This window comes from Gasterosteus aculeatus, chromosome 2 (genome assembly GCF_964276395.1).
Source record: "Gasterosteus aculeatus chromosome 2, fGasAcu3.hap1.1, whole genome shotgun sequence".
In the NCBI taxonomy this organism is placed as follows: Eukaryota; Metazoa; Chordata; class Actinopteri; order Perciformes; family Gasterosteidae; genus Gasterosteus; species Gasterosteus aculeatus.
Window position 1 is genome coordinate 24798959 of NC_135689.1, and position 288358 is coordinate 25087316.

Below are 288358 nucleotides of genomic sequence, written 5' to 3' on the forward strand. Positions count from 1 at the left end.
CTGACAATGGCGAGCGAAAGAGAGAGAATGTTGTTGCAGCTGGAGCTAATCGACGTTTAACAACAAACGATTTTATTGCCAATGTTAAATCGGAGAAGAAAAAGAAGACGATCAAACGTTCCTCAGCTTGGTTCATCGTTGAAAACAAACAGTGCAGTGGTCGCTTTTCCGGTTTCCATTTCCCGTCTCTGCTGCAGGACAAACTCTCCCAGCTGCACGTCCCCGACTCCACCTGCAAGTGGATCACAGACTTCCTGTCCGACAGGAAACAGCATGTGAAGCTGGGGAAACATGTCTCAGCCTCTCAGACCATCAGCACCGGTTCACCCCAAGGCTGCGTTCTTTCCCCTCTGCTCTTCTCCCTGTACACCAACAGCTGCACCTCCAGTCACCAGTCCGTCAAGCACCTGAAGTTGCGGATGCTCTGGTGGGGATGAGTCCGCCTACAGGTGGAGTCAGACCATCTGGTGTCGTGGTGCAGTCAGAACAACCAGGAGCTCAACGCTCTAAAGACAGTGGAGATGGTTGTGGATTTCCGGAGTAACAGAGCCCCACCCTCCCCCATCACCCTGTGTGACTCCCCGTCACTATTGTGGATTCTCTCTGTTTCCTGGGCTCCATCATCACCCAGGACCTCAAGTGGGAGCTGAACATCAGCTCCATCACCAAGAAGGCTCAGCAGAGGTTGTTCTTCTTGAGGCAGCTGAAGAAACTCAACCTGCCAAAGACGATGACGGTCCACTTCTACACGGCCATCATGGAGTCCGTCCTCTGCTCCTCCATCACCGTCTGGTACGCTGCAGCCACAGCCAAGGACAAGGGCAGGCTGCAGCGTGTCCTCCGCTCTGCAGAGAGGGTGATCGGCTGCAATCTCCCGTCCCTGCAGGACTTGTTCGCTTCCATTTCTCTGAAGCGAGCTAAAAAGATTATAGCCAACCCCTCTCACCCCGGACAAAACCTGTTTGTGCCCCTTCCATCTGGCAGGAGGCTGAGGTCCATCAGGACTAAGACCTCCCGCCACACCAACAGTTTCTTCCCATCGGCAGTCGGGCTCATCAACAGAGCCGGTCCCCCACTGACTGACTATAACATCCCACCGGTCACTCTGCTTCATACTGCACATGTCACTTTAACTGCAATTCATCACTTTGTCGTCACTTTGTTACTTGTTCGTTAGTGCACTTTATGCTTAATATATCTTTTTTTTAACTTTTTTAATATTTAAAATGTTTAACTTTATTCCCTTGTTTTATACTAACCCATAGCCTTATTCTACTAACCCATAGCCTTATTCTACTAACCCATTGCATTAGCATTTCATTTTACTTCATTTTATTACTTGTGCACTGCTGTCTTGTCTATTGTCACATTGTGTCACTACTGTCGCGCACCAACCGCCAAGACAAATTCCTTGTATGTTTGGCATATTTTGGTAATAAATGTTTCCTGATTTCCTGATTATTACTTTTCCCCCCCATATGTCAAACCCCGTACCCCACATTCACTCCCTTATCCTATTGGTTCCCAGCCTACCAACCTAAGGCTTCCTATTGGTTAAACCTACATGTCAATAAACTGTTATGGGTACCATTGAACAATACCACAGTAAATAGTCATGAAATAAAAAAGAACACAGAAACCAATCAAATCACAGCAAATAAGAAGACAAACCGTGAAACAAACACATGCAAGATGGCTGCTCTATCACTGTGTCATTCCCTTCAGCACAGCTGAAAGCTCCACAAGAAAATTAAACATAAAAAGGCCCATGCAATTGGCTTATTAAAAAGCCAAAAATTGTTCTCTGCCACACAGTGGGAGCAGTGTGCTGACAGTAAAGGCGTCCAGGACTTTGTCTGACGGCCGCAGGCCTTCCCAGGTGCGAAAAAAGAACCATTGTTGACCGTAAAGGACTGCCGTCATGTTGGATAGCCAATCAATTTAACATGAGTCCATACATCTGTTAAAGAAATGGAGTCAGTTGGCTGGTGTGCTTCCCAGGAAACTATGTGGGAGGCCATTACTCCACCTCCCAGCATACATGAAAAATAACTACTGATTCGACTGCATACACCAAAGATCATTGATCCATGCTGAGAAGATTGTAGATCTATGAGAACGTTAGGGCCATACTTTTCATCAAGAAAACAAACCTTCATCCAAGTGTTTTACCGTATAAAAGAAGATTGAACCTTCCAATGCAAGACACGAATCCATACAAGGTAGAGACAGAGGCTGCAGGAGGGTATGGCACTCTGCTGTGAGGTAATGAGAGCCCATTCTCTCCGATCCTGATCCTGTTAGTTGAGGGGAGATCATATTTCAACAGTCAAACTGGTCAGGGAAGAGGCTTGCCGGCTGTGCTGTGAGTCATCCCAATCTGGACTACAGCGAGACTCCGTCATGTCCAGGCAGAACAGAATGATCCAGACTGCACGATGACAAGATGTCTCACCAAGAAGAGAGGGAGACGCAGCCGGTGTGCCAGGGATGTCTGGCTGATTCACAAGGCGTCACCACACACACACACACACACACACACACACACACACACACACATCCTCAGCTCCCAGTAGCAATGTTCAGAACTTGATGATGGATATTAACTTCTTCTCGTTTTCATTTTGACCATTTCCATACCAAATAAATTCAACAAAATGACAACACCATTTAGCCAAAACTGGCAGAAAGAACCATGTCACTTTGATGTTGCAGATAAAGCTAATTTTTACTCACTGTGAGAATGACAATTACAAGTGTGTGGAATTGGCATGTTGTACAATGCAGACGAGCAGTGATATCGGTGAATGGAAGAACTGTCTACTGGCACTGACAAGAAAGCATTGAATAAAAAAAGATTTGGTATACATAGATATAGTTAGAAGTTTTCATAGGCATGTTTCTATGAACTGTCACGGTTTAAGTCAATGTCCATGTTCCTGGTTCCTGTCTGCATTTTTGCCCCTTAGCTTTTTTTCTTTTTCTTTTTTGACTATTAAAGACTGAGTACAAAGCTGCTAAGTACCGACTGAGAAAAGCCATCACAGCGGCAAAGAGGCAGTACAGAGAGAAGCTGGATGGCTTCTACGCCACTGCTGACTCCAGGCAGATGTGGCAAGGCCTACAGCACATCACCGACTACAGGACCACCACCAGCTCCATCAGTGCCACAGACAGCCTATTGGAGGACCTCAACGCCTTCTACACCGGCTTCGAGACCTCCAGCTCCAGCACAGAGAGGCACACAAACATACCGGGATCACCGAACCCCCCTCCCCAGTCTCATCAGGCCAGGTACGCAGAGCTCTCAGGAAGATCAACCCCCCGAAAGGCAGCAGGGCCAGACAACATCCCAGGGCGTGCCCTGAGAGCATGTGCAAATGAGCTGACTGATGTTCTCACCTCCATCTTCAACCTCTCCCTCAGCATGAGCACTGTCCCCACCTGCTTCAAGACCACAACCATCATTCCTCTCCCCAAAAAGAGCCCACCCACCTGCCTGAATGACTACAGGCCAGTAGCACTCACTCCAATCATAATGAAGTGCTTTGAGAGAGTGATACTGTCTCACATTCAGAGCAGCATACTGGACACCCTGGATCCCCAGCAGTACGCCTACAGGCGCAACAGGTCCACCTCAGACACCACAGCTGCTGGCCTCCACTACTCCCTCTCTCACCTAGAAAACAAGGACTCCTACATTAGGATGCTCTTTGTCGACTACAGCTCCGCTTTCAACCCGGTCGTCCCCCACAAACTCAACCATAAACTCTCCACACTCGGTCTGCACCACACCCTCTGTGACTGGCTGTCTGACTGGCAGGCCTCAGTCTGTCAGGATTGGAAACAAGACTTCAGCCAGCATCTTCACCAACATCGGCACCCAACAGGGTTGTGTCCTCAGCCCTGTCCTCTACACCCTGTTCACCCACGACTGTGTTGCCTCCCACGAGGATAACATCGTCCTGAAGTTTGCTGATGACACCGCAGTGATACGACGCATCACTTGGGGGAACGAAGAGGCATACAGGAGGGAGGTGGCCAGTTTGGTGTCATGGTGCGAGGACAACAACCTCACCCTCAACACTGACAAGACTAAGGAGCTGATAGTGGACATGAGGAAGGAGAGGCGACCTCATCAACCACTTTTCATCCAGGAGCATGAAGTTAAGAGGGTGAGCAGCTTCAAATACCTCGGGGTCCACTTCAGTGAGGACCTCACCTGGACACTCAACACAACGCAGCTGGTCAAGAAGGCTCAACAGCGGCTGTACTTCCTGAGGAGGCTGAGGAAGTTTGGGATGTCTCCTTAGATCCTCAGCAACTTCTACAGCTGCATCATGGAGAGCATATTGACCAGCTGCATCACCGTGTGGTACGGCAGCACATCCACCATGGACCGCAGAGAGTGGTGAGGACAGCAGAAAAGATCATCAAGACCCCACTGCCCTCTCTGCAGAGCATCTACCACCGCAGGGTTCACAGGAGAGCTGCCTCCATTCTCAAAGACCCCACCCACCCCCAACATGGACTGTTCAAGCTTCTACCCAAAGGCAGGAGGTACAGAAGTGTAAAATGCAGGACCACCAGACTGAAAAACTCTTTTTTCCCCACTGCCATTAGAGCCATCAACAGCTGAGAGGACTCTATAATCTAATCCACAACTGGTCTGCACTTTGTTGCCGTTTGTACTCGCTACATCCGGTCGTCCTGACGTATACGTTCCCCTTTATAGACCCTGCGTGTAGGGAGCTGATGTGCGGAGACCAGAAGGCAATGTCTGTGTTTTATTGTCTTCTGCAGGAGCAAATAAATGCTGAAAAGATCAGTACCTGAGTCGAGTACTTCCATGCCCTAAACACATCTGTTACACTAGCATACTACCAAACTGATTGTTTGACGAAATTTTTTGCTAGGTGCTGTTTACCAGAGTAGTCTGAACAGTTGCTTAATCTAGTAAAGGCCGGCGCATGCTTCTGTGTTTGCGTCTGCGTCGTTGCGTCGACGCACTCGTTTCAATTCATGGTTCTGCGTGTGTTGCAGAGCGATTCACCTCCAGAACAACAAGCGGAGTGACGTGTTTTGTTGAAGACGACCTAGAGAGTCACGTCTATTTATTTATTTATTTATGTATCATAGACTTTATTGCCCCCCGCCAATAACGGCTTGTAGAAGCGCTCATATTTACGCATTTCCTACGACAAAAGTTCTTAAATCTGCTCCGTTCTCTCGTAAACATTCTTCGTTTTAATAATGGCGGTATCGGGCTATGAAAGCGGAAATGTGAAACTCTGTAAAGGACGTAGTTAGCGGACCAATCACGGCCTGGTGCGCTGCGGGAGCCTTGCGTTGCTTTCGACGCAAGCCTAGAAAAATGTCTCGACACACGCAAGGACGCAAGGAGGTGTGAAAAGCGACTCTGCGTCGCTCTGAAAACGCAGAAGCATAAACTAGGCTTTACAAAGTTGCTAAATTAGATTTAATATAAAATATAAACGACCTGACGACCTGCTTAAATTTCAATCTCTCCTCTCCTCGTTTTCTGCTTCGATCTCTGCTGCCAAAAGCTCTTTCTACCAATTCAGAATTGAATCTTCATTTTCTAACCCCAAAAAACTCTTCTCGATCTTCTCCAATCTCCTCGGACCCCCTACCCCTCCTCCCCCCTCCACCCTTCTTCCGGGAGACTTTGTCAACTACTTCACCCAGAAAATAGCTGACATACGCTCCTCCTTCTCAAACCCACTTCCTACTTCTCGCGTCCCACCGACCTCACCTCTTTCGCCCTCACTTTCCTCTTTCACCGCCCTCTCTCCTAACCAAATTCTTACCCTAGTAACCTCTGCCCGTCCGACCACCTGCCGTCTTGACCCCATTCCATCACATCTTCTACAATCTATCGCACCTGACCTTCTTCCGTTCCTCACCTGTCTCATCAACAACGATGTGTTATCTGGCTGTTTTCCCAATTCTCTGAAGGAGGCAAGAGTCAACCCCCTCCTGAAGAAACCTACCCTCAACCCTTCTGAAGAAAACAACTACAGACCGGTCTCTCTTCTTCCCTTTTTGTCAAAACCCTTGAACGTGCTATCTTTAATCAACTCTCCTCTTATCTCCACTATAACAACCTCCTTGACCCCCACCAGTCAGGTTTCAAGGCAGGCCACTCCACAGAGACTGCTCTCCTTGCTGTCTCAGAGCAACTCCACACTGCTAGAGCCGTCTCTCTCTCCTCTGTCCTCATCCTTCTGGACCTCTCTGCTGCATTTGACACGGTCAACCACAGATCCTTATTTCCTCCCTTCAGGTCCTTGGTGTCACAGGCTCTGCTCTCTCCCTTCTCTCGTCCTACCTCGACGGCCGCACCTACCGGGTAACCTGGCGAGGATCTGTGTCGGAACTTTGTCCTCTTACTACTGGAGTTCCTCAGGGTTCCGTGCTGGGTCCCCTCCTGTTCTCGCTTCACACCAACTCTCTTGGCGCTGTCATTCGCTCGCATGGCTTCTCTTACCACAGCTATGCCGATGACACCCAACTAATTCTTTCCTTCCCTCACTCGGACACCCAGGTGGCGGCTCGGATCTCTGCCTGTCTAACTGACATCTCTCAGTGGATGTCCGCCCACCATCTGAAAATAAACCCCACAAGACTGAACTACTTCTCTTTCCCGGAAAAGATTAGCTTACCCAGGACCTGACAGTCAACTTTGGAAACTCCGTGCTAACGCCCACTTTGACCGCTAAGAACCTCGGCGTCACACTCGATAGCCAACTCTCCCTGACTCCCAACATCACCGCGACAATGCGATCCAGTAGATACACGCTCTACAACATCAGGAGAATACGTCCCCTTCTCACTCAGAAGGCAGCGCAGGTACTGATTCAGGCTCTTGTCATCTCCCGCCTGGACTACTGCAACTCCCTCCTCGCTGGTCTCCCTGCCACCGCCATTCAACCTCTGCAGCTCATTCAGAATGCAGCAGCTCGACTGGTCTTCAACCTTCCGAAATTCTCCCACACTACTCCACTCCTCCGCTCTCTTCACTGGCTACCGTTGGCTGCCCGCATCCAGTTCAAAACACTAGTGCTCACGTACCATGCTGTGAATGGATCGGGTCCAGCTTACATCCAGGACATGGTCAAACCCTACATCCCAACCCGCACTCTCCGCTCTGCATCTGCAAAACTGCTCGTTCCTCTCTCACTGAGAGCAAAACACTCGACTAGATCTCGACTCCTTGCTGTCCTTGCGCCGAAATGGTGGAACGAGCTCTCTGAAGACACCAGGACCGCAGAGAGCCTTCACATCTTCCGCCACAAACTAAAGACACACCTCTTCAGACTCTACCTCGACTAAAGACTAACAAATTGTAGCACTTAAATTGTACTTGTAACGTCACTCATCTATAGCAAATTGTAAATTGGCTTATTTGAGGAAATTGCACTTTCTTGTTTCTTGTTCTCCTGAGTTTGTACCCTATGGTTGAATGCACTTATTGTACGTCGCTTTGGATAAAAGCGTCCGCTAAATGACATGTAATGTAATGTAATGTAAATTGGCAACACTGTTGAGCGAGGCTATTTGGGGATGATTTGATGGTCTTCTTGTATGGATGAAACCGGGTGTTTACCTGACAGTTAGCAAGGTGGTTGGACATAAGTCAATTAAAAGGTTTTGCTTTTTTGTGGAAAGGGATTCCGGTTTGTTTTAGTGCTTTTTTAGGGGTACAACCCTCCAGTTGGAGATTGGTGAAGGCCAGACTTTTCAGACTCGCACCAGAGCGTGGTAACGGGAGCTTCTGGCTGCGCGTGGCCTCGCCCGGAATAGTTTGGGTGAGGCTGGCGTCTTCCTCGTGGTTGATAGAGTCAAGGAATTGCGGCGTCTTTTTTTGGATTTCAAAAGGATTTGTCCCCTCAACGTTCATGGGGATGGTGAACCAGAGGTGAACGATTTATCGGGGGAACTGTGGTAGTTCTGACTAGTGGGACGAGGGGCGGAGACTTTGGAATTAATTTTGTTGTACTCTGTCGTACTTTATGGAAGTGGAAAGCGGGATGGCATCAGTGATACAGTGTCTTGAGCCTCACAAAATTGGCTCTAAGTTATGGATTTTTCTGTCAGGTTAAGTATTTGTAAAATGAGAGTAGAGAGAGATTAGAGAGTAACAAATGTCCTAAAACAAAATTTGCACTCAGTTACCCACTCTCCTTATCTCCCTCCTATCACAGCTATGACTGAATTATGCCTTGTAACCCCTGCACACCCCTTCAGCCCCTCCCTCCGTGCCCAGCTCATAACCCCCCTTTTTGGCTTTGTGTGTGGCTGTCTAGGATAGATTACGCTGGCAGGTGCCCAGGTTGATGCCAGGCCCTTGTCAACAGAGCAGCCTTTGTGCTGAAACAATCCCCAAAGTCAAGCCAACATCTGCAGGATGAAGAGCTACTTGGCCGAGGGGAGGAAAGGCCACAGTAAAACAGACGGGCACAAGACAAAACGAAAGGAAAACATTGCTGACTTCGGCTGAACTAACTCAATAACTCCCTACAGAAATTAGTTAAAGAAGGAGGGTGTTGTGGATGGATCAGAATATCTTTCTACAAATGTTGTAGGATTGTTTTGGAGGATACCATCAGTTTTGTTTTTAAGATACACAAAGCAATCCCAACCTTTGGCACCTAAATGGTACATGGAAATAACTTATTTCCCAGAGAGAAGAGACTTAAGATATTGGAAGGATTTTGTGGTGGCGGGCATGGTTTGGCTCAGCTGCAGAGGGGACGGAGAAGAGAGTGGTTCGGGGAACGGTGCCAGGGGGAGGCATAATTGGCCTCAGGTGGGAGTAATCAGTGTGTGTGTGTGTGTGTGTGTGTGTGTGATCCTTAAGAAGGAGAGATCCGGCGACAGCGGGAGAGACTGAGGCAGGCGAGGAAGTTGGAGCCGGACTCTCGTGCGATTAAAAAGAACAATAAAAGACTGTTTGCAGAAACCCCTCGCTGGATCCTCGTTATTCCCCGTTCCCCCCAAGGACTGCACCTCACAGATTTATTTCACACAACCTAATAACCCAGTGCATTAAATTTGGAAATGTCTTTAAACACAAAAAGCCCTCTAAATATAGGCATTTTTTGTGTGAGATGTTGGCTGGTTAAGTGTTAACTAATTATGTACATTGGGCCTGTTTGATTCCCAGCTTGAATTATTACTGCAGTCCAGCACTGAATAAATAGTTGACTCATCGAGCTTCTGCCAATAATAATACAATTTCTGAAGTTAGTTAAAAGTGTTGATGATGGGGTTCATCTAATAGAATGGGGAAGGCAAAAGATAAGTCGGGACTCGTAGCTTTGAAGGACTGATGGCCATGTTTTTTAAAATGTTTTTTGAACTGACAGTTAACTAAATTTCTTGTTTCTGCTTGTTCCCTATATGTATAGTCTTTTTATCATGACACAGGGAAAAGAAAACCAGAGGATTATTTGCTGTTGGACGGTTCTGTCTGTTATTCCAGATCGCTCCGTTGAAATGCTCCTGCTCCCTCCCCCGGAAGGAAGCATATATCTACAGTATGTAATTACACTCTCTTATACCTTTGACTTAGTGTGTGCTGACTTCATTTTTTTGGGGATGTGAAACATTGGTCTCCGGGGTACCAAGGAATGCTGGGAGAAAAGATGGATATTATGTTTGAAGGAAACTGGTCCCACGCCATTTTTGTTGGGTTGCCAGTCAAAAGTATGTCTATATATGGGCCACACACGTTATCATTGAGCAAACTTCCTTAATGTTTAGTATCCGTGTATCTTAATAGTAATAATCGTAATGTATGTAACTATAATGTATCACTTTCAGTGCAGTGATGGGATGTTGTAAAAAAGACACATATGGTTCTATGCTGTTTGTTAAAAGTACGAGGTAGCAGTAACATCGTACAACTATGGTCTGGAACTACAGCTCTATGCATGGGTACCATCAGTGACGACTGGGAGCATCTCAAAGCTGATAGCCCATTTCGTCGCCAAAGATGGAATATTTCAACTATCGCGCTTAACGCGACATAGCCCAAAATCGCGTCAACTTCGTTGCAAACTCAATCCGAGAAACGTGCTACTCAATCGCAGATTTGTTTCCATCCAGCCTCATCGGGCCTGTGTATAGACCTACACACGTGAAGTTAATCCTGCAGCCACTAAAAAGCCCCCTTGAAATAACGCAACTCATTAAAGCCCTCCTCCATACTCTCATCTTTTAATTAAATTTCATGTTGGACCTTTAAAATGTTTCATGTACACTGTATGGCACATGTTTTGGGTCTAATCAATACACGCGTGATTATGGAAATCCAGCTCCCAGGGCTCTGCAGTCTTTTTATCTCTCTGTATACTTTAAAGCGCATGAATTCCGAGAGTGATCAAAGATCTTGAAGTTGACAAGAAGACAGGATTACGATGCTGATGTCTCAAGCAATGTTATCAGTAGACTGTTTCTTAATCCTGCTGGGGATAAAAAGAAGCAGCCATGCCTTTGTACACTACTGTTCCTGGTATCAGACGTGGATGTGCTTCTTGCTTTATTAAAAGGAGCCGAAACATCATCAAAAGACAGCAACAAATGATTTCTAAAAAGCTCAAAATTATCTCTGAGAAGCAGGCTCTTTGAATTTCTAAATATTCAGCGTAATGTGATGAAAACTCATCTTTGCCCTCTCAACAGATAACAGTTCCCATCCGTCTCAAGCAACAGGGTACAGTGCTTAACTTTGATCACACAGCATTTAACAGATGCTTAGTGCTCCCAGAGTGGAAGAGAATTAGGTGATTTCTCTACTTGGTGTTCTTTGACCAGACCATTAGGGGAACCTTCCTGGAAATGTCAGATTTACTTTTGAGGAAATGCATCGAAACAATGCATTGGTCTCCTTTTTAAACAATATTTTGGTCATTTTCCAAAGGAGATGAGCAGAGTGGATTTCATGTGAATGCATGCATACATGCACAAAGTCATACTTATTTATCTACATCACTCTGTCTCATTGGTGGAAACATATTAGAATACACTGTCTGGAGCCATGAACTTCAGTTCTTAAATGGTTGCCAATCAGTTAATGAGATGGAGCGATATTTCACTGAATAAGAAAAAAAATGTTCCCCGAAATCTGTAGGAAATACAAATGCCACATTTTATTGCTCATATTCTCCTCAGAATTTGCCTTTCATAATGACAATTTTTTTATTTAAAATGAAAATCATTAGACGGAAAAAAAAGGATGGTCAAAGTTGACGCGTTAATGCAATTCATGAGGGGAAGATTAATGCGCTAAAATATTTTAAGGCAGTTAAAACTGCTTTGCTTACTTCCAGTGTGCGTTGATCGTGAAGCCGTCGCGTGCTACAGGCAGTTAGATGGGAGAGAGCGAGACGGTAGTCAAAGATGGAGAGAGCTTTTTGCATTGGATGTAAAACAAACAGAAGAACTGTGCAGAGAAATTCCTCCACGAGTGAAACAGAACCAAGTAGAGAGATGATGTGATTCTATAAACAGGACACACAAATGTTACACAGCTCTTTCACATCTGCAGAATGCCATTTATTTACCATACTTAAAACACAGTGCAAAACATATGGTAAACCACATCTTAACGGTCTTATATCACAAATATATGACAATAATACATGAAATGTTTACTGAGCCACAGTACTCTCGGTGGGCGTGTGGCACCATTTTCATGAGCAATAAAACTAGTAAAGCCGGTCTAACGCAAAATAGAGTGCCGCAGGGTGGAATGTACATCCTATACAAACCGGATTTCAGTTCCATATACAAGTCATAGCATATCATCTATACTGTTCACCCCAAACTATTGTCTGTCAATGAAAACAAAACACAAAAAAACACATGTGTAAACACATTGGTGGGCGTCACACCTGGAACATGTTTGTAGCTGCTAGGCTACTTCCTTCTCAACATCCACCCTGCAGAGGACCACCACTGTGTCCCTAGAAGACAGTGGTTTGGATAATGTCCTGGCTAAATGTTGGGACATTGGTGATACTTGAAAACACAGCCGTCAAGAGATGTTCCACCCGCTGGAATTCTGCTTTGGAGATGGTCCAAGCCAAGGGTATTCAACTAAAATGTAAAGAGGTACAGTTAGAGAAACTTTCTAGAATGAATGGTCCAGAAGATCATAATGTGACTATTTAGTGTGATTAAAGGGCGAGAGTTGTATTAACATCTGCAGGTAATCAATACATGACAACCAAATGAATTCTGTACGATTCAAAAATGTACAATATTTAGTGTCAGATAACCGAATATACAGTATGTATGACTGCAAATTAAATTGTGCGTGCTCCAATTCGTAAAATTAAAATAAAAGGGAAGAAAAGTTAAAATTTCCCCTTTTCCATTTCACAAGTCAACTCAACAGTCAGTCTGTTATCCACTATGGATGAGTATCGATTGGGTTTTTTCTTGATGCTAGTGCTAAAACCATACTTATAAAACATACCTATAGAGTGCCTGAACCAATACTTTTTTTTGTTCTTTTTTACATCATTATGGACAATATATGTAAGTTAACAGTTTACTTACAGTCTGTCAGAGCCAGAAGGTGTGAATTTGGGGAATATTAATAATTTAATTGATGGAGGCAGGAACTAAAGATATGAAACATATGTTGGATTGACGCTCCCTGTATTGACGTCATGATTGCAACACAGAAGAGTTGCATTGGGCACAAGAGCACATTGTTTATCTACCGTGTGACAGAATTTAATAATTGTATATTAAGTTGACACTTTGTTTTCATTTTGTCTTTGTTTTAAGCATCAAACTTTCCTGTCATTTGCGTAAGAAAATGAAATCACGTGTCTGCAGCTCAATGACAAACAACACCGAAGGAACACGGCTACGCCCTCGCTTTCCAACTTGGAACTGCCGGCAGCAGACGGACATCGGAAAATGTCGGTCCCGAAATTCCCGAGTTTTTGTTTGTCGTAACTTATGACATGCACTTTTCCAAATGTAGCCAACGACGGTTAAATCCACACTTCCCGGCACAGTGGACGATTCCTGAGCCACTGTTTTTACAGCTAACAAACTTTTCAGTTGAGGTGCGTTCACACAACCACGGTGCGCATTATTTGCGCTGCGAGTATGAGAGGGCCCTGCTCATATTTTGAGCGTCTCTCTTAAAACCATAGGAATTATTTAAATGTATCTTAAATGAACCACATGCACATATAAGTATAACACATTTCCATAACCTTTCCAGGCCTGGAAATGAATTTTTCAGGTGATCCATGACCGTGGGAAGTATGAACAGAAACGAGTCCGTCCATTCTAGATTAAATGCTTACATTTTGCTTAATTGTCCACTGTTCTTTTTTTTGGAGAGCGACAATTTGTTCTATTTCTCACCAGTCCCTTGCTGTCTTACTCGTCATTTGCTCAAATTTCACCCTCTCTCTAATTTGTCTGGACTGTTGAGACGATTTTATCCTTTCTAAAATGCAAAGACTCGATTGGTATTGCGTGGGATGGCTTAACTTGAATGCCGTTGGTCTGTGCTTTAAGCCACTACCGTGAATATGACCAAAGTTGCGTCAGGTTTTAGATCACAACCATATGTTTTTAGCTTTAAGTCCGGGTTTGGATGGGACGGGTTCTGGGTCTGGATCTGGACCCTGGTCCGCCAGTTAGTGACCTTTCATCTAGGTCCTGTCTTAATATGTGTCGTTGTGGACTCGTTAAACGTCATCCGTCGCATGCGGAGTACGGTTCTAAGTCCGCATTTCGCCGAGAACGGTCACAATACCCAGATGTGCCCCCCCCCCCCCCCCCCCCCATTTTACCCAGAATGCATTGGAGCAGACGGGCAACAAGCAAGGCGATTCCCCGGACGCCGTCTTAGGTAGTGAGAAAGGTCCCTAATGTGCGTAGTTGTGTTTAAAAAAAGAATACAATTAAACAATGCCTAAGATACATGTGCATCAAAAAGTGATTACTCTTTATAAAATGTAGTCTTTAGCAGAAAAAACAACTTTAATTGTTATTGATTAAGAATAATGAATTTCTAAATGTGAAATTATATATTATTTAATCTATTGATAGTCCTAAAAATAGTTACTAAGTGTGGATGTATTGGAATCACTACGTTTGATTTGCATGTTCTATACGGACACGTAGTGGCTAGCGAGTTTATTGTGCCCATGAACTCAGAGTTAGCATCTTAGATGACAATCTTATCCTGTGTTTTCCACAAAATCATCTTCATCCGTAAGTTTGCAACTATTTAGTTATATTAATATGTTTATGTTGATATTTGTTCCAACATAAAGGGAATGCGATGTGTACTTCATCCGTTGTTATATTCAGGACAGCGGATGTCATGTGTACAGACTGTAAAGCCCTCAGATAAAAAAATGTGTCATTTGCGATTTTGGACTGTACAAAATAAAATGAATTAAATATGTATTGAACTACTAATATCTGGTTCATGCTAACAACAGATATAATTTGTACTACAATGCAATTACGGTTTGTATTGTGCTCCTTTCAGTTTTACAAATCCAAATTTTCCTACATTAAATCCTGCCGAACACAACAACCTGCCTGTTCCTTGGAGAATACGGTGCTGGAAAATGTATGTCTAGCTGGCTGTATAACTAGAAAAACGTTTTCTTCAAATGACTTTTGCGAGGACAGCACAGTGTACATTCAGCCGAGTGGCCTAAAGAGTTCATTTAATCAACCAATAAAAGTACATAATACCGCAGCAGTTTCTTTGCTGCTTTTGTTGAAGAAATAATCAATAACTATTCAAATCTCATCCAAAGCAAAGAATACAGTTGCTTTTAGAATCATGGATTACGTGGGGTACCAATAGTGCTGCGTAGAGGCACTTTCCGTAAGAGGTTGTACAGGAACGGTAAGCATGGGCGGGGGGGCCCCCCCAATGTAACATGTGTAACTCCCCAAAAAAAGATCCTGAAAGCCAGCCTTAGCCGCTTTGTGTGGCTCTCACATGATGGGGTTTTCTGTCACAAGGCTGTCTGATGCCATTAATTTGCTACTCCCACAATGTTCTTTGGGGCTTCCTCGATGAGCTTCTTGCTGCCACATCGCTCCCTTTCATTCCTCTCTCTTCAGAGATGCAGTGCTGCTGGGGGGCTTTTTTTTTTTAGAAAAACAGAGCAGTGTTGGGGGCGGAAAAACGGTTTCAACCTGCACAGTCTCTCCAAACATACAAGAGGGACGAGCCCTGAGTGTGAATAGTGAGAGAACAGCTCAAGCTGCTTTCTGAAGAAACCCCTTAGACCTGTCTTGTGGAGAAAAATACACAAAGAACTCTGGTAGAAAGTGGAGAAAGGAGGTATTAGGGGCGCCCCCCGTCACCCACCTGGAGTTCCTGTAGCCTCCAAGTGCATTCCATGGATCATGAAAACAAGGCGAGAGGGGTTGAAGAAAGAGAAGAGTTGTTATTAAGGAGGTGGCCCAGATGATACAGGCTACTCCCTGCTGGCCCTGCTCTTTTCACTGAATACACAAGACGACAGAGACGGCCTCTCCATCTGCAACAACCCCCGGAGAGCCATGAAGGAGGTCTCCTTTCTCCTTCACTGGTCTATTGGACATGTAGGCCTGGACGAGATAGGGGAAGTAAAACAAAACAAGGCTCTGACTGACGCAAGATAGAGAGAAAGAAACAGAGACAGTCAAAGAGCTGAGAGGCCACATATTAACAGAATATAGGAGGAGGGGTCTTTTCAGACCTATGACACGACGGCTATGCTGGGTGGGTTGGGGGGGGGGGGGGGGTGTCACTCATCACACTGGCTTTACCTTTGTCTGCACTTCATCACACAGTATTGTTTATATAGTTTATACATTCATAAACTCTGCAGGTATTACTTGGATGATTCCTGCAGAATTACTCTAGTGTGTAACGACTGAACAGCTGAGAAGCAACACAGATCGGTTCTGTAACAACCTCAATGAAAAAGACTGACAATGGGAATCAGTCATTAAGGACTTTCTGGAGGTTAATAAGTTCAGAATGTCACTGGGCTTTTTTGGGCCGTCCTGATAACCACTTTTTGGGCTACTGGGACTTTGGTTGCAGTCAAACTTTCAAAGCTCCAGCTGAGGTGGAACAGGAATTCAACGCTATGTTGCATGATCACAGGCCTTTTGTTTTAGTCTCAAAAATCCATTTTCAAAAGGCGTAGTGTGTTTTATGCATGATTGTAATCCAAGTAAATATTCAACTACCAAAAAACTAAGCGAAGAGTACAGGTAACGATGTCGTTAGCATGGATGCTCAAAACTTGTCATCAGTTCGAAATATGAAAATACTTTGGTCGAAGAATATTGCACTCAAAGTCATGTCGATGAAATGAATGCAGACTTGCATGGAACAGCATATCCTTAGCTTGCTCTGTAGCCTATTAGCCCTCTTCTGGTGCAGCTATAAAATGCATGTTCATGGGAGTAATGTAAAACATGCAGAGAACATCCTCACTTTCATAATATTTACGTGGCATAAAATACATGAACACTGAAATCGAGCAAGTTAAGGTGATATTCCTCAAAATAAAATCACTGTTCAAAGTTAATGCATTAATATGAGATTAATGTGATCAAATATTTGAACGCAGTTAAAGCGGCTTTGCTTACTTCCGGTGTGCGTTGACCCCTGAAGCCGCCGCGTGCTGCAATCAGTTGGATGGAGAGTGTCACACCGCTGTCATTACCACCTCTCACTCCACTTGTGACTAGCAGGTGTACAGAATGAACTGATCATTCTGTACACCTGCCAGTCACATTCACCTGTCTAAATACTGAGGGGTAAAGTCACTCACTCACTGGTTGTCAGATGGTTCTCTGCCTTTATGCCAGACCTGCCAGCACTTTCTGTGCTTGGACTACCCCGTCTCACCCCACCCCTACCCTTGTACCCAGTCTTCTGTCCCTGACCCCGTCTTTCAGTGACTCCTTAAACTGTTGGTTTGCATAGTTAGTTTTCATGACTCTTCTCTAGAACCACAATTATTTATAGCAGATGGCAGGAAAGAATTTTCTCCAACCACTTTGTCTGCTTAACTGCACACACACACAATACTCAGGGTGGGGTTGTATATGTTTGTGTTTGCATGTTCTCACACATACGCACACACACTTAATTTCAAGTGCACTCTTACATGGCCATGTAATGTTGTAGGATCCTGTCACCCATTTCACCAGCCTGTACAAGAAGTCCTCTCAAGTCTGTGCAGTAATTCTCTCCATATGTTTGGATGTGAGCTTCCATCAATAACGAGACTCTCTCACACACACCCACACATGACGTCGTGGTGGAGATATTCCAGTTGGGCCTATGGGGAACAGGAAATAGAGAGTGCTGAAACCTTTTACCCCAGTAAAACCTCCTCAGCATTTCAGCTACCTTCACTCCCCCTCCTCATCTCTGCACCTGCTGGTAGCCCTAGGGTTAACCCTACCCCTAACCCCCCCCACACACACACCTTCTGTCTTCCCTGCTGGGAAGCAGAGCTTTTCAAACGTCCTATTCAGTAAGGGAAGCATTGAGGAAAAAGAGCTTTCTGTCGCGATGCAAGCTTGTGAGTGTGCTCATTGGTGCCATTGTGGGCTTTTATGTTTTGACTCGGTCAGGCTTTGTGTGTGAAAGAGACAGCAGAGGCTTTGCTTACTGGTTTACCTCATGGCCCAGATATATCACCTCTCTGCAATAGCTGCCTTTGCTTCACTGAGACCACCCAGAAGAGCAAAAGCTTACCAAGTACTACCTTACTGTGGGACAGTTCTATTTCTTAAACAAGGTATTTGTTAATATGTATGCCATACAATACTTTGGAGGTAAGTAGAGCATTTCATCCAGAATGGACAGACTTGTTTCAGATCATACTTCCCACTGGGAGCTCTACTAAACACATTGCTTAGATTGATTATTTATTTATTTATAAATGGCTGAGACTATCGAGTCAAAATTCACAATTCACATTTCTTTTCACTTCTTTCATTTAGTTAATGAGAACATTATTTATATTCAGTCATACATATTTCAATCAGGAGAGACTCGTTGACGATACATTTATTAAACCTGTTGAACATGGAAATAGTGCACAATTGTTAGCGATTGGACTCCATCCTAAACCAGCATCATCAAGGTGGTGCACAGTTCCGCTCCGGCAGAATCCCCCCTGGAGTTCAGACACTGGTGGTGGTGGTGAATAAGAGGGGAGTTGAAAACCAAAGAGGATTGCGAAGATATGCGTGGCAGCTGGCTGGAGGTGCCGAGGTGGAAGAGAGTCGCATCCGCTTTTGAGCTGAATCACACCTGACGGCAACAATATGATTGGTTTAGAGACACGGTGCCGCATCTGGTTGTTTAAACGTGGCCAATATCAGCTGATAACGTAATACTGGGAGACCCAATGAGGTGTATATAGATTACCCGTGGCGTAAAGTCTTCCTTTCTGAGGTACCGCTTAATCTCTATATATATATGTTCAGGGCTTTGTTACGTGACAAATATTGTCAGTTTTTGTATTGTCCTGAATTCATTCAAGATTTGTTGTCTTGTAATGATTACATGCAGATGTTGATCATTCTAGTGCCTAATCACACTAAACAGTTACAATATGATCTTCCGGACCTTCGCTTCTAGAATTTTCTCTAACTGGACCTCTTTATATTTTAGTTGAATGCCCCTGCTTTACGTGAAAGTCTGCAAAGACCCTAATAAATCAATACTTTCAAAATTGGGTTTGCTGCTTGCTTGTATGCCTGAGAATAGCTCTATTAATTTCATTGTTTGACAATATAAGAGTTCACCTATTTAACCTTAGCATTAATTAACCTTTCGACGAGCGGTGGGCCTGAACCGAGCCAGAACCGGGTCAGAACCAATATTTAGGGTACTCATGAAAAAATATATTAATGCTTCACATGGTTTGAAGCATTTGAGTCCTGGCTACAATAAGGAGCAATCCACTTGACAAATCCGCAGCAGAGGAATCCGAAAATGTACCTGTCTGAAAGTGTGTCTCATCATGAACACAGATATGGATGTCTCCCCTTGTTCGATGCGTTAAGAGTCCTGGCTACAATAAGCCAAAATCCACTTACTTGAAACAACTTTAGCCAGTAGTGTAAGAGTAAAACAATATGCCATGCAAATTAGTCCAAAAATGTGGCACTCGGCCATACAAAGGTTGATCAATCTTTTGACACTAAATGCTAGGACTGCATACAAGATGGTACAATCAGCAGATATCATTTCTCCAAGACAAACCATGCTGGACTTGTAGTACAAAATAAATAATAAATATGCTTTAGTCGGTTTTCACAGAAATTATGGATTGAATCTGTTGTTTTTGCAAACAGCCTATTAATTGTTGGGAAAGTGGTTGGGAAAATTGATTATTTAAGTATTACTAACGTCGTATTTGGTTCAAATTAATCGTCAAACGCAGGGTTTCGAGCAAGGGGAAGGAAAGATATTAAAAAAACAGTTTTTGGGAGGCCTTGACAAAGAGAGTGTAGAGTAGTTTTTCCATACTCTTACTTATTAACTTGAAACTATCATGTGTACTGTCCACACACTGGGCTATCACGTAGATGAGGACGGGTCCTAACTGTTGGTTAGGTGTCTTGGTTCCTAATTGAAACTCAAGTCGCTAAATAGCAACGAAAGATTTTCACAATGCAGCTTCTTCTTGCAAATTGATATTGCCAAGCAACATTATTCAATCAAAACTGGGTCCATGGCCACACCGGGTGAAAGTCTGGATCTCTTTGAAGACCTCACACGGAATAGGCCTCTCCCTTTATTCTGCTCTCTATTCCTCATTGTCTTATTCAAGTGTCAGTTTTCTGCTGGCTTCTCCGTTGACCCTTTCTTTTGCTATTGTCTCTGCTCTGTGGGGCGGGATTCCTCCTACTTAATCGTTGATCCAATTAATTTGGGAGACCTTTCTCGCCTTCTTTACAAGAATGAATGCCACTGAATACAAATGTGCAACAAAAGAGGTAAGTTAACACAGAGCAGTGTCATTGATTGACACTGGTGCCAAAATGCCTGTGTATTGCTATTATACAGGATCAAATTATGGAACCATGGTGGAGAAAGGTGTCCTTGATGAAGGAGTATAAATGTCTGATTGTGTCAAAAGGTTTAGCTCCACACAAGTAACTCAATTAACACACAGCTTGTCATGGTTTGGCCTACTAGTAGGACTTTTAACTGGCAGCAGCTTTTTAAAACTATGTCATTTCATCTTCCTTTTTTCTGCAGCCCACACACCTGGTCCCTCTGCACCTTTCTATTGCAGTGGTTCCTAACCACCGGGCCGCGGACCGCTACCGGGCCACACCACAGAAAGAATATATATTTTTTTTTTTTCTGAAAAATGTTTTATTTTGAAAATTGACCGGATTTTCTACTAATTATGTGCGCTCGTCCCTCTGACATATTCCCCACGCGTCACCAGGCGTTTTTTTTCACGTTTACAATTGTCCTCTTACGGAGCACGCGACTACTACACCCCCTCCGTCAGTCGTTCCGCCCCCAACGACTACTTACCCCCCGTTATTCCGCCGGACCTTCTCGACCGGTCCGCGAAATATTGTCTGACATGAAAACGGTCATTGAGGTACGGTTGGGGACCACTGGTCTATTGGACACATAACGGAAAGTCTTGGTTTGGCTACAGTAGGTTTCAGCTGCCACTCACTGCCAGGGGTTGGCACTAAACTCTGGGAGAAGAGGTATTCCAACCCTTGTCAGAATGTAACTGCATGGCTTTGTACACCTTAGGTTGACTTAACCTTTTTACATAATTGTTCATTTTCGCAATGAATCCTTGAAATGACCGCACTCTGTCTGGTTGTTGTGAAAAGACCAAATCCATAATAAGACTATAATTAGCAGCCTGTAGAGTTGCACAGCTGTTTACACAGAATGGTGGAGTGGAGAATCACAGACAGAGCACTCTAATTCCTGACTGCATCATCTGATTAAACTGGCTAATTGAGCACCATGGTTGAATACCTCACTAGGGGTAGAAAAACATATGAGAGGAGTGGACCAAATCAATGGAGGTCCACATATTTCCGTTATTCCCGCGGATGAACAGATTGTGTCTGTTTTAATACATTGGGACATGAATTAATCATTGAGTATTCTGAATCAGGGAAGATGCCTTCAAATATGTCAAAGATGAATCAGGACTAAAATGACATGCTGCTCAAATACATGCAGGTGGTACTTATGGGAAAAAATAAATGTATATGATTAAGTAATGGTGGTCTTTCTTTGTGGATGTCAGCCCCCCCGTTTTGTTCTTTTGTCCTTTTCATGAAAGGAGGCTCAAAATTCAGAGGAACAATACAGCCTTCCAGCAGTCTTCATGTTAAGATGTTTCTGAATATCTCAAGTGTAATTACTAGTCATATCTCACTGCTGTACTCAAAGGATGAATTGCATTGACTCTGGTTACCTTTCCTACTCTGATTCAATGTTGGCTCAGATTTAAATTCCTCAAAATTCAACACATTCCACGCTTCAAACTAAGTGCTCCGTAGTGTCAGTTTCCTCTTTTTAAATGAACTTCCATGTTCAGTTTCCACTCGTGTGCATATTGTCTTTTCAAATTAAGTTTCCAAAGTAGGATTATTTTTAGGTTGGATTTTTTTAAGCTTGCATTGGAAAATGACTCCTTACCAAGCACCTATACCAAGAATAGGTTGAAAACCTCTGTTTTCCTAGTGATAATAAATCAAATAATGCACATCTGCATAAATAAAGACAACCATTAGCGTCCACTATAATTTGTTTTTAGATGATCAAGACATTTTGTAAAGAGCACTGTACTGTTTGTACAAAAACAAGCAGTAATCACATGGCTATAAATATGATCTACATTAAACTGGTAGGTAACATCATCATCTCTGAATGAAATGGTATGGCTGTTAACTGGTTTAAACCTCCACGCCGTTTCACAGACTGCCCAGGGAATCTAGCGCCAACTGTGACAGTCAACAACAGTATATGAATCCAGTGACACATAATTCACAAAAACCCTTTTGTTCTGACCTGCACGAGTCTGACATTAATTTGAATTTGGGAGTTGATGAGCATTTCAAGCTGAGTTTATACAGGCTTCACTTTGACAACCAGGGCATGCCTTCGACTGATTACTGGTCGTCTGTTGTGAGACAAGCGTAGCAGCAAAATATATATTTAATCATGAACATTTATTGCCAAAATGTTAGACATCCAAGGAATTTGATATGGCGGTTGGTGCATAACATCAGACAGTAAGACAATGAGACGATGGATATGTTCAATTTACAAATGAACTCTACAGTATGAAAAAGAAGGCTATGGGCTAGGGAAATTAAATAAAAAGTTTAAGTGGCAAAGAGTGTATGTGCATTTCAATCAGGAGAGACTCGTTCTGCATCAACATTACTTTTATTAGACATATATGTGTACATATATATATAACAAATGTGTGCATCTTTGACAATTTGGCTCTATTTGGCTCGCCGTTGATGGCCGCCTCGGTGCTTCGGTGCGCTTCGTTTTTTGTTGTTTTTGTTGTTAATTATGTTTCCTGCTGCGATTCCCGGAGCTCTTTTACCAGAGATGAGCTCTTGAACATCCGTGGAACAACTCCAGCGGAGTTACTTCCAACTTTCCTGCTTTCTTCCGTGGAATTACTGGACATTATAGTCAAAGGTGCGCTCACCTTTCGTCACGCGGTGAGACGCCGTAGGAGAGGAAAACGGGCCGGCTCGCTGGTGAGACTCCGCAGGCGTGGTTCTCGCACTCCGCTGCCAGGCATCTTTCTCTCCAACGTGCGCTCACTGTGCAACAAACTGGACGAAATTCAGCTGCTGATGAGGAGAGACAGAAACTTCTCTACATCCTCAGTCTTGTGCTTCACGGAGACGTGGCTCTGCGGATCGATACCGGACTCCAGCTGGCAGGCTTCCAGCTGCTCCGAGCGGACGGCGACACGGAGCTCTCCGGCAAGACGAAGGGTGGAGGAATCTGCTTCTACTTCAACAACAGCTGGTGCAACGACGTAACGGTGATCCTACAACACTGGTCTCCTGATCTGGAAACTTTTTTCATCCACTGCAAACCCTTTTATTCCCCCCGCGAGTTTGCTTCATTCATCCTGGTCGGTGTTTACATGCCGCCGGCGGGCAACGTGCACGAGGCACAGCGGACACTCGCCGACCAGATACGGCGTGTGGAGCGGACCAACCCGGACTCTTTAGTTATTGTCCTCGGGGACTTTAACAAAGGAAATCTCAGCCATGAACTCCCTAAATACAGACAGTTTATTAAATGCCCACCAGAGAGAACACGCTGGATCACTGTTACACCACAGTAAGCAGGGCTTATCACGCCGTCCCTCGTGCTGCACTGGGACACTCTGACCACGTCATCGTCCATCTGATTCCTGCATACAGGCAGAAACTAAAGCTCTGCAAACCTGTGGTGAGGGAATTCAAGAAGTGGACCAGTGAGGCGCTTTGACTGCACAGACTGGGATGTTTTCAGCTACTGACAGTCTGGATGAGTTCACAGAGGCTGTAACTTCCTACATCGGCTTCTGTGAGGACAGCTGTGTACCATCATGCACCAGGGTGAGTTACAACAACGACAAACCCTGGTTCACAGCGGAACTCAGAACACTACGCCTGCAGAAGGATCAGGCATTTAGGAGCGGGGACAAAGACTTGTACACAGAGGCAAAATACAAGTTTAGCAAGGCGGTGAGAGACGCTAAACGACTGTACTCTGAGAAACTCCAACAACAATTCTCAGCAAGTGACTCTGACTCAAACACCTCACCAACTACAAGCCAAAAACCCCCCACTCCATGAATGACCTCCGCCTGGCAGACGAGCTGAATGAGTTCTACTGCAGATTTGAAAGACAATGTCCTGTTCTCATCCCCCACAGCTCCACCAACCTGCCCCAGTCCCCCTCCCCTCCCTCCCCCAGCCCATCAGGTGCTCACGCCTCTTCATCATTATCACCTTCCCCTCCCCCACCAGCAACGACCCTCTCTATTCTGGAGAGAGACGTTAACCGTCTCTTTAGAAGACTAAATCCCCGTAAGGCAGCCGGTCCGGACTCCGTTTCCCCTCACTCCCTGAAGCATTGTGCTGACCAGCTGTCTCCGGTGTTCACTGACATCTTCAACACCTCCCTGGAGACATGCCACGTACCAGCCTGCTTCAAGGCCTCCACCATCATCCCTGTCCCCAAGAAGCCCAGGATCACAGGACTCAATGACTACAGGCCCGTCGTCCTGACCTCTGTAGTCATGAAGTCTTTTGAACGGCTAGTCCTGTCCCACCTGAAGTCCCTCACCGACCCCCTCCTGGACCCCCTGCAGTTCGCCTACAGAGCCAACAGGTCTGTGGACGATGCTGTCAACATGGCCCTCCACTACATCCTCCAGCATCTGGACTCCCCAGGAACCTACGCCAGGATCCTGTTTGTGGACTTCAGCTCTGCTTTTAACACTATCATCCCGTCTCTGCTGCAGGACAAACTCTCCCAGCTGCACGTGCCCGACTCCACCTGCAAGTGGATCACAGACTTCCTGTCTGACAGGAAGCAGCACGTGAAGCTGGGGAAACATGTCTCAGCCTCTCGGACCATCAGCACCGGTTCCCCCCAAGGCTGCGTTCTTTCCCCTCTGCTCTTCTCCCTGTACACCAACAGCTGCACCTCCAGCCACCAGTCCGTCAAGCTCCTGAAGTTTGCGGATGACACCACCCTCATTGGACCAATCTCTGGTGGGGACGAGTCCGCCTACAGGTGGGAGTCTGACCATCTGGTGTCGTGGTGCAGCCAGAACAACCTGGAGCTCAACGCTCTAAAGACAGTGGAGATGGTTGTGGATTTCCGGCGGAACAGAGCCCCAACCTCCCCCATCACCCTGTGTGACTCCCCCGTCACTATTGTGGATTCCTTCCGTTTCCTGGGCTCCATCATCACCCAGGACCTCAAGTGGGAGCTGAACATCAGCTCCATCACCAAGAAGGCTCAGCAGAGGATGTTCTTCCTGAGGCAGCTGAAGAAACTCAACCTGCCAAAGACGATGATGGTCCACTTCTACACGGCCATCATCGAGTCCATCCTCTGCTCCTCCATCACCGTCTGGTACGCTGCAGCCACAGCCAAGGACAAGGGCAGGCTGCAGCGTGTCATCCGCTCTGCAGAGAGGGTGATCGGCTGCAATCTGCAATAACACTCCACCGGTCACTCCCCTTCACACTGCACATGCCACTTTAACTGCAATTCATCACTTTGTCACTTGTCACTTTGTCTCTTGTCTGTTACTTGTTTGTTAGTGCACTTTATGCTTAATACTTTTCTTTTTAACTTTTTAATATTTAAAATTTGTTTAACTTTATTCCCTTGTTTTTTACTAACCCGTAGCCTTAGCCTTATTCTTACTAACCCATTGCATTAGCATTTCATTCCACTTTATTTTATTACCTGTGCACTGTTGTCTTGTCTGTCTACTGTCGCGCACTAACCGCCAAGACAAATTCCTTGTATGTTTGACATATTTTGGCCAATAAATGTTTCCTGATTCCTGATTCCTGATTCCAGAGAAATGGAAGCGAACAAGTCCTGCAGGGACGGCAGATTGCAGCCGATCACCCTCTCTGCAGAGCGGATGACACGCTGCAGCCTGCCCTTGTCCGTGGCTGTGGCTGCAGCGTACCAGACGGTGATGGAGGAGCAGAGGATGGACTCGATGATGGCCTTGTAAAAGTGGACCATCATGGTCTTTGGCAGGTTGAATTTCTTCAGCTGCCTCAGGAAGAACAACCTCTGCTGAGCCTTCTTGATGTGATGGAGCTGATGTTCAGCTCCCACTTGAGATCCTGGGTGATGGTGGAGCCCAGGAAACAGAGGGAATCCACAGGGTGGTGGGGGAAGGTGGGACTGCCTTCTTTCTCAAATCCACTTCTACTATTCTACTATCGTTAGAGCGTTGAGCTGGTGGACCAATAGGCTGAGACATCACCCTCACGTGTTGCTCCGTGTCAGACAGGAAGTCAATGATCCACTTGCAGGCGGTGTTGGATGATGATGTTGGATGATGTTGTTGAATGCAGAGCAGACTGCGAAAGGCCGTTTTTCTTTTACCGTGCACGACCAGCGGACACAGAGCACGCGACTACTACCCCCCCCCGTCGGTCGTTCCGCCCGCAACGACGACTACACCCCCCCCCCGTGGACCTTCTCGACCGGTCTGCGAAATATTGTCTGACATGAAACCGGTCCGTGAGGTAAAAAAGGTTGGGGACCACTGGGCTGATCCACAACGTGTATGTGTTTACACACCTCCTGGATCCTGATTGGTGTCGCTGCTGCAGCCGCAAGGCACTGATTGGATGCTCACACACCGTAATACAGCGCAGATGAAAATGATTCAGACTACGGCGTTTATATGTTCAACAATAGGAAACGTAGTTTTAGCTGTTTTAAAATTAGTTAAAAAAAATATATATATTTCGGATTATTCCAACGGAAGAATACAAGGCGCAGGGAACTTTGAGGTGCGTAAAGGCCACTTAGAGGTGCGTAAACGCTATTTATAGGTGCGTAAATGCTATTTCCACAATTCTAGAGGTGCGTAAACGGCGTTTACGTGCGTTTACCCTCCACTACAGCCCTTGTGTGCAGCTCCTTCCACTGATGTTCAATCCAGGGCCACAGGTGACAGTGGATGAAAGTCTTGTCCTTTCGAGGAAAATGCCCCTTCCGACAATACATACCCAGTCAGCCAGGGAAGTACGGCATAAAAAATCTGGGCAGCCTGCAAAACCACTATGCCTGGAATCTACAGATTTACACAGGCAAAAGCTGCGAGCTTCCTCAAGTTTGCTTTTACAGACACTGTCTCATATTGTCCAAAAAACGGAATGTGATATCATGTGTGTGATGTCTACTCTTCACAAAGATGCAGCTGTGTCATCAGGAAGTGACAAAAAGCACAAAATTATCCTCGACTATAACAACAACAAAAAAAAGTAGGAGTGACAACCTGAACAAGCTGACTGCCGCGTACTGCCAGCGAATGACCAGAAGATGGTCAATGGCTGTGTTTTACAACATCCTTGATGGGTCTGCATGTAATGCCTTGTGTTGGGGACCCACATCCACCAAGGGTGGAACTCAACCAAAAAAAAAGGAAGTGGAAAACCCCTTTTCTTGAAGTAAATACATATGGGTCGAAATTGACCCGTAACACCATAGATGTTACAATAGTTAATATTAAAATAAAAAATAAAACAAATTTATTTTAGAGATGAGACTCACCGGACCGTGGAACGGCGCACCCTGGCAAGGGCGCTGCTGTCGAGCGCATAGATTTCAGTAGAGTTCAGTGAATGACAGCCGCAGGGATGAAGCTGTTCCTGAACCTGCTGGTCCGGGAACGGATCACCCTGTAGCGCCTCCCAGAGGGGAGGAGGGCAAACAGTCTGTGGCTGGGGTGAGAGCTGTCCTTTTCGATGCTGCGTGCCCTCCGCAGACCTCTCTTGCTCTGGACAGGGGTAGACTATAAGATCAATGAGAGGGATACCTTGTTCACGAGCCCAGGCCTCATCCACAAAACTTCCTTCGGCACCAAAGTCAATCAAAGCCAGGCAGGAGATGGCGGAGCCCGGCCAGCGTAGATAGGGGCGGAAAGGTAGTCCAGGTGCGTGGCGGGGGGTCTAAGGAGGATGGCCTGGCTTACTACTCAGAATTACTTGAATCATTTCTGTCATAGGAATTGCATGTATTATACATTGTTCTTTCTGTACACATGGCATCCATTGTAGTCTGTTCCTCAGCAGTGGAATCCTCCTCTGACGTTCTCCCTGAGGTTTCTTCCCTTTTTTCCCTCTTGGAAGGGTTTTTTCATTGTTTGGGGAGTTGTTCCTGTGCCGATGGTGGGTTTCGGGACAGAGGATGTTGTATGTGTACAGACTGTAAAGCCCTCTGAGGCAAATTTGTAATTTGCGATTTTGGGCTATACAAAATAAAATGAATTGAATTGAATAACAGCATGAGGGCACAGAAAAGAGTGAAAAAACTTTGAATAAACAGGTCAAGTCAGTCATGCATAAAATAGCTTCATTATGTATTTACGGAAACATAAACTGTCGGTATAAGCCTCTGTAATTTAGACCTTTTAAATTTAAAGTTGAAATTATTAGGATTTAGAACTTCACCGTTTTACAAGCGACTCACCATCTCAGTAAAGGGTGGAAAATTGATTGGCTTTATTAAAGAAGAAATTGGGATTTAATATTAAGAAAAGAAGCTTTTACAATCCAATATTACTCATGTCTGCATGTCACCCACTCATAATAAAACCAGCCAAAATGACACATTAAGCTGGAGGGAAGGGAAAGAAATGAAAACCAACAAGAGAACACTCGCCCACCACCAATTTTTGGGTGTCATGCTTGCAGTTCTTTGAAGTTTGCCAAACATACATTCTGTCTTTTCACTCTCTCAAACAATGTCTGCAATATGATGAAAAGGGGTTTGAGGAGTCTACCGTACTGTGTGGGCTGCTGCCCACTTCTGTAGCTAAATGTTCAACAGTGAGATAAGATGTGAACTGGGATGTATTTGGAAATCCTGTTGACCGAAAGTGGCTTTAAATTTGAATATTAATAAATTTCAACAGCTCATTACTTAAATACATGTTTTTCTGAAACAACTATTGTCTTCCCAAGGACCAACTAAGGCTATATCCACACTATCACGTTTCTATTTTAAATGAAATCTCCGTCCACACAGGCGCTGAAGCAAAATTTTAGAAATGCTAATTGGCGAAATTAACACAACGATCATTTAATATTTGCTTTCAGGCATGTGCAAAGGGCATGCGGGTGACGGTGTAAAAAGGGAGTAGATTGGTTGTTTAGTTACAGAAAAGCATTTTACTCTTGGTCATGCTTCAAACCTTCCTCTCATACACTTTTTTTGTACATTTAGATCCCTGATTTTCCATTCAAACTGACATGAGAGACTATATGAAGGAGAAACTGCACAGCTCACCAAGGATGTGCCCTGGCACCTCTCTGTCTGACCAACAAGGACGCAGCAGTATTTAATCAAATTAGCCATCAATTTACTACAGCGTATGCAAGGTCTTTACTTCGGCAGCCATCTGAAGGGTCGTAAAACCCAGGCAGGGAAGATGGAGGTAACCGCACTGGGAGTGGAAAGTGTCTTAAGTGGTATTAAAAAATACCATGGCCCATTAATTCTCAAATTATGCAATGCCTGCCAGTACCCATTTTGTCCTTTATCATAAAGGGATTGACATAGAGGTTGCTACCACCTGTCTTTATGTGTCCAACCCTTTGGAGTTTGTCTCAATATTCTCCTTCAGGCTCCTTTTGTCTTTGTGTATCTTGTTGCTCCACCCAATTAGCATGCCGTGTTAGCAAGCATGCACCATGTAGGGCTGAATAGGCCCAAACCTGCCTCTCAGATTTCCGTAATTGCACTGCGGCCTCATTATCTCATTTAACTAACCAAAGGCCTGTGCAAAAGACTGTGTGGATTAGTGTGCGTGTGTGTGTGTATTCGCTTGTTTTTGCTTTTGCTGTGCATTAAATTAAATGAGGTGGTGAAGTCACTGCTGCTGCTCTGCAGGGAGGACTTACTACTTCCTGAAGGCTATGACCTTACATCCATTAAAAACTGTGAGTTGGTTTGCAGAACTGAGTGCAAACTGGCTGGCAGCAGTGTGCTTATGATTCATTTTGAATGCAGGGAGGTGGGCAAATGACACTGATTGTCTCTTAGCGGTTCATTAAGCCGCAATAAGGCCGGGCATTAGCCCCTGGCCATATGATATTCATGGCAGCTGATACCACTTAGCCCAGCATCTGCCTCTGCTGCGCATGTCAAAGTCAATCTATAAACCAGCCAAATCAATATGCCAAAGATAATCACATAGCACCAGAATTGTCTGACAGACGATACCTGACTGTGTGTGGTCCATACACACAAGGCCAATCCAAGGTTTACCATGGGTAAATGCTGAACTTACTATTCCAACATATATGATCAAAACACCAAGCCCATAGAAAATGTCAGAAGATCAGACCATCCATCCATCCATCGTCAAACTGCTTATCCTGCACACAGGGGGGGGCTGGAGTCTATTCCAGCCAACTTCAGGCAAGAGACGGGGTTCACCCTGGATTGGTTGCCAACCAATCGCAGGGTTAACACAGTGACATACAACCATTCTCACTCACACACCTACGGGCAATTTATAGTCCCCAAAAACCCCATCTAGATAAATCGCGCTATCCGGACAGTGTGCATTTGATTGTGGTTGGATGAGAAATATAAACGTTTAGCATCCAGACACCCGATTGGTTTTCTCCACGATGCGCCGGCAGATCAGATCAGGTCGGTGGAACGTTGGTATTTCGCGACATGGACCCTCCTCCTCTTCCTCCTCCTCTTCCTCACGCAGATTCCATGTAACGTTAGATGAGTATCTTCATGACCATGGGTTTGTCGTAAATGTTTTTTCTAACTTTATTGAGAGTCTGGCACAACACAGCGACTTGCAAGTAGTGCAGCGTATTAAATAAAGTGATGTGTGTCTCAATGCATTGTAATGCATTGTAAGACTGACATGTTGTGTGAGCGAGGTTACGCATTAAGAGTTTGTCATTAATGTAATTTCTTACATTACTTACTTTTATACTTTAAGTAGTTTTGAAACCAGTACTTTTATACTTTTACTTAAGTAAAAAGCTTGAGTTGGTATTTCTACAGGAGTCCTTTTAAACCCCAGTATCTGTACTTCTACTTGAGTAATGAATGTGAATACTTTTGACACCTCAAATAAGGTTTCTTTGAAGCACCATTTCTGGTTCTTTGAAGAAATGGACCCAAATGTCTTCTCTATGTTCACTCCTCCGTGGAGCAGAAAACCGATACGCTTTACGCCCCATCAACATGGAACAATCTCCAGGCTGAACTGAAATTGTCTGAACTTGTATCTTTTAATGTTTTCCAACGTCTCCAAATGGACAGACAACAAAAATCTATTGAACGGTGCCTCTGCTTTTGACCATTTTTTCTTTGTATTTTGTTTTTAACTTAATTTGTATTTGTGGTTTTACTCGTGTCATGTATATGTATTTTATGGCTGTTTTTTAACGACGTGTGCTGCTGCCTTCTTGGCCAGGTCGCCCTTGAAAATGAGATCTCGATCTCAATGGGACTTTTACCTGGTTAGATAAAGGTTAAATTCAACTCAATTGTCATTGCACAGAGTACAGGTACTGAGACAACGAAAGGCAGTTTAGCATCTAACCAAAGTGCAATAGAGCGAATAAAGTGAAGAGTAAATAAATATATAGTATGTACATATTCAGCAGGGTTGTAAATATGAATGGCAAGGTAGTAAAAGTTGTGCAAATATGGCATAATGGAAGTGCAGAATTCAGTTCCGTGACTGGAAGGTTATGTGTCAGTGGGAGTGGTGTAAGGGGGGGGCTATCAACATGGTGCACAGTTCAGCAGGGTGACAACGGCAGGGAAGAAGCTGTTCCTGAACCTGCTGGTCCGGGTATGGACAGTCCTGTAGCGCCTCCCAGAGGGGACGAGGGTAAAGAGTCTATGGCTGGGTGAGAGTTGTCCTTCACGATGCGCGCGCCCTCCGTGCTGGACAGTCTCGATGGTGGGGAGTGAGGAAGCCGTGATGCAATGGGCAGTTTTCACCACCCTCTGGAAATATTTCCCATTCGCAACAGAGCAACTGCCGTACCACACCGTGATACAGTTGTTGAGGATGGTCTCAATGGTGCAGCAGTAGAAGTAGAAGCTGAGCCTTCTTCAGTCTCCTCCGGAAGAAAACGCGCTGGTGAGCCCTCTTGACCAGGGTTGAGGTGTTGAGGGTCCAAAAGAGGTCCTCGGAGATGTGGACACCCAGGAACATGAAGCTGGCGACACGCTCAACTAGGGCTGGGCGGTATACCGGTTCCAATGGTATACCAGAATAAGATTTCCGTATACCGTTCATACCGGTGTTACGCCATAACAACTGGCGTTGCTCTGGCGGGCGGCAGAATTTATTTTTACACGTCATGCTGGCGAGCCATGGTTATAGCTTTATAACAACAATGAATAACCCTCAACGACACAACAGCTTGTGACACATAAACAATTTGTAACACTAATAATTGTACATTTATAAAAATTACCCCGTCGAACTGGGGCAGTACAGTGGTGTGGGGGTTAGCACTGTCGCCTCACAGCAAGAAGGTCCTCGGTTGGACTTTCTGTGTGGAGTCTGGATGTCTCGTGTCTGCGTGGGTTATCGTCGGGTTCTCTGGCTTCCTCCCACAGTCCAAAGACATGCTCTGGGGATCAGGTTGATTGGGGAGTCTAAATTGCCCATAGGAGTGTGAATGGTTGTGTGTCTCTGTGTTAGCCCTGCGATTGGCCGGCGACCAGTCCAGGATGTACTCCGTCTCCCAACCGAAGTTGGCTTGGATAGACTCCAGCCCCCCCCCGGACCCTGTGTGCAGGATAAGCCGTTTGACGATGGATGGACCCCGCCGAACTGCATGCTGGGTACAGTTATCACAACAAACCTCGAAAAAGAGCGATGGTCAACACAACTTGCACCCAAAAAGGTAGGTTTGTATTCAGTTTTTTTGGTGTCGTAAAATCCAACGTAGAGCAGAAAAATGTTTATTGTAAAGTATGTCATTGTTATTGCCACTGGCAACACTAGCAATTTCTTCCATGGAATATGGAGTGTATGCCATTACGGTCCTCGGATTCGAGACCAGTCATGGCAGAGCGAGTGAAGTGGTGAAGCCAAAGGGTCAGACATCGCTTCAAGAGGCATTTGCTCAAGGCAATGCTTATGACAAAAAATGCAAGCGGCGGATCGACATTATAGACGCAATAACGTTCCACCTCTGCAAGGACATGGTCACTACAGACAGTAACTAAAGACGGGTTTATTGTCTCCTCTTTTGTGGAACCAGCTTCCACTTTCAGCCCGGGGGGCAGATTCGGTCAGCTTTTTTAAACTTAAAACTTTTCTCTTCATTTTGCTTATAGTTAGGGCTGGCTCAGGTTAGCCCTGACCAGCCCTTAGTTATTTTTATGTATGGTCTTTAAATACACATTATGGTCTTTAAATACACATCAACATGGATACACATTAACATAAATCCATCATATTGAAGCGAACGGATAAATTGATGGAGAAGACGTTATCTGACCAGTGCGCAACACACACGTTCAGCTTCCCTCAGCAGCTCTTAAGCTGGGCACCGGTTCACTCACTGCCCCTTTCATGGGAATACGACAGCACAGGTACCAGCCAATCAGATCGCCTTTATGCTCACGTCTAAAGAGCATGAAGCTCAAAAATAAAAGATGGCGGACAAAACTCCGTAGAATAGGGGGTCCCTGCTCCACCTCGCCATCAGTTTGGGGGACCTTGGCTTGAAAAACATTGAAGACCTCTGGGTTAGGGGTTTAGTGCAACAGGGCAGAAGTCATTTAGGCTGGTTGCTTTGGAGTGTTTCGGCACCGGTACGATGGAGGTGGTTTTAAAGCAGGTGGGGACGGCTGCCAGTGACAGGTAATAGATGTCCGTCAGGACCGCAGTCAGCTGCACATCACAGTTCCTGAGCATGCGCCCGGGGATGCCATCAGAGCTAGTAGCCTTGCGTGCGTTGATCCGGTTCAGTGCAGCACAAACGTTGGTGGGGGAGAGTGTGACAGCCTGGTGGTCTGCCGTGAGCACAGCCTTGATGGCCGCCTCCTGATTGTCCCTGTCGAAGCGTGCGTAGAAGCTGTTCAGCTCGTCAGGGAAAGAGGTGTCACTGTTATGGGGGGTAGAGTTGGTTGGCTTGTAGTCTGTGATGCCCTGGATGCCTTGCCACATGCGCCGGGGGTCAGAGCCGCTCTTGAAGTGCTCCTCGATCCTAAGCTTGTGGCTCTGCCCTGGATGAACTGTAGGCCTGAGCTTCGCCGGATCTGAAAGCAATGTCACTGTGGTGGCGGGCGTGGTTTGGCTCAGCTGCAGAGGGGACGGAGAAGGGAGTGGTTCGGGGAACGGTGCCAGGGGGAGGCAGAATTGGCCTCAGGTGGGATTAATCAATGTGTTTGTCTTGTCCTTAAGAAGGAGAGATCCGGCATAGAGTTAATTGCCCATATTGCAAGGGAATCATTTTTTAATTAAGTGTTAATAAAGAATACTTTATAGCTTAATTAACATTAGATAGTTCTAGACATGCAGGATAACTCCCAACATCACTGCGACAACACGATCCTGTAGATACTCGCTCTACAACATCAGGAGAATACGTCTTCTCACTCAGAAGGCAGCGCAGGTACTGATTCAGGCTCTTGTCAGTTCCCTCCTGGACTACTGTAACTCTCTCCTGCAGGTCTCCTGCTACCACCATTCCACCTCTGCAGCTTATCCAGAATGCAGCAGCTCCACTGGTCTTTAACCTTCCTAAGTTCTCCTCCGCTCTCTTCACTGGTACCGGTGGCTCATTCAGTTCTAAACATGGTGCTCACGTACCGTGCTGTGATGGATGGGGTCCAGCTTACATCCAGGACCTGGTCCAACCCGACATCCCGACCCGCACTCTCTGCTCTGCATGTGATAAACTGCTTGTTCCTCCTCACTGAGAGCAAAACACTTGACTAGATCACCACTCTTTGCTGTCCTGCTCCTAAATGGTGGAAGGAGGTCTCTGAAGACACCAGGAGTGAGGTGAGTGAGTGAAATGAGATATTTATGTGTATATGTATGTGTGCATCAACTGGCAGCTAACTAGCTAACACACATCGTGGCACAGAGGTATTTTTTTCACCATCCCTCACTATTCAACAACTCAAACAACCATTTAATATCCCAAAGAACCATATGGAAAACATGTAGAACCATCCAATTGATACGGTCACGGTGTGGTTTTATTTCCCGTCTTATTTTGTAGTTTTCCGCTTCTTGTCTCCCTGGGTAACTTCACTTCCTGCCTTGTCCTGTCATCGTCTGTGATTGTCTGATTGTTTCCACCTGTGTCAGATCACCTGCACCTCCCTAGTGTATTTGAGCTGTGTGTCTCCTGTCACTTGCTGCGTCATTGTCAATCGTCCTGGATGTTCGTAGTTCCTGCCTGCCATTTTCCCCCTGGTTCCTGTGTGTGTTTTTGCCCGTTGGCCTTTTGCCGTTGTGAGTATTAAAGTATTCTTTTGTTACTCAACGTCTGCGTTTGAGTCCTGCCTCCCCACATCCCTGACAGACACACTAATCTGGATAGGATGGCAATGTCTGTTGTAGATAGATTCTACAACAGACATGTCTGTTGTAGAATCCATTACAACAGGCAATGTCTGTTGTAGATAGATTCTACAACAGACATTGCAAACGCCCTCATCCTTCTGAAGATTGTGCAGACACCAAAACACAAAGCAGTTTTGCAAGGCAGGGCACTGAGAGGTTTGTTTCCAACATTTCAGCAAACTGCTGTCTCTCAACTTCAAACCTAGGACCTCCTCAAACAAATTACTGATCCTACTGCTGTATGTGGGGCTGTCTAAATGTTGCCTTGCAAGTCTAAAGAGCCCCTGCAGTGCTTGTATTGTTCCCTGGGGTATTTCAACATATCTTGAGCGTGCCTGCAGGATCTCCTGAGGACACACACACACGGCTCAAGTGGTGTTCGAATGAGTGCGAGCTCCAATTTTGACAGACGCTAAACACTTTAGGAAAAGGCATACCTCAAATATTTATTGACTACTTTAAAACGTCGCTCTACTGTTTTGTGGGGGTCGGGGATATTGGAGTGCAATTAGCAATTAAGAATGGCCGCATGGTGTCCACTACTTTCAACTAATTTTAAATGAATTTGTAATCCCAACATTTGAAATTCAATATTTGCCTCAGAGGGCTTTACAATCTCTGAATCTGCGCCACTGGGTGTCTGCAGGGCCATGGCAAGAGGAAGGACCAGAACTGAGCATTTTATCTTCTATAAATGGAAAGCAGGAGACACTTTTTGATGCACCAAATTCTTCATTGAAGTTTGTCTCATCATTGACTTTGCCTGCCTGAGAACAGCCTTGTTGTTAATTCTTCTCTTGCCTGATGGATGGCTAATACTCCCTCCCTTTTCTCTGTCAACCAGCATAAAAGAGGATTCCCACTTGACAGAGTGGGGTGCTTTTTGAATCTGTCTGAATCTTCTTGTCATTGCCGAGCTCAGTGAGGGCTCCCTTTTCTTGCTCTACTTGGGGCAAGAAGAGGGACACTGTTTTGGAAGAGGCGACCTGAGTCAAATCAGAGGTTTGATGAACTTTAAATGGTATAAAAGGTATTTAATCCACGTCTTTCTCCACTCTGATGTCAAAGCAAAATGTCACTCGGTCGGACGTCTGGTGCTGTTACAGACCCTCTCGAGGCTCCCCTCGTCCTGCACAGGTGTTGTACCTGCAGATCTGTTGATGAGTTTTGCCGTTGTGGTTCTACGGTAACAACTTAGTAATAGCCATTTTTTTTTATTTAGCCCCATTACTTGGCGTCCTACCGCCTTCCGGAGCAGACGGATATTACCTATTTGGTCGGTGCTTTTCCTTTTTTATAGTCCCGATCATTTAGGTGTTTATTTCATTGATTTGATTTTATTCTTTTAGCGGGATCTGCTGTTTTTCCTTCACGTCTTGTGGACTGACTTTCACGTAAACACGGGTCTACCGTTGATCAGTGCTGCATAGCTGCCTCCAGTGCTGTGGATTGATTGTAAGCCATTTCTTTGTGCCTTCGAAAAAGGGGATGTCAGGACCCACTTTCACTTTAGGACTTGTGTGATCCGAGTCGCCTCTGTACTCCTCAGTTAACCTAGTTATTTTGATTTTGTTTATTTCTATTTTTCCTTTATGTTGTGTTTCCCTTCTGAGAGCCAGAGCTTGATTTTGGGTAATTTTGTTCCTTGTGTTTAAAGGTTCTGTCAAGATTCAGTAGGCTAGGCTACCATCTCAACATCTACTCTGCGCGGGACACGGACTGAAGAGGACCGCCACTGTTGCCCTAACACAGTGGTTGGCAATACTGATGAGAGTTACCATTTATGTTTTGTAAATTGTGAGGTATACCAATTCTTTCCTGTTGGGTCTGTCTTGTTTTTTTTTTTTTTTCTCCCTTCTGGTTGTCAGCTGGTCTTGATGAATTCCTGCTGCTGATCTCAGTGATTGCTTCTACTCACGTCCAGTATTTCAGCCCAGTCTGATCTTCCAGTTTTCGCCAGTTACTCTTGTGGTAATCTGTTTCCCAGCTGCTGTTCTTCTGAATAGTATTTTGGTTGCGTAACTATTAGTACTGGTATTTCTGTCCAGGATTTAACTCGCCCGCAGTCTGCTTCTTCCCCAGTTTTTCTGTGTCCTGCTCCTCCACCCTGACCAGCTCTTCTCCCTGCCTCGCCAGTTCCCGTCCGGAGCTCCAGCCTCCCCAATATCGACCTTCAACCTGTGTTAAAATAAACTTCTTTACTGAAGTTGTCTGCCTAGTGGATCCAGTTCTTTGAAAAAACCCAACATTTCCAGGCTTTAACCTCCGGATTTTGGCCACAGTGAAAGGCCCAGTGGTCTTGTTTGGCAGTTTTAATTATTATAATTTGATGTAATTTGACCCTCATTATCTTGTCTTTCTTTACCTCTCTGTTTAGATGCTGTCTGTACTTATTATGTGTATCAGCCTTGTTTGTGGGGGTGGGTGCCATCATGAGCGTTATGCGTGTGGGTACATCTGAAACACTAAAGAGGATGGGAAGGCCGTATCATTTAGTGTGTTGCTTCCAGCCAGGCAAACAAAGATTTCATTTTTATCTTTCTTGCACATTAACCCTCTTTCCTCTGTCAATAATCTGTACCACCACCTGATAAATGGGCCTACACATAGTCAGATTTATTTCTATGAAACATTATGGGCCTAACCGAAGTCCTTTACAAACATATAGGCTAAAGAAAAGCAGGTCAACACGGCACACAACAAAAACACGAGATCAAGGATAAACCAATGTGTTATGCCAGAACTAATAACCAGTAGGAACTGTTGAATGACTGAATTTCGCAGAAAGCTGAAAGCAGTCGGCCGACTGGATTTCCAGCCCAGGATGTTCCAGTGATTGCTCGGCTGGACATTCGGTGGATAAAGATGTTGGAGACTGCACATGAATATGGCGCGGTGGAGCCATCATCAGGACTGACACTGAGGAGGCAGCGTTTTCACTTTGCATGGGAGCAACGGAGTTCTTGCACAATTTCTGCCTTTTAAGCAGGTAGATTGCAGTTGCTGTAGACGGTGATATTTGATCGGCCCATTCCCTTTTTTTTTTTTTTTTTTTAGCCCAGCGGGCAGTCAACGCTTTTTTGAACGTGGAGAGAGAGAGAAGCCTCTTGTGCCTTTAATGGACCTCTATGAAATATTGAACAGGCTGTGAACCCGAGCGAAGTAATCATCTGGGGCACACTGACTGCAAGGAGGAAGGAGGGGGGCAGGGAGAGTTGAGGTTAAAATCTCATTAACTGGAATTGCATGTATTATATATTGTTGTACACATGACATCCATTGTAGTCTGTCCATCAGGGGTGGGATCCCTCCTCGGGACAGAGGATGTATGTGTACAGCCTGTAAAGCCCTCTGAGGCAAATTTGCGATTATGGGCTATACAAAATAAAATGTATTTACCTGACAGCCTGTATGTACAGCAGCATCTGTAAAGACATTAATGGAAGTGATCAAACATCCTGCTACCGTTCGGAATGCTGCTGCTCAGTTGATTATACTCTCTGCATACTAACAAATCTAACGGTTACTGGTACCGGTGCACGAAGGAACCCAAAAGCACGACTCCGACATGGTGGAGAGACAGGTGGATTTTACTAAAAGCTCAGGCAAGGTCAAAACCAGGAGATCCGTCAGTAGGCAAACAAATCCAGAGGGGCAGGCAGCGAATCCATAGGCGAGAATAGGCGGGGTCAGAAGTTTGTCACGTACATGAGTCCTGCTGGTGGGAGGAGTTGCAGTACCATGCAGTACCAATACCGAGGGTGACCAAACTACGGCCCGTGGGCCAACTACGGCCCGCCATCCATTTTTAATTGGTCCGTATCAAAGTTTAAAAATATATACACAATATAACAATTAGGGCACGAGAGCCTACCACAGATCATTTCAAGCATTCCTCTCTGATGTCGATGCTGCATACGACCTACTCTACATTCTGAAGTGCGCTGACTGCGCTCAACGTTTTTCTGCCCTTGAGTAGCCACCTCGTGGTCTGCTTAGTTTATAGCTGCACAGCACCTCACTTTAGTTTAGAGCATTTTACTGATTGATTGTTTTTGTTTATTCCTCGGTAAACAGGTGTTTGGCTTTTCCTTTTCGTTACCTATTCAGCTCGCTCAGTTCTGCTGGAGCATTTTCTGTTCATCTCTCTTCGGAGAAGTTTCCAGGGTCGTCCCTGCGATTTTTGTTGACAATAAAAACGTCTACTGAACTTTAACTCTGCGTCCGAGTCCTCACCAAGAGCTCCCCGTGACATATAGCCCAAAATCACAAATTACAAATTGGCCTCCGAGGGCTTTACAGTCTGTACACATACAAGATCCTCTGTCCCGAAACCTCCATCGGCACAGAAAAAACCCTTCCAAGAGGGAAAAAAGGGAAGAAACCTCAGTGAGAACGTCAGAGGAGGATCCGTCTCCTGATGGACAGACTACAATGACGTCATGTGTACAGAATGAACAATGTATAATACATGAGACTATATGACAGAAATGATTCAAGTAACTGAGTAGTAAACCAGACGCACAGCAGGACCACTGCAGGGATCACCACCATCAGATAGAACCACCATCACATAGAACCACCATCACATAGAACCACCATCACATAGATCCACCATCAGACAGAACCACCATCACATAGATCCACCATCAGATAGAACCACCATCACATAGAACCATCAGATAGAACCACCGTCACACAGAACCACCGTCACATAGAACCATCATCAGATAGAACCACCATCAGATAGAACCACCGTCACACAGAACCACCGTCACATAGAACCCCAGTCAGATAGAACCAATCCCGATCATTGCCGCCAATCTCTCATCAGGAGGGGACAGCTCCGGTGCCCCCCCCCCCCTCCGGGGCAGACACACTTTGGCGATGACGTGCTAAACGCTTCCTCTTCGATGTCAGACCAGTTTTTCTTTATTTGGGTTTGAGGTCGTGAGGCTGCAGCGTTGCTCTGCAACCTTTTGCCCCTCAGGTGCCTTGTTGGCATCAGTGATCCACACTGTGTCCTCCAAAGAGCATCTTACGTCTCCTTCCACCTCCCAGTGATCATCTCCACTTCACACTGAGTGAAGTTACGTCTCTTCGTTTTCCTCTCAGTGTTTGTCATGATTTCACAATCGATGAATATTCATTTGTGGGCGTTCCACAGACTATATAAGGGCAACTGTGGGCGCGACATGAAGCCGCAAAAGCTGCGCTGCGTTTAGAAGTGATTGTGATTTATTAAGGGAAAACTGCGTAGGACGTTTTATCTGAGTCTGAATATTTCTGTGCGAACGCACGTCCTACGTTTCATCTGTACGACACTTCTGGTGCAAATCCTACGCAAGGTTTTATAAATGAGGCCCCTGGTGTGGTAGATGGACGTGGATTTTATCTCAGAGTATTTTAAACGTTTTTTGATTACGAACTTCAAAAATCTGTCCGCCATTTGGCTTTTTAATTGGTAAGCGCCTCGTGATCTAAATGATTTTAATGAGTGGTTGTATTACCTATTTTACCTCTTGCCCGTGCTGACCCAACTTGCTGACCCCTTGCAAAGATTTTTAAATCGAGGTGCACCCCTTTTATTGGGTATATGGCTCTTTGAGATTTTAGACAGTGTTTTACGTTGAAAGTTTATAACGGATTTTGTGATCCAGAGTGTAATAAATGATCTTGCTTTTAAATTCATTGATTTTGTTTGAAACTGTGGTTCGCACAGTACCTCACTGTTTGTTTATTATTATTTACGTTTTTGTGGTTGTGATCGTATAAATATTGGCAACTCTTATTAAAGTAAAATTATTTTATTTTATTTACCAACAAGAAAACTTTTTAGCTGTGGTATTTTAAAATTAGTTAAGTCAACTGTGTATGAAAAATACATTTGACAAATCACATTCAGAATGAAATTCTTTTTAAGCTTGGTCCATTGGGCTTATATTATCATTGTATGGAATATCGGATCAATTGAAAGAATTCCATATTAAGATTCATATTTGTTTGCTTTGCTGCTCTCAGTTGACTTTACATCCGATTAACTTTTTGATGTATGAATACATAACACAAGCGGTAACAATTAACATAGGAAATAGTGGAGAAACTTTTTTTTTTATTCTTTTAATAAGCACACCAGCTGACGATTGTGTTTTTAAGTGGTGATTCAATGGCGCCGCCTGCATGTGAGTCAGTGAGACTGTGACTAAAGGGCCGCCCGAGGCAACATCTCCCCTCAGCGTCCAGGTAGCTGAAGGTGGCAGCTCCTCCGCCCCCGAGCACCAGGCCGTCTGATCAGCTTCCAGACTCCCACTTTCCCTCCAGGAGCAGCGAGTCAGCCTCTGCCATCGCGCTGGATTTAGCTGCAGAGGGGGAGACAGTCCTCCGGAGCTTTCAAAGGTTTCCTCCATCAAAGGCTGAATGACAACCTGAAAGCCACTGAGTGAAGGCAGAGGATGTGCATGTGTCGGGCAGAGAGTGGGAAATGAGTGTGGAGGAGAAGAGTGCACCAGAAGTGCAAAGAAAGTATAATATATGTTTAAAAAACAAACTAGTATTATACAAAATAAAAAAATTGAATACAGCATTTTTTATAATCAGGTCGACCAAATGGGGAGCGTCTGCTTAGGAGTCGTAAGAAATACATTTTCTTTTTATAGATCTGCTATGTTCATTTTAACAATATATTTGCAGGATTCAGTTGAAGGTTGAAGCAGTGAGGAGGTGAGAAGGGACCGTTAAACCAAATTCTACATGACTACCTTAAAAGAATGACTGCCGCAATTCTCCCCATTTGTGTAATCAATCAATGTACCTTGACCCTCCTAAACACTCCTCCCTCTAGGCGCGGTCTAACAAAACCTAACTTTCATGAAACATACTGAGCCCTGAAGCTGAACTTGTTTCCACTCTATCTACATACCTGGCACATTTACAGCCACTAAAACTAACCATTTCAGCCTGAGTACTTCATGCTATGGGAGATGTGTTCAGAACAGAATGGGGCCAAAAAAGGATTTAAATGAGGAATACAGCCGACGTGTCTCACCAGCCTAAAGAAGATGGCACTACAGACATGCTAAGTAGTTTCGTAAAAAGATGTTGTCACTGTCATTTAGTCACCAACAAACATGACGGGAGCGTAGGACTGAAGGCTGGCAGGCATTCAAACCAGGTTCTCCTCTCATGGATTTAGATGTATTACACTGGTTTGAGCGTGGGCTTGTAGGAATAGACCAATGTATTATGTACCTACTGAGGGGATTGTGTAAATGTCTGGATAGTGTCACAGGGTATGCATCATGTCTGAGGGCGTCTGGGTGGTACTTTCTCCAGCAGGCTGGAAGACCATGTTGGAGAGACACCAGGCAGCCGGATGCCAGCTGATCAAATCACCCACACATACAAACAGGCCTACTTCTCAGCACTTGATATAACCTGGGTCCTATTTTTGTAGTTTTGTTATCACTACTGTCAGTTGGGGCGATAGTTTTCTGACCGAGTGTCCCAGCTTTTCCACCTCTTCCTCACCTAATCAGTCCATTCAGGGCACCTGCCAGTCACTCCCACCTCCTCCACTCATTACTCTCACCTGCTCACGCTGCTTCTGCCACTTATTAAACCCCTGCATTACACACGTCCTCACTGCCAGGTCGTTCCAGCACAAACACTGATTCCTATTGTGTGTCTTTGAGGAAACTATGGCTGCTGTTTATTGTGCTGCTTCTGGGTCCGTACCTTACCCGTTACACCTACGTGATATCCGAGACCTAATAGTCGCCTGGGAGCCGCTGCGCTGTTAACGGCAGCTCGTCTGTAGTTAATATAGTAACTATAATATAATATAATATGAACCTGAAATGTCTCTTTCTAAGTCAGTAACGTTACACAATAAATACACAGAAACTGGACTCGCTTTGCTCCTTTTGCTGTGTTGTGTCATTATAAACTAACTTTACATTTAGTTGTGTTCTTCAAGTTCCTCTCTCAGTAATTTGTTACTGTCAAGCGCAGCAGGTTGCTAGGCAACAGGAGCAGCAGCGGTAACGCTGATGACGCAAGCAGGAAGTCCCCCAGTAGGCCAGACCGTCCCATTTCAGAGACCGTCTGGTTCAGCCTGTGCGGTTGTTGGAGGACCAGACCAGGTCTACGAAGGCTGCTGAAGGCTGCAGGCCACAAGGATGCAGCCTAGCGACTTCGAGACACAGCTTCTGTCTTGTGGCCACATCACCTACAAACCATTAACCCCTTACCTGTCTTCAAGTATTTCCTTCCAGTAGCGCTATGCGATAAGTAAGAGTTGGCCTTTGGAGATCAATAGTAGGTTTCGCCAATCCCCCAGTAGCTAGAAGAACAACCATGTGATGTAATTGAAACGAAGTTGAACATCAAACGGTGAAAAAACGTATAGAAAACTGGATATAATTGTGATTATTATATCCAGTTTTCTATATGTTTATACGGATATTTGTCTTTTGTTTGTATGTGACAGTGCAAGTAACACACTTGTACTGTACAGACGTCCGTTTGCTACAATCTGTTTGCATTGCTCTTTAATCCAGTTTGTTTTTAATCAATCCACCATCTTCTCTTACGCCAAACATAAACACTCTTTTTCCTAATATTTCATGGTATTTTGTGCAAATTGAAATCGTGCATTAAAACAATTGGATGGACACGCAGTAGCATCCTGGATCAGACAGAGCTACAAGGATTCCAAGTCATTTAAAGGATAGTTGGTAAAGTTTCCTCTAGTTTTCTTTTCCTCAATCTTTTAATGTTCACTTTAAATCACCGGACTTCGTCTTCGGCGATAGACAGGGTACATCCTGGATTGGTCGGCAGCCAATACGGGCAATTTAAAGTCCCCAGAGCATGTCTTTGGACTGTGGGAGGAAGCCGGAGAACCCGGAGAGAACCCACGCAGAGAACATGCAGACTCCACACAGAAAGGCCACTGGGCGGAATCGAACCCAGGACCTTCTTGCTGTGAGGCAACAGTGCTAACCACCACACCATCGTGCCGCCCTGTTTTACAAATGTACGGTTCGTATTTTGCACTCTGATATATTCAAATTCAGATGAAATGGGACTTCTTATTCAAAAACTCTTATCATGGAACCAAATAAATCACAAGCTTGTGTTTAGAAGTTGCCAGGTTGTTGTTTGCCTTTTCACTTGTTTCCATTTCCGCTTATCACTTTTCCAATGGGCTTCTCTTTTGTCTGTCTCCTGTTGTCTGCCTTTCCTCTGTCTACAGGTCTGCTCCTGCACTAAAAAGGAAGCCCTTGATGACCCCCAAAACGTCACCTCCCACCATCATTTTTAATTCGCCACCTGTCATATACAAAAAGATTTCAATGTCTAATCAAGACCATTCACTTTCTCCCCGATGCCTCATGCTGAAAACCACCATTTCAAAAAAACCTTTTCTGCACCAACTGGGAATTTTCATTCAACTCTGCACACTCATTAACAGCTCTTGAGTGCAAGCTGGAGACTCAACAGATTGTGTCACAGTGTTTGGAGCAGAGAAGACTCTTTCTTGCTTCCCCTCGCTGGTTTTCAGTCTGATTGGCCTCCAGGTTAGCAGATTCGCACACAACATTAGACATGTACTGTGTGTTCTATGTAAGTACTATTAGCATGCATGACAGTTCTCCACCTGACAGAATGGGTCATGTTGTGTCATGTCATGTTCTGTATGAAGGTATCATATCATGATACATTGTGTAGCTGTCAATGACAATTCCAGTCTGCCTAGCGTCACTCGGCCTGATCTAGAAAAATGTGCATTTCTGGCAAATATTTCTGACAATATGTCTGTAAAACGGGGATATTTGGAAAGATTAAACTTCAATTACGTGAAGTGTAATTACAAGTGGGAAAGTAGTAACAATAAGGGGTAAGGATCTCAGATTTGCACTTAAAGAATGCCATGTGTAGCATTTTAAGGAGATTCATTATTTATTTGTTGTTGCCCCGCAGCATTTGTCATAAGCAGTGAGGAGAACAGGTGCGTGAGTTGGGGCAATAATGAGCAATGGTCATGGGCCCAGAGGGCGGGGGGGCTGCAAAACAATGGGGGCGGACGAAATGAGAGGGGAGATCAATAACCGGGGCAGGGGTGGGAGCGAGGGGCTCTCCTGGCTGACAGTGATCATTAACCGTGAAGTGCCAACAGATGCCACAACTGCCGGAAGCCTGATCAGCGCAATATACACCTCTGTCAGGTTTGTACAGGTTCCAAGGAATCAGGCGCTGCAGAACTACCCACCTGACACCTTCTCTGCACACTTGTGCCCTCAACTAGCACAGCAAACACACACACATACACGCACTCAGAAAAGAAATACTGCTGTCAAGCACACGGTCAGCTGTCAATAGCGTATCGGCCATATGGGCACACAGTACCCCCCCTCTGTGTGGATTGGGCCTATCCTCGAGCACCATTCTGATCCAGTGCTGACAAAAAATCTGTTTGTGACGGAGGTGTATTTGTATGAATGATGTGGAATTCCTTAAAATATCAAATATCTGCTCAATTCAAACTCAGATAATAATCTTTTATGAGGGATTTTGTTTTTTCTGTTTGAGCCATAGCTTTGACTTTGACTCGGCCTCACTGAACTTATTTGGCTATTTCACTGCAGGAAGAGTCGCTAGTTCAACATGTTCCACCTCCAAGATGATCACGTAGTCGTGTTTAAAATTAGATTAAATGAATTTAATTATTGTATTTTGTATAGCCGGGAGGGCTTTACAGTCTGCATGTCAGCCCTGTGAGGCGGGGACTTAAAATCCCAAACAAATTTATATAAAATAGGAATTAAAACCAGCAATACCACCTAATTGAGGAGTCTAGGTCTCCATAAAAACAAGGTTCTTTTATACCAGTGGAAAAACCGCATGGATCACAAGACATAAAAGCAAGGTTAAAAAGATGATTTTATTATCAACTAAAAACCCATAATACTATAAAATAACTGCAACTATATTAAAAGTCCAGCTAGAAAAGTATTAAAACGAAATTTAAAAAGTTCAAGATCTCTCTCTCTCTCTCTCTCTCTCTCTCTCTTTCCGAGTAGAGGAGGTTTGCGCGAGCAGAGCGTGTTGTTGAGAGCGACATAGTTGTTGTTTTTTGAGCGTACCTTTTCACTGTTGGATGTGATATAGACATAGCATTGTAGTGTATAAGTGTGTTTAGTGTTTGTGTGGACTTGTTTGGGGGCTAGAATTCCTGAAGTGTGCGTTTTTTGCAGCCGATCTGCTCGCGCTGGTCAGCATGCTAAACGCCACCATGGACCCGACCCGTCTGACAAGGAAACACGGCGTCGGGATCGCACCGGGTTTTTCGTGCTCGGTAGAGGACTGCGGCTTGGCCGTGGGGAGAGTGGTCGGGCACGGCAGCGTGAAGTCCGCCGCCCGTTTGAATAACACGGTGGTGATTTTTCTGGAGGCGAAGTCAAGCCAATTGGTGGGGAGGGGACCGGGGAAGTCCAGCAGGGGAGTCAGGGGCGTGGGGTTGGAGTTAAGTAGGAAAGCCAGGGGTATGAAGGGAGACAAGAGAGAACAGTTGGAATACAGCAGCTAATCCAGGTGAGTGAGGGGGGGGGGGCAGGAAGAGACAGGAGTGGCCCAGCCGGTAAGTCAGGTGAGAGAGGGGGGCAGGAAGAGACAGGAGTGGCCCAGCAGGTAAGTCAGGTGAGTGAGGGGGGGCAGGAAGAGACAGGGGTTGCCCAGCAGGTAAGTCAGGTGAGTGAGGGGGAGTGAGTCAGTGTGTGGAAAAAAGTGTTTCTACAAAAAGCGAAAAACATGAAGGGAGTTAAGGTTGAGGATTACTTCTCCGATAAAGAGAAGCTCGCTAAATTTGCCCGGATGCATATGAGCAGTAAGGACAGAGGAGGCCTAACAAACCAGGAAGTATACCGGCTGAGGAAAATAGTACAGAAAATCAATAATTTATCTTGATCTGTTTTTGCATGGAGCTTCCAAAAGTTCCAGAGGACATAAATGCCGGTTTGGAGGGTCCTCTGTTGGCAACCGAACTCTTCGCAGCTCTACAGAGCATGGAGCGGGGTGAGGCCCCGGGAATCAACGGGATTCCAGTAGAGTTTTAACTGTTTTTCATGAGAGTTTTAAACCGCTCAGTTGCAGGAGGGCAGTGCTGACCTTGCTGCCGAAAAAAGGAGACCTGCAAGAATTAAAGAACTGGAGTCCGGTGTCCCTTCTCTGTGCGGACTACATGATCCTGCCCAAGGCATTGGCCAACCGGCTACGGGAGGTAATGGACCTGTTCATCCACCAAGACCAAACTTACTGTGTGGCTGGCAGGAACATACTGGAAAATGTGTCCTTAATTCGGGATATTTTGGACATCTGATTCATTGGGCATTAAGACTGGTCTCATTTCATTAGACCAGGAAAAGGCATTTGACAGGGTTAAGCACCCTTACCCCTGGAAGAGTTTTGGCCTCAGCCCAGGTCTTATAGCAATGATTAAGGTTTTGTGAATATATTGTTTGTGGTGGTTGTCATGGTAACTCGTAGTATCGTGGCTCCATTCATGCTGCCTTCATACTGTGGTGGTCCACACGCTCAACTCTGATTGAACCGACTCTAAACAGCTGTTCTGAAACCCAAACCTCAGAGTTTTCCACCTCAGGGTAAATCAACTCAGAGTTTAGGGTTTGACTCAGAGTTTGTTAAACCTCCTACTTGAAACGGACCCCAGTTCTTCAACAACATGCTAAGCAAATTTCACATTAGAGGCCCTGCTCCATCCTCCTCCTGTTTAACTCCCTACTCCACTATCCTCCAGGGGCCTCACCTGTCAGCATTAGATTCAATAGAAACCTATAGTCCCTGGACATTGTCCATGCATAGTGGGCCTGCTAAATGCAATCTGGCACTGTGGTATATGCCAGCCCCACCTCCTCTCTTCCTCCTGCTTACGCTTTCATGCCTCCCTGAGGACCATCAATAATACAACATGGAGCTCCTCAAGCAGCGTATGCACACAAACACAAAGTTCAGGAATACACATCGACAGGCCCAAGCACACGGTCTTGAAAGTACACAAACACATGGAAGGTTCAATTCCCCGCTGTGAGCGCCTTCTCCAGTGGAGGGCAGACACATCTGCAGATATCAATGAGCAAGGCACAGGGTTGAGGAGCATCCCCCTCAGGCTGTCGGAGGCTTTCACAAAGGGCTCTCCTCGTTGGTGTTGAAGGATGAAGAGAAGAGCAAGGAGCCTCCCTCGGACACATGGACAGGAGTGAGGCCGAAGAGGGTCCGGTGACATGTGCTCAGAGGCTTTGTTCTGGAGCAGAGATGACGTGAACTCTTCTGATGTTTCCTATGATAAGATTCGCAAGATTCTAAACTCACCGAAAAGAAATTCTGAAAAACATACATTTCTTGGATCTTCAAGTTGAAAATGTGCAAAAAACGATCCTGCGGTTTATAAAAGCTTGAGCAAAAGGTCCACTTAGTTGCTTTGAATTCATCACGTGGCCAGACGATGATGCAGTGCTGGATTATTGTTGTGCAGCTGAAGACTATATTATATTGGGTTTTATTGTCAAAGATTACAAATTTAAAATGGATTAAAGTGAATCCAAGTTCAAATTCCCAATTCTGTTCTCGTTGTTGGAACGGAACCCAGCACTGACCTTGTCCTGTAAATCAACACTTAATTGGTGGTTGAGCAGAAAACTCTGGATGAACATTAGCCCTTGTTGGGATGACAGAAGTTATAGTTTATATTCCATTATAAGCTACGGAAACAGCAGTCCAAGTCCTAGTACACTGAAAAAAATGTGGAGTACTAGTGGTTTTTGCACTTAGAAAGTGAAGTAAATTCTACAAGGACGATCATCAAGTGAATCATACTTGCAGGATATAAGTTACTTTTACTAGCAAACCTTAAGTAATTTACTGATTATTATTAATATGGACATTGAATTTTACTCTGTCCTTCTTTGTAAGTTTTACTCAGACTGCTTCAAACGAAAAAATCAAGGTTATCTTTTTTAACCTTTATTTATAGACTATATGTAAGTAACATTTAAACATTTTACATAATTTTCTGCAGTTTAGATTGTCTAAATTTGTTCTCAATGTTTTTGTGTATTGAAACAATTATTTAAAAAAATAGGCAATTGTTTAATTCAACACCTCTATTTAAAAAATATATATTTTTCAATAAAATATATACCAAGAGGTTTGCAAACATCAAGACAGCACTCACATCTGTGATCCCGGCCCCGGGTCTGTCCTGCGGCAGGATGGAGTCCAAGCCCCAAACAACTTGCAATATCATATAATACCTGTTATAATAAAGTATTGTTCAAATTTCAACAAGTCTCTCCGGATTGAAATAACCATTAAAACCAGAACATAGACAACTGGCCACATGAACAAATGTGCCGTTTTGTTTCTTTTAGTGCCCCCTTGGAAAAAACAACTCCCGGGTCAAACACGTGCACTCAAGCTATAAGCTTGTTTCGCAGGGACAGCTGAAGCTTTTGGAACACTTCAAAAGTGTACTTCATTTTTGGGGGGTAACTCAAGTTCATGGCATACATGATGCCCATCAGCAGGAGACAGGCCTTTGCAACACTTCCACAGTTGTCAAATACCTCAGTCCCTTCAACAACAATCGACACATCAGCGTCGACAAAAATGATCAGTGTAAAATGATCCTAGCTGAGACAGAGGCCGTTAACAGTTCAAATGTCCACGTTAACATGAACCCATGTACTCATCAGCGTCGAGATGACCCTACTCGTTGCAGCAACCTCCGGCGATCATCCTGGCGATGATCTGAAGCGAAGAAATCCAATGTAGCCGGCGCGGTCTCCCCTCAGTCACCGGTGAGCAGACTGACGAGGGCACGCGGTGGCAGGCAAACAATACCCTCGACCCACAGGAGAGCGCTGTTACACAAAATAACATAACTCCTAATACCAAAGCTAATCATGTACAGGACAGAAAAAGGATTTGGGAGAAATAAAACACAGTAACTTGAACCAAAGACAATTGAAAACAAAAAAAGATTTACATATTTACTAGTCGCTTTTTCGAAAATAAGTCGCTAGAGGGGTCTGAAAACTCGCTAAATGTGGCGAGAGAGTCGCTAAGTTGGCAACACTGTGCACGACCCACGTCCACAGGGACGTTGCGTAATGGCAACTGGGGTCATGTTACACTTTATATTAACATCATATTATATTTAAACTCAGAAACAACCCAGAATGACTTATCAAGGTGATTTAGCCACCGTCGTCATGTGTTTTCGCGGGGAAAGGAGCGCAGGCGTCCTGGAGCCACGTTACGAGGTGCATGTGCACATTCAAAACGCTTACTTGGTATTTCTAAGTTCATGCGCAATGACATGAAACCTTTGAATATTATGTGAAAATATATAGTAAAACTTACACATCCCATACTGTTTATTTATTACATGAATGCCATATATAAATTTACTTGAATAATTCCATTTCTCACTGGTACTTACAATTACTTACAAAATACAAATTGTGACAATTAACCTAACAAATATTACTATAACACAAAATCATTTTACTCAAACACGCAGCCTCCTTCTCTCCATGCTGAAGATTAGAGGGGAGTTTTGCATCATCTTTAGTTCTTTAGTGTTGTCTGACACGCAGAAAGAGAGGGAAAGGCACATCAGCATTGGCTGCTCATATATTAACCTAATTTCCAAATACGTAGTTCACCATTTCATAAATGACTTAATCCTGTCACGGCTTGGGTTTATTTCCTGTTTTATTTTGTAGTTTCCTGCCTCTTGTGTCCCTTGGTTAGCTTCACTTCCTGCCCTCTCCCGTCATCCCCTCTGATGACAGGAGGACCAGGAAACATTTATGGCCATAATATGTCACACATACAAGGAATCGGACTTGACAGCAGACAACGGTGCACGAGAAATAAAATAAAAAATAATGCAAGGGGATTGTCTGCGTGTCTCTGATTGTTGGTGTCCAGTCACCTGCACCTTCCCAGTGTATTTGAGCCATGTGTGTCGGTTGTCCTTTGTTGCGTCATTGTATGTTCTGCTTGAATGTCGTACGTGTTCTTGGCGGTCCTGGTCCTCGGCTTGTCTGCGGTTTTTCCACTCGGCATTTTTGAATTTTGTAAGTATTTTTCTGCGTGGAACGTTTGGGTCCTCCTTCCTGCCATGCCACCACGCCGCTGCGACCTTTGTGACAAATCCAGTCTGATTGACAAGATTAGCCCTGCATGAGAAGTAACACAGTCCAAAAGAAAACTGAATAAGACATTTTTAGGTGAGGTAAATGTTAGAATTAACATTAATGAACTGAGGAACCATCACCTCGACTCCCCGTGGGCTCACCACCTGTGGGGGACACCGATGGGGTCGGGTGTGCTGCTAAGGGTGGCAGTGACAGTGGGGGGTCTAGATGGAACAGACCTGGGCGGCAGATGCTGGCTCTGGGGACGTGGAACGTAACCTCTCTGGGGGGGAAGGAGCCGGAGCTTGTGCGGGAGGTGGAGCGTTATCAGTTGGATCTGGTGGGGCTTACCTCTACGCACAGCCTCGGCTCTGGAACCAAACTCCTGGATAGGGGGTGGACTCTATTCTACTCCGGAGTGGCCCATGGTGTGAGGCGCCAGGCGGGTGTGGGGATACTCATAAGTCCCCGGCTGAGTGCTGCTACATTGGAGTTTACCCCGGTGGACAAAAAGGTCGCCTCCCTACGCCTTCGGGTGGTGGAGGGGAAACTCTGACGGATTGACATAATTTGGACATAGTTTGATAAATGAACATCACGCTGGACTGAAGACTTGAAACGAGACTGAGACCATAAACTCCTGTTTACAATGTTTACTGAGGGAATAAATCAAGAAAGAAGTAGACTCATTTCCTCATAGACGTCTATGGGACAGGGGGAGTTGCCCCCTGGTGGAGGGAAGTTATCCATGGGTCAGTTTCACATCGGGTCCAAAAAGAAGCCCCCCGGCGGCCTCCTTTGGGGCCAGTTTTGTAACTTCTCTCTTGTGACTGATGTTCAGATGTGACGATTCTCTTCCATTTAAAAATCTGTTATTCTAAAGTCCTAGACTGAGTGATTACTAAAAACACCGAAGACTGTGCTGCAGTACTTAAATATGTTAAAACTCAGAGGGTGCACAATGAAGCTGGGAGGCTTATTTCCATTGTGGAAACAGAAGGAACCATCCCTGAATGATGAAATGAGAGCTTTGCTTCAGAAAAAGGGATCAAGCATGCACGTCACCTGTAGTGTAAGTGAGCACTGTGTGTGTGTGTGTGTGTGTGTGTGTGCGTGTGTGTGTGTGTGTGTGTATCTTGATGCGCTCCCATTTTAAAATCAGCGAGTGCAGCAGAAAGATGAATAAAAAGAATGAGCCAGCTAGAAAATGATGAGAGGAGACGGAGTAAAAAGAAAGAGAGTGTCAAAGTCAAACACATTCAGAGGGATCAATGCACAGACTTTGCGTCTGGCACATCCAGGAGCGCGCCAGACGCAAAGCTCCTCCAGCACACAGTTCAAAGTGGCAACACGTCCATCACAATTTGTGATTCTGAATGCATCGACAGGCCTTCGGGCTACAGCACAAGTAGAGAACGGGCTGAGAGGAGAGAGATTACTGCACACTGTTTTCCTTTTTTATTCCTTTACTAATAAAGTCTGTTTCATTTTTACCTGTTTTTATTCAAAGAGGACTTGAAATAAATAAACACTAAATGTTATAGTAGAAAGTCCCTTTTCCAAGTTCTCTTTATAGGATTACAAGGAAAAAACAAGTTGGCAAACTTCATTTTAGCTAAAAAAAACCCTCCTATTATGAAAAATATGTCCTGGACTACATATTACATTTTAACATAATATATTTAGGTCGTGCGGGATATAAATTGCTGATATAAAATATCATTCAGATGGCCAGTACAATAGTACAATAAACAGTAGCCGGTAGAGAATGTGTCACAGTGGGCTTACAAATTCCTTGTGTTCAGATTTAAAAGGTATCTGACCTTCTATTCTCTTACATTAACGCGATACATTCATTTGGTTTTTAATAGTGTTGGTATACATTGTCTTTTTTTGTCCTCCTCAGTGCTGCCCATTGTGTTGAATGGCTGCACTACATCATGAAGCCATTTGTTGGCCACCCTGGAAACCTTGAGGCTTCTCCTCCAGGATTTGACCGTACGGTCACCATGTCATTTACAAACCCTCGGCTCCACTTCTCTTTACGCTTGTGTTGGACAGACTGGACGCTACGGTGACTCACTATCGCCTCCAGAGGTACACGTGGTAATGCAAGAGGACGGCCCGCGGCTAGCTGGTTAGCATGCTCCTCCCACTAGATACTCCTGCATTCTCTTTGAAATGTTTGATCAGTTAGTTTGTATCAGCTCATTATTTAAAAGTTTAAAAGTAATATTCTGGCCTGCAGCTGATGCCAAAGATGAATCGGTGTTACCTTTATGGCAGGAAAGTGCATAAAACAGACTAATTAGTGTCATCCACAATATGAGAGCAACCATCCATTTTGGATTTGTGGAGGAGAGTTAGCTTGCTGCGGGGGGGGGCAGGAAATCTGCAGGATTTACAGCTTAATCTTCTTAGCCACTTCCCTGTCGGCCAGGCTTCTGACTGCGGAGGAAAGGGCTACGTGCTAGCTTAGCGCAGCTGTCAGGGGCCGCCTGCCACCAGATCGATACCCCCCCTCCCTCCCTTCAGTCACTCACATTCTCCTGCTGCCACCAAATCAATGACTCCCCAAGCTGATTAGCGGGTTCAAGTGCGGCTCGTGTCACACAGCCGCGGACCACTCGCACACAACAACATATTCTAAGGACACACTGCTTGTGCGGGAATGTTGTCAACAGTTCCCTGCCAGCGCTCACCTTTCTACTCGTTTACTGCTCCATCCTTGGTGCCAGCTACTGACTGAAGTTATCCAACCTTCGTTGCAAATATCCGACCCTTTGGACCAACTCTGACAGTTTACTGCCCCATTCGCAGACCGCTCAGTGACCAAAACAATTACCCACAAGCCATTGCAATGTGACAATAAATACGAGATCTCAGAGAGCGTAGAAGACGTCTAAATCAGAGGTAAACGTATGAAATAAATACTTTTTTTTTGACGTTGTCATGGTGACAGCAAAGTGCTTTCACCATTCATATCATTACCTCCATTTCCCCCACAAACTCTCACACTCAACCATTAACCAGGTGACGTAAGTAAAAGTCCCCGAGGGTTCAGGGGGAGCACTGGGATCGGGCCCTACAGTGTTTGCACTCCAGCAAATAATCTCCAGTCAAACCGCCAATAGAAATCAAACAGCGCCTCCAAGTGGACAGACGGATACATGCAAGCTGTGCAAGGAGGGGGCTCAGAGACCAGGGCTCAGAGACCAGGGCTCAGAGACCAGGGCTCAGAGACTCCAAGGCTCAGGGACCCCACAGAGCTCAGAGACCCCACAGAGCTCAGAGAATCCAGGGCCATTGTTTGAGTCAAACCGTCTTCATACGTGGATCGCGTCAGTGTCGGACAATCATACAGGTTCATCAGGAAGTTCCACTTCAGAAAAGTACTAATAATCTCAAATCAAAAATCTGCGAGCAGCGATGGACTGGCCTTCGCCTCCTCTTTCATGTGGGGGGGGGGCGGCCACTTGGTCGAAGAACATTAAATCATTTGAAAAAAAGAAAGTTTGTTCAGGATGGGATGCCAATCACTACAATCAATGACGCTAGATCTTATCACTTGACCAAAGTCCTTCCAGTGATGTTTTCCTTAAATTATTTAAGAGCATATCCATACAGTTAAGACACCACTGTCTTCAGGAGCTGAATACAAAGAACTGAAGGAAAATTCTTTTGGAAAATAGCATGTGAAGTACAAACCTTCCTGAAGAGAGCAGAGCTGTGGAACAGAGACTGACCTCTGCTCTCTCTCCACTGACGATGTGGACGGACGTCCAGTCATTTCGGTCACAGTGGGACATTTGACCAACTTGCTTCAATATTTCCAATCCTACTTTCCTGACATGGAGGATAAATCTGCACAGCTCATTTCAGCAAACTATTGTTTAAATATCATAGAAACATTGGGGAATGTTCAGAGAGTCGATGTGAACATGCTGAGACATGCTGGAGAGGGCCCCTACTGTTATGTGTCTACCTATTAGGCCACACCTCTTGCAAATCCATTGGTCCAGAACTTCTAAACACAAAGAGACATCAAACAACCTTTTAAAGGCATTGAGCGGCCAATGAGCAAAGATTTTGTGATAATCGACGCCAGCGTCTGGGAGGAGTTAACAAGTGTTTTTCCCAAAATTCGATACATTTGCATAAAATGATTGACTTTTTGTAGAGCAAAGGGGGCGCTATAGAGCCATGTCTTTATACACAAACGGCGAAAACCCCCAAGATGTGTAAATCTTTTGCAGTTCTTTTGCCAAGTTTCTGAATATGGGAAAGGCATCAAAAGTGATGGATAATAAACTTTGGAAATACGATACGATACGAAACAGAGATGAATGAACTGAGTAAAGACATTCTTACTCCTTAGAAGTAATGCTTTGTGGTTCCAAACGTAATCCAGTGTTGCTGTGGCGCCTCACCACTGTGAATATTTAGTTTTGAGGTATTTAACACACAGAACGGATCAGTTTGGACTCTGGCCCGGTCTCTCCCAGTCGACCCCCCTGTAGGAGCCATTGGGTTTGATTATTCTTTGGTATTATTTCTTCTTTCCTTCCACATTGTTTGTATGTGTGCGTGTGGTGTGACGTCATTTGTATCTACGACACCGTAAGGGGGTGTGGTGTGTATATTAGCGTGTGTCTGGTCACCTGTGGGGCTCGGCGGGTTGTTTGGAGCTGCAGGGTGAGCACGGGGAACAAACTTTCTATTGACCGTCGCCGTCACCGGAGTAATTATTGTCACTACGAAGTTTTATGCGCTGTTGATCCTCTCTTGACTGATGAAAGGCATCTATCAAGTAAGTGATTGGCGTGTATTCTTTCTGCTGGTGAAACGTAATAAACATGATGATAAAATACCTCAGTGCGACGCGTCGTGAGTATAATCTCCTCATGTCTTAGCCTGCTGCGGCTTTTGGATAGTTTTTGTTGTGTACAAACCGCTACACCCCCTCTCCAGATAACACTGAACAGTCTGAACAGTCTGTTTCCACTCAATATGTGCAGGTCACAAACTGCAAACACCCTTGAATCACACGTTGTATCTTGATTAACAAAATATTCAAGTAGGAAATATTTATTGGTATATCAATATCTTCACCCTTATCGGCCCGCAATGCATTATGGGAAATGCTGGGCCGCAACGGATACAACGGATGTGTCCTTCCATCAGATCATCGGCGGTTGGATCCTCAGCTCTGTTCTGGGTCGGCTGTGAATGAATTGGTATGACTTCGATCATCCCGATGGCTCCAGAGAACAGTGCATGAACGGCTGAATGATGACAGGGTTAAATCGCTCTCTTTACCAACCAGTATGTGAACACACACGGATTGCAAAGTGCAGCTTTAAACATGTGCTTTGCTTAAGTTTGCTTCTAATTCTAAAGTCTTGATAATGTTTTGCTCTCCTAAAGTGAAGTTATTTCCCACATTAACAGTAAAGTTGTACCGCAGCTGCCAAAAAAGACGATTCTGGACATTGTCGGATTTATTTAGAACTTCCAAGCAAATATAAACTGTATAAATCCATCATAGTTGGAAAGAAGTAAGTAAGGGATGCTGGTGGATATTTAATATCCACCACTGGCATCAAAAACAAATCAGTGATTAGCTAGTTTGTTTTAACACACTAAAATAGCTGCTAGTTATTGTTACCCATGTGGTCAACAAGCTTTTCCTTTAGAGGAGTACAAAACACGGACAGGACCACTCAACAAATGCTGTTACTATGGAAACAAAGAAAGTTATCGGGTTTGATGGAACACGCTACTCAGCTCAAACTATCCATCCAAAGCCAACATGTGGACGTTTCCTTCAGGCTTTGCTTTTGCCTGAGTCGTCTCCTTCTGCACTTCCCCCCTTGCTTCCAAAGCGCTGGTTTAGTTCTGATGTCAACACCGAGCAGCACGATTTCTGTGAAGGAAACGGTAAAGAGTAATAAATTAGCCATGCTTACAGCTCTATGGGGCTGCATGTGCACACAAGACAACTGGCCTCAATGACAAAAGTAACATTTAGCAGGTGTAATGTTTACTACACCCTCCCAACATTTGCTAAGCGCTAAACAAGTATTGCAGCGGAAGACTGCCGTTAGTTTTGCATGTATATGGTCATATGGTCAAGAAGGGCCGATCCTCTGGGGACCTACAGTACCATGATACATCAGAATACCTCCAAAGGGTGCTGACATATTTCAGTAAGAGTCAGAAACCTCAGGTTGGTGGTCACACCCTATGAAACTCTCCCCCACCTTGCCATCCTTTGCTTGGTTGCGAGCTCCGGATAGGAGCTCCAGCAAGGCCAGCAGGAGCCCGACGCCAAGACCCAGGCCCAGCAGCAGGAAGAGGCCCCGCAGGTCGTGAGGCCGTAGGGCCTCGGAGGTGTTGGCCCTGCTGCTGGCGGCGCAGCTGCTTGACCACCACTTCTGTCGCAGATGCGTCAGCTCGCCAGACTCACTGAGCTTCAGGATGGCGATGGTCAGGTTTTTGAGCAGCGGGGAGCCTGATGGAGGAAAGACAGGCTGATTAACGTCTCAATACCAAACTATGATTGAATGATGAATAAAGGAACATCTTGTCTTAATGAGCCTTAACACGCTGCTATGAGCAAACACTGTACTGTACACTTCTTCTCGTAGATGCCATTGGATCCATTTTTTACTCTAAAACATTCCAAAATAGCAGATTATACTGTTAACAGAACCACATTTAGATTTGAATCATGTGCCATATACATACTACCCACGCTACCATAATAAAGCCAGTTAAAAATGACCATGAAGATAATGTGCTGCTGCTGTGTGTCTGACTTTCTGTTGGCCCAAATTGTGCGGGAGTCTGCTAGTTTCAAAGTTTGTGAAAACATGAGAAAACATGAGACATGTTGTCTCACATGTGTTTAAAGACAAAATGTCCACCCTCCATCACTGCCTCCTCATGTCCCCTCCTCGCTCTGCCTCGCTAGTGAGCTGGTAGGGATTGAGGACCACTAGAAACCACTCAGATCTGAAGTACTTGAATAATTATCAGAGGGATATTAAAAGCTAGACAAGGGCGTGATTTTCTCTGGGGACATGCCCCCCCCCCGCCTCCGTGAGCCGGATCACTCACCCAGAGGTGCTGCGATGGTGTAGGCTCTCATGGTGATGGTCTCGTCTGAGCGGCTCAGTTGGCAGTGGCGAGCCACCGCCAAGTCCAAGGACACGGCTTCGCCAATGAAGGCAAAGTTGCCCTCCTGGGCGAGGCGGAGGCCCTCGTCCATGCTGGACACGAAGCTCTTCTTGCGCTCCATGTGCTCGTAGATGCGCCGGTACACGGGGTTTCTGGAATTCTGGGGGGCAAATTGCAACGAGTTACTACTCTGCTCCAACTGTTGATGAAACAAACATCAAGGACTTTTTTCATCTACGTAACGTATCAAAAATCTAGAACTTTCTCAAAGTAATGCATCAAAATTAGTTCATGCGTTTGTCACTTGCAGACTGGACTACTGTAATTCTTTGTTATCAGGCTGCTCTTGTAAATCTCTTAAGCCTCTCCAGTTGATTCAGAATGCTGCAGCACGTGTATTAACAAGAACTAAGAAAAGGGATCATATCACTCCTGTATTAACTTCTCTGCACTGGCTCCCTGTTAAATCAAGAATAGATTTTAAGGTACTTCTCCTCACCTACAAGGCACCTGCTGGTGAGGCACCGTCGTATCTTAAGGAGCTTGTAACACCTTATTGCCCTACAAGGCAGCTGCGCTCCATAGATGCTGGGTTACTTGTTGTTCCTATGGTTTTAAAAAGTAGGCTGGGGGCCAGAGCCTTCAGTTATCAAGCTCCTCTTTTGTGGAACCAGGTTCCACTTTCAGTCACCTCTTTTCAGATAAAGGTTAAGACTTTCCTCTTTGATATGGCTCATAGTTAGGGCTGGCTCAAGTTAGCGTGGACCAGCCCTTAGTTACAGGCCTAGACTGCCGGGCGACGTCTTAGGACCCGCTCTGCTTTCTCTCTCCTTCCATAAGAATGCACATCACTATTCAGCTTTGTCTAATTCTTTCTCGTCTCACATCTGATCCCTGGTCCAACCTTCTGCCATGGCCCTGCTGAAAACTGCTGCTATCATTATTATAGTTAGTCACATTACTATGACTGTCATCATGAACCAAGGTTGCTGACTTTGCTGCTTTCCCTCCCCACAGGTTTCTGTGGATGGTGGTTACACATGTTTGTGATTGTCCCTGCAGTGGTCCTCACTTACACCTGGCTTACTACGCTCAATATTTTAATAATTTGCATATTATGCATTGAATGTATTGTACATATTCTACGTTGTTCATTCCATACAGATGACATCTGTTGCATTCTGTCCGTCCCGGGAGACGCATCCATCCTCTGCTGTCCTCACTAATGTTTTTTATTCTTTTTTTCTTCCTATTGAAGAGCTTTATTGTTTTGGTGAGTTTTTCCTCTTCCAATGTGAGGGTTTCGGGACAGAGGATGTCAGACGTGCAGACTGTAAACCCTCTGAGACAAACTTAGTAGTTTTGGATTTGGGGATATAGAACATCAAATGAATTGAGTTGAGCTGAAGTTCCACGATATGTCAGATGTTCTAGAATCTGCTGTAATGATTATAAACTCATAGGAATATGCCTTAAAAAAAGCTGTGGTGGATCCACCCTCGACAGTGCCATAGTCCATCAGGTCCTGGTTTGCAAGTTCCTCAAAGGTCTTGATGGAGACGTGTTTGTTGTTGGAATGCAACATGGAGTTGAAGTTGCCAAAGTAGCAGGCCAAAAGCAGTATAGCAAACAGCCACCAGATGGCGCTGACTAGACGTCCAGAAAGGCCTTTTGGGTGTGGACCAGCACCTGTGAAAGAGAAAGACTTAAAGTGGACTTATTCCAATGACAGGATTTAACCTGCTCCTGTAGAAGCTTAAGTGTGGCACAACAAAAGGGCAGCAGCGTGAGGGAGCGCCGGAACTCTCGGTATCAGTGTATGCCTCTGCAGGCCGGGGCGTTACCTTGCAGGGCGAGAGCTCCTGTGATGTACCAGAAGCTGTGCAGCAATGTGAAGTTCTGCTCCTCCGTGTCCGGCCCGGCCCACTCTGCAGGACTGATCCTGCAAGAAAACAAACCTGGCCTCAGACGCAGCCATTTTACAGCAGCACATGCAACGAGACGGGTGGGTCTGATTTAGAGCTGCAGTGTCTGCGGGGTAACTGACGGGATGATTGACACTTCGTAACGGGGTAGAGTGCTCTGCACCAAGCACAAGTTCGCAGGTTCAATCCCTGGACCTTCCAGTCAACATGTTTATTGCAAAATACAAAAAATGCCTTCCATTATCATTTAATAAATTAGGAGCCTCTCTAACAAGTCAACGTGTTGTATGATATCAATCATTTTGTTGAACTAATATGGTATCATAGTCTATAACTGTAGAAATGTAAACTCCTTCCGTTACTGAGGCTTTGGTACTCAGCCTCGTCTCTATCGTGCACTGTAGCAAACCTGCCTGGAGAACGTTTACCTGCCCACCAGGAACATGCAGAGACCCGTCAGCAGGAAGGCAATGAGGAGACCGGCCCACATGTCGGTGGAGAAGGGGGACAGCAGACTGAAGCTGCTCTCTTCAGAGGACAGGTCTCTGCGCAGGATGAAGCCGAGTCCCGTGTACATGAAGGGGGTGCTCATGTCCACGGCCATCTCTCTAACCGCAGTGAGGGTCAGCGGAGCCACCGCCAGGTCCGCCTCCTGGTGCAGGGCCAGAAACCCACATCAGAATATAAAGACTCATTCACTTGGACAATAGGTCCAAATGTCACGACTAATGTTTGTCATGAGACTGTAGGACCCACCTTTAAACACTATAAATACCAAAATAATAGAACTTCAAACTTCACCTCATTGTTCAGATGTTAGATTATTCCTTTGTAACAGCTCACAGTAACAGCCCCGGTTTATACATTGCACATCATATATTAATGTGACTATCAATGTCAGGATGAATTATATTTCATTCTGTGGATGTAAACTTGATCGAACATTCTGCCATTTGGCAGAATCCCACATGGTCCCATACGCAGACCAACTGATAGAACGTCCTTATACTTTGATTTACATTTCAACGCGTCTGTCTCTAAATGTTTAAATGGGCCGGATTCAATTCAATTCATTTTATTTCGTACAGCCCCAAATCACAAATTAGCCTCAGAGGGCTTTACTGTCTTTACATCGTCTATCTCCAAACCCTCCCATGGGAAACTCCCCAAAAGGATCTCACATATCTATAGTACTTGTATCGGCGCCACTTTTACCCGTCTGATGACTTCGCCCATCATGCCGTTCCAGGTGCCGCTGGGGTCCTTGAGTCCGTAGCGGTTGTCCTTCACCAGGCTCACTTTGTACTTGAAGCCCAGCTCCCTGGAGAGCTCAGAGATCAGATCAATGCAGAAGCCCTCCAGCTCGGAGCCGCGGCTCATGGCGTACGGCTCCTCCTGGGGGGGCGCAGAGGGACGCTGTTACGGGGGGGGGGGGGTACCTTTTCTTTTCTTTAAAGAGGATCCAATAACTGAATCTGGGATAAAACATGCAGTTTTTATATTTAAGCCATTGTTGTTGGTGGAGTCATTCTGTCATTGGTGTCCAGTTCACATAATTATAAAATGAGGAATTACTAGTTTCAGCTGCAAAGCTTAAATATGAGCAATTCTAAATACTTAAAAATATTATCGGTTATTACAGTTATATTACTGTTATCGGAATGTCAATAACGTTGGGGACAATTTTCTTGTTAAAACATCCGTCCATTTTTTACATAACAACATTTCCTTTTGTGAATATCAAATCGGGAAAGAATTGTAAATAAAAAAAATCAAAATATGGTTGACGCTTTCTTACCGTACTCAATATTTATTATCAGTTTTCAGAATGTTTTCAGCATGAAAAGAAATCCTGTTTATCAAATGGGATTTTCTTGAAACGAATGTAAAATATATTTATATTCGTTTTCAATTCAAATCATCCGCTAGTTTCTTAAATTTTACAAATGTCATTTTCTAAGAATCAGATATTCAGCCACTTCTGTATGATGTCAGCAAATCACTTTTAATATTCCTAATAGAAGTACTCCTCAGTAGTTCTATTAGGAATATTAAAAGTGGGTGGAGCCTCTCGTTGTTCTGGTGTCGACAGAGAAAATACCTTTATGGTGGTGATGGATAACTCCTTGGCATCTAGAATGAATACAAAGGGGGGGGGGGGGGCAATACAATAAATCTCTTGATTCCTGAAGGCAGGTCAGATGGAGTGGAGCATGAATGGCAGCACACAGCCAGTTGCGTAACGTACACAACATTTCCCAACTGAAGCCCATTGTTGCCTCGAGTCCCCTTCATGTGACTGAGCTTCCCCCCCGTCCCCCCTCCCCTGTAATCCAACCCCTACCAATCCCCTCACATTACCCATGAGACCTTCACAGCGCGTCCAGCAGGCCCTAACATGCCCGGCCGGGCTTTTTCACAGAAAGGAGCGGGGTGGGGGGGTTGGCGGAGGAGCCAGGGGTGCAAGTTCCTCATAAATACATGCGATCACAAAAGCAGACCCGCTTGGGTCGTATAAAGACGGTGACACTCCATCAGCCTCCTCTTGAGAAGACAGCAGGAGCGACGATCTACGGAGATGCCTGTCAGTTCATGAGCCCCCCCCCCACTGACTGGGTTAATTGATTCATCACAGTGCTTTCTGGACCTCAGCGAGCCGGTAGCCCCTCCACTGGTGAGAACCGGGGACGCCGCAGTGACCCTCCATGCTTTGATAGTGGACCAGCCGGGCCCAGAGCCAAATGTGAGGACTCATTTGGGAGCAGGACCCGGTCTCTGAGGTCAGCCAGGACCCGCTGGGCTTCCACCCTACAAACGCTTTAGTGGGGCTGTGCAGAAGAGAGGCGTTCTTTGACTGAACACAAAAACCTTCCTGCAGCACAAAGAAGGTCCACAATGTGAGCTGCCTGACAGGGTTGAGTATTAATTGGATAAAACATACATGAACACGCTTTACATCCGGCAAAACAAGAGTGGGACCCAAAACAAGCCGGAGTGTAAATGAAAAATAGAATTGTTGGAAACAAAGCATTTTATATTTTTGAAAAACAGGTCAGATTCGCTTGTGTGAATAAAAAATAAAATGAAATAAAAAGGAACAACATCCCAGAAGCTTTCTTCCTTTCAGAAATATACTTTTTAAAGCAGTACAACAACTCTGTAAAGCGGCTACCTTAATATGATAATATACCTTATTTTATAATTACGTAATAGTTAATAAGCTGCTACAACATCTAAAAATAGTGGCTGTAGTTTATAAACTATTGTTTAGGTTGAGCAACTGGAACATTTGGTTCAAACATCATTTAAAACGTAAGTAAGTGCACATGATAATCTCGCCCTCTGCAAAGACGACTCGGCCATTTGTTTATTGGGATGTGCCGACTGTCCAAAGGGATTCTGAGATAATAAACTGTGATCTAACAAGCTCAACTCTGCCAACAGCCGTAAGCCCACGTTTAGACAGAAGAATGGTTGCAACTTGTGTGTGTGTGTGTGTGTGTGTGTGTGTGTGTGTGCGTCTTACCTGCAGAGACTCTCCATGCTGTCACAGCTGCCACACAGAAGAGCAAAGCCACGCAGTCCCTCATGTTTCCACCACTCTGCAAACCACACAGATCCTTCATACATGATTATCGTCTCACCTAGAGCACGTAGAGCGCACAACAATATGCTTGCACATTAAATACATTTATACATATATATAGAAAATGCCAGAATTAGATTGTCACGCTTTGCTATAAAGAAAAGGTTCCCTTACCTCAGTTACGTCAGCTGGGATGTGAATGTAAACCTTTGTGTGAGGGCAGACTGGGAAAATGTGCAAGAAATTCACAACAAGTGTTGCACGATGGCGCAGGGGAGGGTTGTGTGCAGAGGACTGTAATGAGGGTTTATATGGTGATGCACACAGGAGGAGGGGGGAGGGGGGGGGGGGGGGGGATAAGGAGGCAGGGAGAAGAAACTGGGTAATGTTGGTCACGGGTTTATGCACTGGAACCGGTTACTGGAACGCGCTGTTTGTTACACTCACCACCCTGTCAACGCTTTCTTCTTTTGTAGCTTTTACACATGAAACTATAGGTTGACATAACGAAGTACAGCGAAGTGAAAAAAGTACCTGCAAACTGAAAATATATAGTGTAAAATATGCTTTTGCACACATTCACCCAGTGGCTTGTGGTATAAATTAGTGTATAATGTCCTTGTGAAAAATCAAAATATATCCTAAGCGCGTTTGTGTATTAGTATTTTTTACAGACTAACATCAAACATGAGCCATAAGTACATACAGGAGTCATTGCACAATTCAGCTAAAACAGAAACAGTACAGAGAAGCTTTAATACACATCAGGGAGGTCCATAGGAAGTGGAAGCAGATGTTGAAGGAATGCCCACTTTGACCGTAGTGGAACTGTATCCAGTAAGATACTGAATAAACACCATCTGCTCCAAAACAAGCTATGACTTCACCGTGAAAGGAGGGGGTCCATTCACTCGGTGAGACAAAACACGTTCTCTCTGGCTTGAGGTTCTGCAGGGTTTGGAGGCTTTCAGTTGAGAGGCCGAACCGTGCCAAATTGTTCAGAGAAATCGGAACCCACGGTTTTCTTGGAATCCTAATGACAGACGAAGATAAACGGGAGCTGCAAGCAGATGTTGAAGGAATGCTCTTTGACTGTAGAGTAACTGTACTGGACTCTGTGTAAACACCATCCGGGGAAGCGTGGCGGTGGCAGGATGTTCTGGGGGTGCTTCTCAGCAGCCGGCCCTGGAGGCTTGTCGAGGTGGAAGGGAATATGAAAGCAGAACAATATCACCAAACCCTGGAAGATAATCTGACACAGTGTGCAAGTAATGTACAATTTGGGAGAACATTTATTTTTCCAGCAAGACAACAAGCCAAGCATCAAGCAACTGCTCCACAGAAACAGTTCAAAGGCAGGGGGAATGTTCTGGAGGGGCCAAGTCAAAGCCCCCATTTTGATCCAATGGAGAATTTGTGGCTGAAATACGAGCTAACACCACGGCTGATCCCAGAGCCAGCAAACACATCTTCAACGGTCGTTCATGGAAGAATGAAGAATGTATTGTGCAGATGTGGGAGCCTGGTTGAGACGTATCCACACAGACGCTTGTTGTGTTCAAAATGAAGAAACGTCGGACGGACAGAGGTCATCGCTGATCTAAAGGTTAAATCTAATGTATTTAATAAAAGAGATGGCGTTGTGGTAAAAAGAACATCTCAGCTGAGGAGCCGCTGGTCTCAGCGACCAACAGGCCCCAGGTCAGTCCTTTGACCCCCATAGTGCCCGTCTGTAGCCTCCACCAGCCAACTCCAGAACAATGGCTCCTACAGGTATTTATAACAATGCTTAAAGGTGTGAAAGTCAGTGTCCACACCTCTGGGAGTCTTCTGGTGAGTTCAATGTAACTCGGATTTCAAATGACCCTTAGTCAATATCAGTTGTTGTGCAAGTATTACATGCAAGCATTCCAGTTGATTACATTACATCAAATACAATCATAACTGTACCCTGATGTTATTTGATTACAGTTGCAGAATTACAGTGGTTTTGTTGTCATTACTTTATTGATTACACAGTTTCAGAATCATGTCTGTATTCTAGTGTACACTACACTCACCTAAACGATTATTAGGAACACCTGTTCAATTTCTCATTAATGCAAATATCTAATCAACCAATCACATGGCAGTTGCTTTTAGGGGTGTGGTCCTGGTCAAGACCATCTCCTGAACTCCAAACTGAATGTCAGAATGGGAAAGAAAGGTGATTTAAGCCATTTTGAGCGTGGCGTGGTTCTTGGTGCCAGACGGTCTGAGTGTTTCACAATCTGCTCACTTACTGGGATTTTCACACACAAGCATTTCTAGGGTTTACAAAGAATGGTGTGAAAAGGGAAAAACATCCAGTATGCGGCAGTCCTGTGGGCGGAAATGCCTTGTTGATGCTAGAGGTCAGAGGTCAGAGGAGAATGGGCCGACTGATTCAAGATAGAAGAGCAACTTTGACTGAAATAACCACTCGTTACCACCGAGGTGTGCAGCAAAGCATTTGTGAAGCCACAACACGCACAACCGTGAGGCGGATGGGCTACAAGACCCCACTGGGTACCACTCATCTCCACTACAAATACAAAAAAGAGGCTACAATTTACCAAGAGCTCACCAAAATTGGACAGTTGGAAAAATGTTGCCTGGTCTGATGAGCCTCGATTTCTGTTGAGAAATGTTATGTTTTCTTGGCACACTTTATGCCCCTTAGTGCCAATCGGGCATGGTTTAAATGCCACGGCCTACCTGAGCTTTGTTTCTGACCATGTCCATCCCTTTATGGCACCATGTACCATCCTCTGATGGCTACTTCCAGCAGGATGATGCACCGCGTCACAAAGCTCCAATCATTTCTAATTGGTTTCTTGAGCATGACAATGAGTCCACTGTACTAACATGGCCCCCACAGTCACCAGATCTCAACCCAGTAGAGCATCTTTGGGATGTGGTGGAACGGGAGCTTCGTGCCCTGGATGTGCATCCCACAAATCTCCATCAACTGCAAGATGCTGTCCTATCAATATGGGCCAACGTTTCTAAAGAATGCTTCCAGCACCTTGTTGACTCAATGCCACGTGGAATTAAGGCAGTTCTGAAGGCGAAAGGGGGTCAAACACAGTATTAGTACGGTGTTCCTAATAATCAGTTAGCTGAGTGGATTTATGAACCAGGTCGTCAGTTTATTTTTTAATATCCTACACTCTACATCTACTAAATACTGACCTGAAGAGGATGATATTTATGCAACCATTAACTGGATTTAGACCTGGAGAAAGTATATTCTTCAATATGCTTCTGTGCTAGATTGCTAGTTAGTACGGTCTCTTTATTCTTTATGGAATTCTATGCGGTAGGATTTTAGAGTTGAAAGTTCTGTATTTGGATTGGATTGGATTCCAATTGTATGGCGACTAAGCTCTATTTTACCTTCTAGCTTTTGAAGTAAATAGAATACAGTGGCAGCTGGTGGATTTTTTCTTTTTGGTAGGGCCAGCTGATCAGCTTCAGTAAACATCCCAGTATGATTCAATGCAAAAAAATGCATCAAACACACATTATTACTTTGCAGTTAAATATTTAACAGTTATTCCAACAGATAATAAGGACCTCTTATTTAATTCAGTATATTCATTAATATATATATATATATATATATAACTATAAATATATCGAACAATATTGAGTATATGATATAATTACCATATTGTGACTATTATAAATATACAATAGAAATATCATACATATGATATATTACAATACATACATCAGCAGGAAAAGTATACATTTTGCACAGATGTCTTAAATCACAAATGTTAGTGGGTATATCCCATCTTCCAAAAACACAAGTACACAAATATTGACCTTTTTTTCATCTTTTTTTGTGGCTCAAGGTGGGGCCACGCCCTGTGGGCCTCTGTGGGCCTTTATGGGCTCTGTGGGCCTCCGTGGGCCTCTATGGGCTCTGTGGGCCTCCTTGGGCCTCTATGGGCTCTGTGGGCCTCCGTGGGCCTTTATGGGCTCTGTGGGCCTCCGTGGGCCTCTATGGGCTCTGTGGGCCTCCGTGGGCCTCCGTGGGCCAGCCGCCACTGATAGAATTCATAATAAGTTTTGAGAAGTTCTTCGTTTAGAGTTTCTATTGCTGGCCGTTGTGAAGAGTGCATGAAGCTTCAGTGTCAGCTTTGACTCATTATGCTGCGTTGACACCAAAAGCGAAGTTATTTGTGCGAGTAGATTCCATGTAAAGTCGATGCACGGACGCGTCTGGTCGCGAATGAGGCACATTTTCAACGCGGGGCGCGAAAAAGCAAAGCTGTCTTGCGAAAGTCAATCAGCGTTGAAATGCTCCGCTTGTCATCACCGGCGTCCTGCTGCCACAGCTTTTGGTGCGACTCCGAGGATGAAGACAAAGGAGTCGTTGGGTGGAGTGGGAACGCGATGTACGCTTTGTGATACTACAGCCTCTGCAAGCCGCGACTTCCTTCCCTCATCATCCCACTCGCTCTGAACCGCTCAGGGAGCCTCCGGACCTGCCAGTTGCCTTCCCAAAGACAGACTTCATTTCCATCAGCAATCGCTGGACGTCCTTGTTCTCACTGAGACTTGGAACACACCGGCCAACACGTCAACCCCTGCTGCTCTTTCTTCTCTTTCATCCACACAACCAAAGGCAGAGGTAGGGGTGGGGGTACTGGTTTCCTCACATCCCCCAAATGGAGTCTTTCTCTCCACCCATTCCCATTCTTTACCCTAATGTCTTTTGAGGTCCACGCTGTGACAGTCACTCATGCGGTGCAATTAAACATTGTTGTTCTCTACCGTCCACCAGGTTCTCTGGGATATTTCCTGGAAGAAATAGACGTCCTGCTATCAAACTTCCCAGAAAACGGCCCTCCACTCATCCTCCTGGGTGACTTTAACTTCCATAGAGGAGCCATGTGACTTACTGCTCTTACTTTCTCCCTTTGCTCTCTCTGTCCTTCCCCAAAGCCGGCAACCTGGACTACAGTAGATCTTCATTGGAAACTGCTCTACTTCCAACCCCACTAACGCCACGTCGTGTCCCTGACCACTTTGTCTCTTACTCTCTCAATGTGACATCCGGATCACATCAACTGACTCCTTTAGCGCTAGTAAGGAAGCTTTGAAGCTTAGCATTAGAGAATTCAAACAGCTCGTATCATGGCGGCCACTTACTCTGCTTCCAGGTCATCTCACTCTGTCAGGAACCTTCCGAAGCACATATGACAATTAAATAAAGCCACAGATCAGGAGAACGGACAAACAAGCACAAAACGACCAAACACATTAGGCCATGGATTTCTCCAGCACCGAGGAGACGGTTATTGGAACATCAGGAGGGATGGCACCTCATTGGCACATCTGGACCACAGTAACCTGTGGTTCTGTTGAGTGGAAACTTGTATTCTCTTTACTGTCCAGCACGGGGCTCAATCTCTAGTGAAGTCTTTTTTTCTCCGTGTAGTGTGAATCAGACCATAAAGCATTTCATGGATGGTCATTTGTGTTCATTGGTTGGATGACAAAGGCAAAATGGACGACATTGGTGCCTCTTAACAGCAGTACATGGACCAATGGGAGTTGTCATGACGACTACGTCCACTTTTGTGTACACAGTCCAACCATAAAACTTCATCTACATCTACACACATCAAAGTCTCATCCACAAAACAGGCTCTGTGTCTTTGCCAGATAAAAGCATTTGGTTCCAAGTTTGCAACAACAACAAAAACCTCAAAAACAAGCCGTGATTTCATGTTGAAAGGAGGGGCTGCATTCACTCAATGAGACAAAAAACATTCCTTCGGCCCTGAAGTACTGCAGGCCTGGGAGGTTTTCAGTCGAGAGGCCGGGCCGAGCCAAACGGTCTGGCTTTAGGAGGAACCCCGCCGTGTTCTTGGAATCCTAATGAAGCAGTCTTTAGTGTTTGTGTGCTGGCTGGAGCGCAGTCTGCCGCGCTCGGATAAACGTGTCACAGAGCAGAGTAAGCTTTTATTTTTTTATTTGCAGACTAGAAAATAGACCAAAAAAAAAGGGAAATACGAAATACGGGAGGTTGTTAGAGGAAGCAGATACCAACACAGCTTCCTCAAAACGATGCATAAAATCCATTTCTATTATTACCATTGTTACATTCCACTGGATAGTTTGAACCCCACAGCAGAATCTACATGTATTACTGGGTTTCATTCCACATTCTAGGGTCTGAGAAAGTTAACGGATTTTGGGTAGCGAGCGAAATAGAAAAGATTTTTTTCTCCACACCTAGTCGAGCTTGTCGCCTCTTGTCCAGTCTAGAGTCTTTGTTCTGGAACATTCTCCCTTCCTGCAGGGGGGCTGTTTTGAGCGAGGTGGTGGCTGGTAAACACAGACCCCAAGCGGAGTCCAAATTAGAGCAGCAGGCACAGCTGGCCAGAACCGAGGCTTTCAAGTGTCAGCTCGCATGAAGCTCAGTTCGCCAGCAACAAAATGAGCGGGAAAGCCTTCAGTAATATACATTTGAGATTTATTCATGTCATAATTACACATTGTCCCTAAAACGTTGCACAAACAACTGGCACGGCAGTGCAAACGATACAGCAGGTCGACAGATAAACGTGCTTCGATACAGATCATTGTCATCTTGTATTAGTACCACGGACCGACAGCAGCACAGCCGCTCGGAAGCGCTACCGCCGATCCCAAGAAGAATTCTACAATATCAACAAATCTTCATATAAAAAAGGTCTTTGTAAAAGGAAATAAAAGGATAAACATCACAGTGCATTAAAAACATGCGACAACTAAAAAGGGCTAAACTTGGTATGGAGTGTGTACCACTGCTGTGAAGTACATGATCTCAGTGCTTTGACTTATCACTAACTGGGTAGCTCATCAAAATATTGGCAGTTTGGTCAAATTACTACTGTGTAACCACAACACAAAGAGTACTAACAATGTAGTAATAATAATAATATTCCTTTTTTTTCAGCAAGACATACGAGCAGCACTTCCATCAACAAAACTGTAAAATAAACTTCATGGTACTATGCCAGTATTTTCTAAATATTGTTAGCCCATCCATTCACTGGCAATAACACCTTAACTGTTACACTTCAAGTAGGCCCATTGTTACTGGACGCACATGTTAAAAAAAGTAGTAGTAGTACAGTAGTGAACAGTCAACATACACGGCTATATAAAATCTCTGGGATCTTTTACTAAATATGTTTTGGTGCAAAAGGATGGCAGAGCTGCAGGAGTTGCTTCTAGTAGACGATGCCGGTGCTTCAGTTCTATAGAAATGCTTGACTGTGGATAATTTATCAGTGAAGCTCAGTTTTTTGCATAAGGAGAAATAATCTGAGGAATTCTGCAAGATATGCAACTTAAAAAAAAGAAGATCTGTAGCCAAAAAAACTTGAGCGTAGTCCAAACAAGTTTCTAGCTGCGTCTCTCACACTTGCTTCCAAGTCAGACAGTCCTCAGAGTTTGAGCATGAAAAAGACTTCACTGTTTTCTGGGTCTGCAGGGGGCTGGGACTGTCTAGGGGAGGGGGTTCCAAGTGGGGTGAGCTGACTCAGCAGGTCCAGGCTGGAGCAAGGACTCCGGGCCACGCAGCAGGCGCCTTCAGGGTTCCCCCGCTCCTCAATGGGGCTGGCAATGCTACCTGTGACGCTAGAGCTCCCACTCCTGCCCTGGACCAGGCCCTGGAGCCTCTGCCTCTCCTGGGCCTTCTTTGCTCTACTTGCTATGTAGCGCACCCTGCTTTGGCTCCTCGAGGAGGTCCTCCGCACCAGGTTCTCATCCACAAATTCTTCCTGAGACTCCCCGGCCCGGTTTTCCAGGGCAAAGTCGCTTGGGGTTAGCGGTTCCACATCAGTCAGCTTCCGTAGCTGCTCTGTGAGGTCTCCTGGTGGCCGGGACTTGTGCAGGCCGCCCTTGCGGAGCTGGTCCCTGGCTGGCCTCACAATGAAGCTGCGGCTGATGCTGTGATACTTGCTGTCAAAGTTACAGGAAATGTCATCAGAGGTGAGGTCCCCGAGGCTTTTGGACATGGAGGCGGTAGCTGTAGGGGGGGCGGCCGCCGATGACCGCCTGCTGGCCGACGACTGCTTGAGCCCCTCCATGTAGAGGCGACTCCAGGTGTGCCTCCTTTGAGACAGTCGGCTGGGTGAGTCCATGAAAGCTTCCTGGGGAGGCTGCAGGGGGCGGGGCTTAAGCTCATCCTTGGGGCAGTTGCCTTGCTGAAGATTGGGGTTTGACTTGCTTTTGCTGACCTGCAGGGCATTGTAGGAGAGCAGCGCAGAGCGACGACACGTGACCCAGTGGGGATCGCACGAGCTGCCAGATGTGGGCAGGCTGGTGAAGCTCTTCCTGGCCAGGTTCGGTAGGGACAGGTCGATGACGGTGTCGTTGGAAGAGATGCTGGAGGAGGAAGACATGCTGTCCCGGTGGCTCCCTGGCTCCAGCTTGCTCCACAGGCGGTCGTTCATAGTGGCGTCGGTGCAGACCTCTGGCACGGCTGACTGGTCCTGCCCAGTGGAGGCTACAGCACCCCGAACGCGGACCTCACTTTTTACTCTCCTTATAGGTACATATGATGGCTGATCGTTGAATAAAGCTCTCCTAACCTGGGCCGTCGCTGCACCAGGGGACACGGGCGCAGGAGGAGGTTCCAGTCTGAGGTTCCAGTCTGCAGACTTTAATGCGGTGAGAGTATCTTGGTTTCTCTGGTTTGGCGTGTCCTCCATGAACGGCTCAGTTCTTTGGTTAGCCTGGAGATCTCGACCACACAGTGCTGGTGCAGTATTGTCAGCAGGGTTCATCGTAGGGAGAGAAGCGGTTCTGGAAAGGGCCGGCAGGTTCTTCGGGTCTCCACTCACCTTGATCGGACTGTGTGCCACCCCATTTGAAGGCGTGGCCAATGGGGAGTCGGGGTTTATTGCTGTGCATGGAGAGCGCAGTGGGGATGAGGAGTGAGATGAAAACAGGCTGCCTTCTGGAGTGGAGACAGAGCGGATGACACGAGGGTTTCTGGCGGCTTCAGGGTTCAGTGGAAGTGGAGCTGGCTTCCGCACCGTGGAAAACTCTGGAAAGAAAGACAATAAAAATGGCTTACTGACGATGTCCTCCATGGTCTCTAAAAGACTTCTGCTTGTACAATTATACAACTGCACTGTGTAAAAAAATCTGTTGATTTAGTTTCAGCACTTAAGGGAATATCTGGTAGAAGTGGTCATTTTATATTAGACATGATACAAATTTCATGTGCAAGACTGCTACTATAATGAATGCATATCAATGTGAAGGCTACTGCTGTAACACCAGTTGTTGACAGAGGCAGATTGTGAGTTTCACACATCACACTGTTGTTTTGTTAAATACAACCTGATAATAGAATAGCAAATATTTAGGAGATAAAAATGTCATTTTTGTTTGTAGACTTGCACACGTGGAGTTATTCGAATCGTGGCAAAATAACCTTAAAAATCAAATAACTTGAATTACTGGCCATTACTTCAAGAAAAAGAGCGCATCATCTTTTGACAGAAGTTTCAGCCTACAGAGGTCTTTATTTTATAGACCAAAATGAAACGGGTGACAGGCTAGTACATTTTGCCCAAATTAAATTTCTGCAACTCAAAATGCTTCTCAATATCTTGTGCGGCCCCCACGTGCTTGTATGCATGCCTGACAACATAGCGGCATGCTTCTAATGCTGCGTTCACACCAAAAGCAAAGCGAATTATGGGCGCGAGTCAATGCACGGACGCGACTGGTGGCAGAAGAAGCGACTTTTCAATGGGGGAGGACGCAAAAGGATCGAAGCGAATAAATCGCCCGATGCGGTCTTGCGAAAGCCAATCAGCGTTGAGATGCTCTGCTTGTCATCACCGCCGTCCTGCTGCCACAGCGTGAAAACCCTTTATAAGACAGCCAGACACACACACACACACACACAGCTGGGACTGAACGCCTGTAAGTTAGTAGGGTCTAGAGGGTTAGGGTCCAACCCTACCGGGAGACGCCGGCACTGAGCCGGCACAAAGGTCATCAGACCGGCTGCTGGTCCGCCTGAAGCCTCGCTGGAAGCCGCAGTCATCCAGACGCACTTCCTGGAGTCGGTGAAATTCAAGCTGTGTGCGCCGACGGATGATGCCATGAACCCAACACAACACCGGTTGCGGTTCTGACATTTGTGTAATTTCCACAAGTACAGAGCAGAAATAGGTTATTTTCGTGGTGGATGATAACGGTCTTTATGGAGACAAGTCACGCCCTCTTCTAGCGCAAATGAAGCGGAAAAAGGGGACGCGAATGAAGGGAAATGAATTACAAATAGTCGAGAGAATAAAGCGAAACATAGCGTGGCTTTTGGTGTGAACGCAGCCTAATGAGACAACGGATGGGGTCTTGTGGGATGTCCTCCAACATCTGTCTATGGGGCCCTAAAGTCTGAGGAGCAACCTGGCGGCGTCTGTTGGACAGAAACAGAATGTTCCAGGGGTGTTTTTGGGGTTTTAGTCAGTTGATCGGGACGGCCATTCAATGGTATCAATCCCTTCATCCTCCAGGTACTGTTTGCATGCCCTTTCCACATGAGGCGCATCGGGAGGAACCCAGGACCTACTGCACCAGCGTAGGGTCTGACCATGGGTTCAATGATTTCATCCTGATAGCTAATGGCGTAAACTGGCGTTCTCTAGAGGTCTGTGGATATGCCTCACTGACCACCACCAAACCGCTCATGCTGAACCATGTTGCAGGCAGCATAGCGTTCTCCTTGACTTCTCCGGACCCTTTCACGCCTGTCACAGACACTGCCCTAGGGCTCGAGCAGTGCTCAACCTGTTGACGGGCAGCAGATATCCGTCCTGCTGATGGGTAGAGGACCTTCTACAGCCCTGTCCAGCTCTCCTAGAGTAACTGCCTGTCTCCTGAAATCTTCTCCATGTTCTGGAGATTGTGCTTGGAGATACACCAAAACTCTTGTTTTGGTTCCACCCTGGAGGAGGATGACTCTAGTAAAACCAGTCAAAGAGATCAAGAGGGAGAAACTCTTCACATGTCTCATTGTTGGCCATCTAATGTACCTGTTATCTCCATCAACACCAAATTAACAACCCCCTCTGCTAGTTACCTGACCAGGTCATTATCAGAGGGCAGTTAAATTCATGCCACACCCTGATAATAGATTATTCCTTTCATTTTGAGCCGTGTTTTAATGAAACTTATAATTGCAGTACATCTCCAACCAATTTATCATTTCTTTACTTGACAAAAAGGCAACGCAAAACCTGCAAAGCATGTGTTTATTTATCTTTCAGCCTTCTGTCATATGACGTCCTGGTGTTCCCAGATCAGAGTGTCTTCAGAGTACAATGGCGTTTTGATTATAGTAAGACACATGTAATACACAACGCATTAAAAAGTCCCCTTCTAGACCTGCACTGCTATATAATGACAAGATCAGGAAAACAGGCACGTTAATCCAAATCACACATGTGGGAAAAAGAGAAGAAGGTGGACTCTAACCCCCACAGGTGTGACACATGTAAGAGAAGCAGGTGGATGAAGTGAAAAGGTTGCATGCATTCAGCAGGTTACCTGGCTCTGGTCATCCCCTCAATTCTGCACTAATAACAGAGAGAGCGTGCAAAAGGGACAGAGAGGAAAAAAGGAGTTTAGCAAACTGGAAAGAGGAGGGAGAGTGGAGGCAAGGAAACAGCTCAGGGGCAGAGAAAGCATCTTCACAAGAGGTGATCAAACATTTCTTTTATAATGTAACGAAACATGGGGTAGCGTTGCTCAGATTATTCATCACATATCTTACTAACGTGCACAGGATTTGCCAACAGTGCGTGAATATCAGATGTCAGCATTCATCAGATGAGGCCAGAAAACTCAAATCTGTCTCCCAAAACACACTTGATTTTCTCTAGTGGTAAAAACCCCATTGACCATCACATGATGAGTGGAGAGTGGTTGAAAGGGGATAGGCAGGAAATGGAGCAGGGGGGGTCTGGGTCTCTCCTGGACACAGAACAGATGTTGATGCTCTTGTCTTCAACATCTGGCCGTTTCTAGGCTTGAAGACAATGAAAACTACTACGCTCAGGACCTCGAGGTACTTCAGATGGTTGGAGGCCGCAGTTTGTGGATAGACATCGGAATCAAAGGTCATTTAGATTCTCCGTGTGAAGACACACATATTTGTTTGATGCTCATGAAAGTTTATTCTAACATTTTGGTTGCCTAGAACTTTCTTATTCGGGATTGGATTGTACTTAGCCGCCCCCTCTCCTGTCACATCAGTGTTTCACCTCCATCCGCAGTATAAAAGACTTTCTTGGGATGGTGCGGTGATACCGTCCCGATATAATTGTAAGGGAAACACTGACACGGACGCGTTCCAACTAGCATGATTAGCATACTTGGTTATCACAGCATTATCCATCAGTAACACTGCTACTCAAATTGCCTGGGTTAAAGAAGGAGCAGGGAACTACTTGTACTCATTAAGGTTCAAAACTTACCACTTCTCTCGTCTGTGAAGCATGGGGGCAATAACAATAGTATTTCAAGGCATTGGGTAAAACGATTGGAAACAATTAGAATCAATTAATTGAAATAGGAATCAGTGGTAACAATAAAGCAAGAAAAGGTTGGGATTACACATTTTTCCTGGAGATATCAGGGACACGTGGGACCACTAATAGGCACACAGCAGGATCATTCACAGCACCGTCATGGTCTTGACATGTTTGGAGGCTACTGGGAGCGCTACTCTACAGGACGTAACGGCCTCTATAGACACTCTGCAGCAGCTACAGGGTGTAATGCTAATGCTGCCTCACATAGATCTTACCAGCGAAGAACATTGGGGACTTGTGGCGCAACTCTTCCATTTTCTGAGCAAACAGGGCGTTCATCTCGCGCTGCAGGGTGCCAACAGCCCTCTTGCGGCTGTCGAGGACAGAACGTGGAGGCAGCATTGGAGGCGACTCCAAGCTGCTCAGACTGCCAAAGCTTTCACAGCTGCTGCTGTCACTGAGTGAGAGACCTTCCTTCCCATTGGCGTTTAGAAACGGGGCGACCGGTGGGCCACAAACAGGGCTGTAGTTGGGGCGTGCCTGTCGCCATCGGAGGCTGGTCCTGCAGTCTGGGGTGAGGCTCTGCGGTGGTAATACCGTATTGGGGGAGCACTTTCGGGGAACGCTGCAGGACCGGATGCTACTCTGGGACACAACGGGCCGAAGTCTTATGTGCTGGGCTCCCAGAGTTTGCCTGGCTTCGCTTCTAGGGAAGGGGATTGGTCGGCTGGGAGCCTTTGGCGAGTTCTGAAACGGGGCCTGTGGGCATGACTTGGGAAGGGCAGCTGATGGCTGGGATTCTGTCTGGGTTGCGGGCGGCGGGGCGTTGGCCACAGGCTCGGCCTGAACTGGTCTCTTGGGTGAGACGGGGGAGTTACTCGCGCTTTCCCCATCTACCATTTTGTCTTTGCATCCCTGACTCTCCTTAAGTGAACCCCTTCTTTCAGCCTCTGGACTCTTAGAGCCAATCACACACGTTATGCAATTGGAGGTCATCCCTACTCTGCCTGAGCTGTTAAGCGCGACGCGGGCGAACACCCCTGGCTTCATGTCCGGCAGGTCATGCACACGTTTCAGAGGCTCACTGATGGGTCGTCGCTCAGCAAGAAGAGGGCTCTTACCTTTACCCTCCTCAGGGTGAAAAGCCCCATTGGTGTCTGGACGGTCCCAGGGGCCTTTGGCTTGGTGGGATGCCAGGGATTCCCGGTTAAGGTTTTGTGGAGGGGTGGACTGGTGAGAGGCGGCAGCGGAGACCTTGTCCCTGTCCTCAGACTCTGGTTCTTCGCTGGCACCCTCTGAGCTGTAGTCCTTGGTGTTGTTGGAGAGCTCTGCGAAGCCCTTCTTGATTTTGGGCTGGCCTTTGGTGGGTGCGCTAGCTGTGCGGCGCAGGAGATGGGCGCCAAACGGGTGCTTACGGCTGTGCTGCACAGCAGCATGGCTGTCGAGGGAAGCCTGCTTTGGGTTTCTGTGGAACAGCCCTTTTATGCCGGTGGCTGCTCTGGCCTGACAAAAACAACAAAACATCACTGTCAAACACAAGATTAACAAACCAAAAAGGAATAAGTCACAGTGAGGTCATACAACACCATGTTGCCATAATGCAGGCGCCACGGTCAGCACTGCATTATTGCAGTACTACAGAGGCAGGTTTCGTGCCGTGAGCATGCAGAGAAACAAACTCCACCAATGGCCACTTACCCAAGAAATCCCCTCCAATAACATGTGAATGATCACGCAGTCAGTAACCCTGGAACTTTTAGCGTCTATACAATGGTGTGAAGGAATGTAGGCTCAGGCCTACATGAGTGAAACTAAATACAGCAACTATAAGGACCGTAGAACCACAATGGGTCCACTAGTATCGGCATTCTAACTCTTTTTGTGTGGGTGGGTGTTCTTCTATCAACTAAAATGTGAATAACAAAAATGCGACAATCTCTTTCTGAAAATAGTGGCTTTATCATGAAAATAGTTGTGAGGACAACCTAAATTAAGAATGAACACCCCCGCATGGATGTTTGCGGTGCCTCTAGGTGCTACGTAGTATTGGTCAAACGTCACAGACTGGGGCAGAAATGTTGACAATGATGAGGACGATCACACAATGACAAGACAGCTCTGCACCACGTTACTGAACAACCCTGAAGAAATGTAAAACCCAATGGAGCTTCAGAGGGACAGGGCCGCGTTTTATGTCCACTAAGCCTTTTCATCATGAAAAGCATCAAACAATGGGAAAGAAGTAGATCCAAATCGGCCATCTGTTGACCACTGTAGTGAAATGCTGAGTCAACATCAAGACAAAACAACAAGCTCATAAGGAAAATAAGAGTTTCTGGGACAAAGCGGGACACTTTGGCCAAAGTGGAAATGAAAATGACTAAACTACTACTGTGCTGCTGGCCGGGGCCTCTGGACTGCAGAATCTATCATGCGTTTAGCCGACAGAAGGTGGAGCTACAGTGGATGCTACTGCTGCCATGAGAATCCACGATCCAAGTTGGTCCTCTGACAATGAACCAATGCTAAGAGAAACAGAAATAGATAAAAACAGGGCTCAATAACACGGGTATAAATGGAATACTCTGCACTGCAGCACACTGAAAAACAACTCCCGAGTTCAGTAACGATCTCTGCAAAAACACCAGGGAGTCCCAAAGAGGCCCAGCAGCCTGGCCGATGTCCAGCCTCACACCCCTCCCTCCTCCAATCAGCGCTCCTCGTGGGCCCGATGACTTTGGATCTACTTGTGGGGGTCTGAAGATGCAGGCGGGTCAAGCCTTCATAACTCATGTGAGGCATGAGTTGGCCTTATTGTTGTTAATGCTTGCAGACAGCTAACGAGAGGGGGTTGTGTGTTTGTGGGGGGGTCGTGTGGCTCATGCAGGATGCCGACTGGGTCTCACTACACCTGGGTTATGTGGCCGCTTCAGGGCTCCTAAAAATGTCCTGCTTCTAAATGGAGCGTTTGGAAATAGAGGGGTCCACTGAAATCACAAACAGACACAGGAAGAGAGCGGAAATCAGAGAAGGGGGAGGATGAGGGAGAGAGGGGTTCAAAGAAAGGACAACGGGAACAACAGAGCGGACATTTACAATGTGGTGAGACTGTAACGCCAGGAACACATCGCCAGCGGCTCCGTTTCTATTGTTCTGCTCTAATGTAGTGGAGCAGCTCCTGTTGGTCAGACCAGTCGGCCTCCACGGAGACAGCTTTGTGGACCGGGACAGTCGGATACAAAATGTTGTTTCGAATATTGGTTACAATTTCTTTGGCCATCAGGGAAAGTTTCGCTGATGATATTTTAATATTCATATCTAACCATGCTGTTTAAGTTGAAGCAAAGTATCACTTCATTTACAGGTTGAAATTGGACGCCACGCCTTCAGGTGTGTCCTTTCCCTCAGGTGGTCCCTGCGCAGGGATTGTGTATATTTGAATATTCATAATGCAAGAGATAAGCCAGATGTTCAAATCCAAGGAATCAAATAGAACTTAACTTGTTATTCAATCTAGTTCGATGAAAAACAGAATTCCATCAAAGATTATTGCAACAACCCAATTACAAGTATCACAGTGAAGGCTGATTGGACGAAGGTCCAGGTCAGAATACTCTATGAATAACCCCACCAGGTGAGCACATCTAGGTTTCAGACGTCACTTCTTCTCATGGTCTTTAAATCAGCAAATAAATACTTAACTTCTTTTGGTGCTTCTTCCAGAAAAAGAGGGCGTCCACATTTAAGACCATCATCACCCCTCAACATAATACAGCCGTCTTACACGTCCTCTTTGGTCCTGTCCCAGAATGGACCTGACACTGGAGCCACTAGCGTCGCTCCTCGCTCATGCTAGTATGCTAACTGCTAACGTCCTGACAGTCACACATTAGGACCCCACCGTCTCCGGCTGACACACTAAAAGTGGGGACGTTATTTAAATGAGATGAACGATTTTGACTATGAAGTAAAGTATACGACAACTAAAACAACGTTCAACAATCTTACCAAAAATGTTTGCTTTTTTTGGCGGGAAAAAAAAGATGTAATAAAACAGAAACTTACTGTAGTATGATTACGATTGTTTGAGCGTCCTCTGTAGTACCTACCTTACCAGTGATGTCATTCACAGCCACGTGAACAAAGATGGAAGCCTCCTCCATACCTTCCAAGTACACATGGCGATAACCTGAACACACACACAGTGGGTCATGGGAACGGCAGCAGACAAACGGGTTCATGACACTGTCATGGTATGAATGCTGTCCCTCAGCCATTTGTTTCCATTCATCCCAATGTCTCCTTCCAAGTCTCCTTACTTTGGAGACGCTGTTTACTCTGAATAAACAATCCCAATCCTAATTTCATGCAGTTTTACAGACACATCCCTATATTTACTTCCGACATGTCGAAGAATGTTTGAAAGCAGTTGTTTCAGAACCAAAACGTCTGGATGGACATTGTCACTCATTGTCATTCTTTCCACAGCACGTTGTGAAACACCAACAGTCTAAAGACTCCACAAACATGTTCTTCACCGAGGCAAAGAAACTATCTCAGTTCTTCTGAAAAAACGTCAGGACATCTAAACCTGACACCAACAGACAGAAAGAAAAGTTTTATCCGCACGTCTGCATGATGTACGAATTAAAGATCTGACGATAGCTTTGAGTTCTTTAATATGAGCCAACATGAGGCCACAGCCTACACGACACAGCTGCTCACACAACTTCATTCGACCTGTCCCATAATCTTGCAGTGGATTATGACCCCAGTCGAGAGATATATTTAATATTAAATATTTAAATAATGAGCTTCAGAACCACTTTAGATGAAGCCAGGTGAGCTGTCTGTATGCTAAGCTAGGCTAACCACCTCCATACGCCAGCTCTATCTGTCAGTATGGTGCCATGGGGGGGTCGTACCTGGAATCATGCTGTTGAAGGCGATGGTGCGCTGGCCGATGAAGTCTTGGCCGATCGGGTCATGATCCCACACGAGGAAGCGCACCAGGGCGAGCTCCGGCATGTGGACGCTGAACACCAGAGTCTCCTCCCACATCGGGTTGAACCCTACGGGGGGGGACGACTGATCAGCACCCATCACTTATTCAGGGTGTGTGCTGAGCTCATCAACTATAGAGCGACTAATTCAGTCAAATTCACATCAGGAATCAGGAAACATTTATTGCCATAATATGTCACATACGAGGAATGCGACTTGGCGGTTGGTGCATAACAGCAGACAGTACCACAATGGACGACAAGACCACAGTGCACAAGGAATAACATAAAATATAAGGCTATGGGTTAGTTGAAAATAAAGGAATAAAAGTTAAAAAATAAAGTGCCCTAGCGAACAGGCAGTGACGTGAGCAGTGTGAAAGAGAACCGGTGGAACGTCAGAGTCAGTCACATTGATCTGAATATTCCATGAGTAGCTGTCCTTTGAACCCCGATTAAGCCCAAAGCCTGTTATGGGACCCCTGGATCAGCGGCCTGGTCCTCAGCAGACGTCTCCCTGTAGGACCACAAACTGTCCGGCATGGGCCCCTGATAACTCCACAGCCATGAACATGGAAGGAAATCTGAAGTTCATGAAGACCGATGAAGCTGAGTGACTCAACTCACCATTATCATCCACCACTCTGGTCTGCTCCTTGCAGCAGTCCACTGGGAGGCCGATGACCTCCACTTCCACAAAGGGATCAATGATCTGACACAAAGACGTCACACAGCGTCAAGTTATTGCTTCACAGCAGAAAATAGAATCCATCTTTACTGAACCGGGGGGGATTTCATCATCACTCACAAGGAGACGAAAGCAGAGATGCTGACACTGTGTGTGTACACTAAACAACACACCCAATATATATTGCAATAGGAATGTGTGTGTGTCCTACTTCTCCTCGATCTCCCAGCATGGAGTCTTTGGGTTTGGGCAGCTGCTGTCCACTGATGATCTTCAGCACCAGTTGCTTCTTCATCTGGCCCGGCAGAGGGTCCTCCAGGTTGGGGTTGAAGGCACCTGCAGCGAGGCGAAAGGATCATTTACTCCGACCAAAATGGGCCGATTCATCACAACCATCCTAAGCAGTCAGTGGCATCTGCTGGAGGCTCCTTCCTCTAGCAGACATCTAGACAGCCTTTTGCACACGATAATCTAGGATTCACTGAGTACCTGGTAGCAATATGGTGGAAAAATAAAAATGTATATATACACACATAACAACATAGATACCGACTGCAGAGTAGTTGTTTCTCTCAACTTGAATATACTAGCAGAAGGTCGGTGTTAAAGCCCATGGAAGAGCATGTCGCATGCTGACCGTCACACATGGAGGCCGGTTTAAGGACGTAGCCACAGTTGCCGTTGCTGTAGAACTTGGCCCGGTTGAGCTGGAGCACCCGGCCCTCTGACTGGTAGTTGAGTGCGACTGAAATCAAAGGCAGTTCCTCTCATTATCGTCAGCAGCCTTACGAGGACCTTGAGGCCACAGCGCGTGTGAGCGGCGGCGGGTCGGTGGACTCGTACCCAGCTGGCAGCCGGCGCTCCAGAAGGGCTGCGGGTTGAAGTTGGACGAGTCCACGCGGTAGGAGGACGGGTAGATGCGGGACAGCTGCCGCTGGTTGAACTGGATGAAGGTTGCCGCCTTCTGCTGCATCACCTGGTGGGCTTTGGTCTCGCTGAGCGACGACACCTGCCAGCTGCAGCTGGCTGCCGGGGGGGGGGACAGAAGCACAGAGCACTGCCTTCATGTGTGGCTTCATATACAGATGTTAGAAGCACTGAATGTGTCTTTCTATTGTTAAGTCCCAGTGAAAGAGGGTTTGGAGCGGTGTGACTGGACTGCTCAAAGGTGGGGGGCTGGTGGGATATGACCTGAAGGGGGAAAAGGTGCTTTGTCATTTCATCCCCTCCGTCAGCATACGGGGGGGCACAACCGCTCACCTTGGGCTTCGATATCATAGAGGCCCACAGAGCATGTGTACTTGACAAGATCAGACAGAGCTCTGGATAACTTCATGGTCTTCTTCTTCCTGAGGGGTCAACAAAGGGCAAAGTGAACATTCATCCTGCTCAGTGACATCGTTTGCATATGATCGAAGAAAAAAGGCTCAGGATTTACAGACATGTGTGTGTGTGTGTGCGTGTGTGTGCGTGCTGTCATACTTGCTGTGGTGCAACGGGGCCCGGGAGGTGCTACTTGTACTCTCCTGGTCCGTGTCTGTGTCTTCAAAGCTCAACGTCTTCTTCAGCTTGCTGGTCTTCTTCTGCGTTGGAAGGAGTTATTAAAGCCAGAGGTTAGGGAGTGATGGAGCGTTTCCATTAGCTGACCACGATTCAATTCATTCCAAATGCAGATGTGTTGACGCACATCCTGAAGTTACGAGGGCGTTGACAAAGAAACAGGGTAATGCCTGGACTCCGCCTCCGGACACAACATGCAATACATTGACAAGTGAAAGAAACCCGAATGGGCCGACTCCGACTCACATGTGATGACTAACTATGATTAACTATGAAGACATGAATGAGAAGACATATTAGGAACACCTGCTCCACTGCTTGTCAACACAGATTGGTAATCAGCCAATCACATGGCTGATCCACTGGGATTTAAACACACAACCATCTCCAGGGTGCAGCATTTACACCCTGTTCAATTGGTACTAAGGAGCCCAACATGCATCAGGTTGCTGCCATGTGACTGGCTGCAATTTGTGTTAACAAGCAATATAACACACATATACATATATACATATATATATATATACATATATATATGTATATATAAACAGGTGTACATAATACAGTATATATTATAAACATTCTATCCAATTCAGCCACACGTACATCAGAGTGTACTTTGCATGTAGAAAAGACCTCTAGACCAACTGGCTTTCTAAAAAATATACAACACTTTATTTTTTACTTTCCTCATTTTAGAACTCACTGTATGAAGGTCTAATGTCTGTCCCCATGACGACGGTCAGCAGGACACATCACAAGTGAAGGAAACGGCCTTGAGTCATGTGTAGCTTCCTATTGGATGCCCACTCCTGATCCAACACATAGGCGCCATGGTTCTAAAGAGGGTTACGCCCACAAAGGTCCCGAACACATCCAAATGAGAAAGAAAATCTCCTGCATCCGGTTTCCTTGGTAACCTGAGCACTACCTGCCCCGTGCTGTGGTCCGTTTGATCAGGTGTCACGCGGTTTCCTGTGATCAGTGTGAGGACACCTTGGACCTCATATTCAGGTGGGGAATGGGATTTGCACCGGCCCGGTCAGACAAAAGGGAGAAGGAGAAGATGGAGCAGGAGGAAAGCAGAGGCCAACCTTGCGTTTGGAGAAGCTCCCCATGAAGGAGCGCCCGGTGCGCTTGTTGCTGCTGGGATTGGCCTCGTCTGCCGTGTCCGTCCCATCATCACTTTTACTCTGCCGTCACAGGGAAGGGGCTCGGTTATCAAACACTTTAGACACGCGGGACCAGAAAGAAACAACAAAACGGTTTTGTCATTTTGAACTAAATTGTTTTGTCATCTGTGTTTATGCATCGAGAACATGTTGAGGAGGAGCTTTTCCAGCCTTCAGGGTCTCCATGAACGCTGAATGCAGTCACATACTGCGTCACAAACAAGTCTGGAATGCTTTTAGTCCAATAACAACAGCCTTCAGCCTCTAGTGGCAGAAAGGAGTAAAACAGCAACAAATACCTCATGAAAAACAAGATTTATACCTCCCACAAAAACTAGCAACTGTTTTGAAATAAATGGATCAAAAAGATAAAAAACACAATGAGCATATTTTGTCTCTGCCACATGATTGAAATGACTTGCAGTTAGTTGATATTCAGTGAGCGCAGGAGGGCTCATGTATCACGTACCTTCCTCTCATCCAGTCCCATTCTAATGAATGAGCCACTTCATCATCGCACACAACAGACAGCGAGGCAGAACAGAAATACAAATACAGGCGTGGATGCTCAAGGCAAACATTTAGAAGCAGGGCTTTGCCTCACAGCCCCATTAGAGATAACCACACTAAACTTCACAGAAATAACAATCAATACATTCCATAAAAGATTCTAAAACCAGTCTGTACTTTAAGTGAGCTTCCTGAAATGCATAAAAGTAGTTGTTGTAGTGGTTTCTTAGTCATGCACTAGTGCTCTCTTGAATCAGACCACCCGGCCACTGATGTATGGGGGCATCTCTCCTGAGGGAGGGGGGCTCACCTTGGGGCCCGGCTGGTCCGAGGCCTTCCCAGCAGGAGGCAGGGCGGCGATGGTGAAGCTGTCCGGGTCCTCGCGGTCCCGGATCTTGGACTCCTTCAGCAGGTTGTCCAGCTTTTTCTTGGCCATGTTCTCCACCTGCTTCCTGTTGGCTGACGTCTTGAGGGAGACGGGACAGGAGGACGCAGGGTTAGGATTCTAACACGGGATCACACGCAACAGCCCTGCACACCTTTGCATTTTAACGTTGATGACTTTGTAACTGCTCAACATGATCTCACTTCATTCCTCAATCTATTTATGAAACAGGTTGCAGGAAAAAATCTGGCGACTGAAAAAAAGGAGGTGATTCATCATTTATCAAAGCTATTTATTAATGTATGTACTAATCTGTGACAGGAGAACAGAAAAACATTTGGCCGATGAATATCAAGATCGGTTTTTCTCTTCAGGTTTTCAGGATGTTCTATTGCTGCATATATTATTTTGTAGTCAGGACAAATTCATCTCATTTTAGTTTTTTTGGCAATAAACTGGTGCCACTAATGCTTTCAGTCGGATATTTGTACCCACCAGAACTTTAAAAACGTTTGATACCTGGTGAACCAGTTTTCTTCTCCACTGGTTTCATTGATCACCAACAAAGATCATTGCCGTTAAACTTTCTCTTCACCTTGAATCATAAACACAGGTGGAAAAACGCGTCCATGTCTATTTACGGCGAGCAACAGAGCAAATGTGGAACGCGCTGAGTCACACTGGAAAAGACAGATTCAGTCAAAACGATTTGCATTGAGAGGTGCTGCATGATGCAGGACGTGGATCACCAAGTCACCTGCCGGTATTTCAGCTAATATGGTGGAGAAGTAGAAAAACAAGTCATGCAGCATCCCACCAGACCTCACGTTTCACAAGGGAGGTGAAGCAATGCATTCTGGGACATGAGGCAGAGCTTCCATAGCTGCACCTTTTCGTGATGGCAGAGAATGATGATGTGGGACACGCATTATAAAGATGAAGTATGTGCTTATGGACACATGGCGGTTGGACGCCTCGCTGACAGTCATATGCACATGCTGCGTTCAGCCACATGGTGGCAGTGTCTCCCTCACCCACAGGCAACATGCTCAAGTACTCAGGTACAGGTGTGTCAAATGGAACAGCAGAGATTTTCTTATCCAAGAACATGTGATAGGATTAAAATAATGCAGGGGGATTAAATGTGTGATATCAAACCGTTCAGATCAGATTCTAGTTTACGGTGGATTATGGTTCTCACTTCAGGAAAGAAAATCTGGACCTTTTCTGACAGCTGAAGCCTCAGTATTTAAAGATGTGTAGTTAGTCCACACGTGCTGCCATACAGATGTCTCATCAAAGCATTAGTTGCAATAATGTGAGCAAGTTAAAACGCTCTCTGACATCTCTGGAGCCAAACTCTAAGGGATAGTGTGCATGTTGTGTAGTGTGATTGTGTGAGTCACTCATTGTTTTACTAAAGACAAGAGCAAAGCAATCAGAGACACATAAAGATGTCTATATCAGTTTAAGTGAACACTATACAAACAACACTTACACATCCAGAGCTTCAGATCAAAAATACTATTAGCTCTCTGCGACCTGATGCTGCTTCTATGGAAGGTTAGTTTGTGGTACAGTGTTTCCCCATCAGGTGGAAGGACAGAGTATGGCAAATGACTGGATGAGGTTTGTGAGAGGTGGAGGATGAGCTTTGTATACAGTACCTTCCACTTTGACAGAAGTGAGCAACAGTTGGAGAAGAAAGGACAAACGGGAAGAGAGAAGAGCAGGAAATGAGAAGGAATAGCCACGCAGAAAGACAGAGGCTGAAGCAAACAGCAAGGATAGCATTGTAGGACACAGTCAGAGACAGCTCACTTACACCAGCAGGAAATACACACAGGCACATTGCATCTGCTGCCTGTAACAGTGGTCGGCAGGATACAGAGGAACAGACCAAAAGAGGTACATACATCTCCATTCATCAGCTTGCAGTCGTCCTCCATCTCATCAGCACTGTCCTCGTCTGAAACGTCTCCCTCCTCTGCGTTCTCATCAATGTTGTCGGGCAGCTTCTTCCCCTAGTGCAGAAAAACCCCAGGACAGCAAAGTGTCACATTGGAATAAACAAGATAAAACCAGAGGTTAGGTAGGCCAAACGCTGGGGTTCAGACACGGAACATGTGCTGCAAACACTCAGCTCAAGTCCAGGCAGGGAGCATCCTCTCCCTCTACTACTTTACATGTGATACTAAATGTACTCCAGAGACAGGGTACTGTTAACGGACACGCCAGAGACCTGCAGAGCATCGTATATGTGTAGGGCGTAGTATAGGGCGTAGTATAGGGTGTAGTATAGGGCGTAGAGTAGCTGCAGTACAGAGCATCGTATAAGTGTAGGGCGTAGTACAGGGCGTAGTATAGGGCGTAGAGTACACGCAGTGCAGCGCATCGTATAAGTGTAGGGCGTAGTACAGGGCGTAGTATAGGGCGTAGAGTAGCAGCAGTGCAGAGCATCGTATAAGTGTAGGGCGTAGTATAGGGTGTAGTATAGGGCGTAGTATAGGGTGTAGAGTAGCTGCAGTACAGAGCATCGTATAAGTGTAGGGCGTAGTATAGGGTGTAGAGTAGCTGCAGTACAGAGCATCGTATAAGTGTAGGGCGTAGTATAGGGTGTAGTATAGGGCGTAGTATAGGGTGTAGAGTAGCTGCAGTACAGAGCATCGTATAAGTGTAGGGCGTAGTATAGGGCGTAGAGTACACGCAGTGCAGCGCATCGTATAAGTGTAGGGCGTAGTATAGGGTGTAGTATAGGGCGTAGAGTGGCTGCAGTGCAGCGCATCGTATAAGTGTAGGGCGTAGTACAGGGCGTAGTATAGGGTGTAGAGTAGCTGCAGTACAGAGCATCGTATAAGTGTAGGGCGTAGTATAGGGTGTAGTATAGGGCGTAGAGTGGCTGCAGTGCAGCGCATCGTATAAGTGTAGGGCGTAGTATAGGGCGTAGATAGGCTGCAGTGCAGAGCATCGTATAAGTGTAGGGCGTAGTACAGGGCGTAGTATAGGGTGTAGTATAGGGCGTAGAGTAGCAGCAGTGCAGAGCATCGTATAAGTGTAGGGCGTAGTATAGGGCGTAGTATAGGGCGTAGTATAGGGTGTAGTATAGGGCGTAGAGTGGCTGCAGTGCAGAGCATCGTATAAGTGTAGGGCGTAGTACAGGGCGTAGTATAGGGTGTAGTATAGGGCGTAGAGTGGCTGCAGTGCAGAGCATCGTATAAGTGTAGGGCGTAGTACAGGGCGTAGTATAGGGTGTAGTATAGGGCGTAGAGTAGCAGCAGTGCAGAGCATCGTATAAGTGTAGGGCGTAGTATAGGGCGTAGTATAGGGCGTAGTATAGGGCGTAGTATAGGGCGTAGTGTAGGGCGTAGTATAGGGCGTAGAGTGGCTGCAGTGCAGCGCATCGTATAAGTGTAGGGCGTAGTACAGGGCGTAGTATAGGGCGTAGTACAGGGCGTAGAGTGGGAGGCATCTGGCATCTATAAAGCCTGATTCCCTCTAATACTGTTCCCCTGGCAGCTGAAGGCTGCTGCCATCACTCCATATGCCTCTGTTGGCTGAAGCCGTGTGGGAAACCACCTTTGCTCTAATGGTTTAAACAACGCTAACCTGGACAGATGGTTTGCATCAGCTATTAGCTTTCACACGTCAATTCGCAGGTAATTTGATGGTAATTGACTGTAAACCGACCGCAACTTAAAAAAAGCTTTAAAGGATTTAGTGCACTCGAGGTGCACTCACGACACCCAATTCAAGCTCACATTTAAAAGAGAACATCCTCTTTATAAGTTTCAGAGCTGAAGAGGAACTGCTCCCTATGCAAAGGTAAAGAGTAATTACAATTACACAATTCTTTGTTTGCATTTGATCATGCACTAGTGAAAACAGTTTTATACTCCACTTCTGCCAATAAATCCATCCCTTATTCTGCACACAGGGTCGCTGAGTCGATCCCAGGCGCGAGACGGGGTAAACCTTTGACCCCAGGAGCAGGTACTTTCCAGTGATGGTGACTGGTTGAGCAGTTGGGACATTACATTGCAACAATGAAGTGTACTGCAACGCACCAACCACTGGTACCACTGCGCCAGTAGTGATTGTCATTGTACCTTGACGAGGATCTTGCCCTTCAGTGCGGCCGGAGACGGCAGCCGCCCCGACTCGTCGGCTTTGATGTTGGACAGGTCCAGCTTGTCCCCCAGGATCTCTGTCAGGTACCGGGCCATCTTCTTCTGCTGGGGAACACTGCAGTGGTTCTCGATGGAGAGGATGACAGGGTATCTGACAGAGTCACAAAGGGTCAGGGAGAGAGCGAGGACATGGCTTTAGAACGTATAGTCACTCTCATTCTCTCTTTAGCATACATTGGAGATGCGTATTGAATATACGGCACGCTGTTGTCTAGAGTTTGTTTACGGACTGTCTTGTTGGTACGCAGTCCTATACAGTGAAAAGGCCTATTCCACTACAGTTCTAATCCAGATTATGGCAGCAACCACTCAACATTAGTCCATCCTTACTTTAAGACACTTTAAGTCACTGTCAAATCTTTCAATTCAGAGAATCATGATCATTTAGATCCTCCACGCGAGCCCAGTTTGACTGATCAAACTGACGAGTCGCCGCGCGAGTCTCGGTGCTGGCGTGCGCTACTCTCGTGGAGTTTATATTAAAATGTTTATGCAGAGACTTTCAACGTCACACATGAACAAATCAAGCAGGAGGGGAGCTTTGCAACCTTATTGTCAGTGTGTCTCAGTTTGAGACTAAATCAGCTTCTGTCAGTGCGGTTTGCAACGCTGTGTCGCTGCCCAGCAGATGATCAGTATCAATTATCATTACACACCGAAGTCTAAGAGACATGGATTTTGCTAAAATGAAAACACGCCACTCTTATTCCAGTAGATCCAATTGTTTGATGGCTCACTAAAAACCTTGTGAAGAGGCACCTCAAAGGTCCTCTGCCAGAGAACACTTCAGTGCTGGTATCGCCAACCCAAACGCATGAAAACATCATGTAGTCACGGGGACCCATGTCAACACACTGTCCTCTGTGGACGTACAGTATGTTCTAAATATAAGACTACAGAAGCCTCTGGCTCGGCTTCACGACGTTCATGGACCGTGGCCGTCCCAGTCAGACGTCCCAGGTCGGGTTGTTAAGTGGATCCCTTTTAAACAATTATCCGTGGAGTATGTTTTGATGGAATACACAAGACGAGTGTTGCTCCTTCATTCTACTTAAAGAGACGGAATCTAAAAATAGGTTTTTCTGCATCCTGTCTCTCTGCACGTGGGTGAGATTATCACCTTCTACTGTAGTTGTTAGAGGGGGGGGAGGGGGGGGCGTGCTCTTTCACTCCTCACAGGTGTCAATAGGAATTTACAGGGATGTGTCTCCGTCTGCATGTGGAGTGTGGACTGAAGATTTGCAGGGATGCGTTGGCTCAGAAGCGTTCGGGTAAATCGAAATGAAAGCCCGGATCAAATGTGGCTGTGAGCCACGTCTTTAAATACAGCGATGGGGGACAGAGATGCGAAGCCATTCACTTCCACTTTAGAGTTCTGATAACTATACCGTTACCCTCGCTGCTTCTGAGGCGACAAGCCTAACAGTCGACCGGCTCGAGTTTAAAAACGCATTTAATAACAGAAGCAATGCAGTAAAAGTGAAATAGTACGAGTAGTATAACGTTTCACAAGGACTTGTACAGTCGTATGTGATTGGCTGCACGTTTAAGCACAGCTCCTCCCTCGTGAATTCCTTTCTTCTCCAAGGCATCACATGACTCCCTCCCGGCTCCATCTGAATCCCTCTCTGACCGACACCTGTTCGCTTACTGCTGACGTACATTCAATGATCACACCGTCCAAGTCACATAATCACATAACACTGCATGCATGGTATCCTCAGCCAACAGCTAATGCACTTCAATAATGACACCTTAAACCGCATAGTTTATCACATTTTAACCATTATGTTTGACTGGGTTTATATAATCCCAAATCTATCCATCAGGGAAGGATAAAGAGTCTTTCCCACAGGCCTTAATGTGTACAGTAGTTAAATGACTGTATATTGTTTGATTCATATTGGATTGTCTAAGGGTCAAAATGGACTGTATACAAGGGGAAAGACGACAAGTGCAGTTCACCTAAAAGAGCGATGGCCGACCCCCCCTATTCATCTCATTAATATTTTTTATTGCTTCTTTTCTGTCATTTACGATCTGATGTCACACTTTTTGTTCAGCGAAAGTCAAAATAACAAAATAAACAAACGTATGGACAATCAAGGTGTAAGAAAGATTAACTGCACAGTGTGATGTGACGAAGTTCTCTCTCACTAATACCAATACCACGAATACGCTTCAACATTAAACCCATCCAACCCAGTCCTCCCACTGCGAGCCTCATTTCCCCCGTGATGCAACACGGCGGTCTACACCCACAGCGTGCACGTCCATACCACGTGCCCCTTAAGCCCCGCACACACACACTGTGTGAATAGCAATACGTGTAAAGTGGAGGAAATATCAACGCTGTGTGTGTGTGTGTGTAGACATACTCGTTCTTGACGAAGGCGTACTTGTTGATGGTCTCGATGACGTCATTGAAGAGGATCTTGGAGGTGAGGGTGTATCCGTGGTGGACAATGGGCTCACCGTCCTGACCGTCCCAACAGTCCACTGTGGACAAGGAAGAGATGAACGTTGGTACTGACCGGTATAGTGTATGCGTGTGGAAGTGTTCTAGCAATGTGCCAGGAGGGGGCGTAACCTCCCCATTCCACTCAGTTACAGTTACACACAAAGAGACACTAAATATTCACACTATTCATTTTGTATTATTCTGTCTACATGGTATTATCAATGAAAGAGCGTAGTGGATGCTGCAGGGGGAAAAGTTCACAGTGAAGTGAATGCACTGAATCAGGTTCCAGCTCGCAGCTTAAACCCAACTCAGGCTCTGTGATGAAGCACAGCAGAGATCACTTCATTGTCTTACGTGTGCAGCGTCCTGCCTGCCTCTGGTCAACAGGACCGTTTCTTACTAAGATCAACAGGATTTAGAAGTGGCCCTGCTTTAAACTGCTCTTGGGTACCACTATGTCTACACGGGGATGTCCCACATGTCCCTGCTGACCTTCCACGCAGCGGCAGCCGGCCTGCAGCACCCAGGCGTACATGTCCACCCTGGACTGGGACATGAGCTGGTCCCCCATCAGGTAGGTGTTGTGTGAGGAGGCGATGAAGTAGTGGCACAGCGGCTGGTTCATGTCCTGGCTCACGTTGTAGTGGTCCGGGTTGAAGATGTCCCCCGCCGGGCTGCGCATGTAGTTGGTAATCCCTGGGAGGCAGTTTGACAGACAGCATTTAACTACACTTCAGTCCACGTGGAGGCCAGTGGTCAGCCATGTGTGTGGGGGGGGGGTTCAGAAAACCTTTTTCACACAGGTACAGTCATACTTACATTTATTCATTACAATGTTTAAACTTTCCACGTGAAAATAACAAGAAATATTATTCTCTAGCAATGTACTGAAGTTTTGTCCCTTACAGTTAAAAAGTGGGCCTGCAGCTCCCAAATAAAAAACATTTGTAGAAAATAATATTAATATGTAATGTACTGGCAGACATGTTGGTCATCTAAAGACATGAGGAGGTAAGTGGTTGAGGAGGACATTTTTAGATGGATGCACATGCATTAATATGTTGATAGAAATAGAAAACCTCCATCCACGATGACCAACGAACTTACCATCGATTCCCAGAACTCCTTCCTTCTGGTTCTCGGAGCAGGGCTCAAACTTATTGATGATCTCCAGGCAATGCTCCTTGGTCACCTTGCTCATCTGGGAATTACACAAACGCATTTCACACCTCACTAAGGAACATTCAGTTAGGAGACGTGCCTACAAGTCCACGTAGCAGCATCCAACGGCTTGTAAAAAGGGGTCCATGGGCAGGCGGAAAGGTTAGGCCGGACAGGTGCTGGGGATTATGGGGTGCCGGGGGGGTTTGGTGCAGCTGCAGAGGGGGTCAGGCAGCGGGGGAAGTGGTGTCGGCTGTGGGATGTTTGTCTTCCCACAGAAATACAGCACACTTCTTATTGAGGCACAAACAGATAGCAGCACAGTCTGTGGTTAATTATACCAGCAGAGACGCCTCGAGTGCATCGCGCCATCATTTCCAGCTAAACTGCTCCCATCTATAACGGACGGATTGCCAGATCCATCACACTGCCAGATGTAAACGCTGAGGATAATTGGAGAGAAATACAGCCCAGCTGATCGGTTTGGCTGTTCAAACAGATCCTTGTGCTTCTACACGCCTGCCAGAGGGGAAATTAGCTGAAGGAAGAAACACACACACGCAAACAAAGACAAGCTGTTTCTTTTCCTGCCGATGGCATTACTAGTGATGCAATGTACTTCATCCAAAATCCCTAATTCCGTTTGTTAGGTTTTAGAAAGAACCTTGAGCACCAATAGGCCACTGATTGTGTAACACTGACATGACAGCAACAGAAATATCCACACGTAGCTTTGTAGCTCAGATTGGATTTAGAGGAGAAAATGTGCAACTTTTTGAAGAGTAAGTTCAAAGAAAAGACTCAGACCTGTGGCACCGCTGCTGTGGAGGCAGCCGCCTCCCAGTGGGATTCAGGTTTGGTGATTGAAAACCCAGCGTTCATTCACTCTCTCTCCCCCCCAGCAGACGTCTGTGGTGTGGTAGGGCAGCCGCCGTGGTTACTCCGGTTTCCTTTTAGTTCGATGCCCTTGACAACACCCGTCTCTTACCCTCTACCCTCATGCACATCCTACACTACTGATAGTACCGACGTTCACGTCCCATCTGGAATGTTTGTGGATTTTTTGTTGTCTTATGTTAAATAAAGAACATGTTAAACCTCTTTAAACAGTGCAACTCCAATCCTGTCATGGCCCAAAGAGCCGGTCGTGACAAATGGGGGCTCGTCCAGCTGTGGTCAGTGATTTGTTTGATAATCAGGTGTGTAGATTTTGTGTGTCTTTGTTTACGTGTTGATCAGCTGTTCAGGGGTTGGTGCGTTTGGTTTGGTGGTGATCGCCGGTTGGTCTCCGTGTTGCGGGAAGTTTGGGAGTCGTACTGGATTCTGAAGGTCGTGACACACTATACAGTTTTATTCAAACTTGGGCGTGGAGTCAGGAAGCAGTGAGCCTGCCGGGGTCTGCAGCCCCTTCCTCAACTCCTAATCCAGGCCAAAGGTTTGGATCATTTCAAAAACAAATGTGATTACGTTCAGTGCTAAATAGAGTGTATCGAAAGTGTTGATTATTGAGTGAATAAGAGGACGCGCCTCTCAGTTGATGCCCCGCCCCCTGCACCAGATCAGGACCAAAAGATTGAATGTGAAAAAAAATAATCCAAAAGTGAAAAAACTAAATATCTGAAACTTGAACATAAAATCTCCAACTGAAAAATCCCCCAAAAGAGAAAATTGATGGTCTCCTGCCTTCAACCGGTGCCGACCTGTCCTCAGATGTGGGAACCTTGGATGCAGCAGTGGGCCCTGATGCCTGTTTAGATGCCTTTTCTTCCATCAACCTTGATCAACTGACATCTACAATTTCAAAGTCTAAAACTTCTACTTGTCTCTGATTCCAACTTTTTACTGGATATAATGAATCTGTCTTTGTTGACAGGACATGTACCACAGTCCTTCAAGGTAGCTGTGATTAAAGCTCTTCTTAAGAAACCGACTCTTGCTCCAGAGGTGTTGGCTAACTACAGACCTCTCTAATCTTCCCTTCCTCTCTAAGATCCTTGAGAAATCCGTCGCAAATCAATTATGTGACTTTCTACAAAACAATGCTTTGTTCGAGGATTTCCAGTCAGGATTCCGAGTGCATCACAGTACAGAAACAGCAGAAAATTACGGATGATCTTCTACTTGCATCGGACCAAGGACTCATCTCTATCTGTCGATTAAACCAGAAGAGACTGACTTCCTGATGCTAAACTCAGAAAAAACGGAAGTTATCCTGATAGGCCCAGAGCGCCTTCGAAGCCAGCTGTCGCGTGATACAGTTTTTATGGATGGAATTGCTCTGGTACCCAGCAGCACCGTCAGGAATCTGGGAGTTCTCTTCGACCAGGATATGACCTTCAACTCGCATATAAAGAAGACTTCAAGGACTGCCTATTTCCATCTACGTAACATATCAAAAATCAGGAACTTCCTGTCTCAAAGTGATGCAGAAACATTAGTTCATGCGTTTGTCACTTCCAGACTGGACTACTGTAATTCTTTGTTATCAGGCTGCTCTTGTAAATCTCTTAAGCCTCTCCAGCTGATTCAGAATGCTGCAGCACGTGTATTAACAAGAACTAAGAATAGGGATCATATCACTCCTGTATTAACTTCTCTGCACTGGCTCCCTGTTAAATCAAGAATAGATTTTAAGGTACTTCTCCTCACCTACAAGGCACTTGCTGGTGAGGCACCGTCGTATCTTAAAGAGCTTGTAACACCTTATTGCCCTACAAGGCAGCTGCGCTCCATAGATGCTGGTTACTTGTTGTTCCTATGGTTTTAAAAAGTAGGCTGGGGGCCAGAGCCTTCAGTTATCAAGCTCCTCTTTTGTGGAACCAGGTTCCACTTTCAGTCCGGGGGGCAGATTCGGTCAGCTCTTTTAAAGTAAAACTTAAAACGTTCCTCTTTGATTCTGCCTATAGTTAGGGCTGGCTCAGGTTAGTCCGGACCAGCCCTTAGTTAAGCTGCTATAGGCTTAGAATGCCGGGGGACTTCTTAGGACACACCGAGCTCCTCTCTCACGCTCTCTTTCTACCATAATTCAAGTTTTATTAATGCACATGACTAATTCAGCTTCTTTCAGGGAGTTTTTTTTGTGCTTTCTCCCCTAGCAGGTCTCCGTAGATCGTGGTTCCTTCTGGACCCTGGTCCTGACACCTGCCGTGGCCATGCTGACACCTGCTGCTGCCATCATCATCATCATCATTATTATTATTTTAGATATTAATCATATTACTTTACTCATAAACCAACATTACCCTCTCCTAAAGTCTCTGTGCTCTCCCTCCCCACAGGCTTCTGTGTATGGTGGTTCTATGTGATGGTGGTTCTATCTGATGGTGGTTCTATCTGATGGTGGTTCTATGTGACGGTGGTTCTGTCTGATAGTGGTTCTACCTGATGGTGGTTCTATGTCATGGAGGTTCTATCTGATGGTGGTTCTATCTGACGGTGGTTCTGTCTGATGGTGGTTCTGTCTGAAGTTGGTTCTATCTGACGGTGGTTCTATCTGACGGTGGTTCTATCTGACGGTGGTTCTGTCTGACGGTGGTTCTATCTGACGGTGGTTCTATGTCATGGAGGTTCTATCTGATGGTGGTTCTATCTGACGGTGGTTCTGTCTGACGGTGGTTCTGTCTGACGGTGGTTCTGTCTGACGGTGGTTCTGTCTGATGGTGGTTCTGTCTGATGGTGGTTCTATCTGACGGTGGTTCTATGTCATGGAGGTTCTATCTGACGGTGGTTCTGTCTGACGGTGGTTCTGTCTGATGGTGGTTCTGTCTGACGGTGGTTCTATCTGACGGTGGTTCTATCTGACGGTGGTTCTATCTAGTGGTGGTTCTATCTGACCTGAAAGGGGATGTGTACAGACTATGAAGCCCTTTGTGGCTAATCTGTCATTTGCGATTTTGGACTATACAAAATAAAATTAATTAAAAAATATACAGCGAATATCAAAATATATATTAGTGAAGAATGAAAAAAGAAGTTTTTACTCTAAACAATCATAGAACTGAGTCAAAACTAAATTCAACCCCAAAAATACTTTCCGTCCACTTTTCATTTTGAATACTGTTGATTTGTTTTTCGGCTTGGATTTGGCTCCAAACATCAGCAGCTGCTGTTGTGACACACACCCAAATCTCAAGCGTCCCGTTGCATTGTGAGAAATGGAGAAAGGCATCTAGGCCATTCAGAGTACAGCAAGGATAGAACGGTGGGGGAACCTTTCCATGCCAACCTGAGTAGGAACCCGTGTGTACCTTTTGCTCAGTCTTCAGGAAGCAGGCCAGGTCGTCCGTGTCGAGGTGGTCTTTGTGGTTGCTGTAGGCGAGCATGAGGAGGTACAGATCCCTGCGCGTTGACATCATCTTGTAGAAGGCGCAGAACTCCTCAAAGCCCAACGTCCCCTGGTTGTCATCGGTGTCGGCCTCCTACACACCAGGCACAACAAAGACTTTCACTGGTCATGGTTCTACTCAACATTCCCAAACACACAACACATTCTATAACCGATTGGCAAGTCTTTTTGTTCCTTTCACTCCTTAAAGAACACCATGAACGTGGTAAAGTTGGAAAATACTGTGTTCTTTTGTTACTTTCCAATAAATCCTCTCATTTTTTTCTCATTTCCCCATCAAAAGTATACAGTATTTTCCCTCCATTTTCCTCTACTTATCCGGGGTGGGGTCACGGTGGCTGAGCCAGACTTGGGGGGCGTTCCCAGGCCCTCAGACGATATCCAAACTCCTTACTCTACCTCCATGTCTGAGCTACGCAGGAAACTCATTTTGCTGGAGGTTCAGAGCTCAGCTCGCTCTTCACTGCCCGTCAGTCTCCCGATCCATCCCACCCCAGAGAAACTCAAACTCTGGTTTCCTACAGTGAATGCTGGAGTCACTCCACCACCGGCTGCGCCTAGATATCCTGCAGTGACCTGGTGGAGGCCAACGCACAGCAGGAATATGTCGGAATACAAACACAGCTTCGGTCGTTCCTTCTTGGCAAGGACCGACAAAATATGAAGAACTAGTTAATTAAACACAATTTTTGTAACAATCATTATGTTGATTACATTACAGGTCATTTAGCTGACGCTGAGGGCGCTCGTAGTGTTTCTACGAGCAGAGTGCGAGCGCCGCTGGTCAGTGCCCCCCAGTACGTATCGGGGAGAGACGTCGGATGGATATGATGCCACAGCCTTATTCATCATTTCAGTCAGATGGCAAACTGCAAAAATGATTGACATGGTGCAGGAACTCCTACAATTAAGAGCTTGGTATGAAAACAAAGGGTAAGAGAAGGGGGGGGGGGGGGGAGAGCTGGTAATCCATTTCCTGGACCTGATCTAACTAAACAAATGCCAGGATGATTCCGCTCAATGTCTTAAAACCGGTGAACTTTTTTTTGTTACTTTTTTAAAGTTTGGGCGAGAATTCTTGATGTTTGCTTGATGTCGGGGATGGATGAATTAAACTGAATGTAGGTCGATGGCATGTGGACATTAGTAGATCGGATCAGCACATTTCCAGGAAGGAATCCAGCGGTTCACACTGGTTCACATTGGCCCGGGGTTCTTCTTGGAATGAGAACTTCAGTGTCAGAGTGCATCAGCCACTCGAGCCGTTGTGGCAGAAAGGGGGAAAGTGTCGTTAGTCACAGAAGGCAGCAGCATTGGAGTCACTCTTTGGAAACTGGCCCAGACACAGATCCTGTCATTGGAATACGTCTGTATGGAATCACTCCATCAGTCACAGCTGAGGAGTAGTCTTTCCACTATGTTGTTGTCAGGTCAAATCACTGACTGAGAAGGAGGCCTTCTGGTGCAGAGGTAGGACCATCCACAATCCAGGAAAGAAGGTTAGACCTTCTCAGGCAGAAAAGCGTAGCAGATAATACTAGATAACCACATCACTCCCAAGACAATAGCTTTCATTATAGTTTGTTTGGATCCTACAAGGATAAGGACAACAGGCGTTGCCTGCATTCCTGTAGTTTATAGGAAAAGAAAAGAAAGGCTGCTGTGTGACTACAGTATACAAGTATTCAAATGTTGCCTTCCCACTTTTCATTTCTTGTGTTCCATTGTCTTTCGGTCCGTCTACGGTTTGTTCAGATCCTCATCTTTCCGCCATGTTCCTATAATTATGTTTCTGAACCTAAAACAAAGGCAGCGCAATGAGCCATGAGGAACTCTTGAATGTTCGAATGTGCGTGGCAACGACGTGTTACGAGCATAGATCATTCGCAGTAATCACGTCCTTCATTCGCAAATACACACTGTTACCATCACATACAATCAGCTGGTAGGTCATCAGGTCCAGCTTTGCAAATGTACAATACATGTACTGACCTTAACCCCCCCCCACTGTAAGTAGGTTCAGGGTAAGGACCTGGGCGACAGATTGTTGTGAATGCTCACAGGATCATAAGGGCCTGATCGGACCCTGGTGCGTTTACCCAGAATTACTCAGCACCACCCAGGGGGACAACCAACATGCTGCTGGACTCGACGGCTAGCTGCTCAGTCAGAGGAGGGTTAAAGCGACACGTGGAACGAGGCCGAGGAGAGACGTTTGTCAGTCTGGCTTTACTGCGAACACCAGACCGCCAGGAAGTCACACTTACCGTTTGCTGCATTACCAGAGACTTTCTACAGCATTTCTTTATCATGTTAGACATCGAAAAATGGAAAGAGAACTTCATATACATTCACTTGTGTTGCTCTAGACATCTAAAGCGACTCAACTTACTTTTGGTACCTCTACTTTTTTTTTTACAATTTTGGTTGTTCCACTGCAGAATTGAGTCATCAATTGTATTCAGAAATGGGCGTGGTCATGGTGAGGCTCAATTTCAGGCCTTTTGGTTTCATGGGACCAGAAGGGACATGAATAAGATTTGTGTGTGGACCAAAAACGGACATTTAATTGACGAACCCAAACTCTAAATGGACCAGCATCATGCAGAGACTTGAAACTGGCGATTGAGACCATAAACTCGGGTTTCAAGAGAGGTGGAGACGTTTACTCAGACTTCAGCAGTGTCTCAACTTCACCTGAAAATCGAACCGAGGTGGTACCTAAACAAAGTACCATCAAAACTTTTGCAGATGAAAAACCAACAACAACAGTTTCAAGCAAGTCGAGTTGCCACTATCATTCTGTGTGATAGTTCAACAGGATTATGATGTATGACTATTTAAACTCACTAAAAGAGCCATGTCTCTGTTCGGATAACTGGGTTGTGGGTAGCAGAAAGTGTTGGTTTAACCTCGAGAGCTGCAGACTTAACGTCTCCAGTTTGACCTATTTCATTGCTGACAAATGTCGCCAGCTGCCATTCCACCTAGCATGACCTTTAAAGCAATGTTTCCCTGGAGTCTTCCTCCAGACGTTAGTCAATAAGACCATAAGATCGATACTTCCTAAGCTGCTGATTGCAGCAACAAGGTCCGTCTGTGTCACAAGACATTATAACCTGCTCCACATTGTAAGGTAGCAACAAAATGTCCCAAGACACTTCCAATTTCATCAGCTGAAGGTAAACATTAGCTGTACAGGCGCATTGGAACCAGTTACAGCGGATCAGTAGATTTATCTTCAGTGTAACTTCTCTCCCTGGACTACAGGATGAAGTGACGAAACTAACAGGACCACTCTGGAAGTGGCCCTGCCCCTTCTCGCATACCTTGAACATCTGTTTGACCTTCTGTCGGGGCAGGTTGACGTTGAGCTTGTGCAGGAGTTGCAGCACCTCGCCGATGCTCAAGCTGCCGTCGCCGTTCTTATCGGCCTCGGTGAAGGTCTGCTTCAGCCATGTGAGGACACGCAGGGTTAAGGAAAGGCATGGTGAACATTGAGGACAGATAAACCCTTTCAAATGAAAGCCCTGTGTAATGTGCATCACACAGGTTTCTTTGCAGGACGGTGGAACCTTAAATCATTGTCAAAGCAGCTGTAGGACTGAAGGATATTGGTCTCTGGTGCGCTGCCTCTTGGCCAGGCTGTCCTCGTCACTGATGCCCGCCATCAGATACTTGAGGCCCGTGATCCAGGTCCGCGCCTCCTCTCCGGTGCCGGACACCAGGTCCAGGGACTCCATGTGCTCTCCGTAGTACAGGCTGAAGCAACAGTTGGGGTCGAAGCAGCCATCTGCGTAGCGCTGGAAGATCTCGGACTGCTTCCCCTCGCGCACCTCCCGCACGGCGTCCACCAAGACTGTCAGAGGAACAAGTCAACAGTAGAATGGTATTCTGTCACCCCCACACTACAGATCCCAGGCTTCCAGTCAGTCGTTACTCCTCACATACAACCATACAAAGGGTTTGGAAGAGATGATGCACTGTTCCCTCCAGTAATGGAGCCATTAGAACGTACAGCTTGGCTGCCACTACTTGTGTGCTTTGTGAGGCCTTGTGGTTGGGATTAACGTGGTGTTGTGGCTTTCTCTTGATCAAATGTCTCCAAAGAGGAAGTGTCCCTCCAGGCCTTGTGGACTGTCAGAAGCTGATGAATAAAACATGTTTAAACACTCACACACACACAATGTGGCAAGACGTCATTGCTTCTATTGGTAACCCTCCCCTCTGGGTGCGATTAATGAATTGTTGTGGGGATAGTTTAATGCTGGTAATAATGATATGCTGGATTCAAAATACTCCACAAGCATCAGAGCTCTGCTTATTAACGCAACATTTATGAGATGGTAATGACATTTTACGTGACGACACGGCCCCCGGCCAGTCATTAGTTTCCCCCCATGACGGCAGAGCGCACAGGAGTCGCTTCTGCTTCTTGTTCTGCCCCCCGTGCCTTTTTCGGAAATTCCATGAAAAGTCCAGAGGATGCAACCACAACTGGCATCCATGTTGTGCTCTCTGGGTCATTATTCACACTTATTTATTCGGGCTGTAAAGTAAAGGACCTGTGCTTCACTTGTATGTGTAAATATACAATGTCCAAAATGTCCTCGACACGACAGCTGCTGAGCTGTGCCTGCAGCTAAGATGGAGCACACAGATAGCAACTGTCATGAAATATGCAGGAATGTGTAGCAGGTATATGGTGGATAAAGATAACCCCCACCTACTACTACTACTGAATACTGGATGAGCTGGAATAGAAGACACTGAGCTTACTGCAGCGCTTTCTGCCGCTTGCTGGCTCTTTTTTTATAGTTCCAGCAATGCAATGAGCGAACGGCTCGCTCCAGTCTTTCCTGGGTCTGAAAGTTATCCATCCATTCATTTAATAACATATCCCCTGTTTAACTTCAATTCAAAACCCAAACACCGGTGGATCCTGACCTACTGGCTGAAGTTTTAATAAAAGACTAATTCTTTTTGTAATTTATCAGTAACTAAATCAACATTACGATGAACTAACTCCATTCTAACTCATCTGACAGAAGTGTGTGTAGTTGGCTGGTTATTCTGCTCAGACTGTGTTGGGTGTGTTTTGGGGGCAGAAAGGACAAACCAACCAGCATGAGTGAGAGCAGAGGTGGTGGTGCACCTCTCCTGCTGGGATGTTAAGATGCTGTGAGGCCTGTGGGGAAGCCGCTTAAACACAAAAACAAGGGCCTTTCTCAGAACTAACCAAGCGTAAAAGGTTTAAGATTCAGACCGTTTTCAGAAAGCAACCCCCAAGCCCCCCTTGTCATTTTCATTTAGCCGGCAAGTGTGTGTAGGACACTGTTTGTGCAGATTGAAGCTGATGAATAATTAAGTTGACTTAAGAAGCTTATTAAAAGCAGGGCTACAGAGGAGGGAGAGCAACAGGAAACTGAGCCTTTAAGTCCCAAAGAGACCCCCCAGCTGCTCCCTTTATCCTAAAGCAGCGCTTGCTTGTGTTCACTGCACACGGCTGAAGACCACTCATCTATGGCGGCAAATTCCAGAGCGCAAATCAGGTTTGTGCGGGCGCGTAAATCAAACCTTCACGAGCAAAAGGCTGTCTCGCGCGAGATATTTGCTCCTCGTTGAACGGGATTTTTGGAAAATCTAAATTATGATACATGTGCAGGCTCCTTCATAGTTCGGTGAAGTGGACATTCACAGATTCAGACTTCACTTTACCAGGATGGAGCGGTCTGCGAGCTGGACGCCGGTAATGATTGTAGCTGGTCGTCATCTACGCTCCACTACGGTCACACAGAGGAGTCCTTTGTGTTTCCACAACGTTTCATCTCAGAATATCTGTCCCCTTTCTGTAGTGTGGAAATGGGCTTCTATAGCTGTGTGAATGCGTCACTCCAGCCAATCCGAAGACGGGTTTGTAACCAATCAGATGTAGAGACCATGGTGGCTGGCTCCGCCCCCTTGAGCGTGAGCAGAGACTAGGAAGTTCACGTTCGGCGAGCGAGCAAACATCTCACGAGAGAGACTCTTGCTCGTGGATGTTTGATTTACGCGTGTGCATAAACACACCAACACTCAACAACCATACTCATCGTAGTTCTCCAATGCGTAGGCAGTTGTACAACTATTTAGCTGTGACTAGCAGTAGAATCATTAAGGCAGTCGATTCACTAGATCAGCTGTTTGCCACGTGAGACCAGAAGACGCTACCAGCCACGTCGACAGAGAGGAGGGAAACGAGCAGGCAATTAGTAAGTCAACATTTCATTTGTATAAAAAGGCAGATTCTGTTGATCTGTGAAGACATTGATCAGCACTGGATCTGCTGAGAGGACAGAAGGAGACACTCACTCTTGGCCTTCTCGTTCTTGCGTGACGGCCTCCAGCGGATGCACGACTTGTGTTGGTCCAGGAAGAAGAAGCGCACCAGTCCCTTGGAGCCGCCGCGGAGCTTCACCATCTGGGTCCCCATCTGCATGGAGCTCATACATTTCTCCACTGGGGGCAGACGGAAGGAGAGAAAGACACAGCGTTGGAAAGTGGTCAGAAGGGGAACACCAGTGTGAGTGAGCAGTGATACTGAAAACAGTATGAAAGTGCACACACGACATGTTCAAATGAAGGGATTGAGCGTCTGAGTGTATATGCAGAGTTCTACAAACTCTCATGCTTATTTACTCATACGCTCACATGAACACACGGCAATCGCCTGTCACCGCTGACCGGGCCCTTGCTGGTCCCGTAGGAGCAAGGGAGAGAAGATCAACGACAGCCAGAGGCCACTTCTTCTCCCAAAGCCTTTAATCAGGATCCCATCTTCACACAGCGGGCGCCGACACGACAGGTAGAGTGGAAACCAATAAAACCAGCCCATCGTTTGACATCCAAGCAGCTCTACCGGGGCCTCCACTTCATGGAATATACCAACCAGCACCAATGAGTATGATTTCTATAAAGAGACTTGTCCAACCTCCTAAATGATGGCACTTTGGGGGCAGAATTTGACAGATCCTGCACAGGAAGCTAATGGTGAGGACAGACACATGCCCCTCGGCAGTGGTCATACCCCATGTGGGCCAAATATCAATGATCAAATGTTTGTGTGTGTGGGGGGGGCATCCTATCTTCACGCAACAGGAAATGAGGCCAACTGAGCACACAGAGGACGGTCAGCACGCGGCGCGAGGGTTTACAGTAAAGTCTGAATTAAAGGTGCTATTTGCAAACGCAGCAATAACTCTCTCCGAGTGAGTGTATTTTGAGTAACTCAAAAGCCTTTTATACATTTGGTGGATTTACTGCTGGGACCAAAGGTGGAGCGGCGTCAAAGAGCGGTTTGGCCGAACAAGTTCATTGCTTCTAAGCTTTGACATTGTGCAGCCCATTGGCCACAGCCGAGCACCTGAACTTCTGTTAAGGATGCAGAGTTTTACGACACACAATCTAAGTCTTGTAAATTGTTGCTTACTACTGTGAGTAATGTCAAATTACAAATTTGCCTCAGAGGTCTTTACAGTCTGTACACATACAACATCCTCTGTCCCGAAACCCACCATCGGCACAGGAAACACTCCCCAAACAGGGAAAAAAGGGAAGAAACCTTAGTGAGAACGTCAGAGGAGGATCCCACTAAATTCATGAAAAATGAATGGTCTAAAAGAGCAGAGTAAATAAAAACGTGCCTTAGCCTCGACACACATTCAGGGCGCTCACACGTCACGCATTTAGTTTATGCTTCTGCGTTTTCAGAGCGACGCAAGGAAATGCACACGCAAGAGCCCCTTGCGTGTCCCTTGCGTGTCCCTTCACACCTCCTTGCGTGCGTCGACCCGTTTTCTTCTTTTCTTCTAGCGGCTAAACTAGCAAATCCAAAATGTCCCTAACGCAGTCAAACATCAAGCGAGTGCAACACAAGGCAAGCAGACGTCCTCTTTTACCCGGACATTTCCTTGTTCCCAGACGTAAACTAGGCTACTGGTCGGCTGTACGTGGGTGAGCTCGCCCTCTGCACTGGGCACCGCCTCCCTGGCTTCTACTTGTCTTGTGGCTGAAGCCCTTTAAACAAATCTTGAGGAAACAAACGTGCAGGATCTCCCCTCTCTCACTTGGAAAGAACAATCGTCTGTTCTGCACTACATGTCCCATTAAGGGGCCAACAACAGCGCCCCCTGGTGTTTGTCGTCCAAACTGGGGACGGCCCGATATCATTGGGTCAATACAGACACAATGGTTCCAACTAGCATGACTTCTTCAGTGCTACTAACACTAAAAACACCCATAAGCTCTAAAGTGCTTATTATTAGGCCAAAATCTATTCAAATTCAAATAAACAAAATGCTATGGAGGAAGGTGAGCAGGGAAAGAGCAGAAAATGTCATTGTAATGAGAACAAAGACAGCGGCACCGAGACGTACAACACCTCAGAGAGACGGAGGACGGGAAAGTGGAGCAGGAGGCGCAGAGGCAGAACTCTCCAGCGCTTGTTGCCGTGGTTACAACATCAGACGTAAAGCCTGGACGAGAGCAATAACCGGCGCTCAGGCTCCATGGACGGCGGCACACAGGAAGCCTCATCATGGGGGGGATCAGACTCGGCCATTGTGAGCCCAATTCATTCAGTTTGATGCACAATATTTCCCTCACAGAATGTTCCAAAAGTACAGCACCACTGAAGCACAAGGAGTCCCAGGAGACTGTGTGTCTGAAGTTAGCTCGGCTATGTAAGACAAACAAAAGTATAGAATAGGGCTGCAACAACGAAATCGATTATTAAAGGCGTTGGCAACGAATTTCATTATCGATTCGTTGTGTCGCGCGATTCATTTTTCAATCTGATATTTTGTGATTTGTCCCATATCGGTTATTGTTGACAAATATATTTGTGTGTGTTGTACTTTTTAATGCTGTCATATACGGTAGTCCAGTGCGCGTGCGCATATACTGTGGGTTGTACGGTAGTTGGTTACGCCTGTAAAGGGAGACACATGGTGATCCATTAAATCAACTAAGAAGCCTCTAATGCATTTATTTACAAATGTCATTTTAAATTCATCTCATAGCACTTGGTTGTTTTTTAGCTGTATGCATTTACTTAACTTGCACTACAATGATGGTAATAATTGAATGAATATGCTTCAAGTGAACATGGTGTGTTTGTGAGTGTAGTATAGAGAACTAGAGAACTAGTTCTGATGAATTTGAGGTTCTGTTTTAGAATAAAGGGTTGGAAATTAAAGCTTTTTAATGCCGTTTAAAAAAAAATCAGATTCCTCGATTAATCGAATAATCGACCGATTAATCGATTATCAAAATAATCGTTAGTTGCAGCCCTAGTATAGAACTATCTTCTTTCCAGAACACTTTGCTCTTTCAACACATTCGATACAACGTAATGCACGCTGAATCACTTTGCATGTGATCCAATTGGTAATGACTGATTACAGGGATTAAAAGAATAACCCGCTCTGTCGCTTGTCAGGACCTGACAGATCATGGTTCATGGTTGGGTACTAGGGCTGCACCTAATAGACCAATCTATTGACTATTTTTTCAATTTGTCGACTAATCTAACAATTATGGACCACAGTGCAGGAGCGGGGAGAGGAGCGAACAGAGGTAACTATTCCTTTTGGCTACAACGTGTGGCCGTTTATTTCCATCCATTAACATCTCTCACATATTCACTTCCTGCTCCCTTTCTCTTTCTCTTGAAGAGCCCCGTGAGTTCGGGCCTTTAGTCCCCTAACTAGCAAATTAAAATGATGACTCAACATGTTGGATTTTGAACTTCAAATGTATTTGAGTAACAAGTTAATACAAATGAAAGCATAATAAATGCATGTGTTTAAAAGTAAAGAGAAGGTTTTGAACTCAAGAATAGCAAGAAGTCACTATGCAAGTGACGAGCATGTTGAGGAGTCTCTGTCCAGACTTCATCAGAGGCCTCTGAAGGACCAACCTCTGCTTGGTACTAAAAGAGAAACAGAAAAGGCAGCTTTCGTTATCAGGTTGTAGGCTTTAGTACGGGTTTCTCGTAAATGTGTTGATGTGATATGATTTAGTTTGAAGAGTGCTAAGTGGAAGCTAACGTTAACTATTCAGAACGAACAAAAAGACAAGCTGCTGTGATAATTCATGGATTGTTTCAGTTCTGTTAAATGCAGAGAAGTCAGAGTTAGCGAGCATCCTCCACAATGAGACGTTCTGTTCTCCACCACGTGAGTGTAAACCATACGATAAGCTAACAAGGCTAGCGATACTTTAGTTGACTAAACTCACCCATGAGGAGACGTGGTGCTCCAGCACGCTCGTGCTGTTGTGAAGTGACAACCTTGTTCTGCAGATGCTGATGATGACTTATTCAGGGCTCCCACGTTCATCTTGGTGAAGGTAGACAAAGGAAGCCAAAGCGTCCCCAGCGCGTCCTGTAGTGCATTGCGATACCGACTAACAAACGACCGGTAGCTCTGAATCCTTTTAGAATAGACGACGCGCGGCCGTCGGTTACGTCGACTAATCGTTGCAGCTCTAGTGGGAAGCACTTAAAATGCACAGTACAAACATGACTGCTCTCAGGTATTAAAGACAAACCTGCAGAAATGGACAGGTTGATGGGGTTAGGGCGTCCTTGTCTTCTGTGCTGTGTAACACTGACTTTTGATTGGACCTCTGTGGCAAGATGTCGTTTTACAGGAACAGTGGTTCGATGAACATTAGCGTGGCACAGGTGAGATGAGCGGGCGTCACCTGGGACGACCTGCTGCCATGCTACCGTCAGGGTCCCAGGTTAAGCCAGAGGGATTGTCTGGAGGCCATATGTTGCCCCCCCTCCCCACACACAGGTCACTCCACAGTGCAGATGGCCATTTGGCGGGTGTTAAAGCGCTGCCCTAATGAAGACTGACGCTAAGGTTAAACCAGCAGGGACACTCTGATAGTTGAGGGAGTGAATGGTTCCCCCCCGTCCTCATTGGGTGCTGATGGGACGCCTAAGAGCAAGGCAGTGCCCTGTGGTGGCTGGATTGGACACGTTAATAAAATGGTTCGAAGAGCTTTGGTGCTTCTTTAGATTGAAGTTGTCATTAATTCACATGTCATGTTTTTCTAAACCACATTAGATGATGAAAAGGTTAATTCGCTCAGCCGACCATATTTGTGGGTCGAACCGAGACGGGAAGCTTTATATGTCCTTTCTCGAGACACGTACAGCGCAGACCACTGCCTCTGTCAATGAAAGCCAGAGACATGGTGACAGTGATAATCAGAGGCAAGCACATTTAACCCTGTAGGATATCTTACAGCATCAGTGTACTACAGCATGCGAGACCTCTGTGGGGCTCAGTGCTATTACAGGGGGGCCGCGTGGGGATATTCGGACTTATTTAATATCTATATTGAGAACTTTCCATATTACAAAAAGGGAAAAGTACACAGACCTCTGTCTGTTTGCCTCTCAAAGCTGAATCCAGATCCAAACTTGTATGAGATGGCTCATACAAATCTGCACTCATTTTGTTATTATTTTCTTAAAATTATTTAAAATAAAGATTCAAGATTTACAATTTGCTTGGAGCGATAAGCTTTCTTCCTCCAATGTGACAAACAGTGAAAAGCACTGGTTTAATATAAAGAGCAGAGGCTTCAGTGACACCTGGACACAATGAAACGGGATCATCATCTAACACCTCTGACTCACAGCCAGTGGACCTGTACCCGACCTTCTGAGAAAGCTTACCCGCGTAGCCGAGGCGCCACTTGCCCACCTCCCTCGGTTTGACGCCGTCCCCATCAGGGGAGAAAGCCCCCCTGGGCGGGGGTCCGGGCTTGTCTCCGGTGGAACACATGGGGAGGAAGCCGTTCTTCCTGGGTGTGTCCATTTAGAATGACAAAGACTATCAATTTCTGCTCAAAAATTGAATTTCATTTGAGAAAAATGCAAGGTGCCTGGGTTCAATCTGGATGAAAAAAACCCACAACTCCCCCTGAAGTTAAGGGAAAAAGCCACGGGCAGGATTCCTCCCGGGGCCTGAACGGGAACAACAGTTGGTCAATAATCTTGTGATTCGGTTGCCCCTGCAAACCTGCTTTTCCCCCCAACAGGTCAGAAACGAGGAGAGCTTTTGTCTTCTTGCTGTGCCATCACTACTGTAGTTCTTTGTCAGCGGTGCTGGAAGCGGATTGGCTCCTCATGAAAGTCCAGGTGGACAAGCAGAACAGACATGGACGCCCAACACACGGTAACTAACACGGAAATCCTAAATCCCTACCCAGCAGTAATCCGGGCCCAGGAGATTTACTCCGTGTGATGAGTGAAACGCAATGACCCAGAAAAAGAAAAAAAGGACTCCTGGGGGGGCGAGATAGAGCCCTAATAGAGACACGTCTTCTCTGCGCTCCAGGGGCAATTAAAGAGTCCATCCGATGTCACGAGGGGGAGTGTGTGTCACCACACAAGCACGGTGCTCCATAAACCTTCAATAGATTCATCAAATCTGCACCCATCACAAGCCCTCGAACATCAGGCCTCGGGACCCTGCTGGACAAAACAAGACGCTTTCTCTAACTAACGCCAGGCATTTTATTTTGTATGGCCCAAAATCACAAACTACAAATTTGGACTTTACAGTCCGTACACACACACACACACACACACACACACACACACACACACACACACACCTCTTCGATAGAGGGAAAAAAGACGCAGTCTGATGAGCCAACGTAAAAATGTCCATTGCAAAGAGCCAGAGGGACGGCAGAATTCCTGATTGCTGATGTTCCAAAAGGAACTTCTAGGCGTGGTGGAATATTCTATGGGGGGTGTTTGAGAAGTGGACATAGTGGCACAGTGACAGTGACCCCGTTGCTTCGTGGACTGGGTTCTCGTATGGGGGCCATCTTGGTTTTCGGTTGTAGCCGTTTTGTTCATTTGGAACGAGAAGCGTCACAATCAACTTTTCATGACGCTGTGACAGGTCGATGACAGCGTAGCCCCCCCCCCCCCCCCCCCCCGAAATCACACTGCTTTATTGACCCAAACGCTAAGTAAACGTACATCATGCGGTATTGGAGAAGACACTGGGGGAATAAATCACGAGAGAAGTCTTTGAATAAATGATTTAGTACACTTTGTTTTTTAAATGTAGCTTTTCTATTTGTATATTATAGCAAATCCTAGTTGGCTGACACATTTAGACAAATACAATAGTATTTGTAAAAGAATCAAAATGCTGAGGAAAAAGACAATGTAAGACGTGTCCAAATGTTTGATCAGAACACCACAGCAAAGTTTAAAAACAAAAATACTTTAGTCTCCTTTTTGTGACTTTTATAAAAACAGTAGTATTGTCATTGCTCTGCATGTTTGACAAAAAACAGAACATGTACTTGAGCACAACGGTTCAAAGCCTCATTCCCACAGTCACTTTGATTCAAATGTGGTAATATGACGTCCATACGGCAGCTTATCTTTAGTTTCATACAATGAATCAACACAGATGATGTTGGTCCTTTAATTCTTCACCCTGGACACTGAGCCAGCTGTGATCTGCCTTTACCCCAATAAGCCACTGTGACTGTGGTATGTGTGGTATGCGTGTGGTATGTGTGCGGTATGTGTGGTATGTGTGCGGTATGTGTGGTATGTGTGCGGTATGTGTGGTATGTGTGCGGTATGTGTGGTATGTGTGGTATGTATGTGGTATGTGTGGTATGCGTGGTATGTATGTGGTATGTGTGGTATGCATGTGGTATGTGTGCGGTATGTGTTATGTGCCATATGTATGTGTGGTATGTATGTGGTATGTGTGCGGTATGTGCCGTATGTGTGTGGTATGCATGTGGTATGTGCCGTGTGTGTGGTATGTGTGTGGTTTGTGTGGCGTGTCTGTGTGGTGTGTGTGTGTGTGTGGTGTGTGTGGCATGTATGTGTGTGGTTTGTGTGGCGTGTGTGTGGCATGTGTCTGGTGTGTATGTGTTGTGTGTGTTGCATGTATGGTGTGTGTTGCATGTATGTGTGTGGTGTGTATGTGTGTGGTTTGTGTGGCGTGTGTGTGGCACGTATGTGTGTGGCATGTATGTGTGTGGTGTGTGTGGCATGTATGTGTGTGGTTTGTGTGGCGTGTGTGTGGCATCTGTGTGGCATGTGTGGCATGTGTCTGGTGTGTGTGTGTGTGTGGCGTGTGTGGCATGTATGTGTGGTGTGTGTTGCATGTATGGCATGTATGTATGGTGTGTGTTGCATGTATGTGTGTGGTGTGTATGTGTGTGGTGTGTGTGGCATGTATGTGTGTGGCGTGTATGGCGTGTGTGGCATGTATGTGTGTGGTGTGTATGTGTGTGGTGTGTGTGGCATGTATGTGTGTGGTGTGTATGTGTGTGGTGTGTGTGGCATGTATGTGTGTGTGGTATGTGTGTGGTTTGTGTGGCGTGTCTGTGTGGTGTGTGTGTGTGTGTGGTGTGTGTGGCATGTATGTGTGTGGTTTGTGTGGCGTGTGTGTGGCATGTGTCTGGTGTGTATGTGTTGTGTGTGTTGCATGTATGGTGTGTGTTGCATGTATGTGTGTGGTGTGTATGTGTGTGGTTTGTGTGGCGTGTGTGTGGCACGTATGTGTGTGGCATGTATGTGTGTGGTGTGTGTGGCATGTATGTGTGTGGTTTGTGTGGCGTGTGTGTGGCATCTGTGTGGCATGTGTGGCATGTGTCTGGTGTGTGTGTGTGTGTGGCGTGTGTGGCATGTATGTGTGGTGTGTGTTGCATGTATGGCATGTATGTATGGTGTGTGTTGCATGTATGTGTGTGGTGTGTATGTGTGTGGTGTGTGTGGCATGTATGTGTGTGGCGTGTATGGCGTGTGTGGCATGTATGTGTGTGGTGTGTATGTGTGTGGTGTGTGTGGCATGTATGTGTGTGGTGTGTATGTGTGTGGTGTGTGTGGCATGTATGTGTGTGGTTTGTGTGGCATGTGTGTGTGTGGTTTGTGTGGCGTGTGGTGAGTGTTGCATGTATGTGTGTGGTTTGTGTGGCGTGTGTGTGTGTGGCATCTGTGTGGCATGTGTGTGTGGTTTGTGTGGCGTGTGTCTGATGTGTGTGTGGCACGTATGTGTGGCATGTATGTGTGTGGTTTGTGTGGCGTGTGTGTTTGTGTGTGGCATCTGTGTGGCATGTGTGTGGTTTGTGTAACGTCTGTGTGGTATGCGGTATGTGTGGTGTCTGTGTGTGCTGTGTGTGTGGTATGTATGTGTGTGTGTGTGTGTGTGTGCTGTGTGTGTGGTATGTATGTGTGTGTGTGTGTGTGTGTGGTGTGTGTGGTGTGTATTGTATGTGTGGAATGTGTAGTGTGTGTGGTTTGTGTGGTATGTGTATGTGTGGTATGTATGCATGGTGTGTGTGTGGTGTATGTGTGTGTGTTGTTTGTGTGGTATGTATGTGGGCGTGTGTGAGTACGGTATGTGTGTGTGGTGTGTGTGTGTGTGTGTGTGTGTGGTGTGTGTGTGTGTGTGTGTGTGTGTGTGTGAGGTGTGAGGTGTGTAGGTGTGTGTGTGTGGTGTGTGTGTGTGTGTGTGTGTGAGGTGTGTGTGTGGTGTGTGTGGTGTGTGTGTGTGTGTGGTGTATGTGTGTGTGTTGTTTGTGTGGTATGTATGTGGGCGTGTGTGAGTACGGTATGTGTGTGTGGTGTGTGTGTGTGTGTGTGTGGTGTGTGTGTGTGTGTGTGTGTGTGTGTGAGGTGTGAGGTGTGTAGGTGTGTGTGTGTGGTGTGTGTGTGTGTGTGTGTGTGAGGTGTGTGTGTGGTGTGTGTGGTGTGTGTGTGTGTGTGGTGTATGTGTGTGTGTTGTTTGTGTGGTATGTATGTGGGCGTGTGTGAGTGCGGTATGTGTGTGTGGTGTGAGTGTGGCATGTGTGTGTGTGTGGTGTGTGTGTGTGTGTGTGTGTGTGTGTGTGTGGTGTGTGTGTGTGTGTGTGTGAGGTGTGTGTGTGTGTGTGTGAGGTGTGTGTGTGTGAGGTGTGTGTGAGGTGTGTGTGTGAGGTGTGAGGTGTGTGTGTGTGTGTGTGTGTGTGTGGTGTGTGTGTGTGTGAGGTGTGTAGGTGTGTGTGTGTGTGTGTGAGGTGTGTTTGAGGTGTGTGTGAGGTGTGTGTGGTGTGTGTGTGTGTGTGTGTGTGTGTGTGTGTGAGGTGTGTGTGTGTGTGTGGTGTGTGTGTGTGTGTGAGGTGTGTGTGTGTGTGTTGTGTGTGAGGTGTGTGTGTGTGTGTGTGTGTGTGTGAGGTGTGTTTGAGGTGTGTGTGAGGTGTGTGTGTGAGGTGTGTGTGTGTGTGTGGTGTGTGTGTGAGGTGTGTGTGAGTGTTTATATGGGGAGTTGTTTTAACCGAGTTCGCGACCCACACAGACCCTTACAGTGCAGGACGCCCTCGCGGAGTTCGGGGTGTCCGCGGAGGAGGACGGGAAGGACAGAACAGCTGACTCACCATGTCCCCGGGATGTGTCTTTCCCCCCTCGTTGGCGGGGCAGGCGCGTTAGCCCGCACGTCTCACACGGGAAGTTGTCCTTCCGGAGCCGGTTGAGCGCCGCGGACCAGGTGGCGTGAACGGGCGCTTTGGCCGACGCGTCGGTGACGTCCCAGAGCAGAGCCGTCAGCGGCATCCCGGCTTCACTACCGCCACGACACCGCGCTCACACGAGGGACGTCTTCCGGCACCTCGTCACCAGGTAGCTCACGCACGTGCACACAGCTGTGCCACGTTCGGGGACACGTTGGAATGTGGGAAATGCAACGACTGTGCCGTGTCATCTCTTTGAATCCCTTGAATACTGAACGCAGTGTATCTTTCACCCGCGTGTATTGATCGCTGTAATACATCAAACGCATTCAGCATTCCTTGGAGGGGAAATATCGTTTTATCAAAGAGCAATTGTGAAATACTTAATATTTCTCTCAGACTCAGTTGTAATATGTCCAAACAGTGCTCATGTCTCAGGACTGGTGCCAAGATTTCAGATACCACCACTTCCAAAAACGTTTATTTATGTGAATTTATGATATTGTATTTATACGGCTTATAACCTTATTTAAACCGCTAATATAAGGACTAAGGACTTTGGCAGTGTGATCCTGAGACCTTGAAAAAATATTAACTATGTGAGCGGTGGTCTTAACTGGACCATAAATGATCTAATCTGCCCAGTCATAGCGCCACCTGTTGGCAACAGGAAGTTAAATGTTAAACGCTCCCTGGATGCCTCTCAAATATTGTCAGAAAAGACCTAAGACCATGACAATGTAAAAGATAAGGTTTTCGTTCCCGTCGCCCGCGTTTGAAGCCGTCCGGCCAATACCCCAACGTGCGCGGGCTAGCAAGGTCCATCGCTGCTCGCTGCTCTAATTTCAAATTATTTCCCCTTGGCTTAACAAATTGGGAAATGACCTCACAAAACATGTGTTGATTTCTTTTTTGCACTGGTTTTGGATGTGGACGGTTTAAGGTTTAAAGTGAAAAGCTGCTACGTGCCTCAGCTATACGAGCTGTGTCTCATCTGGTGGGCTGCAGCCTTCAGGGTAGACCTCGGGCCGGGTCCTCCACCGAGCCGTCTCTGACATGGAGACAGTGTGGCCTATGGGGGACACCAGCTTTTCCTCCGCCACTGTGGTTGCCTAGCAACCTGCTTCACTGTGCAGCGCAATCCTTATAACCATTCTTAAAATCTTCTTCTTATTTCATTACATTTAGGAAGATATGCTTCACCTCTGGAGCGTGAGGTATTTATGGCTTTAAGAGAAAAAAATATTTTCCCGGTTCATTTGAAATAAAATTCAAATAAAGCCCTTAACTTTTAGCTAAAAGTAGTATTGCAATGTTAAGGCAGAGGAAATCAATAAATACAGTAAAAGAACAAAAGAAACAACTATCACCAAACACAATCAACCTGTCTGCTCAGAACTGTCATTTAAGTGTGACCTTAAGATATTACAGAATATGTCCAACGTACCGTAGCTGAATGTTACCACGCATTGTTCTTCCTCTAAGAGCAGTTTGTCTTCACGTTGTATGTATTTAAAACACAACATAGGTTACCAACGTTACATAACTTAAGCTATTTTTTTAATTAAAATGTGTTATTATGTTTTAGAATATAACATTTATTTTATTAGATATTCTATAGAATTCCAGTACTGTAGTACTCCAGTAAGTGAACTCTTACTTCCCCAGCTGCCGGCTCACCTCCATCCTGAATAAAATAAAATCTTCATCTGCCAGAAATGCATAATGGGACATGAAGGGACATGAAGGGACATGCTGGGACATGAAGGGACATGCTGGGCCGCACAGATTTGTCCTCCAAATCGTCGACTGCAGGGCTGCATTCACGGTAGTTGTCCGTTTTTATAATCTTCCAATATGCAAAATGGCAACATTGCAGTATCACACACCTCCCCAGTGACCCGGAGAGCGCTTTGGACCCCGGGACAATAAATCCAGTCATAATCCCACACAGAAGAGAAGACCGTATAATGACTATTAGGTGTAAGTGGGCGATTGGGAAGTGGGCCGAAGCCCAGGTGGCACATTTTCTGTCTCCTCACATTGTGTCGGTTTGTGATAAGAATAACTGCTTGGACAGTCAGGCACTCCGCTATGGAGAAGTGGCCCTTTGACCATTAAAGTGGGCGCTCTTGTTTGACCTCCTGGTCTCATTACTGTTGACAAAGGGTCCCTGAGGGATTCTGGGAGCCCAGTTTGTCATCATGCAGGTGTGCTGGCCTTGTTCTGAAGTACCTAAGACCCCTTTAGCCATACAAGTTGTTATGTTAGTTGGCCATAAAGTGATGTATATGTATTTTGTATATCAGTATATTTATCTATCATGTTAAGTATTAATTGTAGGTGGGTTTGTCCACAAGACAATTCAAATTGAATCCCCATATGAAGAGGAAGTAAGGTTGAACAAATATTACCCTTGTTTGATTAAATCAATGAACTATTTCTGACAGGGTCCGCATGCTAATCAATCGATCAATACATCAGTTTTGGGCGTTTTAGCATAATTCTTTTGGTGGAGCACATTTTCTTACTGCCTAAACTGCCCAAATATACACGTTCCATCTCTTTTTAATGAGTGAGCCCATCCTCCATGGCTAAAGCAATAGAGCCGAATGCCCCTCAAAGAAAGGATGCTCAACATCTAACAAGCTGCGTTTAAATGCCAAGCAGACGTTTCGCTTTTGAGAGTAATGAGCAATAAAAGAATTTCCTACGAAGAGGACAAGATGCTTTGGTCCCTGCAGTTGACGGGATTGTAACATTCAGAAGTCCCCCTCAGGCCCTCATGCTTCTCTTTATTCCTCGGCCATGACCTACTTTCTATCATTCGGTCTCATTTGGACGTCCCGCAGACTAAGTAATGAGTGCAGACCCTCCTGGTAGACCGGAATGTCCCACATCACAACCAGCCGCTTGGAGAGATATGAAAATTCATAAGAGCCAGTGATACAGTGAGGACCGACAGCCACATCCTGGGTGGTTGCTCCAAGGGATCAGTGCGAGCGTGGAACCACGCAGCCGACTCATACTCAGATCCCAATTGAAGGTGAAAGCCAGCCCAGAAAATAAAAACTCAGCCTCAAAAGTTCCCAGAGCAAAAGAGACAGACGGAGGGAGAAGAAGTTTGTTTTGAGAGAGAGAGATAAAGGAAGAAGGAGTACGAGTTCTGAATTCCCTCTCGGCAGCTATAAATGCAGGAGCGGAGTATTACATGAACCTCTGCATGGCCACAGAACATTAGTCCAGACCTGCTCAGTCTGTGGAGCATTACAAGGGCGTATTATGCGTGTAGAGCTTTCATGGACAGCCTCTCTGTAAAATCCAACATTTAATGAACCTTTCGATGAGGTTTGCAGGTCAGTGGAAATGCTTTAAAAAGTCAAACATTTCCATCTGAACACACTTGAGCTCCTTTGGTGATTCTCTGAGGCACAGTGGTGAGCTAATGTGCTGAGCACAGCTAAAGGCTGATGGGAAAGTCATTCGTTTGTAAAGTGTTTGGTCATAAAACAAGGTGTCGGTATGTAATGATATTACACAAAACAATAGTCAGGAAGTATCCAAGCTAGCTGGTTTTATCCTCTGCGGGGAAATGTGTGGCAATCCATCCAATAGTAGAAGAAGTAGCTATTGCCATGCCAACTGGCTGAGAACCTGAATACGCGTGTAGAGAAACACATCCAATGCATGTGTTCCACAGAATGTCTCAGTTGCTTAGCGAACGGTGTCAATCATATGCCGTGACCTGGAGACCCCAGTGATTCTGAAGCTCCATGTCAGACAGCACTCCACTGCACCAGGGAATAGGTTTAGGAAGAGCTGTTTACCCCTGCAGCTGTTGTGCAGGGGCTGTGGTGGACTTACACATCACAGGCACATTGCATGGCGAACATTGACTGTATCGAGCAAGTGGAGAATTGGTCATTTTCTCATACATGGAGAATGCACGTTTGAGACCCTTCATTTGCTGCAGAAATGAATCCTAACACCAGGAAAAGAAACTTCTGCTTCCCTCATCTTTAATTCAATAGGTTCTGGTTGGATGTCTAAAATAAGAACGAGTTTTTTAAAACTCGTTCTACAGTATAAAATAGGTCAGTGCATATCCCTCTCCTGAACCGAGAAGCTTCAAAAGAGGTTTGAATGTTAAATGTCCTCAATGGAACATTGTTCCTCCTTTAGCTCAGTGGTGGAGTGGTGGAGTCATGTAGCCGTGGTGGTCCTTTATAGCCTAATGTTAGCATTAGGCCGATGGGGGATTGAATCAATACAGAACGGGGTTTGTCCCGTATTTTCCGAGCTGTCGTCAATGCAGCATCCTATTCGGCCCCGTATTGGGTAATACCTTCATCGTTGGTTTGATTGGCCGTAAACCTGAAATAAACCATCAGTCAGAGGAGGGCGGGACTCTTGGCGGAGTGTCAATTTGAAAAAATGGCGGAGGTAGCTCCCCCTTCTCCCGTAACGTCGCCACCCCCTGTCAGCCGTAGCATCCGCCACCTCCCCTTAAATCCGGACGTCTGGCTACGTGCGACAAGTAGCGCTACGCGAGAAAAGGTGCCAGTACGCTTAAGAGTAAAATGTAGAAGCGGCCCACTTCGAGCACTGTTTTATGCAATAATCTAAATGGCCTTGACATGCAAACTCTCTGCAGCGCTCTTCCTCTAAACTTAGAACGCGTTTTGGACGTGTCATGAACGGTGGGTCAATAAAGGCTTGTAGGGAGTAGAGGGGCCGAAGGGTCGAGGGAGGTTGGACCATGTGGCTGTAGATCATGTCCACAGTCAACAGCCACGCTGTTCAAACCAGTTCCCACGTTGCAGTACGGCCTTTCACAGTCATACATTCCATCCAGCCTCAAGTCAGCGCAGTATGTGTTCGTTCGCCAGGACGGCCATCGTTGACCCCTTTAAACTCCCTATTTTGGGCCATTTCGGGTTCTGGAGACCGGAGACAAAACCTGCATGGTCGACATGGGCGGCAGGCTGGAATATGTGTCGGTTGACTGCCTTACACCGGCGCATCTGGACCTGGACCAGTCGGTAAGGTTGGCTGAACCCTCGCGGCGAGGACGGCCTCGTGCCCTCCCACCACACCGGCCTCCCACCCCATCATGGTCCCACCTCCCACCCCAGAGACACAGAGTCGGGCGGACGGGGGACTTGGGCCCCGAGACATTTGGAGTAAATCTCTAGAGCGGGTGAATTGTGGGGGGAGGCATGTAGGGGACTAAAAGGGACTTCTTTGTGTGTTTCCACGCTCCGACAGGTTTCTATTAAATAGGCATATTCCTTTGCATCATTTATATATATATCCTCAACAAACATGCACATTCACACTTCGCAGTATCCCAATCATCGCACTCGTGTGTGTTTCAGTTTTTTCAGCACAAAAGAACCTTTAAATGTCTACTTTAACATATTTCACTGTGTGTGTGTGAGAGCATTAATGTGCCCACATTCCCTCAGTGTGGAGAACTTCTTCCTACACAGAAATAAGAGGCGACACTTGTTCTGCTGCCCACATTTTACCAAGAAAAAAAGAGCGCGAATGTCTTTCCTGCCTCCTCCTTCGATTCTTATTCTCTTTGCCAGTCCAATGAAGAAACAATGTATTTAGTGTTCATTAGTAGATGGAGAAAGAGTAAGGAAAGAAGTGGCCAAAACAAACACCATAAGGCAAAGAGACTCTTCTTTTTGATTTACTGTTCTTCACACCATTTTTGAAGGATTAAAATAGAAACAAAACAGAAGCTTGCTCTAAAAATAGAAAGACTTATTCCTTATTTCTCGAAACAGAACATCTCGTATATGGCCACAATTGACTTAGTTATTAAATATATACCCATATTTGGATAAAAATATATAGATAATGCACATCCCATTATTAGGTAATATATATATATATATATCTTTATAGTTGGAACTTTTATGTATTTACCATACTGTATACAAAAAAAGAATTCATATATTAGAAATGTGGCTAATGCTAAAAAAAATGATATATAATAAGTAAAACACATATTTCTGCTAAAAATAAGGACATAAAAGGTTTAGTTAAATATATGTATTAAAGAGACATGTGATCCAAATTGTCTGTATGTGTTAAACCAGGGGTAGGCAGTACCAGGAGATCGCCTTGTTCCATTTCGTTTACCGCTACTTGTTTGCCCGACTTCTAAACATATAAAGTTAAGTATTTAACACACATTTTTTAATAAATACAGAAATCCTGACCAAAGATGAATGTATATAAAGTAGTATTTAATACACATTTGTTAATGTTTGTATCAGATATTACGTCACAAAATATAAACGCGTTACAATGTACAAGACAATATTTTGGCGACCCAGTGAGTAACGCTGAGCATCCTACTCCACTTGGATTGCACAGAGAAGGTGAGTGAATGTGTGAAAGTTGCACCTTTCCTCTCTTGACTAAACCAATGCTCCTTTTAAACAAATTACTTTTTAAACAAAGTCATGTACTCGTCAATGTTAAAACTTTCTAGGTTCTAGCTACTTCCATCTGTTTACTATCATTGTGCGTTGAATATGGTTTGGAATTGTTGGTCTGACAAAAAAATATACTAAGGATACATTAAAACATATTATCCAGGTAGGACAAGAAACACCAGGACCATGAAGTCCCTTTGTGGATCCATCAGCTGAGAAAGATAAAAGAGCATTGTGTCCATCGAAGGCGATGAACCTGGAAGCAGCAGCGTTATCGAAGAAGAGGGGATTTAAAAGATAAACTGTATCGGGTTCCTCAGGGAAAGGATTGTGTGAAGCCAGAGATCACTTTCTAAGAAAAAGGGGCCTGTAGACGGAGCTGCTGAAAGAGGCAGGACTGAACCCGAGAGAGCGGAGTGACAAATCTCAAATTCAGTTCTGTTTCCATCAAGTTTCCATTTCAACTGCCCCTTACTTTTATTTTTGGAGCTTTCTCTCTCATTTCACGGCTCCAAGAGTTGTCATCACTGTATTCAATTGAACTCTTCTAGAGAGATGAAGCGATTAAACACAAGTCAACAGCACTCAACCTAGAAGCTAATCACATCTGCCGGCCGAACACAGAATAAATCATTGACTTGTTCTCAGAAAGATAGGATGAGTATTCTCTCTTGGGTGTATTCGGCTCGATTCAGCTCTTCTTTTGAAACAAAGTCAATGGACTCAAAAAGAATGGACTAAATAACATTTCCATTCATATTTTGAGCTTCTTAAATGATGTCTCGGCTGCCAATTTCACACGGCCAACTGACTGGATTGAACCCAGGGTGGTGGCCTCATGCTCTACTGCAATGCAACTCCATGAGAACAAGAGCTACATTACGTTATGACAATATGGGGTTGACAGTATGTATACAGAGAGTGTTTATCATTTTCAGCACTATAAATGTCTATTGGAGAGAAACTAAAGGCCAGTTTATATCGTTTGTAACTGAGTCCTTAGTTACGTTAGTCACCTACGTTAGTCATGACATCATCTGCCCTCCGTCTGGCTGTGGATGTTCCACTCATTTATAGGACAAACTCTGTAATAGCTACGTCAGAATATTTGGACTAGCATTGCAAGCCAGACATAATCATGAGTAGCCCGGCAGGCCTTGCTCTCTCACTGCTGTGAGATGAGCTAAACCATTGGAACTAATACCGGGTCCATTAGCACCTGACTCACTAAGAGCTGTGGATTGGTGTCACATAATCACAGCTATAGGGGGGGCCAAATGGCATCCGTATTTCCCACGATTAAAGGTAAATCGTATCAATGAATTTAGTCTTGTTTCTTCCTGTGGAGAGAGCAAAGTAATCTCCTGAGTCATGAGGAGCAACTTTTTATGCCACATTTATCACACAGCAACAAAGCTACAGTTCTATAAAGACCATGTCAGGACTGAAGTACCACTCAAAGACCTAATTTAAGGACCGAAACACCTCTTACTGCAATCAAGCTCGCCCCAAAAAATCATGGATGATCAAAAGTGGTCAGACAGGATTGGACAAGTCGCCCAACAAAAAGGTCCCTAAATTGACAGTGTGGTGCTCAGCAAAAGCTATAAAGGCAAAATAACAAATTTATTTCAGAAACTACAGAAAGGACAACTTGAAACAATCGATTGAGACCATGACCTCATTTTAACGTTGTTTTCTTTAATAAATCTGCCCAGTTACACATTACAACATACAACATTTGCTGTATTCCAATTGTCAGAAACCATCGTCTGTTATTAAGACTGCAGACTGTTTGACCGGTTGCCCTCCGCCGGTCTCCACAGGAACCACAGGTCAAGCCGTTACTAAAAGAAGCGCTGCAGACAAGTCCTCCACTCGCAAGCGAGTGAAAGTATGAGGCTGTAGGTGAGGAGCTGGCGCTGTGTCCACGGGCTCGCAGGGCTGCTGACAGGCCTCGGCGATTCCAATTCACTGATGCGTCACTCAATTCGTTGCAATTGTTTACCCGCTAGCGTTGCTGCTACCTCTAAGCATTGGAAGCAGTTCCAAGAACATTGGCTTTAATAAAAGCCCTGCTATGAGGAAGTGGGGGCTGGGAATTGTTTTGCTGCTTGTTTTTTCCCCGCAGACATCAAACCGAGCACAGACACTATTTGACACTTCAGGGATGCTGCACAACAACACACACTGAAACATCACCTTTTTCCTCACTCACACACACAATCCCACTCAAGTGAGTGCACACTCTTTGCTCTTTCTCTGTTGAGACACCCTCAAAACAAAAGACAGTGTCCCACAGACCATGAAGACGCTCTCACTGGAAGCCTTCTCATTGGAGAGATAAGACAGTGTCTAACCCACACGGCGTCAGCCCGACACTCATTAAATCTATTAGCGTAGCATCCAATAGCCAGTGTCTATGACTTCTCTGCACAAATATCAAGACCTCCTCTGACGTTCTCACTGAGGTTTCTTCCCTTTTCCCCAGGGAAGGGTCGTTCCTGTGCCGAGTGTTTCGGGACAGAGGATGTCGTATGTGTACAGACTGTAAAGACCTCTGAGGCTAATTTGTTATTTATTTATTTAATTCAATTAATTGTATTCTGTATAATTAACTGTTTTCCAGAATTGCCCTAAAACTGTTGCTAGATGATTCCTGTGAGTGTGTTCTGACCTGCAACCTCCATGAATAAAGATTTGGCACAGAACTACTTCCTGTTGTTTAGAGAGACACCATGGAATTGGTTGTTTCAAAAAAGGGCATTGAAATATTTTGTGTAAAGGGACAGTTCACCCCAAAATGAAAACTACGTGTAGTGGTACTCATCAGATGAGATGGGTTTGGGGTGAGTTGCTTAGTGTATTGGGACTTGACTTTTACAAATATGTTTGAAAAACGCATCAACATGTTATGATTACTAACATATATCCATGCATACATGTCTAATAGATATAGATGTCATCTATACAAGTGTAAAATCACAGTAAGTGTCTGCTGAAGAACAGATGCCCGGTGTGATAGTGTGTTCACACCAAGCGCGATGCAAAAGTTTCGTGGCACAAGATTACACACAAAGTCTACACACAGAGTGCGCTGTATACATTCATGCTCTGACGCCTTTAACAGCTTCCCCTTTCTGGGTCCACATTCCAATACAATACAACGGGCTCCGGTTGTCCCAGTCCCAGTCCCAGTCGTCCCTACCGACCATAGTACCGTGGCTTTGTCGTCACCCGTTCATCAGGTGCACCTACGACCTCCTTGTGGAGGGACCTTCTTCTCACCGAGCTGCTGATGAATACAGCCTGCCAAGGCCTCATGGCTGTTACAACCTGAAATCAACCACTCCAGCTTCACCTTATCTTGCTTCACCCCAAAATGTATTGAATAGGTAATAATAATAATAAATCACGTACAGATGATAATGTCAGACATAGAGGTTTGATCATGTGCCACTGCTTGTCTTTTAGTGCGAGTGCACTGATGATGAATTATTAGGACAGAGCAAGTAGGAGGTGACATGAAGCTGTCGGCGATGTCCCCGGAAGCTTTGGTGACGAACACCACACATTGTTCAGTGAATGGTTCCAAACTGTGACTGAGAGGAAGAAAATAAAGGCCAGAGTAACTGAAATGACTGGGCTGTCTTTACAAAGACTCTTTACACGGCGTGTCATTTAGGAATGTCTAGCATCTCAGCATTACCCAGGCGGTGGGGGGGGGGCGTGACCAGATGCAGCACTGGGTCTCTCAACCAATCATAACCTCGCTGTCAAACTTCTTAAGGACTGGCTCCGTGGCTCCTGTCAGCTGTCATTGCACCCTCCTCCACACCAGGCACCTCCAGCCACCTTCAGTCATACTCCAGGCTCCATCAGCAACTTGCTGCGAGCTGATGGTGCCTGGCTTTACCACCACCTCCACGGGGGGCAGGGCGGGTCAGCCAATCGCCAAAGATACACACTATCGTTGATGCAGAACGAGTCTCGTCTGATTAAAGTAGTGCCAGTTGGCTCTTAGTCTTAGTGGACACACAAGAAAAGTATTGATCCTTTTGAGGAGTTTGGTGCAAGTTAACCGCCAACACGCTAGACCATTGGGAAGTAGACAATAGCTATGTATGCAGGTTGAAAACTGCTTCATGCAGTTATACTTTGTACTATATTGCAAATACTTCTCTTGTATTTGCTTCCAAAAGACACAGGCAACAATTGCTTAAAACGTGAAAAAAGGTGACGTGTCAGTGTCATTTGTCCCGTGTGATCTGGGCGGGGTGTTGAGTGAGGGTGTGATGGAGGAAACTGCCCTGAAGAAAAAGCTGTTCCTCAGTCTGTTAGTCCGGGTTTTAATAGTCCTGTAAATGTACATTTTCCTGGTTGAAAAGAGACTAATGGTTGTTGCAAGGTATGTTTCAAAAAACGTACGTCTTCACAGAAAAAACAGAAGCGCAAAATCCCAAAACCAGGAAAACGTCTGGAAACAATTGATAAATGACATTGACAATGACACATTAGCACTCAGTGTAGAACAAAGAGATTCTGGCAAAGCGAACGGGGGAAGTTTAAAGACTAATAATAAATCAGGGGCAGGTGAGTGATGAAAGAGGGGGGAAACAAAACCAGCCATCGCACATGAGGAGAGGACATTTAAAAATACTCTACAAAGAAGACAACGCCAACTGAAGGTTGATATAAAAGATAGTAGTTTGGGATCAGCTGATTATGTTAACTTAACTGTTACACAATAAGCAACGACCTGTATGTACATTAAGTTAACATGTAATCTAACGTACACAGCGTGAGCTACATATGCAATACGGTAAAAGTTCATTTATGTCTGTAACTTTTTTACACACTTACACTCTTACATTATATTTAGAACCCATGGATTTTTACATTTTTGCCCGGGGAGCAATTAGGGGTCAGGTGTCTTGCTCAGGGACACTCCAACATGGGACATGGGGCAGCCGGGCCTCGAACCACCAACCTTACGGTCCCCTGCGCAGCCTCTCAACTCTTGTGCCACGACAACCCGGAGGTTCGCTGTTGCCGTTTAAAACAGATTTTTCAGAGAGACTTCACTGTTTTAATTGCTGACATAAATTTAGTGCTGCAATATTATAAGTTGTACAAAGTTGAGACCGACAGCTGAAAGAGATGGTACTGCGCAACAGCTTAAAAATAATTGAAAACACCCCACCAAATTTGGTAAAGAAACTGGAAACTTGGCATCAAAATGTTTTCCTTGTTTCACTGTCACGTGTTTCCTAACAATGCAGCCTATAGAAATGTGGACTTAACAGGCAACGTGTTAAACATACCCACTAGAACTAATGAAGTGAGGCCCAAACCACAGAACCAATTTTCAATAAACCAGAATTACCCACTGACCCTTTCCTTTATCACCCCTAAGGGTATTATGGTAAAGGTTCAAATAATAGAGGTACACAGTAGTTTGGCTGGGCTGTGGTCCTGAAAAACCGGCACGTCAGTAGGGATGTAGTGCGTACGTAGATTGTGTTCACATCACTGTCTTTTCAGTGAGAGAAAGAAAGCATCACGCGGGAGCTGCCTGCTTTCTGATCCAACAACTAATGTGACATTTTCACAATGGCAAAATGCACAAAACAAACAAACATTACACTTCAATCAATGAGGGACTTTGAATGTCATTGTCAGTCAGTTGAAGCTGCTTATGGACGATTCTTTGCGCCTACAATTCAGTGTGTATTTAAAAAAAGATATATCGCATAGGCCCATGACAGGGAACATATCCAATTATAACAAGCCCAGTAAAATTCATTCCAATAGAAAAATGTAATACTAAGATATTCACCAGTTAATATGTTGCGTTAGAAATTGATGGTATCGATCATATCCAGTTGATTGCGATCACCAAGGCAGCGCCAGTCGCCTGCCATTGAAAATAAAATCATGCCGGGTCACCCCTTATGGCGGGCGACCGTGGAAGCCAGCGGATTTGTTTTAACATTTCCTTTGAACAACACCTTGTTCAATGAGAAGGTGCCCAAAGGAATGTGGGATTCGAATTTGCTGTGGAAAATTGTACCGAGGGTACATCCTAATAAAAGTCGTGGGCAATGTTTCTGTAAACCAATCGCATCGGTGCTGTCAAACTGTTCTCCTCTGTGTTGTTCTTAGTTGTCATTTCAACGCACACCAGATGCCACCAAACCGGTATTATACAATTAAAGCAACCGCATTCTCCACCACCACCAGGGTCTAGACTTCAAGGGGGAAATATAGATCTTATCATCTGATCTGGGAATCCCTGCCCCTAGATTGTCCTCCAGCAGGATGGAGTCCAACCTCCAAAGACGTAGCTCTCTACATAGTTACACATGAATTATTTTTAAATCCAAAGAAGTCTCTCCTAATTGTAATATCTTCTTTATGGCCCGTTTGACTATTTGCAGATTGCATCATTATTGTCATGGGATTGAAAGGATTGTTGAGGGCATGTGTGTGGGGAGGGGTTTGGGGGCTATTGTCACACACGGCCTCATAGCTGATAAATATTCATGAAGGGGAGCTGGTCAAGGGCCTGCGGAGGAGTTCCTTATTAAGTCAGGCAGGAAGGCTTCAGTCCACTGCAACTCTAACTGCTCTAAGTGTAACCACACTGTTCCATTCCCTCCGATAACAACGCATTGATAGAATTCTGCATTGGCCACTTACTGTGCATTAAAATATGTTGCTGGTCTCTCCCGCTGCTCCCGCGAGCTCAGGGGAACAACACTAATGACTTGCTCTATGGTTACTGGGGCTTGTGGGATTGCTGGCGAGAACGGAAGGGAGGGGGTGGAGGAGTTGGTAATCCCAGATGGGGAGTTGTCAAAGATAGATGCCTTCATTTTGACAGCTTCATCTTCTGTTCTGCTCCTCTCTTGGATGCCGTCTTAGTTGCTGAGGCTGACAAAGATGAAAAATGAACTTTGGCAGGAGCTTGTTAGCTCCCTGCCTTCCATGGGATCCCCTTTAAAATGGCTGGTTTATTTATGAGTGATCGATAATTAACAGCTCGAGCCCCATCCGGTATAAGATTGAGTCAACACATGAGCAACCTACCTGCAGATCTTAAGCATGAGCCTCTTCTGAAAAGCCACTCAGCAGGGATATATGCATACGAGCATGAGTAGCTACCGATAAAGCCGAGAAGGCGGCAATGCAGGTCTGATAACAAAAGAAGCTAATAACAGAGTCAGGAGACGAGGAAGACGAGTTGGGAGCCTGAAGTAAGCAGAAAACTACTCCGCGTTACGCCTCCTCTCTCACCCCGAGCTGGCCTACTTCTCCACAGCTGCTCGCGAGTTAAGTGGGAATTCTGCACCGCTTGTCAGTCTTACCTTTCTCCGGGCTCAGGCAGCGAACATTGCTAGAATCGTCCATTGGTGTATTCCCAAAGGAGACAGGGCTCCATGTGCTTCTACAACGGGGACGGAGGGGCTGGCTTCACCCGAACCACCATCTGGGGTTCTGCTGCTGTCACTGGCACGCCTCGCCCTTTGGTTGGCATCATCCAAGGTGTGACAGAAAGGGCTTTTGGTTGGAAACTTACCTATCCTGTTCCTGCTCCACCTCTTATAGTCTCCTCTGTTTGTCTTCATGAGAGCTCATCCTCTCTGTCTCTATGTGCCAGTATGACGGGAAGCAGCAAGACAGCGTGGTCTTGCACACTTGTTTTTCTTCTTTTGCCTCTACTGTACAGACTGGTGGGAATGGGGGATGTTGCCACAGAGAGCTTTGGGAGCACGCTCAGTGCAGTCAACCACTCACGGCTCTTGCATGAGGAGGGGGGGGGGGCATTCAGTTCAAAGACGATCACCTGGGAGAACGAGCGCTCCATTAAGGAGGGAGGGAGGGAGTGGTGAGAGGAGAAGAGGGAGGAGAAAAGGAGGGAGGGAAAACAAAGACTGAGGAGGATGAGCGGAAGAAGAGGGAAAGGACCAAAATGCATCTGCCGAGATAAAACGGGAGGAGGGCGAAGAGGAAGGGAGTGATGCGAGAGGCGCGGAGGAGGCAAGGTGGCTGTGATTTGCCAGTAGCAAAGAGCAGCGGCGTGTGGTGCGCATGTTTTATTCAGCACGGGGAGAAGCCGCCTGGCGGGGATGGGTTTGTCTCAGCAGTCGGCCGACAAAAGAGAGAGATGGAACGGGATGCAAGGCAGGAAGAAGATTAACTTCTTTCCTATACTTCCTAACCTGTAAAGGCAGATGTCACCTAAAAACTGTCTTTCCCACAGGATCTCTAACTAATTTCATGTGAAAAATAAGGGAAAAAACATTTTGGGGAATGCACTCACTCTCATTCATGTCTTTGTGTTATGTCCACAGAGGTTAGCTCAGCCCAGCAGTGATGGCTGGAAACGGGGAATCAGCCAGCCAGACTTTTGTCTTGAAAGTTGAGCCCATACACAAACAAAAACGTCAATGTCTTCAAACTTGTTCTTCCGACGTGGTGTCTGTTTTAGTAAAATCCCGGGTTAAACAGTCCCTTGGCTAAGCCCCGAGCCCAAAGTGTAACTAACTGCACTCCCAGGGGTGTAAGCATGGTTTAGACATTGGGGGGGTCCAGCGGACAGGGGGGCGCTGCCCCGCTGAGCGGAGCGACAGAGTCCTAGTGCCCTTGTCTTAACAGACGGTTTAAAAGCGGCAAGAAACATATATTTTACATAATTTCTGCTGTATATTGGTGGGGTGACAACCCCCCCAAAGAATGCGTGGTTACGCCCGTGCTGCCACCTGTAGAGTAAATTATAACTGGAGGAGCGTCTTTAAAGACTGCAGGACTGGCTGGTGGACAGCATGCTGTCGGTTATTAGGGATCACATTCTGAAGTAAAGAACACGGGTTGTATCACCATACAAATGACATATACAGTAAATATCATACTGAAAGGTATTTAATGTTATATGTAATATACTGAATTGCCTGTGAGGGTGACACAAATAAGATTGTCAAAGGGTTATTTACCACTTTTATTCATGTTGGAACGAATGAATCAGGAAATTGATTTGAAGGCCCTGCCTACACAACGTTCTACCAGCCGCCACTAGTCATGCTATTCATGCTACATCGCCTTCAATACTGATCACAATTTACAGTATTTTCAGCAACCTTCTGCCATAAACAAATATTAAACGTTGTGAATATATATATATATATAATACATTAATACATATTTCATGAGACAGGAACAACCAATCCCCACTCTTTTACACCTGGATTTGGCCTTCACAACAATCATCATCCAGAACCCAGGAGCTGCGTCTCAACCTGCACTCCAACCAATAGTCAAGCAATTTATTCATTAGTGTCTCCTTCGTACATTAGCACGCAGCCCCTCGGGGCTTACCACGGTAGCTGTACACTGCCACAGGACCAGTTCCCACACAGCCTTGGGCAGTCCCTGACATAGCTAGAAGTGCATGGGAGCAGTCCATATGGACGGGAGCAATAAGCGTGCTTGCATGTGCTTGGGTTGGTTGGGGGGGTTTGGCCCTCAAAGGGCTCTATACGGGGCTGCACCTGCACCTTTCCTTTTTCCTAAGTGGGCTCGTATAAAAGATGACCGTAGCCGAGGAACAGGAGTGAGTGCAAGACATTGATCAATTATTGCCAAAGATGTGTCCATCCAAAAATAAAATATTATATATTTTATTAAGACCCAAAGCAACAAATATCAGATTGCTTTGAACTTTTTTCCGGTAAGATGCTGATGTGTAGCGAGTAATAATAAAGATATTTGCTAAGTAGCACTAAACACGAGCACTGAGGTTGATGGCAATGCCATTATTGCCCATTACAGGACCTGATTGTGGCACTATATGAACTCTATTCATTTTTTCTTTTTCTTTCGATTGTGTTTACAGCGTTAGGCCACCGTTGCTAATTGAAGAGTGGAAATGTGGTCGTGTGCAAGAAAGGTTGGAGGTGATCGCTTGTTGCCATTTTTCAGGTAACATGTGGCCCCCCCGTCCATCTCCTGAGCTCCAGTAAGAGCACTGGATCGATTCATTCTCTGAGGAGCACCAGCGGAGTGACCAACAATGAGCTTAGAGCCTCTGAACAAAAAGCCACCGCTGCTGACTGTAAAGCCTGATAAGAAATTCTAAAGAATCTAAGAAACCAGCAAAGAGCCCTCTTTCCTCTCCTTCTGAGCCCACTTTGTTCTGCTGAGGAGAATATTGACCGATTGGGAAGGCCAACATGGGAACAGCACGTATGCAGACAGACTAAAAATGACATTCACTCATTCAGTGTGAAATATCTGTGAATTTACCATTTACATGAATTACATCTCATTCTGGGCCGACACCATTTGCACCAAAACATTCTTACATGCTGACCTATCAAAAACTGTCCGAGTCTTGTGTGGGAAGGCTGTGACATGTTCAGCAGATTGTTTCTCACGTGTAATGAGTGGGGATGTGTGGAAGTTAATAAGCCCAGCTGGATGAGTGGGGGGCAGCTGTGTTCTCTGTGGATATCCTATCAAACGTGTCCATTTTGCGTAAATGCAGGTGGCCTGAAGCAAATGGAAAAGCCGTTTTTTTCTATGGTTGTATTGAGGATCACATAGATCCAACAGAAACGCTGTCATTGTGGAAAGGATGTTAACGCGATTGAATCTGTGTGGTAGATATAAGCTCTGATAAAGCAAAGCCGGTGCAGCTTCCCTCTGGAAAGAATTCTGCCTTCCGTTTGGAGAAAGTAATCCTACATACCTACAGTAAGTATTCTGATACTTTAGCTTCAGATGTACTATGTAAAAATAAACAAGTGCTCTCTAATTTGTAATACTGCAATAAACACACAGGCGAATTATCGGTGAGTTCAATTTTTCATAATCCTATTCTTTCAGATGATATAGTAAATTGCACATTGTCATGTATCATCATAAAAGCATCATGACATGAATCTTACAGTCAAATTAGCAACCAACGCCTTTAGACGTTTGTCCTCAAACGCAGGTTCCTGGGACAACAATGTCCGTCAACAGGAGTGTTTAACATCAAACAAATTGTGGCACTTAAGATGATGTAATGGTTCTTATCTACAGCAAGTTGTAGATCGGCTAACGTGATGAAATTGCACTTTCTTGTTCTTCTGAGTTTGTATCCTCATCGTTGAAATGCACTTATTGTACGTCGCTTTGGATAAAAGCGTCAGCTAAATGACACGTGATGTCATGTTCAGGCATTAAGTTTGGCATAAAGAAATGGAACATTAAATTCCTAACTCTATTCTAATATGAAACTAAGAACTGTTGTTGGCTTATGAAGAGATTGATATCTACGCAGGAAGCAGCTCTCGTTCCACGGAGTCGGCCACCTCGCACCGCCATTTTTCTACAGCAGCCCTGAGCGGATCCCGGCTCTGGTGGGAGCCATTCACATTTCTTGGTAACTAATGTTTGCAATGCGTTCCGAAACCCAGTAGCATATGTGTACAATGCAGCGGCATAAACAGCAGGAAGCTTTAAACTTGGAGTGTAAATGCAAAGACTGAGCTGAGAAGTCATCAAAATGTTTCCATGGATCAAAGTGAACCGCTACATTTTCATAGATCTTTACTAAAGCACCATTGAGGAAGTAACATGTATGTCGCCCTCCCGTCCATAAGCACATCCCTCCATGGGTGCATGCAGCCATGTGCTCATGTGAGTGCCCTGAAAAATCCGTCACCAGTCTTGATTAATGCACTGGAAGGTTTGTTTGAGCAGCTACTGAGGCCTGATACCTGGTTCATAAGCAATACTATCCAACATGTTCCATGCGTTCAGCGCCATACATTTGACAGGTTCCATTTTATCTATCTTATCATTTTGGACAGCTAGCTGATCATATTGTGCCTTTGTGTAAAGCACGTACATCAGCTTGGCTGGTTATGTGCCTCTTTGGGCTTCTACTGGCTTTAGGTTAGTGTTTGTGTGAGTGACAGATACAGTGACGGGCAGATGTCATGTGATGACTTGTTTCATCATTATCATCTTTCTTTTGTCTTACTCACTTCAGTCTCTGAAAACTGATGCGCCACATTTCATCACGGCCCTACAGGTGCTTTTCTAATGCACTGCACTGAACAACACAATGTGCAGGGATCACACTGTTGTATATTATCCAGCAGCACATAAACCAGTAGACTAAGTGGAAGTGACAACCATAGCCAGAAACCACAATAGGGTAATGCTGCACTCTGATTGGTGCCAATCGGCCGAATCAGATTTAAAATCCTAGTTGTCTTTGACCTGTTTTCCAAAACATTTCCGAAATCCTTTATTATTTGTATTATTTCAGGGGCGGAGCCACCTATGTGAAGAATCCCAGGTAGCCATTGCGTTCCTGGCCGTTGAGAATTATTTTTCTTCCACAAAATCTGTATATACAACTTTTTGACTTTGTGTTAAAGGTCTTTTCCATTTCAAACCAACAACCAGGCGGATAACTTCTCTCTGACAATCAATCCTATGGTTAAAAAACAAGTCAGATTGAATGGCAGTCTATGACAAAATGACTCCACTTAGCTTTTAGCTTTTTTTTATTGCCACAGTAAACGTTGAAAACCTGAGTTCATGCCTGTGTATGTCATTACTCATTGTGTCTGCATTAGTGCAGCACCATTCCCTGCAGCATCGGTTAGTCCAATTTAGAGACCTGCAGTCACTGAAGCAGTTAGATGCTGGGAGACACTCAGGACAGGTTGTGAGTCCATCATCGCTACTGGCAAATAGAAACCAACACATTCACACCTTGTTTTCCCAGAGGATCATGTCCGTGGACATGGAGTTAAACCTGAGTAATTGTAGGAGCCCACAGATGAAATGGGACCCTCGGTCATGCCAGCAATTACACAAAATTAGGTCAGGAGCCCTTGAAAGTTCCAATAGACACAGCATTTCAAATATCTACTTCAGCAGCTATTGTTTTTCTATCTGAAGAAGAAAAACAAGACAATCTGAATGGCCCATGGTGTCGTAGTGATAGTAGAACACATCCAGACACTCTGACAAATGGCTTCACCTGATATCAGCCAAGCTTGGGAGTCTGCTGAGACACATCCAGACCACATAACACATGTTAATAAAGCGGTCGTGTGTTATGATTGGTCGTTTAGAGAGCTACTGTTATCTGGTGTCACTCCCTACTCAGCAGGAGTAGTGGTGGGTCGTCGTGGCGTAGAGGTAGAGACGGTGCGCTGGGAACCGCAAGGTTGGTGGTTTGAGCCCTGGCTGCTACATGTCCCATGTCGAAGTGTCCCTGAGCAAGACACCTGACCCCTAGTTGCTCCCTGGGCAAAAATGTAAAAAGCCATGGGTTAAAAATACAATGTAAGTCGCTTTGGATAAAAGCATCAGCTAAATGTAATGGAGCCAAACAGCAGGCCTCTCCAACCCACTTTCTCTGGAGGCGACCTGCTAAACAGCCGTTCCTTAATCCGATAGCTCTCCATGCGGAGAGACTCATGTGTCTGCACACATCAGGCACTAACATTCTGTCGTAGCCGTAGTGTTTTCCTTTAAATGGAAGGTTGTCAAAAAACTGATCACAGAAAAACTGCTGACACCGCTTTAGATTAGATTAGATTCAACTTTATTGTCATTGCACAGGGTACAAGTACTGGGGCAACGCAGTTTAACATCCAACCAGAAGTGCAAAATAGCAAAAAGTGCAGAGTATGTGCATATGTAAAGTGTAATAAGTGAATAAATAGATATGTACAGTAAGAAATAGTTATGCAATATGAACAGTAAGAAATAACAGTGCAAATGTTCAGTGACTGGAGGAGGGTGTGGCAGTCGAGCCAGGGTGGAGGGGGAAGTACAGTCACTGAGGGAGATGTGTGTGTGGGGTGGGGGGCAGAGTTCAGTAGAGTGACAGCCGCAGGGATGAAGCTGTTCCTGAACCTGCTGGTCCGGGAACGGAGCACCCTGTAGCGCCTCCCAGAGGGGAGGAGGGCAAACAGTCTGTGGCTGGGGTGAGAGCTGTGCCCTCCGCAGACATCTCTTGCTCTGGACAGCCTCAATGGTGGGGAGTGAGGAGCCGGTGATGCGTTGGGCAGTTTTCACCACCCTCTGCAGTGATTTACGGTCCGGGACAGAGCAGCTGCCGCACCATACTGAGATGCAGTTTGTAAGGATGCTCTCTATGGTACAGCGGTAGAAATTCTTTAGAATCTGAGGAGATAGATGGGCCTTCTTCAGTCTCCTCAGGAAGAAGAGACGCTGGTGTGCTTTCTTTACCAGGGATGAGGTGTTGAGGGTCCAAGAGAGGTCCTCAGAGATGTGGACACCCAGGAACTTGAAGCTGGCGACACGCTCAACCTCCATCCTGTTGATATGGATGGGGATGTGTGTGCCAGTTTTCTTCCTGAAGTCCACAATTAGCTCTTTGGTCTTCTTGGTGTTCTTGGTGTTCTTAGAGCCAGGTTGTTGTCGGCGCACCACACCGCCAGGTGCTGGACCTCCTCTCTGTAGGCCGACTCATCGTTGTCACTGATGAGGCCAATCACCGTTGTGTCGTCTGCAAACTTGACAATGGTATTAGAACCATGTACAGGTGTGCAGTCGTAGGTGAAGAGGGAGTAGAGGAGAGGACTTAGCACACAGCCCTGTGGCACACCGGTGTTCAGCATGGGGGTTGAGGATGTGTGGTTCTCTACCCTAACAGACTGGGGTCTGTTGGATAGGAAGTCCAGTATCCAGTTACAGAGGGAAGTGTTGATACCCAGGTGACTGAGTTTCGTGATTAGTTTGGAGGGGATGACAGTGTTGAAAGCTGAACTGAAGTCTATGAACAGCATCCTCACATAGCTGTGGTTATTGCCCAGGTGAGAAAGGGCGGAGTGTAATGCCGTGGAGATGGCATCCTCCGTACTCCTGTTCTTGCGGTAGGCGAATTGGAAGGAGTCCAGTGTGGGTGGTAAGCAGGTTTTGAGGTGAGCAAGGACCAGCCTCTCGAAACACTTCATGATGGTTGGAGTGAGTGCAACTGGGCGGAAGTCATTTAGGCTCACTGCGGTGGAGTGCTTTGGCACTGGCACGATAGAGGTGGTTTTAAAGCAAGGGTCACCAAACTTTTTTGAACCTGAGGGCTACTTCATGGGTACTGAGTCATACGAAGGGCGTCCATTTTGATACACTCTCATGAAATAACAAAGTTGCTCTGTTTGCCTTTAGTTATATATTATTAATGATTAATGATACTCATCTATGTGAAGACACTAATCATTTTACAAAATAATCTTTTACATTTCGTGAATACTCTATTTAACACCATTTTCCGAATTGAAATCCACAACATTTCATGTGAAAAACATTTTTATTTCACTTGCCAGTAACAAACCCTTTTAACAAAGCATTACCTATGAATTGCACCTTGTTTGAAAAAGTTGAAACAATGTAAGAAGAAAAATCAACTTGCATATTTTCAAATACATCTAATAACATTTTGAACTAATGACAAAGTCTGCTGAATTTTTACAAAATGATATCTGTTATATTTCACTAACCCTATTAAATTGAACACAATGTATCCTATTTTTGATTCAGCTTTGCAACTGACATCACCTGGTATCTGTTTCTTTGTTAGTGGGAAGACTGGCATTGCATGCTGTTCACCAGTGTATTGTAGTCTGGTGTGTAACTTGACACTGCGACTGAGTGAGTCTTGCAGGTGTGCATCAGTGAGGCAGGTTCCGTGTTTGTTCTTGATGACGTTCATGTCAGAAAATGCTGATTCACAGAGCAGCATCCAAGTTGAACGTTGCACTTAGTTGCTCAGCAATGTCAGTTATGTCCTTGTTCATGAAAGGATTGGAGATGAATGAGACACATGGCTCAAGCTGATCAAGGTCACAAAACCTATCCTCAAACTCTTGTCCTAGTCTGTTTATGACTTGACAGTACTTTTCTGCAACTTTGTCCATTTCCTCAGATGCAGAAGCATTGTCTTTCAGCACAGATCGCACAGAGGGAAAGTGCAGCATTGTTTTTCTCTGTAAATGCGAAGAGAAAATGTTCATCAATGACAATGCTAACATACCAATGCAAACAGGTGTAAAATTACCTTTTTTCACCTTAGTCAATATTGAAAACTTTGAGTAGCCTTTATGATGGGAGTGAAACGGGATCTGCTCGGGTCTAAAAGTTGGAAGGCCAGCGCCATGAGGTGGCCGCGGGCTAAGTAGTCAGGTTTGATGTCTTCTCAGCGCTCCGCGGGCCATTACAGACTCTGGTGGGAGCGATCTGAGGACCTCGCCCACTATCCAAACGGAGGTGGTGACAGGCTGCCTGCCACCCACTGATAAGGAGTCTGCAACTCTGACAAAGGGTCTGTATCCTACTGAGAATGGTCCACAACCCAGTGAGAACGGGTCCGTGACCTACTGAGAATGGTCCACAACCCAGTGAGAACGGGTCCGTGACCTACTGAGAATGGTCCACAACCACAACCCAGTGAGAACGGGTCCGTGACCTACTGAGAATGGTCCACAACCCAGTGAGAACAGGTCCGTGACCGACTGAGAATGGTCCACAACCCAGTGAGAACAGGTCCGTGACCTACTGAGAATGGTCCACAACCCAGTGAGAACGGGTCCGTGACCTACTGAGAATGGTCCGCAACCCAGTGAGAACGGGTCCGTGACCTACTGAGAATGGTCCACAAGCCAGTAAGAACGGGTCCGTGACCTACTGGGAATGGTCCGCAACCCAGTGAGAACGGGTCCGTGACCTACTGAGAATGGTCCACAACCCAGTGAGAACGGGTCCGTGACCTACTGGGAATGGTTCGCAACCCAGTGAGAATGGGTCCGTGACCTACTGAGAATGGTCCACAACCACAACCCAGTGAGAACGGGTCCGTGACCTACTGAGAATGGTCCACAACCACAACCCAGTGAGAACGGGTCCGTGACCTACTGAGAATGGTCCACAACCCAGTGAGAACAGGTCCGTGACCTACTGAGAATGGTCCACAACCCAGTGAGAACAGGTCTGTGACCTACTGAGAATAGTCCACAACCCAGTGAGAACGGGTCCGTGACCTACTGAGAATGGTCCGCAACCCAGTGAGAACGGGTCCGTGACCTACTGAGAATGGTCCGCAACCCAGTGAGAACGGGTCCGTGACCTACTGAGAATGGTCCACAAGCCAGTAAGAACGGGTCCGTGACCTACTGAGAATGGTCCGCAACCCAGTGAGAACGGGTCCGTGACCTACTGAGAATGGTCCACAACCACAACCCAGTGAGAACGGGTCCGTGACCTACTGAGAATGGTCCACAACCCAGTCAGAACAGGTCCGTGACCTACTGAGAATGGTCCACAACCCAGTGAGAACGGGTCCGTGACCTACTGAGAATGGTCCGCAACCCAGTGAGAACGGGTCCGTGACCTACTGAGAATGGTCCACAAGCCAGTAAGAACGGGTCCGTGACCTACTGGGAATGGTCCGCAACCCAGTGAGAACGGGTCCGTGACCTACTGAGAATGGTCCACAACCCAGTGAGAACGGGTCCGTGACCTACTGGGAATGGTTCGCAACCCAGTGAGAATGGGTCCGTGACCTACTGAGAATGGTCCACAACCACAACCCAGTGAGAACGGGTCCGTGACCTACTGAGAATGGTCCACAACCACAACCCAGTGAGAACGGGTCCGTGACCTACTGAGAATGGTCCACAACCCAGTGAGAACAGGTCCGTGACCTACTGAGAATGGTCCACAACCCAGTGAGAACAGGTCTGTGACCTACTGAGAATAGTCCACAACCCAGTGAGAACGGGTCCGTGACCTACTGAGAATGGTCCGCAACCCAGTGAGAACGGGTCCGTGACCTACTGAGAATGGTCCGCAACCCAGTGAGAACGGGTCCGTGACCTACTGAGAATGGTCCACAAGCCAGTAAGAACGGGTCCGTGACCTACTGAGAATGGTCCGCAACCCAGTGAGAACGGGTCCGTGACCTACTGAGAATGGTCCACAACCACAACCCAGTGAGAACGGGTCCGTGACCTACTGAGAATGGTCCACAACCCAGTGAGAACAGGTCCGTGACCTACTGAGAATGGTCCACAACCCAGTGAGAACAGGTCCGTGACCTACTGAGAATGGTCCACAAGCCAGTAAGAACGGGTCCGTGACCTACTGAGAATGGTCCGCAACCCAGTGAGAACGGGTCCGTGACCTACTGAGAATGGTCCGCAACCCAGTGAGAACGGGTCCGTGACCTACTGAGAATGGTCCACAAGCCAGTAAGAACGGGTCCGTGACCTACTGAGAATGGTCCACAACCCAGTGAGAACGGGTCCGTGACCTACTGAGAATGGTCAGCAACCCAGTGAGAACGGGTCCGTGACCTACTGAGAATGGTCCACAACCACAACCCAGTGAGAACGGGTCCGTGACCTACTGAGAATGGTCCACAACCCAGTGAGAACGGGTCCGTGACCTACTGGGAATGGTCCATAACCCAGTGAGAACGGGTCCGTGACCTACTGAGAATGGTCCACAACCACAACCCAGTGAGAACGGGTCCGTGACCTACTGGGAATGGTTCGCAACCCAGTGAGAATGGGTCCGTGACCTACTGAGAATGGTCCACAACCACAACCCAGTGAGAACGGGTCCGTGACCTACTGAGAATGGTCCACAACCACAACCCAGTGAGAACGGGTCCGTGACCTACTGAGAATGGTCCACAACCCAGTGAGAACAGGTCTGTGACCTACTGAGAATGGTCCACAACCCAGTGAGAACAGGTCTGTGACCTACTGAGAATGGTCCACAACCCAGTGAGAACGGGTCCGTGACCTACTGAGAATGGTCCACAACCCAGTGAGAACGGGTCCGTGACCTACTGAGAATGGTCCGCAACCCAGTGAGAACGGGTCCGTGACCTACTGGGAATGGTCCGCAACCCAGTGAGAACAGGTCCGTGACCTACTCAGAATGGTCCACAACCCAGTGAGAACAGGTCTGTGACCTACTGAGAATGGTCCACAACCCAGTGAGAACGGGTCCGTGACCTACTGAGAATGGTCCACAACCACAACCCAGTGAGAACGGGTCCGTGACCTACTGAGAATGGTCCACAACCCAGTGAGAACAGGTCTGTGACCTACTGAGAATGGTCCACAACCCAGTGAGAACGGGTCCGTGACCTACTGAGAATGGTCCACAACCACAACCCAGTGAGAACGGGTCCGTGACCTACTGAGAATGGTCCACAACCCAGTGAGAACAGGTCCGTGACCTACTGAGAATGGTCCACAACCCAGTGAGAACAGGTCTGTGACCTACTGAGAATGGTCCACAACCCAGTGAGAACGGGTCCGTGACCTACTGAGAATGGTCCACAAGCCAGTAAGAACGGGTCCGTGACCTACTGAGAATGGTCCACAACCCAGTGAGAACGGGTCCGTGACCAGTGAGAACTTTCTTTTATTAAGATGATTATTTTTAATCCGTTATTCAGTAAATATGTTGTTTGGGGCAAAAATCTTCCATAAAGTACAAGTGTAAACTCAGTATAGGCCTCACTGCCGACATGTAGAACATAGTAATACATGAGGGAAATGTTTTAAAAATGTATGCCTCGTTACACAAGTACATGTACTCACAAACCGAGCGTGGCAGTGAGCCTTGACCATGCATGTGATTTAATCTAATGGTTATTCTGGAGGAAATAATGAATGCATTCTCTTGAGCGATAGACTGCATTTGACACTGCAGCAGAAAGGGCTCATGTCCCACACACTGCTGTCTCCTGTTTTTCTGCAGACTGCATATTCAACAACTCTTTATTCTCCAAATAGCTAATATCGGTTTCCCCAAGTCACCAAGGATATATAACAGATGTGAAAACTCTGAAGCACAGCTCTGCGTCGATATGCTAATGTATGTTTTTGTTTGGATGAGAAACGAGACTAATGTATTTATCCTGCTGCCAGCCGCGTCCCACAGAGGCAAAAACCAGAAACAAACAACAACTAGTTATGTGTTTTTATTCTTATGGCATGGTAAGATGGCCCTAAATACTACAATTCCCATGTGTCTTTGCTGCTGTTGCTACAGAGGTACTAATAAGAGCTATTTTTCAAGTGGAGCATATTCCTTGGTTCCAAAAACTACAACTATAATTATTCATACTCAAAACCTGTGAAATACTGTTGTTTTACAGAGTCTCTGCGTAGTTGTAAAATATAACGTATGTTTTAAATGCTTGTAAATGAGAAAAACAAGGGTAGAAATGTTTACAGGTTGATTCCAGGACCTTTTAAATGCCTCACATCAATGTACTTTTTTCACTGCAAAAATGGTCTTACTGAGACAGGACAATTGTTCTGTGATTAACAGCAATTAATCACATTATGTGCAAAATTAAAAGATTCCACACTTTCTTTAGTGTAATAAGTAAAGTAATAAGAGCATCCATTATATTAATGTGTTTTCTTTTGTTTCTGAACAGGTCCCAGATGAAACATTAGTCTTTGATCAGGGAACAGCATGATGTATAATGCAGCATATGTTCCGTAGTAAGCTCCCTGTTAGAGAGCACAAAAAAAGGACACCGCTGGAATTTACTGTGCAGGGGACGTCTTTTAGGTTGAGCAGTTACACAATGACCAAATAAACTTTTTACATACACTTCTTTTATCCATTTCACCGAATTTTCTTTGTCTTTTTCTTCTTCTTCTTCAGCTGTCTCCGGTGTTCACTGACATCTTCAACACCTCCCTGGAGACATGCCACGTACCAGCCTGCTTCAAGGCCTCCACCATCATCCCTGTTCCCAAGAAGCCCAGGATCACAGGACTCAATGACTACAGGCCCGTCGCCCTGACTTCTGTAGTCATCAAGTCTTTTGAACGGCTAGTCCTGACCCACCTGAAGTCCCTCACCGACCCCCTCCTGGACCCCCTGCAGTTTGCCTACAGAGCCAACAGGTCTGTGGACGACGCTGTCAACATGGCCCTCCACTACATCCTCCAGCATCTGGACTCCCCAGGAACCTACGCCAGGATCCTGTTTGTGGACTTCAGCTCTGCTTTCAACACCATCATCCCGTCTCTGCTGCAGGACAAACTCTACCAGCTGCACGTGCCCGACTCCACCTGCAAGTGGATCACAGACTTCCTGTCTGACAGGAAGCAGCACGTGAAGCTGGGGAAACATGTCTCAGCCTCTCGGACCATCAGCACCGGTTCCCCCCGAGGCTGCGTTCTTTCCCCTCTGCTCTTCTCCCTGTACACCAACAGCTGCACCTCCAGCCACCAGTCCGTCAAGCTCCTGAAGTTTGCGGATGACACCACCCTCATTGGACTGATCTCTGGTGGGGACGAGTCCGCCTACAGGTGGGAGTCTGACCATCTGGTGTCGTGGTGTAGCCAGAACAACCTGGAGCTCAACGCTCTAAAGACAGTGGAGATGGTTGTGGATTTCAGGAGGAACAGAGCCCCACCCTCCCCCATCACCCTGTGTGACTCCCCCGTCACTATTGTGGATTCCTTCTGTTTCCTGGGCTCCATCATCACCCAGGACCTCAAGTGGGAGCTGAACATCAGCTCCATCACCAAGAAGGCTCAGCAGAGGTTGTTCTTCCTGAGGCAGCTGAAGAAACTCAACCTGCCAAAGACGATGATGGTCCACTTCTACACGGCCATCATGGAGTCCGTCCTCTGCTCCTCCATCACCGTCTGGTACGCTCCAGCCACAGCCAAGGACAAGGGCAGGCTGCAGCGTGTCCTCCGCTCTGCAGAGAGGCAGATCGGCTGCAATCTCCCGTCCCGACAGGTCTCTGAAGCAGCTAAAAAGATGGTAGCCGACCCCTCTCACCCCAGACATAAACTGTTTGTGCCCCTTCCATCTGGCAGGAGGCTGAGGTCCATCAGGACTAAGACCTCCCGCCACACCAACAGTTTCTTCCCGTCGGCAGTCGGGCTCATCAACAGAGCCGGTCCCCCACTGACTGACTATAACACTCCACCGGTCACTCCCCTTCACACTGCACATGTCACTTTAACTGTCATTTTTCACTCGTCACTTTGTCACTTGTTCGCTAGTGCACTTTATTTTTTTAGATTTTTTCACTTAATAAATAATTTTTACTTAACTCTATTCTCTTATTTTTATACTAACCCATGGCCTTATTCTACTAAGCCATTGCATTAGCATTTCATTTTATTTTACTACTTGTGCACTGCTGTCCTGTCTCATGTTTGACATATTTTGGCAATAAATGTATCCTGATTCCTGATTCTTGCATTGTTTGTCGACAGTTGTCCCGCATGCAACATCAAAGTTGGTCTCCACTGGTTGTTTGGGCTGCATCAATGCTGTCTAGCAGTGAGCATCCTTCCACCAGCAGACAGGGAGCGTGTTTCCGCATTGCTTGGGAGGATAAAATGGCAAACCGAGTTGTCAAGCCTATTATTTGTTTATTAACGCTGAAGAAATGAGATCCAAACGCAAATACTACTTTTTTCTTCCACAACGTAAATGATCAAACACCACGGAAAAGCAGACCTTTGGAGCACTCCCTGATTTATGATCACAGAGCTGTTAGAAAAGATGGGACTGGGCCAACCAGCTTTGTTCCCCCAGTGGACAGTGAAGTCATGAACCTCACGCGGCCCTCAGACCCACTCCGCTCTCCGCTGCGTCCTCATTAGCCCAAAGCTGCGTCAGAGCTTCATGTCACACAGGAATTAGCTCCTGGCTGCACACTAGTACAGCAATATAGAAAAATCTACTCAAACTCCAAATGTGCCAGTAAGAGAAGCTATGAAGCAATTCTATTATTTTCACACGGCTCTGAAGCTACTCGAAAAATAAATACTTTCCTGAAACAATCAAATTCTTCTTCTCAAGCTTTTAGTTCTGTACGTTCTGTGCATGCACGCTCAGACACTGTGTTTTTCCACTGACATGACAAGCACTTGACATGGATTCTTCTTCATTTGCGTGTGTGTGGGTGTGTGTGAAGTGACTTTTACATCAGTCCTCCAAATTAGCGAGACAATGCGTAGCGTTTAGAAGTGTGGAGGAGCGTGTAAATGAGTGTGTGTGTGTAGTTTGTGTGCCTTGCACCTTCGTTTTCACCCTAATTCTGTCAAGTAGGGTGAGAGATGTGTCAGTCAAAGTGTGTGTGTGTGTGTGTGTGTGTGTGTGTGTGTGTGTGTGTGTGTGTGTGTGTGTGTGTGTGTGTGTGTGTGTGTGTGAGTGAAGGAGATGGTTGTGATGCTCGGTTGACCAAGTGCTCCCTCTATTGCACTGAAATAAATTCTGCACTCATGGATGTTCTCCTCACACAAATCCAATCAAGCCACACAGTGTGACTGGATGTGTCATCTGTGTGTGTGTGTGTGTGGGGGGGTGTTAACACACGTACTATAACAGGTACGAGTAAGAACATTATGTGTTTTTCTTGTGCAGTTCCTACATACAGTGTAATAACAGTTGCAGATGTGACATTACAACCAGCTGTTTAAGTCTTCTCACTGGTCAAATGGAGGAATGTATACCAGTCTGTCTGCTCTGCAGCTCATTGGATGAAAGCAGAGATCCTCTCATGTGTGAAAAGAATTCTTCCATGTCAGAGCTGCACTGACACTCTTCTCAGTCTGATCGACTTTCTCTCTCCATCTCATGTGTGTGTGTCATGATGAGAGCCGGGTCTTTCAAAAGCTAGCTATCTTTTTTTGTGGTAATTTAAATATGAAAATGAACATTTGTCAATCTTCGTTGTGCTGTCTTGAGGTCTGCTTAGATCATTTTGATGTATAATATTGCGAAATTCCTTGTAAAGCCACAATTTGTAAAATCCAGGCCCCCGAAGACAAACTGACCAATCGCAGCTTACCAAACATGCAGGCTAGAAACACTCTTATGACGCTTGTATTCCTTTTGTGCCAGATCCCGTCGCTCCAGCTAGCTCCAGCTAGCAGCTAAAGCTAACTGGAGCACTTTTTAAAGAAAATCTCATCCTTTGGCAAGACACTATGGCTTTGAGATTGACTTCAGCGTCAGTAGGTTTGGCCTCTACAACTGGATCAAGGGTGGGATTGCCAGCTGGTTCAGAGGACTACAGGGAGGCCCTCATCAAACTGAAGCTGAAACCTCCAATAAGGTGGAGTATCTGGCAAATGCATTGTCCAAAGAGAGGCAGTGGAGATACAGCAGACAGCGACAACTCCAGATGCAGATGAATTCTCCTACCAATACAATGTCCAAGATCCAGAAGCTTGTTCAGACTATGCAAGCTATTTCTTCTATTATTTCTTATTTCTTAAATTGTAAGAATACAATACTAACCCTAACCCCCTCAAAAAATCCAACATGGCAGAGAGACGTTCACTCAAGGGGCGTGGTTAACCACCGCCAGTTAGTATGTATTGTTACGAATTTCTATGTCAAATATTTCGTATACATTTTTACGAAGAGGTTTTGGAGATCACGTTGCACATGGAGCTATGACCCACACAAGGAGCTATGACCCACACATGGAGCTATGACCCACACATGGAGCTATGACCCACACATGGAGCTATGACCCACACATGGAGCTATGACCCACACATGGAGCTATGACCCACACAAGGACCTATGACCCACACATGGAGCTATGACCCACACATGGAGCTATGACCCACACATGGAGCTATGACCCACACATGGAGCTATGACCCACACATGGAGCTATGACCCACACATGGAGCTATGACCCACACATGGAGCTATGACCCACACATGGAGCTATGACCCACACATGGAGCTATGACCCACACAAGGACCTATGACCCACACATGGAGCTATGACCCACACAAGGAGCTATGACCCACACATGGAGCTATGACCCACACATGGAGCTATGACCCACACATGGAGCTATGACCCACACATGGAGCTATGACCCACATCTGAGGGGTCTGCATACGTTTCCTCTGAGCTTCAGTTCCACCAACCTTTAGCGACGTGTCCACTACACACATTCAGATGAAAAATGAAACATTTCTAAAATAAAATGTCTGCCCCAGTGGTTGTATCGTGTTGAAGTAACAGTTTAGTTGGTCACTGGTATTGGTAGAGTCCCACTTATTGATTGTCCTTTTGATTGGTTCTCCAGTATCTTTGAAGAGACAGGACTTCACAGCTCCTTTTTGATTCTGTTGAGTCCCTTTGTGTCGGACTAAAGACCAAGACACTTGGCCTGAGGACTCACTATTGCAATATACTCTGGCAGCACTGCTTGTCAGCATTTGTAGCTGTCCACATGTAATATTCTGTAATAGAGAGGTAATATTGGAAGCATGTTGTGGTATATGACTAAAATATACCTTTTAAATGCCGATACCTTTGTTCCTTCAAAGTGAATTCATTCTAATAGCTTCAATAGGCATAGTGAATAATACTGCATGTTCTTGTGATCATTCAAAGGAACTGACAATAAGGTCCAGCCTAAGGTATTCTTCACATTTTTTGGAGCTAATGTGTAATCATATTTAGCTAGCACTGCCTAGGCTGCTCCACTGGACTTGTGTCCTTTTGATAGTAGTAGCTCAGCATGCAGCCACGCAATCAGCGATGTCTGAGGGTTGTTACTACACACACACACACACACACACACACACACAAACACACACACTCAATATGTTCCTCTAAAGCTCCTCTTCTGCAGTCATGGCAAAAACTCAGTTTAATTCAATGAGCCAGGAACAGAGGACGAAGCATAATGGTGAATTAACACTGACTGTAGAAAGAATATGCACAAACGTGCACTACATCTACTTGTGTGAGTAACAGAACCAAATTGTGAAATGACCGTGGCTTTGTGAGGCCTCTTAAGACGGAAATCACAAAGACTAAGTGGCTCTGTTTTAGTTTACACTAGTTGGGCACTCATCTCTCATTTATGTTTGATTGCTATTATGACCCCTCTTACCCGGACAAAACCTGTTTGTGCCCCTTCCATCTGGCAGGAGGCTGAGGTCCATCAGGACTAAGACGTCCCGCCACAGTTTCTTCCCGTCGCAGTCGGGCTCATCAACAGAGCCGGTCCCCCACTGCCTGACTATAACATCCCACCGGTCACTCCCCTTCACACTGCACATGCAAATATATACTTATCACTTTCACGTACACTCACAACACAGTGTGTAGTATGGTTATGGTTTGTGCACTATTTTTCATTTAAATTCCTTCTAATCCTTTATTTTTAAATCGTCTATTCTACATCCCACTACCCCAAAGCCTTATATTTTATTCTGTAGAGTTAAATTGTAAATTTGTAAATTGAACATCCCATTTTCTTCTGCCTTGTTGTCCATTGTCTTACTGTCTGATGTTATGCACCTACCGCCATGTTAAATTCCTCGTATGTCTAATATATGTTGGCAATAAATGTTCCTGATTCCTAATGTTGTATTAATAAACAGAAGAACAGAGAGTCATCATATGTATGACACAAAGAATCAAAGAAACAGATTGTAAGGGTCCTGAAGTCTTTTTCTTTCTCTAATCAAAAAGTAACTTTACATGTTGCTTATGAATTAAATATGTTTTTATCAGCATGTTTATCCAATCTATTATGAAAGCATATTAACCTTTTTTCTTTGGTTTGGTTTCTGTCACGGATTCCAGTTACTGTTGTCTCCTCCCTCTATTCTGTGTGCAGTAAGGTAGATCTGGTCTTATTCTAACGAGATCTGGTCTTATTAAAGGCAGGTCTGGTCTTATTCTAACGAGATCTGGTCTTATTGAAGGCTGATCTCGTCTTAATCTACAGAGATCTGGTTATTGAAGGCAGATCTGGTCTTGATCTACAGAGATCTGGTTATTGAAGGCAGATCTGGTCTTGATCTACAGAGATCTGGTTATTGAAGGCAGATCTGGTCTCTTTCTAGAGCGATCTGTTCTTATTGAAGGCAGATCTGGTCTTAATCTACAGAGATCTGGTCATTGAAGGCAGATCCGGTCTTAATCTACAGAGATCTGGTTATTGAAGGCAGATCCGGTCTTAATCTACAGAGATCTGGTCATTGAAGGCAGATCTGTTCTTAATCTACAGAGATCTGGTCATTGAAGGCAGATCCGGTCTTAATCTACAGAGATCTGGTCATTGAAGGCAGATCCGGTCTTAATCTAAAGAGATCTGGTCATTGAAGGCAGATCCGGTCATATTCATATGTAGTTTTTCAAGTCAAACGTACAAGGGAATGTGTTTTTTGTAGACATATTAATACATTATTCTTGTTGTTTAGGTTCAAATGTTAATTTGGTGGTTTTCTTGAATTGGGGTCTTTTGCAAAATAATAGTTTTATTTTATTTCACGTTGTCAAGTTCTTTTTTTTCTTCTGAAGTAACATTTTTGGAATTGAGTCTTAACAAATTTGCCTCACAAAGCAGCCAGGGATGATATTAAGATATTAAGATAATATCCCAAAAATAAGAAACAAAATAAGAGAGTTAAGTGAATGTTAGTATGGACACATGAAAGCCTCACACGGAAAGAGTAAGAGAGCTTTAGGAAATGATGATGGTGATGACTTCCTGCACCGGGCCCAATAAGACGCCGGGTGAACACTGATTCTCGGCTGATGGATAAATAGTAAGTTCCCGGGACAGAAAAACAACAGACAGGAACAAAAGCTACCCCACTTTTACAGACCAACCGTTCAGTTTTCAGGTCCTAACTGAATGCAGGATGTTCAATGTTGATCTCTCTACACATAATATATTCACCAATTTAGTATTTAGTCCACTTGTCCTGCCTTAATGTTCTACTTAGCACTGTATGTAAATCTATCCTGTCCCTGCACTGTTAAATATTTCAATATCTTGATTTCTTTCCCACTACATTTTATCATTTTATAAGCCTACATTTTTTTATTGTGATAGTTACATACGAAACGACTCCTGGATGAGTTACATTTATTATTCATACATGCCTCTAAATCAAACTAAAGGCTCCACAACACAGATGCCTGAAAAGTCCACATGCGAATGTGCCTTTTTTCTCTGGTTAAAGAGATTCAGAAAAACTTGAGGAACATCCACAGGCAAAATGCAAAATACTAGGCCATTTTGAAACTATTCAGAAATAATGAGGAATATTTCCAATATTGTTTGAAATCTTTAATCATCGCCACCTTTTCTTTTTTTTCTGCAAAAGAACTAAATATTCCTGTTTGCTATGGAACCAACACATTATTATTAAATGATTAGTGTAGGGGTCTGTTAAATGATATCCTAATGACTTTATAATAACCACAATACGGAAAGAGATCACAGTGCTGACGTTGGTTTGGAATACATCCATGATCTGTGTTGAAGAGATAACTGAAATTAGCATGCTATCCAGCTAGCGTCAGTAAGGACGAAGAAGTAGAGCTGACTGCAGAGCTCATCCTTCCTTCACCCACCTGCGCTTTGAACGAAAAGAAAAACACATTTGTATTTTTACTAGAATAGTCAATAGATTAAAAAAAAAACAATCAATCGCAAATTTTGAAATTCATTAATCTCACACTTGCCGGTTAATGAATGTTGTTGTTGTTAAAATGTATTTTGATGTTAGAATTCCACCGGGTGGAACATGTTGAACTAGCAACTCCCAGCTAGCTTAGCCTTGCAGCTAGCTTATGCTAGTGGTTCTTAAAGCGGTCCGTTTGCCACTCACCCCTCCTCTGTTTGACACGTGGAGGAATTCCTCTGCGCAGTTCGCCTGTTTGTTGTACTACCAATGCAAAAAGCTCTCTCCATTTTGAGCTGGCTTTCTCCGATGTAACTGACTGCAGCTAGCGGCTGTTTCGTTTATGCGGTCAACTTTACTTCTGTGCACTACAAACGTACATTAACTACGTTAAAATATTTTATCGCATTAATCTTGGACACATTAATTGCATAGATTAACGCGTTTCTGTTGACAGGCTTGATTTTGACCTCTTCCTTTTGCTAATAATAGCATCACATCATTTTGGACCTTATATAACATCCCGCCCAAAATGTTAAATTATCAGCCAATATTTTAAACCCTGCAAAATATAATGCAAATTGTTAAGGTTTTATCAAGGTTTACAAATAGGAGGTGGATATATTTTTGATGCTAACCATATTTTAACCGCATACCATACATTTCCAGGTGTTTTGAATTGAATCTCGTGTATTCTTGCCCTGCTAGTAGTTGGCTATTTTTTTTCATACTGATGACTGTAGAGGAGTAGTGTTGATTCCTATTTCTTTGGAATGAATCAACCATTGGTCATAATCACCATCGGATCAAGGCCACTTGAGCTATTTTTGACATTCAGAACAGCACATGAGGGTTTCTAAAAGGTTGACTTATAAGCTTACAATTGCATCTCACATGCATGAATTTCATCTGGTTAATTAAGTAGTTAGACTGTGTCAGGATCTTTTCACATGGCTGCAGACAGAGGTGTCAAAAGTATTCACATTCATTACTCAAGTAAAAGTATAGATAGTAGGGTTTAAAAAGACTTGTAGACCGGCGGAAGTACAAATATGTTTTTTTCCACAAATTTAAATGTCTTCAGAATCAGAATTGTATTGATTGTCTTTAAATACACATGAACATGAATCCAACATATTGTAGCGAACAGATAAATTGATGGAGAAGACGTTATCTTTCAGTCTGCAACACACACATTCAGCGTCCCCCAGCAGCTCTCTCAAGCTGGGCACCGGTTCACTCACTGCACCCAAATACGACATGACAGGCACCAGCCAATCAGATCCCGTTTATGCTCACGTCTAAGGAGCGCAAAGCTCAAAAGTAAAAGATGGCGGACCAAACTCCGAAACATAGAACAAGAACATAGAATAGAACAAGAACATAGAATAGGGGGTTCCTGCTCCATCTCGCCATCAGTTTTTGGGGACCTTGGCCTGAAAAACGTTGACAAAGGAAGCGACCACCGAGCACCAGAGGAACCAACCACCGACTGGTGGAGCAGAAAGTACAGATATTTGTGGGAAAATGTAAGAAGAAGTAAAAAGTTGTCTGAAAAATAAATACTTGAGTTAAAATAGATATCCAAAACTTAAATAAGGTAACAAAGTATTTCTACTTCTGCGGGCTTCCACAAGCTGATCTCTGGTGATCGGTTCTGTATTGACACTTCAAACCTCCTGCGGTAAAAGGACGCGTGTCTACCGATACTGCTTGTTTGTCCTGGGCGGTGAGGTGATTCAACAAATCTGTGCAGGCTCAAAGGGACTTCTCCTCACTCTCTCGAGATGAATAACCTGACCTCCTCACAGTGACCAGTGACCAAACCAATTTGAAATGAACACGTACATCCCATTTGTCAACCTCTGCTGTGCTGCTGCCATAAAACAACAACTAAGTAGGCCCCCATGTCCTTACTACTAGACACCAGCAAGGGATCTAAATGCTCAATGCTGATAATGCCTCTCAGACAGCACTAACATTAACATTGCTCACCTTAATCCCCCGGTTGCAGCAGCCACACACGGGCCCCATTATTTGGCACTATGGCTCCGTGCACAGATCGAGAGTAACATCAAAAGCTCTGTGCCAAGTCGCATGAAAACTAAGGCCGAGACTTCAAGGGATATCTCACCTTTGTCTAGCCATCACCCTCTGGTCACCAATCCGTTTGTGAAATGGGAAACCGCTTGTTCTGTATATATGGGTTGCTGCTTTCTTATTATTTGTTATTTGCAACAAGAAATAAGATGAACTACGATTGAATGCTGAACAAGAGATTTCTGTCCAAACTGTTAGAATCAACTCTCATTTGTTTCCCCAGACTCAAAACTATCAATTGAGACAATTGTAACCAGAGGGGAAGAAAGAATGCAAGTTGAAGGCAGTCCATCGTTGGCCGCAATGTTCAGGCTGCAATGGGGAAATTAGAAATAGAAACAATGATAACTTCAGTTAATTCAATTCAATTTTTTGCATAGCCCCAAATAACCATTTTTCCTAAGAGGGCTTTATTATGTGTACAGATACAACATCCTCGTCCCAGAACGGTGACACCCGTTAAACCCTCCGCCCCTAAAAAAATATCCTGGTGTCTTGAAATTACAATAACATTGTACTAATTGGCCGTGGTTTTGGTTAAACTACTTACTCTAGCTATAACACAAGCACTTAAAGTCAGTCTTCTACATCTACATTGACAACAATGATCTTCATGGCCCAAAAGCATGTTAACTGCTTCTCACTGAGCAAGGTTTTGGTCTGTGGCTCATCTTAGCTACCCTTCAACGCTTCACTAGCAATCAAACAAATCAAAATGCAAAAGACAATCTATCTATTCGGGGTCTTATCCTAATAACAGAGTGTTACATAATAATCAGGTCCATTAATATCTATTAATTTTGTCTTTATTCAGTCATAAACATGGTATAATCTTAAAGAACACAGAAGGCCTTACTTTAGTTACATAGTTTTATGTTATATCTATACAGACACCATTTCTTCTTTTCTCCACGCTTATTTACTCAAGCTTTTCTGTCCTTGTCCCTGGCTGTTACTGTTGCTGTGTGAGTACAGTAGGAAAGCAGGTTGTCAGTCCTTTCAGATAAACACTTTGTGATGAACCTTGGAAGCACCCTCATACCCTGTGGCCATGACAAATGGTGGTGCGTGTTTCCATTGGGGTCTTGTCTGGGAAATGGATATCTTCATGCTGGGTGAGATTCTATTCTGACTGTGTGATGTGTGTTGGACTCTTCTGGTGCAGCTTCAAACAGTATATCTGCTTATGTGACCACAGAGACAATGTATTGATTAAATGGATTGTTTCCAGACTACTGCTCACTTGTCCCTATGTCTTATTGTCTTAGTGCCCAGAAGTATTTAAGCTCAAGGTTTACAACGCTAATGTGGTTGTCATTTTTCAATACAGGATTGCACGATGAAACACAGCTTGTAGCTGCTTCATGTCCCACACATACAAATACAGTACATGTACATATATACACACACTTGGAATTAATTTGAATTAAAAGAAAATGTGTATAGTAAGTATAGTATGGTATGTTTATTTGGCCGACTGTGGGTGAGCGGGGGGCAGGTCGTCCTCCAATCAGAGGGTTGTGGGTTCGATCCCAGGCTCTGCTAACCCGCATGTCGATGTGTCCTTGGGCAACACGCTTAACCCAACATGCTCCTGTAGCTGCGACTACAGTGTGTGGATGTTAGTGACTGATGGGCAGGTGTCACTGTGTGTGGTTCTCCTGTCATCAGTGTATGAATGGGTGTGAATGGGTGAATGATGTCATGTAGTGTTAAAGAGCTTTGAGTGGACAGAAGACTAGAAAAGTGCTAAACAAGTACAGTCCATTTACCGTTTACCATTTCATTTAAATTTAGTTTCCATTTCCTAGTGTTTTTCCCAACACCTGATGTTTCTTCTAAACCTAATATAGGTAGGTAAGTTTGTAGTTTTATGTTTTTTATTCATTTATTCAATATCTTTATATGGTATTCATAATGTTAACCACGTGTTTTAAATCTGTTAAAACTCAAACCCTAAACCATGAAAAAAACACCGTTACCCTTGAAAAACGGAAGCTGGAGGACACGACGCTCCGCTGTGACAGCGTAAATTGAAAATGCCAGACGAGTCTTTGAGGAGAAGATTGAAGAGACGATAAAATGTGGTCAGTTTATGTGGCCTCTCACAACCTGCCTCCCACATGGGAGATTTCTCTTATTCCCTCACTCATATTCTGGGGAAGGATTTTTCTTGTCTCTGTGATGGACACATCATTAAACCGCTATCCAAACCCTGCCGCTCCCGTGATTTTGAACACTACTGGCAGTTCCTGCTAATCACTTAGAACCTGCCTGTGTTGATATGAGAGCCTGGATTGGACTGCCAGTGAGACACTTTGCATTGTTAACAACAGCACGGTACTCGTGTCTCCTGCTGAAAAAGGAATGGATTACCGTTTACAAAATGACAAAAAGGCCTCTTCCTGTTTCGATTGCTTCGTTTGCTGCTGCGGTTTCTCTGCTCGCTGCGACGTTGACTAATACGTCGCTCTACCGTCGCAAAATATAGATGGAGGCCTTGCATTCCTGTGAAACAGAAGGAATGACCTAAAATGTGGTGTCTCTCAACAAACCCTGCTCTCGGGATGGTGAGCAGGCAGCCCATCGATGACCCGATTCTCTCCTAACTCATGCGTTCGTCTCTCTTGACATATTTAACCTCATACAATTGCCCATTAGTCGCTGCGCACGGCAGCACCGTCCACCAGTGGACAGCGAGCGCACAACATTACATTACAAAGCGATTTTGAACCCATCCCACACAGTTCCACTGCACCCCCCAAGGGGACGTGCCCCCCAGTTTAAGAACCAGTACGAAGTAGATTATGGTGATGTCAACTGCCTTTTCGAGATCTTGCCGTCGCCATCTTGGATTACAGCCATCGTCATGTTAATGCTATTCTGAACAGCAGCAACCTTTCGTCACTTGTGTGTATGTTGTGTGTATGAAGCTCAACCCTAAAGTTCTGAATGTAAAAAGATATTTGAATTTAAACTGTGGTTCAAAAAGCATGTTCCCTGTGATGGACAGTTTCCGTCCAAACTGAAAGCCGTCCAAGCTTCCGGATTTACTCTTCCAAACATTTCATAACATGTGGTGTCATAATATCAGTGTGTCTCATTTAATACAGACCTGACCCCCCCGCTGTGAGGGTGGGACAACACAGGGACAATATTCATCAACAACAACAAAAGGAAAAGCAATAAGAGAAGTAGAGAACTAGACAAGCTGTCGATGTCGGCTTTGAAGGCTCCCTGATGCACGTGCATTATGCATGAGATGAGTGTGTGACTCCTTGATGAAACCCTGGAGGTTCACTGCAGGGCTCCTGTAACAACACGGAGATGATGACATCGTGCTCCTAAACATGATGTCCACTGACCTGTTTAACCCTAAACGAAGCTCACGGGACGGAACGTTGTCAGTACAATCAGGAACAGATCCTCACGCATAAGGCTATGAAATGGGATCCATTGTAGGTCAAACTATTTCTATCGCCGTTACAAATGTAGGTGCAAAGGGAAACACTTTTTTTATCTTAGACTTCTTAGGGCGGACAAATGGAGCCATGGAGCTCTATGGGACGTTCATCCTTCAGCCAGAGCTGCTTATAAAAAACTAAATCTGTAAATCAAAGTAAAAAATGCTACTGTGTATTTAAACGGTCAAATGAATAGTAGAATTAGCAGTGAATTGTACGACAGCGGTGGTTTGTTTTTAAGATGAAATATTAAAAGGTTTGAGTGTTTGAGGCTTATGTTCCCCAGTACCCAGGAGATGATGAGCAGTAATAAGCATCAACTGGAAACGTCACGCCCGCATCACTCTGTCTCATGGCCATAATCCTTTTGTATCAAAAATACACTTTGCATTTCAACGATTACATCTGGTTTGCTCAGATTATTTAGTCAACAAATCAAAGTGAAATGATTATTATTATGTTATTAGAACCTGTCTGTATGGTCATCAGGAGCTGATTACTGTGTGTGTATACTAACGTGCACTAACGTGCACTAATCGGGCTGTTAGTTTACAAGGAACAAGACAGTTGCAAACAAACAAAGATTTTTTACAAAGTTTTTTTTATTTTATTGCTAAAAGTAACACCAAAAGTTTTATCTTATTTCATTTCACGTTCTACAAATTCAGAGTAGTGCTTAAAGCGAGAGTAGAGGCCAAACCACTCAACACCTCCACTAATGGCTCCTTCCTCTATCGCACAATTATACATATATTATACATCTTATAGCCCTTAGATGTTTTATGGTGAGCATTCTGGCCAAACTCACTGATCACCACATTTATTTTATGTCATTCTCAAACTTGCACACAACAATAAAAAGAGCAGAAGAGTCTAAACTCTAAAAGTAAAGAAACTGTAAATTGTGTAATAATGGACATAACTAGAATTATTATAATAAAGAACATTCTTCCAGGTGGTGGGCGTATTTGCTACAGAGCTACATGCTAATGATGGGCAGCTCCAGTAAATACCTGCTGAACAATTATATTTCTCGATAATCCGAGTGCTGTATTAGGGCTTAATGTCAGGGCTCAAAACAGACCCATACTTATATTTCATCGCCAGCTTAATGGACTGTAATCCGTCCCTCGGGTTTGTTCGGAGTGAAGCCTGGAGCCTCGGAGCCTGAAGAGGACAGATCACCGAGAGGACACAGAGAAGAAGCGTCCCGTCAATGTCACAACCTCATTGGTTGTTAGACTGGGTTTGGGACTTCATTTAAAAACCGATAATGCATCGTCGGCCCTGCTATGTGCATTTTGTATCCGTTCCATCTTAAAGCAGTGTTCTACATTCTGCCCATGTAGAAAAACTTGTCCATAATTTATGTTTGCAATGAAGAGCATCGTTGTACACAATTGGTGCCGGCTTGCCAATCTGAGCAAACCATGATGTGAAAGAACATGGAAAGTAACATCCCAGGAGGCTCTTAATTTGGAGCTTGGCAGCACGTTGCCAGCTGAGACGGAACATTAAACTAGAACAGCCAGAACAGCAGAAACAAACGCAGAGCATCTGCCGACTCACACTAGGGCTCCAGCCTTTGAGTTTGGCCTCAGGTCTCCGTCTTGGACTTCACTGGTTCCGTATGGAGTCAGTCTCAGCCAGGGACTGTGTCTCCGACTTGTTTGTGCAGACTGTTTGTCTCTGACTCTGTCTCTCCTTTGTAGCTGGGGATTGAGAACTATTTCTTGTGGAGGGATATGACTGCCAAGTAAGAGTGTATGGTACACACTTGTCTTACGTAGCGTTTTGAGAAGAACCGGTAAGATTTCAGGAAATCAGGGCTGAAACTACACTTTATCTCTCACACACACACACTGAAGATCCATCAAATTTCCCTTCCTCTAACTTTGTCTGTCTGTCTTCCTGTTTGTCTCTCTGTCTGCCCGTCTCTCTGACTGTCTGTCTCTCTGTCTGCGTGTCTCCCTGTCTGTCCTCCTGTCTGTCTACCTAATGAAAAGCTCGAGCAGATCGAGCCGTATTATTCATGGTGTCCCTCACCAGCATGAGCGCTCACTCGCACACACAAACATGTCTGACAGTTCCTCGTTATATTTTGATGAGCTCGCCCATTTGGCACATATCCCACTGCAGAACATGTTTGACCTCTTCTTCTTCTTCTTCTGTCCACCTCCTAGCGATTGCTAGCTTTCGACTTTTCTCTCCCTTTGATTCTCTCCCGTCACCTTGAATTCTTTCTCCCCCCAAACCTTGTTGCGGCCAACAAAGGAGACCAACGGTAAAAACGATGCATCTGAGTTCTGTATAACAGTGAACGCTGCATAGTCGATCTCTGACTGACTCACAATGCTGCATGCTGTATATTGCTCCACCGACAGACAATTATTTCAATACTTCAGGGATGAAAATGTCTGCAATGTCTGTGTTTGAAGGCTATGCAGGCTGCTGTTATTTTCAGTACAAGCAGCATTACTGTAAAATGTGTTTTACAGGAAAACACGTGACCAAGTTCATTTAAAGCACGATTAGGCAGCTTGGTTCAGTGGTGAAAAAGCCTCGGCTCTTCGACAGAGCTTTCAAAGAAGCGAAGCTGCAAAGAGCACTAACCTCCAACAGATAAGACTGGATTCATGCGACACAAGTTATTGTGATTGGACCGGTGCAGACCATTTTAAGAAGCTATTGCTGCAGCACCCTGTTGATGCAGCAGTTACATGTCACTTCAAATCAAACAGTGGGTGGTGGTTCTATCTGATGGTGGTTCTATCTGATGGTGGTTCTATGTGATGGTGGACTGTAAATCCCTCTGAGGCTAATTTTTAATTTGTGGGCTATACAAAATAAAATGAATTGAATTGAAATTAAATATGGTGGGATATTTTAGGAAAAAAAAGGGGCGCAAGCATGCAGGACTTTAATTATAAAAGCCACAACTGTTTGCCTTGCAGAGCAGAGGGACAAATTATTTATTCTCCTTCAGGGAATTTACATCCCCTGCACAGTAAATTCCAGGTGTGTACTTTATTTTTTGTGAGACCACTTTACCTTTACCTCCCTCTAACAGGGACCCTTACTACTGAACATATGCTGCATTAAGCATTACGCTGTTCCCTGATAAAAGACTAATGTTTTGGGACCTGAAAACACATTTATATCCTGTATGTTAACTTGTTGTTGCTGCGAGAAGGCCTCTTATGTTCTTCTGATTACTTTGAAGTAAAAGCGTGCAATACACTAGTTTTTAACTCATTATTATCATTATTATTTAATACTGCGATTAATCACTGTTAATTCTAAAAACCATAAGATTATTCAAGTTAATTTTTTTTAATTCTTGCTCAGCACTAATATATATATATATATATATATATATATATATAGTATTCATATGTTATGTTGTGTTCTTCTATGTTGTCAAAGAAGTCAAAGATCATGTAATTTTAGCTTAAACTCAACTCCTTCTATTTGTAAATTTAGTCTATAGCCACACAGGTCTTTGTATTGCAGCAAAGTGTGAATGAAGAATTTCAGAATTAAAGGATTTAGATTGTCATCGGGACAAAATATTAACCCAACACTATTGCTGCATTGTAATGAATACCAATAAGTTACATACAACGTCTTACACAGCATTCACAACTATAAAAATGTAAGGATAATTCTTCTCATATCAATTGAATAGCCCATTTAGTGGCTTGGTTACACGCAGAAAACAATAATAATAATGTCAAGAGCTCTTTTCTGGAGCCCAAGACAACCCTAACATATAAGGCCATAAGAGGATATATCATGCACTTCTCCTACCTGTCAGCTTTAGAAGGCACGGGTCCTGGGGTCTAAGACTAAGCACACAAAAGGCCAATAAATGAAATAAACCCCCTTTATTGAAGGTGAAAAAACACTACTAACCAAGCACAGACCGAAGCCCAGTTTTCACAGGATACTGATTATCATTATTGTACTGACCCATACCACTGATTATGATGATTATGATTAGTCAGGAACAGCAAGCGGCCCATATAAGGTGTTTTGCTTTGCATGATGGGAAAAACCACATGAAGCTCAAATATTTCCATAGACCTACTAAAGTAATATCATAAAGTCATCATAATGCTGACTGGAGAAATAGGGCTTGGTGAATGTTTCATGGGTTGATCCAAGAAGTAGCCTAGTGTAGTGTGTGTTGCCTGGCAACAAAGAAACTGCCCCACTTCTGCAGTCAATGAAGATGGGCGATCCTTCTCTTGCCCATTTGATTGACCTTTGGTTAAATCCTGCTTCCTGTTGCTACTAAGATGTCATATAGTGTCTACAACATATGTTTGACGGTTATATCTGAGATGTCAAAGTAATTCAGCAGGGAAAACACCTTTTAGACCCTAAAATCTCCCATATGGATGCAAAACCGGGCCAGAACCGGATCACACCAGTACCAGAAGATCACTGCGTAAATGGGAATCACCTGGAAAGAGAAGAGAGAGCACTATGATATTATTACTATAACACTTTGCTCTGTTGTTTATTATACCAATGAATAGACATGCGTACACCTTCAGTACCTTCTGTAACTGGCATGGCATACGGGTATTAACACTAGTTAATCATGTGCGTTTCTCACAGTAAATGTGGATTTTTTTATATCAAGCACCACCAACATTTTGATCCTGGATCAAGCCTCCTGATGAAAAAAGTTAGTTTCTCTATGACCGTGATGTAGTTTGATGGCGTGCAGATGCTGAGGGAAGCAGGTAGATAAGGAACTTATGTCTATATATATATATATATGTGTGGAAGTTAGTTAATGCAGAACCTTTTGGTTGTTTGGCACTGAATCCGCACTGAGCGTGTTGGACTCCCAATTAAAGCTTCTTCCTCGTCTCCTGGGGAGAGCCAAACTCCAACTGCATGTTGCTCGTCTCTGCTTGAATTCAATGTGGACCTGAGTGAGGCTCGGGTAGTGGACCAGGTGTGATGCCAGTGCAGCAAGCTGTCTGCTTCCTAATAGAAGCTCCAGGGGGCCACCGCCCTGCTACGGCCCTGCATTTAAAGCCCCGGTGGGGCATTTGGACCAGGCCCTGTCTCTAAATTCTGCCTCGGCAATTTCCAGTGAAGTCTGGATCATCGCACATGCCGTAGGTCACGTATCCCAGTTGCCAATTAGGGAGCGGAGAAGGGAGAGAAAAATTATTAAGAGGCTTTACAGAGCAATTTTTGTTTTTCATCAAGACTCATAAGCTCATTATCGTATGTTTTTAACTAAATCGTCCAACTGCTCTGGCAGTTTTTTTTACTCCAGTGATTTTCAGCGAACTTTATTTGACAGGCATTTTGCTTGGAATCAAAAAGTTATCTTTAATTTCAGTCGTTCTTGTTTTCTTGGGTTGATTTCACATTCTGAAACACGTCACAGGGACAATATTTAAATGATATATCATCCAATTAACCTGTTTTAAAATACACTGACTAAATCATGAAGTCATGCAGGACGTCTTGTCTTTAAGCTGAGTTTGTTTGTTTGCTGTGCCAATAGTTTAGATTTGAGCTTGCTCAGAAGTGTTGTGCTTTGTCCCGGGATGTAATAATGGTTCCGTTGATAAAAAATGTTTTGAGCAAAGAAAGATTGCTAAATCTAAAGGCAGTGGCAATATGGCGGCTCCCAGCTGCTAGACTATGGAAACAAACTTTTCTCATTGGACTTAAAACCTTTTCTTTTCCCCTTTACCCAATATCTAGTTGACTTAAAACCGGACCACAATATTTATCAAACTGGACCATCCGGAAGAATATATCGATGAGTGCTTTTGACGAATCTGCATCATGGAGGTTGGAAGCAGGCGACATTCAAAAGACACCAATTTCTCACAGCAAAAGAGCCCGTCTGGATTCCACTCCAGCACAGGTACTAATCCACTGGTCTCCTTCACCCATTCTGCCTCCTGGTACACTGACCAACTTCACTACCGCAAGGGACAGGGCCGTCAACTGGAACGTCTTGCAACCAAAACCGGACTCACTGTTCACCTTCATGTCTTCAAACTCCACAATAAAATAACTGCAATACAGAACCACCATGCTGCTCTGAGGTAATGTCCATTGAAAACCAACATCATTAACATAATTTTGTCAACACAATAACCAACCAGAGGGCTTTTGCACAAAACCAGGATAAGGGATTAAGCCGGATATTGAAGTTATCCTGGATGAATTTAGCTTGGACTTGGTTGCATGAAAGCAGGTTGAATTAAACCCAGACAGGTAACCATGGTGATTTATTCATTGCAGCTAGCCTGCTCCAGACCAGGCTAACAGCCAGGCTAAGATTAATCCTCAAGTCTCATCTGTTAATCAGCTGCCGAAGTAAACGTGTTTAAAAGGTATTCCCTTGTCTTTTGAATGTGTTCTGATTTATTCCCATTAAAATGTATTACTTGTGACTATTCATGTCACCAGTTTGATTCTAAACCCTACTATTGCAGTTGTTTAGCTCTGTGGTCCCCAACCTTTTTTACCAATTTCATGTCAGACAATATTACAAGTGTACGTAAACTTTTGACCACAACTGTATCCTGGATTTCTTTATTCTACTTTTGTGCAATAGCCCCCCTGGTCTTGCTGTGTTATTTACACAAGTACACACACAAACACAAATATATTTACCAACATCAACATTTACTTAGGGCGGCAAGGTGGTGTGGTGGTTAGTCCTGGGTTCCACTCCGCCCAGTGGCCTTTCTGTGTGCAGTCTGCATGTTCTCTGCGTGGGTTCTCTCTGGGTTCTCCGGCTTCCTCCCACAGTCCAAAGACGTGCTCTGGGGATCAGGTTGATTGGGGACTCTAAATTGCCCGTAGATGTGTGAATGTGAGTGTGAATGGTTGTGTGTCTCTGTGTAGCCCTGCGATTGGCTGGCGACCAATCCAGGGTGTACCCTGTCTATCGCCCGAAGTTGGCTGGGATGGACTCCAGCGACCCGGCGTGCAGGATAAGCGGTTTGACAATGGATGGATGGATGGATTCATCATAATTAGTGACCATGCCACCGTGACTTCTATGTGGAACAGAATTAACACACCTAAACTTGTCACTAGATGGCGCTTCAATAAGCCTCTTGTCAAATATCCTCAGTTTGACAGTCTCATTAAAAAAGATTGGGGAGTAAAGAAAAACAAGAAGAAGCTGAACTAGAAAGAACAAATCAATCAACCTAAAATCATTAATGCAAGTGACCCAACATTGGAAATAAAAGTATCAATGCCAAACAAATGCAATTAGAAATAAAACTCAATTCCTATTACACAGACTTAGACAAAAACATTTCACCATTGCAATAAATGTGGCAAATATTTGGCCCATCAAATTAAACAAAATAAAGAAAAAACAACTCTCTGTACCCCACAAAGTTCCTATGCCATCTAAAAAGGAAAAAAAAAATGTCTCTCAACAGTATTGATCTACCACAGATTATCCAGGAAAAAACTAACATACATGACTCACCTGACACAGGAAGAACTTTTTACCACCCTCAATCGTATGCCCAATAACAAAGCTCTGGGACCTGATGGCTTCCCTGCTGAGTTCTCTGAACACCTTTGGTACATTTAGCTCCTATTTTTAACAAGATTATAACTGAAATAAAACAAAATTAATCATTTCCAACCAACATGAATACAGCCTGTATATCACTCCTACTCAAACCAAACAAACCATCCAACTCTCCATCTAGTTACCATCCTATTAGATATTAAAATCATCACTAAGTCACCAGCTCCTGGATTGGAAAAAATCACCTTCTATAATTCATCCATATCAAACTGGCTTGTTTAATAAATCATATATTACTCCTCATTATGACAAGCCAGAACCAATCATAGCCTTCCACGAGATTCCATTGGAACATTCCAGGTGGGATGATGATATCGTCTCAATACTGCAGAGGTAGCGGCAAATTACAAATAAAAAGGCATTAGAAGAAAAAGAAAGAAAGCGAAATTTGAGAAAAAGACGAGTGAGACGGAGAAAGCGACAGAAAGGGACGAGTGAGGAACAAAAAGAAAAGTGGACAGCAAAAGTAGAGCTTTTAATCCTCAATGGATGGACTCGTTTCTGTTGATACTCCCCACTGACGCACTAAACCAGACTCTCATATGCTGAGAAACCGTCGAAACGCCATTATGCTTAGAGCTCAATTCTCCCACTGACCAAAAAAAGGGGGGGAGGGGGTGGATATACATATTCTATTAAAGTTCAATTGTTAAAATTTGTTTCAATTTATTATTTAGAATTAACCGTGACTGCCAAGTAACTTTCCAAATCTGATGATTGGATGCTTCACAGCAATGTAAGAGCGTTGGAAAACACAATGCTCTGTAAAGAAACTGAAGCTGAAGCCTTGATCAACATAGACAACAGTTTGATGATGAACAGTCACTCGAGACAACTGTGTGCTTTCCCAAAGTGCAACAGCCAGGAATTTCGCTGCTACAATTTAATCAACCCTTTCTTTGGAGCAGTCCATAGAGACTGTGAATGGGCACCAATGCTACACGTCTGAATTCCCAAACCTCATCTTCGCTCTCAGGAGCCAGGACTCTTTCTCTGCCGAGGTATACGATGGAGTGAGCAGGTCAAAGGGCCTTTAGCCTCTTGTTTCTCCTTCCTTTTTCCAGTATCCACTTATTCTTTATTACCTCCTACGTGTAAATTAATTAACTATTTGGCGTGTGGCTCAATTCCAGTCTCAATACATCCTCAAGCGTGGCAGTAATAGTCCATGTTTGTCCTATTGACTTTATGAAAAACACTTTTCGTCCTGCTTGTTTTCGCATTATTTTGTACTTCATTGATTGGCCGCATTTTCCCTTCATTTCATTGTTTCAGCTATTAAAATATGAGGACTGGGGGGTTTGCGCTTCAATTATGTCAATAATGTTTGTTTGTTTGTTTGTCTAGAAACTCTCTATTGATTGTACTAAACAAGGCGTGTGAAGGGCAAGAAATGCCATATTGCAGTTTTCATAAACATATGAATAACAATTTGTTGTGAGGTGGATAAAATCAGGTCAGCCAGTGTTCCCTTTTTATACTTGACGCCTCCACAGTTAAGAGATATGTATATATATATATATATATATATATATATATATATATATATATATATATATATATATATATATATATATATATATATATATATATATATATATATATATATATACATATATCAGGGCTGTCAAATTAAAAAAATGAACTAATTAATAGCACATTTTGAAATTCATTCATATCAATCAATGACGATTAATGAATGTTGTTGTTACAATGTTGTTTTTAATGAATGTTTGTTTTTATATTAAGGACTACATTTTACAAGCAATGAGTAATCACTTAGAAAGCGTGTATTTTAGACACTGTCGTGGGTCGAATTCCACCTGGTGGAACATGTTGAACTAGCGACTCTCCTGTTTGAAGTGCCAACAATCTCCCCCCATTTAGCAGGACGTTTTCAAACCACCGTCTTTTAAGGACACAGTGGTGGTCCTCTGCAGACTGTAACGTTAGATGTTCAGATGGAAGTCGCCTAGCAGCTAGCTTAGCATAGCAGTGCTTTAAGTGGTCCATTTGACACTTCTGATTGACACGTGGAGTAATTTCTCTGCTCAGTTCTCTGCTGTATATCGTTGGGACGGGAATTAAATAAACAAGGGCTCTCAAGTTTTCAGAAAAAATGTTGTCGGGTGTGGTCGACGCTATGGCCGACGGGGGGGGTAACCAACACGGCTTGGACCGGAGTCCAACTTCTTGGACGTGAGGAATTGGATGTGTGGCAGGAGTGCGTGACTAGAGAGCGAAATGTGACGTTCAATGCGTGACACTTGAGAGCCCTGCATTAATCTTGGCCACATTAATCGCTTAGATTAATGCGTTAATCTTGACAACCCTAATATATATATATATATATATATATATATATATATATATATATATATATATATATATATATATATAGCGACAGAATTGTTCTTTAGATCTCAAGTACACACATACAATACAAACAAGCCTATTTAATATGACAGGACAAAAGAATGTGTTAAATCAACATTAGTTCTGACAAGGAGATGCGCGACATTTCACATGAAACTGTTTAAAAGGACACAACACCAAAAAAGGGGCTTTAGAGGCTCTCCTGTTGTCTTTTGTCCAAACATTTGATCCCTTTCACAGTGTTCTTGTGTGGCGGTTTCTATCAACAGTTCTCTGTGTAAAACATGTTGATTATAAAATGATTGCTGTGCGTCCTAAAGTGTCAACGGCTACAGATTGTGTTTCCTTTTTCCATAGAGCTGCTGAAATGAATTAATGTATTATTTAACCCTTCAATGACGGTTGATAAGGAGGTGTGTCTGGTAATCTCTCTTACCAGTAAAAGTTGTCAATTTGGTGCTTTGGCCACTCACCTCGAGCTGACCAAAGCACCAAAAAAAAACAATTATAAATAATCTTTTGAAACACAATAGGAACTTTCAGTCGGTTCAGGCCCTAAAAATCAACGGCTTTTCAAAAAGAACTTCCCTGATTAGAACTGAGCATATGCAACCCTCAACAAAGATGACAAAGGAACAAGACCTTGTTAGCTACCTTCTATCATCACGTTTGAAATCAGCAAAACCACAAAAGAAAATCCATTTGTCACCTTCAGATTATAGCGGACCAAACGGATGTGTGAGATTTCAGGTTTGTTTGTATACTAGCCGTGTGTAACACACTGCAGCAGCCCTCCAGGAGCTCAACACCCCATCGGCTAAAACAAATCAAACCCATTAAGTCCTGAATGTGAGACATGTCCTCTGCCTCCGAGCCAGCAAACACACCTGAGTGTGTGGATGTCCTGCATGTTGGGTTTTCCAATGAGGACAAAAGGAGGGCTGGCAGCCTGCTTGTTGAAAACTCCACTGCACATGTATGTACCTATGAACTGTGTATATGTAAGTCTTATGGAGGAACTTTCTTCAGTTAAGTACAGCAGTGTGAACTCCATGATAATGTGTTGTAATCTGAAAAATCAAATGAATGTGTGACAGGGAGCATTTAAAACTCCCCCAGAAAAAATCAAATGCTCCAACATAAGATTGTTGAAACTCTATTGGACAACTTTGGAGGGTTTGGAACATTTGTGTGATAAACATCACAACAACACCTCTGGCAGAAGAGTATCCCCAATTCACTAGCAAGGACCAAGGGGTGACTTAAAGCGTTTGTCATGAGTGAACGTGCGATTGATTTCGTCTGGACGGTCGGATGGGTTGTGGGGAACTACGTCGGAGGATCCGCCGTGCGCCCGGTGGCACGGCGGATCCCCAAAAGACTCCCAATATGTGAGGTGTGATTGAGCGGCTTGAAGATCTTTGAGATCTGAACAGATACAGCGATGATAGACTTGTGAGCACCAGGCCCATGATTTGGATGGAGTTTTCTGAATCCGAATCTGGTGGCTGCTTCGCCGGATTGTGAGATGAAGAGGTGAGTTGGTGATAGGCTATGGGATTGTCGAAGCTGCAACTACGTTGAAAGGGTTTCGAAAGGACCCACGGCTGACTGTATCTTGAAGTAAAAACAGGTGTCAGTTGGCCTGATCGGTTGGTTTTTGTTTCCTTTAAGAAGAATGTCATGGTGTCTTCCGAAAGACGAGATACGTTGTGTATGCAGGGATGGCGGCGTGCATTGAAGGTGAGGGTTGAGGCGGTAAATTCTGAGCATCTGAGGAATCTGAAAAAGGCCAGGGAGAACATGGCTCCCAAGATTAAGGCAAGGTGCGGGTTATTGTATCTGGAACGAATAGCGATCATACGGGTGAACAGGAGGTCAAAAGGAGAAGGGGAGGCGACGAGGGCTGTATGAGGGCTCTTTCTTTGATAGTCCTTTGAGGAGTGAGGGTAATTGGGGATGATTCCAGGCTTCTCATGTTTTCCCGGTTAAGAGTTTGCAGAAGACGGTTATGCCACTACGGTAGGTTTTGGTAGTCTCCGTTTTGATGGCCATCTCGGAATGGGCAGAGGTGACGAAGCCTGTTGTGTTCACCAAGTCGGATGACAGGAAGGTTACTTGGTATCAGTTGTGGAGGCTCTTCCATGCTGTCCAGTAGGAGGCGAGGGTGGATGCTGACTGGAGTTTTGCAAGCCGGCGATCAGCGGTAGAAGGGTAGGGTTTACAGGTTGAACGTCGGCACCGAATTTCGAGGAACTGGCATCGTACTGGTGTCTACATGAGCGGCCAAGCTTCTGAACTTCATCTCCCATTGTAGAAGCCCCCAAAATCAACAGAAGGAGCGGAGTCCGTATACAAATGTAGATTGCGTGTCTTTGTTGAAGAATGTGATCCCGTTCCGAATAATGATACTTTTCCTTCTTGAGAATTTCATAGTTGTGATGCTTGCCGATGGGGTTTATGCAGTAATGGCGGAACGGTGGTTGTGTGGATGGGCCTATGACGAAACCTTCTTCCACTTCTTTGGCGAGGAGCTAGTCGACTGATTCTGGTTCTTTCAAGGCTAACTGAAGATTTTTTCATTTGAAAAGGGGTGAACGGATGACTGGCAAGTCCCGAGTGGAAACCTTTAAGTCCATCGATGAGTATCTGCACAATATGTACAACAGCATCCCAGTGCCATGAGTCCTGCCTACGGCTTGCATTACGTCGCTGCCTCGTTGCGTTGCATTCTTGACAGCATTGGGTTGCCTTTTTGTTTGACGTTGTTACATTGTGTGAATACCTAACATGGACGTTAGCTGTGAGGATGCATCCCAGTGCCGGTTGCGGCAACCTGTAGCCATGGATGGTGCGACTGGGAGGCGTAAATCTCTGGCATCCCGGGGCCAGAGGTTACGCTGAGCAGTTAGGGAGGCTGGGAGAGGGTCGTAGGCTGGGCCGGCATCTTGGTGCCATGAGCCTTGCCTACAGCTTGCGTTACTTTCCTGGCTTGTTGCTTTCCATTCTTGCCGGAGTTGCATTCTTGACTGTGTTAGGTTGCCTTTGTGTGACGTTGTTACATTATGTAAATACTGGAAATTAACATGGCTGTGATCTGGCATCCCGGTGCCGGTTGCTCCAACTTGTAACCATGAATGGTGCGACTGGGAGGCGTAAAGCTCTGGAATCCCACAACACAAGTTTGTAACCAATTAAATGTAGACATACCAAGGTGACTGGGTCCTCCCCCTTCCTGTCAAAAAGAAAACCTGCAAGCAAGCGAGCAGAAAACAGCCTCGCGAGCGAGGAGATTCAAGCTTCGCGAGGAGCACATAGCTTGAGGCAGAGTTTTGCTCGCCAATGTTTGATTTGCATGGATCTGATTTGCTCTGATTTTGACATTGATTTGAAGTGTGCTTCGGTTTGTTCGTGTGTGTGTGTGTGCTCTTCTCTCTCACTTTCTGTTTCAAAACAACCACCAAATATGTGCACAATCGCAAATTGCAGTGAGATTGGGCTATTTGCAGAATTTAAAATGTAATCGTGTGTGTCTATAATAAAATATATTATTCATATAGATTATAGACTGTATCCTTTATGTATGAACATGGTAATCTGGTCATAATGTTATAATATTTACCATGGTCACGTTTGCGAAGGAGTGCTGAACACAAAGTGCCCCTTGGCCGTGAGAAAATTCAGTTGGAATCGGAATAATATTTCCTGACAGTCCATCCAATGTACGCTCACACACATTAAAAGGTGGACCTCATGTATTGTACACAGAGTCAAAATACAGGTTCAGCAGGGCGGTGAGAGACGCTGAATGTCTGTACTCTGAGAAACTCCAACAACAGTTCTCAGCAAGTGACTCTGCTTGGGTTTGGAGAGGCCTCAAACACCTCACTAACGACAAGCCCAAACCCCCCCACTCCATGAATGACCTCCGCCTGGCAGACGAGCTGAACGAGTTCTACTGCAAAATTGAAAGACAATGTCCTGACTCCATCCACCACAGCTCCACCAACCCGGGGTGAATGCTAGTTACTGGTGGGCATGTGTCACTGTGTACGGTAGCTTGTGTCATCAGTGTGTGAATGGGTGAATGACGACATGAAGTGGTAATGCACAATGCAGCAAAAAGGGAGTGATGTCACACGCACCCGAGGTGTTAGGTGTGTGTGGGGAGGTTTAAAACGGTGAAGTAACTAAACCCCCTCCTCCAGCACTCTGAGGGCGAACAACAACCCAAACATAAAGAAGAAGATGCGCTTCACATTGACCTCTCCCACCGTGCACAGGGGGGTTTCATCCTGTTCAGCAAATGGAGAGCACTCAGGTGTTGAGTGTGTGTGCAACGTCTGCTCCCCTTTTTTTTCATATTATTTCATTCGTACGGGAATCAAGGGAAGCCACCGATAAGATAACATGCATTGGTATCTTATACGTATGTGCATCATTTCAGGCTGTGGATGCTTTTCTTTCCAGTTGTAAAACAATATTGTAAGGACTTATGTTCATGTCTGGTGCAGAAACCCCGCCTTCATAGCAAGCAGCAAGAAGCATGCTGTAATAAACAGAAACAGAATGAAGCACTGCAGGATGAGACCCAACGATTGATTCTAATCAATGAAGATTTCATACAGATGATACAAATGTCCCTGCTTCTGTTTTTAGATGAAGGCGAAATCATCTTTTTTCACATTTTCTGGCCTGAAAGTGTTTTTCTCAGATCTATTTCTAGAACTTACACGTTGAGGGGCTGAATCTCCAAACTGATGACAATAAAATAACTTAAAACTAAATGAATGAATTGAACATTTAACCAATCACAATACGTCGTCCTAATCAACTCAGCTGAAAAACGGATATTCTTAAAACCATATGCATTGAATAAAAAGGTGGAGAACACTGCCTGCACACATAATCCAACTTTTAATGACAGCTAATCACAGCAAAACGGCAAAACCATTACCACGATAAGAGCCCTGTTTCAGCCAGTGGAAATTCAATGAAAATGATATTTGACGGCGGAAAAACAAACGGAAGCCACAAACAAAAGGTACTAGTAGTAAAAGACAGTTCCTTACTGAATCTCAGAGGCTCCAGCTCCATGCTGCTCGCTGCTGAGTCGCCAAAGCAACTGAGAGTAAAGAGACAGAGAGCGAGGAGTAACACACTGCAGAGCTCTCTCTCGCTCTCTCTCTCTCTGTGGATGCCCCTGATGAGATGGAGCTAACCTAATTTTCTTCTTGCCCTGCCATGCTCTCTCTCTCTCTCTCTCTCTCTCTCTCTGTCTCTCTCTTTCCAGCAGCCTTGGTTGCCATGCACAACAGCCGTGTGTATAATATGTAATGTTAGTAGCGGTCAATAGATCAATTCACAGGATTATTCTCACCTATTACCTGAGCCCCCGAAATCAGACCTCTTTGAAGTTTTGCATCGCAAACGGTGTCCAGTCAAAAAACTAAGGAAGCTTTTCTGTCGGTTTCTGGCTGGTCACACTGAGGTTATTCTGAAAGTGTATTCAGTGAGATAAACGTCCAACCTGCCTTTCAACTCAAACAGACCATAAAGCCACACTAACGCTTAAAGCCACCACCGGGAAATAGTGTAGCGTTGGAATGTTTCTGCAAACCACGGATACGTTGAATGGCAGAGAAAGTGACGTAGTTCAAAGAGCATCTTCTGAAGCAACGTTTCGTGGGATAAAGTGGATGTGGTTTATTTATGAGGTTGGCAAGTATTGAAGATAGGTGGGAGAGGTGGTGGGTGCTGTTGGATAGTCTATGCACAGGCACAATGACGCTGGAGTGACGCTACCTGCGATACCGCAACGATTTCTGCCACAAACTTAACGTGAATTCAGGCTTTTTTCACTTCTGTGAAAAAATGTTGTTTGCTGCGGCGCAGATAGCCGGTCAGCGTAGTGAGGACCCCCTGTGGTCACTGACGTCCTGCAGACAGTTGCTGAATCAGAAAAAATAGAGGAATAGTAACGTTAATGACTAATAGTAACGTTAGTAACGTTATATTGCAACCAATCCAGGAAAAACCTTTAACAGCACACAACCACATGACTGCATTGAATATAGTGCAGAATAATTGCATTGTTTAACGACACATTTCTACGGAATATTAAGTAACATTAGAAGACGTTTGCTCAGTAATAACGTGTGTGGCTCTTAAAAGAGACGTTTGGGTGTACTTGAGCACACTGTGTCTGGCCACGGGACAGTTTCCTCCACAGAGAAGTATGATGTCACCGCATCATGTGCCGCTGGAAGCGGCAGTCATCTAGACCACAGGTGTCAACCTCAAGGCCCGCGGGGGGATCTAGTGTGGCCCGCCGGACGACTTTGCTATTGTGAGAATTACAGAAAGAGTGGGGGGGGTTGATCGCCATGAGTCGGTTCGATAGGTTGAGTGGAAAGTAAAAAGTGTGGGGGCCCCTGCCTCAGACCTTTTCGACCACGGCGTTACTCCAGGAGCAGCAGCGCCTGCGCCAAACCCTCCCCGTCGACCGTACCATCCGCGCAGTAACCCCCCACCCCCCAGTGATTTTATTGGTCTGGCCCACTTTGATCACAAGTATCTGGCCCAAACCTAAAATGAGTTTGACACCCCTGATCGAGACGCACCTCCTATAGAAGTCAATTCACCCGGCTGTCTGCGCCTACAGATACAAAAACACGAAGGTGCTTTGTGGTCCGATGTTGGTGGGACACAACATAACCAACCACATAACTTAATAGAGCAAAAGATTTTTAAACTGCGGCTCCAAACTGAGCGAACTTGTTGTACTTTGATTAGTAAACAACTTGCAAGACCCAAAAGGCTGGTTTAAGTCATTTGGGACAGCACAGATCTGAGTAAACCAATGCAAAGCAGTGTTTTTGGCCCGGGTTGCATGTAATCTGAAAACAGGTTGTGGCTGTGTTCCAACTTTGAGGTGAAAAATAGAGCAGAAGGCAGGATTATGAAGACGATGGAAAAGGAGGGAAAGATGTGATTTTGTTGAGTGATGATGATGCCCCTTTCACATCCCGTGAGGCGCTGAACAATTATCAGGCAATTAGGCAAACAAGCACATGGTTTCAAACTCATTTCCAGTCACAGCACCATCGTTTGCACTTTCCCAGAGGGCCACAGTGCTCAGGGCAGACTTCGGCTCCTGTGTCTCCTACGTGGGTTTGCTAGTCGGACGCAGATGAAAATAGTGAAAGGAGGAAGAGAGCAAACTGGGACAGATGGCAAAGAGAAAGAAAGGGAAAGAAGGTTGATAGCACAAAGCCCTGAAGCCGTCCGGTTCATTACAGCGAACACTATTGAATTGTTGGAAACAGAAGGCAACCTCTTGTTCTAGTGGAGCTAACGCAGAAATGTCTCAGAACTCGATGTTGCCACGGCATGCAGCTTTATATATAGTAGCCTTTCATACGTGTAATTAATATACATGTACACTTAGTCTATTTTGTACACGGTATACCTGTGGTGTAACAGACCACTGTTGATTTATAATATTTGTCAATCTGTAGATTCATTATGTGGTTTAACGTTCCTCACCACAGTACGAAGTAAAGTTTACAGATGTTGGGGGTGGAGTGGAGGTGTTGAAGGGAACGAATATGGGGTGAAAAGGAGCTTCCTCTTTGCTTTTACCAAATCTACATTTATATATATAAATAAAAAGTTTGGGGTCCCCTGCTGGAGCTGTTGCCCCCACGCCCCAACCCTGATGCTTAGTTGAAGATGGATGGATGGATATTTGAAGCAGGCTTACATAAAAGGCTTGTACTTCTAATTCCCTCAGTTTGTGTTGTAGAAGGGGTATTTTCTATTATAATTTGCCGTAACTGTTCATTAGAGCTTTTTTGCTCAAAAATGACGTGATAAAAAAACACATATATTCGAATTGGTTGGGCAATAATGGTTGCGCATTAGACACGTCAATAACAGGACAGTTTAAAGTTTATTGTCACAATTTTGGGGGTAAATTGTAAAAATATATGTTCTCCCTTTTGGACCAATGTAGCTATTACACATTTTGCTGTGACTGGGTTGCCTTCTGTTTCTCCTATTTTTCTCCCCCAGATGAGATCGGAATGACTATTTCCAGCTCTATCTCGTGTCTTTTTTTCTGGCTGTTTGGATAGTATAGTTGTTTTCTATACCTTTAAAGTTCCATATGAAAATAATCACTGTGCCTAACATTTGTTCCAGGATGTTAGCTTGTAACGGCTTTAACTCAAATTACCTTGCAGAGTAAAAGTGACCCAACTTTGCCTTCAAACAAATCCAGTAATTTCATATAGATTACGTACACATCGTGTTGTGGACTAAACTTAAGCCTCTGCCTGACAGTCATATTGCAATTTAAATCACCACGTCACTTCATTATTATATAATGATAAGTATAGGTGGACGTTTGTGCAACATTGAAAGGAATTCCCTTCTGGTGTTCCTGAGCTATTGTGTCTACCAAATGGATGGGCAGAAGGACCAGTCCCAATAATAATGGCTGTCCTTGATGCGAGGCACAATAATGCTAGTATGCAAGTCTCTAATCTCAAAAAAACAGAAAGATGCTACTAAAATCTGACAACAAAGTGAGGAGATGAAAATATTGTAAATATATATAGTACTGGTGATCACGTGTGCATCTCAATCTACTGAAGTACTACATTGTTCAAACAACCCTTCTTCAAAACGAACATAAAAGCAGGTGCAATTTGTTCTTCACTTCCTTGTCATTTATTGTAATGAAAAACATAAAAGAAAGATCTGTTCCAATTGTTTGGATGCGTGATGATGACAATCACCACCAGGCACAGTCACAGGGCTGAGGCCGAGGTGAAACCTTTCTCCACCAACTGTGCACCATCACACCAACTTATAGGCGCTCCCGCCTCACCTGTAGGGGGCACACTTTGCTTTCAACACAGATAAAAAGAACAAAATGTAGTTGTTTAAATACATGGACATAAAGTTAAATGCGTCTCCTACACCAACGTTGGCTCTCTCTTTGGTCCCCATAGAGAAATATAGTGGTCTTTGTAGTCTTTGACTACGATATGCTCTACTACGTTCACCAGATATTCAGAATCAATCACTACTCCGCTGATTTACCTATGGAAACTCTAAAGTATATGGATTGCCATTTTGAACCCAACAAAAGATATCTCTCCTGTTTGCTACATGCTACAAGTTTCTCTGAAAACATCATTTTAAATCAGGACTGTCTTAGATTACAGCTCGATGTCAATTTGTTACATTGCAACATCAAGGGTCTTGAAATGCACCTCTAAGTGGCCTTGCATAACATTTAGTTGAAATAGCTGACGGTCAATAACAAAACCGCATAGGCTTTTTACATTGGGGATATTGCAACAAAATATATATATTAAATGACATTTAGCTGACGCTTTTGTCGAAAGTGACTTAAATACATTTTTTTGTGCAGAGAGCAATTAAGGGTTAGGTGTAGGGGATTCATATATATACAGTATATATACATATAGGGGATTCACAGTGGCTCCTTCTGCTTGGCAGGAAGTGATCATACTAAACAGAGGCTGAGGCTTTTCCCCACTCGGAACTGCACAGTAGAAACTGAGAAATTCCCCGATGGTGCATGATTAGAAACAGGGCGTAACAGCCAGAGGAAGCTGCCAGTCCTCTCAGCCGTTCATGTCTCTTGTGTTGACATGTTGCAGTGATCTAATGGGAGCTGTAGTTCAGTGAGACTACTAACTGAGAGGGTTAGGAACGTATCCACGGCTCGCTCTGCCGTTCAGTATCTGAGGACTCATGAAGGCGATGCTGCTTATCCCCAGCCGCCCTACAAAGAGCGCTGCAGATGCAGGCCCCCAGCCCCCCCCTCTGGGAGCAGATACCAACCCTACGTTCAACCGCCATGGGAAGTGTGTGTTTGGGATTGTGCACATTGACTTGGAGCTTTGAGGGGAGTGCCTGAGTTTAGATACCAAAGCTGGCCAAAGGATTGATTGGCTGAACTCAGATTTAGAGGTTTTCATGAGCAAAGAGCAATGCAAACATTATCGACCACGTTTCATTTCTCTGGTGTGAAATGAGAAACGCTGCAGATCATTTAAACCTTCACTAGTTGTCATTAATGATGTGGGTAATGCACAGGAAGACAAAATATAGCTTCATCAAAGATGGTTTGAGATGAAAGCTGCTAATAACCTGACATGTGTGAAAGGAATCAGGCAAGCGGAGCGAGTAGCACAGACATGATGGAGGGTTGTTATCGCACATGTGGGAGGGCGTGACACTTTCAAAATCAATGTCCAAACAGGTTGGCTTTATTTCCTACACAAATAATTAGTCAAGTTTGGGAAAAGATGATAGTTTGGCTCCTGTATTGGTTGCATAAAGTAACATTAAGTATTGTTATATTAACAAGTCCTGTGTGGTGGTTTGATAAAGCTGCTCCGTCATTAGAAGGTATATTCTGTCTCATGTATTTATGTACGGCAGGCTGCTGGTTGCTAGGGGACAAGTGATGCGCCCACAAAACCTTCTTTCATAGGATTTATTACCTTGGCCTTTTGCAATGAGGCCATGCTTTGTGAGTCTGCTGTGTGTGTGTGTGTGTGTGTGTGTGTGTGTGTGTGTGTGTGTGTGTGTGTGTGTGTGTGTGTGTGTGTGTGTGTGTGTGTGTGGGTGTGTGTGTGTGTTTTCAGGCAATCCACTTGACTCCATATTCCATTTGTCAGCACCGGTACCATTGACGCTGGGTGACCTATTGTTCTAATCACATGACTCGAAACAAAACCCCTCTTTCAGTCTACTGGACCGAAAACATTGAAAACACACATTTGGGTGTTTATTTTACTACTTTCTTTTTCCTAAACCACCAACAGCCAGTGTCTAACAAATGTACTGTTTAATGTCAGTAATCAACTGTTGATGTTAATATATATTAGTGTCTTATCAACTTGTCGGTGTTACTCCTCCGTATATTTAAAATACCCTTTGAATCCAGCATTATTGTTGTAATACACATATTACAACAATAAATTAGTCAACCAGGGAAGTTTCATGTTTAGTTTAGTTTAGCATGTTTAGCTTACACATTACTACTACTACACAGCAAATCTCACAGAGTGAAATTCACTCTGTGAGATTCAATTTTACCTCTAAGCTGTAGTTTATATTGTCCCGATCTTCAGTGTTAAATCAACAAGTTAACTCTGAATACGTGTTAAATACATTATAAGTGTTAAATTCACACAAAAATGCAGGAGAAAAAACTATTATTGACCACAGTGAAAATGTGTTTTTGTATTAGTGAAGTGCTACGAATGAGGTGGTCAAGCAGCACCACAAATGACATTTATATACATTACATATATAACTGTAGTTTCTTCTTGCAGTAGCGGAGCGTAAACGCTGAGTTGCTATTTGTTCGGTCACAGATCTCACACCGCTCCGCTCAGTTTGGGAAAGCCAAGTGTCTTTATTTATGGAACGTTCCCCAAATACAGTTTCCTTTCTTTGCGAGTATCACCGTACCACACAAAGAGGATGTCACAATATTATCATGACACGGTCAAAAGACTGCGGCTCCACTCCGCCCTGTCAATCACCAACCGCCGACTGGTGACGTCAGTCCGCAATCCATTTTATACACAGACACGTGACAGTGATCCCCCCCCACACACACACACACACACACACATCTGATTAACTGAACACGCAACTGCAACGCAATACACATATTGGCTCCTACAATAACCACAATGACACAAAATCTGATATATGCCACCATTTTTCATACGCCACAAAAAGAGAAGAGAAAGTGAGACACTGTACATGATGCTACATTTAGCAGCTGTTGCTAAATTGACACAATGGGTCCACGGCGATGACGATCCCCATTGAATGTAATTATCAAAGGCTTCGCTCCGACCCCAGTCCCGTCTTTGAGTCATTACTCTACACACTACAGCCTTTAATACTCACAGCCACACGCCACACACAGTGGCGTGCTCCTCTGGCATGTGGGTTGGATCAGCATCTCCCTCTGCCTCATCCAACATGCTCTTCAATATTGTATCATACCATCTTCACCAGCCCTTCCCATCGCCCTAATCCCCCCAACCCGCTCCATATCATGCACGTCAAGCTGTTTCTTTATCATTATAGTGTGTCATATGATTCATTAGCCTCGTGTGTGGCAGCCATGAGCGACCCAGAGGTACTATTGCTGGTCATTTCTTTGGATAGATGGGGTGGGGCTGTAGAAGATAGACACACACACACACACAAGGACATGAAGGGTTTCAAGCTGACCGGCTCCATTTCGAATGTGCAGCAGAGCAAACACAAACATCGGCACTGTGAAAGGGGATTTCCATCTCATTTTAAAACAATATACCACCAAAACACCAGGATACATTTACTGTCTTGGAGGCCATACAAGGCAAACGGTTGTTCTATTTGTTACTCATTTAATACATTCAGTCTATACTCCAAACTCCTTCAAATGAAGCAGTGTTCGAAAAGCATGAGCTTCTGGGCCTCCATCCATCCCCTACTCTCCCAACGCGTTATGGACCCTTTTGTCCTTTCTATGCTCCAATAATAAATACAAAAGAAGAAGAACTCCTTGGCGTATGTCAGTTTTCTTGACAATGCTAATAACTTTATTCACATTTCATCTCCAAGAAGAGAGTTGACTTGGACAGACAATGGCTCATCTTCCTCCCCCCCCCCCTGTGGATGGGGGGCACTGCTCTACATCTACAGCTTGTGCATGAAGCAGGAGACACTGTATTTCCCATAATGCACTCAAAGAGAGGTGCTGTACAACCTGGACGTGGTGCAAGTCAAATACAGATGTACAAGTACACGCTTCTATTAGCACCTACATGTCATTTAGTTTCCAGTTCACCTCATAGTCTCAACATTTAAACCAAATCAACCTCTGCCACAAGTGGAAGAATCCCCTCTGCACATCACATCACATCACATCACATTACAGGTCATTCAGCAGACGCTTTTATCCAAAGCGACTTACATTACACTTTAAACCCACGGCTTTTCACAGTTTTGCCCGGGGAGCAATTAGGGGTCAGGTGTCTTGCTCAGGGACACAAGTGTTGCGTTTAGGTCCCTGGTCCTCATCAAGTTGTTACACCTTTGCCAATTTGTTAAATTGCTTTGCAAATAAATGCTTTGCTATTTGTTAAAATCCAAATCCTTTCATGTAATGATGTTTCACATGTCATTTATATTCACTCACGCAAACACTTCATCCATTTGTTCTTGGCCTCCGTCACATTTTACAACCCACTGTGGCCGCGAGTCAAAAAGTTTGTCGACCTGCTATAGACCTGTCCTATAGGAGGGACATCTATAGACCTGTCCTATAGGAGGGACATCTATAGACCTGTCCTATGAGGGACATCTATAGACTTGTCCTAGGAGAGACATCTGATGGACAACCAAGTACTGCGAGCTAGACTATTATGCAGTTGTAGACACAACACAGGGGGTCTAAGACGAATTACCTTTTAGTCTAGTTTTCGTCAACTAAAACTAAGAAGGATTAAAATGACTAAATGTGACTAAAACTAATATGCATTTTCCGTCTAAAGACTAAGACTAAATCAAAAATAGCTGCCAAAATGAACACTGACAAGGACAACGTAATGGAAGAAACCACCTTTCAACTACCAGAGGTCTGATGGAAATACGTTTAAGGCTTTGTCTGCCTTTTGCAGAGCATCTCGTCGAGGTTCTGAATGAAGCAGAGAGTCGGGAGGAATGGGGGGGGTAAAGAATGTGTAAAGAAACAACTCAACATACTTCTCCTGTACTGAATTATTGAAAAGAAGCTGAATCCTAATGATCCCCCTCCCCGACTTTATTCAACATCTACATGCTCCCACTAATCATGCAAAAAAATAAAAGTGACCACCATTGCTACGCTGATGACACCCAAATCTATGTAGCGCTATCACCAAACGACTATCGCCCCATAGATCTTCTGTGCCAGTGCATTGAGCAAATCAAAGACTGGATGTGTCAAAATTCCCTACAACTAAATGAAGACAAAACTGAGATCATTGTATTTGGTGCTAAAAGAGAAAGGTTTAAAGTAACCCAACACCTTCACTCTCTGTCCCTGAAAACATCAAATAAAGCCAGAAATCTGGGGGTTATTATGGATTCAGATTTACACTTGGAGAGTCACATCAAATCAGTAACACAATCGGCCTACTACCACCTCAAAAATGTAGCACGACTTAGAGGGCTCATGTCAGCTCAAGACTTAGAAACACTTGTACGTGTCTTTATAACTAGTAGGCTAGACTATTGTAATGGTCTTCTTGCAGGTCTTCCAAAAAAAACTGTCAGGCAGGTCCAGCTTGTTCAGAACGCTGCTGCTAGAGTTCTAACAAAGACCAAAAAATGTGAGCACATTACACCAATTCTTAAATCCTTACATTGGCTCCCAGTATGTCAGAGAATTAATTTCAAAATCCTACTGCTCACATATAAATCACTACATGGTTTAGGGCCAAAGTATATCACTGATATGCTTCCACTACATAAACCTTCAAGATCACTAAGATCTTCTGACACCATCTGTTAGTGATTCCCAGAGTAAATACAAATCATGGGAAAGCATCATTTAGTTACTACGCAACAAACAGCTGGAATAAACTTCCTGAAGATTTAAGACTTGCCCCAACTCTGACACGTTTAAAACAAGACTGACAACTTTTATGTTCAGCTTCGCCTTCTGCTAAATTTTACCTACATTGCACTTTTAACCTCTGCTTTTAATTAAACAATTTAAATAAGATTTTAATTTATAATTTTATTTGCTGTTTTTAATTGTCTTTTAATTCCTGCATTTTATTTCACTTTATTGTATGAAATGTTATAATGTGAAGCACTTTGAGTCTGCCTTGTGTATGAAAAGTGCTATACAAATAAACTTGCCATGCCATGTTAGAAGGTCATTTCGGAGGGAATGAGGAGGACACATTCTAAATGTCTAAATGTGTGTTGTTATCTCGACAGCCGACTCTCCCTGACTCCCACCATCACTGAAAACACGATCCTGTAGATACACGCTCTACAACATCAGGAGAACACGTCCTCTTCTCACTCAGAAGGTACTGATTCAGGCTCTTGTCTTCTCCCGCCTGGACTACTGCAACTCTCTCCTGCAGGTCTCCTGCTACCTCCATTCCACCTCTGCAGCTCATCCAGAATGCAGCAGCTCCACTGGTCTTTAACCTTCCAAAGTTCTCCCTCACTCCTCCACTCCTCCGCTCTCTTCACTGGTACCGGTGGCTCATCCAGTTCTAAACATGGTGCTCACGTACCGTGCTGTGAATGGATGGCGTCCAGCTTACATCCAGGACCTGGTCCAACCCGACATCCCGACCCGCACTCTCCGCTCTGCATGTGATAAACTGCTTGTTCCTCCTCACTGAGAGCAAAACACTCGACTAGATCTCCACTCTCTGCTGTCCTGCTCCTAAATGGTGGAAGGAGGTCTCTGAAGACATCAGGACCACAGAGAGCCTTCACATCTTCAGACTAAAGACACACCTCTTCAGACTCTACCTCCACTAACACACTAACTAACTGGAGCACTTACATTGGACTTATAATGGTTCTTATCTACAGCGAGTTGTACATCGGCTTATTATTATTGTGTCCTTATGGTTGAAATGTTCTTATTGTAAGTCGCTTTGGATAAAAGCGTCAGCTAAGTGACATGTGATGTGATGTAAAGGTTGATGAAGTGTGATGAAGAACACAGCGTTGTGTGAGCTACTGGAGGAGTGAACCTGCCTGCTGAGCTTTACTCCCTGAATACGTACAATGAATAATAATAATGAAATAACCAGCGAGCTGTTAAACACCACTAGCTGCTCCGCACTTTTACATTTAAACTCACAATATGGGGCCCGACGTGGATGTTTAAGTTTAGAGATCTTGATGATGAGTCCTGCTCTTCTTCACGCAGCGTCTGTCATTTCAACATGCAGCTAGCTGACATTGTATTACTGCGTTTCATTTAGGTAGTTTAACTAATGTATTAGAACACCAGGACTGTGGATTCATTGGGTTTAACAACACAAGAAAGCAATGAGCTAAACACTCGGATTCCTGCTCCTTTTGAGCATTGGTGCAGCCCATCCAGCGCCTCCCTGTGGTCCAATCGCTTCCTCAGACGGGCTCATTAGAGGAGAGATGCAGGAAGTAGCGGAGCACTGGCCGACGGAATAGAGAAACCTGGACAATGAACAACTCACGCGTAAGGCGTCTCAACACAGAACATCCTCATCTGCACGGCCCCCTGACTCAGCGTGTTCTGCCCCCTCGTCTCTGCAGTGTTTCTCACGTGCTGTGATCTCATATTCTCTCTCATCTTTATGTGATCACCTCCAGCGACAGAGGAGTCATAGGCCTCCCTGAGAGGGACAGTGAGACAATCCACCCAGAGCCTCATGACGTCCCACAGCACCAAAGTGTTGGATGGCAACACAGCAAATAAAGAGAAGGGTTAAACATTTTCATGTATATTTGTACATATTTCTCCCCTCAGACTGTAGGAGATATCTCTCACCTGATCCATCACCATCGGAGCCACCCAGACGTCCCTGGTGAGAAGGGGGTGGCCTCTACATTAACACCTGGGATCAACAAGCCACAAAGACGGCAGTCCGGCTCCAGCAGAGCTTTAACAGGACGCTGCAGCTCAGTAGGACGCTTGTGTCTGTCCTCTGACATCATCAAATGACCCATGAGCTCCTCCAAAGCCAAATAGCTGTGAATATCTACACACTACAGTGATTCCAGTTGGGAGAAGAAACGGAGATCCTGGACATGGAGAAGATCCATCAGGACCAAACCATACGAATCACAATCTCTTTTAGATGTCATGTAGTTTTCTTCTCAGGTGAAATGTACCAAAAAGCAAAGTGTTAAATCGGTCTCATTTGTGTCTGTCTTTTCTTTTTCATTTCAATAAAGTGTCCTTAATTGAACCATTCATCTCAGAAAGTTGTCCTCTCTTCAACATGTGATCTGAAATCACCGATTTACAATGATTGAAATGAGAATATGGTGCGTGACGTGTGTGTGTGTGTGTGTGTGTGTGTGTGTGTGTGTGTGTGTCCCTGATGTCGTCCCGTGACCTCGACATTGTAACATCGGTCATCATTTGGTCCAGGAACGGCTCGTATGAAGGCCTTACGTTTCCATTAGAAATCTCCACCTTTCACACTATTAAAGTGACACAAATATGTTGGATGTGCGATTTGTTTAAGTTGTTGAATCTAATTTCAAATGTTCTCAAAGAGAAATCTTTGTGAAATTGGGTTAAAATGTCACAAAGCTTATGTGAGAATGTTTACAGCATGTTATGTGCATGAATAATATGTAAGTTGTGACAGCAGTAAATCGGAGGTCACACAGTGAAGCACATGACCACCAGTCTAACAAACCAGCTGTTACTTGTTGACATTCTCCCCTCTGCTGTTTCTTCAAAAGCGCTTCAGTTCGACCGACTTCTCTCGACGGCGGCTCCAAAGGGCCAAACAGCATTTGGTTGTGCGTCCCCGTGTTGTGTCATGACAACGAGCCTTGAATCCTCAATCTTTGGATCCTTGGGAAAGAATTGTGTAGAAGACCCAGTTTGGCTCTTTGCAGACCAAAGTCAGCTCGGCTTCCACGCGCTTTAGTCCGATCACGTCAAGGCTCGTTCCAACATTACAGCGGGTTTCAGAGAAGATGCTATGATACGAGACACCTCACCACAACGCCATTAAGAAGACACTTACCCATGTTGATGGCGTTGGTGGACAGGAAGTGACCACAGAGGAGGCTGGAGGTGCTCACAAAAGAGTCGCCGTCCGTCGCTACGGTGGTCCTGGACCTCAGGGACAGGTTGGGGGAGTTGGTCACCACGGCCCTTCTAGCTGCCACGGCCTCCATGGCCGATGCCGTTAACTGACCTCGCTCAGGTTTCTCAAGCAGGAAGTGGACTGGTACTGAGCGGCTGCTATCTAGAGCTGTCAAACAGCCAGAACAATCCTAACCCAGAAAAACTAAAACTACAATCCAATCGGATATTCCAAGGTGGTGGAGGTCACAGAAGGACGTCTTTGACCAGAGTTCCTACGATTGTTCCAGAAGAGATGCTCGGCAAGATCCGCCGGTGACACATTTTATCGGTGGATCAGGACGATTGGAATCACTTCTGGTGCTCGTGGTCCAAAGCCGCCGCAGTGACCTACAGCAGAGGACACACAGAGACGTTGTCTTCATTGCACACGGTTGATGAGGATACACACAAATATATTCTGCTGACAATACTACATTTAGTTTGCGTGCACAAGAATTCTCCAGATTTCCTTATTTTGCTATGTGGAAGAAAAGATTGTGATTAGTATTAAACTCATAATTCTTTTGTTTCACTGTTTTGTTGTTTGATTTGAATACATGACTGAATGATATCCAACACTTATTTGCCACACAATTATTCTTTTAGACGATAGCGGAACAGTCTGAAGATCGGGAAGCAGCTTGGAGCAACTTGACATTGACCTCTACCAGTTTGACCCTACGTGGATCCTTCACAAACAAGCTCTTCTATCAAGGTATATATAAGACTTGGAGTACGTACTAGACTTGGAGTACTCGAGGTTAGATATATACTTATAGTTGTGTACAATGGTGTAGCTAAAAATACAATTTTATCAAGAAATCATTTCTTTGATGGACAATTTTTAACATATCATTTTATACATTTGTGGCATTGAATTATCAATCAGTCCCATCATCAACTCAACGGTAACAGTTTCACCTGAAGACAACCACACACACACACACACACACACACACACACTGAAAGCTTTACACTACCAACACCTTGATGTGGAATACAAGTGGAGGTCCCAAAAGTTCTCCATTAGCCAACAATCAGCTACACTACACTGTGAGGATGAAGCTTGTGTTATACGTAAACGTGTCCTTCTCAGAACAGCAAGGGACCCCCCCGCTGGGCTCTGTCAGACCCCCCGGACCCCAGGTTTGATGCTGCTGCTGTGGATGTCACACTCATTCAATGATACACTCACTCAGATGAGAAGATGTGGAGAGAATCACAACACAGGTGACGTAATAACTGGAGGAGATTCCCAAATGAAGGCAAAGCTTTTAAAAGGCATTCTGTACATTTGCTTTGTTCTGCGTAGGATGCAGCTTGGCTGCCGCCGGCATGTCCCTCCACACCTCAGACTCACCTCACCTCACCTCCTTTGTTTCCTTACCTTAACGCCTTCCGCCGTCACTCACGTCAGAATCACATAAAGATTCACCTAAAAAGTGTCGCTGGCTCCAAAGGCTCCTTTAAATCAGCTTTAAGGTTGTGGATGTGATGCGCCGCCCTGCCGAACACTGAACAATGCGTGTGTGAGGAGGGGGGAGTCAGCTAGGCGAGGTGGGCCGGCTGGGGGACGTGTTGAGAACCGTCTGAGAATCGTTGGCGGTCAGATGAGCTGCAGGTCTGGGCACGTGCCTGCTGGCGTCAAACCCACACACACACACACCTGGACACGGGGGAAGGGGTGTGTGTGTGTGTGTGTGTGAGACTAGAGCTGGTATGTGCTTCCAGTAGCGTGTTGGGACGGACCAGGAAGGGCCTCTCGTCACATGGAACGTTTAACAGTTCCTTCGTACTCGATGTTGTAAGTGTGACTCATCTGTGACGCAGAACGGCCGCCCATAAAAAGCCTCCGTCTTCCTTTTCTAATTCAATGTAATGCATCGTTTTGTCTCATTTGTTAAACAACTTTGTGGTTCAACTGTGGTTGTGGATGTGTTTTGTGTTCAGAGTAACTTGAGATTATTGCATTTTATTAGTAAGGTTTTGGTATCTTAAGTATCCATTTTACACTTGTAACTTGAGATTAATGAATGGAATTGTTATCAAGGTTAATTGCTCTAAAATAATGTTTTACCTGTGCACCACCAGTAATGTCATGTTCAGTACCGAGAAACCAGGATGAAGTCGTATTTTGATAATCAAGTGAAACCACAATAAAAAAAAACTAAAAAGTCTAATTGCATTAAATCAAAACTTTAGATAACATTAAACCAAATGCATTGCATCTGGAATGCAAAACACCAACATGAATAGAAATGGACTTTGTAATATCATTTTACAAAACAGTTGAATGAGTGGAACTTAAAATCCAATATTTTGATGATGTAATCTCAATATCTCAGGCGGGTGTAATGAAGAAGGACCAGTGTGCACGAGGGAACTGTGTGTTGATGGTTAAGAGGCAGTTGTGTAATTAGAAATGCATTATTTCCCAGTGTAGTACTTATATGCCCATGAGATGGTACACATGAGATGGAGATCTGCCCCCTTTTCTCTGCAACAGCAAAAGCCTCAAGCCGAGTCCAAAGGACATTTACACACTGCTGTGAGAGCAAACATGAACACTCTTCACCAAACGAAGCATGTTCCCCTTAATAAAAAGGATATGTGATATCACATTCTATCAGGGAGAAACTTGTATATTCTCCATAGGCCCTTTGGCCTTGTTAGCTAAATAAAGAATGCAGCAGTCCATTCGGAATAACTTACACATCAAAAAGTCATGTGGCTGAGCGCTTTGGTACCACAATAGATTTTGCACATATATGAGATGTAAAACTGTGAATCTAAGCTGTAGTGGGCTGCAAAACTGGCAGGGCGTTTCACAACGAGAGAAAATGCTGCTAATAAGCTAAACGCGGCCCTGCTGGCCGGCTGCTGCATCCCAGCGGGGGAATTATTCAAAAGATGCAGAGAAACAAAGAGGCGACGAGAGAGAGACAGTGAGAGCAGCGTGATGCAGCTGCAGAGACACAACCTCACGCTTCAATCGCCTTCAATTCAGCTTCTTCACGCGTCAAAACCACAAGCCAAGTTATCTGGAGGACTTTTCCATAGAGAGCAGGTCCATAGTGTACTCTGTTGTACTCTATAGACGTCCCACTGTGCCACGGGAAAGCACCTGGCTCAGTGGCAAGAAAATAAAATCCACCTCACAGTTTGAGCCTCATTCACGTTTCATGCATGGAAAGCACGTTTGTGTTATCCTCTGCTGATGAAAAGTCTGGTTTACATTCGGTTTTAAGAGGTTGCTAATGTGTGTGTGTGTGTGTGTGGGGGGGGGGGGGGGGGTAGTTTGTATGCTGTGCAGGTTGTAAAGCCCATTGAGTAAAAGCAGCATTTGGGATAGTGAGTTTTGGCCTCCATATACTACTTCTACTTTTCTTACATTGATTATCATCATTATTATTTGTTTTCTGTTTGTATTCCCTCTTCTGCCTTTGTATTATTTCATCTCTGTTTCAATTAGCTTATTTCATTTTTTGGAATTACTACTAATACTAACCAATTACTACTAATTACTAACCAATCGTACAGACAAACATGAAAACAAATGATGAGTGAGTCGGATGTTTAATACAATTACTCAATAAAAAAGTTATTGCCACAATGAAAATCTCCACTATAAGGGCACCAGATACACCAAACGCTCCACAATCACTGTATCTGTATTCTGGAGGCTTTTGCAGAGGGTTTGTATTTGATCAGATGATGTCTCATTTGCATATTTAATCTAACATTAACGCTGACATCATTAAGTCTCCGCCTGGCCTCAGCACCAGTTCTACTTTCTACAGTCAAACACATGTGGACCATTCGGTAAAATGGAGCAGAACCTGATACGTTAAGTTCAGTGAGTTGGAGACAAGCTGCAGACCAGCTGGACTAAATGTGTGTGCCGTAACAAGACACCCCCGTGACCCCCACCCACACAGGCACAATGGCGTCCGCTGCTTTGGACTGTCCACACATTGTGTCCTCCGTGCTCAGGGACAGCGAGGAATCGTGTGGTTTGTCCATCTTGTGGGGACATAAACCTGATCACACACTCACGAAATACCAGCTCGTTTCTCTTCTTCCCCAAAACACTCCAAAATAACGAAATGTGACTAAACACTATGATTTACTGGTCATTGTGCTGATCGGGTGACAGAGCACTGATGCACAATAAAGACCATTGATATTCATTCACTGACATGAACTTCAACTTTATGGTATTAACATGCAAATTAGACTTTTGTTAAGCAGCTTTTATGGACAGATGCTATTCCTTTGTACTCTCTTCATCTACCAAGCGGGCAAAAGGTGCAAAGTTGATTCCAATTGGAATCTGCTGAAGATGTGGTCAAAGGAGCTCTCAAATGTCAAGGCCCTTACATACAACAACACAAACAAACAACACAAAACACTGGCTTGGGAATATTATAAATCCACGCACTTTATTGTGAAAGGATTAAGGGTGATGATCTGCACTGGATGAAAGGTTGAAAGGAGAAATAAAGTTCAGAACTTGGTGCCTCCAAATTGATTAGAAAAGAAACACAAGCTCAACATTTCTGCACGATGAGACTGGTTGACCGGATGTCCACGGAAGACCACAGTGGGAAATGATGGCATGATCCTTTCCATGATTGGGATTAATGAATGCTGACTTGGTGTTCCCCGGATCATTGAAATGTCCTTTTGTCTTGTTTATCAAATGTTGCCTCCATTGGTCCCCCCTAATATGTTCTATAGCAGAGATCAACCTTTTTTACCCCACGGACCATTTTCATGTTAGACGATATTTCGCGGACCGTTCTTGGAGGTGGCCGACGGGGGGGTAAGTATGTTAAGAAGGACAAGCACACAGATATTTTATGCGAGACGTATAAGTAAATATAACAAGCAGATTACCATGAAATTCACTGATGTCATTTAGCTTTTCACTTGGGACAAAACACTACTGTTCTAGCTGCACGGTCCTCAAAAAACGTGCCCCACGCAAAATATTAAAAAGTACTGGGTGAATGCACGTGGTGCACAGAAGTCACCTAAAGTTTTTGGCGACCATCGACCATCGCCTGATTTCCATTTATCTAAAAGATGGAATGAATGAATTGCTTTGAAATGTAGCTTAATAATGGTGCCCAGACGCTGAAGCCTTTCAGTTCTGTACACAACATGGGCTTCCTTTTAAAGATCAGGGCCAAATAAAGGAATGGCACTTAAAATATTGATGTTCTAAATAGGATGATATCATTATTCACCATTTCTTTGTGTAGAATAAATCATACGAAAAAAGCAGATACTTTGCTGGGAGACGGGATTGTATCTGATCTTTATGCCCTGTGACTGAAAACCAAGAATCGCTGAAAAACTAGCCTGCACAACTGGACAGAGACCCAGCTTTTCCCATTAAACCACACACCACATGATCACACCTGCCAGGCTGGCTAACACAGTGGCCAGCAGCTTGTCACATGTTTTATTTTACACACACATTTCTTGTATTCCTCGTTCTGATGAAACCAGATGAAGAAAAATGTGCCAAACGTGCTGTTTGGTGTCCAAGCCAGAGAACGGATGACACGCTTTTATTCTTTAACTGCAGTTTGGTCGACAACGAATAACATCGGAGGCTTCCATTTGTCTCAAACACACCAACGTCCCTGCATGACCTGCCAGAACTGATGGAAGAGAAAGAATGACATCATCAACATCATTGAAGATAGAGAACATGCGCTGCTTGTCAATGCAAGTTACATCGAATGACATCTGATGATGACCATTTTTAAAAAGTTGTGACAAGACAAAGAGTACGTCAATAAATATCTCTTCTTCGGACATGGATTTTGTCCAAATCTTTGAAACCTACGTGGAAGTGTCTTAAAACTTGCAGATCCCTCAACTAACCATCAGGGGGCAACTCCTCCAGTTCCCAAAAGTCTGATTGCTTGGAAGTCCATGAAGGAAAGGGTTTTCACTTGAACCAGGGCATGGTTGAGTCCATTGTCCTTCCATGCAGATGTCCATTTAGTCAATTATGGGTGGGCTTACTATGATTGACACGTAGGGGCATACATGCCGTCTTTGCGCCACTCCTGCACATTCCAAATATAAAACTCCAAGATCGCAACGTTGGTAAGCCAAGATGGGGAGATCGGAAGCGCTGAAATCGTGGCTTCAAGAGATCAGTCTGTAATCTGCTGGGGACATCGCAATGTAGTCCACTTCTTCTACACAGTCTACGGGCTAAAGGCATTTACAGTCACACTGAAAATCAGGCAAAAAGCAAGAAACCGGGACCAACATGCAGGCCAGTGAAGCAACGTTCATTACTAACATATGTAACCATTGACAACGATAGCACAGCTGCTTTCTCAGAATGCCTAAAAACAAAAACTCTTCATTTTTTGTTTTCTGCACATTCACCTCAGAAGATATTACAGCTTGGTAAAACCTCTAAGCTCTAAAGGACAAAAAACAGCAACTTTAAAATCCCTCTCCAGATGTCAGAGGCCTTACCCCAAGTTATCCCTCGGCTCATTTCAAAGTCAGATGTGGTTTCCTGTCCGTGTGGTCACCCAAACGGTCCAGAACCGCTGGCAGTGTGGGCACCGCATCGGAAAAGGTCAACGTGACTCGCAACGAAGTGCAAGATGAAAAGGTCAAGAAGACTGAAGGAGTTTCTTTTGGAATTCCATCATATTCAAAGAAAGAATGTAAATGGGATTTTGTTGTGTTTCATCGTGCTGTCACTTTTATTTAGAGGTGCTGCAGCAGTAATTCAACAATTCAGCCCTAATAATTGCACCGCTCAGTGCTTTGTTACGTACTGGCTGCTGGGTGGTGTCACTTGTTCCTTTCTCAAGAGGCCATCAGTGCTGATGATGGAGGATGTCTCAGTTAGAGGGCAGTACACATAGCAACCATTCCTCATCAAATGAGCTTCTGTAGGTCTCACACACGCTAATAACAGTTGATATTAAATCAGCCGTACACAGGGATGTTTTACTTCTCTGTGTTGTCGTGTTCCTGTGGTGTTGTGCGTAAAACTAAAGCATTGTGTGTCCCTACCGACTGGTATTGGTAATAAACTAACCAGACTACATCTGGTGCTCTGTGTGACCCTCTCAGTTTTCACAATGTGTCCTAAAAACAAACTTCTGTGTCCACAGGCAACCAAATCACTAAGAAACATCCTGGTTTACGTTAACTTGACTGACCGACAGATCACATAAATTCACACATTCAAACAGACAAGTGACTGGCAACACTTGGGTGATGCTTGATCTTAGTGAGCTGTCCACTGTTCGTTTGACCCTTCCACCCGCTACCTTGGGCTTTGTTTCCCCTTCCTCACATGCTGCTTGTTAAGCCCCCGGAGGCACATGCTGTGCACTGTCTACCCGCGTTGCCAGCTGAAGCACACGCGTGCAGTATGCGATCCCTGCTTTTAATGAATATCTTGTTGTAAACGCATCTGTTGACAACTCTCTTCCACATCTCTTCTTTTCAGAGTGGGTGCGCTGCCACGGCCCTTTTCTGCTGTTTCATTTGTTTTCTCAGGCTGCTCATCAGGGCCCATGAGGAGTAAATTGCCTTTAGACATGAGAAGACATCTGTCACACACCATTTCCTGTTTTATTTTGAAATGGTAACTCTCCTCTTGTTTCAGGTCACTCACCCTCCTCATGTGTCCCCAGTCTGATTGTCTTCCCCATTGTGTCCACCTGTTCCCCATTGCCCTCCATGTACTAATAGTCTGCGTCTTTGTCTAAGAGGCCTAAGAAACCAAGTTGTTTTCCTCCAAGGGAGTAATTTTCGTTTTGTACGATTTTGCAGCATAATTTAGTTAAATGGTTTAAGTTTTCATTGCCTTTTGTTTCCTCAGTAAGGAGTGATTTTTGTGTTCATAGTCCTTCATAGTGCCTCCAGTTTTAAGGAGGGTTTTTGTTAAGAGACGAGTGCTCACCTGCTATTTTGTTGAAGGTGAAAGTCTTTTGTTTTCCTCCTACAGTGGAGTGAATTTTGTTTGATCGTTTTTGTAGCCTCACTTGCTCCTAAACTATTTATTGGAAAAAGTGTGTTCTAGATCATTTTGAAAGTCGTATTTATTTATCTGCCTTGGAGAGATTCAGTCTTTCTAATAAAGACTACAAATCCCGTGACAACCCTGTGTCTGTGTCGCGACAACATCTAAACTGCAACACATGTCGAGTCTATAATGCATGAATTTGGTATATTGGTATACCTTAATTTCAATGCAAACAACATATTTCCCCACATTTAACAGCAGTATCATATTAAAATCAATCTCTCTCCCCCTATTTTGAAACATGTTTGTTATCATTTTATGTAATGTTGTTTTACCAGAAGGACTTATAACATGTGAAAATGTTCCAATGTTCCCGGAAATTGTCAGACCGCTTGTGGGAAACTTTGTGACTAACTGATGTTGGTTGAGACACATTAGGACTATATTCAATCAAATATTATTGTATGTTATTCAATTAACATTATTAACATTATGTCAAGTTGTAAAAAATAAACCGCATCCATAAAACTGTAGAATTCCCTTTCTGCGCCTGTATTTGCATCGCACTGCAACAACTCATGAAGAAGAGAGGATGAAGGCCAGATGTTGGTGGCCTCTCCAAAACAAACCCAGGTAGATTGATGGATGTAGTTGTGTGAGGAGGAAACCAAAGCGCTGGTGGTGAAGTGAGGGCCATTGCCTGTTCTCCGCCTTCACAATGGGGCGTTGAAATGGATGTTGGCATCTTGGTTGGCACTAGGTTTGGAATATACTGAGGAACTTGAGCAGTATAGTACATGGAGAAGCACCATGGAATAATTACCTCGAGTCCACCAGAACAGTCCATGTGTAACTGTCTCGCCGAACGGACTCATTTTCTGATTTTCTGCACCCTAATTAGTCGGATGTCATTATTCATCAGTGTCCTCCAAGACCATACAAAACTATTCATGTCAGGGGTTTCACGTGCGCCAACGTTGGGATTAAACTTTGCTCCAATAAGGTGGATTTGGGGGGCAGCTTCAGGTGCCAGTAAGAATGAAATACAAGCTGAATCTGGTTATGTAAAAGCTTGTGCAGGCAACAAACACCAAACCTTTACTTGTATGGTCTGTTTGACTAAATGCAGCATGTAGAGAGTTTTAGTACACCTCTGCATTAGCTCCACTCAGAAGAACCAAAGAGCTTCCTTCCTCCAACCTGCATGTTTTTAACAGCCAGCACTGCTAGTTTCAGACTATATGCAAGTAGAATTCACTCCAAAGCCCACTGCCACCCCCAAAGTTATCAAGACACATACAAAACTAACAAATTGTTGAAGACTCTCAATGAGTTAATGAGCCGAATATTGAACTTTCTTTATAAAGTCATAAGTATATACAACCCCAAATACAAAATAGGGGGGGATTGAAATCAATATATAGCCCTCCTCGCTTTGATGTAACTGAGCCATTGATATTGTCAGAGATCAGTTTCCCACTAAGTCAAAACGTGAGCACAAAAAAGGCTCCACTGGTCTCCAGAGCCTCAGGGAGCAGTTCAAGGATTCACTCAAGGCCTTCAAAGCACCTGACAAGACCTCCTTGCATCCAAACCATGCAAACACATGCATGTGTTTGCAAGAGGAACCGTGTGTGTGTGTGTGTGTGTGTGTGTGCGGGTGTGTGTGTGTGTGTGTGCGTGCGTGCGTGTGTGTGTGTGTGTGTGTGTGTGTGCGTGTGTGTGTGTGTGTGTGTGCCGGTGTGAATCACAGACTTGTGTTTGACACTGCAGCTGAAACAGATGTTGCCTGAGGTTATTTTGGAAATAACTTGCTTTGTGTCTCCTCAGCAGGTGTCGCCTAAATTCATCTGCAGCGTGTGTGCGTGTGTGCGTGTGTGTGTGTGTGTGTGTCTCTTCTTTAAGGATGTGTCTTTACAAACTTCCTGACACCCACGCACACACTAAAACAGCTCCTGTCCTTATTGTGAACTAAGTTTAGCTTCACTACGGTTCGATTAACATTTCATAAGCAGCAATAAATGAAACTATTTGTCGTAGAGCAGCGACTCGACCCCTCGGAGCAGAAGCTAATTCAGGTCATTGCCCGTCTTCAAACATACATGGGCTCAACAAATATATTATATTATATTATATTTGGATTTAAATGCACCATCGTGGACCAATAACATTATAATACTAATAATAATTTCATTCTCCTTCTTTTGGTGCCAAAACTATTTTAAATCTTAAATAATACATTTAGTATGACTGATAATACAGTGATCACTGTCACTATCAATGTAAAGATGATTCCAAACTTTTGAATTGTTGTAATAATAATAATAATTTGTAATGCATTTTATATTTAAGCAAATCCCAAAGTGCTACATGATAAAACAGGTAAGTGCTAACAATAGTTGTACCTTAAATGTAACATTCACGCACACATGAATCCCCTTTATTTAGTTCTATGTGTATGTTTGTAACTCGCATATTTTATATATTGTATATTTTGTGTTTTAGGTTTGGAAACAAATAAAGACTTGAGTTGAGTGATTTTGCATTAGAGGCGATATGAATCCAACAGGGTCAATAATCTTATTGCCAGTGAAAGGGTTGAAATATTTTCCAAAGGGAAATAATTCAGATCTTAGACAATCAGCTCCAAAATATAATTTAAGTTGAAAGTACAGTAAACTAAAAGCCCCCCGATGAGAAGCAGCTGTGCTTTGGAAGCCGAAGCGCTGAACTGTTATCAGCTCGTGAGTAATCTGCACCTGATCCATCCAACACACAGTGGAGCACACAGGCTTCCCTACCTGGCCTGGTGCAACGCGAGGGGACGTTCTGAAGCACAAACAGGTACCTACCCGGTCCTCCCGACTGGGCTGATGCCCTGAAGCCGCTCACACAACACATACAGTCGGCCTACCTGTGGAAAGCGCACACTCCTGCTGCGTGCTCTTTGGCGGTTTAGTGCACCCGGCCTGTCCACCTCCCTCTGCAACCATTTACAAGTAGCTCCCGACTGAAGAGGACAAGGGAAAAGCTCCTCCTCCTCCTCACGGGCTGCTCAAAGTTCAGTTTCCTGGTGGGACGCGCTGTGGGCTCGTACCGGGATGGTCTCCCCAGCGGTCACAGAATACCTGGCTGCCTCTGGCGGCGCGCACCGCACAGACAAAGGAAACTGGTTGTGCAACTTTCCGGGCAGATCACAGCAGAGCTGTGAATGAATGAGTGTAACTAACCTACTGACACAGGGACAAGGGCGCCTTGCAGCAACGTGCACAGTGGCTCATACAAACCGCGTGTTGCAACTTACCACCATCATACAACATCGTTGTGTTGATATAATCCATCAAATGCGCAACCTTCGTGTTGTGAAATTGGATTTAAACAGAGCATTGTTGACTGAGTAACGAGTAGGTTCAAACCATTGTGTGAGTGTTAGGGAACCCTTTAAGGGCACCTTTAAAACCAGTGCGTCCACGCGTAAAGACGCAGAAACACGCGGCATCCTTTAGGAGACATTGCAGCTTTTAGCTCGGTGGTGATCGCCGAAAAACCCAGAAACGGCACAAGTGATCGTTCGGGGCAATGCGAGCTTCTGCAACGGGATATTTAAGGTGGACGTCATGAGCGATGCATGCAGGGACTATTTGTCCCTACACTACTGTGTAGATGTGAGATAACGTTACACAACGTTTGGTGGCTAATACCATTTTGTGCTGAAAGCAGCTATTTACTTACTAATTATAATTTCGCTGGTAACCGTATTATAAAAGCAATAAAGGTACTCGAGGCTGTACTTTATCTTCAATAATGTAACAACACCCCGAACTGCTCCATTATTGGACGATAATGTACAGCCTGAAGTACCTTATTGCTTTAGAAGAACATTGATGACACCAAAGTTATTTGTTCCATATGGACAAGTTAAAAGGGAGTTTATCTTCGCCTGTAATGTAATGTAATGTAACGTGATCTAATATAATATAATGTAATGTAATATAATGTAATATAATGTGATGTAATGTAATGTAATATAATATAATATAATGTAATGTAATATAATGTGATGTAATGTAACCTGATGTAACGTAACGTGATGTAATATAATATAATATAATATAATGGCATGTCGTGTGATGTAATGTAATGTAACGTGATGTAATATAACGTGATGTAATGTAATATAATATAATATGATATAATGTAACGTGATATAAGGTAATGTAATGTAACGTGATGTGATGTAATATAATATAACGTGATGTAATGTAATATAATATAATATGATGTAATGTAACGTGATATAAGGTGATGTAATGTAACGTGATATAAGGTAATGTAATGTAATGTAACGTGATGTGATGTAATATAATATAATGTGATGTAATGTAATATAATATGATGTAATGTAACGTGATATAAGGTAATGTAATGTAACGTGATGTGATGTAATATAATATAATGTGATGTAATGTAATATAATATGATGTAATGTAACGTGATATAAGGTGATGTAATGTAATATAATGTTATGTGATGTAATATAATGTGATGTAATGTAATGTAATATAATATGATGTAATGTAACGTGATATAAGGTAATGTAATGTAATGTAATGTAACGTGATGTGATGTGATGTAATATAATATAATGTGATGTAATGTAACGTGATGTCATGTCATGTGATGTAATGCGCCTCCCGCCAGCAGGGGGCCCTGTGACCCACTTTGCGGGGCTTTAACTTCTTGTTTCCTGGATGAACAGAACGCGTTGACGACCCTCGCCAGGGAGCGATAGTCCGGACGTGAGAGCTCTGCTCGCGGCTCGCTCTCTGCCGTGTGATGGTTTCTAACAACCACCGTAGCGTTAGTTAGTTAGTTAGTTAGTTAGTTGACGATGTCGCTAGCTGCTGCTAACCAGTCCCAGTTGATTCGGTCCAGTCAGAAGGACGAATTCTACCGAACCTTCCTGAGAAACAGCACCAACGAGGCCGTTCAGACCGTCGCTGGTGGGTTTAACGCGCCGCGCTGCTCACGCGAGCAGAACTTTAAACTGTAGAAATAATGGCGCATGTTGTAAGAAGTGACCGAGTTACACGAAGCTGCTCGTGACGCGCTAACGGCCTCTGCGCATGCGCCCGCCTCCGAGCGCGTTACGTAGCGAGGGTTTTTACTAAAGTCTGGTTTGTGCACCAGGCTGCGACTGGTCCGCTAACTACGTCCTTTACGAGTCTCACATTTCCGCTTCCAGAGCCCGACAGCGCCATTATTAAAACCAAGAATGTTTACGAGAGAACGGAGCAGATTGAAGAACTTTTGTCAGAGGAAATGTGTAAATATGAGCGCTTATATAAGCCGTCATTGGCGGGTTTAGAGGCGGGTTGGATTCACGGAGGGAGATCGCCGCAAACGCCGGTTTGCCGGTCGAGAGGAACAAAGTTGTGGAGGAAAATACGGGACAAATGTGTCCTTGATGAAAAGCAGCAGTGTGGATGCACGAGGCAATAAAGTCTATGGTACATAAATAAACAAACAAATAAATAGACGTGACTCTCTAGGGCGTCTTCAACTAAACACGTCACTCCGCCTGTTGTTCTGGAGGTGAATTACTCTGCAACACACGCAGAACCATGAAGTGAAGCGAGTGCGTCGACGCATGCGCCGACGCGGGTGAAGCCCGTATGACGTCACCGTGGTCAGCAGCAGCTGTGTGTTTCTGCAGGATCCAGGAGATGGCTGGACTGGAGGAGAGAGGTGGAGCTGCTGTCAGACCTGGCGTACTACGGCCTCACCACCTTCTCAGGTAGCTGCTCACCCACCGACATCCACCTGACGCGTAAGCATCCGCCTCACGGAGACTCCATTGCCCCTCGCAGGTTACCAGACCCTGGGCGAGGAGTACGTCAACATCGTCCAGGTGGACCCCACTGAGCGCCGCGTCCCGTCCCGGGCCAGGCGGGGCCTCTTTGTTCTCCTCCACGCCTACTTCCCTTACCTGGTGGACAAGGTCCTGGTGTGTCTGGAGAACCAGCTGGAATCCGGGCAGGAGAGGCGGCGGCGGCGCGCGGCGCCCGAGCGCTGGTGGAGCCTGGAGTCGTGGCTCCGGAGGGGGACGCAGAGGGCGGTGGGGCAGCTGTCGGAGCCCCAGAGGGGAGCGTGCGCGGCGGCCGTGTCCGTCCTCCACCAGGGCCTGACCCTCCTACGCCGACTCCACGCCGCCGTCTTCTACATCAGCGGCTCCTTCTACCACCTGTCCAAGAGGGCGGCCGGCATCCGCTACGTACGTGTCCTGTAACGGCCACCTGCGCGTTGGTGCTTTAGGTGTCACACCTGCGACCATGGCTTTTATTGCAAGAACTCTCCGATTTGTGTGCAGTGCTGAAACGCTGATCTGTGTGAGTAAACGGTGTGTCCTGCGTGTGCAGCTGCGTGTGGCGGCGCTCAGCAGGGACGACGGGACCATCAGGAGCAGCTACAGGCTGCTGGGGACGCTGTCCCTCCTCCAGCTGCTCGCCACCGTGTGTCTGCAGTTCAACAGCTTCCGACAGAAGCAGCGAGCCAGACAGGAGTGGAAGCTCTACAGGAGCCTCAGGTGCACCGGCGTCTTCATCAGCAGACCACATCTCACATCCCAGCTCGGCTAAACACCCTTTTTCTGCCTTTCATTACATTATAGAAAAATCCAACAGATTTGACGCTTGCTACCATACATGATAGAAATAGCACAGCTGTTTTACATTACATTGTATTTAGCGGACGCTTTTATCCAAAGCGACGTGCAATAAGTGCATTCAACCACAGGGTTTTACTGAGCCCAATGACCGTATTGGTTCAGGCTGATTATTGAATTGATTCCTCATTTATTTGCTGTGTGGAATGAAAGGTTTTCCGTGACTATTGTCTCGGACGGCGAGTAGAAGTGAGCCTAACAAGCTGTGACGCAGAGTGGAGGTGGTTCTGGATCCCCATCCTCGCGTGGTGGTCCAATCTGAAAGCTAACTAACGCACTGCCTGCAGTCCTCAGCGCGCACACACCTCGGGCCCCGCGGCTGCCAGCTGCATCCTCTGCCTGGAGGACAGGAGACACTCCACCTGCACCCCCTGTGGACACCTCTTCTGCTGGGAGTGCATCACGGAGTGGTGCAACACCAAGGTGAGGCGCTGAAGGGTCCGGTGCCGGGTGAGGGAGGGATCTCGATGCGATGAAGAATGTCCAGGGAGGGCTTTGTTCCTCATAGTCGTCCGTGGACAGTTATTAGATTTGAGCACATATTATTATACGTTCATTAAGTTTCATGTGAAATGATGAAGAAAAGAAGGATGCGTCTCCAGACCCCCCCTGACTGAGTGCGTGTGTCCTCCCCCAGGCAGAGTGCCCCCTGTGTCGGGAGAAGCTCCAGCCTCACAGGCTGGTGTACCTGAGGAACCTGGGCTAGGACCACGTGGCCTCGGTTCCTAGTGCTCCCCATGAGGAATAAAACCTTGGATTGTATCAGTCGATATTGTAAATACCTTTTAATTAAATTAAAGATTATACGGATTCCAGTAAAACCTGGGTAGTGTCCAAATATCTGTCTGTTTGGTTTATTTTAATATGAAAATGATTATTTATCATCTAAGGTATATTACATGTGAGCATTGCTGTGGTAGACGGTCCGTAGAACTACTGCTTTTCATATCGGACATAGAAAACATGAGCAAATCGTTCGTTCAGCATATTGGTTTTAAGCACTTTGATTACTAGTTTTAGAGGACAAAAAGAGAGTAATTCTATCAGGTACAATAAGTAAGTATAATAAGGGTTTTTTTCATACTAAAAATTGGTTATTTGGAGAAGCGGGTTTCCTTCATGCGTCCTGGAACGTGTGGAAATTTGAATGTTTTACTTGATGTATTTTTGTGTCTCCATCGGTCACCACAGCAACGTCCACAGACAAGGAGCTGCTGTTGGACATTGGGACATGCGTCCCTAGGACACGCGTCTTTCAGCCAACTAACCCTTAAGCGGCGCAAATCATCCCTGGCTGTAAAAACGAAGTGACGCAAAGCGCGGTGGCGTCCGGTCGGCCCGCGTGGACGCGTTCCAGGTGCATCCTGCTACGTGGAGACTTTACAAAGTGAATATCAGACTGAATAAAACATCCACTTCATCAACACGTGAACTATGTTTTAAGGGGTTTCTCAATGGGTGCTCGTTCTGTCCCACGGACCCCCTTTTAAGAAGTACAGAGCATCATGTCTGCAGGGTATGCTTTGGGCGGGGCTCCCGTGTGATTGACAGGTCTACCACAGCACGGTGGGCGTTTGTCACTAGTTGTTGAACCCCTACGGTCTGAAGCAGGTTGTGGATATTTGATGGAGATGACTGGCAGATGTTCCTCTTCTGCTTGTTGGGACGTGAAGTGGAATCATTCCATATCAGCTGTGTAGCAGTAAACATGAACAACAAATGACAAAAGACAAATGCAACACGCAGGCCCCACTAAGCCAAGCAGAGGGGCTGTAAAGATTAGACTTGGCCCAAGGCAGCAAGGGAGCCGACTCAGTGAGGGTTTGGTGGAGTCTTACGCAGCCCAGACCCCCAAACAGTCCCAGGAGGCCTTTTGTCTGCCTGTTGACAAGCAGCCGGTTCACTTTCCCGGCTGTCACCTCAACATCAGCTCTCAGGGATTGGTGAAGTGTCCTCAGCGACGATCTCTGTCCTTCTTTGTCTCTCTAGAGGACGGAGTGGATTCTGGATGCACGTCATGGAAGCAGTGCCCTTCAGCCAGTTGAACAGTTCTAGTTCCTCTGTTCCTCCTCACTGAGAGCAAAACACTCGACTAGATCTCCACTCTTTGCTGTCCTGCTCCTAAATGGTGGAAGGAGGTCTCTGAAGACATCAGGACCACAGAGAGCCTTCACATCTTCAGACTAAAGACACACCTCTTCAGACTCTACCTCCACTAACACACTAACTACCTGCAGCACTTACATTGGACTTATAATGGTTCTTATCTACAGCAAGATGTAAATTGGCTTATTTGATGAAATCACACTTTCTTGTTTCTTGTTCCTCTGAGTTTGTGTCCTTATGGTTGAAATGTTCTTATTGTAAGTCGCTTTGGATAAAAGCGTCAGATAAATGACATGTGACATAATGTGTGTATTCATACAAAAATGTATCTTTGGCTTGTTCCTGTTAGTTTAAATGGACTCTAGTTGATTGGAGGATTTCCTTCTCTTCGTTGCGTTCACGGAGCGCCCTCTGTTGAGCTTCATGATGAACTGCAAGAGATGATTCTAACATCACTGTGTTGTTTCCTTTGATTAAATGGACTGTACTTGTTTAGCGCTTTTCTAGTCTTCTGACCACTCAAAGCGCTTTAACACTACGTGACATCATTCACACCCTGATGACAGGACCACACAGTGACACCTGTCCATCAGTCACTAACATCCACACACTGGTCGCAGCTACAGGAGCATGTTGGGTTTCATTTCACCTGTTTGATTAGTTTTACTTTGTTACATTTTGTGAATAAAACGGATGGATTGGATTTTATTACATTCCAGTAAGTTAAAATAGTCCTTTTGAAGAATTAAATAGAGAAAATGTACAATGTTCCACGTTGTTTGATATCAAGTATTAAACTCCTAATGAATGATGTCAGAACAGTAAAGTATCACTTTTAGACTTGGAGTGTGTTCTGCCTGTAGATCCAAACCTCAGCTGATCACCTGTCAGTCATACAGCTTCATTAACACTGTCTATCATCACATTTACTGCCTGCCAGTTCACTGGCTGCTCTCAGTGTTCACACGTAATCATTTTGCATAATTTAATAATAATAATAAACAAAGTCCACTGGAATTATTTGAAGCATCCATCTAAACAATACTAAAATATTACAATATGATAGAGAACCATTTGAATTGAAACTGATACTGAAACCAGGAAACAGCCGGGACGTGTGCACAAACCAACACGTCACCAACAGGAACCTTGTTACCTTTAAGGAAGTGGAAACAACCCATGAAAGGGTTCATGTGGCGCCTCTCAGAGAGGATGACAACGCGGTGTCCACCTGTCAGTCATACGCGCAGACAAAAGTGCCATAGGAGAACCATTTATGGTTCCACAAAGAACCTTTTAGACCATGGTTCTTTAAAGAACCATTTAAGGAAATGGTTCTTCAGAGGACCCCAAATGGACCCAACCATTTCTTGTTATTTGAAGAACCCGAAGAAGAAAAGTTTTTTCATGGACCCAAATGGTTCTAACGAGAATTCTTTCCAAATGGTTCTTTAGCTAAAAATGGTTCTTTCAAGGAATAAATGGTTCTTTGAGTAACCGATTTTGTGAAATGTGAAAAAGGTGTAGGCCTACACTTACACAGGATATCAATGGAATCAGGGAACCCGTTCTTTTTTATTTGAGGGTCTTTTAAATCATCTACATGATCAATCAATGCTAAAGCAAAAACCTGCAGATGTACTACACTTAACGGTGTCATGAGTTCACGTTTGTCCTCTCACCCAGGGGCTTTCTGCCGCTGCTGGCCAGGACCTCCGTGGGTTGGGCTTGGTGGTTCCTGAAAGGAGACATTTGAAACTTAAAGCTGTAAGTCTGTGATGTTTACAGATCAAAGCTTTTTGATACTCTTAGTTGCACATTAGATGCTTCTTTGTTAAATTACAGATGTCATATTTTTTATTGTACTCATAAATATAATATAATAATATACAAAGAAAACTTAAGTTGCTCCCCACAAGCACAAATGACCAACCTTGTTGATTGCAAAGAGCTGTGATGCATGGTTGGAGGCTGCATTCACCAACTGGCCTGCAAATGACAAATCATTTAAAGAGAAAAGGACACAACTCTAGTTGGGATTGAAAGGCTCCCCCAGAAAGGCCAGTGTTCTGTTCCAGTCAGAGACTACGGTGGCCCTGAAGTGCAAAACACAACGACATTAACTTCTTACGGAAAGGGGAGGGCCTTATAGCAGGTAGCAGAGGACGGACCCTTCTGATTGGACGGACGGACTGTCTCCGTCCGTCCTCTGCTCTCTGCTATAAGGCCCCACCCTTGACTATAGTGCTTAACCTGTTGCTGTGGAGCAAGACATTGGAAAAGAACAGCGTACGATCCATCATCCATCACTCATAACACAGTATCTACTGGCCTACAGCAGAGTTCACAGTAAAGGCAACAGGTCTATTTTATGAAGTCTATGCATTATTATTTATTATATTAATCATTTCTGGCCATTTGGATTTAAAAAGAAAAATCCATTTTGGTTGAGTAAAAGAAAAGCTGTATTAATAAACATCATTTAACTTGCTATCATCAAAAACACACTTACAGTCCGCTCGGTGCAGAGATACATTCGACAGAAGGAGCTCATGTGTTCATTTGAACTTTAAATTAACAGTTTCTGTGTGATAAAAGTTTTACTATTATCAGAAAATGTCTATCTTAAAAAATCCATTTCTATTGTTGCCTGCCGGAACATACGTCTCTGCTGAATAAGTTATTCAGCTGTTCATTTATGCTCAAAAAGCATAAATGGAAATGCTTGTTTGTGTCACTACATTAAATAATGTGTAAATACACAACAATCAGGAACTTGGCATTACTTTAAGGTGCACATAGTTTATATAGTCATAAATGTTCTTACTGCTCACTGAGCTCTGATCAGCACAGACGGCTCTTTAAGTTACTAACACCGCGTTCTGACCTTAACTTGCAAGCCAGTTAGTTTATTTACTGACTTTCCACAGCAGCCAACTCAACCCCGATCAGCTCTGTTAGATAACTGAAGGGGATTTTTTAACGTTTTTAACTGTGACAGTATATGGGACAATCCAGCTGTCAGTCATAAGAGCAGCCTTATGGTCTATGTGACAGTATATGGGACAATGCACCTGTCAGTCATAAGAGCAGCCTTATGGTCTATGTGACAGTATATGGGACAATGCACCTGTCAGTCATAAGAGCAGCCTTATGGTCTATGTGACAGTATATGGGACAATGCACCTGTCAGTCATAAGAGCAGCCTTATGGTCTATGTGACAGTATATGGGACAATCCAGCTGTCGGTCATAAGAGCAGCCTTATGGTCTATGTGACAGTATATGGGACAATCCAGCTGTCAGTCATAAGAGCAGCCTTATGGTCTATGTGACAGTATATGGGACAATGCACCTGTCAGTCATAAGAGCAGCCTTATGGTCTATGTGACAGTATATGGGACAATGCACCTGTCAGTCATAAGAGCAGCCTTATGGTCTATGTGACAGTATATGGGACAATCCAGCTGTCGGTCATAAGAGCAGCCTTATGGTCTATGTGACAGTATATGGGACAATCCATCTCGTGTACCACGTCCCTTACGAATAAGTCCATAACAGTAATAAAGGTCACGTGCTGTGTTTGGGATTCCTGACGCAACATTTCATATTTCTGTCCTTCATACACACCATTTATGAGCAGCCTCATTCACTCCTATGAAGAGCTTTGTTTGTCTATAATCAATCACAGAAATCACGTGGTGATGTTTCTATTATTATCATGCACTTTTTTAAATGACTCTTTCATCTCCCGTTTTCCGACGCGCGAGAGAGACACTAAGAAGCCGTGTGGTGTTGTCAATGCACATGTTTGCCCCCCCTCTTCCTGCCCTCCGTCCACAAACAACTGTGTTTCTGCCTCGGTTGCACTTTCCAGCCTCGTGACTGCGCGCTCCGCGCCGAGCGCGCGCCCGGCGCTTCCTCCTCCTCCTGCGTGGCCGCGCTATCAGCGCCTCTGTCCGGTCACATGACTGACGGCTCGCCGGGAGCGAGGAGAGCGGGCGGAGAGCTTCTGCAGGACGGTCTGTTCTTCACTGCGTGCCCGTACCTGGACCCGGAGGTAGGACCGGTTCCCCGGGGCTTGACTAATGACGGCAGAGAGGCCGTTCTCTCCCCTTAGAGATGATGAGATAATAGTGTCATCACACACGTTGTTGCTTGTCGGTGCTTTACTAGAAAGTGTTGGTGCGTTAATTAATGTTACAAATATGTTTCCACTGTGAAATGTTGACACTTGAAGGCCTCAGAGTTGTGGTACCTTGTTGTGTCTTTGTGGTACCACTGTCCTTTGGTTCCTCACCCAGAAACCAGAACCATCACCGGACTGCCTTAAAACATGAACTCTCTGTAGTGACCAGCAGGGGGCGACTCCTCTGCTCCCATAGACGTCTATGAGGAAATGACTCTACTTCTCTGTAGTGACCAGCAGGGGGCGACTCCTCTGCTCCCATAGGAGTCTATGAGGAAATTACTCTACTTCTCTGTAGTGACCAGCAGGGGGCGACTCCTCTGCTCCCATAGACGTCTATGAGAAAATGACTCTACTTCTCTGTAGTGACCAGCAGGGGGCGACTCCTCTGCTCCCATAGACGTCTATGAGGAAATGACTCTACTTCTCTGCAGTGACCAGCAGGGGGCGACTCCTCTGCTCCCATAGACGTCTATGAGGAAATGACTCTACTTCTCTGTAGTGACCAGCAGGGGGCGACTCCTCTGCTCCCATAGACGTCTATGAGGAAATGACTCTACTTCTCTGTAGTGACCAGCAGGGGGCGACTCCTCTGCTCCCATAGACGTCTATGAGGAAATGACTCTACTTCTCTGTAGTGACCAGCAGGGGGCGACTCCTCTGCTCCCATAGACGTCTATGAGGAAATGACTCTACTTCTCTGTAGTGACCAGCAGGGGGCGACTCCTCTGCTCCCATAGACGTCTATGAGGAAATGACTCTGTTCCCTCAGTGAACATTGGAATAATGACTTTATGGTCTCAGTGTTCTCCAATACAGCATGATGTTCATTTAGAGCCAAACAGACCATAAATAGGCCGCGCACCCCCTGTTGAAGACCTCTATTTTAAAACAAATACGTTAAAACATCTGAAGCTTATCCACAGACCTTTATTTCAGACACTTGACCAGAAAACGTTTTTTACAAAGTTGCCTTCAACCTTGTTGTAAGAATGCTGCATTATGGGACGTCTGAAATAATGCGTAGATCCACCACACCAAGCAAAGACTTGTCCCACTATCCCGCTAATCCTGAGAAGTCAACTCTTTTTTAAGGTTTAACTAACAGACGGGTCTCATTGCAAGCAACACTTTCCAACCTGAGTTAGTAAAAGTAAAGGAACTCATTCTATAAAGCAGACACCAATTCTATAACATTTTACGCTTCCGCCTGCAGCTTCATCGTTCAATCTTTTCCCTCATGATATTAAAGATGAATTATGATTTATACAGTTTATACTTTAAACTTGGCAGACCAGCATCACTCCATTACCTCCCCTAACCCTTAGAACCTCAACCTTAAACCTTCAATCCTCATCCCCGAGGGACCTGAATGACGTCTGTGAGGGCTTGAGGTGCAAATATGAATAAAACAACAATTATGATTTACAATTTGTATTTCTTTGATACTTTTTACTCCCTGAGACGTTCAGTCTTCCACCCTCGTTCCTCATGAGGAAATGACACATTTTAATATTTGATGAATAATCGAGTAAATATTGTCCAATTTCAAGTGTTTTTTTTAATCTTTAATGTTTCCGTGTACATTTTATTAGGTTTACCTTTTTTACGTCTAGTTTTCTCTGGTTATCCCGTTTTAAAAAATATATTTATTTCTTTTTTCGTTATCCCGTTTTTAACGTCACATTGCAATGACTTGTGGGTTATTGGCCAAGTCAGCATTGAATGGTGACTCTTGGAAAGGGTCAAAAGGCTCCAAATGTCTGCCTGAGACCCCCAACACTCAACAGTTTGACTAAATTGATTAGATGCAACCAATCCATGACAGAGTTAGAGGAAGCCTCAAAGTCCAATATGGATTATCAATGATTTAGTGTGTGACCTTTTTATCTCCGTGTAGTGATCCGATCTGAACTCTGACCCCACCAGGAGGAGGACGAGTGTTGTAATTGAGTCTAAACGAAACAAGGTCATGCTAAGTCATGCATTGTGATTTACATGTATGAAGGGAACCATGTCTGTGGCCAAGCTGGAGGAGTGGCGGCAGCGGATTGTTAAGGAGCTGGACGACACAGTAGCCTTCTGGCTCAAGTACTCTCACGACACAACACACGGGTACTGAACCCAGAAGTTACAACTCATAAGTCGTACAGATGTGTGTTTCCCTGCGATGAACTCACCCTGTGCTCGTGTTCCAGAGGCTTCTTCACTTGTCTCGGGAGGGATGGGACGGTGTACGACGAGCTGAAGTATGTCTGGCTGCAGGGCAGACAGGTGATGGAGGACCTCCACTGTGGGAAGTGTGCTCATCACATGTTGCTGACGTAGACTCTGGCTTGTCTCCTTCACAGGTGTGGATGTATTGCCGCCTGTATCGAACCATGGAGCGCTTCCGCAGGCCTGAAATCCTGGAAGCAGCTAAAGCCGGTGTGTGTGTGTGTGTGTTTGTGTGTGTGTGTGTTTTCTGTTTACTCTTAACTGGTATTAATTGTTATTCGGGCCTGAGCAGACTGAAAGTTAGGCTAAGCCTTATTGTGTTTCAATGATTTATTCTTCTTCTTCCTTCACCACTTCAATCACACTTTTGAGGCCTCTATCATATTCAAAAACTCTTGAATTTTGCCATGTGCATCAGAAGTGCAAAAAAGTATTTTATTTTTGGGGTTGCGTAATGTTTAGCCTCATCACTGCAATTGAACCAATGAACCAAAAGTCTGGACGTTGTCAGCACATTTGTTTGGCGTGACGTCGGAGTTTTCCACTTCCATGGGTTTGCAACAGATGGTGTTCTTCTGTAGACCGACGTGATCCATGACAGTGTTTGCTGTGCACCAATCATCATTATGGGACACGTTGTTGCGGTTGGTAGGAAACCGCTGAGCTGCAGAAAACCTCATCTTGATGCAAACTAAGAGAAACACGCATTGTAAGACTGACTGTAGGGGAGAGACTGTTTTTCTGTACATAAAGGCTTAGACAGTACAGATAGGCCTCAGTAAAAACCCTACACACTATCAGAAACCGAACTAACGGATGAATGTGTGGGGAAGCCCTGATACGTATTGGATATTGTTGTCTTTGCTTCTTAGGAGGAGCTTTCCTGAGACGGTTCGCTCGTGTCTCCAGTGGCCAGTGGAAATGTGCCTTCTGCTTAACAAGAGATGGTAAAGCAGTGAAGATTCAGAGGACTGTATTCAGTGAGTGTTTCTACCTCCTGGCCATGGATGAACTGAGCCGGGTCACCGCTGATGAAGGCATGCAGGTACGAAGCGACTATCACAACTAGAGTCTACCTGGTACATACTGTCAGAAACTCCTGGTTTACGACAATGTGCCACATGTATCGTGAGTCCACATAGGTGCCACATGTATCGTGAGTCCACATAGGAGCCACATGTATCGTGAGTCCACATAGGTGCCACATGTATCGTGAGTCCACATAGGAGACACATGTATCGTGAGTCCACATAGGTGCCACATGTATCGTGAGTCCACATAGGAGCCACATGTATCGTGAGTCCACATAGGAGCCACATGTATCGTGAGTCCACATAGGTGCCACATGTATCGTGAGTCCACATAGGAGCCACATGTATCGTGAGTCCACATAGGTGCCACATGTATCGTGAGTCCACATAGGAGCCACATGTATCGTGAGTCCACATAGGTGCCACATGTATCGTGAGTCCACATAGGTGCCACATGTATCGTGAGTCCACATAGGAGCCACATGTATCGTGAGTCCACATAGGTGCCACATGTATCGTGAGTCCACATAGGAGCCACATGGATCGTGAGTCCACATAGGTGCCACATGTATCGTGAGTCCACATAGGTGCCACATGTATCGTGAGTCCACATAGGTGCCACATGTATTGTGTTCGCACTACGCCCACTTTTCTGGTCATGGTTCCCCAAAACAATGGTCCCTAATCTATTTGAACTACATTGTGTAAGACCACAGAAGACTCCCCATAGGGATGTTACTGCTAATATCACAGCCAGAACATTTGAAATCCAGTACTCGTTGCTAGATATCATGGGAATTAAAACATACTGTTACGTATGCGAATGCTTTTTACTTTGTACAGTGCAATGTACAGTTTGGATTTTCACAATATAACACAATTGAGCCGTCAACATAATCATTTTTGCTGTAATAATAAAAAATGCATTTCAGTGACTCAACACACAAGGTGGATGTGCCGGAGCACGCTTGATCCTTCCACACCCACCTTACATTCCCACATCATGACACCACCCCTCTGATACGCTGGCTCTTCTCCGTCACTAGCTCGAGGCGGAGCAGATGATGGAGCAGTTGATCCACTGGGTTCGGGTGGACTCGTCAGGCCTGGGCCGCCCACAGCTTCCCGGAGACTTTCCCACCAACAGCATGGCGGTGCCCATGATGCTGCTGTGTCTGGTGCATCAGCTGAGCGAAGGCCGAGGTCAGGAGGTGGCTCACAAGTACAGCGAGCTGACCGGCTGGTGTGTACAGCAGATTCTACAACATGTCCAGGTGTGAGGCTTTGTGATTAATGTGACTCTGTTAGCTGCTGAGATTATTCAGGCCTCAACGCTGACTTTGACAAGTAGGTATCAGCTTTTGGCCACCAAATCCGCACATGTGGTTATTATGGGGAACGTTTGAAACAATGTGCATGTTGGATACTCCCCTTAATATGCTCTTTTAAATAACACTTTTTCTTCTCCTGTATCTTGGTCCAGAGAGACGGCACCGCTGTTCTAGAGAACGTGTCCCTGCAGGGCGGCGAGCTGCCAGGCTGCCTGGGCCGGCTGCAGAACCCAGGTAAACGCTGCAGCACATGTAGTGTATGGACGGGCTCAGCTCTGACCCTGTCCTTAGTTGCTGACTTTGACGTTGTCCTCCGCATGTCGTCGCGTGGCTCAGGTCATGCCCTGGAAGCAGGCTGGTTCCTGCTTCAGCTCAGCGCACAGCAGCAGGACAGCGAGCTCCAGAGGACCGCCATCAACAAGTTTGTGGAGCTGCCGTTTCAGTCCGGCTGGGACAACGGACACGGCGGCCTCTTCTACTTCCTGGATGTGGATGGTCACTGCCCCACACAGGTGAAGCAGTCATCCGGTCCCATGACGGTGTTTCACAGCGGTAGATGATGTCCTGAGCTTTACAAAAGGGCAGTGACTGAGCTTGTGTGTCTGGCCAGTTGGAGTGGAATATGAAGCTGTGGTGGCCCCACTGTGAGGCTCTCATCGCCTTCCTGATGGCCTACAGTCAAACCAAGAAGCCAGAGCTGCTGCAGAGATTCTCCCAAGTTTACGAATACACCTTCAATCATGTGAGTCGTTTGTGCCGTCAAGTTTCAGCACTTATGTTAGAATGGGCTCATTACTGAGAATAGTTTTTATATTACCTTACTTTACTTATTGACTGGTATTTTCTGTGGCTGAGCTGCCAAATCAGACCACAAATTGTCTGGATGTTGTATTTTTTGCGCTTGAAAGCAATTTGTAGCTCACACGAAGTTGACAAAGAAGCCACTGCTCCTCTGAGCGTCTTACCCTCAATTTCCACCAACTCCGGCACGGCGGCGGAGTCAAAAGGTACACCGTGCTCACGGCGGATCATATTTCCCTACACTGTCATAATGGGCGGAAACAGGCCTGTTGAAGTTTTTTAAAGTTTATAGAAACTTCATATCGCGCGATCACACCAGAATTAGTGGGATCACACGGGGCCTCGTGACGTCAGCTGTCAATCATGGCCGCAGCCGTTCAGCAGCAACAAATCCGGACCAGGTGGGTATTGACGGACGACGGAACACGGAGCTGAGCCGTTGGTGGAAGTCGGGGGTTAGGCCTCTCATGCTGCTCTCATTGACTCTCTCAGCTCCGTCGACCCGGTTTGCTGCAGGCTGTCGCCCTGTTGAGAACCAACGAGAGCCTCGCCCTCTTAATTCAGCCCCCTTTCATGACTTTAGTGTGAATACTGTTTTGGTAAATGAACTGTACTGTACTGTATTTCTCTTCTAGTTTTCTGAGCACTCAAAGCTCTTCAACACTTGTCACATGAACACGTCATCATTCACCCGTTCAGATGCTGGTGACAGGAGCTACCACACAGACCGCTGGCCATCAGTAACTAGCATTCACACACATGAGCAATGTGAAGAACACATCGCTAGTGGAGGCAAGCGATGAAGGACGGCCCCGCTCTGCACGCAGTAATCCCTCACACCACCTGTTCCTGGGGAAAGTGATACCATTACAGCACCGCATTTCCACATTGGCCCAGAAGAGAAAAGCCGGCTAGGAAGCAGTGCGTAAGGAAGGAAAGAGGACCAGGCTTATTGTGTTGCATTCAAAACATTGCTCAATTTACATAATTATGTTGTAACCAACTAACGACAGATGAAAAATACACAGCAAATTCAATTCTTTTTCCATATATTTCCCGTTTACAGTACAGTACCTCAGAGCAGAGCTGCTGTTATTACTCATCCTGGTGCTGATTCCACAGCAGCACCTACTGGCTGATAGTGTGTTACTGGGGAGTAAAGTCTGCCAATGATTAACCAAGCGGTTCAATCCACTTCAATTATTACCAACAAGTAGGGCAGTGGTCAGGAATCAGGAATCAGGAAACATTTATTACCAAATATGCCAAACATACAAGGAATTTGTCTTGGCGGTTGGTGCGCGACAGTAGACAGACAAGACAGCAGTGCACAAGTAATACAATAAAGTAAAATGAAATGCTGATGCAATGGGTTAGTATGAATAAATTAGGGTGTGTTTCTAATAAAGAGACCCACTACTCTGATTCTGACAATAACTACACACTAACCTGTCCCGTCCTGTACAGACGGCTACCAGCGCCGACTGTCTCAACAAATTACTGCAACCGATGCTGTAGCTGGAGAAACGGCACAAAGAGCTGAGTGGCTTTCGTGCTATGCTAGGCTAACCACATCCTTACTACTGTTCTGTACTTAACACACACACACAAAAGATTCAAGATACAAAAGAAGATTAGCTTGAAAAACAGCAAACGAACTGTTGTATTTTGTAGTACAATTACCACAGAAATGATCAATGTGACACATGAAGCAGTTAAGCATGTCTGAAGGTATGTTGGGTTCCATCCATCCATCGTCAAACCGCTTATCCTGCACGCAGCGTCACGGGGGGGCTGAGTCCATCCCAGCCAACTTAGACAGGCGATAGACAGGTTCACCCTGGACTGGTCACCAGCCAATCACAGGGCTGCACAGAGACACACAATCACACACCTACAGGCCATTCAGAGTCCCCAATCAACCTGATCCCCAGAGCAGGTCTCTGGACTGTGGGTTCCTCCCGGAGAACCCGGAGAGAACCACGCAGACACGGGGAGAACATGCAGACTGCACACAGAAAGTGGAACCCAGGACCTTCTTGCTGTGAGGCCACAGTGCTGACCACCACGCCACCGCGCTGCCTGGGTTGTATCCACAGGGTTTAATATATATTTTAGCGTTAAGTCCTGTACGGGTGTCTGATTCTGTGCAGTTCCCTGATGCTGACAGCGGGGAGTGGTTTGGCTATTTGACTCAAGAAGGGAAACCGGCCCTGGATCTGAAGGGAGGCCCCTTTAAAGGTAAGAACACATTGACATTTATCAGACTTCACATGGCCAGACCACCGCCTATAGTTTTACTGGTCTGGCCCACTTGAGATCAAAGTGTGGCCCCTTCCCTAAAATGAGTTTGAGACCCCTGCACTAAAGGCTTCATACTGTGCAGCTGGCAACACATCCTGCTGGGGGAACCGTCCCCTCTCATGACCTCTGTGATGCTGCGAACGGGGAGCCGTCGGGTCCCTGAAGGACTACCCGGGTCCGCTTCCTGCTCCGTCTGCTCAGTGAGATAACAGTGTTTCTCTCCTCTCCAGGGTTCTTCCATGTGCCTCGCTGCCTGTACATGTGCGAGCTTATGCTGGATGATCTTCTGGCAAACCGGGACTGAGCGTTCTGACGTCTACGCTGCGATGATGAGGGATTCTGCTTACTAATCAATAACCAGTTTTATAAAGGAAATTGCAATCCGTTTTGAATAATTTAAGAAATGTTTCGTGGTGGGACCACACGTGCCCGACATCTTGCTTTCAAGTGCCTGACAAGATCTTTTACCATTCAGTTTCTAGTTTTAATGTTCTTGTTGTCTTAGAACTCAGTCACAACATTCAGGGGACATCAATTCAGGATTTGTCCTACGTCTCCTGCGGAGCTGACAAGGGACCCAAGAAGAACTTACAAAGCCGTCACACGAAGAAGTGTCCGTCTCTCCCTCATCAGACATGCAACACTTTAAAGACAACACCTGTATTGTATTTTATTTACCTTGGCATTGATCTTTACACCCTTTTCATTCGTGTTCACACAGCTAATGTAGCATACCAATGGCATCATAATGTGACCTAATAAATGGGATCATAGCAAAGCTTTCAGGGGGCAGTTATTTGTTCACATGGGGGCAGGCAGGAAGATTTTTTCCTTTAAAAATGCTATAACTTAAAAAAAAGAATCCTTTTCTATTTACTCTCGTTATCTTTGACTTAAATGTGACAAATATGCAAAAAATGAGACACCAGCAAGTGAATGGACTGTACTTTTCTATTCTTTAACACTATATGACATCATTCACACCCTGATGACAGGAGAACCACACACAGTGACACCTGTCCATCAGTCACTAACATCCACACACTGTAGTCGCAGCTACAGGAGCATGTTGGGCAGCCTAGTTTATGCTTCTGCGTTTTCAGAGACACGCAAGGACACAGACTTGCGTGTCCCTTGCGTGTCTTTTCACGCCTCCTTGTGTGCGTCGACCCATTTTTCTAGAATAGCGTCTAAAGCGACGCAGCCTCCTGCAGCACCAGGCTGTGATTGGTCTGCTGACTACGTCCTTTAGAGTCTCACGTCTCCGTTTTCACAGCACAATACGGCCGTTATTAAAAGGAAGAACGTTGACGAGAGAACGGATCAGATTGAAGAGCTTTTAAATATGAGCGCTTGTACAAGCCGTCATTGGCGGACTATGAGGACGCCGGATGGCCTCTGATTCATGGAGGGAGATCTCCACCAACGAGGGGGACAAAGTCGTGGAGGAAAATACGGGACAAATGTGTCCTTGATGAAGAGCAGCAGTGTGGATGCACGGGGCAATAAAGTCTATGATCAATAAATAAAGCAACCAACGACTTCCACACACAAAGACGTGACTCTCCAGGTCGTCTTCAACAGAACACGTGACTCCACCTGTTGTTCTGGAGGTGAATCGCTCTGCAACACACGCGAGACTTTACAACCAGGAAGTGAAACCAGTGCGTCGACACGACGGTGCGTACAGACGCAGACGCATATGTGCCAGCCAGTGTCTGGACCAAGGACACGTCAGCTGTGTCTGGAAGTCGCTAGGCTGCATCCTTGTGGCCTGCAGCCTTCAGCAGCCTTCGTAGACCTGGTCTGGTCCTCCAACAAGCGCACAGGCTGAACCAGACGGTCTCTGAAATGGGACGGTCTGGCCTACTGGGGGACTTCCTGCTTGCGTCATCAGCGTTACCGCTGCTGCTCCTGTTGCCTAGCAACCTGCTGCGCTTGACAGTAACAAATTACAAAGGACAGAAAAATGAGATAATCTTATTTCATTTCATTTAGGAAGAAAGGTTTCTCCTCCGGAGCGTCATATATTTCAGGCTGAGAGAGGAACTTGAAGAACACAACTAAATGTAAAGTTAGTTTATAATCACACAACAAAAGGAGCAAAGCGAGTCCAGTTTCTGTGTATTTATTCTGTAACGTTACTGACTTAGAAAGTGAGAGATATTAGAGGGAATTCTATTACTTATTACAACCATGACTCTTCCTCGTTGTCCGATCACCCGCCTCCGTCCTGAATAAATTAAATCCTCGTCGGATATGTTGGGCCGCAAAGGACAGATCAGATGTGTCCTCCAAAAGTTGGAGCGGACAGATTGGGACAGCTTTACCACCATCACTAAGAGCACTATATATATATATATGTATATATATATATATATATATATATATATATATATATATATATATATATATATATATATATATATTAAACCATATAAACTATACATATTATATAGCATATATAATCATAGCTAAACGAAAAAAATGCATTAAATAGGACGTGTAACAAAACCGGAAGCTCGATGTAACGGAAGCGGAAGTAACGGAAAGCGAAAAGGAAAACGTCTAATAATAAATGCGAGTTAAACGGTGTTTAGTCCGACCGACTATCCCACCATAGCAGACGGTCTCTCGGCACAACTAAGGCGGGTCGAACACCGTGTTTCTGCCGTTAGTCGTCGCCAACTCTGCGGGCGTTGGAGAACCCAACGGGAGCCCGTCCACCGGGTCCACCGGGTCCACCGGGTCCTCCGGGCAGCCATGTATGGCGGAACGAAGGGGAAGGACCCGCTCCACAGGTACGCTGCACGAGCTCTCTGGTTCCTGTCCTTCCGTGTGCGCGGGACGTCTCCCTCCCGCACCTTTCTGTCCCGCTGCGACACGCGGGCTCACGCTGAATCCACCGGCCGCGTTTGGAGCCGCTGAAGGCTCATAATGCGCGACTACTCCATTAGTCGGTGACCGGAGACCTGCAAAGGTGTTGCACGTTGCATCATAATACAATAGTGTGAAGCGGTGCAGGTAGTTAGTGTGTTAGTGGAGGTAGAGTCTGAAGAGGTGTGTCTGTAGTCTGAAGATGTGAAGGCTCTCTGTGGTCCTGGTGTCTTCAGAGACCTCCTTCCACCATTTAGGAGCAGGACAGCAAAGAGTGGAGATCTAGTCGAGTGTTTTGCTCTCAGTGAGGAGGAACAAGCAGTTTGGCAAGTTTAACATGTTCCACCTCCAAGTTTGTGTTTAAAATACAATTTCTTGTATCTTTCATTTAATGTACTTTCTTAAATTAACATCCTACGAGGCCCCGACCGCGTCCTGAGGAGCCGACGGAAGGGGACGGCCACCTATAATCCTTATGTTTACATTTCTGCAGACTTTACTTGGGCGGATTGCCAACAAATCCTAGCTGTGTGACATTTAAATCTTGAGTTTCTAGAGGAAAACCTAAAGGCATTAGAACAAGTAAACAAAGAGGGTGGCCTGTCAACCTGTCATGGTAGATTTACATCCCAACATTAACATAAGGCATTTAAAATGGTACATAAATAGACACAAAAGCATTGACTGAATTCGGCAGTAGAGTACCGTCATGTCCAGACTGTAGAGCGCACCTGAATATGAGCTGCACCACCTACATTTACAAAGAAAAAAAATGTTTACATATTAAAGATCTAGACTTATATTGTTTGTAAAAGCTGTCTTTTGAAAACCGATCAAATCTGTTGCTGAGGACAAAACCGAATCGTTCTGTTCTTAACACGTTCCTGTGTTTTGTCTCTCAGTGGGACCGGTGTCTTCTACCAGGCAATACCTGCCGTCGGGGCCGATGGCAGAAACATCATGAAACTGATTCCTGTACAAATGGTCAATGGACACGTTTTCAAATCTCAAATAAGCCCCCTCAAAACCGATGCTACACAACCAAAAGCGTTATCGTGGAATATCGCCTCAGCACCAGTTGTCTTAGTGAAAAAGACTTCTTCAGTTTCTTCTGCAACAGAGCGGATCGTCAGCGAACAGGTTTCACTCGTGGGTTCGTCCCCTTATGAAGTCGGTTTGGATCCTGGTAATTCACCCAACAAGCATCCACGACAGCAACTACAACAGAGTGTCAAAACGTTGGCAGTTGTTCCTTCAAAGGCTTCACCTGCACACAGTGGAAACTCCGTAGGACCTCCAAGTCAGCTCCCAGTCCCAGTGCATTCTCCAGCAGCCCCCCGAAGCCGGGGCACTGAGGTTCTCCCTACAGTCCCAGCATCAACACTGCCTGCAGGTATCTGGAAACAGACATTCACTTCGTCAGCCAGCTGCTGTCCAGGTTCACACTTACCCTCGTCACCAACCACAAGTACGGATGGAGGCGTTACTCCACAAAGGGATTCTGCACTCAATGCGCTCAAGTTGCTTTGCAAAATAACAAATACGACATCATGCGCACCACCATCAAAAGGATCAAAATCACATTTCAATTTAATTCCAAAGGTTCCACAAAGCCCCAACAGCCCTAAAAAGTGGTCCATTGAAGATAACAGCCCAACAGCTCCAACCCTTAATCCTTTTTATTCGTCTGTTACTTCAAAGATTTTGCGAGTTCTCGCAGAGAGAGGAAATGCTGGGAAGCCCTGTGAAATTCTTCCAAAACCAGGTCCAACTCTTGGTTCTACAAATCCCTCCTTTGCCTCAGAGATTCTTCGAGAAAGAGAAAAGGCCAGAAAGGACTCTGAAGTCATCACTAAATCTATTACTGAGTCAGGTCCGGGGAACAGTGGAGAAGAAAAGGCCAACGTCATAGACCCGTGCAACAGGAAGCAACCACCACAACAGAGTGTACATTTAATGGCCGTAACACCCTTAGCTAACGGGGGAAATACTGGACCTCTGAATGATCTTCATGTCGCTCTGACAGCTCCAACACCCCCCAGAGGACAGTGGCCTCACACTATCCCTAAGGCACAATTGTGGGCACTCCCAGCATCTGAACGGCGTGCAGCTATAAAGAAACCGACTTTTACTCCGTCAGCCACCTCCTGTCCAAGCTCAGCATGTGCGGTCTCCATGCCACTTATCGCAAGTGTCAATCAAGGTGCTCCAAGGGATTCTGCACTTGATACGTCTAAGTGGCTGTGCAAGACCGCAAATAAAACATCAACCGGTTCAGAACCAAATTTAAAATTAGTTCCAACGGTTCCACAAAGCCCCAACAGCCCTATACAGTGGTCAGTTGAAGAAGGCAACTCGACAGCTCCAACTCTTGATCCTTTTGATTCTTCTGTGGCGTCAGAGATTCCTCCAGTGGCTGCCGAGAGAGAGAACGCTGGGAAGCTCTGTGAGGTCGTTGGGAACTGGGTCTGCGGGTCGAGTCAGGGCAAAAACGGACAAAGACAGGAGAACCCTTTGGTATTGTGTGATGGAAAGCTTTTTTTTTGGGCCAAAAATCACATGCTACCACATAAAAATGGAAAAATGGATCCAACCATAGTAGCAGGAAAAAGTTACGAATCAGACAAAGCCATTGTAGCTCCAACCCAACAGTCAGTTCCACCTGTGGAGAAGCCGGGCCATGGAGTCCTCCACCCAGATCCGTGGCGCCAAGTGATTGACCTTTGTGACGACGACGACGCTGCTCCGAACGACTCGTTTCAACAAGCAGCTTCAGTTTGTGTGCCAGCAGTCACTGTTGTGGATGAAGACAATGTTATATTTGTATCCTACACTCCACCCAACTCTGACTCTCAAGATTTGAGACGAAAATTACAAATGGCTCAAATAGAGGAACCGGACCAGACGGCCACAAGCAATGTAACCGAACAAGAGCGCATGCACGGTACGCCCGGCGCTCTCAGAGAGGAGGAACTTGGCCACAGCACGTCGGTCAACGACAGCCAGCAGCCCACCTCAGCCCAACAGATGGAGCATGTTAACCCCAGCAACGAGGGAACCCGCTCCAGGACGGACCGAGACCCCCACATCATTGAGGTGATGCCCATTCTGTTGCATTATCATATAGGACAAAAATGTTTTTGATGGAAAAAAATATATATTTTGTAGCAATTCTGTGGCAACAAGCGTTTTAAACCTGGTTAATAATACGAGTTCAGAACCAGCGTCCTAGGATCCCGATTGTTATGGTTACTTCAGCCAAATGATAGAAACACATACCCTGTGTATGTTGAACTGACTTGACCCAGAGGTCACGCTGTATGTTTATAGGCTTGTATCAGTCTCATGACCTCACATTGGGTTAAGAGGCAGCTGGTGGTTTTTTTGTTTTTCCCTCATACATTTACCCACATGGACGCTTTACCAAATTCACCAACTGGTGCTGCGCAACGATTTTAATCGCAATTAATTAATTCAAAAGTAGTCTAAATCACGCACTTTTATTTCCGCAAACACTTTAAATAAGGTACTGTTTAACCGCAGTATTCCCCATAACACCTAAAATATTTCTATTTCTATGAATGGAATCCATTAACGATGCCCTGGCAGCAGGGGTGTTCTAGAAGAAACTTGTTTTGTTATAACAGGCACCTTCCAAGTGACAGCTAGTTAACAATGATCAGTGTCTTCCCTGCCATTATAGTGCAGGGCGCCCCCGTCAAACGCTTGACTTTTATTATTCATGAAGCCCCAGATCACAGGAGAAGTCGTTTACGGTTCCCTTTACTACAGAACATGTTTATACCTTGTTACATGACGCCATATTTCTGTGTCTATGGCCCGGTGCTCTGTTCCACCCGGATGAGCACACTCCTAGCGGACATTCTGTAGTGCCTTTAACATTCCAAACAGGTACTAAGCCAGCGAGGGACACGCGTGTTCTAGGCTATGAAACAGTTCATCGTCCAATGTGCCTTATCTACATCGCTCAAAGAAGGTAAAGGAACACTCAAGATCTCAATGTGAATTTAATGTCTGAGGAGAGAAAGGATGCCACATCTTTTGATGGAAATAAAAGTTTCAGCCTACACGGGGCTTAATTTAACACCTCAAATCAATGGGAAGAATGATGTTGCAGGGAAGTCCATTCAGCCCGTCATCCTCCAGGTACTGCCTGCATACTCTTACCCCATAAGGCTTGGCATTGTGGTGCATCAGGAGTGTTAAAGGCCTTCAGTCAACTTCTGTTGAGCTACAGATGCAGGGTTCCTGCGGGTCCTTAAAAAGTCTTCAATTAAAATTCGGGTAATTAAGGTCTTAAATTGTCTTAAATTTCACGTAAAGTTGCTGTAGGTATTAATTTTTTTGCCGGTGCGCTTAATGCCGATGAGAAAGCACAGTGGCGCATCGTAAAACATCTAATATATTCATCTAGTATTGTGCTAAATGCGTCTCCGCAATAGAATATCTGTTTACGGTACGTCGGCTACAGACGCTGACGTCAGGCTGCGTGTCGCAAATTTAACGACAAGTGGATGGAAGAGGACGCGTTTAGGAGGCGGTCGGCGCCGGTTGAAAACAACAATGAGGCGATGTGTAAACTCTGCAAAAAGACCTTTTCAGACCGTGGGGCTCAAAGCCGTCGAGTCGCACATGAAAGGAGGAAAGCACCAGCGATACGTTGCAGCAGCTAGCCATAGCCGTAGCCATAGCGGGGCCAGGTTAATCCCTGCAACAACGTTACAAGTTCACACGCCACCTCTCAGTCGGCTGTAACAGGTTTCATTTCAACACCAGACACCCAAAAGGCAGAGGTACTGTGACGAGGCACAATTCATTTAAATCTAATGGTGACATACGTGGCGTCTTTGCTGCCATGTTCCCCGATTCACAGCTTGCAAAGTCATTCACCTGTGGTGAAAAGAAAACGGCATATGTCGCCAAATATGGCATCGCCTCATTCATCAAAAAGCAGCTATCGCGCAGCGTTAGTGAGAAAACCATATGTTGTCATGTTTGACACAAGTATGAATAAAAGGACAAAGAGCAAACAAATGGACCTTCATTTGCGATTCTGGACGACTGATGATGAGACTGGCACACCCCACGTCATCTCCCGCTACTAGGGGTCGGAGTTCATGGGTCGCTCCAGAGCTGAGGACATGTTGGGTCATTTCAATGTAAGTAACGTTACTATTGTGTTTGGTGTAAAATTGAGTAACCTTAGTGCGGTTTAAAGCTCGTATGCTACCGGTGCAAAATTCACCATTGCATTTATAGGCCACACGCATATAATTATATAATGATTAACGTTAATTATCGCGTGTGTTTGTGTATGTTTGCATTTTATTGTTTAGGTGTAAATATGTGAATACATATTCGTGTGTGTGTGTCAGGGGTTTTGATGGATGTTTTTGATCTCTCTGCTATATCAGCACAACCATTATTATTATTATATAATGTGGATTACTTGGCACATTAAATTGATCTTTTTTTTTTTTTTCCCAATGTGAAAGGTAGAAAGGAGCTGAATCTGAACAATATGCTATATCTCTGTCAATGGACCCGCTGTTAACTGTAAGTTTGTTGAACTCTTGCAAGAGGAACACAGAGAGCTGTGTGGTGGAGCCCAACTACAAATAATTGGGAGTTGTGGCCTTCACACGATGCACAACTCGTTCAAGAACGGTTTTGCGGTGTGGCAAGTTGAGAAAGTCCTGAAAGCCCTGCACTACCTGTTTCATTGTGCTCCTGCAAGGAGAGAAGACTTTGTTAGGGACCAAGTGTGATACATTTCCTTTGCCATGTTGTGGACATCAATGGCTGGAAAACCTTCCAGCAGTGCAGAGAGCCATTGAAATGTGACCATATATTGTCACCTATGTGGATCAGGTCAAAGCCAAGAAGCTCCCCAATCCAAGGTCATCGTCATGTGACACCATCACAGAAGCCCGGATGATCCCTTTAATCTTGGCAAAGTTGCACTTAATGAGTGTCTCAAGAAGTTTTCAGCCATTTCCCACCAAGTACCAGACAGATGTCCCGATGATTCCCTTCCTCGGCAGGGATTGAGGATCTAATCAGGGTAGGCCTAATGACTACTAAGTATATTAATGGTTTAATCATTTAAGCACCGTCATTTACAGAGGATATGAACAATAAAACACAGTTTTCAGCATGATTATGTTTGTAGAAAGTATTGTAAATACTGTAATACTTTTTCCAATTTTGATTAATCATAATTATTATGCTTGTGCTATTCTATTTTCAGACGCTTCATAAAGCGAGACGTCCAGGTTGATGTTGCCCCAGTAAAGCTGGTCAAGCTTGATGTGACAGACCAAAAGCTTTGGGTCAGTCCAAAGCAAGTGGGCATTGGCATGGGAGCCACAGCTGCCCTCAAGGTAATATTTATCCTAGATTACTTTATCAATGTGCTATAGGAGCTGCAAAGTCACTTGACTAATGAAGTATTTATGTTGAAAAAGATCAGATTAATTGTTTTGACATCAAGCAGTTGACATATTAACTGGATCTGTCAAATGTTGTGTAGTGTAAGTTACACATAGGGAGAATTTATTTGATGTTTCATGTGATGGGACTTTTGTGCTTTTGTCAGGCAGTCAGAGTGGTGGAAGTGAGCGTGATGTGTTACTGTTCATGCGAGACAGCCAGAGTGCTCGTTCAAAAATGTGTCCGAACATTCTATTGAAGTGCCCCCTGAAGTACCCCTCTGTCCGAAATATGATGTGCCTGGACCCCCAAAAGATGCAAAGAACCAGACATGTGCCTGCAAAAAATGAAGGCCCTCGTTGTAAAATTTGTGCAGGATAAGAAGCTGTCAGGAGTCACAGCGGGTAACATCTGTAGACGTATCAGAAATGTGAACAATAAGCCTAGTGTTTATCAAAGCGAGTCTTATTTTACATATAAAGTTATACTAGCCTATTATTTTGCAATTTTTTTTAGTATTTTCTTTTATTGAAAATACAGCCTAGTATGAGTTATAATAAATGTATGTAGGCCTAATATATGTTCTTAGACATAATAATTGAAATATAGTTGGAAATATGAGAAACATTTTCCAGAGTATAGTAAAAATAAATCTCTTGTGATTTCCACAAAATATAATTTTAACTAGAAAATGATGTGCTTGTCTTTATCTAAATGCAGGTGATACGATTGCCCAACAATTTCAGAAGTTGCTCTTCAGTGAGGCCAGAGGAGAGGAATTCATGGCCTTCAGTGCATTGGATGGAAAATCGCGAGTTGACAGCTTCCTGCATACGGCCATGAATGGATATGCAGAACTCGCTGCTGCTTCTGTCCCATGGACAAGCTACTGTGGAGCGTGGGTTCTCCATTAACAAGGAGGTGGAGATGTGCAATATGAACGAAGACACTATAGTCTCACAGAGACTAATCTGCGACTATGTGAGGATGTGTGGTGGAGTTGTCAAAGTGCCATTGACTAAAGAGCTGCTAAATGAGGTTGCATCTGCACGCAACCGGTACAGGATCTTCTTGGAAGATGAGAGGAAGAAAAAGGAAAAGACAAAACAGACGAACAAAGAGAAAAGGGGTTGAAGACGAGCTTGAAGAGCTACGCAAGAAAAGAAGAACAATCAACTGTGTGTGAAACTCTAGAAAAGGACGCAGAGAAGGCTGAGAATACAGCAGGGACCAAGATGGCAGAACTTAGACCTTTCTATTCATTGGTTTCTCTCATGAAGAGTCATGTGATAACATTTGTGTTTTCAAACGGTTACTATTTTCATTATTCGATATGGTTCCTTCATGCAATGCGTTGTGTTGTTTGGTGTGTTATGTTGGCTCTGTTCTGCATCACAAAGGAATCACTTTGATTGTTACATCTATATTGGCCAAACAGTGTTGGAAGGGTTATTGTCAGTTATTATACTGTCTCCTAATTTGAGAAAAAGTTTTGATTTCCATTGTAGGAGGCAATAAATTGCGTATTCCAAAGAAATTGTGACATTTTTGGGTCTTACATTATATTGGTTGAGGTCTTAAAAAGCATTAAATTTTACTTTTGAAATGGTGCAAGAACCCTGCGATGTGTATGTACCTCCAGAATAACCCGGATGACGCGCATTGATGAGTCTTCTCTGCACGTTGTTATTTTGCAATGTTGTGTGGGAAACATTAGATCGAGTGCACGGGTACGTAGTAGAAGTAGTAGTACTTTTTCCTAGTAGAGTCACTACTAGAAGTAGTATTTTAGTACTACTACTAGGAGTCATTTTAATAGTAGTAGAAATACTACTAGAAGTAGTGATAGTAATAGTATCATTTGTAGTAGTACTGCTAGTTGTAGTAGTGATAGTATCATTTGTAGTAGTAGTACTAGTTGTGGTAGTAAAATGAGCATGAGTCAGTGCCACAAAGGCAATCAATGATAGCCTAGCTAGCTATCATTTTCACTGGCTGTTTGAGCCACTTGTCAGCCGTTTGGTACTGTTATTGATTGTGCAGTGCTAGCTAGCGCCATGTTAGCGCTATGCTAGCTAGCGCCGTGTGTCTGTCAGACTAGTAGGGGAGGGAGAGTGAGTGCTGGTACGAGGCTGTGTGGTCGTCATGGAGACATGTAAAGGGATTTTACCAAGAAACCACACCTCAAACAAGTTGTCATAACTGCAAAACTATAGTACCTATCCAAAAAATAAGTTTCTTTGAGAGACCCAAGACTCTACCGAACGTAACCATTTGGTCTTTATGTCTGTCCGGTAATAAATACGGCTCCTGTGGCATTTTACAAAACGTGTACCTTCTGGATCTTTTGAGAAATATGTCCACAGATTTGTATTGGAGCCTATGGGGCTTTTGGCAGAGGTTGTGTGACTGTTGGTCTCCTGAGGCCAAAGAACTCTGGGATTCCATAGCCACATTAATCCAATCAGCACAACCGTGCCATCATCCAACCTAAAAATGAAGCCTCAAAAGTGTATTCCTGGCTGTCAGGACAGAAGTGCCATGTTTTTTGAACCAGAGAGATCAAGAGGGAGAAACTTGAATTTGCCTCCACATGCAAAACCAGTCCTGTTTTGGGGGTTGTCTCATTGTTGCCCCGCTAGTGCACCTGTTATCAGACGTGCAATTCCTTTAATTTTTTTCCAAGCAGTTTGTTTTCGATCCATTGATCCCATTCATTACAGTTTCCTTGTCGCCTTCATTACTATTATTTCATATCGGTCTGTGCCAGTTCAGGTCAAGACAAAAACGATTGTCTTCCTGTCCACACACACACACACACACACACCTGTTTCCCATCACCATGCACTCACCAATATCCCCTCGCGCATCAATGCTTCCCCTTGTGATCAATGTCATTACTACCTATGTTGATTTGGTGTTTCCCTCAAACAGACAAACTGCATTCTGGTCCAACAGCCTCTTATTATTGGAATTTTGTTACAATTTAAATTTGATTAACAACAAACTAACTTTTGGTTTATTTTAATGTACAGGTGTATTTTTATTTAACTACAAGATGGTGCTATATGTAAAGCACACAGCTGGCAAGAAGATGCAATTGATATACAATGATCGCATTATTACCAATGATGTGATTTTCGGAAAACTGCTTGAAATATATGAAATTGGTTTCCAACTTTCTTGCTTGGTCCCTTTTGAAGACAAGTGGAAACTTTGGACTTTGGAATCCTCAATAGTGCTAGATTTCAATGCACAAATTTACTTTTCTTTACTGTGAACAATTACCTGCAAAACCTAAGCCAATGCAGCCACTTCTGTACTCTGTTTAATGCTTTAAGCAAATGTAGGATTCATTTTGATTAACAAAAAATAAAGCATTTTAACGCTATTGTCAACGTTGGTATTCATCTCAGAGCCCCGCTGTGGCAGTACTGCAACTGTATAGTCTTGTATGTGGTGCTTGTATTGAAACGCGATTTAATTTCTCCTCGCAGAGCTCTATGACCTGTGGAACATCTGGACTGGTACCAGAATCCTGTCGAAGGACCGATGATCTGCTGAGACGGATTTCTGGGATAACCGCCGATGTGAGAATTTGTCTCCAGAGGATAGACGAAGCCTCAGCCGCGTCTCTTCCTGCGGAACCTCCAACGAGTGAGTGCATCCGGTTAGTGCAGGATCATAAAGACACAACAAGCAGGCTTAAAGAAAGAGAACTGTTATTGCAGCACCTTTACAGCCAACGAGGAACTGAAAGCGGCAATGGTCTCCTCAACGTACTACCCAAACCGGACTTATCCAAAGGTTCATCCACTGCGAGTCCTCACACGGATGCTGGTCCCCCAGAATGTTCACATGTTAAAGTGAACACCAACCCTTCGCCTGAGGGAACGTGTGCTGGCGTAGAATTGAAACCAATGATTGGCTACGTGGAGCCCATAGATGAGGATTTCCTCAGCGCCGATGAGAATGACTTCTCCTACCCACTGGACACAGCTGGCCACCCTCAGACCTGTGCGGATCTGAACGCTGACACAAGGAGACTGGGAAGGAAAAGGAAGCGGCCAACGTGTCCATGTTGCATCGCCGGCACTCAAGATTCCACAGCGAGGTCCAGTGCAAAGTCGGAGGAGCCCGAGAAGTGGGCGGGGATGACGGAGAAGACTGGTAAGAAAGTGGGAAGAGCCAAGGCCTTGGCCAAAGACTTGAAAACATCCAGAGGCGTCACCTGTCTCACAGTCAAGAACAAGCACAGCTGCAGGCCGCCGGAGGAGGCAGCTGGGGAGAGGTTAACCTCGACGCCCACGGACTCCGATGAAGTCCAACTGCACGAGCAGATCACAAGACTCAGGGAGCTTCTGCAAGAGAAAGAGGCGGCTTTAGAGCTCATGAGAACCAACATTTCAAACCCTAACAAAGTGCTGCGGAAGTATCCGTCCTCCAATCCACCCTCACTTTGAAGGTCATGATAGCCCCCCCCCCTCCCTCAAAGGGCCAAAGGCTCGTCCCTCATCCGTCTGCTTCAGTGACCATTGAGACATTGTGGAAATGCTGCCAACTAAACACTGTGGATTAATAGTTAGTTTTAGAGCTTTTCTATTTGATCTTTATTGAAAACATTTTCTCTGAAACAAAATAACTTGTCAAATATGTTTATGAATACTAATACAATATTTATATTTCATTAAATAAATCAAGTTGTCAAAGTGGTTTACGTAAAGGCTTTGTGGTCTGTAAACAGCAAAGTTGACTCCAAAGAGTCTTTGGATGGAGCTGTATCATGACTCGGTGTGACTTGGCCAGCGATGTTGTTCAGCAGGTCAGTCTTGTGGTCCAACCTTTACCTCTAAAGCATCTGAACCATTAGTCTCCATAGTGCTGTTGTGGAAGCATCTTAAAGGTCTGCCTTCACCATTCCTTTAAAACCGTGAATACTTTGTCTTGCTCAGTACCAGGGTACTTATTTAATTCAGGGAATAGTTCTTTAAAATAAAGAGAAAGTAACATTTTGCGTTGTGGTAAATTGAAATATGAGATGACTCCTGATATTAAGAGCAGTTTTTCCAAACTGGAGGTATGACGATATGAATCTTAGGCTGCTATGTACAGACAAGAATGCATCTTGAGAAACGCAAAACCTAGAATGCCAAGTACTGACATGTCCATTCCCCCAGAGACGGGAGGACGAAAGACAGTCGTTCTGCAGCTGACTTAATGATGTCAGCTGATCTTGCTAATTCATTTATTACAGTTCTTGACTGTTACCTATTTATACCAGTTAAGGAGCCGGCCTTTGCCGTCGCCCTGGGCTGGGTCCTTCAGCGACCGCATCGGCTGACCCAAGTCGTCTCTGAAATAGGACGGTCTGGCCTTTGGGGGGGGGGACTTCCTGCTTGCATCATCAGCTTTTCCTCCACCTGCTACACTTGACAGTGAAAGGCTTAAAACACAAAAAAGTAGGCCAGAGATGGTAATCTAATTTAGGAATATGTTCTTCACCTCTGGAGCATGATAGGTTTTGGGCTGAGAGAAGAACATTTTCCAGTAATTTAAATAAAATTCAAATTCAGCCATGTGCTTTTAGCTAATAGTAATATTTTAATCTTAAGGCAGAAGAGATTGATCAATACAGTCAAACATCAAAGCATCCGTGTTTCCAATAAGCCTAAAAGGAATAGTTTTTGGATCCAACGCAAAGACCGCAAATGTGGGTAACTCTTAAAGGGTTTGATTATTTACGAGACCTTTTTCTACTTCCAAACAATGCTAAATGTTCATTTCTATCGCTTGTTATGAGATGGATTAACAGAAAAGTGTGGATTTAAGTTGGTCCCAAACATGTTGTACGCTTTTACACAGCGTCTCCAAAACATTAATGTCCTCCTTATGCTATTCATTATCCCCTAATATTGTCCCTCCCGTCTCTTCCTTCTAAACCTAAATGAATCCCAAGGATTTTTAAATAGTCCTTCCTTCTCTTTCAATCCCACATCTTCTCTCCCTTTCTTATCCACTCCTATATACATGATTTCAGATCTTTCTATGTTGACCTTTGCTCCTGATGCTCTGCTGTATACCCCACGGCCCTTATGACCTCTAGGACTCTCATTGTCTTTGCTGTTGTGTCATCAACATACTCGCTCCCCTGGCAAGTCTCCCCCCCCCGGATCTCTCTCTTCTGCATGAGTAGTGCAGCTAGCGGTTCCTCTGACAGTGCATATAGCATAGCATAGCATAGCCAACAGCTTCTAATTTGTCCCTCTTCCCTGCCTTAGTTAGTCTGTCTAACAGGGGCACTAGTGAGTAAAAGTAAACTAAACCATCAGTCCCTGGGCTCTTGTTTCTCACTAACCCTTGTATGGCGTTCTCTATTTCCCCTGTTTCTATACCTCCTCGCACATCTGCTTAGCTTCCTCGCTCAGCTTAGCCTCCATCTTCTCCAACACTTATCAACCTCTTCCTTGCTAAATAGTTCTTTATAAAATCCTGTAATCTTTTCTCCCTCCTTCCCCTCCACCTGTTCAAAATAGTTGTTGTTTTTTTCCTTTTCCAACTCTAGAAAGAATCCTGTACACTTCTCTCCCTCGATCATCTAACTAGCTCTACTTCTAACCATTGTATCTGCTGTAGCTCTATTCCATGTCTGCCCTCAGTTTCTCCTGCTAGCTCCTCCCTTGGTCCCCTTTCCCTCTCCCCCCCCCTGCTGTATCTAATACTTATGGTTCTTTATCTCCCCCCCATGTGCCCCTCATACATACTTCCATTCCTTCTTCTCAATATACATTCTCTTATGCAGGGGTCTCAAACTCCGGCCTGCGGGCCACATCTGGCCCGCCACCGACGGGGGGGGGACCCCGCTGTTCTTCGGCGGTCGGACCATCGGCCCCCCTCTCAGCGACTGCAATGGTCCGGCCCGCGTTCGGTTGAAGTGGGCTGCATCTCGCCGCACCTGAAACGAGTTGGAGACCCCTGCTCTTATGCTTTCCTTGTACTTTTCTTACACCATACACCCCCTCCTCTGCTTTCACACCTTCCCCCGGGTGAATCTCACTACCCCGTGGTCACTGAGAGCAGCTGTTCTGTACTCAGAACCCAATTCTACTCACTAGGCTCTTTGAACTCCGTACCAAGTCCATCCTGCTTTAAGTACTTCTTTCACCACTTGATGCCTTGAAAAACCCTCTTGGATTGTTTTCCCTCCACACGTCAATTAGGCCATTTGTTTTCATTACTTCCTTCAGCCTCCTTCGTGAGGCGTCTGCCTTAAATTGTACCCTGGCAGATGCATCGAGCCTCCCACACATTAGTCCCCCACAATGATGCATTCTGTGCAACATGTTGCCGCCATTCTTTCAAAGAAGTCCTCCCTTTCCTTCACCTCATTTGGTGCATATATGATCACCAGTTTGTATTCCCTGCCCAGGTGGTCAAAGGATATTCCTATTGTTCTCCCATCCTCACTTTTCCTCACATTCCCAATTTGTCCTCTTTTAACTGAAATCGCTACTCCTCTTGATGTGGTCCCTCCATTGTTAACGTACGCGTCTCCGATCATCTCCCTCTGCAGTTCCTCCACGCATGCATTATGCCAGTGTGTCTCTTGCAGACATGTAATGTCGGCCTCACAGACCAACACGGCTTTCTGCCTCTTATCCGCACTCCTAAGGCCATTCGCATTCAATGTGACAGTAGAGACAATAGAGCTCATTTCTTTGCGTTTGCCCTCTCCAGTGCTGTCTTCCTTCTTTTCAACCATCTTTACTTGTATTTCTTCGTCTGGTGAGGAAGAAATGTGCAGTCCTTAACGCAAGCTCGGACCCATGCGTACGCACAAAAACGGGTGAAATGAGAACCGTCGGCAAACGCAAGAAACACGCACACGTGTGTAAAACTAGACTGTTGTAAAAGAAATACTGCCTCATAAATAACACGAACACCCGTTTGATCTGCAGCGTAAAACAAACAGAAATACTAAGTAACACATTTCAAAAAGAAAAGTGAAATATGTTCTGCAATAATATCGGCATGTTATTAAATTCATCCTCTAAACACAGCTGTTGCTCGTCAGACGGACGGTAATAAAACGCCGTGATGACGTCACAATGCGTGATGGCGCTGATGGCTGATCTTCGCTCTTAGGAGACGTGGCACATGGAAGGATTGGCGCCGTAGTGCAGCGCACCATCGGCCTGTTTAAGGGCAGATGGCGCCGCCTCGACTGCGCCGGAGGAGGTTAACGGGTGTCGGTGGAATCACCGGACTCAGCAGCACGTCTAGCTGCACACGAAAAGCGTACGATTTATTATAACGTACAAAGTAACAAAAAGTGGAAACTGAGGTTCTTCCTCTTTTGAGGGCGCGGTTCAGCAGCATATATAATATATATATATATATATATATATATATATTTTTTTTTTTTTTTTTTCTGTAGCGAGGTGACTCTCAACCCAAAATACGATGCCCCAAACAGAGACAGATTAACAAATCATCTGATTCCTTCTTGGTATGGGGTTGAAAAGAGCAACCAGGTCACAGACCTGAAACATGTCCCACATGCAGCCATCACAGCAGATGGACGGATAAGTTTTAGTCAAGACCACTATCTCAGCGTAAGGTCAGAATAAAGAAAGTGTACAAAGCTCAGACAGGAATAGCTGTGGCCGAGGAGATCGATGGGATCACCCTCTCCTAAAGTCTCTGTGCTCTCCCTCCCCACAGGCTTCTGTGGATGGTGCTTCTGTCTGATGGTGGTTCTATCTGACGGTGGTTCTATGTGACGGTGGTTCTATGTGACGGTGGTTCTATCTGACGGTGGTTCTATCTGATGGTTCTATCTGATGGTGGTTCTGTCTGATGGTGGTTCTATGTGATGGTGGTTCTATCTGATGGTGGTTCTATGTGATGGTGGTTCTATGTGATGGTGGTTCTATGTGATGGTGGTGGTCCCTGCAGTGGTCCTGCTGTGCGTCTGGTTTACTACTCACAGTTACTTGAATCATTCCTGTCATATAGTCTCATGTATTATACGTTGTTCATTCTGTACGCATGGCATCATTGTAGTCGTCCATCAGGAGACGGATCCTCCTCTGACGTTCTCACTGAGGTTTCTTCCCTTTTTTCCCTCTTGGAAGGGTTTTTTCATTGTTTGGGGAGTTTTTCCTGTGTCGATGGAGGGTTTCGGGGCAGAGGATGTTGTATGTGTACAGACTGTAAAGCCCTCTGGGGCAAATTTGTAATTTGCGATTTTGGGCTCTACAAAATAAAATGAATTGAATTGAAGGATCTTTCCAAACGTTACCAGCTACAGTCACTGTCTGACATATGATGAAAAACTATATGACAATCGTATACATGGTTATTTATTGTCATTCACATTGTCCTCTAAATTTGTGTTGTTTGTCCTCCATTTCAAATGTAAGGGTGATGATATCCAGGCATTCCTGGAGGAAGCCACTGTGTTAGATCCCAGATTTAAATCTAAAATGGACAGGGATGAAATCTGGGACAGGATCAGGGCATCAGCAGTGGCAGCAAACACAGAGGCAGTTGAGATTGAGCAGGTACTTGAATTTGACAATGTGTTTACCGTATCTGAGAGCTTTTCTTCTTGCTCTCTGGTTTTTACACCGTACATTTCTTCTCAAGCTGTCAGAGCAAAGAGACACAGGGGCAGTGTCAGGATCTCTGATCCCCCCGAGTTGGTTGATGAGAAGAATCGCAGCACGTTGATCAATTAAAGTCAAAAAGTTAACATTTATTTAGAAGAGAAAAAGATGACATGAGCAATTCTCCGCAGATATCTGGCTCTAACTATTGCCTGCAAGCAGGAGGTCCAACACACCAGCACGTCTCTCAGCGCTCGGCGTAATGACGTCTCCGAGCAGTGAAAACGCGTTTTTATACACATGTGAAGGACATTCTCCGTGCCAGTTACGAGATCCTCCTCAGTGGCCGGTGCAAATCATAATTAATTGACATAAAGTAAAAACGTGGATCCGGAACGAAAGCTCCGAATAAGATATGAACTTCGGCCATGAACAGGAGTCCTTTGTTTTGAAGCGTCTATGAGCTCGAGTCGACCGTCCTCCCTTCTCAGGACACAGCTGCAAAGCAACATGTTGTATCATGCTGCTCTTTGCACATCAGGGTCAAATACAGGACACTTGAGACACGACTTTAGCACAAGACAATGTTATAACATATTTTACCAGTACATGCATCTCACAGCAGGCAGAAGAAGAAGCGGATTACGTAAGTCTATTGCATCTTATTGTGATGAATGATGATAGATGGCAGGGATTATTACACTATTTCATTAAAAAGTAAAGCTTGTGGTTATGTCATTATTTCAGACAGCCCTAGAGGAACTTTTTGAAGAAGAGGAGAGCAAGCTGCTTTCCACGCAGCAGCAGCCCCCGTCTCCACAGCCCAGACAGTGGAGCAAGAAATCCAGCTTTACAGGAGCCTTCCAACCAAAGACGGGCCAGTTTCTGGTGGTGGAAGAAGAGTGACACCTTGCCAGTATCTGTGTGTCCAAGCATCCTCCACCCCTTCTGAAAGGGTGTTCTCCACTGCTGGAGAAAGATCTCGTATCCTTCCTGAGAGGGCAAACATGATCATTTTTCTGCACAAGAATTGTTGATTTGCCTGAGTTGATCGTTTTGGTCTTTACTGAAGACTGTCTGGACCATTGACCAATGAATGTGAAAATTAACGATTTCCACAATAGGCACACTTCTAGCACTTTACTTTGAGAAGTAACTCACGTACTTTAAGTTAGTTTTGAGGGTGCTACACATACTTTGTGTATACTCCGTGGTGTTAATTAAAGCGAGTTATAACAAACAAACAAATTTGTACTTATTCCTTCACCAAATGAGAATCGATAAGGAATCGGACCGTTAAGCAATATCGATAAGGGAATCGTAAAAATCAATTCCCATCCCTCGATATGAGTGAGCGTTGTGGGTTCGTGGATGACGTCATCATGACGCGTTAATATCCGCCGTACTTTGTCTGTCAGCTGCGTGCGAATTTAGGGGGAAAAAAACTATCGTGACTTCGTCAACCACCAACATGTTCGTCTCGTTAACGAAAGTTAGAATAGATTTAGTCATAGTTTTTATTTTTTAAGATCGTTTGTCTCGTCTTAGTCATGGAAAAAAAGGTCGATAACGAACATTAGTTTTTGTTGACAAAATGAACACTGGTACAAACAGAAACCTATTGTCTTTGTTTGCCTTTCTGATGGCTGGAGTTGAATTGGATGATAGATCTTTGTTCCTGCGGGGGAACTAATATGAACGAGGAACGGAGGGCGAGGTGACGCAGGACAACGTTACAAGCTTTTGCTCCGTCGGTGGACACACGGACCAATGCAGTCAGTAGAATCAAAACCGTTTATTGCCACAATGTGATCACAGCAAACAACCACATATAGATTTTTATTTTTATTTTTTCTAAGTGCACAGACAAGCAGGCCGTGAGGCTGTGGCGAGGATGAGCCGCTCACTCATCCAACCACAGCAGTGACGGGCCCTCTCCCCTCGAAGACTTCCGTCTGACCACATGGTCAAATTTCAGTTCCTCATTAACCTCGATGCCTTTGAGGGCCTCGAAGAGGATCACGTCAGTCTATGTTGAGGACGTAGTGAAGCGGCTTCACGTTGGCCATTTTGGTGGTTTATTAACCGCCCCATTGTCTCCACGCCTGGATGGCACTTGCACATCGATGCAGAGATGCTTATCCCCATTTAAAAAAACAAACTTGTAAGAAGCTGGTCCCTGCGATTGGCTGGCGACCAATCCAGGATGTACCCTGTCTATCGCCCGTAGCTGGCTGGGATGGACTCCAGCCCCCCGCGACCCTGTGTGCAGGATAAGCGGTTTGACAATGGATGGATGGATGGAAGAAGCTGGTGGGTTATGGCCTCCGTCTTCAAATTCCTCTCAGCTGCTGTGATAACTCCCCGTGGTAATCGCAGACAACGTCTCCTTTAAAGAAGGACATGGTTGCAACCACTCCTGTAAATGAGAAAACACAATGTTCAGTTATTTCCAAATATAAACTGCATCAAACGATTCGATATAGTTTCCACAGCAGATGGCCAGAGGCACCTTTTATCCAAAATAACTTGCATTATACTCAAGGTTGTTTATATATAATATGTTTGTTTTTTTAGATTAGATTAGATTCAACTTTATTGTCATTGCACAGGGTACAAGTACTGAGGCAACGAAATGCAGTTTAACATCCAACCAGAAGTGCAAAATAGCAAAAAGTGCAGAGTATGTGCATATGTAAAGTGTAATAAGTGAATAAATAGATATGTACAGTAAGAAATACTTATGCAATATGAACAGTAAGGAATAGTTATGCAATATGAACAGTAAGAGGTATTGTAGGTGTAAGTACGATTAATACAGTAATAAAAAAAACATTCTGGTGCAAGTGTTCAGTGGCTGGAGGAAGGTGTGTGGCAGTCGAGCCAGGGTGGAGGGGAAGTACAGTCACTGAGGGAGATGTGTGGGGGTGGGGGGCAGAGTTCAGTAGTCAAATTCGCATGGTTCAATATCCAAAAGTTGCTGACGGCTATATGAGATTCGCAAGACTGTTCTGAGTGAACAGACTCGAAACAAATAGGCAGAAAAATACTATTTTGCAAATTCTGGAGAGACGCTGAGCCTCGCGTTGTTCACGCGTCGCCATCATGGTCAAATTACATATATAGTATAATATATTATATAATATATATAATATATATATATATTATATGTATAATATATATATACAATATATAATATATATATATAATATAAGTCAATATGTGTGGTGGCGTCTCTGCGCACATTAAATTATCTTAAGCACCAAAAAAATCAGAAGAGCCATTTGGGAGCCGAAAGAGTCGGCTCTTTTTAGTGAACCGAGCCAAAAGAGCTGGAATTCCCATCGCTACTACAAACCCTGATCTGTGAAGTGGAGGCTGTGATAAATTCCCGCCCCCTTTCCCACCTGCACACGGACAGCAGTGAACCTTCGCCCCTCACACCTGCTCAGTTCCTGACTGGACAAAGGATTACTACCCTTCCTTCTTATCCGTTACATGATTCCAGTTCAGGGAAAAGGACTGGCACCCAGCTTAACAAGACATTACAGTATCGGCAGAGGCTGAGTACTCATTTCTGGAACCGATGGATACTTGATGGAACTAACCCAATTAGTCGATCCATACCATTCAAAGTTGGAGATGTTGTGTTTATCCCTGATTATAAACAACCCAAACATACGTGGAAGATGGGACGGATTGATGAGATGTTCATGGGAAGAGACAGTAAAATCCGATGTGCTGTAGGATTGCCGTCTGGATTTGTGTTTAGGAGACCTGTACAGTTACTCTACCCGCTGGAAGTGGATGAGCATTGACTGAGGAAAAGTTTGTTGTGGCTGTATTGCATTGCATTGTATTGTATTCCCTAATTACTGTCATTGCAGATTGTTTGGCTCTACCAATGAAGACGCTTCCACGGTAGTGGGGAGTTGACCAGGTGTGACTTATGTCTCCATGTATGAACATCAGGGATGGGAAGATTCACCGGTTTGCATCGATGCATCGGCGTAAAAGCTCACGATGCGTCGGCCCGGATCAAAAACGTGTGCACCGGATACCTTGTGGGATGAATGGTGCATCATTTCTAACATTTTTGCATCGGTATAATCCGCTGTATTTGTACAGATTCGTGTGCAGGCGAACACCACTCCTCTCTAACTGTTTCTATGCGCGCTCATCTCCTCGTGAAGTCTCACGTGAGTTGGAGGAGAGGCGGTGGGAGAGCGTTGCCATGGCGGATGGAGAGTTAGACGTCCCGAAAACTTAAATTAAATCCAAGGTTTGCCAACACTTTGCATTTCCAAAGAAAGATGGGAAATTCGATAAATCCCATCTGTAAAATATGTCGTGCTGCCATAAAGTACACAGACAGCACAACTAATTTATGGACGCACCTGAAGAGGCGACACGGTGAGACGTCTGCCTCCTCCTCAGATTCAGGGATGGATACAGTGGCTAAATCTACCAGTAGTTTGTGGATCAACTCATATTCCTTAAGAAAAACCTCAAAATCGGACAAATGAGTGTGATTCAGTAAATTTAGTGTGTGAGGCAGTTGATCCATATGTTTAGAATGAATTCTGTTGTGACTGCCAGGTATGATTAAATGATTAAAGGTTACATTAACAGAACACTTACACACACATATACACACATATACACAAATATGTTATCTTGTCAGAGACCTTGTTTATTATGTGTTGTCTGACAAATAAATAAATTATGTACCATATTAAATTGCATAGAATTATATTATTTTGCATCGCATCTCGTTGAATCGCACCGTGTCGAATCGCACTGCATCCCAGTAGAGGTGAATCGTATCGTATCGCATTAGTAGCTGCTTTTATGTATCGGATGGTTGGCAGTGCATCGAGATGTGTATCGCATGGTCCTCAGTGATGGAGATGCACATCCACAATGAACATAGCTGATTGAAGTGGCCGTGGCCGCTCAGGATTACCCAGGATAAAGGAACCAGTCGCGGGGGTAGAAAGTGACTCCTTTTGATTATCAAAACTCAAAATCTTTTGACAAATTTAAAAGGATTAGGCAGAAGGCAAACAGTTGCTCACGGCCATACCTCTCTTATACCCGGTTATATATGTTCTAATGGCTTCTGTGGATGTAAGTGTAACCTCCCTAAATACGAACGGTTGCAGAAGTGCAGACGAGATACAAGCAGTGTTTAGTAAAAACCATCTGACAGACATATTGTGACTCACACTGGGACTTATAACAACCAAATATGTACAAAAGCATTGGAGAGGGACTGTACACTCTGCTGAAGGAAGTGGGAGAACAGGAGGAGTAGCGTGTTAATAAATAAAAAACATGATACCAATAGCAAATGCATATATAGAGCCAATGATGGCAAATGTATAATTATAGAAGTTTTAGTAAACGATGACATTTTTAGATTCATAAATATACATGCTCCTAACGTAGAGGATGATCGGAAGAAATTCTTTATGGATTTAAATTGGTGGATCAATAACAAAACTATAATAATAGGAGACTTTAACGTGGTATTGAGTAGCAGAGATAGTTCTAGAAACAACTCAGAACTCAGAACAGTACTCAAAAACATAATGTCAGGCTCAAACTTGATTAATGCGTGGGGAGGGAGCTTCACCCCAACACGAGGGGGTTTTCAAGGAGGCAAATCGTGCGGGGGCGATTAAAGCAGTCCCGTATAGGTTTGGCTCTGGAAGCCTCAGGGATGATCAGACAGAGTTATGACATTGAATATATTTTCAGCACATGGAGCGATCATGCTCAAATTCAATTGAAGTTGGGAGATGTTTTACATTACATCACATGTCATTTATCTGACGCTTTTATCCAAACGACGTACAATAAGTGCATTCAACCATAGGGTACAAACTCAGGAGAACAAGAAACAAGAAAGTGCAATTTCCTCAAATAAGCCAATTTACAATTTGCTATAGATGGCACTGGTAAAAGGGGAAGAGGGATATGGTGCCACAATAATAGCTTACTAGAGCACACGATATACAAAAATTAGATCAGGAATCTGTTAATTAAAGGGATGAGTGGTATAAAATACGTTGATAATAAAATAGATTTCTGGGAAGATATTAAACTGAGAATTAAGAAATTAAGTATTAATTATAGTCGGGAGAAAAGATGGGAAGAAAAGAGAGAGGAAGGTATAATAAATGATTTGTTGAATGCGGAAATAGGAAAGATGGAATTGGATGGAAAGTATAGTAGCGAGGAATATGAAGTGTACAAAATAAAACTTGCAGAGTTTGAGGCCAAAAGATGTAAAGGTGCAGCGGTGAGGAGTAGGTCTCAGGCACTGCTTGAAGGGGAAAGAAGCACGGCTTTCTTCTTGGGGTTGGAAAAAGTAACGCAGGAGAAACAACATATGCAGCAACTGCAGAACAAAAATGGTGTGATATGTAAAGAAAAAGATGAGATATTGGGTATAGTGCATGAATACTATGAGGAGTTATACAAGGGGCAAAGCCCAGAGAGAGAGCAGATAGACCGAATTACCAGCCACATTGGGGCAAAAATGTCATAGTGCTTTGTGATCAGGATATAGCTGCACAGGATATAGAGACCGCAATAAAAAATCTGAAAAAGAAAAAGAGCCCGGGGTCCGACGGACTTACGGCAGAGCTGTATCAGGGGTTCCCAGAGTTTTTCTCCCCAATCCTACTTCAGGTGTTTGAAGAAATGGAGAAGAACCAAACTTCAGATAAGCTAACGGAGGGCATCATCACTTTAATATACAAGAAGAAAGGGAGTAAAGATAAGTTAGACTATTATAGACCGATAAGTGTTTTAAACATGGATTACAAAATTATTGCAAAAATATTAGCGTTTAGGATGAGGGGGGTGATAAAAGGTATTGTTACGGATACGCAAACGTATGGTATTCCAGGCAGGGAGATTAATGATAATATAATAACGGTAAAACATGTAGTGGGCATCCTAAATAGGGATGGTGGGTGTTTATTGGGGATAGATCTAGAGAAAGCATTTCATCAAGTAGAGCATAGTTTTTTATGGGAGGTTTTAAGTAAATATGGTTTTGGGGAGAGATATATTAATTGGGTCAAATTATTGTATGTAAATGCCAAAGGCAGGATAAAGGTAAATGGGTTCCTGACCGAGCAGGTAGGGCTACGGAGGTCAATCCGACAGGGATGTCCTATGTCAGCTACGCTCTTCAGCCTGGTGGTCGAACCGTTGGCTTTAATGATGAATAACGATGACAGGATAGTAGGGATCAACACGAATGGGAATAGGAATTTAAAGGTAGTACAGTATGCGGATGATATTAATATTTTTGTAAAAAACAGTACATGTATAGAGGGGGTAATGAATCATATAAATGATTATGAAAAGGCTTCGGGAGCTAAAGTTAACAGTGGGAAATCTGAAATGATGGTGTTTAAAGAAGATAACATAGACAAATTTAAAACCATCCACCTGCTGTCTTGATGCTCTACCTACCAACTTCTTTAAGAATGTTTTTGACTGCCTAGCAACAGACGTATTGCAAATAGTTAATAACTCTGTTCAGACAGGCCATTTCCCAAAAGCTTTCAAAACTGCAGTTATTAAACCTCTCCTAAAAAAGCGGAGCCTAGATGCCTCTATTATCAACAACTACAGACCAATTTCAAATCTACCTTTCATAAGTAAAATAATTGAGAAAGTTGTCCTACAACAACTTAATCACTTCCTGGCTTCAACTGGCTGCCACGACAACTTCCAAGAGGAAGGAAGAGGATTTCGACCTCTTCATAGCACAGAGACGGCCCTTATTAAAGTTGTAAATGACATCCGTCTTAACACAGACTCTGGCAAAACTTCAATATTAATGCTATTAGACCTCAGTGCTGCATTTGATACTGTCGACCACTCAATACTTTTGGACAGGTTGGAAAACTGGGTGGGGCTCTCAGGCACAGTCTTAAGCTGGTTCAGGTCATATCTACAAGACAGGAACTATTTTGTTTCCATTGGTGACTTCGAATCAGAAACAACCGAGGTAACGTGTGGAGTCCCCCAAGGTTCGATCTTAGGGCCGACTTTATTCAACATCTACATGCTCCCACTAGGACAAATCATGCAAAGAAATAAAAGTGACCACCATTGCTACGCTGATGACACCCAAATCTATGTAGCGCTATTGTCAGGGATGTGGGTGGAGGCAGGACTCAAACGCAGACTTCACGGAAAACAAAAGACTTTAATAGTCACAAGATCCAAAATCAAAAGGCCAAGGGGCAAAAACACACAGGAACCAGGGGAAACCAGCAGGCAGGAAACTAAGAACATCCACGACGATAGACAGTGACGCGACAAGTGACACAAGAGACACACAGCTTAAATACACAAGGGAGGTGCAGGTGATTGGACACAGGTGGAAACTATGAGACGATCACAGGGGATGACAGGACAAGGCAGGAAGTGAAGTTGCCCGGGGACACGGGTGGCAGAAAACTACAAAATACAACAGGAAGTGAACCACACCGTGACAGCTATCACCAAACGACTATCGCCCCATAGATCTTCTGTTCCAGTGCATTGAGCAAATCAAAGACTGGATGTGTAAAAATTCCCTACAACTAAATGAAGACAAAACTGAGATCATTGTATTTGGTGCTAAAAGAGAAAGGTTTAAAGTAACCCAACACCTTCACTCTCTGTCCCTGAAAACATCAAATAAAGCCAGAATTCTGGGAGTTATTATGGATTCAGATTTACACTTGGAGAGTCACATCAAATCAGTAACACAATCGGCCTACTACCACCTCAAAAATGTAGCACGACTTAGAGGGCTCATGTCAGCTCAAGACTTAGAAACACTTGTACATGCCTTTATAACTAGTAGGCTAGACTATTGTAATGGTCTCCTTGCAGGTCTTCCAAAAAAACCTGTCAGGCAGCTCCAGCTTGTTCAGAACGCTGCTGCTAGAGTTCTAACAAAGACCAAAAAATGTGAGCACATTACACCAATTCTTAAATCCTTACATTGGCTCCCAGTATGTCAGAGAATTAATTTCAAAATCCTACTGCTCACATATAAATCACTACATGGTTTAGGGCCAAAGTATATCACTGACATGCTTCCACTACATAAGCCTTCAAGATCACTAAGATCTGACACCATCTGTTAGTGATTCCCAGAGTAAATACAAATCATGGGAAAGCATCATTTAGTTACTACGCAACAAACAGCTGGAATAAACTAAAGATTTAAGACTTGCCCCAACTCTGACCACGTTTAAAACAAGACTGAAAACTTTTATGTTCAGCTTCGCCTTCTGCTAAATTTGACCTACATTGCACTTTTAACCTCTGCCTTTAATTAAACAATTTAAATAAGATTTTAATTTATAATTTTATTTGCTGTTTTTAATTGTCTTTTAATTCCTGCATTTTATTTCACTTTATTGTATGAAATGTTATAATGTGAAGCACTTTGAGTCTGCCTTGTGTATGAAAAGTGCTATACAAATAAAATTGCCCTGCCTTGAATAAGTTGCAAACGATATACAACAAGGTGTGGGAGGAAGGTAGCATACCAGCAAGGTGGAAGGAGGCGGTGATTGTCCCTTTAAGGAAGCCGGGGAAAGATGCAAGTGACCCAGCAAATTACAGACCAATTGCCCTAACATCACATTTATGTAAACTTATGGAACGGATGGTAAATGAGTGGTGTTAGTGGGGTGCCAGAGGGGTTTCAGGAAAGGTAGGGGAACCTTGGATTCAATCCTATGCATAGAAGACGAGGTAAGAAAGGCACAGGCTAATAAAGGAAATGTGGCGGCAGTGTTTTTGATGTAGAAAAGGCATATGATATGCTTTGGAGGGAAGGTCTTTTGATTAAAATGCATCTAATGGGAATTAAGGGGAACCTCTTTAATTGGGTAAGGGAGTTTTTAAGTAAAAGAATAATCCAGGTAAGAATAGGAACGGAAAAGTCCAGGAAATATGAAATAGAAAATGGGACACCGCAGGGGAGTGTGGTAAGTCCTCTATTATTTTCCATAGCAATAAACGACATCTTTGGAAAGGTCTCAACAGATGTGGGAAGGTCACTATTTGCATGGGGCCTTGTGGAAAAGAGGCAAAAACTTGGAACATAGTGTAGGAAAAATACAAGGGGCCATCGTGGCGCAGGGGTAGAGAAGGTGCAAGGGAACTGCAAGGTCGGTAGTTCGAGTCCCGGCTCTCCCATGTACCATTTCGAAGTGTCCCTGAGCAAGACACCTAACCCCTAATTGCTCCCTGGGCAAAATGTGAAAGCCATGGGTTAAAAATGTAGGTCGCTTTGGATAAAAGCGCCAGCTAAATGACCTGTAATGTAATGTAAAGAAAGGGTAAAACAAGTTGAATTATGGGGGTTTAGGTTCTCAGCATCAAAAACGAAAGTGATGGTCTTTACAAGACGGAGGAAAAGGGGAAACTACCAGCTGAATCTTTATGGAAACAAGTTAGAAATAGTAGAGTCGTTTTGGTTTTTAGGAGTGCTATTCGACAACAGATTAACATGGAAAAACCACATTAAAAATGTTTGTAATAAGTGCAAAAAGGTTATAAATGTATTAAGATGTCTGGTGGGAACGGCGTGGGGAGCAGAGGTCGCGGCCATGACTCACATGTACAAAGCACTAATTAAGTCCAGACTAGATTATAGGTGTATAGCATATGGGTCAGCATCAGAAACCGCACTTAAACAACTAGATGTTAGACCAGACCAGGAGAATTTGTATCGGTGCAGCAAGAACATCTCCTGTGTGCGCCATCCAAGTAGAGACTGGAGAAACGCCATTGTGTCATCGCAGAAAGCAGCTGATGGTTAATTATTGGGTAAACCTGAGAGGGCATGAAGAGGATCACCCTGTTAAAAAAGTGGTACAGGCATGCTGGGAAAGGCACAAAGGACCAAAGACTAGTTTTGGATGGATAGAAGGAGCAGCAGCAAGAAGTTTAGGAGTAGCTGATAGAGCTTATCCCTGCTGACATTTGGCCAATAACTCCTGTGTGGTTGCTTAAGGAACCAGAGGTGGACATGGAGTTGCTGCAAAGTAAGGTAAGAAGAAAGAACCCTGACCGTGTGAGTGAGTTCTATGAATACACAGACAGTAAATATGCAGAGCATGTGTAGGTGTTTACCGATGGATCTAATGACCCAGATACGGACAAAACAGGAGCTGCTGTAGCGATCCCATCGTACAAGTGTGAAATATACAAACGCACTTCAAATTGTCTGGCTGTGTACTCCGTTGAACTGTATGCAATTGCCTTAGAGTGGGTTGAACAACAAAAACCAGGAAAAGTACTTGTTTGCAGTGACTCCATGTCTGCCCTTAAAAGCCAGGGAAGTCCAATACCCGACCAGATCTGGTGCATAAAATAATGGGCATGAACTTAAGAGCAGTAGGACAAGGAGTTGAAATTATTTATTTATGGACACCGGCCCATGTAGGTATCCAAGGAAATGAAAAGGTGGATAAGCTAGCCAAACAAGCACTAAAGGAGAACAAAGTACAAATAGATATTAAGCTATCTTAAGCAGACGAAAAGGGCATCGTCAAGAAAAACATCACCAGAGTATGGCAACAACTATGGGACCAAGAGACGAGGGGGAGACACTTACACGCAATCCAGAAGAAAGTGAGCAGTGACAAATTCAGGGGAGGAAACCGGAGAGAAGAAATCACGATGGCAAGACTAAGAATAGGTCACAGCAACCGCGAAACACACTGCACCAGAGACTGTAACACGTTATCTCCGCCTGTAATAGATACAGCGCTGAGAGGAAAGACCCGCTGAAGGAAATGGAAACGCAAGGGATGAAAGGAAGCGAGACAAACAGTGTACTAGAGTGGGGGTCTAGTAAGCTTGGAAGAAGGTGCTTTATACATTTTTTGCGGGCCACAGGGCTGATGGGGAAAGTTTAAGCGGTGGGAGCCAGAAGATGGCGGTATTGCAACAAAAAAAGATGCAAGCCGCCGTTAAACACCACAGAAGAAGAAGAAGAAGAAGAAGAAGAAGAAGAAGACCGTAGTTGAACGTCAGTTAAGCCAGTTGGATAAAGATGGATAACGCCTACCCGGCTGGAGCTGAAAGCGACGGAAGCAACGACGAGTGGGATGTCGGTCGTTTGGATACAACGTCTTTCCACGCTACGGTATTTTTGTTAGAAACCGGTTTATGGTATTACGTTAGAAGCTAACGTTAGCAACAACGCATTGGCCGTTTAGCGTTACTACTTAGCTTGTGGCTAAATCGAGTTAAGGTATTTTTATTGGGTGAAACGCCGCTTTATTGGTTTTAGACGGAATAGAACCACGAGGAAAAAACATTAGGCGAACTAAAAAAAAAAACTAGTGACTTAATTTTAGCTAACCGTTATTTAACGTTAGAATTGGCGTGAACGTTTCTGTGCCGCTTTTTTTAACCTCCGCGGTACTTGCAATAAGAAATTCTCCCAATAGCTCTACCAAGTAAGAAAGTAATTTCTAGACTAAATAAATCAGGCATGAAAATCCTTCACCTTTCGGCGAAATTCGCCGTTTTGAAACCAAAATCGGTGACACGATTAGTTTATTGGGGGGGGGGGGTCATATTCAGTGAACTGCGAACAGGTGCGCGTGGCAGAAGGGAGCGCGAGATTCAGTGAATTGCGAACAGGGTGAGTGATGGTTTTAATATTTTCTGGTCTAAGTTAAGTTACCCAGGAGCTTTGTTGACATAGACTTATCTAACGTTAGCTACAGCTTGATGAATGGAGTCATTTAACACAGCAGGAGAGAACGCGACGTGGTGGGAAATGATTAGCTAACGCGGCCGTTTTTGAGGAGGTAGATGTTGAGGTGAGGGGACTGACGAGGCAGAAGGTAAAGTGCTCCACCGTTCTATCAATAAGCGGACCTGCCAACCTGTTCAAAGCACGCTGGTACGATTTGTCACTCTAAACTAAATCTGAAAATCTTTCGCGGGCCACCCAAACCTTTTAATCACAACTCTGATCAAAACATAATGATTAAATGACCTTAAGAATTTAACCAAAATCAAACATCCGCCAGCTAAAGTCCGTCTCCGCGAGGTATTTGCTCGCTTGCGAAACGTGAGCTTCGTTGCTCGCGAGGAGAATCTCTGCTCGCGCTGGAAGGAGTTTTCTACGCGCTCGCTGTGGTTCTTTCTGACAGGGAGGTGGAGACGGTGCGTTCAGGGTCCGATCGATGCCGCGAGGTGCGTCCGCTCCCGCCGCCCCCCTCGCCATCCACGCCTTAAATCTTCGGCTGCTTTTAGAATAACTTATGTTCCCCGTTAAGATGGTTCAGCTACTGTAGAGAAAAGGGCGCCGTCTCTCGCTCTTTAATCTCATGAAGTGCTCGGCGAGAACGACAGCTTTGTTTCTCCGACGCGCCCTGAAAGCAGCTCCGTATCTCACTCAGCATCTCGCCGTGTACAACCAGTACGGATCAACCGAGTAACCGATTGATCCATGTGTATATAAGGCGCTCCGGATTATAAGGCGCTGTCGTTTTTTGAGGAAATTAAAGCCTTTTAAGTGCGCCTTGGAGTGCGGAAAATGCGGTATATTGACTTTAATACTACAATAGGGCGCCCCGTTTGTTGAACAACGACAGGCGGACAAGAGCAGGTTTCCAGCGAGAGCCTTATTGTTTTATTAATCTGTCCGTTTAAGTTGTTTGTGCTTCATCAACTAATGTTTTAAATAACTAATGTGCCGCATCAGAAATAATTTTATATTAATTTCCAACTTTTAAAAATTGAAAATTAAACTATTTATTTATTGTAAATGACCTCTCGCGGCCCACCTGCAGTAGCTTCGCGGCCCACACTTTGGGAATCGCTGGTCTAAATCATCTGATAGAAGCTTTACAGCTGAACATAATTAACGTTAATGTTCAAGCAAATTGTGCTAATTATGAGTCAGCCATTGAAAGGTCTTGTAAAACAAAAATGTATTAACAGCTTTTTGTACTTCTAGTTAACATTCAACTTAGAACTGATTACTAGATTTGTTCATTTCAGTCAATGATTAGCTGATCCTGCTCGGCCTCATTTTTAATGCCGAAATGCCTTAAATCCTCTGCTCTGTTTGTAGGATTTGAGTAGCCTATTTGCAGCTGTCCATTGTCACGTCTTTCGGTTCCTTACATTTCATTATTTTCTGACATTCTGAATTAAGCCATTCATGATTCTATGGAATAAATCATAAATGACTTAATTCTGAAAAATAATGAACAGATTAAGCAGTGATGAAAGTGTTTGCATTCGTTGTGCTGTATAAAATGAGTTGTTCTCAGAAACTGTTAACGTTAGTACACAGTATTAACTTTGTAGTATTCGTTAGCACCGGTAATATTTCCTTTACATTGGACACCTAAGACATTCAGTCACCTGTCAATGCTACTCACACCTGATGGCAGGGCATTTGCCTGTTTAGCATTGCCACAGGTACAATATTAAGGGAAAGAGCTGGTCATTACTATATTTAACATCACTGCATCCTTACACACGCAGCTGGAACAGTGGCCCTGATAGTTAATGTTATTGTTATTTAATTTTCATAGGAATGTCTTTATACTTGTTCTCTCTTGCAGTAATTTCGTATGGTGAATTATTTTTGATCTTGTTATTATCACAGGATGTGGGTGACGCTGTAGCACAAGATACACTGATGAAAAGAGCCATCGATAAAGGAGACATTGGCACTGTTCAACAGCTGTTGGACAATGGCAAGTTATCTGTCAGACTTTTTAATTCCATGTGTGTATGTGAGCTGGAGGGAGTTTTGTAATGATCTGATTGGTTTGGACAGGCCTGGACGTGGAGACCAGGCTCCGCTTTGAATGGACTCCTCTGATGTGTGCCGTCAGTGTGGCTAATTACGACCTGGCCAAACTGCTACTGGACAGAGGGGCTAGCGCAAACTTCAGCAAAGGTCAGATTAATTCAGATCTTTATGTTTGACAGAGGTTCTCGCCAGAAAATAATTCTCATTAAGTACTTGATGAAATGAAAAATGGCCACGTCCAAATACAGACAACTTCTCCTTTGCTTTAATTGTTTGTAGTTTAAAGGCGAGCCCAGGCGATTTACTCTACTCAGTCACTTCTCCAAATACCACTGGGAAATTATGAACACACAGCCAAGGCGTATTCAAATGGGTTATACGTGCTGCATAAATGATGCACTTTCATTTTTGAAACAAAGCAGCTAATATTGGTTGCGAGTGTCTCTGAAAAGCATTAAAGACACACTGACATGGAATGGAAGTAGCGTACATACATTTGTTTAAAAACTGAAATAACCTGAACTCCTTCAATTTTGGATCAACGGTCGATATCAAAACTGGATTTTAGCCACGGCCGATCTCTCAGCCATCCCTCAACCAACACTTCTCAGCAGAGTCAAACCCAACCTGGCTGATAGTTTGATCACACTGCTGCCTTCCAGGCTTGGCTATCAAACCGCCATGCCAAATCTTCCTGACAATCCCCCGTTGCGTTGGCGTTCAGCTATCCTTTCCCCCGTGGCACCTTTTTCCAATTTCCTCACCTGCTGGAGCCAAAGATCGGGCGACCAATCGGGCCTGTGCACCAACACGCTTCATCTGTTATTACTTCATGGCGATGACGGCAAAGAAGAACTCTTGCAGAAACACAACGCCGAGCCTCTTGAGTTGTTTTTAGTTCATACACGCAGCACCCTCATGTTCTGAGGTCTGTCGCTCTATTCACAATGAACTGTGAATCCTGTGTGAAAAATTACAATTACAGATCCTTGGAAACATTAAACATGTTGTAGTTCAGTCACGTCTGATCCATAGAAAGCAGACAACTCCCTTCCAGTCAGAGCAAATTTGTGTCGATCACAGCGGATGATCAGTCTGTTATTGAAGGAATGTCTCTAGGGAGCTGTGATCGTGATTATGAGAGACTGATTAAAGAGAACAATTGGCTAGTACTCAAAAGTTAGGTCAGTAATTCTACAACAGGAGAGGAATGAGTTGTGAAGCAGTTGCTTACTGGAGGGTCAATAGTCATTGCCATGTTCCATGCAGTTAACGCTAAAAAATAGTTAAACAGTTTTTATGACTGAAACAAGTCAGGTATTTTATTGTTATAGCAGCTGGAATTTATTTTTTAGATAAAGCTGCAACTAACGATTATTTTAATAATCAATTAATCTGTTGATAATTTGTTCGATTAATCGATGTATCGGATAAATTCAAAAACATTAATTTTCAACCCTTTATTGAAAAATGGAACTGACCGTGCAAAACATATTTAGAAAGTGCACAAACAGATTGCTCCTTGAACATCCCTAAGTAAGAGAATAAAATGGACTAACACAAAAAACACACACATCGCATGTATACTTTACAGCTGCCAAATTAAATATATTAGGCACAAAAAATACTTGGATTAGATTTTTGTTTAAAGGCACCTGAGCTGTCTGAGTAACAAATACAAATCAGAAAACTTAACAGTTACCGTATTTGTTTGAACGTCTGAACTTATCTACTACACTCAGACAAACACACTCAAACTCACACACACACGCACTCACTCTCTCACTCCCTGTGTTCAGACACTTTGCATTGCAATGCAAAAATGTTAGCATGTCTACATGATCCTGGCTATGTTTCCTGCTGCAGAAAACAGCCGCTCAGAAGGTGTTGAGGTGGCAGGGATGCATAGGTAAGACTTGGCTAGCCTGGCCAACGTGGGATATTTGTCATTGTTGACCTTCCACCACAGTAATGGGTTTTCTTCCTTGGCAAGGCTTTTTTCTTCAAAGTATGTAAGGACTTCTTTCCTCACTTGGGTGTGGACATCATCCTCAGCTTGGCCTGCTCTATCCTCTTCTTCATCATCAGAAGAACCAAGGAGTGAGTCAAGTGGCTGGAGGGTTTGATCCGGTAGCTGTAGTATCGGTGGAGGTAACACTGCCATGCTGCTGCACATCCATCTTCCTTCTCTCTTCAAGTACCATTGTTTGAACATGTAGGACTTCATCAGGTGAAAGAAACTTGTTCAGTTTCCTAAACCTTGGGTCAAGGGCCATCGCAAGAATCACTGTTTGGTGCTCCATCTGAGAAAGCAGTCTCCCTTTTCCATCTCTCCTTTAACTGCACAGCAGTAAGCTGGAAAGCCCGCAGCGGTGCTGCCTCGTAGGCAGCACTCTGGGCGGACTTCAACAGCCCCTTCACAAGTGGAGGTATTGCAGGTATTGTTGCATATTTCTGTCCACTCATGAACACAGTGGCACATTCAAAAGGCTTGAGGAGTGTTGAAAGCTCTTCCAGCAGGCTCCACTGGTCTGATTGCAGATCCAGGTACCTTTTGCTTCTGTGTGACCGAGCTGTCAGACAGTGTTGCTGTTACAGGCCACCTCTGCTCAAGCAGTCGCCTTATCATGTAGCATGTGCTATTCCACCTGGTGCTTACGTCTTGAACAAGGCTGTGCTCAGGTGTGTTCATTTGCTGTTGTTTCTCTCTGAGCTTACTGCTGGCTAGCTCACTTTTCTTAAAATGTTCTAGACATCTTGCAGCCCGACAGCTTTTTTAATGCCTGGATACTTCAACGCAGCATTGATCACAAGTTGCAAAGTATGGCCAGTGCAACGGACAGAGGACCACCCATGCTTCTCCTCCAGGATATTTGCCGCAGCCACAATGTTAGCACCATTGTCATGGACTATGGCAATGATTTTGCTATGAGGAATTTCAAGTCTGGCCACTACCTGCTCCAACCACTCTGCAATGTTCGATGCAGTGTGTCTGTCCTGCAGTGACACGGTGGTGAGGCAGATTGACTGCATGTTCCAGTCATCTGTGATGTAGTAACGCTACACTTGTCCAAACATCAGTGGTAAGAGCAAGTTTACTGTTGTTGCTGTTTATTGCAGTCTTCACTTCCGTGAATGTCTCTTCATATTTTCTCTCCATGAGCTTTGTGAAGTGGGTCCTGGAGGGCAAAGTGTAACCAGGGTTTAAGTTGTGTATCATTTTAGTGAAGCCGTCATCGTCAACCATCGACAGAGGCCTCATGTCAGTGACAAGCATGTTGAGGATACTATCCGCCAAGACCGCAGCTTGCTGTGGTGTTCATGATGTATTTCCCATCAAGAAGCCTCTCATGGTTTGCTGTTTTTTTTTTCTGGAATCAAAAATATAGTAGGAGTATGTGTAATAGCACAAAACCGATTTGTTCACTTCACATAAAGATCTTGGAATGAGATGGCTAGCGTTTAGTCCACTGTCTATAACAGCCTAATTTAGAGATTATTTTTTTTTTTAACAGACTACTGAGAACTTTGATTGCTTATACATGACAACAGATTGAAATATTAATGGGCCAAAAAAGGCAAGGCAATAAAAACGTCTTTTGTCTACCCTACTACCCCTGCTTTAGCTTAATACTGTTATTAACGAGCGAACGCTAACTTGTCATGCTTATTCAGCTGGATAACGAGTAAACACCAGAAGAGCGACGTTACATTCATTACTTGAAAACGAAACAAAAGTGGTAATTTGTAGTGACTTACCCTGCTGTTGAACTCCCTTCCTCATCAAGGACTCCAACATGTTTCCGTTTAAGGTGCTGAATCATCGCCGTGGTGCTCCCGTGCCAGGCCATGTCGCTTTTGCATTTCTTGCAATAAACACACTTTTTGGATTTATTCAGTGTGAAATATTCCCATACCTTGGAGGATTTAGGTCGCATTGATTTCTCTGCCTCCGCCATGTTTCAGAACAATATTACGGGTCTCTCCGATGGTCTTTCCTCTAACTCAGCTCTGCTCTTATTTATTTTTCTTAGCAATGCACTGCTGCGCGAGCGCTCAACTTTTTTTAATACTCAAACATGATAGTCGCGCGACACAACGAAGCGATAATGAAATTCGTTGCCAACGGTTTTAATAATCGGTTTTTATCGATTCGTTGTTGCAGCCCTAGTATAAAATGAACCTCGGTCAGTTAGCGGTGCTGCCGGTGTTTCTCAACTTCTTGTCAATTTAGAAACAGATTAGTTATTACCGCTTTAATATCAGGGATCAACCAATAGAAAGCACAAATGCAAATTTGTGATATATTGGCCAAGAACCGTTGGCATTAATGCTGTTTCACCCATGATCGTTTAACTATGTCATTATTTCTGGTTTGACAAGCTTGTTACTCTACTAATGCCGGTCATGACTAATACAATTAAAAGTGAAATAACTTGAACTTGCGGTCATGCTCTCGATATCTGATTAGACTCCTCCGTCGTGTGTGTGTGTGTGTGTGTGAGTGTGAGACTGTGTGACTGATTTCACATGGTCTCGGCATCTGATCCTTTAGGCAGGTGAAGGAAATAATTAAAGTAGGGATGACGTGTGGTCACGTCTCAGTGGCGCGGGAGGCAAAGCGGCGAGGCCGAGGGCAAGGAATGCACGAGTGATAGCGGTCACCGTACTGCCGTCATGCCGCCTCTACCACTTCTCAGGCCTCGGATGTACTTACTCCCCTTCTCTGTAGACGCAAAACCGGGCTGTCTGGTTTACACACGCGTTGTGTAGACACACACACACACACACACACACACACTGATGTAGAGCCACATGTGCACAGACACATCCAGCTATGCATGCGCACACAAATACACACTGGGATGCTGTGATACCCACAGGTATGCTCTTTGCCGTGAGTCTCAGACCGATCGTATCAGGACGAGATACGGGAAGTCACTCTGCCCCGTAGAGGCCGCCGCACCTCCTGATGCCAGATAAATGCCTATCCATCTCCATAATGAACCAAATATATTTGAGCACATATCATCCGTTTGGAAAAATATCGACACCATCGCAGGTACTGCTAATGTTGTCAAAAATCACTAAAGACTCTGAACAGGAAGACCTTATTTGTTCCATGGTGATGTTACTATGATCAGCAGTCGTGTTGATCTGCAGGACGAGAGCCTTCATTATGATGCATTCGGGCTCTATTCCGTTAGGATGTTTGATCAGCCACAGTGCTCTGTTGTTCCCCTCGAAAGGCCAAACTGTTATTTCTTTCTCTAAAACTCTTGTGTCTTAAGCTTCTGTACTGCGAGTATTTGCCAGTGAAACATTGGAATAGAATGTTGAATCCTGAAGAAGTGTAGCTACAGAGGACTGGCTCCACACAATCCAAAGATGAGGATATTATCTAAAAGTCTTGAGACTTTTCCTCTCCAGTAAGCATAATGAAATGTTACTTTTGGGTCCACAGACCATTGGACGGTGCTCATGGCCAGCTGCACGGCATCTGCCACTGAAGACCAAACCGCTCGCTGTGTGGAGCTCCTGCTATCCAGAAGTGCTGATCCCAACATGGTGGACAGGTGAGGGGAGCGGTTGGGTACATGTTTCAGGTCAAAATGTTTATAGGAGTTCCAGCGCAGTGCGCACTGTCCCAACCCGGCCAAATAGAAGCACTCCAGGCGTGACTTCAGGGGAGAGGAAAGAAACCAAATCAAATGTCCTATGATGGTTCTCGTTAGCTGCCACCGCAGAACTCCATCCAGTGGGTGTGTTTTTGTTTGGAATGTCCTGTTATGGCATGTGCATGTACAGACTGGTATCGGACAGACGGACAAACAAACACGCAGTGTAAGGGGGCGGAGCTCGAGGATTTTTTTTACATTTGTAGGTGAAGGGTGGAGAACCAGGATAAATCATTTTTAAATGTCGAAGCACAAGGTTGGTGGTTCGATTCCAGGCTGCCCCATGTTCCCCATGTCGAAGTGTCCCTGAGCAAGACACCTAACCCCTAATTGCTCCCCAGGCAAAAATGTGAAAAATCCATGGGTTTAAAGTGTAATGTAAGTCGCTTTGGATAAAAGCGTCTGCTGAATGACCTGTAATGTAATGTAATGAATGTATCTACTCTCTGAAACCCAAATAAATGTCCGTCTCACCTGAAAACTCGAGTTAAATGTCCAGCAACAATGTGCAACACGCAGGTATTTAATTTAAATCACCGCCGGTGTTACAACACGCAACTTTTTCAGTAATTTGCCTTTTTATAAGTTCAAATGTATAGACAAGACAAAGGACAGCAGACCTAAAATAATCTGTTCATGTGAAAGCGCAGCACGTACGTTGTGTTGTGTCTACAGCTGCATAATAGTCTATCTCGCAGTACTTGGTTGTCCATTAGATGTCCCTCCTATAGGACAGGCCTATAGATGTCCCTCCTATAGGACAGGCCTATAGCAGGTCGACAAACTTTTTGACTCGCGGCCACAGTGGGTTGTAAAATGTGACGGAGGCCAAGAACAAATGGATGAAGTGTTTGTGTGAGTGAATATAAATGACATGTGAAACATCATTACATGAAAGGATTTGGATTTTAACAAATGGCAAAGCATTTATTTGCAAAGCAATTTAACAAATTGGCAAAGGTGTAACAACTTGATGAGGACCAGGGACCTAAACGCAACACTTGTCTTTGTCTGTTTACTTGCAACGCTTTTGACACTTCATGCTCCTTTATTGTTTCCTCTGTCCCAACTAAAAAGACCTTAACGTCCTACAATCGCTGCAATACATTATTTTCTTGGCTTCAGAACCTGCAATGAGTTTATTACGTTAGACGTGTTTGTGACGGAGCGTCTCATCCAGCGAGGAAACGCTGCCTGCCGTCGCCAGAGAACAGAGCAGAAAGGTCCGACGGTCTTTAAACGGGTCTTCATGTTTCTGTGAAGCAGCGCGGCTTCAGCCTGCTAACAGGCAGCTAACCCGAGACAGCTGAGCTAAACTAACGAAGCCACGTTCAAACTCGCCGAAGCGTAAAATAGTCGTCGCGGTCCGTAGTCGGTGCACAAGAAGCACCGCTGCAGCGATGCGAGCGTTCTGGGTTCGTGGGTGACGTCATCATGACGCGTTAATATCCGAATAAAATAATTAAAATTCTTATTCTTATCAATAAAAGTTCTTATCACAACATAATAAGTTTGTCATCAAGTTCAAAGATGTTAAGTTTAACAAGTGAAAACAAATAAAAGCCACATGGAAAATCTAGAATCAAGGAATTATTACTGTTCATACATGTTATTTCTCTTCTAGTTGAACGTTTTTAGAGCCTACAGGAGTTATTACTTACCCAGAATTCGGATTGTTCATGTCCCTTGTAAGTTGTGTTTTTAAGGTGACGTGTGCTTCTCCCTGCTGGTGTGTCTCTGTACCTTCATCATCATCTCTTTCCCTCTTCATCTTGCTCAGGTCTCAAATGACCTGCCTGATGCTGGCGGCCAGGGACGGCCACAGTAAGGTCATCAACCTGCTGGTGTCCCACGGCGCCGCCATCAACGTCCAGGACGCCAACGGATACACGGTCAGTGCTAACTTAGTAAAGAAGTACGTGTTCGATGCACTTTTCATTGACTCCTTGCTGATCCAGATCAGCAGATACAAATCGCTATGTTGTTTGATCTTGGCAGCTGATCTGAACGGATCGAAACTGTTTTTCTTTTGTTTTTTCAATAGGATGATGTGAAATATTTGAATAAGGAAGTAAAATGTGGAGTTTTTTTGTTGTCTTTAGTCGTTTTCACTGAGCAGAGCCTAAAGGCATCGCACTGTAACTGAAGCGAACTGTTAGCGGTGCTGCTAAAGTTGCTAGCTCTTCTCCTGAGGGATTACTTGGCCTATGATAAAGTCACACTGATGTCCTCCGGCAGGCTCTGTGTATTGCAGTGCAGTACGACAGAGAGGAGGCCGTGCTGCAGCTCCTTCAGCTGGGAGCGGACAAAACTATAAGGACCAAGGCTGGCAAGAGCCCTACTGACGTGGCTGTGCGCTTCAAACACACGCAGGTACCTGAAGCCGCGCTGTGATGCATTTCAAAACACTGCATTCATGTGGCCTTTTGGCCATTTCTCATGGCATGTATTCTTAAAATCTAGTCTAGCTATCACCAGTTTTCCAAGGCCTGTAGAAGCGATGATCAATGAGTCAGCGCATCCTAACGTTCAGGTGATCAGGATTCTGGCGTCTTCGTCCCACTCGTCAGCCCCCCGGGCTTTCTTCTCCACGGAGGAGACCCTCTCAAGGTTCTTCATGACAAACTCTGCACCTCCACCGTCCAATGAAAGGTCATACCATCCCAGTCTTTCAGGCCCACAGTTTTTGTGTATGAATTATTTTGTCATTATTCTGTCACATTTGGTGTAGTTTTGGCAGCAGAAAGACGTATATATATTTTACTATTGTTCCTTTTTAATACAATTTATGAGCATTTTATTCTTAATTCCTCCGCTCAGTTACGATCATTTTACCTACAGGACTCAGGTTTAATGTCTGTCATTTTCATGTGTAATATTTAAGCAATAAGTTATAAATAGTACATAAATAGCTGCCTTTCAGCACAAAATTGGATTAGCCACCAAACGTTGTGTATCGCATTTCAGTAGTGTAGAGAAAAATAGTCCCTGTATGTATGTATGTAAACCTACACTGCATTGGGTCTTCTTGCAGAATCTCACACCATCGCTTATGACGTCCAGCTTAATTGTCCGGTTGTGAAAGATTACGTTGCCCGAAATTGATCATTTGTGGGATTTCCGGGTGGGTTTTGGCGATCGCCACCGAGCTAAAAGCTGAAATGTCAACAAATGTCAACGGTCGAACCTCTTTCTTATTAAGTGCACTAGCGAACAGGAAGTGACAAAAGTGACGAGTGAAAAGTGACGTGTGCAGTGTGGAGGGGAGTGACCGGTGGGATGTTATAGTCAGTCAGTGGGGGACCAGGCTTTGTTGATGAGCCCGACTGCCGACGGGAAGAAACTGTTGGTGTGGCGGGAGGTCTTAGTCCTGATGGACCTCAGCCTCCTGCCCGAACGGCAGGGGCACAAACAGGTTTTGTCCGGGGTGAGAGGGGTCGGCTACAATCTTTTTAGCTGCTTCAGAGACCTGGAAGCCAACAAGTCCTGCAGGGACGGCAGATTGCAGCCGATCAGTCCACAATAGTGACGGGGGAGTCACACAGGGTGATGGGGGAGGGTGGGGCTCTGTTCCTCCTGAAATCCACAACCATCTCCACTGTCTTCAGAGCGTTGAGCTCCAGGTTGTTCTGGCTACACCACGACACCAGATGGTGAGACTCCACCTGTAGGCGGACTCGTCCCCACCAGAGATCAGTCCAATGAGGGTGGTGTCATCCGCAAACTTCAGGAGCTTGACGGACTGGTGGCTGGAGGTGCAGCTGTTGGTGTACAGGGAGAAGAGCAGAGGGGAAAGAACGCAGCCTTGGGGGGAACCGGTGCTGATGGAGGGGAGGGGGACTGCAGCAGGTTGGTGGAGCTGTGGGGGATGGGATCAGTCGGCAGTAGAACTCATTCAGCTCGTCTGCCAGGCGGAGGTCATTCATGGAGTGGAGGTTTTTGGCTTGTAGTTGGTGAGGTGTTTGAGGCCTCTCCAAACCGAAGCAGAGTCACTTGCTGAGAACTGTTGTTGGAGTTTCTGATCACTGTCAGCCCAAAAACGGGTCCTCGCAGACCTTTTCTGGTAGTCAGAGACCCGTCAACGATACTCTGGTGCGTCTGAACTCACACACTTCGGTCGCAGCCAAAGGAGACGGACATTTCCATTTGACCGACGACGCTACAGGAAGCTCAAAGGCTTCCATTCAGAACTGCTGGTGTCGTTCATTGCTCAAGCACACTTCACAGGGGTTTTTGCTGGTCTTCAAGCCACGGCTTGAACTTAAGCGTTTGGCCACTTGTCATAATTAATTCAGTTCTAAAATCCTAAAAGTCACCAGTTACGTTTACAGGGGACGCAAACTTTATTTACTTGTTAGTGCTACACTCTAAAAAATGAATCTGCTGCACGTACTCGTGTACATGATGAGCAAAAACAAATGTTGAGATTTTGTTTTTATAGTTTACACAATGAAGTAGGATAGTCATATTTCATTTGGTGGAATGATTCACAATTTTAAATGTTTTTAAATTCTGAATATAGTATATAATTAAACATGTTAATTTGAGTACAATTAAAGTAATACTTGTATGATTTAGGTCATTAGGTGCCCACTCAATAACCCTCCTCTTGGAAACTGGAACATTACAACATAGTTGGCTCAGTTCTCTCACAGCTGGATCGTACTCGCTCAGTTCATAGTTCGTTCTGTGTCAATAGACTTCACGTTGAATTCTTCTGTTCCGTAGCGTGACTAAGCTGGACGACCTCGAGCTGCTCATGCACGGCCTGGGTCTCGGCCACCTCACTGACATCATTGCTGTAAGTACCGAGTGCATGTAAGTGTATACACTTTACATGGTGGCGTGAATAATAAGTCAACGGGTGAGCTACGATGTGTTGAGCACAGCTGCCCCATTGGCAGAGAGACACGAGATGACTGGTTCATACTGGATCCACTGTGGCTCAACTGGAGCTCCATGTTTGAGGGGTGCAGGTCCATTGTTGCTCCATGCAGGCACATCTGCTTCAACAGCACAAAGTTTTGATTCGGTACATTTCTCCCACTTTCCCTTCTCATTTACGCAGGAAAATGACATCACCTGGAGCCGCCTGTTGACCATGGAGGAGGAGGACCTGCAGAAGGTAGAGGATAACTAACATTGTTTGTCTGTCAGCTCTTTTGCGACCCAGAAAGAAACGGCTGGTCGTGGGGGGATAAAACGGTTAATCGTTGTTGGCAGCGTATTCTAAGATAATTCATGCCAGAATGCTTCTGTAAACTTGAGAGAGTGCTCAAACCGGTCCACGGTTTGTCTGGTTTCCCACCTTTGGGCCATTACAGAGATCCTGAGAACCCTTTTCATTCAGGTGCACCGTAGACATTTCACTGTGCCTTTAGGCGTCACAATAATTCAGAGCATTACTTGCCATCAGCTGGAAACTTTGGGTTCTGCAGAATGAAGCCAACGCAGAAGTGGCAGGTCTATTACAGATTCATATACAGCATCTCTACGTCACTCCTCCACATTCCAAACAGGATAACTTCTGTTCATTGGCTGCCAAAAGCCAATGATGAGAAGGCCATATTGAGGCTAGATGTTGAGACCATACACTCGTTTACTGAGGGAATAAGTCAACAGTAGTCATTTTCTCATAGACGTCTATGGGAACAGTCGCTGACTGGTGGTCACCAGAGGAAGTGCAGCCCACATGTTTATGTACTTCACTGCCCTGCCGAGCGTTGCCTCGCACTTCTGAAATGAATCTGCTGCCTTGGGACAGACTTTATTATGGATTACAGGCAAACCTATCCGATAGGTACCGGTCATCTTTTGGTGCACAAGAGAATAGATTTGAATGAATAAAAAGAGTGACTAGTTTCTGTTTGTCAGGTCGGCGTCACAGACCCGGAGGACCAGCAGAAGTTGCTCAGTGCTGTGCAGCAGATGCACCTGGACCACGTGGACCTGGGCTCAATCAGCTTGCCGAGCCCAGCAGACAGCGGGTATGGAACCACATCTCCCCAGCATTCAGACGCCAGCGCTCCAGAGAGCGGCAATCTGTGACGCGCTAGGTTCTACCGCAGAGGTTCCATGCGCATGTGAACCGCGGAGTCTGATAGTTAATATCAAGTGTTGAAATCATTTTAGTGACGCTGACCCAAAAGAAGTATTCTCTAGCCCCGTAAACCTTCGCTATAACGAAACAAGGAAAAATCGGATCACCGAGGATCGTCCCCATTTCTTATGTTCTGATCACATCATTAGTCGTAATGATGTGATCAGGCTTCTTCCGTGCACACTCCTCCTCTCCCGTCTCCAGACCGGACCCCACAGACATCGCTGTGTCCTGCGGACACTTTGTCGAAAGGTGTTTGAGAAGCTTTATAGTATTCCAAAAGGTTTGTTCCGCTATGAATAAGATGGAGATCATCTGTCTGCTGCACACACAAGAGAAAAAACAAGAATTCCAGTGTTGACTCTAGTAGCAACACTTGTCAGGCCTCCATCTCCCCGTCATGCTCTGTCCTCTTCCACTGGCAGTCGTTCATCACGCCCCATGAGCATCTTACTGCCTGTGCTCCGTGCCCCCCCTCAGCCCCGAGCCGGTCCTAATGGTTTAATGATTTGTAAGGTGAGAGGCGATGGGAGGGCCACATTGAGCCAGCGGCAGGGGCCAAACAAAGCCATCGCACCAGTCACTTAATGAATCCTCAGCAGAGCTGCAGGATGAGAGGCGCTCTAATGGAGCCAAAGACCACCTTCACCATCCCTCTTTTTCGCTCATAGTTCTGATTTATAGTCCTAATTGTCCCTACATGTGTGTGTGACCTGTGGGAATAGTTAGTAGTCAATAGACTAGTGAAGTGGAAAGCAGGTTATTGATCAGCCTGCTTGTGAGGACAAGTCCACTGAATTTGCATTGGCACTAATAAGCTCTGAGGGGATTCTTCTCACTGACTAACTGTCCCAACATGTCAAAGCTCATCACGGAGTTTGTTTCAGTAAAGTCGCTCTTCTGGCTTCGGCAGACTGACTTTAAGCCACGACCAAAGAGACAGACCAGGTCCTGGATCAGTTTCTGATATTATATACCAACATATTGGTGTTTTAAAATGCTCCACTCAAAGGTAAAACTGCTGCATATCAAATTAAGAGTAAGACGACTACCTGCCAGCCATCGGGGACCATCCAGATGTTTTGGCTCCACTTTTTCCAGGAGCTGTCGCGACGTTGTCGGGACGACCCCATCGCTGAATGAGTGACGAGCTGTGTATTCTTCATTTTAACAGAGAGCAGACGGGCAAAGACTCAAAGTTTAATCAGCGCCTTGTTGATTTGATGTTGGTATTTTGGTCATTTGAGTTTTGGTATCATTTTTATTTGCTTCGTAATAGATGCTTTATTTATTATTTAATGCAAATATTAGCAGGAATATTTGTTTTTTAAATACAAGAAATTAAATACTTTTTTTCTGTCCCTAAAATCAAAGAAAAGGCTGCTGAGCGACGTGTCTGCAGTGAAAGTAAACACTCTCCCCTCAGCAACTGCCACTGAGCAAGGCACCTGCAGCCGAAAAAAAATAGGAATTTCCCCTCCGTACAGACGAAAAGTAAAGCTGACAACAAGTGGCGTCCTCAGCGAGCTCTCCCACCTCACGCAGCGTCCTGCGGTCCCACCGGGGGCCCATCATCCCTCTGCTGCCTGGATAAACTAACAGCGGGGAGAAGGGAGGTGAGGGTGCAGCTCCGGCTGCCGGACACTGTTTACTCGCCCCTCTGACAGAGGGCCGGAGCGCCGCCCCCCACCAGGGGAAATGTACCATTCAGATGAGAGCCGTCAATATCCCACCGGACCAGAGGGACGGGGTGAGATGAATATCAGTGACTCGGGGAGGGAGCGGGTCTGCCTCCTGCTTGCTCTTCTACAGGTTTTTTAACGAGGTGGTCTCCGGGTGGGGGGGGCGGAGAATTTTGACACCACGTTTAGGGCCAATCAATCGGTCTGTGCTCTCCGCGCCGAGCTTCACAGCGCCGACACGTGAACAAGAAAAGTCATTGAACTGTAACTGCATTAGTTATAGTCACTACATTTTCAATTCATATTAATGATGCAGCAGATTTATAAAGCACTTCTTTCTAAACTCTCAGTCCAAAAAATAGAAATAAACGCAAGCTAAAACTCTTAAATACAGACCAAAAAGATGCTGAGGAATAAAATGGATAATATTATAGTAAACGGTGTGGACGCTGTCCCCTCGGGTTCAAGGTCTTTAGTTTAAGATGTCAGCAGGGACGTGGACTTGTTACTCGTTTCTCACAAAAATCTTAGCCAACTAAGAGATGACATGAAACAAAAAAAGCTGCAACCCCCCCAATTGTATTTTATAATACATCAAATTGTCAATCAAATATCAAAATGGATGAGTTATTGATCAGCTAAGCGACAATAAGACCAATAAATTCTCACTGTTTTCCCTGTGATAGTTTGTAATGCACGATAGGTCCCTCGTGTCTTGCAGGAGTGAGGAGCTGTACAACTTCCTGATAAGCAGGAGGCATCAGTGCTGCTACCTGACGGAGGCGATTCAGGACGTCATCAGACAATTTCCTCGCCATGCCTCTCAGGTCTGTCTAAGAAAAGGAGAATGTGTTGCGTTATAAAGTTTGTCATCTTGAATTAAAGAGCCTACGATGAAGGCGAGTTGATGTGATGACGTTTCAGGGGGCAGATTGTGTGAAGCTTGAATGCTTCTTGGAGGAGTTGAACCTTTTACCTTTAAGCATAATTAAGATCATTTTCGTCACTCTTGGATTTCTGCCGCAATGTTGTTTTTTTCCAACCAATGGACCAAATTGACCATCATTTAAATATTGTAGCTTAGAGCCCCGCCCTAAAGCATCCCTGCTCTATGGTCTGTTTGACTGATTATTACTAAATGTACACTATGCTGTATTGAAGAAGACTTCAATGAGACCATAAACTCATGTTTACTGAGAGAATAAATCAAGAGAGAAGTAGCCATTTTCTCATGGACGTCTATGGGAGCAGAGGAGTCGCCCCCTGCTGGTCACTACGGAGAATATCCGCATCGCGCTTCCTCTCTGGATGGGACCAGCGACCGTCCTTGAGTGCACAGCTAGTGTCTTAGTTACCAACTGTGAATATTGACCGGTGTTTTTGTCTCTGCGTAGCTTGTCTTCTCACCAGACCCAAAAAGAGAAGCCCTGGCCGCCTGCAACCTGCTGGTGGTCCAGACCAAAGATCTGCAGAAGGAAGTCACCTGCCTCCGCAATCTGCTATGCCAGGTTAACCCCCCCCCCGCCACACACACACACACACACGCGTTGCCGAGCTCTGCGTACTTCATCATTTTGCATGTCTTAAATTGTCGTAAAAAAAAAATCAAAGTAAGAATTGAAACTAGAATCACACTTTACGACATGTATTTATTTACTTTAGAGACCAGACTGCGGACATCTACACCAGTGGTTCTCAAACTGTGGGGCGTGACCCTCTGGTGGGGTCTGGAGGTATTATAGGCGGGGTGCGAGGGGCCAGGGGAAATGTAGTTTTATTTTTAATTAAAAAAAACAATAATTCTTCAACAATTCAAGTGTCTAAAATACACCCTTTCTAAAGTAATAAAAAACAAACGTTCATTAACAACATTGTGATTAATTGTGATTAATGAATGGTGTGTGTGTGTGTGTGTGTGTGTGTGTGCGCATATGAATTCTGGTGAGCTCCAACAGGTATGTGCGGGTGTGCACCTGACACACCTCACAGCCCATAAGTCAGCACCGCTGTGACATCGACCTGTCAGACGATGAGGCAGAGGGATTATTACATCACACGTCATTTAGCTGATGCTTTTGGCCAAAGCGACTTACAATAAGAACATTTCAACCATAAGGACACAAACTCAGAAGAACAAGAAACAAAGTGTGATTTCATCAAATAAGTCAATTTACATCTTGCTGTAGATAAGAACCATTACAAGTCCAATGTAAGTGCTCCAGTTAGTTAGTGTGTTAGTGGAGGTAGAGTCTGAAGTGGTGTGTCTTTAGTCTGAAGATGTGAAGGCTCTCTGTGGTCCTGATGTCTTCAGAGACCTCCTTCCACCATTTAGGAGCAGGACAGCAAAGAGTGGAGATCTAGTGGAGTGTTTTGCTCTCAGTGAGGAGGAACAAGCAGTTTATCACATGCAGAGCGGAGAGTGCGGGTCGGGATGTCGGGTTGGACCAGGTCCTGGATGTAAGCTGGACCCCATCCATTCACAGCACGGTACGTGAGCACCATGTTTAGAACTGGATGAGCCACCGGTACCAGTGAAGAGAGCGGAGGAGTGAGGGAGAACTTAGGAAGGTTAAAGACCAGTGGAGCTGCTGCATTCTGGATGAGCTGCAGAGGTGGAATGGAGGTAGCAGGAGACCTGCAGGAGAGAGTCACAGTAGTCCAGGAGGGAGACGACAAGAGCCTGAATCAGAACCTTCTGAGTGAGAAGAGGACGTGTTCTCCTGATGTTGTAGAGCGTGTATCTACAGGATGGTGTTGTCAGTGATGGTGGGAGTCAGGGAGAGTCGGCTGTTGAGTGTCACGCCGAGGTTCCTGCAGTCAAAGTGGGCGTTAACACCGTTGCCAAAGTTGTGGGGGTCAAGGAGGTTGTTATGGTGGAGATAGGAGGAGAGTTGGTTAATGATCGCACATTCAAGAGTTTTGGACAAAAAGGGAAGAAGAGAGACCGGTCTGTAGTTGTGTTCTTCAGAAGGGTTGAGGGTGGGTTTCTCCAGGAGAGGGTTGACTCTTGCCTCCTTCAGAGAATTGGGAAAACGGCCAGATAACAGAGCGTTGTTGATGAGACAGGTGAGGAACGGAAGGTCAGGAGCGATAGATTGTAGAAGATGTGATGGAATGGGGTCAAGAGGGCAGGTGGTCGGACGGGCAGAGGTTACTAGGGTAAGAATTTGGTTAGAGACAGGAGGGTGAAAGAGGGTAGAGCGAGTCTAGAGAGGAGGAAAGAGTTGAGAGGAGAGTCTGAGCAGCAGCGTTCGGATGGAAGAGTGAGAAGGAGTCAGTATAAGGGAGAGCGAACAGGTAGTCAGTCAATGGGCTCGTTAGTTTTAGAGAGTAAGAGATGAAGAAGTGATCAGACACATGAAGTGGAGTTAGAGAGGTTGGTGGTGGAGCAGTTTCTAGTGAAGATGTAGTCAAGGTGATTGCCGGCTTTGTGAGAAGGAGGAGAGGGACTGAGTGACAGAGCGAAAGAAGAAAGTAGGTGTAAGAGGTCAGGTGACTTCTGTCTGGATGTTGAAGTCACCCAGGAGGATGAGCGGAGGGACATTTTCAGGGAAATTGGACAGGAGAATGTCCAGTTCTTCCAAGAAATGAGCCAAGGAGCCTGGCGGACGGTAGAGGACAACAATGGTTAATTGCACTGGGTGAGTAACCGTTACAGCATGGAATTAAAGACAGTGGGCTCGATGGTGGAAGAGGGTAAAGAGAAAAGCTCCATTTGGGTGAAATGAGTAGACCTGTGCCACCACCCACCAGTGGGCCTGGGAGTGTGGCTGAAGGAGAAGGCGGAGGAGAGAGCGGCTCGGTGGATGTGTGATCCAGGTCTCAGAGCGAGGAAGTCGAGTGACTGCTGGATAGCGACGCCGGAGAGGAAGTCAGCCTTGCGAGTAGCTGACTGGCAGTTCCAGAGGCCTCCTGTGACGAGGTGCTGGACATGAGTGGAGCGGGTGGGATCGGAGAGAGAGGAGAGGTTACGATAGAGAGCAGATCTGGCCCGAGGCCTCTAGTATCTGTGGGAAAAGATTCGTACGGGTAAAGGGGTCAAACACATTATTAGAACTTGTAGAAGGCGCCGCATTCAGCCTCCACGAAAGACTCCTTAGTCTTTGTCCTGCTCGTCTTTGTCCTGCTCGTCTTCGTCCTGCGAGGATAAGCTAACGCTTCACTCGATCTGTAGTTAAATACTCCCTCGATAGTGGAAGTCGGCTACAGCTGCGCTGACCGCTCCCCCGTCGTTTAGGAGACAAAAGGTCGATCGGCCTCGACAGAAACTCCTCAAAATGCAAAGCACCAATTGCCTGACACCCTAATCAGTGAACAATCACCATGTGGTGTTTTGACAAACTGAGAGTTTAAGGATTCTTATTTGAATGCAAACCGACTTGGATCAGGTGAAACCCAGCAGAGTGAGGAGGGCACACTGGCAGTTAACTTCATAGTAGAGTCTAGAACACCAACTGCCACTAAACAAGTGAAACGCAAACTAGCAACCAAGATAACTTCAAACAGAGAGAACTGGCAGTAAAACGGCAAGAACTGAAGCAAACCAGCAATCAAATTAACTTAAGACACTAGAATCAACAACAAATTTAGCAGACTAGCTCGGTTTAAAGAATAAGATACTTAGTCCGATTTCAGGTCGCCTGGATGTCTGATGGCCTTGTAGAAGAGATGAGGGGGGCTGACAGGAAGGTGTGTGTGTGTGTGTGTGTGTGTGTGTGTGTGTGTGTGTGTGTGTGTGTGTGTGTGTGTGTGTGTGTGTGTGTGTGTGTGTGTGTGTGTGTGTGTGTGTGTGTGTGTGTGTGTGTGTGTGTGTGTGTGTGTGTGTGTGTGTGTGTGTGTGTGTGTGTGTGTGTGTGTGTGTGTGTGTGAGATGGAGTTTAAGAGGGGGGAAGCGGGGGCACGTACGGGGAGAAAGCAGAAAAGGGTGTGTGAATGTGTGTGTGGGGCGTTAGTTGCGAGGAGGGGCGGATTATCCTTGAATGTGTCAGACAGAAATGCCAACATTTGAACTCGCTGTCCGGCATAAACACACTGAATATAACCTCATCTGTGGAACACACACACTAATCACAAACACTGAAACCAGAGTTAATATCTAAACCAAAATCTGCAATGTGAAGGAGGACTATGGTTGTGACTGATTGTATAAAGGCGTCATGCAGAGTAGGCCGAATGGAAATAGGAAATTATTATTTAATTAATAAACCAACACATCAGCTTTTCTGTCTCCAGCCCTAATTTGGCAAAACACAAATTAATTTTTAATCTCTAATGCCAAAAAATAAGATGTGAAAGTATGTACAGGGTTCCCGCGGGTCCTTAAAGTCTTAAAATGTCTTCAATTAAAATTCGGGTAATTAAGGTCTTAAATTGTCTTAAATTTCACGTAAAGTTGCTGTATGTATACATTTTTTTGCCGGTGCGCTAAATGCCAATGAGAAAGCAAAGTGGCGCATCGCAAAACACACCTCTTCAGACTCTACCTCGACTAAAGACAAATGTAGCACTTAAATTGTACTTGTAACGTCACTCATCTATAGCAAATTGTAAATTGGCTTATTTGAGGAAATCTCACTTTCTTGTTTCTTGTTCTCCTGAGTTTGTACCCTATGGTTGATGCACTTATTGTACGTCGCTTTGGATAAAAGCGTCAGCTAAATGACATGTGATGTAATGTAAAACATCTAAAAGTTGATTCATCTAGTATTGTGCTAAATGCGTCTCCGCAATAGAATATCTGTTTACGGTACGTCGGCTACAGACGCTGACGTCAGGCTGCGTGTCGCAAATTTAACGACAAGTGGATGGAAGAGGACGCGTTTAGGAGGCGGTCGGCGCCGGTTGAAAACAACAATGAGGCGATGTGTAAACTCTGCAAAAAGACCTTTTCAGACCGTGGGGCTCAAAGCCGTCGAGTCGCACATGAAAGGAGGAAAGCACCAGCGATACGTTGCAGCAGCTAGCCATAGCCATAGCCATAGCGGGGCCAGGTTAATCCCTGCAACGACGTTACAAGTTCACACGCCACCTCTCAGTCGGCTGTAACAGGTTTCATTTCAACACCAGACACCCAAAAGGCAGAGGTACTGTGACGAGGCACAATTCATTTAAATCTAATGGTGACCTACGTGGCGTCTTTGCTGCCATGTTCCCCGATCCACAGTGCGTTGTGTTGTGTTGGCTCGGTTCTGCATCACAAAGGAATCACTTTGATTGTTACATCTATATTGGCCAAACAGTGTTGTCAGTTATTATACGGTCTCCTAATATGAAAAAAAGTTTTGATTTCCATTGTAGGAGTCAATAAATTGCGTATTACAAAGAAATTGACATTGTTGGGTCTTAATTTATATTTGTTGAGGTCTTTAAAAGCATTAAATTTTACTTTTGAAATGGTGCAAGAACCCTGATGTAATTTTAAAGCTGCACTTATAAATAGGGATGGGTATTGTTTGAAGGTTTTTTCGATACTGGTGCTCATTGTGCAGGAACTAAAGATACGAAATATATATTGAAACGCATTTGTTGGATTCACGCTCCTTCTTTGGCTCGATTTATTGTCATGATTGCAGCACATTCAACACAGAAAAGCTGCATCGTTTTCTACCATGTGACAGAATTTATTATTTCTATATTTAGTTAACGCTTTGCTTCGTAAAATAAAGACGAAAAGGATCAAACGATCTGCTGCCGATCTTCGTATGAGGAAATGGGCTATCGTTAGCTGCTGCGAGAACAGTCATCAGAGTGTGTAAATAAAGTTTTTCAATCTGCTCAGGCACCGAAGGTACTGCAGGTGGGCCGCGGCCCCCTGGTGGGCCTCGAAGGTACTGCAGGTGGGCCGCGGCCCCCTGGTGGGCCTCGAAGGTACTGCAGGTGGGCCGCGGCCCCCTGGTGGGCCTCGAAGGTACCGCAGGTGGGCCGCGGCCCCCTGGTGGGCCTCGAAGGTACCGCAGGTGGGCCGCGGCCCCCTGGTGGGCCTCGAAGGTACTGCAGGTGGGCCGCGGCCCCCTGGTGGGCCTCGAAGGTACTGCAGGTGGGCCGCGGCCCCCTGGTGGGCCTCGAAGGTACTGTAGGTGGGCCGCGAGAGGTCATTTACAATAAATGAATGTTTTTTCAATTTTTAAAAGTTGGAAATTAATATAAAAATATTTCTGATGCGGCACATTAGTTATTTTAAACATTAGTTGATGAAGCACAAACAATTTAAACGGACAGATTAATAAAACAATAAGGCTCTCGCTGGAAACCTGCTCTTGTCCGCCTGTCGTTGTTCAACAAACGCGGCGCCCTCTTGTAGTATTAAAGTCAATATACCGCATTTTCCGCACTCCAAGGCGCACTTAAAAGGCTTTAATTTCCTCAAAAAACGACAGCGCCTTATAATCCGGAGCGCCTTATATACACATGGATCAATCGGTTACTCGGTTGATCCGTACTGGTTGTACACGGCGAGATGCTGAGTGAGATACGGAGCTGCTTTCAGGGCGCGTCGGAGAAACAGTCGTTCTCGCCGAGCACTTCATGAGATTAAAGAGCGAGAGACGGCGCCCTTTTCTCTACAGTAGCTGAACCATCTTAACGGGGAACATAAGTTATTCTAAAAGCAGCCGAAGATTTAAGGCGTGGATGGCGAGGGGGGCGGCGGGAGCGGACGCACCTCGCGGCATCGATCGGACCCTGAACGCACCGTCTCCACCTCCCTGTCAGAAAGAACCACAGCGAGCGCGTAGAAAACTCCTTCCAGCGCGAGCAGAGATTCTCCTCGCGAGCAACGAAGCTCACGTTCTCGTGTTTGGGAACCGCTGGCTCAGTGTAACGAGAAACCGGCCTCTCATAGCAACGACCTCACAGGACGTTATCACCAACTGGAATGCAAATGACAGCGAGTCTACATGAATTAGGTGAATAGAGAAAAACAACTGAATTAGAGATTAAGATATTTTCGACTCTTTGCTCCAACGTCCTGCAAAATGATTTAATCTGTCAAAGTCAGTGTGAACTGTAGACATTTCTAAATGTCTATTTCCTTTTTACTTTGTTACTGTCATCTATAGTGGTTATTTGCATAATAAAACAAGTTCCAATGACAACGAAATACACGATTTATATGATGATGACTTTGATGCAGATTGCATCCAATCCCACCAAACACGCCTCCCCATTCGAGAACTATGGTGGTCTTCAGGTAATTAAAAGCAAATCAGATCGTAATTATCTCTAGAACCAATTTTAGAATAAACATGAATTGTTGGTATCTGCGCTGCATTCACGTCCCGTGGGAATAAAACCTTCCCCACTGAATTCCAGAAGTTGGAAGAAATCTGGTCTTCTACCCAAACCGCAAGTCATCTTTTCTAGAAGGGAGGCGGAGCTCGTGAGACCTCCTCACACGAGACGGGTCATTAGACTCGCACAGGAAGTCCGGGTGACTCTGGTCGAGTCACGCTGTGGTGCTGTGACGGAACCAGTTACCCCCTGTGTGAATCCCTCCCAGTACTCACTGAGCTCACATCTCCAGTCTGACCAGTTACCTGCCACAATCCAAACTGGATTAGCTTCAGATGACCCCTCTACTTCATGCATGAGGTCACAGCACTGTGATTTCTCATGTGAACCTCTCCTCCTCTTCTTCCTCGTCAGGCGGACGAGACTGCAGATCCCTGTCTGCCCCCTCGACCTGCTTCCCGTGGCAACCGGAGGTTCCGATTGACTGTGAGCGGAGTGGCGCTGAGCGCGCTCGGGGCCGCCTCCCTTCTCCTCTACAGAGCCGGCAGGGGAGGGGCAGTACAAAGGTTTCCATGGTGGGGATGATGGAAGGACAGACGGGTTTTTCAGAATGTTTGTTTTAAGTTTGTTTCTGCTGCTGTAGCACCGCTTTGCTCCATTTGGTTTTGAGTTTAGTTCAGAATACTTTACTGTTACTATACTGTTTTAAGCGTTTGTGTGAAAATAAAATGTTCTGTTGATGAGCAACTTATTTACAGTGGAATTGAATGTGTTTTCAGCACCTGCAAAATACATTACTGCTTAATTCATATACAAACATGTAAAGCATACATATGTAAGCTATTGTCTCGCCCGAAGTTGGCTGGGATAGACTCTGCTGCTAGGCTAAGCTAGCTGCAGAGTCTTATGTCCATCAATTACGTTTGCTGCTGCGATTCCCGGATTCGCGGAGCTCTTTCACCAGAGATGAGCTCTTGAACATCCGTGGAACAACTCCAGCGGAGTTACTTCCAACTTTCCTGCTTTCTTCCGTGGAATTACTGGACATTTTAGTCAAAGGTGCGCTCACCTTTCGTCACGCGGTGAGACGGCGTAGGAGAGGAAAACGGGCCGGCTCGCTGGTGAGACTCCGCAGGCGGGGTTCTCGCACTCCGCTGCCAGGCATCTTTCTCTCCAACGTGCGCTCACTGTGCAACAAACTGGACGAAATTCAGCTGCTGATGAGGAGAGACAGAGACTTCTCCACATCCTCAGTCTTGTGCTTCACGGAGACGTGGCTCTGCGGATCGATACCGGACTCCGCGCTCCAGCTGGCGGGCTTCCAGCTGCTCCGAGCGGACGGCGACACGGAGCTCTCCGGCAAGACGAAGGGTGGAGGAATCTGCTTCTACTTCAACAACAGCTGGTGCAACGACGTAACGGTGATCCTACAACACTGTTCTCCTGATCTGGAAACTTTTTTCATCCACTGCAAACCCTTTTATTCCCCCCGTGAGTTCGCTTCATTCATCCTGGTCGGTGTTTACATGCCGCCGGCGGGCAACGTGCACGAGGCTCAGCGGACACTCGCCGACCAGATACGGCGTGTGGAGCGGACCAACCCGGACTCTTTAGTTATTGTCCTCGGGGACTTTAACAAAGGAAATCTCACCCATGAACTTCCTAAATACAGACAGTTTATTAAATGCCCACCAGAGAGAACACGCTGGATCACTGTTACACCACAGTAAGCAGGGCTCATCACGCCGTCCCTCGTGCTGCACTGGGACACTCTGACCACGTCATGGTCCATCTGATTCCTGCATACAGGCAGAAACTAAAGCTCTGCAAACCTGTGGTGAGGGAATTCAAGAAGTGGACCAGTGAGGCGCTTTGACTGCACAGACTGGGATGTTTTCAGGACAGCTACTGACAGTCTGGATGAGTTCACAGAGGCTGTAACTTCCTACATCGGCTTCTGTGAGGACAGCTGTGTACCATCATGCACCAGGGTGAGTTACAACGACAAACCCTGGTTCACAGCGGAACTCGGAACACTACGCCTGCAGAAGGATCAGGCATTTAGGAGTGGGGACAAAGACTTGTACACAGAGGCAAAATACGACTGTACTCTGAGAAACTCCAACAACAGTTCTCAGCAAGTGACTCTGCTTCGGTTTGGAGACAAACACCTCACCAACTACAAGCCAAAAACCCCCCACTCCATGAATGACCTCCGCCTGGCAGACGAGCTCAATGAGTTCTACTGCAGATTTGAAAGACAATGTCCTGTTCCCATCCCCCACAGCTCCACCAACCTGCCCCAGTCCCCCTCCCCTCCCTCCCCCAGCCCATCAGGTGCTCACGCCTCTTCATCTATATCACCTTCCCCTCCCCCACCAGCAACGACCCTCTCTATTCTGGAGAGAGACGTTAACCGGCTCTTTAGAAGACTAAATCCCCGTAAGGCAGCCGGTCCGGACTCCGTTTCCCCTCACTCCCTGAAGCATTGTGCTGACCAGCTGTCTCCGGTGTTCACTGACATCTTCAACACCTCCCTGGAGACATGCCACGTACCAGCCTGCTTCAAGGCCTCCACCATCATCCCTGTCCCCAAGAAGCCCAGGATCACAGGACTCAATGACTACAGGCCCGTCGCCCTGACCTCTGTAGTCATGAAGTCTTTTGAACGGCTAGTCCTGACTCACCTGAAGTCCCTCACCGACCCCCTCCTGGACCCCCTGCAGTTCGCCTACAGAGCCAACAGGTCTGTGGACGACGCTGTCAACATGGCCCTTCACTACATCCTCCAGCATCTGGACTCCCCAGGAACCTACGCCAGGATCCTGTTTGTGGACTTCAGCTCTGCTTTCAACACTATCATCCCGTCTCTGCTGCAGGACAAACTCTCCCAGCTGCACGTGCCCGACTCCACCTGCAAGTGGATCACAGACTTCCTGTCTGACAGGAAGCAGCACGTAAAGCTGGGGAAACATGTCTCAGCCTCTTGGACCATCAGCACCGGTTCCCCCCAAGGCTGCGTTCTTTCCCCTCTGCTCTTCTCCCTGTACACCAACAGCTGCACCTCCAGTCATCAGTCCGTCAAGCTCCTGATGTTTGCGGATGACACCACCCTCATTGGACTGATCTCTGGTGGGGACGAGTCCGCCTACAGGTGGAGTCTGACCATCTGGTGTCGTGGTGCAGCCAGAACAACCTGGAGCTTAACGCTCTAAAGACAGTGGAGATGGTTGTGGATTTCCGGCGGAACAGAGCCCCACCCTCCCCCATCACCCTGTGTGACCCCCCCGTCACTATTGTGGATTCCTTCCGTTTCCTGGGCTCCATCATCACCCAGGACCTCAAGTGGGAGCTGAACATCAGCTCCATCACCAAGAAGCTCAGCAGAAGTTGTTCTTCCTGAGGCAGCTGAAGAAACTCAACCTGCCAAAGACGATGATGGTCCACTTCTACACGGCCATCATGGAGTCCATCCTCTGCTCCTCCATCACCGTCTGGTTCGCTGCAGCCACAGCCAAGGACAAGGGCAGGCTGCAGCGTGTCCTCCGCTCTGCAGAGAGGGTGATCGGCTGCAATCTGCCGTCCCTGCAGGACTTGTTCGCTTCCAGGTCTCTGAAGCGAGCTAAAAAGATCGCGGCCGACCCCTCCCACCCCGGACAAAAACTGTTTGTGCCCCTTCCATCTGGCAGGAGGCTGAGGTCCATCAGGACTACGACCTCCCGCCACACGAACAGTTTCTTCCCGTCGGCAGTCGGGCTTATCAACAGAGCCCGGTCCCCCACTGCCTGACTATAACATTCCACCGGTCACTCCCTCATACTGCACATGCCACTTTAACTGCAATTCATCACTTTGTCTCTTGTCTGTTACTTGTTTGTTAGTGCACTTTATGCTTAATACTTTTCTTTAACTTTTTAATATTTAACATTTTTTAACTTTATTCCCTTGTTTTATACTAACCCATAGCCTTAGCCTTATTCTACTAACCCATTGCACTAGCATTTCATTCCACTTTATTTTATTACTTGTGCACTGTTGTCTTGTCTGTCGCGCACTAACCGCCAAGACAAATTCCTTGTATGTTTGACATATTTTGGCTAATAAATGTTTCCTGATCCTGATCCTCAACATTCAATTACAGGTCATTTAGCTGATGCTTTTATCCAAAGCGACTAACATTGCATTTTTAACCCATTGGTTTTCCATTTTGCCCGGGATTTGTTTAAGGAAACGTTTTAAAGCTCATTCAAATTAATTTGAGCTTTTCTAATATCTGTAATGTAAGCAAATGAACTAAAATTCCCTTCAACTTTCTGTAATTTCAGCAATTTTCTGAGGTTCATTTCAGCTTTTTGCAACGCATTTTCAGCAGGAAATGCATTAAGCATTCCAACAACTACTAACCTATCGCAGTTGACAAAACGTGTACCTTCTGGATTTTTTGAGAAATATGTCGGCAGATTTGTATTTGAGCCTATGGGGCTTTTGGCAGAGGTTTTGTCACTTTAACACTCCTTAAGCCAAAACTAAAGAACTCTGGGATTCCATGAATACATTAATCCAATCAGCACAACCACATTAATCCAATCAGTCGCAAGCACAGTGTCTGTAGCTGAAAGATTGGCGAAGCTGAAAAATCTGAAAGTTGAAGTTTAAGAGGATTTGAACACGATCTCCATTGGAAAACCATTAGAAGAAATATTCATGATTATTGATTTATATAAATTCAAGCTGAAGAGGTAGAAAGCTGAAAAGTCACAGCTGGAAAGCCGGAAAGAAGCTAAATATGTTAATGTTTGAACGGTTTTAATAGCTGAAAGTGTGAAGGAGTTGAAAGGTGGCATGGAAAAAATAGATGTCGGAATAAAGATTCGAAGAACAATACTTGGAATGCTGAAGCAGGTCTCGGTGGAACCAGACATTTTGGCTGACCAACCACAGAAAAAAGGGCAACCCTAAAACATTTCATTGTAAAAGACATTCACAATAAAAGAGGCCGTGAGTTCGACCCTCACACGGGGCAGGGGTTTTAATCCTCTTTTCCTCAATTTCTTTATGCCCGGAGACACAAATAATGAGTAGAGCTTCTTCTATCAGCAATAAGACAGTCTCATTCGTCTTGGAGATCTCGCCCCTCACGCAGAACAGGTGAGTTGGGTTGTTCTTATCTTCCTGTCAGCTGTTTGTGGTGGGGAAATTTGGACTCCTTGGTCATCATTCTTACCTGCAAGTCCACTTTGTACTGTAAAAAGTCAGTGCCTTACCTGAATGTAAAATGCGGTCACAGAACCTGTCCGCATTGAATCACTTCATTCAGGCATTTTGGCCGACCAAGCACAAAAAAGGGCAATCCTAAAACGTTTAATATCTGATATGTCCTCTTCACGAGGACAATTTAAAGGTGCCCCCTTTAAAGGTGCACGCTCTCCCCTGATATTGAAGTCAAAGAAAAACCAGGTGTCCCGTTTAATCCTCACTGTCTGAATCCCTAGTGAAATCCACCACATTTCAGCAGGATTTTACACGGATTAATCACCACTGCACTGGAGTCTCCAGTGGAGGGAGTCTACAATCACTGTCTGAATCCAAAGTGAAATCAACCAGATTTCAGCATTAATCATCACTGCGCTGGAGTCTCCAGTGGAGCACGTCTCAAATCAGCAAATCACTGTCTGAATCCAAAGTGAAATCAAGCACATTTCAGCAGGACTTTACACTTTTGCTTGTAAACAAATCAATGAGTTTTTGATGGCTGGTGCTGGGGAATGGGTTTGGCATTGGACAACCGCAGCTCAACCAGTCCCAACCACAAGAGGGATCACTGTTGCGACTGGGATATAAGGCTGCCTGCCACCTGATTCCGCAACTGACTTTGGTTTCTCTTCAATACGCATAAGTCTTTCGCCTTTTACTAAAGACTTCCGTGGAGAGGAACAACAATGAGTTGACCATATTTTTGGCAGGCTCTGCCAATTGGCTGAGCCTCATGTACTTGTGTGAAAAGAAAAGTAGTTGGACAGAGGCTCCTGACAATGGAGCACAAACAAAGTTGTGTTTACTTATCACTGGAGTCACTAGTGCAGCAAGTCTCAAATCACTGTCTGAATCCAAAGTGAAATCAACCAGATTTCAGCAGGATTTTACAGGGATTAATGGTCACTTTACTGGAGTCTCCGGTGGAGCACGTCTCAAATCAGCAAATCACTGTCTGAATTCATTGTGAAATCAACAAGATTTTCAGCAGGAATCATCACTGGAGTCACTAGTGGAGCCTTGCAGCAAGTCTCAAATCTCTGTCTGAATCCATTGTGAAATCAACAAGATTTTCAGCAGGACTTTACAGTGATTAATCATCACTGGAGTCTCTAGTGTCTGAAACAACAGTGAAATCAACCAGATTTCAGCAGGAGTTTACACTTTTGCTTGTAAACAAATCAATGATTTTAGCTTTTTTGAGGACGGGGGCAGCGTGGGGAGTGGGTTGTTAAGTAGCAAGCGACTGCTACGCCCAGTTGAAAGAACCGCACCGCGACAATTGAGATATGTGCTGGTACGTTGGGTCTGCAAACAAACAGTTTGGTGTTATCGCTTCTCGGCCTTTTGGCTAAGATCAAGTGTAGTATCTGTTCTTATCAGTTTAATATCTGATATGTCCTCTATACGAGGACTACATATTAAGCCGATTTTTAGCTCTGGGAGATGAAAAAGGGGCTTGCTCCGTTCACTCCAAGCATCGACCCGGTATTGCAGCACCTCCGGGAACGGTGCACCCTTTAAATTGTGGAAAATAAAAGAAATGGTAACCTGAATCAGTGGTGTGGTGTTGGAAATGATTTCTGCTTTGAGTAAAACAAGTCTCACCTCCACATAGTTTTTAAGACTGAGGCTTTTGGCAAGTGACTTATGCTTACTCATCAATAGTGCCTTTGTTTTGCAAGTCTCAAATCACTGATTTTAACTTCACCGATCTGTGAGGACGGTGCCATCTGCGAACCGTCACCACAAATGCTGTGACTGGGAATACCGTCCCTGCCTCTGTCACCACCAACTCATACTTACCTGGCAGGGGAGATACCATGATCAAGAAGGTGGTTCACCCAGGGCGAGGCTCAGTCATTGCACTGCGACTGTGCTGACCACTGCGAATTCCCCAAATGTGGGAATCTCGACTGCATAATTTGTGGTAGTGGGGGACTGCGTTCGCGCTCTCCCCTGATATTGAAGTCAAAGAAAAACCAGGTGTCCCGTTTAATCATCACTGTCTGAATCCCTAGTGAAATCAACCACATTTCAGCAGGATTTTACACGGATTAATCACCACTGCACTGGAGTCTCCGGTGGAGGGAGTCTACAATCAGCAAATCACTGTCTGAATCCAAAGTGAAATCAACCAGATTTCAGCATTAATCATCACTGCGCTGGAGTCTCCAGTGGAGCACGTCTCAAATCAGCAAATCACTGTCTGAATCCAAAGTGAAATCAAGCACATTTCAGCAGGACTTTACACTTTTGCTTGTAAACAAATCAATGAGTTTTTGATGGCTGGTGCTGGGGAATGGGTTTGGCATTGGACAACCGCAGCTCAACCAGTCCCAACCACAAGAGGGATCACTGTTGCGACTGGGATATAAGGCTGCCTGCCACCTGATTCCGCAACTGACTTTGGTTTCTCTTCAATACGCATAAGTCTTTCGCCTTTTACTAAAGACTTCCGTGGAGAGGAACAACAATGAGTTGACCATATTTTTGGCAGGCTCTGCCAATTGGCTGAGCCTCATGTACTTGTGTGAAAAGAAAAGTAGTTGGACAGAGGCTCCTGACAATGGAGCACAAACAAAGTTGTGTTTACTTATCACTGGAGTCACTAGTGCAGCAAGTCTCAAATCACTGTCTGAATCCAAAGTGAAATCAACCAGATTTCAGCAGGATTTTACAGGGATTAATGGTCACTTTACTGGAGTCTCCGGTGGAGCACGTCTCAAATCAGCAAATCACTGTCTGAATTCATTGTGAAATCAACAAGATTTTCAGCAGGAATCATCACTGGAGTCACTAGTGGAGCCTTGCAGCAAGTCTCAAATCTCTGTCTGAATCCATTGTGAAATCAACAAGATTTTCAGCAGGACTTTACAGTGATTAATCATCACTGGAGTCTCTAGTGTCTGAAACAACAGTGAAATCAACCAGATTTCAGCAGGAGTTTACACTTTTGCTTGTAAACAAATCAATGATTTTAGCTTTTTTGAGGACGGGGGCAGCATGGGGAGTGGGTTGTTAAGTAGCAAGCGACTGCTACGCCCAGTTGAAAGAACCGCACCGCGACAATTGAGATATGTGCTGGTACGTTGGGTCTGCAAACAAACAGTTTGGTGTTATCGCTTCTCGGCCTTTTGGCTAAGATCAAGTGTAGTATCTGTTCTTATCAGTTTAATATCTGATATGTCCTCTATACGAGGACTACATATTAAGCCGATTTTTAGCTCTGGGAGATGAAAAAGGGGCTTGCTCCGTTCACTCCAAGCATCGACCCGGTATTGCAGCACCTCCGGGAACGGTGCACCCTTTAAATTGTGGAAAATAAAAGAAATGGTAACCTGAATCAGTGGTGTGGTGTTGGAAATGATTTCTGCTTTGAGTAAAACAAGTCTCACCTCCACATAGTTTTTAAGACTGCGGCTTTTGGCTTACTCATCAATAGTGCCTTTGTTTTGCAAGTCTCAAATCACTGATTTTAACTTCACCGATCTGTGAGGACGGTGCCATCTGCGAACCGTCACCACAAATGCTGTGACTGGGAATACCGTCCCTGCCTCTGTCACCACCAACTCATACTTACCTGGCAGGGGAGATACCATGATCAAGAAGGTGGTTCACCCAGGGCGAGGCTCAGTCATTGCACTGCGACTGTGCTGACCACTGCGCATTCCCCAAATGTGGGAATCTCGACTGCATAATTTGTGGTAGTGGGGGACTGCGTTCGCGCTCTCCCCTGATATTGAAGTCAAAGAAAACCCACGTGTCCCGTTTATTCATCACTGTCTGAATCCCTAGTGAAATCAACCACATTTCAGCAGGATTTTACACGGATTAATCACCACTGCACTGGAGTCTCCAGTGGAGGGAGTCTACAATCAGCAAATCACTGTCTGAATCCAAAGTGAAATCAACCAGATTTCAGCAGGATTTTACAGGGATTAATGGTCACTTTACTGGAGTGGAGCACGTCTCAAATCAGCAAATCACTGTCTGAATTCATTGTGAAATCAACAAGATTTTCAGCAGGAATCATCACTGGAGTCACTAGTGGAGCCTTGCAGCAAGTCTCAAATCTCTGTCTGAATCCATTGTGAAATCAACAAGATTTTCAGCAGGACTTTACAGTGATTAATCATCACTGGAGTCACTAGTGGAGCCTTGCAGCAAGTCTCAAATCCCTGTCTGAATCCATTGTGAAATCAACAAGATTTTCAGCAGGACTTTACAGTGATTAATCATCACTGGAGTCTCTAGTGTCTGAAACAACAGTGAAATCAACCAGATTTCAGCAGGAGTTTACACTTTTGCTTGTAAACAAATCAATGATTTTAGCTTTTTTGAGGACGGGGGCAGCGTGGGGAGTGGGTTGTTAAGTAGCAAGCGACTGCTACGCCCAGTTGAAAGAACCGCACCGCGACAATTGAGATATGTGCTGGTACGTTGGGTCTGCAAACAAACAGTTAGGTGTTATCGCTTCTCGGCCTTTTGGCTAAGATCAAGTGTAGTGGTTGCTGCTAAAGCTGTGCGGTGTATGGAGCTTGGCGGATAAAGCTGTTGGAGTCCTGTCTGCAGGACTTAGGAACTCGGTGCGATTTACTTGTAAGGTAAAAGAAGATGAGAAGCATGGGAAGAGGGAATGGTTCGTCCGCACGGTTGTGGTGGGAGCACTCAAGATTGACCCCGCCCACGTATACTGCCTGCAGTGGAATGCAGCAGGAGGTGGTTTTGACCTGACTCTACACAGCCAAGCAGTGTATGAGAGGGTGATGGAGACAGCGAGGGAAAAGGCGGAAGAAGAGCCCTTTTCAAAGTTTCGGGTGGAGGCTCTTTGCAAGAGGAACTTGAAGATTGTGACGGTCCACATGTACAACCCATACGTGGGGGACGAGACGGTCATATCCTGGTTGTCGAGGTATGGGAAGGTGGAGTCGGCGGTGAGATACCTGAGGGACAGCTTCGGCATCTGGTCAGGGCGGAGACAATTTAAGGTTCTCCTAGAGGACAACCCTGGCGGAGGCGGTGGGCTGCGGCATCCTCCAGCCTACTTCAGCATTGGTGAGGACAGGGGTTTCCTCTTTTACTCCGGCCAGCCCAGTTTCTGCAGGCAATGCCGCAGCTTTGGGCACATGGCGACGGACTGCACCGAAGGGCGATGCCGGAACTGTGGTGGAAGGGGACACAGCGTGGCCGCGTGCGGGGCCCCAAAGACGTGCCATGGATCCGGAGGAGAGGGGCACATTGTCCGCGACTGCCCAACCACAACCCGTAGCTACGCAGAGGTAGAAGTACAGGGGGAGGTCTCTGTCCTCACCCCGTTGGAGGAGGCACTACAGTCGCTCTCTGGAGAGGAGGGAAGGACTGCTGCACGGGACGAGGCTGCGACTGACCACATCGGCGCAAATGGAACGGAGGAGCGGATGGACACACAGGTGGTTGTGAGCCTGGGAGACTCTCTGCCACTGGACTGGGTCCTGGGCAGACTGTGTGATCAGCTCTGAGGAGGAGGACACCAGGAAAGAGACAATCCTGGGGGTCAGGAAGAGGAGCAGTTCATCCAGGGGTGAGCAGGCTGAGTCTTCGGCAGAAGCAACTGAGGCTGGACCACAGGTGAACAGGTCAAGAAGGAGGAAGAAGAAGCTGGCGGACGGCCGTGCGATGGGGGAGAACCGGGAACCCCCAGGATCCGAGTCGGAGGGTAGGAGCCAACAGGCTTCTGTGGAGATCTCACCAGGTGGTGCAGGATTTAAGAAAACCGGGGGGACTCCGCGGAGGGAGCCGCCCCAGGACATTTCACAAAGCCCGGTACAGCAGGAATATGTTTCCAACAACGACCAACTGGAAGATGTTGTCTTGCTGACAGCGAACAACCAGGGGACTGAGGGTAAGGGGGGGGGGGGACATTTGTGAGGTATTGAATGGCCTTGTTTTCAGTGGTGACCATAAATGTGAGGGGTATGAGATATATTGTGAAAAGGGCGAGTGTCTTCCAATACCTGTTACAGACGCCCCTACATGTTTGTGGTGTGTGTTCCAAAAACCGAGGGGATCCTTTACATGCCGGGCTGCAGTTGCTACTTCCCCGTAGCGGCCCAGGAATGAAACTAAGGCTTCATCAGTCACAAAAGGGTTGTACATATGGACTGACACTGTTCTGAAGTTCGGTCTGTCGAGGTTCAGGACCTCACAGTAGGCAAGAGGGCTCACCTTGGCATCCTTTCTGCAGATTTCAGACACCCTTCTGTAGATGTCCTCGCCCCCAAGGGTAACGTCAAAGGCTTTTTCCTGCTGGTTCCACTGGATACACAGAACATCCTGCACCATCAAATGCAGCTGTCCCATGATTACTTGTTTTCCAAAAAAAACTCGACAGGACTTGGTCGTCTTCTTTCGTAGCTCGACCCTTGGGATCGGCTGTTCGTGGGGTGTCATAGCCATTGTTCCGTTCTCGAACACTTGGCTTTTGTGGCCAAAAACAGCTACTACACTTGATCTTAGCCAAAAGGCCGAGAAGCGATAACACCTAACTGTTTATTTGCAGACCTAACGTACCAGCACATTGCTCAATTGTCGGGGTGCGGTTCTTTCAACTGGGCGTAGCAGTCGCTTGCTACTCAACAACCCCCTCCCCACGCTGCCCCCGTCCGCGAAAATCATTGATTCGTTTACAAGCAAAAGAGTAAACTCCTGCTGAAATCTGGTTGATTTCACTGTTGTTTCAGACAGTGATTTGAGACTTGCTGCAAGGCTCCACTAGAGACTCCAGTGATGATTAATCACTGCACAGTCCTGCTGAAAATCTTGTTGATTTCACAATGAATTCAGACAGTGATTTGCTGATTTGAGACGTGCTCCACTGGAGACTCCAGTGCAGTGATGATTAATCCCTGTAAAATCCTGCTGAAATCTGGTTGATTTCACTTTGGATTCAGACAATGATTTGAGACTAGGGACTCCAGTGATAAGTAAACACAACTTTGTGCTCCATTGTCAGGAGCCTCTGTCCAACTAATTTTCTTTTCACACAATTTATTACACATTCCACACCAACACACAATATTACATTACATTGTCATTTTCATCAAAAAAAAAAACATACAGACTGTACCAATGCACCCAATACCATAGCAACCCCCTTCCCCACCCTCTCACCTAAGCTAACACTCCCTTCCATCGCTCCTTGGCTGCATGGTACCCATGCCTCTCCTCCTCCCTCCTTTTCATCCGCCGCACCTCCCCCCTCACCTTCGCCACCACTCCTTCAACCCTGTTCACATCATTACTTCGTATTAATGCCATTCTGGCATCCCACAGTGCTGCCTTCCCTATTGACAGAATCAACCACAACAAAAAACCCTCCCTTCCCCGTCCCCTCAGACCCAACCCCAGCATCAGCATCTCATAAGACAGTCCCCCCAGTTTAGGAAAAAAAAACCCCAGCTCTCCCCACATTGTTCTTGCAAACCCACATCCCCAAAATACATGAGATAAGTCCTCGTCTCTGCCACAACCTAATCGTGGGCAGGAGCGCAGCCTTGACAGGCCATGCCTATATAAAGTGTCCCTCACAGGCATCCTCTTATGTAGACATAGCCAGTTGATGTCCTTTAGTCTGTTTGGCAGTTCCTTGTGCTGCGCAAACAGCCACTCCTCCCTGCCCACCCCGCAAACTCTCACAGGTCCCTGTTTTGCAACTATTGCCTTGTACAGTTCCCGATGATCCAGGCCTAGGTCACCTCCCCCGCATTCCTTGTGCCTTTTAGCCCAACCCATCATCTGCCTGTAGTGTGGTGGCATAACCTCCCCTTTTGGCCGCCGGTTCTCCCATTTAACCCACTTCCTCAAAGGAAAGGATAGCCAAAACATGAGCAGCACATGGTACCAGTGGCAGCAAGGTGGCTGCGGGCACACCCTGAGGCCTCGGGAACAGGCGTGTTATTGAGCCACAGGGCACTTCACCAAGTCGCCAGGAAGGGAGTGGTAGCACCTGCAGTGGTCGGGACACCAGCAGGGTTTTGGTGGGGGATCCAACCGCGGGGCCTTGACAATGGGCTCAGGGACCTCAACTGGTTATGTCTCCACGGGTGCCTGCCGGTACGAGAGCTGCTTTATCGGCATGGTTTGACCAGAGCCCCCGTGTGCCCGAGGATTGGATGTCTACACGATGAGACCATTAGACATGTAATGTGGGACTGTACTTTTGCAAGCGAGGGGTGGAAAAGAGCAAATAAGTGGCTAGTACAGCTGGTCCCGGGGTTCCATTTAACTTGGAGTGTGGTGAAAAGAGGGGTGAGCTTGGGAAGGACAATGGTCCTCACATGGCTAATTGTAAGCCTTGTCAAGAGGGGCCTGTGGCGGGCGAGGCAAGACCTGGTGAACAACAAGGAAGTTAGCGTGGAGGGGGTGGTGAAGAGGATCGAGCTGGAGTTGAAGGGGAGAATAAAGATGGACATCAGGAAGTGGGGGAAGCATGCCGCCTTGGAGAGGTGGAAGGGAGGACTTGGGTTAAGGGGGGTTCCTTGGGACTAGGTAGACTGACCTCATCCCTGAAAGTTGTCATTTGGTTTTGGTTTTTGGTTTGTTTATGTATTGGTAGAAGACCGAACTACAGATATGAGTTTGTATGCATTTGTGTTTGGTTTGTTGATGTATTGTGAAGAGAAATAACCACAGATATGAGTTTGTATTGTGCAAAGATCTTTTTCATAAATAAAAAAAATTTAAAAAAAAATCTGTTCTTATCAGTTTAATATCTGATATGTCCTCTATACGAGGACTACATATTAAGCCGATTTTTAGCTCTGGGAGATGAAAAAGGGGCTTGCTCCGTTCACTCCAAGCATCGACCCGGTATTGCAGCACCTCCGGGAACGGTGCACCCTTTAAATTGTGGAAAATAAAAGAAATGGTAACCTGAATCAGTGGTGTGGTGTTGGAAATGATTTCTGCTTTGAGTAAAACAAGTCTCACCTCCACATAGTTTTTAAGACTGAGGCTTTTGGCAAGTGACTTATGCTTACTCATCAATAGTGCCTTTGTTTTGCAAGTCTCAAATCACTGATTTTAACTTCACCGATCTGTGAGGACGGTGCCATCTGCGAACCGTCACCACAAATGCTGTGACTGGGAATACCGTCCCTGCCTCTGTCACCACCAACTCATACTTACCTGGCAGGGGAGATACCATGATCAAGAAGGTGGTTCACCCAGGGCGAGGCTCAGTCATTGCACTGCGACTGTGCTGACCACTGCGCATTCCCCAAATGTGGGAATCTCGACTGCATAATTTGTGGTAGTGGGGGACTGCGTTCGCGCTCTCCCCTGATATTGAAGTCAAAGAAAACCCACGTGTCCCGTTTATTCATCACTGTCTGAATCCCTAGTGAAATCAACCACATTTCAGCAGGATTTTACACGGATTAATCACCACTGCACTGGAGTCTCCAGTGGAGGGAGTCTACAATCAGCAAATCACTGTCTGAATCCAAAGTGAAATCAACCAGATTTCAGCAGGATTTTACAGGGATTAATGGTCACTTTACTGGAGTGGAGCACGTCGCAAATCACTGTCTGAATTCATTGTGAAATCAACAAGATTTTCAGCAGGAATCATCACTGGAGTCACTAGTGGAGCCTTGCAGCAAGTCTCAAATCTCTGTATGAATCCATTGTGAAATCAACAAGATTTTCAGCAGGACTTTACAGTGATTAATCATCACTGGAGTCACTAGTGGAGCCTTGCAGCAAGTCTCAAATCCCTGTCTGAATCCATTGTGAAATCAACAAGATTTTCAGCAGGACTTTACAGTGATTAATCATCACTGGAGTCTCTAGTGTCTGAAACAACAGTGAAATCAACCAGATTTCAGCAGGAGTTTACACTTTTGCTTGTAAACAAATCAATGATTTTAGCTTTTTTTGAGGACGGGGGCAGCGTGGGGAGTGGGTTGTTAAGTAGCAAGCGACTGCTACGCCCAGTTGAAAGAACCGCACCGCGACAATTGAGATATGTGCTGGTACGTTGGGTCTGCAAACAAACAGTTAGGTGTTATCGCTTCTCGGCCTTTTGGCTAAGATCAAGTGTAGTGGTTGCTGCTAAAGCTGTGCGGTGTATGGAGCTTGGCGGATAAAGCTGTTGGAGTCCTGTCTGCAGGACTTAGGAACTCGGTGCGATTTACTTGTAAGGTAAAAGAAGATGAGAAGCATGGGAAGAGGGAATGGTTCGTCCGCACGGTTGTGGTGGGAGCACTCAAGATTGACCCCGCCCACGTATACTGCCTGCAGTGGAATGCAGCAGGAGGTGGTTTTGACCTGACTCTACACAGCCAAGCAGTGTATGAGAGGGTGATGGAGACAGCGAGGGAAAAGGCGGAAGAAGAGCCCTTTTCAAAGTTTCGGGTGGAGGCTCTTTGCAAGAGGAACTTGAAGATTGTGACGGTCCACATGTACAACCCATACGTGGGGGACGAGACGGTCATATCCTGGTTGTCGAGGTATGGGAAGGTGGAGTCGGCGGTGAGATACCTGAGGGACAGCTTCGGCATCTGGTCAGGGCGGAGACAATTTAAGGTTCTCCTAGAGGACAACCCTGGCGGAGGCGGTGGGCTGCGGCATCCTCCAGCCTACTTCAGCATTGGTGAGGACAGGGGTTTCCTCTTTTACTCCGGCCAGCCCAGTTTCTGCAGGCAATGCCGCAGCTTTGGGCACATGGCGACGGACTGCACCGAAGGGCGATGCCGGAACTGTGGTGGAAGGGGACACAGCGTGGCCGCGTGCGGGGCCCCAAAGACGTGCCATGGATCCGGAGGAGAGGGGCACATTGTCCGCGACTGCCCAACCACAACCCGTAGCTACGCAGAGGTAGCAGTACAGGGGGAGGTCTCTGTCCTCACCCCGTTGGAGGAGGCACTACAGTCGCTCTCTGGAGAGGAGGGAAGGACTGCTGCACGGGACGAGGCTGCGACTGACCACATCGGCGCAAATGGAACGGAGGAGCGGATGGACACACAGGTGGTTGTGAGCCTGGGAGACTCTCTGCCACTGGACTGGGTCCTGGGCAGACTGTGTGATCAGCTCTGAGGAGGAGGACACCAGGAAAGAGACAATCCTGGGGGTCAGGAAGAGGAGCAGTTCATCCAGGGGTGAGCAGGCTGAGTCTTCGGCAGAAGCAACTGAGGCTGGACCACAGGTGAACAGGTCAAGAAGGAGGAAGAAGAAGCTGGCGGACGGCCGTGCGATGGGGGAGAACCGGGAACCCCCAGGATCCGAGTCGGAGGGTAGGAGCCAACAGGCTTCTGTGGAGATCTCACCAGGTGGTGCAGGATTTAAGAAAACCGGGGGGACTCCGCGGAGGGAGCCGCCCCAGGACATTTCACAAAGCCCGGTACAGCAGGAATATGTTTCCAACAACGACCAACTGGAAGATGTTGTCTTGCTGACAGCGAACAACCAGGGGACTGAGGGTAAGGGGGGGGGGGACATTTGTGAGGTATTGAATGGCCTTGTTTTCAGTGGTGACCATAAATGTGAGGGGTATGAGATATATTGTGAAAAGGGCGAGTGTCTTCCAATACCTGTTACAGACGCCCCTACATGTTTGTGGTGTGTGTTCCAAAAACCGAGGGGATCCTTTACATGCCGGGCTGCAGTTGCTACTTCCCCGTAGCGGCCCAGGAATGAAACTAAGGCTTCATCAGTCACAAAAGGGTTGTACATATGGACTGACACTGTTCTGAAGTTCGGTCTGTCGAGGTTCAGGACCTCACAGTAGGCAAGAGGGCTCACCTTGGCATCCTTTCTGCAGATTTCAGACACCCTTCTGTAGATGTCCTCGCCCCCAAGGGTAACGTCAAAGGCTTTTTCCTGCTGGTTCCACTGGATACACAGAACATCCTGCACCATCAAATGCAGCTGTCCCATGATTACTTGTTTTCCAAAAAAAACTCTCGACAGGACTTGGTCGTCTTCTTTCGTAGCTCGACCCTTGGGATCGGCTGTTCGTGGGGTGTCATAGCCATTGTTCCGTTCTCGAACGCTTGGCTTTTGTGGCCAAAAACAGCTACTACACTTGATCTTAGCCAAAAGGCCGAGAAGCGATAACACCTAACTGTTTATTTGCAGACCTAACGTACCAGCACATTGCTCAATTGTCGGGGTGCGGTTCTTTCAACTGGGCGTAGCAGTCGCTTGCTACTCAACAACCCCCTCCCCACGCTGCCCCCGTCCGCGAAAATCATTGATTCGTTTACAAGCAAAAGAGTAAACTCCTGCTGAAATCTGGTTGATTTCACTGTTGTTTCAGACAGTGATTTGAGACTTGCTGCAAGGCTCCACTAGAGACTCCAGTGATGATTAATCACTGCACAGTCCTGCTGAAAATCTTGTTGATTTCACAATGAATTCAGACAGTGATTTGCTGATTTGAGACGTGCTCCACTGGAGACTCCAGTGCAGTGATGATTAATCCCTGTAAAATCCTGCTGAAATCTGGTTGATTTCACTTTGGATTCAGACAATGATTTGAGACTAGGGACTCCAGTGATAAGTAAACACAACTTTGTGCTCCATTGTCAGGAGCCTCTGTCCAACTAATTTTCTTTTCACACAATTTATTACACATTCCACACCAACACACAATATTACATTACATTGTCATTTTCATCAAAAAAAAAAACATACAGACTGTACCAATGCACCCAATACCATAGCAACCCCCTTCCCCACCCTCTCACCTAAGCTAACACTCCCTTCCATCGCTCCTTGGCTGCATGGTACCCATGCCTCTCCTCCTCCCTCCTTTTCATCCGCCGCACCTCCCCCCTCACCTTCGCCACCACTCCTTCAACCCTGTTCACATCATTACTTCGTATTAATGCCATTCTGGCATCCCACAGTGCTGCCTTCCCTATTGACAGAATCAACCACAACAAAAAACCCTCCCTTCCCCGTCCCCTCAGACCCAACCCCAGCATCAGCATCTCATAAGACAGTCCCCCCAGTTTAGGAAAAAAAAAACCCAGCTCTCCCCACATTGTTCTTGCAAACCCACATCCCCAAAATACATGAGATAAGTCCTCGTCTCTGCCACAACCTAATCGTGGGCAGGAGCGCAGCCTTGACAGGCCATGCCTATATAAAGTGTCCCTCACAGGCATCCTCTTATGTAGACATAGCCAGTTGATGTCCTTTAGTCTGTTTGGCAGTTCCTTGTGCTGCGCAAACAGACACTCCTCCCTGCCCACCCCGCAAACTCTCACAGGTCCCTGTTTTGCAACTATTGCCTTGTACAGTTCCCGATGATCCAGGCCTAGGTCACCTCCCCCGCATTCCTTGTGCCTTTTAGCCCAACCCATCATCTGCCTGTAGTGTGGTGGCATAACCTCCCCTTTTGGCCGCCGGTTCTCCCATTTAACCCACTTCCTCAAAGGAAAGGATAGCCAAAACATGAGCAGCACATGGTACCAGTGGCAGCAAGGTGGCTGCGGGCACACCCTGAGGCCTCGGGAACAGGCGTGTTATTGAGCCACAGGGCACTTTACCAAGTCGCCAGGAAGGGAGTGGTAGCACCTGCAGTGGTCGGGACACCAGCAGGGTTTTGGTGGGGGATCCAACCGCGGGGCCTTGACAATGGGCTCAGGGACCTCAACTGGTTATGTCTCCACGGGTGCCTGCCGGTACGAGAGCTGCTTTATCGGCATGGTTTGACCAGAGCCCCCGTGTGCCCGAGGATTGGATGTCTACACGATGAGACCATTAGACATGTAATGTGGGACTGTACTTTTGCAAGCGAGGGGTGGAAAAGAGCAAATAAGTGGCTAGTACAGCTGGTCCCGGGGTTCCATTTAACTTGGAGTGTGGTGAAAAGAGGGGTGAGCTTGGGAAGGACAATGGTCCTCACATGGCTAATTGTAAGCCTTGTCAAGAGGGGCCTGTGGCGGGCGAGGCAAGACCTGGTGAACAACAAGGAAGTTAGCGTGGAGGGGGTGGTGAAGAGGATCGAGCTGGAGTTGAAGGGGAGAATAAAGATGGACATCAGGAAGTGGGGGAAGCATGCCGCCTTGGAGAGGTGGAAGGGAGGACTTGGGTTAAGGGGGGTTCCTTGGGACTAGGTAGACTGACCTCATCCCTGAAAGTTGTCATTTGGTTTTGGTTTTTGGTTTGTTTATGTATTGGTAGAAGACCGAACTACAGATATGAGTTTGTATGCATTTGTGTTTGGTTTGTTGATGTATTGTGAAGAGAAATAACCACAGATATGAGTTTGTATTGTGCAAAGATCTTTTTCATAAATAAAAAATTTTTTAAAAAAAATCTGTTCTTATCAGTTTAATATCTGATATGTCCTCTATACGAGGACTACATATTAAGCCGATTTTTAGCTCTGGGAGATGAAAAAGGGGCTTGCTCCGTTCACTCCAAGCATCGACCCGGTATTGCAGCACCTCCGGGAACGGTGCACCCTTTAAATTGTGGAAAATAAAAGAAATGGTAACCTGAATCAGTGGTGTGGTGTTGGAAATGATTTCTGCTTTGAGTAAAACAAGTCTCACCTCCACATAGTTTTTAAGACTGAGGCTTTTGGCAAGTGACTTATGCTTACTCATCAATAGTGCCTTTGTTTTGCAAGTCTCAAATCACTGATTTTAACTTCACCGATCTGTGAGGACGGTGCCATCTGCGAACCGTCACCACAAATGCTGTGACTGGGAATACCGTCCCTGCCTCTGTCACCACCAACTCATACTTACCTGGCAGGGGAGATACCATGATCAAGAAGGTGGTTCACCCAGGGCGAGGCTCAGTCATTGCACTGCGACTGTGCTGACCACTGCGAATTCCCCAAATGTGGGAATCTCGACTGCATAATTTGTGGTAGTGGGGGACTGCGTTCGCGCTCTCCCCTGATATTGAAGTCAAAGAAAACCCACGTGTCCCGTTTATTCATCACTGTCTGAATCCCTAGTGAAATCAACCACATTTCAGCAGGATTTTACACGGATTAATCACCACTGCACTGGAGTCTCCAGTGGAGGGAGTCTACAATCAGCAAATCACTGTCTGAATCCAAAGTGAAATCAACCAGATTTCAGCAGGATTTTACAGGGATTAATGGTCACTTTACTGGAGTGGAGCACGTCTCAAATCAGCAAATCACTGTCTGAATTCATTGTGAAATCAACAAGATTTTCAGCAGGAATCATCACTGGAGTCACTAGTGGAGCCTTGCAGCAAGTCTCAAATCTCTGTATGAATCCATTGTGAAATCAACAAGATTTTCAGCAGGACTTTACAGTGATTAATCATCACTGGAGTCACTAGTGGAGCCTTACAGCAAGTCTCAAATCCCTGTCTGAATCCATTGTGAAATCAACAAGATTTTCAGCAGGACTTTACAGTGATTAATCATCACTGGAGTCTCTAGTGTCTGAAACAACAGTGAAATCAACCAGATTTCAGCAGGAGTTTACACTTTTGCTTGTAAACAAATCAATGATTTTAGCTTTTTTGAGGACGGGGGCAGCGTGGGGAGTGGGTTGTTAAGTAGCAAGCGACTGCTACGCCCAGTTGAAAG

The 288358-nt window shown here is 45.1% G+C and overlaps 6 protein-coding genes, 9 non-coding genes and 3 pseudogenes across 31 annotated transcripts; 14 read left to right on the forward strand and 4 right to left on the reverse strand.

The window, feature by feature from the left end:
- Positions 1-57134: 57134 nt before the first annotated feature.
- Positions 57135-65068, reverse strand: LOC120828908 (putative glutamate receptor). Of its 2 annotated transcripts, none has more exons than XM_040192592.2 (10): positions 64514-65068; positions 64280-64355; positions 62855-62886; positions 61969-62148; positions 61182-61405; positions 60673-60770; positions 60300-60517; positions 58769-58988; positions 57910-58160; positions 57135-57572 (listed from the first exon to the last, which is right to left on the reverse strand). In XM_040192592.2, the coding sequence occupies exons 2-10, from the start codon at positions 64341-64343 to the stop codon at positions 57474-57476; spliced, it is 1386 nt and encodes a 461-aa protein (XP_040048526.2). In that variant the 5' UTR covers positions 64344-64355; positions 64514-65068; the 3' UTR covers positions 57135-57473. The 2 variants fall into 2 exon arrangements, with proteins under 2 accessions (XP_040048526.2, XP_040048527.2); XM_040192593.2 differs by having other exon boundaries at positions 64280-64373; positions 64514-64645.
- A 5768-nt stretch (positions 65069-70836) lies between these two features.
- On the reverse strand, positions 70837-194429 carry plch2a (phospholipase C, eta 2a). 7 transcript variants are annotated; one of them, XM_078087691.1, is made up of 23 exons: positions 194293-194429; positions 183252-183703; positions 104750-104896; positions 102012-102257; positions 101728-101855; positions 98301-98471; positions 94000-94093; positions 93385-93588; positions 92807-92927; positions 90348-90519; positions 88158-88265; positions 86167-86322; positions 85269-85367; positions 84097-84197; positions 83875-83963; positions 83458-83640; positions 83252-83359; positions 82826-82950; positions 82554-82638; positions 81849-81995; positions 81033-81112; positions 78045-78426; positions 70837-73418 (listed from the first exon to the last, which is right to left on the reverse strand). In XM_078087691.1, the coding sequence occupies exons 2-23, from the start codon at positions 183403-183405 to the stop codon at positions 71812-71814; spliced, it is 4707 nt and encodes a 1568-aa protein (XP_077943817.1). In that variant the 5' UTR covers positions 183406-183703; positions 194293-194429; the 3' UTR covers positions 70837-71811. The 7 variants fall into 7 exon arrangements, 6 of the variants coding, with proteins under 6 accessions (XP_077943817.1, XP_077943816.1, XP_077943820.1 ...); XM_078087690.1 differs by lacking the exon at positions 194293-194429 and adding an exon at positions 184743-185111; XR_013452467.1 differs by lacking the exons at positions 183252-183703; positions 194293-194429 and adding an exon at positions 114860-115139 and having other exon boundaries at positions 81038-81112.
- Positions 194430-196057: 1628 nt separating this feature from the next.
- Positions 196058-200703, forward strand: pex10 (peroxisomal biogenesis factor 10). 2 transcript variants are annotated; one of them, XR_005713666.2, is made up of 8 exons: positions 196107-196381; positions 197095-197175; positions 197249-197652; positions 197798-197964; positions 198390-198525; positions 198740-198876; positions 199294-199489; positions 200092-200703. XR_005713666.2 is itself a non-coding variant. In XM_040193434.2 (6 exons), exons 1-6 carry the CDS (start codon positions 196270-196272, stop codon positions 198806-198808), a joined length of 969 nt encoding a protein of 322 aa, XP_040049368.2. In that variant the 5' UTR covers positions 196058-196269; the 3' UTR covers positions 198809-198940. The 2 variants fall into 2 exon arrangements, 1 of the variants encoding a protein (XP_040049368.2); XM_040193434.2 differs by lacking the exons at positions 199294-199489; positions 200092-200703 and having other exon boundaries at positions 196058-196381; positions 198740-198940.
- A 1196-nt stretch (positions 200704-201899) lies between these two features.
- renbp (renin binding protein) lies at positions 201900-212858 on the forward strand. Its single transcript, XM_040193433.2, has 12 exons — positions 201900-201975; positions 204085-204267; positions 206405-206511; positions 206595-206670; positions 206748-206823; positions 207486-207658; positions 208691-208918; positions 209128-209209; positions 209312-209487; positions 209586-209717; positions 211930-212017; positions 212311-212858. The coding sequence occupies exons 2-12, from the start codon at positions 204175-204177 to the stop codon at positions 212382-212384; spliced, it is 1305 nt and encodes a 434-aa protein (XP_040049367.2). The 5' UTR covers positions 201900-201975; positions 204085-204174; the 3' UTR covers positions 212385-212858.
- Positions 212859-214585: 1727 nt separating this feature from the next.
- On the forward strand, positions 214586-232266 carry lrif1 (ligand dependent nuclear receptor interacting factor 1). Of its 6 annotated transcripts, none has more exons than XR_013452471.1 (5): positions 214586-214881; positions 215860-220137; positions 220474-221042; positions 221229-221361; positions 224908-226419. XR_013452471.1 is itself a non-coding variant. In XM_078087696.1 (4 exons), exons 3-4 carry the CDS (start codon positions 221338-221340, stop codon positions 225871-225873), a joined length of 990 nt encoding a protein of 329 aa, XP_077943822.1. In that variant the 5' UTR covers positions 214586-214881; positions 215860-221042; positions 221229-221337; the 3' UTR covers positions 225874-226419. The 6 variants fall into 6 exon arrangements, 3 of the variants coding, with proteins under 3 accessions (XP_077943822.1, XP_040049785.2, XP_077943821.1); XR_013452470.1 differs by having other exon boundaries at positions 220478-221042; XR_013452469.1 differs by lacking the exon at positions 224908-226419 and adding an exon at positions 222131-223738 and having other exon boundaries at positions 215860-221042.
- A 10492-nt stretch (positions 232267-242758) lies between these two features.
- LOC120829740 (ankyrin repeat, SAM and basic leucine zipper domain-containing protein 1) lies at positions 242759-268285 on the forward strand. Of its 4 annotated transcripts, none has more exons than XM_040194107.2 (13): positions 242759-243205; positions 245696-245786; positions 245870-245992; positions 251310-251421; positions 253304-253415; positions 253762-253896; positions 254057-254175; positions 256252-256324; positions 256592-256648; positions 257398-257510; positions 260027-260132; positions 260700-260813; positions 267949-268285. In XM_040194107.2, exons 1-13 carry the CDS (start codon positions 243113-243115, stop codon positions 268117-268119), a joined length of 1419 nt encoding a protein of 472 aa, XP_040050041.1. In that variant the 5' UTR covers positions 242759-243112; the 3' UTR covers positions 268120-268285. The 4 variants fall into 4 exon arrangements, with proteins under 4 accessions (XP_040050041.1, XP_040050040.1, XP_040050042.1 ...); XM_040194106.2 differs by having other exon boundaries at positions 242783-243205; positions 260009-260132; XM_040194108.2 differs by having other exon boundaries at positions 242783-243205; positions 254057-254133; positions 260009-260132.
- A 5116-nt stretch (positions 268286-273401) lies between these two features.
- LOC120830006 (U5 spliceosomal RNA) lies at positions 273402-273516 on the forward strand. Its single transcript, XR_005713779.1, has one exon. It is a non-coding gene; the product is annotated as a U5 spliceosomal RNA (small nuclear RNA).
- Positions 273517-274118: 602 nt separating this feature from the next.
- Positions 274119-274309, forward strand: LOC144400236 (U2 spliceosomal RNA). The gene has a single exon (XR_013462174.1). It is a non-coding gene; the product is annotated as a U2 spliceosomal RNA (small nuclear RNA).
- A 276-nt stretch (positions 274310-274585) lies between these two features.
- LOC144400013 (U1 spliceosomal RNA) lies at positions 274586-274749 on the forward strand. The gene has a single exon (XR_013461950.1). It is a non-coding gene; the product is annotated as a U1 spliceosomal RNA (small nuclear RNA).
- A 442-nt stretch (positions 274750-275191) lies between these two features.
- On the forward strand, positions 275192-275306 carry LOC144400543 (U5 spliceosomal RNA). Its single transcript, XR_013462478.1, has one exon. It is a non-coding gene; the product is annotated as a U5 spliceosomal RNA (small nuclear RNA).
- Positions 275307-275908: 602 nt separating this feature from the next.
- Positions 275909-276099, forward strand: LOC144400237 (U2 spliceosomal RNA). Its single transcript, XR_013462175.1, has one exon. It is a non-coding gene; the product is annotated as a U2 spliceosomal RNA (small nuclear RNA).
- A 263-nt stretch (positions 276100-276362) lies between these two features.
- LOC144400228 (U1 spliceosomal RNA) lies at positions 276363-276526 on the forward strand. The gene has a single exon (XR_013462166.1). It is a non-coding gene; the product is annotated as a U1 spliceosomal RNA (small nuclear RNA).
- A 2681-nt stretch (positions 276527-279207) lies between these two features.
- On the reverse strand, positions 279208-279305 carry LOC120829961 (U2 spliceosomal RNA; annotated as a pseudogene).
- Positions 279306-281481: 2176 nt separating this feature from the next.
- LOC144400446 (U2 spliceosomal RNA) lies at positions 281482-281671 on the forward strand. The gene has a single exon (XR_013462384.1). It is a non-coding gene; the product is annotated as a U2 spliceosomal RNA (small nuclear RNA).
- Positions 281672-281947: 276 nt separating this feature from the next.
- Positions 281948-282111, forward strand: LOC144400229 (U1 spliceosomal RNA). Its single transcript, XR_013462167.1, has one exon. It is a non-coding gene; the product is annotated as a U1 spliceosomal RNA (small nuclear RNA).
- A 2675-nt stretch (positions 282112-284786) lies between these two features.
- On the reverse strand, positions 284787-284884 carry LOC144400451 (U2 spliceosomal RNA; annotated as a pseudogene).
- Positions 284885-287079: 2195 nt separating this feature from the next.
- On the forward strand, positions 287080-287250 carry LOC144400447 (U2 spliceosomal RNA; annotated as a pseudogene).
- A 276-nt stretch (positions 287251-287526) lies between these two features.
- Positions 287527-287690, forward strand: LOC144400014 (U1 spliceosomal RNA). The gene has a single exon (XR_013461951.1). It is a non-coding gene; the product is annotated as a U1 spliceosomal RNA (small nuclear RNA).
- Positions 287691-288358: the final 668 nt, after the last annotated feature.

Bases quoted from the DNA above. Each gene is read 5' to 3' on its own strand.
- plch2a (XM_078087689.1), bottom strand. From the start codon at position 115,034: ATGCCGCTGACGGCTCTGCTCTGGGACGTCACCGACGCGTCGGCCAAA. The intron at 94,094-98,300 runs GTACACACGGGT...TGTAATTCCCAG, and splicing joins TCCTGAAGACTGAGCAAAAG to ATGAGCAAGGTGACCAAGGA. The intron at 86,323-88,157 runs GTATGTACCTCT...GTCTCCCTCAAG, and splicing joins GCAAGCTGATGAATGGAGAT to ACGTCAGCCAACAGGAAGCA.
- renbp (XM_040193433.2), top strand. From the start codon at position 204,175: ATGACTGACGGCTCGCCGGGAGCGAGGAGAGCGGGCGGAGAGCTTCTG. The intron at 209,210-209,311 runs GTAAACGCTGCA...CGCGTGGCTCAG, and splicing joins GGGCCGGCTGCAGAACCCAG to GTCATGCCCTGGAAGCAGGC. The intron at 212,018-212,310 runs GTAAGAACACAT...TCTCCTCTCCAG, and splicing joins GAAGGGAGGCCCCTTTAAAG to GGTTCTTCCATGTGCCTCGC.
- pex10 (XM_040193434.2), top strand. From the start codon at position 196,270: ATGTCGCTAGCTGCTGCTAACCAGTCCCAGTTGATTCGGTCCAGTCAG. The intron at 197,176-197,248 runs GTAGCTGCTCAC...TGCCCCTCGCAG, and splicing joins CGGCCTCACCACCTTCTCAG to GTTACCAGACCCTGGGCGAG. The intron at 198,526-198,739 runs GTGAGGCGCTGA...GTCCTCCCCCAG, and splicing joins CGGAGTGGTGCAACACCAAG to GCAGAGTGCCCCCTGTGTCG.
- lrif1 (XM_078087695.1), top strand. From the start codon at position 214,844: ATGTATGGCGGAACGAAGGGGAAGGACCCGCTCCACAG. The intron at 214,882-215,859 runs GTACGCTGCACG...TTTGTCTCTCAG, and splicing joins GGGAAGGACCCGCTCCACAG to TGGGACCGGTGTCTTCTACC. The intron at 218,054-224,907 runs GTGATGCCCATT...TTCTCCTCGCAG, and splicing joins GAGACCCCCACATCATTGAG to AGCTCTATGACCTGTGGAAC.
- LOC120828908 (XM_040192592.2), bottom strand. From the start codon at position 64,343: ATGAGGGACTGCGTGGCTTTGCTCTTCTGTGTGGCAGCTGTGACAGCA. The intron at 62,887-64,279 runs GTAAGACGCACA...TATTCATTCTAG, and splicing joins AGCATGGAGAGTCTCTGCAG to ATGCCAAGGAGTTATCCATC. The intron at 57,573-57,909 runs GTGGGGGAGAGT...TTTCCTTCACAG, and splicing joins ACCAAGCAAAGGATGGCAAG to AAATCGTGCTGCTCGGTGTT.
- LOC120829740 (XM_040194106.2), top strand. From the start codon at position 243,113: ATGGATAACGCCTACCCGGCTGGAGCTGAAAGCGACGGAAGCAACGAC. The intron at 243,206-245,695 runs GTATTTTTGTTA...TTATTATCACAG, and splicing joins CAACGTCTTTCCACGCTACG to GATGTGGGTGACGCTGTAGC. The intron at 257,511-260,008 runs GTATGGAACCAC...AATGCACGATAG, and splicing joins CCGAGCCCAGCAGACAGCGG to GTCCCTCGTGTCTTGCAGGA.